Genomic DNA, 279,298 nt, shown 5'->3' on the forward strand with positions numbered 1-279,298 from the left:
CTAGCCTTATCCCATCATTTGTCTGCTCCTAGTCTGCGTAGTTATATTACATTACTAATGAATTTATTTAATTTCTCCTTTTGAACTAGTTTTCAGGGAGCGAAAAGAAATGTCACAATGTGAGTTTGATTTGGCCTTCTGGCGGCCTAGCCAAGGTGACAAACGCTATCGCTTCGCCATCGAATCGCTCTGTGCCTCTCTATCACTCTTCCATATTAGTGTGACAGTGACAGTCGCGTTTCGTTCGCTACGGAGCGTTGGCATTGGCATGTTGTTGTCTACGAGGCCTGGGTCTACCGCGAAACAGGTTCGACATGTTGCCTCCCTGTTACACTTACGTACGAAATTACAAGTGCGACAGAGAGGCGGTAGACAGACAGCATTATCGTGCATTTCGCTCGTACTTGTCCCTACATGTATTGGTGCAGGCGATATGTAGGATAACTAAATAACATGATTCAAATATCATTCTGATGTCAGTGTACGTTTGAATCGGCCTGTCGCTTGGTTTATTAATGATTTTAATTAAAAGTGGCAGCTTATTCTGCGATATAACATTGGAAGCCAATTTACGCTTCACAAGGAACTCCAGTTCCGCTTTCACTTCGATTAAGCGCAGAATGAGAAAAATGAGATTAAAGTATTTCATACACATTACATATTTATAAGAAAATGGCTGTGATTTCGGTATGAAACTTATTTCAACAGAAGGCTAAAGTAATCTCGGAGTCTGAGATGGATCTGCATTGCAAATATTTCCAATTTTATTAAGAAAGTGCAGCCACGGGCTGAATTTAATCCAGTGATCCATCTGCAACACGTTTCTGACTTGCCGACTAATGTATTAGGGTTCCGTGACGTATCAAAGGAAAATCGGACGGGAGCGAAGCAAACCCGCGGCGGATTCCGTACTGTTTGCCTTTTACTCAAAAAATATATTAGCTTCCGTAGGATTATTTCTTGATGTGTTGTTGAAATTAATATTACTCTCCGACTGTAATTGGTTTTTAACTACTTACCTTTGAATGAAAAAATCAACCGAGATCATTTAACCAAACATGTTAGGTAATGGAATACACAAATTAGTAGGGTCACAACGAAGCAGCAAACGTTTAATTTGAGCAGAAGCAATGGATTTTCACTTGGCCGAGCAAGACACAGCTCTGTGTATGCATAAGTACAGTCCTACAGTCGTAAGTAAGCTTACCAAAGACGATTTTGCAACTAATTTGAGGTACATGGTTGACAGAACCAGACCAGATACACGGAACTAACGTACCTACTACCTACTTTGTACGTATGAGTGTTAGCGCGTGCAAGCATCGTAAACTGTATATGTTAAAAAGCTTATACTGCGTATAGGTATAAGTACTCGGAATGACAATACTTATAGTTGTGTCTAATAGAGGTTATTAGTACGAACATGGAGTAATTTTATTTAATCCTTTAGGAAAATATGAATTTTCATAAATCAGAATTCAATAAGTGTAAAAAATGAATATTAACTGCTTTTATATAATTTCTAGTTTTCCTTATTTCACATTTCTATTGACGACACGAAAAGTGTCAAGTAAATTAAATGTTGTTCGTACACCTAAATTAGAAGTTTGAATAAATATTTCATAAATATTATCCAGGATTTAAAGACTGCTGTATTTCATAAATATTTTCCAGGAATAAACGACTGCTTATTCAATGAAAGTCATAACCAGAATTCATTGCTTCAGAAATATTAAGTGATTTAGGTACAAAATAAAACAACGTTCTACCCAATTGACGAACATGATACAGGATGGAATAATTTTTAACCGACTTCCAAATCTAAAAGGAGGAGGTTATCAATTCGGTTGTTTTTTTTATTTTTTTATTTTTTTTTATGTTTGTTACTCCATATCTCCGTCATTGCTGGACCGATTTTGAAAATTTTTTTTTTGATTGCATGTATATGCTTACAGATTGGTCCCGTTTTTGTCAAAACCCAGTTCTGATGATGGGATCCATGAGGAATCGAGGGAACTCCTCAAATCTTAAAGGCACACATATAGTGATTTTTATATTTTCATCAACAAATCAAGCATATACATTCAAAAAAGTGACATTTGATGAAGTGGAACTGCTGATGATGATCAGAACGGAACTCTTCAACGACGCATAGTACACGTTTGACGATTTGTCCTCTTCGTTATGTTTGTTAAGCAAGTTAAGTTTTTAAGCCACATTTTTGTCAAGCTCGAGTTCTGATGATGGGATCCATGAGGAATCGAGGGAACTCCTCAAATCTTAAAGGCATGCATATAGAGATTTTTGTATTTTCATCAGAAAATCGAGCATTTTCATTAAAAACTGTCGCATTTGATGAAGTGGAACTGCTGATGATGATCATAACGGAACTCTTCAACGACGCATAGCTCGCATTTGGCGATTTGTCCTTTTCGTTATGTTTGTTAAGCAAGTTAGGTTTTTAGGCACATTTATGTCAATCAAGTCCTGAACATGGGATCCATGAGGAATAGAGGGAATTTCTAAAATCTTAAAGGTATACGTATAGAATTTTATATATTTATATCAGAAAATCAAGCATTTACATTACAAACTGTGGCATTTGATGAAGTGGAACTGCTGATGATGATCAGAACAGAACTCTTCAACGACGCATAGTACACGTTTTGTGATTTTGAATTTCGATTTTGACTTGGACTGGGCCCCGGACTCCGGACTCGGACCCGTACTCGGACTCGGACCCGGACTCGGATCCGGACACGGACCCGGACCTTGACCCGGAAAATCACTATGGTACCTAAACTAAATATACCACTATGATTACCATAAAATGTAGGTATACATATTACCAAATAAAGTATAAGCGCCGTTAAGTGGGTCCAGGCTAGTAGTTAGAGAAGTCGGTTTTTTTCTATTAAAGATTATTCTAATATATTTTTACAATGTGTGTTTATTTCTTTAGCATATTCTGAAGGTAAAGATTTGACGGATTGTAAAGTAAAACACACTGATATAAGCTTTCACGATGTTTACTCATTATTATTTAATTTACCAAAACAAGACTTCTTGGCGTATAAATCAATTTTTCCAAAATGTCTTCTCCGAGACCACGGGGACAACGCCGTCCTCAAACGTAGGAGGTAAATATAAAAAAATGAATTATATGTACCCTATTCAATCCAGTTTTAGTAAATAATGATGGCATTTTAAAGTAGTTTTTAGAATCGTATCCGTGACTTAGAAGTGACATGAGGCATAATATCTATCTATCTAATACCTTTAAACGAGCAATTCTTGTTTATTTATATATATATATATATTTCGGGGATCTCGGAAACGGCTCTAACGATTTCGATGAAATTTGCTATATGGGGGTTTTTGGAGCGAAAAATCGATCTAGCTAGGTCTTATCTGGGAAAACGCACATTTTCGAGTTTTTTTATGTTTTCCGAGCGAAGCTCGGTCACCCAGATATTTATTACTTAATTGTATAATGTCTATTTTCATTCTTACGTGGCACCCTACATATGGGTCAAGATCGCAAAACCCTCAAATAACACGATGGGAAGATGAAATAATACTCACAGTGGGACCACAAGGGTGGGAAGAGAGAGAAAATACTGGAAGGGATTCGAGAAGGCCTTTTCCGACAGTCACACTGAACTAAGAAATTTATACAAACATTCTAAACTAATTTAGTATCATATAAAAACAACAAACATGTTCAGAATAAAAGGCTATATAAATAAAAAGAACAACGGGTTGCACTCAGGGAGTGCCGGCAGAAGTGAAAACTCAATGACTAGTACAAAATGCACTGTATAATTGAGGTTAACGCCATCTAGCGTTGTTTCATCGCAATACCTGAAACCCCTAAGCACATCACTGTTAGTACTCGAGTTATATTAATACCAGTTAGAGCGAAACTCACTAGATGGCATTTAAATCAATAAAGAAAAACTCAATGACATTACATGTAACAGTTTTTCGATCAGGTCACGTGTCCGTCTTACGGTCACGTGATCTGTCGCGAGTTTAACATTTTTTCCCCACCTCAAAAAGTGCACAGCGCCGCTAAAGAAGTTTTCACTTCAATAATGTCTATTAGGGATATTGGGTATCAGGATAGTGTAACATTTTTAAATCACCATTTATTAGGCTAAACAAATGTTCATATCCCTACAAAGTTACGCGGTTAGACCCAATAGTTTGGACCATCAGTCTTGGGCTTTCCAGAACTCTTATTCCATTCCCTTGCCGAGCTCTATAATAGTGACTTCAAACATATGGATTTCAACTTAATTTAATACCGTAAAACGGGGTGAGTAGGTTTCGCGGGGAGAGGTGGATGTGGATTATGAATGGGGAGAGAAGGTTTGAGAGGGGGGTAAGAAGGGATTTTAAGGCTACTGCTACAAAAATAATGTATTCCAATTTAAAATGGAGCTATAGTAATACGCACAATAAAAAAAAAACGATCCAACAATCTTTCAAAATCACCTTTGTATGAAAACCCCTCTCACCCCAAATACGAGGCACTACGGGGTGAGGTGGGTTTTCCTCTTTACCGTCAAAGTTATGAAATGGAACTACCCAAAATAAAATAAAAACTAAAATACAAACGTCCGGAACACTTATTATATATATACACCATTCAGTTTTCATATGTAAAAATAAAATGTTATCGAGGTTTTAATTTCAGTTTTGACCCTACTCACCCCATTTTACGCTATTGATATGTTATCCTAGGCATTATAATCGTAGCTCGCAATCACAGCGTGCAGTGCATGTCGCCTAAACCAAGATAGTAAAAAGGGAATTTAAATGCAAGGTTTTAGTGTATTGTTTTTGGTTGTACCTAGTATTTCGTTTGGCGTTTAGCAATCTAAGTTGTAACGACTTTTTACTCACTCATTATCACGTTATGCGGCATTGTTTTCAATAAGAGTGCTTTATGGGCCAATACAGACGGACTGCAGTCCGTTTGTAGGTACCGATCCTAAGCGAATTAGCCAAACAAAACACGAAATAGGTAATATCATCTATATGTATAATGAGGCCTATTATTTTACAGCATCTATCAGTTTTACTATAGAGCAGTAGCATCGCATGCTTTCGGCAAGCAATGGGAATCTAAAGCCATAGCTAGTGCTTCACGACCGTACTTAAAGTGATAAGCCGTTGTGTGATAACCGCCATTAATAACATGCAAAGAACTCTTGAGCCCTCCATACAAATCTACAGGAAAATTAGATTTAGCGAAATTGTTAATTTAATCAAGTTTAAACCAGATTAGAGCCACTCGATACTTTGTTTTATATAACCTAACATAATTGGTTTCATTGAACAGGATTATTATTAAGTAATCCATAATTAAACGCAATTAGGTCTATGCTTAATGAATTAAATTTTACATTATTAATGACGTAAATGATACTTTATGTTACAATGAATCTAGAAATATTTAGTTTTGAAATTTGAACAACACTTTACCTTTCAAGTACATAATATATTTATCGCTCTATCCAGACATCAGTCCTGTACTTACGAGTACTTACGAGTAAGTAGGCACGTAAAGTGGTATTTACATAATTATTTTAATGTGGATGTATAACGCTTGTTGTTACCTGATTCTAATTTCCGTTAAAATGTCTTTGTAGTTTTACGCTTATGTATGTAAAATGTATAATTATTGGTGCAATAAAGAAATACTTACTTACTTTACGCAGCCGATGTAAATAATCTTATTATTATACAGAATTTCACCCACCTATTTGATTTCACCGAACATTACATTCTCATATAAGAAAATTCCGCGGCCAGCACAAAAAACTACCCCATGATTACGTCAAAAGTCCCAAAAATCCGAGAGATCTCGGCGATCTCGTAAGTTTTTCCACGCATTTTTTCCAGCCAGCTTTACACTCGGTGCCGATATGAATGTGCTGCTATTTGTCAGGTTTACGTGGTTATTTCTACGGGCACAGGTGGAGCGGTCGTTCCGTGGAACGGAATCATAATGATGGATTGGACTTAGGAAGTCTTAGCGTGCCGTTGCGTTTCACTCATTTGTGGGGCTTACAGTTGGATGTTTGCTTTAAACTAACGTGTGGAATGAAACGCCCCACGTGTTACCGATTAGTATTAAAAATATAACTCTATATAGTATATAAGCTGTATCATTTGAGTACCTATTGTACAGTCATTTAGTTGCTACTATTATTTGCTTGTTGTTTTTTTTTTGTTGCCTAATAATAATAAAATGCATGTTAAATTTGCCCCACTTCCCGGTTTCCGATTTAGCGGAGATTTATTTAGCATAATTAATGTCTTCCATAATGGACATTTGGACAATGCACAATGTATGCTATGTCTGAATTGTGAGATTTAAGAGGAGAAGAGGAGAGAAGGAGGAGGAATTCGGCAAAACTACAAAGAATTTAAGAGGAAGCTTACAAGTTATCAAAACACAATAATTAAATCAGATGTCCATGCATTTGTAACGCAAATTCCTCGTTATTATTGAATGCAATTTTGATTTTAATTGGTAATTTAATTTTTGCTTTTACTAAAACATGGCGTTGTGTTACAATTGTGTAGATTTCGTGACGTGGCAAGTCAGAGTAAGAACTACTTGTTTTCTTTTTCATCTTGAATAAAACTGGTTGTGACTTGAATTAGAGCGTTACAGCACCAGAATAATTCTGCTAATGATGTTGAAATGACAATACCACTACTAAACTATATTAAATACACTGCACGAGAAATTCTCTATAACGAGTATTGTACTGTGTAGTAACAATTCTGCTTCACGGTAAATATTCACTAACATCCAACACGTTATCAAAACTTTCGCAAGCTCACATCGACACACGAGTTACAACTTAAATTGTACTTTATTACCTCAACTGAAGGTTTGTTATAATGCTCAACCGTCATGAAATACGAGTTCTGGGAGGAGACAGATGGCTTGACAAGAGCTTTCTGCTGCTTGAGAGAAGAAAGTATTAAGTTGGGTCGGAATTTGAGTGTCAATACTACTTTGTCTTCTGTGATGGCAACGTCTTAGCCGTATTGGCACATGCACCGTTAACCGAACACGAAGACGTGTTTGTTCCTGCTGTTTATTAGCATTGAAACGAGACACGCCTGAGAAGACATATAACTGCTTTATTACTTATATGTCTTCCCATTACGGAACAATGGTGTTCCGGACCTTTGGGAGGCGTGTGCGGAGCCGAAGCCAACACGTAGAAGCCCTTTTGAGACTTTAATGAAATGTAAGGGGTACACCGAGCGCATGCTGCCCGTATCACGGGATGCACGCAGCAGAGGCAGGACACGCCAGGGTCTAAAATGTTAGTGCTTGAGGCTGATTGACTAAAAATACGTGAAAAATACCTAGAGTCAACCCGTAAAATTAGTTCTATATTTATTATATTCAAATGGAAAATGACCTGACATTCCGAACACTAGCTATTTCTTTGTAGTCCACAATTTATACGTGCGCCACGAGTAAATCAAGTCATATCAAGAATTTTGAACAATATTGAAATCAGACAAGTCCCCGCCTCATTGAATACTATATTCAAGTAACGTGTGTTCTTTACGGAGAAAAGATTTAATAGTAATTGTGGATCAGACTGGCTGCTCCTAAAGATGTGTTTTACAGTAAGCCGTGTCAACAGGTGACCTTGAAGTTAGTTTCACTTATAAATCCATAATAGCGACCATACCGTCATACTGACCATATAGGCTATATTGGAACTTTAAGATACGTCAAATATTAGATACCTATCTATTAGACATCACCAAGATATGTCAGTGTCAAACAAGTGTCAAAAGTGACGTTTCTTCAAACAAAAACGTATTAGGAAAGTCTAATAGATATCTAGTTCAAAATCCGAATCGGGCCCCATATAGGTTTTTGTATTTAATATAACATAGAAATCACTGAAATCAGAATATTGAGAGTTACCTATAACGTCGAATTCCATGTCTCCCTCTCTTTTTTTTATTACGTACGTGTAATTTCTTTACATTATTTGGCAAGACATATTATTATTATCACATCGCATGTGTACAACAAGGACAGAGCTATAAATCAATGATCGGTAACATTATCTCGGGATTGAAAAATCAACCCTAAAATATTCAAATGGAAACTGGAATTTATTCGAGCTAACGAGCATCCACCGCAGCATAATATTTGACTCACTCGTACCACAAATTTAATAATCAGATTCCATGCCATTAAATTGTTTGTCATTTATATTATTTAAGATACTTGTATATATTTATGATTAGACCATGTGGATCAAAGTAAGATGTACCTATTTAGTATTGTGGATGGACTTTCTCTCCTTGAAAAAGCATTTCTCTCCTTTATTTTCCAGGCATCCCTTTGTCTATCTTAAATTAAAGACCACCAACTTTTTCCTCCACTATTCTACCCCGAGTAATTCTCTTAGGCTAATTACAGCGCATACTGTAGTGGGTATCGTCTGCTTCTAAAAGCTCGATGCAGCTAAACGAACCGTTAATAAAACACAAGTTCGGTAAGTGCTTCAAAGGGGAGATTAAAAAGTTTCCAAGTAATAAACGAGGTAGCAAACTCAAGTGCAATTCCATCAACCGGGCACGGAAACGCTGACGCAAATTTGGGCGCTTGAGTTTTTCGGCGGGAAGAGTCAGAGTTGCGGTCAAACGGAATGATTCCATTTCAGGCTATGTGCTCTCACGTAGTCGACTAGTCGTATTAATTAAATGCAAGCCCCTGAGTCCATTTTACGAGTCCCGCAGGAGTGGAACTCGTTTCGTTTATCCTCTTCCACTCATAAGCAATTACTTTGCAGAAACGACTCTCCGAGACCCGAACGTGCAAAGAAATTAAGCTGCGCGGATTCAGGGTTTACAATTTTAATGGAGGTCAGCAATTCAGGTACGGCGCGTCAGGTGTTTTTGACTATTACACAGTTTTCCGGAGCATTAGTTGGATTTCAACACTGGCGCTTTCTGCATTCAGTTCAAATTTACATTCATAATATTATTACGATTACCTTGTTACGATGGGCTTACTCTTTAAACTGGTTTGACATGATTCTAACCTAATAGGACGCTTGCACCAATGGGGTACAGGCACAACAATATCGGCTACTAGGGTACAATCGACGTCAAAAGTTTGCTTAGGTACAGTCGACGTGAAAGATACGTTTACATTTTTCTACATAGTGCATAGGTGAAAACGTTGTCATCTGAACTTTTTTTGTTTGGAATGAAGCCGAGAAATTAAAAAAAGAAGTATGAAACCGAATGCCGGGCGAATTGTTTGACAGACGTTTGTCTGTACCATTGGGGTACTTATCTTGCGGTGTCTGTTTTATAAGTAGAAAAATCGCAAAAGCGAGCATTTTTCCTATTTTATTAGCTGGAGAAGTTCCGGATCGTGACTAATTGCCCTACACTTTTATAGGTTTTTTGTTAAACAACTCTGGTTTCAATTAACAAGAATTTTATTGCAAACGTGTTGGGTTCCTCCAGCCGATGTTTTCTTCTTTTGCGATATTCTTTAAAAAAAAAACAGTTTGTAGGCTTCCTAATTAGCTTTTTATTGTATTAAATTTTTCCTTCGATTTGATCTGTAGAACTGGGGCTTGGTCAATAACAATTTATTTTGTGTTACCTAATATCAACTAATATGTATATGTAATTTTCATTTCATTTCAGTGTTAGACTATCAGGCCAATTCGAGTGTTAGCTATTAGATCTGATTCCTATATGATACTGATTTGTCAGTGTCAAAAGTGACGTTTTTGGTTTGAAGAAATGACTGTCACTTTTGACGCTGAGAGAAAAAATAAAATAAAAACTTTATTTAGTATCATGTAGCTCACAACTGCTTACGACTAATACATGATACAAGGTGAACTTATCGCAAGTAAGGTCGCAATTTTTATGAGATTTTGCTGATTGTAAAATACTTTTAAAGAAAAGAATTTTTCACTAAAATCTATGAAACAGAAATTATTACTAGAGTGTGTGTACTGTATAAATTCAAGTTCTGACGACTCCGAAGACGAAACAGCTCGGAAGAGGAATCCTTTGCAAATTCAACAGTATCACTTATACTTCGGGTAATAGCGTACAAACTTTTTACGACTGTCGATTAAAGTGAGGCAACTCGGATTTGGAATAAAATAGCAACGTACTTACCGGAATTGCTGCGAAGTTGCCCGTCTGGCTAAGCGTTTGAGGGGCTACAACAGAAGTTGTCATCTGTGTACTGCAGCTTCTAGTGCATAGTGCTTTTTGTAATTCTAGACAAATACAAGGGATACCCGTTGTTTATTTCTACGTGGTATGTTCAGAGAAAGCACAATATAACAGCACTGGAAAAGAACTAACGGAATAACGGAACTAATATACGGAAAAGTGATTTATTTTAGAAGCTTACAACTTTATATATACTTTGTGTTTGTATTGTATCTGTAATGTAAATTTAAAAATGAATAATTTCATTTATTTTATTAGCACCAATGTTACGCAATATTTTCGTTTTCCGTTCAGGCCGCGTAGCCAACGTGCCAATCGCTTACGCTCCGTAGCGATCGAAACGCAACTGTCGCACTATATGGAAGAGTGATAACACAAAGCGTTTCGTTGTCGAAGCGATAGCGATTGTCAGCAAGGTGACGATCGCTTGCGTTTCGCTATCGATTCGCTTTGTGTATCACTCTTCCATATTACTGTGACAGTGACAGTTGGGTTTCGTTCGCTACGTATTGCCAATCGCTAAGATTGGCATGTTGTCTACAGGGCCAGAGCAGAGTGGAGTCGTGAACTCGCGAAGTTCCCTTCTCAAGGGTAGCAGAGCAGAGTGGAGTCGCGAACTCGCGAAGCTGCGTTCTTAAGGGTAGCAGAGCAGAGTGATGGAGTCGTGAACTCGCGAAGCTCCGATGTCAAGGGTAGTTGAGCAGAGTGGAGTCGCGAACTCGCGAAGCTGCGTTCTTAAGGGTAGCAGAGCAGAGTGGAGTCGTGAACTCGCGAAGCTCCGATCTCAAGGGTAGCAGAGCAGAGAGGAGTCGCGAACTCGCGAAACTGCGTTCTCAAGGGTAGATTGATACTAGATGTGGGATGTTAAGAGGCGAGTTGACGTGTAAAAGTCCAGTTACACTTCTCCGCCTTCAGCTCTCTGTGTACGGGAAAGACAAACAAGTGAATGTAACAATGAATTTAAAGCCCCTTTCGTATTGGAGACTATGCAAACTAGGTACCTATACAAAAGTATGCTCCGGTGCGGTGTTGGCGTAGGTTCCCTTTTGGGACCTTCCTTGAAGAATGCAACCTCAGCTGCTGCTAAACTCCGTTCAAAGCAACTAAGGTGTTTGTTTAGAAAATTGCAGGTAAAACTTGAACATTTTCCATATGCAGAAGTTTCTCGCGCGGGAACTTTGTGCATCTAGCAAAGAGTGTCTGCAAAAGAATTCTGTGTGTGCACTTCTCTGCAATCGAGTTCTCTAAGGATCGAGTTCCGTACCTATGAAGCGGTCGTGAAAGCTTTTCGATTCGAATATGCGGGCGCCCTTTGCTAACGGTTAGCTACAGCGACAAACGAAAATCAGGCCCGGTGCTAGCTCTAACGCATTACGTATTTGGGTTTAAGCAATCAATCACCTGCCTATGTCCGTAATGTTTTGCATTTTGTATATTTATTATATTTTATTTCTCGTATGGCATATATTTACTTCACATTTAATCATTATATCACACAAAATAATGCAACAGGCGAGCTTAATTTTGTAAAGAGTGTAGCTTATCTGCCAGTCAATAATTGTTAACACTTTCAGTGCTAAGCGCCCCATTCCCAACATGAACACAAATACGTGTTCCTGGCAGTGAATGTGTTAAAGCTCAAAGCAAACAAATTGTATGTATTAAATACATAAATAAGTACCTATTATACGGAGCAATCTCACACAAATCGAACTAGTTTCTAAACAGTCTAAACTCAATAAAGCTTGTGTTGTGGGTACCTACAACAAAAAAAGCTTTATCGAGTCCATTTATGACATCAACATCATCTGCTAACAGCGGCCCATAGTAATCGAAGACCGACAATTAAACATAAAAGCAATAAAAATGGGTCACTTCTTATAGAAAAATCCACTTGTCTTGAGTGTACCTATTTTGAAACCTATATTCATAAGCTTTCGAGAGGATTGATCGAACATCCAATTACAGCAATTTTAAAATGATCCATGCAGTGATTGGCTTTCGTTTGCAACCCCTCGCGAATTAATAAATTTAAAATTGGAATAAATTACAACTCAGCACACTGCTGCTGGAACGAAAATTATCAAAAATATAAACAATGTTACAAGTTACAATAAATCACTAAAAAAACTTTGTTTTGATGTCTCCAGCAGGATTATTTATGATTAAAGTTTACAATTTTCGAAATAAATGCTGAATGTTACGATTTGATGGTGCTATTACGATCAAAACACAGCCAGTAGTTTCTTTAATAATTAGAAATTACACCAAACCAACCAAACCCATAATAGGGAATATTACGCGAAAGTCTGCGTAGTGGGCGCCACTCCAACAACAAGTAAACAATCTAAGGGTCTACACTCTACCGCAAACGAGAGAGTCGACATTTTGTTATCTAACCTCTCTATCACTCTTGCATATTCGAGCGATAAAGAGGCAGACAGCTGTGTTTCGATTTCGCGTTTCCCGGTAGGCCCTTTGTAAGCAAAACGCCTTGATGTATCAATGTCATATTTGATTATCTGTGAAAACATGTCAAAAAACAGTTTAAGGTACAGTATGTATAAGTTACTCTATGGTATACTTAAATCACTAGTGCTGCACTCTGGCGGCAAAACATTGCAGTAATACTCCCTATTAGAATCCCAAGATCTACAATTACCCAAACCACTTTGAGCGCTCGTCGTATAGATATTTCTGTCTTCTTGCCCATTCAACGCCTGAAATCGACAAGTTGCCAAACATCATTTTAAAGCCTTCAACTTCCAGTCATTTGTAATTGTAACAATTTGTAGGTTACATAGAAATATAAGTCCGTGTTCGGGTCGTAGTTTGCGTTATTTATGTGGCGGGTCGGCTTTGTGGCGGGTATAAACGCTTTTGTCCCAGCCCGAATGTTTCTAAATCACCCACAGATACAATCGGGATGCACGTTTTGTTTTATTTTATATTTATACTTACCTACATCACATCCGATCCCATCGGCCATAGAGAAATATAGTAAGACAAGAGTGCTCACTCCATACATCAGTTAAGACTATTAATTTCAGTGTCTACATCTAGCATCGAGTAGCGGAACTATCAGTACTGCTACTTGACAATAGATGTAGCAGTACTGATAGTTCCGCTACTCGATGCTAGATGCTAATAGTCTTTTTGGTACTAAAACTGATGTATGGAGTGAGCAATCTATGTATTTTTTTCTCTATGCATCGGCTGAGGTAAATATTTCACTCGATTGTTTGAGCGCGCTCAGCTCACGGCTGCTTCGGTCGGTCGTTAAATTAGACTGTGCTAATGAGCAAGAAATAGAACGCATCATCAAAGGATTTTTGGGTAAATAGTAATGCATAGAAAATTAGAAATCTAACAAGTTACACAAAGAGGGGCCCGTTCCTCAAAGTCTTGTAACTTGTAATACAAGTGGAAGTCCCTTTCTAACAGAAGCTGTCAAAAAGTGACATCCGCTTGTACGAGTATTACAAGTTACAAGCTTTTGAGAAACGGGCCCCAGTTCAAAAAAATATTAATTTTGAGAATATTGAATCAATAGGTATTCAATGAGACTGAATTGTTTTTGTTTTGTTTGGTTCGATTTTTAAACAAAAGATATTTAATTCTGTTTTCTAATACCATTGATTCGTTCTTTTTAGGGTTCCGTACCCAAAGGGGAAAAACGGGACCCTATTACTAAGACTCCGCTGTCCGTCCGTCCGTCCGTCCGTCCGTCCGTCCGTCCGTCCGTCCGTCCGTCCGTCCGTCCGTCCGTCTGTCACCAGGCTGTATCTCGAACCGTGATAGCTAGCTAGACAGTTGAAATTTTCACAGATGATGTATTTCTGTTGCCGCTATAACAACAAATACTAAAAACAGAATAAAATAAAGATTTAAGTGGGGCTCCCATACAACAAACGTGATTTTTGACTGAAGTTAAGCAACGTCGGGCGGGGTCAGTACTTGGATGGGTGACCGTTTCTTTGCTTGTTTTTTTTTTGCTTGTTTTGCTCTATTTTTTGTTGATGGTGCGGAACCCTCCGTGCGCGAGTCCGACTCGCACTTGGCCGGTTTTTTTCTATGATGGGCCGCTAGAGGATAGAGATTTTACGGTTTACTCACGTGTCAATTACCTACGTAATTTAATTTTAAGGGCATTAGGATATCGTGCAGTGGAACGTTTGCCTTATATCGGGCCTTATTCCATTTAACTACCAACATTCAAGAGTAGTCCTGCCTTCTGCCTCCTATTCCTTGCTAACACAACTCCGTCAACAAAACCGGTAAACAAACCCCAATCAAGGCCGACATCGATATAGTTGCCCAGCACAATTGCCACAATTTATTGCCGGCAGTGTCCGAAGAGAGATTCATTTGCAAATGAGTGACATGAAGACAATACACGTAAACAAGCTGGATATCGCCGCTATACTTACTCAACCTCATATCTGCTCATTTGATGACAAAAACACCCGTATTCCGAATGAAAGAAAAGCGACATTTCCATCAAATGATTGTTGCAGATATGAGGTTGAGTAAGTATATATAGCGACGATATTCTGACGTCGGAAATTCTTTAAACTCATTTAAATAAATCGATGCATAAGCGACTTTACGCTAAACATAATAGAGCTCATATTCGAAGCGATATGTGAAGTTGAGAGCAGGGATGTTGCGGATGCCGATTTTTTGACATCCGCGGATGCGGATTTTTAAAGGCTCACATCCGCGGATGCGGATGCGGATGTCAAGATAGGTAAATACATAAAAACTTCAAATATTACATATTAGTAATTTTTATTTCAAAAAACCGGCCAAGTGCGAGTCGTACTCGCGTTCCAAGGGTTCCGTACATTAAGTCCCACTCACGCTTGGCTGCTCATTTCTAATAGGATTTTTTGGTTAATGACTAAGTTACCTAGCAGTCTAGCACTTACGCCGATGCTAAGACGTTCCTGTACCGACCTGTTCCACATCCGCATTAAACTCCGCATCGATTTTATGTGGATGCGGATGCAAATGCGGATGTTGAAAATAATGCGGAAGTTCCGCGGTTGCGGATGCGGATGCGGATATTCGCAAAATCCCTGGTTGAGAGAATAATCCCTGATTTGTAATAGTGTGTAAATACATGGCGATAAAAGCTCGCTGGCGGCGGGATCATAGGTAATCAAATGGACTCATTTGTAGAGCCTTGTTCGAGCTTCTATTCAGTTCTATTTCAAAATACCATTCGAAAGCCGAAGTGGATGAAGTCTGAGCCTGCCGCGAACCACGTTCGACGTTTTGCTTCTCTGTCGCACTTGAAAATTCGTATGTAGTGTGACAGGAAGGCAACACGTCGAACGTAGTTCACGGTAGGCCCTCTGTGCTTTAATACGCTTTCGGCCGATTCGAGTTTTAGTAAATTAATCAATTTTTCTGTTAGTGAAACAAAGCTAGATGATTCGTGATTGTCAAATTTTCAAATTGCATTGTAGCACATTGAATGACTGAATTAAATTTAAATAACAAATATTTGACACAAACTATGTTTTCATTTCTATAGAAAACTCGTGAGATTAACAATCAAAGAAACGCAATCTTATCGTGCCCTGTTGAATTCAAAACTCAACAGTTTTGCTTTGTCTACACAATACTGAAGTTTGTCTACCTATGCGAAATCAAATTAAATTCAAACGCTGGTCCCCTGGAAGAGAAACACTTCACGAAGATAAAAGAAGAATACTCAAGAACGTACACAACCATTTTAATGAATTCGGCATTCCGGACCCAAACAAATACAAGCAAATGAAATCAACTACTTTCCCAATGTCGCATCTCAGTATCGTACTTTGAAATATAAACTTTATTGCTTTAAATCTAAGTTACTTTTCCAATTTTAGACCATTGAGGTTAAGAGTTTTAGACAATCAACCGAAATATCGTTTTTAATTTAAATGGAAAAACGAAATTTGATACCGCGGCCTTGATTGATATTTTTAATTACAGTTTATGCTACCGGCTTTTGCTGGTTTTAAAAACAATTCGTCCTTGTATCCTCCGATTTGCGATCGCAACCTTTTTATCCCAACCGCCAACAGTTGGTTAAAAATGTATTTATTAATTAAAACTATTATTATTTTATGAAATATATTGATTTGTGTTTTTTAAGTAGTCACACTACTATAATATCACTATATTATATCATTACATAGTATAAAACAAAGTCGCTTCCCGCTGTCTGTCTGTCTGTCCCTATGTATGCTTATATCTTTAAAACTACGCAACGGATTTTGATACGTTTCTTTTTATAGATAGAGTGATTCAAGGGGAAGGTTTATGTATAATTTGTTAACCCGTGCAAAGCCGTGGCGGGTTGATAGTAAATTATAAACTGAAATAGATATCATACACTAAAGAAAAAGTGACCAAGTCACTTTTTCTTGTTCACTTTTTCTTGGTCACTTTTTCTTTAGTGTATGATATCTATTTCAGTTTATGTACAATTGTGACATATCAGTGCCTTCATTATAGAATAAAAATAAATATACACAGAGTCAGTAGTTGGTAAAATTAATCAAATTCAGATGCTCTCCGACGTGAGACGATAAAATCAATTTAGCCTAGCCCCAGGCCACCAGCTCAGCGTTCCACCTTCCACCCTTTACTTTAATGATATTACAAATTAAGCTTCTGGGAAGTCAAGGTATCGAGAAGGAGGTAAAACATTGTTATTATACGAGGAGAAATATTTAGATCCAAAAGCCGTATGTATGTCAATCCTATTAAATACAACTTAGTAAATGCTTACCTAAGGTAGGGAAAACATCATTAAAAAATGCCAAGTGGCCCTGAATTAGATGTCGCTGAACGGCGCCATAATATGTTATGTAGTACCTGCATTATATTATATACTTACTTTACTCTTTGATTATGGTATTATCAAATGTCAAGAGCGGCAACCAGAATTAAACCGCATAATATACCTACAAACAGAGATGTACAACGACATGTATTGCAACTGTCGAATTCGAAGTAAGAACTTTTCTTAGACTGCTCTTTTAATATTAATAACTCTGCTTATTGCGAATTCTTGAGCATAATTATCAGCTCAAAATATTAATATTTCTCTAACCTGCCAAACTTTTGAGCTGTGGAACGAGCCAAGGCAATAAACAAATTATTATTTTCGAGTTTGCTCGGTTCTGGGTACCTACACTTCGGACATTATGAGCTGGTATTCTCTCTATTCGGCAAGTAATAGTGATTAGGTATGGTTGCGAAGTCGCAGTTTGCAATAAAATCCAATAAATAATTTAGCAAGAGAGGTATCTTAACTTATTCCCTTCACAGATGTATTTAATCATTTTTTTTATTATAATATAGATTCAGTTCTTTTTTATTATATGTAATTAAGTTGTCATTGGCTCATACTTGTCAATACATGTATTAGCGCAAGCGAGAATGAGACCAAAATGACCTAATTTAGATATCATTTTGAGGTCAAAATACATGTTTCAATTGACATCCAGTACGAGTATTAGTAATTGTTTTATCAGTAGTATCCGGGGCCAAGTGGAACCCTATCCGGCTAGAGTCAGTCTTAATTAACCGGCCACCCGGTTATTAATTCACTATCTAGTTGTAAAAGGAAGCGGCCATTGCGGAGTCTGAGAGCTCGATTCGGATTTTGAACTAGATATCTATTAGACATCACCAAGATATGTCAGTGTCAAACAAGTGTCAAAGGTGACGTTTTTGTTTGAAGAAACGTCACTTTTGACACTTGTTTGACACTGACATATCCCATCCATATCGTTTCGATATCTAATAATTGACGTATCTTAACGTTCGAATATGGCTGTGAGTGAACGTACACGCCCGACGTTGTTCAATTTTGAAATTCGATTTGTATTAAAATGTAATAATAATTGCCAGTTAGAGTCAATATTTAGTGTCAGTGACGAATAATAGTTATTTTCACCACACCAGATCGGAAAGGCTTACTTTGCATTTCAAAAATTGATAGCAAAGTTGCATTTTATTCACATGTGAGGCAAAGTAATCAAATGCTAATTTTGAGTTGTTTTCTGTTGTTTTCTGGTAGAATTGACTTTTAAATGATGATTTTGGATGATAAATATTTAATAACATTCATTTGGATTTGATTTGGTTTGATTTTGTTTGATATATTACATTTAATATTTGCTTCGGGTTGGTGTGGTGAAAAATTTTGTGTTTCACTCGGGGGCAAATTTTGTTTAACCCTCGCTACGCTCAAGATTCCATTTATCGAACTTTGGAATGTTCAATTTTGGAATCTTCAAATAACTATTGTTTTACAAGGGGGCAAAGTTGTTGTTTAACCGCTTGTGCTAATATTGAAACCCGAGCAAGCGAAAGATTCCAAAATTGAACCACGAGCGTAACGAGTGGTTCGAAAAATGGAATCTTAAGCATTGCGAGGGTTTCAAACCACGAGGGATAAACGAAATTTGCCCCCGAGTGAAACACAACATTTTTCACCACACCAACCCAAAGCAAATATTAAATGTAGGTAATATATCAAACAAAAACAAACCAAATTAAATCCGAATGAATGCTATTAAATATTTATCATCCAAAATCATCATTTAAAAGTCAATTCTACCAGCAAACATAAGAAAACATTTGATTACTTTGCCTCACATGTGAATAAAATGCAACTTTGCTATCAGCTTTTGAAGTGCAAAGTGATCCTTTCGGAGCTGGTGTGGTGAAAATATTTTTTCACCATACCAACTCTGAAAGGACCTCTTTATTCACCAAAAACCGATACGAAAGCTGCATTTTTTCCTGTAGAGTGGCAAAGTACATAATTAATGCAAATTTTGAGTAGCTTCCTCACGTTTGACTGTAGCACAACGAGTATGACAAAGATGAATGGAATGAGAAAATTAATCAGAAATAATAGATTTCTTCGTAGGTATACAAATAAACATGTATTTTTTGTACGCCTTTTGTATGAGCATAACCAATCTATATAGTTATATAATATCATTGCACAAAGCCGAATCAATCGCTATCAGTGAATGCGTTATCTGAGTATAAATAATCTAAAATTCCGCGCCCCGTGAAACAAGTGACCAATTGCCGCATGCCACAGTACGAGAGCTCCAAACGCCAACCGTAATTTCATTTCGCTATTTAATAAAACATTCCGCTGGCATTCGGCTGCGAGAACAACCTAGTTATGTAGCGCCAAACGAGGATGTCTTTTAGACCCATTTGTACTGTAATTTTACTTTTACTGAATAACAGTTTTGAATGATTCACGGTTAGTATCACTAGACTTACCTATATCGACCGGGATATGAACCGCGATTAACTTATGTAGTGTTTTCGAGCTCCCGATATATCGACACAGTTACATACATCTTGTTCACGGGTAACAAAATGACCCCCGACACCCGTGAACCCTTATGTAACTGCGTCGAAATATCGGGAGCTCGAAAACAATACAAAAGGTAATCACGGTTCATACCCCGGTCGATAAAAGTTTACTGAATAGTAACCTGCTATGCGAGGATCGCGCGGTAAAGGAGAGATGGCGCTCTTACTTCCACAACCTGCTAAATAACCAGCACAAAGAGGTGCAACCTCCGGATCTCCCTCCGAATCAAGGACTAGTGCCACTGATAACGCCAGAGGAAGTCGAGGCGGCCCTTCGCCGCATGAAGAATCGGAAAGCTGTCGGAGCCGACGGAATCGCTATAGAGGCGTGGAAGTCGATGGGCTCTCGGGGTGTGAGCATACTCACGGATATTTATAACCGCATACTCCTCACCGGGAAGATACCCAACCAGTGGAGGCTGAGTATCATTACTCCAGTTTTCAAAGGTAAGGGCTCGGTGCGGGAGTGTAGCAAGTATCGCGGTATAAAGGTTATGTCTCACACCATGAAGCTCTTTGAGCGCATAATCGATGCTCGGCTCCGACAGGAGTGTACAGTCTCGGGATGTCAGTATGGGTTTCGGCCAGGGTGCGGAACGATGGACCCTGTATTTGCTCTGAGGATCCTCATGGAGGGATACAGAGCAAAGAACACGCCTCTACATTTCCTGTTTCTGGATATGGAAAAGGCCTTTGACTGTGTCCCTCGTGAGATGATCTGGTGGGCGCTGCGGTCCAAGGCTGTACCTGAGACCTATATTGACACTATCCGGGACATGTACCGCGATTCCGATTCAATAGTCAGGACCGCTGTTGGTGACACCAACCCCTTTTCTGTCACCGTTGGAGTACATCAGGGCTCTGTGCTCAGCCCGTTTCTGTTTAGCGTGATATTAGACGCCCTGTCAGCCAGCATCCGAGACTACCATGAGCAGCCACCGTGGCTATTCATGTATGCTGATGATATCGCGCTGACAGACTCTGATAAGGGCCGACTTGTCCAGCGGGTGAACAGATGGAGGGGGTCACTAGAAAACGGCGGTCTTAAACTAAATGTGGCGAAGACAGAGTACATGGCCTGCAATAGTACAGATCCTCTACCCGTCCGCATAGGCGGGGACATGGTCAAGCGCACGGATCAAGTTAAGTACCTAGGATCTGTACTTAGCACTACCGGGGACATCGACAGCGACGTCAAAGCCCGAATATCCGCTGCCTGGGTCAAATGGCGGGAGATGACTGGGGTTATTTGTGACCCCAAAATGCCGATTAAATTGAAGGGTCAGGTCTATAAGACCATCATTAGACCTGCCCTTCTGTACGGCAGCGAGACTTGGCCTTTACTAGAGCGGCACAAGCAGGAACTGCGTGTCACGGAAATGAAGATGCTGCGGTGGATGTGCGGAGTTTCACGCAAGGATCGCGTCCGAAACGCCCACATCCGGGGTAGTCTTGGCGTCCGTGACATCGCTGACAAACTGCAAGAGTGCCGCCTTCGTTGGTATGGCCACGTCTCGCGCAGACCGGCAAGTTACGTGGGTAACAAATGCCTGGCCATGCCGCCTCCTCCCGGTACGGGAAGAAAAGGCCGGCCCAGGAAGCGATGGCTTGATGTCGTTAAGGAGGATATGCGTGCCAACGGACTCACCACCAGGGACGCCGAAGATCGGGCAAAGTGGACACGAAGGAGTCGGAAGGCGGACCCCGGGTCCTCGCGCCCTGCGCGGGGGCACAGCTGGGATTGACGCCAGGATGATGATGATGATGATTTAATAAAACATTCCGCTGGCATTCGGCTGCGAGAACAACCTAGTTATGTAACGCCAAACGAGGATGTCTTTTACACCCATTTGTACTGTAATTTTACTTTTACTGAATAACAGTTTTGAATGATTCACGGTTAGTATCACTAGACTTACCTATATCGACCGGGATATGAACCGCGATTAACTTATGTAGTGTTTTCGAGCTCCCGATATATCGACGCAGTTACATACATCTTGTTCACGGGTAACAAAATGACCCCCGACACCCGTGAACCCTTATGTAACTGCGTCGAAATATCGGGAGCTCGAAAACAATACAAAAGGTAATCACACTAATCACGGTTCATACCCCGGTCGATAAAAGTTTACTGAATAGTATTGAAGAGGGTAATATTATTTTAACGACTAAATAAATTAATGTGCTCAACTTCTAAAAAAATACTACAGATGTTTTACGTGCATTATGATTATATGATAATCATCATCTTCATGATTGTTCACATTGTCATGTTATACATATTGACGTAACATGACAACATGAAAAATTTCGTGCCTTCGACTCATATATAATTCAAATTACTATCCTAAACTAAACTTAAGATTAAAAACCGAGCATAGGTACTTATTTTTAACACTCTCCTACATTTGGACATCACACTTACGAATGTATTAGGTAATAATAATAAGGCTTTAACAGGCCAAGCTTGTCTTTATTTTAAAATATTATTTATTGTCATTTTCAATAGATACCTCTATTATTAAAATAGCTACCTGTGTCCCTTTTGTGTTTCGTATCGTAATATTCCAGTTTAAGTTCTAGAGATTTGTACGACCAATATCACTATTATTAAATTGTACAACGGGACTTAATCGCGTATCTAAGTTTTAAGATTTACCTCCAACGGTTTGAGGACGGCGTTGTCCCCGTGGTCTCGGAGAAGACTGGCTTAAGTTGACATCAGCATCTTCTAACCGCGCATCATCATTAATCATCTTAACTCGATATAAGAACATATTACAGCTGTCAATAATCGTCAAGGACCAAACCACTGGATTGAGCTGCATAACCCTAAAATCCTTTCCACGGATCGTCATTTCTACAGCAGGAAAGTACGGGAAGCCATTGAAATCAAAAAACATAGTAATTTCAATCGGGACGACGATTTCAAGATCTCATCCACATGGAATCCAGTCATTAGTCAATGTAAGCGTAAACGAATATCGACAGTCGATAAATCGAATATCGTTAGTGTTGTGTGTCGACAGAGTGACATCCCTAGTGCTCAAAACTTTCAAGCTGATAAACAAGACCAAGTGCGGGTAGCTCGAAAAACTCTCGCGGTTAGAAGATGTTGATGTCAACTTAAGCCAGTCTTCTCCGAGACCACGGGGACAACGCCGTCCTCGAAACGTCGGAGGTAAATCTTAAAACTTAGATACGCGATTAAGTCATCGTGAAAGTTTAAATCAGTGTAATATCACCATTGTCTGAGACACGTAAATGTGTGTGTGTGTATATGTGCGAAGTGGACGCCTATCTTTGTAACTGGGTAATATCGAAAATTACTTACAAATTCCGGTATATTTGTGTCCATTTTTAGAACTCGTCATTCTTAAGTATTCGAAATTACTCGAATGTACTTTATAAAAACTACAACAGCATACCTACAATAAGTAATGCATAGTTGGAGGGTTGTATTTGAATAAATATTGTGAGTTAGTCTTTAGTTTTTCTTGTCTCTGCTATAATATTATTTCCAGTATTTCATTTCTATGCCAAACAATCGTCTTTATTTGTGTTACGCACAATAGATGTACGTATGACTGCCCATCAAAGGTTTTGTAGGATTTTGATATTTTGTTTGATATTAGTAGGTGTCGTAGAGGTGTTAGGCCAATATTCATCCTTTTGTTCACAGTTTATGTAAGTAAATATATTTCAAAGGGGGAACATATACTTCAATATGTTTCTACAAGTAAGAATCGTTTTTAAACGTAGCTTAAGATTTTGTGGGAGAAAACACGTGCTAAAAACAACTTACGGTTAGATTTAAAATAATATTAATTAAATAATAATCTGTAGATGTCGGCGGCAGATCGTAAAATCGGGCAAATCGAGATATTCCTAGGCATATCATGAAACATGATCTGACTAATATTAACCCAGGCATATCACGATCTGCCTTATAAAAGAGGCGGCAGATCAATCAGACCAATGTATTCGTTGATATTCCTAGGTTCATACCGACTATGCGATGAGCCGTAAAATAATTGATGAGATATTCCTAGGCATATCATGAAACGCCACCATTTCATGATATGACTAAAATTAACTCAGGCATATCACGACCTGTCTTATTTATAAATAAAACAGGCGGCAGATCGATAGGAGCAATATATTCGTCAATCCATTTTTCTTTTTTGAGTCTAAGTACTGAAAAAAAAGTACCATATTATATCAAAATAAAAGTATTCTGCTTGTAAGGGTGCGGCGCACTTTTCACTTTCTAAAATATCAGCACTCAAACGCAATACAAAAAGGGTCACCTTAAATAGAGATTTGTACCCAAATTGACCCATTCTAATTGTGGGTATGTATTTAGATCTGTGGAGCATTGGGATATTAATTAGTGGATCAATTTGTAATTAATTTGTGCTTTGCCTTGAGCCTTGCGTTTAAATTAATCTTCCGATTGTTCTGACACCAACATAGTTAAACGCACTATCTACAATCAATAACATAATTATCATTATACAATCAATTAATCAACCGAACATTTCACGGACCCATAAAGCTACCTAGTTATAGATCATCATCATCTTCCTCGCGTTGATGATATTTCGTACATAAGTTCCGAAAAACTCATTGGTACGAGCCGGGGTTTGAACCCGCGCGACCTCCGGATTGCAAGTCGCATGCTCTTACCACTAGGCCACCAGCGTTTCTTTTTTTCTTTTTATAGGGTCCGACTAAAAACCAGCAGCGTTGCAGTAATTTTACTGCAACATTATGCTGAGTTGTGACCCTTTTTAGCACCAAACTGTGTGATTTAATGATTGACCTCTATTGTAATGTATAAATTTGGTGTTAAATAAAATGTATCTCTCTCTCAAATATCATTTGATATTTACCAGTCGCTTTTCGGTGAAGGAAAATATCGTGAGGAAACTGGATTCATCCCAATAAGGCCTAGTTTCCCCTCTGGGCTGGAAGGTCAGATGGCGGTCGCTTTCGTAAAAACTAGTGCCCGCGCCAATTCCTGGGATTAGTTGCCAAGCGGACCCCAGGCTCCCATGAGCCGTGGCAAAATACCGGGACAACGCGAGGAAGATGGTGAGTTCCGAAGTGATGGTTCTGTATTATGTATGTTGTAATCTGTGCCACAATTAACGAAACCGAAACTATACATATATTTTATTGTCCTCAGAAGGAAGTCTATTACCATAACTATTGCGTCTTATCGGGACACGTTCGTTATAATACGCTACTGATCCTTAATAACGACGTCCTGATATGTATCTCTATGGATATGAACATTGAACGGGTTACATCTAGTGCCCGGTTAAGATTTCACAACTTGGTACGGTTTTGATACGTCTGAAGAACGCCGGCTCGGCCACGACATTGAGCGACTTGCGACGGCGGCAGCGACAACCATAGGTGGGAACGAAAGGTCCGATCACTGTGTCTCGCTCCAACCTATGGATATCGCTGCCTCCATCGCAAGTCGCTCAATGTCGTGGCCGGGCCCCGTACCTAACGCTGATTGGTGCATGCGAAAATAAGTCTTCGTTTTTTATGACGGGTGATCGGTAATCACATTATGCTTTTTATTAAACGAAGTGTTGGACGCCTCGGCCCGGACCCGGCCCGTTCTAGCGTGAGTCATCCTTGATCTACTTGTATCCGACCTCATCTGTTTATGTTTGAATTACCTTCCAAAGATTCGAGATTATTTAAAAAAAACCGCGCGTTTGTTAACGCCAACTATTTAAACCCACTTTCGGAAAGCTACTCGTTCTCCGGCAAACAAGGCAAGCGGCACGTTTTAGAAACGCCGAAACACGTCACCGTAATGATCCTTCAGTTCCCCAAGAAAATACACTTTAATAAGAGAATTCCTCGGTATTTCCATGTGAGCTCCTTTAGTTCGAATGTCAGCAGTCGCCTGGCAAGCATGACGGGAATGCAGAAATGTAGAAACGCATTCTTTATATATGTTGCTTTGGCGTCTCTTGAGACATATTTTGTTCTGCAACGCATTACCAGTTTTTCTGGTGGGCAGATCATGTTCAAAATTATTGAAATTATATTTAGTTTTATCGTAGGAGAAAAACTGTTTTATTTATTAAAATAAAATAACCTTTCAGCTGACATCGCGCTTCTAGTGAAGGAGTTGACTAAAATAACAGGAACATACGTAGGTCCTTCTAGGGTCTTCTAGCTCCATATACCCTTGATTGAACTTTCTCATAAATTTAATAAATATAATATAATGCCCTCAACTTCACGTTTACCTAATTTAATTTAAATAAGGAAAATTTACTTAACTTATTGCGTAATAAACTGTGAAAAAACAATTTTATCGCTTCTTTTTGTACCTACTAAATGATTGCATTTCAAAGCTACTTTCACCGAACCTGATATCCAATTTAATTTACCCAGCTAAGTCAATAGATTTATGTCCCCTGGCATCGAACAAAGCAAACAAATATGCTTTCAAGTGTTCTTGAATACCAATAAGGCAGCTAGTGCAATTTCGTCGAATGATGTGACATTTTGAACAGGTTCCAACTTCGGTATTTCTCATTTCGTTCTGACTGAATGATTTTACTTCATAACGGCTTGGTGAGTTTGAAAATGCGTTATGATAATTTTTATAAGATATTTTTTTTTAAGCTTAAATAGTGGCCTTTCTGTTCTAAAACAGTTCTTATCCTTTTAGCTCCTAGCATTTTAACATTAAAAAACATAAAGATGATTGTTGGGTTAGGTTAGGGTGCCATGGTGGTGGGGTGCTAAAGGGTTTGGGCACTTTCCGTAGTAGGTATATGAAATCTTTTTCAGTTCATAATTTTTATATAGTAGTGTGTTTTATATATAAATTCAAAATATTTAATAAATTTCGAAATATTGTAATAATCCTATTATTTATACAAAAATGTAAAATATTAATTACATTAATTAAGACTTTGGGTTAATTACCGTTAAATTAACTCTTAATAAATAATAACAAATGATTGCTGCTTCGAAGGTTAGTTTTACAATTTTGTTTATTAAGCCAGTTTTAAAACAGCTCTGTTTTCAATATTCAATACATATTGTTTTTTCTTAGAACGCCTTTAATTTGTGTGGAGTGATTTTAATGTCTAGTGAGGCGTCTTCTCTAGTTCCAAATAATTAGGTACTTGTAAATCTTGTAATAATAGGGCCGAGTTACTGTAACCTACGATGTTTTCTTGGGAATAATTTATACAAATAGCTAAGTGTTACAAAATTGGAACCGTTATGCCAGCTGTACACACGTCGAGAGACTTCGAGACCCCGAGGCAGGCCGAGAACGAGTGTGTACATGTACGTATACTGCTCCCTTCTCGACTCCGTCTCGCCCTCCTCCGATTGGGTCGGTTTTTTACCAACACTCTCGCCGAAAAGCTCTCAACGAGTGTGTACAGCCGGCATTAAGATTACATTATACTTTAAATACTTTGATCATTAAATTTAAGTTTATTTCAAGGTCTGTTTGTAAATATCTTTGATTTATTAAAAACCTTTCGCGTCGTAATTTCAATTAGGAAAAGGTAAGTATCAAGAAGACCTACGAGTATTACACTATTTTTCTTTTAAGTTGGAAACTTAACACATTAAGGCGTATATTCTCATTTTAATAAGAGGGTGTGATTTAAATTTGGATTCGATATGGAACTGATCTGTTAGTGTCAATAGTAAAATTTCTTCAATCAAAATCTCCCTTAGATATCAAATATTGCTACAGATATCAGATCCATATCAAATCCAAATCTAATTGGCATCCTTAAAATTAGAATACGCCTTGTTCTATTAAAACGGGTGTTACGTTAGCGTTTTCATAGCTTCAAAAGCACTCGTGTTGGTCAAATCTGGAAACTTCACTCCGTAATTTCCGTATCACTGTAAAAGTGAAACAATTTAACTGCAAATGACTTTAGACTTTAGGATGTATGCTTTAAGGTTTTTTATTGTAGGTGTTAATACGGAAGTTTAGTGTAGCACGAATTGTGGTATTGGTGGGTTTGAGTGCGACCTGCCGTGTAATCCATAGCTACCGAAGCTAGAGGCCTATTCGGAGTTTTAAACTCTAACTTGATTTCTTATTGATATGATAAGAACTTTACAGGACTTTCAGTGCATCTCGCCCACACTTAAGGCCTGTGCATACACTCGGATTCAGACTTCACCAGAATTACTGCTGCAGTATTGCAATGCGACATTACTGCCGACTGAATGGCTGCCGCAAATGTAAAGATCCGGACAGCAACATCGATTTTGACATTTGCGAAAGTAATGCAGTCGTCAGTAACATCGCGCTGCAATACTGTAGCAGTAATGCTGGTGGAGTCTGAATCCGAACGGTACCTTTAGCAACATTCAAGATGAGATTTTTTAAAGTTCGAATAGCATCTTAGGCTTCAATTCATATATGTATTAAGACAAACGGGCAATAATTATTCATACAAAATGCATCGACGACGATTGCAATATGCGGTTATTCAGAGATCATTCTATAGGTATTATTACATTCGAAGCGCTGGTGGCCTAGCGGTAAGAGCGTGCGACTTGCAATCCGGAGGTCGCGGGTTCGGACCCCGGCTCGTACCAATGAGTTTTTCGGAACTTATGCACGAAATATCATTTGATATTTACCAGTCGCTTTTCGGTGAAGGAAAACATCGTGAGGAAACCAGACTAATCCCGATACGGGCCTAGTTTACCCTCTGGGTTGGAAGGTCAGATGGCAGTCGCTTTCGTAAAACTAGTGCCCATGCCAATTACTCGGATTAGTTGCCAAGCGGACCCCAGGCTCCCATGAGCCGTGGCAAAATGCCGGGAGAACGCGAGGAAGATTATTATATACATAAGTGCGTTTCTCAGTCGTTATGTAGTAGTATAGGTACTCGACTTTAAGCCATGCTGGGTATAAAGTACATTTTTGATAAAAATGTGATTCTGGCTTCTGGCCCAATTGCACATCGAAACGCACTTATGTATTAACCCCATATCGTATCGCATCGATATGGAGCCCGATTGAAATTAAACAACTTGTCACGGTTTTGATCTTATTTTGATACGACCTTGAAGATCGATCACACTGATTGGTGCCTACGAAATTAAGTAGAAGTCGTGCGTGAGATGTGCGCCAATGACCAAGACGATCTTCAAGGTCATATCAAAACCAGTTCAAAACCATAGCAAATTGTGAAATAGGAATCGACTTCATGATGCGAACGTGTCAAGTGTTGCGGAAAGTATCCAAAAAGCTGGAAAAGTCCTCGGAAATTTTAGGAAAATTTTACAGGCTACTAAGTAAACTTTCATTTACGACATGGAAAATTTCGATTCCTATTTCCTATACAAATACATGAGAAGCGAGAGAAGTGTGAGTGATGAGAGAGAAAAACAAGAAAATGTCGGACATGTATAAAAGTGGAGTGGATTACGCAATTTCGGAAAGTTTCCGACGGCACTTTCAGTAGTCAAGGGCAAATCAAAACTTTTAACAAATTGTAAAATCTGAATGCCGCTCCCATGAGTTTACGTGCTACGAAAGCGTAGCAAATTTTACTAAAGCGTAGCAAATGCTACGAGAAGTTATGAAACTACATTACGAGATACTCGTACGTTCGTAGAGCATTGTCACATTGTTCATTGATGTTCCCTTTGATTTGAGCTTGTGCAAACTTTCTTTGCTTACAAACTAAATAATGTAGATCTCAGCAACTGGAAAGTTAGGTACACTTGTTTACTCGGCAGGCTGAGTAACTGGGCGTTTTTTTTTTGTTGTCCCCTACCCTTTTTTTTCAAATTTGGGATTTTTTATGTTATTTCTACTCAGAATCACGAGCTCTTTCTATCCTAATAGGAGAAAAAAAGTGTTCTAAGGTTTTTATTTCCATTACGTCACCATTTTTAGGGTTCCGTACCCAAAGGGTAAAAACGGGACCCTATTACTAAGACTCCGCTGTCCGTCCGTCCGTCCGTCTGTCACCAGGCCACCAATTTTCAGAGATGATGTATTTCTGTTGCCGCTATAACAACAAATACTAAAAACAGAATAAAATAAAGATTTAAGTGTGGCTCCCATACAACAAACGTGATTTTTGACCGAAGTTAAGCAACGTCGGGCGGGGTCAGTACTTGGATGGGTGACCGTTTTTTTTTCTGAGTAGAAATAACATAAAAAATCCCAAATTTGAAAAAAAAGTGTAGGGACAACAAAAAAAAACGCCCAACTACGTTGCCTTTATGCATCGAAGTCAGATTGAACAATACTAGTTTAATTGTAGCTTTACAGGGATGTAAAATTGTTATTTTCCACTAGTTTCCTTTTTCGTGATAATTTTCTATTGAGCGAAAGTTGTTTAATTAGGTTTCGAATCGATGACGTCACTAGATAAAGGCCTCAAGATTGATATTAATATTTTTTGGTAACCGTATTATGGTATAAAAAGCGCTACGATTTTGCTAAAACCCTTCTGGCTGAACCTACTGCACCTTAAAGGACGACTCACGCTAGACCGGGCCGGAGCTTCCGGAGCTTCGTTTCCAATGGAAAGCATCACGAGGTCACCTGTCATCTGTCATAGACAAGTAAGCGACGGAAGCTCCGGCCCGGACCCGGCCCGGCCTAGCATGAGTCATCCTTAACCGTCCACTTGTCGTTATTTGTTTAATATAACTCCAACTGACCCGCAATATTTCTCTTCCCTCTTTGATGCTGCCTTTAACATTATAAACGGGTGTAAATATACCCTCAACGATGCGTACCTATTTTACACATCATTTTAAGCTAACCTCTCGCATTTATCACGACTGAGCCTTCCAGATAAACTGCTTTAAGATTGCCTACTTTATTAAGTCTCATAACCTACATGCATAAAATTTAAATGTTAACTACGAGTATCAAACATTTAGATTTACTGGACCGTTAATCTTGCTTATAAACAGAGATGTACAAAATGGTTTTAAAAAAGCATTTAAATACAAAATGCAAAATACTTTTCAGATTTACTATTTCAAATGCAAAATACCAAATAGTTTTGCGTTTTGTATTTCAAATGCTAAATGCAAAATAGGTATTTCCAAAATACTTTTTCAAAATAAAATACCTTTGGCCAAATCTCAGATATTTTTATTTATTTTAGGTATTTATCATGAGAAATAGAGACACAATGCCGAGCCGAACAAAAACGTCTAATAACATGGCACCTTATGCATGACATTTTGGTCATATTTATCAGTACGCGTATCAATAAATTCTGTTATGTTATTAATAATAGTCCGTCGGATCCTCTCTCTGCGGCCCTGACCACCGGCAGCTTGGGCCTTGCCCCGCTGCTGGCGGCACCCTAGGTTAGGTTTTTTTATAATGTGTTTATAATATTTTTTTATATTGTTTTTGTAAGTGATTTTATATTTTAATTTTATATACATATTGTAAAAAACCAACCTAAGAAGAGAAATAAATAAAGGAAATAATACTCACTTAAAATAATGTAAAAAACTAGACTAACGAAAAGAGAGCCATGGCTCCATTTTGTGACTTGTGTGGCCATTTATTTCGGTTGATTCTAGATGCACAATCAATCAATTCTTATTTTATTATTATTACACTTTTCTTTTATTAATAAAAACTAGACTGGTATTGTTAAAAAGTGAAAAAAAAAAACATCTGTTTCTATTTATTACTTATTACGCTTTTTAACAATACCGGGGGCCGATTTTTAGGGTTCCGTAGCCAAATGGCAAAAAACGGAACCCTTATAGATTCGTCATGTCTGTCTGTCTGTCCATCTGTCCGTCTGTCAGTCCGTATGTCACAGCCACTTTTCTCCGAAACTATAAGAACTACACTGTTGAAACTTGGTAAGTAGATGTATTCTGTGAACCGCATTAAGATGTTCACACAAAAATAGAAAAAAAAAACAAAAAATTTTTGGGGTTCCCCATACTTAGAACTGATACTCAAAAAAATTTTTTTCATCAAACCCATACGTGTACTATCTATGGATAGGTCTTCAAAAATGATATTGAGGTTTCTAATATCATTTTTTTCTAAACTAAATAGTTTGCGCGAGAGACTAGAAGTGTCTCTTGGCCGCTTTTTGAATTTCGATCGCTCGATTTCATCACTCGAAAATCGGTGGAAAACAGCGAGATGCTGATTTTTGAAATACGAGCGATATAAATTGTGAATTTAGTGGTATTGACCACTCGTTTTTGATTCTATTAGTAGAATTTACATGCCTAGTAGTGGAGATATTGCTGAACGAAATACACGAAATCGAGCGGTCGACTTTCAAAAATCGGCCCCCTGGCGCTGGCGCCAGGCGCTAGCAGGCGCCTCTATCGGTCAAATTCGGCAATACAAGCGTCATTCGTTCATTTCATTTTGTTTGACTGGTAATGTTGGCTAAACTTAATCACAAAGTATTTTGCATTTTGAAATGAATATTAAAAATGCAAAATACATCTCGAAAAGTATTTTAAATAAAATACAAAATGTTTTTTACTAAAAGGCATTTAAATGCAAAATACAAAATAGGTATTTTGCATTTTGTATTTGCATTTTAAATAGAAGTATTTCAAATAAATCGCATCTCTGCTTATAAACCGGTCGGCGGGTGCAAACGATTTTAAACTATGTGCTTGTGTTATTAAGAAACTCTTTATTTTCATACTTCTACCTCTATTTTCATGCTTTACTTATTTTGTTTTTTTTTTTCAACTGAATAATATATGATTTACCAAAATACGAAATTTCATCCTCACTATACAGACGTAGGTAAATGCTGTGAAGCTCTAAGTATAGTATAATATACTAGCTTACATATTTTCTGCACGTACCTATAGAAGGTTTCAAACCAGATAAAATAGCTTAAATATGTAATGCATAATTATTTTCCATAGTATTTTCACGGAAACGTACGAACGTGTCTTGCTATTTCAGTCAGTCTAAGTACCTACAAAAAGTACTGACATTGCCTGAAGTAGCATGACAAATACGAATGTTTCCGAGAAAATACGATGGAAAACAATGATGCACTACATCTGTACAGCTATAACTCAAGTTCTTTCTTAAAATAATCATGTAATAGATTTTGTTACCTATTAAAACAATTGTAGCTTAACCCACTTGAGGGCAATAGTGTTTAGCACGCATGAGCTCACTTAGGCAATAAATTTTCCTTTCCTTCGTGAGACAAGGACTTACGTTTCTACGTATCATAGCTAGACATGCCTTTCTTCTACCAAGATTGCCATATAAAACAAAAGAAGACCTGTACAAAGGCGATTTCGTCATAATTCAAAAACAAAATGAGTTGTGTGCGTGAGAAGAGCGGCAAATTACTTAGGTATGTCTGAGAACACTGTTCATTTGATGCAATAAGGACATATATGCATTCGATCTCCCTAGTGAGCTTAACATTTATTTACTAAAGCACCAAGAACACGTCACGCGCCAGGTGAAACATAAATATCGCCTCGAAAATGTTATATTCTTTCAGATTTGGGATATAAATCAACTGGCCCGGGCGGCTCTTTATATTTGTGTAACCAAACATGAATGCTTGGTGTAGATAGAACAATTATTAAAAAAGAATATAACGTGTAATAAGTAAAAAGGAATTGAGCCTAGTTTGTGTCCAATTACTAGGTACCTACTTATATATGTGAGCTGTGTATTATTTCTCGGCAACAAGCGTTCCTAAGAAATCCCTAATAGGGATCTTTAGCATTGTATTCGGAAAAATAGGTTACTTATCATTTCTATGAAACGAAACACATAATAAGATATATGATTATTGTAATACCTAGGTAGGCAGGTAGGGCTTATTAACAGCTTTGTTAAATCTTGCGAAAATTAAGTTAAAAATTTTCTTGACGTGTAGTAGGTTTTACTTGGATTCTGAATGGCAACTTCCCATGAAAAATCAAAAGTGAAACCAAAAGATAATTTTCAAATACCTACCTACATAGATAGGTACTAATAATAGGTTTCCCAGAGGCCAATTCAAACTTACACTTTGACTTTAAAATGATATCTAAGGGGCTGTTCATAAATTACGTCATCTATTTTTGACGATTTTTGACCCTCCCCCACCCCCGAAATCATCCAAAAATCATGCTTCGAATGACCCCGTTTCCTCCTACGTCATGCTACCATCATCCGATGTCCAGACCCCCCCAATTTGAAATGGCGTAATTTATGAATAGCCCCTAATATCTAAATTATGTCATTTTGTTATCATTCCCGCGTGCATTTCGCTCGTACTTGCGGGTGAATGATAACATGACACATGTGTAGGTACCTATATCCGGCGAATATGCTTCGTAGAGGCAAAACGGCAACGTGAAATAAATTAAATACTGCATTCACTTTTGTTTTACAAAATGGCACCTCTTCTAGTTGTCACCAAATTTTCACTTTCCAGGTCTCATCAGGAACCTAACTAAAAATAGGTGCTTTTCATCTCTCGGTTAAATAATATATCTATTATACCTCGCAAATAATATTTTTTATCGTACAAGCTTCCTAATTATTGTTATTCCATAGTCATATTAGTCACTTAACAATACACAGTTACACACTAACCTTTTTTTTTTTTTTTTTTTTACATAGGGAATGCTTCTACGCATACCGCCGGGCCGGGGAGAAACCCGGACGGTTATGTGGGACTCAGGGCTGTAAAGAGGCCCCACTACCCACTAAACCCCATGGTGTCCTCTCGCCGCTATGGTTGCGGGGTTACGGGGAAGCTCGCGCAATGCGTCCGCGACCCCGCAGCGGCTATCCTGACTAGATCCATACCCATGTTTTTTTAATAGGTATCCGTCCCAGTGGAAGCGCTTCCGGGACACAAGGTCGCGCTTACCATCTCGGGAGCCAGCGTCATGGGCGGGGACGCCCCCATGTCCGCCGCCCGCTGGCTCTCATCAGGGCGGCAGGTTCCGCTCATGAGCGGCACGCCTGCGGCCTATGCGGCGGCGGCGCATTGGGTCAGCCTCGGCCCGGACTTCCCGTTCGCGCTCGGCCGCCTCCTTGTCTTCCATGACGTGCTCGCAGAACGTGAGCACAGTCTCCCACGCACTTTCGCTGCCCAGCATGGCCTGAACTACGGCTGGCAGCGAAAGGTCTTGCCCTACCTGGGCGACCAACTCCTCCCGTTCCTCGCCGAAAACTGGGCACTCAGCTAAGGTGTGTTGGGCCGAGTCTACGCCGGCTCCGCATTGGTGACACTCCGGTGTCGGTTCCCGCTGGGCAACCTTGTGCAGGTACCTGCCGAAACAGCCATGCCCCGACAGTACCTGCGTTAATCTGAAAGTAAGGACACCGGAGCATCTTTCAACCCAGTCACGAAGGACTGGGCGTACGGCCTCTATAGTGCGGGAGCCAGCCCTCGGCCGTTCTAGCCGCTGCACCCACATCTCCGTCGCAGTTACACACTAACCTAACCCAACCTACATAAAACCCTCGCTACACGGTCGCCGACAAGCCTTCTAACCGTCTGAACTTGGTCTGACCTTGGTCAGTTTTGGTCAAATTTTGTTGGAAACAACTGTCTACACGGTCCGGGACGGACCAAGGCCACGCGGTTTGAAGGCTTGTCGGCGACCGTGTAGCAAGGGCTTAAATACCACAACGTAAGTACAGAAAAAGTCCCGAATATTGAAATACAAATGGAGGTCCCGAAAATATGTAGGTATTGTGTTACAAGCGGGAGTGACGGCGAAATGTTTTCGTCGGGAACAATAATAAAGAGAACCATCGCCATTCAAACAAAGCAGTAAGCTCAAAGGCTGAATGCTTAGGACGCAATTACAAATGTTGAGTGTGGAGGGCCCCCAACTTTATTAACCAGACGATTGTGCCATACATATTGACTAAAAGGAGTAAAAGGGAGTATCTGCCACAAGTACCTTAGCTTGCTACGCCTTTCTGGATCATGGATAAGAATCGTACGAAGCTGATAGGTACCAGATGTTATTCTATCTGTATACCGGGCGCAGACGAGTATTCGCTAAAAAATAAATTCTTATTTTTTAGCGAATACCTACAATACAATACAATTAAAACGTGATGTTAAATATTCACGTGTAGGGGAGCGGGGGTCTTGTTGTAACAGTTTTAGGAAAAAGGCTTATATTGTCCAAAATATGTATAATTTTATGATTCTGAGTATGAGGGTTTGTAAAGTATTTATCTAAGCACTAATTCCGATTACAAAATAATTTTAAATGTTTACGCATCTTTTACACCAGATACTTTTATATGTATAATTTTATGATTCTGAGTATGAGGGTTTGTAATCTAAGCACTAATTCCGATTACAAAATAATTTTAAATGTTTACGCATCTTTTACACCAGACACTTTTTGAAAAACTATTGAGTTGTTACAACTTACCCCGTATTTTTTTTTCAATACCTGGTCGAAACAGAGCTTGTACTTATGCACATACACTCGCTTCGATGTCTGGCGGGGCAATGGCGGTGTTTACGTTATTCCTCGAGTTATAAGAACAAAGAGTAAAGTAAGTACAAGGTGTCCCAAGAAGTAGTGATATACTGAAGCTGGGAGGTAGAGGACCTAGAGGGCTATCTGAATCACCCCCATGTATGTTCCGCGATTTTTCGTATTTTCGGAGTTATGATTTTTTTTAATTTTTCACCTATCGCCGAGTACGATGAGATTTTTATTTATGGTGACGTGAATTATTGCGGTAGATGCTTGATTTTTTTTGTGTGCTAAGCTGATAGATACGCCAATTCAGTATGATAACATTTACTATCGTTAGATCTTTAAATGGAATTAAAAAAAACATTAATGCCAAGAAAGATAAAATTACCCAGTATGTTCACAACTTCAAGGGCGTTTAAAAAAATAAAACATACTGGGTAATTTTATCTTTCTTGGCATTAAATTTTTTTTAATTCCATTCAAAGATCTAACGATAGTAAATGTTACCATACTGAATTGGCCTATCTATCAGCTTAGCACAAAAAAATCAAGCATCTACCGCAATAATTCACGTCACCATAAATAAAAATCTCATCGTACTCGGCGATAGGTGAAAAATTAAAAAAAATCATAACTCCGAAAATGCGAAAAATCGCGGAACATACATGGGGGTGATTCAGATAGCCCTCTAGGTCCTCTACCTCCCAGCTTCAGTATATCACTACTTCTTGGGACACCCTGTATATTATAAGAAAGTCATTTATCAGTAAAAAATGTTTTTAATTCCCCGTCAAAATTGAGCGTTACTACTTACAATTTGGTAAGAAATTCAGCCCCACTGCTGGCATAAAAAGTTTGAAGGAGCTCTTAACGGGGTGTCTTCAGTGGCGTAACTAGGGGGGGGCTGGGGGGGGCACGTGCCCCGGGCGCCGTCCAAGGGGGGGCGCCAAAATGGGCAAAAGACCTCCCATAGAAAATGGACCAGCCAAAATGTAGGAAACAGTCAAATTTTTTTTTCGCGAATTAGGGGTTGGTCTCATAGTAAAAATTACTCAGTATAATCCCAAAACCTCCCTGGCAACGGAAATGCAGTTATTTTTTTAGCCACCCTGTACATACAGGGTGGTCCAAACCTTGTCGTCAAAATATTTTTTTTAGAATCCTCGTCGTTGGTTATCAGAATATACCCCATGTATGTTAGCCGATTTTTCGTAGTTTTCGAGTTTAACTTTTAACTTTTGTTAAGAAATTCCGGGGTGAAGCTTTGCGTTGCTTTTATGCCTTCTAATAATTGTTCGTGGTAGGTATTTGCACTGATAACATGAAATAGCGATGGGGAAGTGACCCCATAAAATAATAGTAGAAATAACAAAAGAGGATTTTTGTAATGAATTACTAATTTGGAAGCTTTCCACCTCAGTTCCCTTGGCCAGCGACTCTGACAAACAACTACGTATGACTACGTACAACTATTAAGTATCACTTTTTTGACCTTTTAAAAAAACTGTTTCTAAACTAATCAAAAGTCCTTGAAATCGCTTGTATTTTTTATTTATTTAGGTAAGGGCAACATCTAAGCTTGACATGCTTGAACGTAAAAGTTTGTCTTTTTTTCCCAACTCAGCCAAGTGAGGATGCTGATTTTTTTTTAGCAACTGCGCCGTTTGTCAAGTATTATGTAACAAAAGAAATATTCAAAAAAGTTCAATGGTTTTTTTTAATAAATAATTGCTTCACCCCGGAATTTCTCAACAAAAGTTAAAAGTAATAACAATAAATATCATAATTCGAAAACTACGAAAAGTCGGCTAACCTACATATTCTGATAGCCCACAGCGTGAGGAATCTAAAAAAAATTGCCAATGCCGTGCCAACATCTCGTTCTGTGATACTAGAATGCCGTGAAAAACCTGTGTCAGGTATTGAGAGCATTCTATCCAGAGTTTCGGTGTGGGATAGCGAGAATTTAGTCCAATTAAATCCCACCAAGGCTCAATTTTGCGCGTTTACCGCTAAGAAAACCTCATTTTTCAAGGCACAACCCATCCCATGTCAGGGAGTATTGGGAGCCTCGGTGTTGACATCTCCATCAGTGACGTCCAATAATTTCGTAGCCACCTTGCTGGGTAGGCTGCGCTCGTATCCAAAAAAACTCGGTGTGCTCAATAAAGGGAGGCGATACTTTACTCTGGGCCAGACAGATCCATAGGCGTACCCACGGTGGGGCAAGGTGGGGCAGTTGTCCCACCCTGGTCTCTGACCATAAGCTAAGAATCTCTGTTTCAACCGTACCCTGTTACAACGTCACCACCCTCCCCTACTTCTGCCCCACCCCTTAAAAAATGCTGCGTACGACCATGGACAGATCCCATATAAAGAGTACTGCTGTCACCTTTGGGCAGGAGCACCTAGATGCCACCTTGGTCCCTTCAAATCAGTCCAAAGGCGCGCTATGAATAGTCTACGATCCCAAACTTACAAGCGATATTGAATCTTCAAGTCTAAGGCGATCTTCAAAAAAGAAGTGTATAAGTTTTAAAATGGTCGGCAACGCGCATGTAACGCCCCTGGAGTGTAGACGTCCATAGGATGCGGTGACCGCTTACCATCAGGTGAGTTGTAAGCTTGTTAGCCACCGATGGAATAAAAAACACTTGTCTAAATCAAAAGTAAACTTTAATAAGTAAAAAAAAACCGGCCAAGTGCGAGTCGGACTCGCGCACGGAGGGTTCCACACCATCAAGAAAAAATAGAGCAAAACAAGCAAAAAAACGGTCACCCATCCAAGTACTGACCCCGCCCGACGTTGCTTAACTTCGGTCAAAAATCACGTTTGTTGTATGGGAGCCCCACTTAAAACTTTATTTTATTCTGTTTTTAGTATTTGTTGTTATAGCGGCAACAGAAATACATCATCTGTGAAAATTTCAACTGCCTAGCTATCACGGTTCGTGAGATACAGCCTGGTGACAGACGGACGGACAGCGGAGTCTTAATAATAGGGTCCCGTTTTTACCCTTTGGGTACGGAACCCTAAAAAGTAACCCTTTCGTTAGTTCATTTCGTTTGGGGGGGGGGGGCGCAAATTTGGTGCCTGCCCCGGGCGCCATATCCTCTAGCTACGCCACTGGGTGTCTTCTTTCTTCTTTTTCCATCCCCTTTTCCCATTATTTGGGTTCGGGCCTCCTCACATATTTGCGCCAAAACGTTCTATCTTGGGTTGTCGATTCTGATACATGGGCTTGCTTGAGCCCATTATTCGAGCGGTCCAACAGTCTCACTTTTGTGGGCTCATTTTAGACATAAGGAATCGCGATGGGAACAACAAGGCACAGTTACCCAGGAAGATTAACATCCGAATGCGAGGTATGTTATTAAAAATCTTTTCAAGATTGTTAGGTATTGTATTGTTAAAGTTTTGGTACCTCCCAACATTTTGTAAGTTGATAATGTAGGTAGGTAGGTACCTAGTACCTTAGTTTAGGTAACCTAAACTAAGGTGCCTAGTACCTTAGTTTAGGTAACCTAAACTAAAATGATGTACTTTAAGACGCCTAACGACTTAGGTATCTTAAAAGCACTGCGTCCTTAATAATTCACTGTAGGTACCCTACATACCAATAAGAATTATTCACATCTAGGTACATATTATAAGAAAAAATAACTAAAATAGTGCGCCTCGAGCAATATTGTATTTGCGGCTTGCGGCTTCATAGACATTTCTAGCTGAGCACCGGGTCATTTTCCACTACAGCGAACCTAATTAGGTAGATAAGCTAAGCATACATACCTAGAGGTATGTACCTATGTGCTACCTATAGATACACACATACCTAATTATAATAATAGGTTGAATTAATTTCCAGAACTTCCTACCTTGTTTGCATTAGGTAAATTACCTATTATAATAGTATCACCACAATGACATTGCCTACATAGCATTACTAATATATATGTATAAGTATTTATTCCTATCTTGCCTTGTAATCTCCAGAAATAACTCGAAGATCGTAACTTTAGGTTATGCGATGTGACTATGCTGGCGGAAAAGAATTTTGTATTGGAAAACTTCGCTCATATATTGTCATATTTCACTTTTAACGATGGTGGATAAAGTGCCTAAGTATTTGGTATTTTTCAGACGCGTTTCGCGCCTCAAGTTCAGGTATCGTATCATTACGAAAATAGGTAGGTACCTTACCTACTTATCATAAGTAGTATAAGTAGGTACCGTAATTGACGCGTAAGAAAGCAAACAAATCTCTAATTATGATGTGTCGTACATAAGATAAGACGTGAGGAGCAGGTAAGTCAAAGACTGACAAGTAAATATTAAAATAAAGTAATAAACAATAAGTACCTAGTTGAAAAAAAATAGATAACTGTTGAAAGTGATGACGTATCACCAGGGTCAAACAAGTTGTTTTGAAACAACCTTTAATGGCTTTAAAAGTAGTAAGTTATTTTACACGATTGAATAGGTTTTACAAAAATGTCGCGTGATTTTTGTGTTTCTTCATTTTTGAATAATAGTAAAGTCAATTGTTAGCAGTTAGCAGTACAAGTTGTATCTACTAATTCTACTACAACTAGTTACGCCATCTAGGATTATTCTTATAAAATAGTTCCAAAAACGTTAACGAACGGAAAGGGCCATAGATGGCGTGGATTACTACAGTAAGTACTGAATTTACTTATACATACCGTGCTCACGTGTATAAAAATAATTCTGTTAGTGTGATAAAGTAAACAATAATACAAGACTTTATGTCAACATTTATTTTTTGTATACTAAAATAATCTACAGACTAAATACAATAAATCATTTTGATTTCGCTTGTACATTAGAAAGCTTTGTAGGATCATATTTGTATGTTTTTTGTAAGGGTCCTTTTCCTGCCTTGGTAAAGATTAGCTCATCTACCCTTTGTCTCTCGGCCAGCTCTTTGGAGATTTTCATATTAGTCCAGGAATCTTTGGCACCCTCTACAAAGCCCTTTTTCTTAATCGGCAGGGCTTCGGGAGTGTGTTTCACCAGTTTAGGAATCTTAAGGTATTCTCTAACAGCAGGTACTTTGAGGACTCCCACCTGGATCAGCGAGATGAAGTTACTGGAGCACCAATAAACAAGGATTGCTCCGGGGAAGTTAATTGTGAAAGGTATCATGACTATTGGTATGGCCCGCAGGAAATATCTCATCATGACCATGTTGGAGGCTTCCAGGCGGCCTCCGTCTACGCCCAGCTCTATTGTTGCCCATAATGTGGCACTGGTAATAAGGGGGAGTAGGAAGTACTGGTCAGGTACTGTTAGATCCATAAACCAAGCTAAGCCCCCATAGGTCATGCTCTCAACAGGGCAGTTTGCCATTCCTCTCAAACCCATAAAGAATGATATGAAGAAGGGAGCCTGGGCCAAAGGCACCAGCATATTCTTCAAAGGATTCAAGCCTTTTTCTTTCATGAACATCATCATTTCTTGAGCGTAACGGGCGGCCTCTAATTGATTACCAGACTGCCTTGCTTGAGTCATCTTGACTTGAAGCAGCTGTATTTCTGGCAGGTTGTTATTCATAACTGCAGTGTTACGTTGCGCCATAATGACTAGTGGGAACATGGCGACACGGACGACGATGGTACCTATTAAAATTGCGCCCCACCATGGAATATCAAGAGAGACGTGTACGTATTCTAAGCATTGCTGCACCATGCCGACGGGGGTCCAGCCGCCGAGGCCTAAACTTGCGAAAGTAGGTTCTCCATTGGCGGCTAACGACTGTACTGTCTCCGCTAATCCATCAGGAATCTGCGGCACTGGCGGTGGCTCCGGGATAGCATCTACTAAAGCAGTAGTCTTGCCTGCATCGTTGCCTGATGATGAGAATCGCACGGATCCAGCTGATGCGTATACATAATAAGTCTTCACTTTTCTAACCTCAAACTTGTCCCTAAACAAATTTAAAGTTGCGCTGCGGCACCCATGGCGACTCAATAATTTGAACATTTTTACTTAATGCCACTTCTATCTTTAAAATTGAATGGGTTAATCAAAATGCAACTTCGATACACGGCATATTCAATATACAATATTAAATTATCTTTTCATTTGAAATATTCCTAAATTCTAAAATAAAATCATAACCCGATACGATATAAAGTGACACTAGCGAAGTGACAGATGACAGAAGACAGCAAGAGAAATGACAGACCAGAACATTGTTCAAGATTTTATAACAAACACTTAAACAGCTTTATACTATGCGGCTTAAAAACCTAGAATTCAATCATGGTCCAAACTACAGTATCTTTCCAACTTGTCAGCTCTAGATTTCACTTAATGTTTTTAGCATAATTCGGACATCGTTGGTGACAGTTGAGTTGACATTTACTAATTGAGGTTAGAATTCCACGCGAATTTCTAGTGCACTGTTTTTGTTATGAAATAATGAAAGTTTAATAATAATATCACAATGGCGAAAACTCCATCAACAATAGCATACCCATTCAAGAAGACCAACAAAAAGTTATATGCACCGCCCAAGGCTCAAGAAACTCAAGATTCACTATATTGGAAGAAACTTGGGGTGAGCTATAAGCTCAGTGTTAAGAATATTAACATCTGATTATTATTCCACGTTTAGCAATATACATCGCTTGTTTACATTTGTTTTAGTTGCCAGTCCTTGTCAAAGAATATGGAGCCATAGACTACTTGGACTTTTGTCCAGTGCAGCCCTATTATTTTGCCGCCACATGTTCCGTTAGAGTTCAGGTAAGCGCTAATCTAAGAATAACCATAAGCTGCAAAGCTATCTTTCTTATTGCTACAAAAAAAGATTGTCACAAAGCTAATTTACATTAAGTTAATATTCCTAGTTTTTAACCGCCTTCAAAAAAAAAAGGAGGTTCTCAGTTTGACCCGTATGTATGTATGTATGTATATTTGTTCGCGATTATCTCGCGTTTGGCTGAACCGATTTTGATGCGGTTTTCAGAAAAGTGTTTCTTACATCCCGGAGAAGGTTTTAGTATACATAGATCTGAGCTGATGCTGAACCCTGGCTGTACCTAGTGGAACTCAGGTTTGGTGCAACATAGGCTCACGCTGTTTTGGTCATCCGACACGCCTTGATGAGCACTTGGGAGAGCAGTACCCAAGATAGAGCTGATGCTGAACCGTGGATGTACCTAGTGGAACTCGGGATGTACCTAGTGGAACTCGGGATGTACCTAGTGGAACTCAGGTTTGGTGCAACATAGGCCCACGCTATTTTGGTCATCCATCATATCATACTCAGCACTTGGGAGAGCAGTGCCCAAGATAGAGCTGATGCTAAACCCTGGCTGTACCTAGTGGAACTCAGGTTTGGTGCAACATAGGCCAACGCTATTTTGGCCATCTGTCACATCTTGATGAGCACTTGGGAGAGCAGTACCCAAGATAGAGCTGATGCTGAACCCTTGCTGTACCTAGTGGAACTCAGGTTTGGTGCAACATAGGCCCACGCTATTTTGGTCATCTGTCACATCTTGATGAGCACTTGGGAGAGCAGTACCCAAGATAGAGCTGATGCTGAACCCTTGCTGTACTTAGTGGAACTCGGGTTTGGTGCAACATAGGCCCACGCTATTTTGGTCATCCGTCACATCTTGATGAGCACTTGGGAGAGCAGTACCCAAGATAGAGCTGATGCTGAACCCTTGCTGTACCTAGTGGAACTCAGGTTTGGTGCAACATAGGCCCACGCTATTTTGGCCATCTGTCACATCTTGATGAGCACTTGGGAGAGCAGTATCCAAGATAGAGCGGATGCTGAACCCTTGCTGTACCTAGTGGAACTTAAGTTTGGTGCAACATATGCACACTTTGTTTTGGTTAACCGACTTGTCGTCGTGTGCCTATGTTGCAGAGTTCCACTAGGTGGGTCGATGAACTTTTTTCTAACTGCCTTTAAAAAAAGGACGTTCTCAGTTTGACCCGTATGTATGTATGTACGTATGTATGTGTGTATGTTTGTTCGTGATTATCTCGCGTTTGGCTGAACCGATTTTGATGCGGTTTTCAGAAAAGTGTTTGTTACATTCTGGAGAAGGTTTTAGTGTACAGTACATGGATGGTTTGAAAAACCAATTGGACCCGGTAGGTGGCGAAGCTATCGGTATACCTACCAACAAATTTATGTTGCTGAAACCGATTTAGATAAAATAGTGGGAGTGGGAGTCGGACTCGGACTGGGACTGGGAATGGGAGTGGGAGTGGGACAACATTACATATACATACATACAAATCGTTTAGCACCAAAACGTCATATTATGTTGTGTCGCGATTATCATCGAGTTAGGCCATCACCAACAGTAGGTAGTTACTAGCCCAAAACTAAATGGAGAGCCTAACTAGTATTTTAGCCCAAAACCTAAAATAAATGAAGTACCTACCTATCACTAAAAAGTAAAAAATAAAATAAAATAAATAAAATATAATTAAAAAATTAAAAATAAACAAAAATAAAATAACTTAATATAATATCTTTTTTAAAAAAAGGGAACCGCCTTCAAAAAACCAACCCACTGAAAAGTACAAAATAATTTTTATATGGCACCCCTTTACGTGTCCAGTCCCTATCCCGTCGTAAAGCAAAATTTTGCCAAAAAGTAATGAATACCTAATAATAAGAAAATTAATAATCATCCGGGTAATTACTTAGTTTTTGAAGGCGGTGCCAAACCAACAAAAACAGTCTTTACTACCAATCAGAAAAAAAAATACGAGTACGTAGTACCTACAAGAACTAAATTAATGAGTAAACTACGTAAGTATGTCTTTATAATGCAAGTAAGTGCAGCGTTCTTCGTTGTCTAAAATATCGGTTCTCAAAATTTTTGGTTGTAAGTGCAGCGTTCTTCGTTGTCTAAAATATCGGTTCTCAAAATTTTTGGTTTGGCACCGACTTCAAAAACTAAGTAATTACCCGGATGATTATTAATTTTCTTATTATTAGGTATTCATTACTTTTTGGCAAAATTTTGCTTTACGACGGGATAGGGACTGGACACGTAAAGGGGTGCCATATAAAAATTATTTTGTACTTTTCAGTGGGTTGGTTTTTTGAAGGCGGTTCCCTTTTTTTAAAAAAGATATTATATTAAGTTATTTTATTTTTGTTTATTTTTAATTTTTTAATTATATTTTATTTATTTTATTTTATTTTTTTGTTTTTTACAGGTATATGATCCAATAACGAAAGTAGTTGCCAAGAACCTGTCTCAATTTGTAGAAGGTGCTTATGGGGCAACCTTCAGGGGCGATGGCCGTCTCCTGGTGGCAGGCAGTGAAGAAAAGGTGGTCAAGCTCTTTGATGTCCAATCCAAAAACGTACTTAGAGTGTTTACAGGACATACTGCACCCGTAAGTAATTAATATTTAATATTAGTACCAACAAGATAATCCTTTTGTAAATAAAAATTAAAACCCAACTTACCATGACATATTTTGGCAGTTAGTTGTACTATTAGATGTAATGTATACTATTAGGTATAATTTTAAACTAAATGAATTGTATCTGTTAAAATAATAATGTTATCATTCTATTCACAGGTCCACAGGACGTTCTTTACAAAGGACAACTTAAAAGTTCTTAGTTGTTCAGATGACAAATCAGTTGGCCTTTGGGACATTGCTACAGAAGCCCGAGTTGCCAACTTTACAGAACACACCGATTATGTCAGAGCAGGTGCCACAAGTCCAATCTCGCCAGACATCATTTTATCTGGTGGCTACGACAACATTGTCAAAATGTATGACTGTCGGACAAACGAGACTGTACTCACTGTCAACCATGGAGACCCCATAGAGTCTACACTTTTCCTACCATCCGGAGGTATATTTGTAAGTGCTGGAGGCACACAAATCAAGGTTTGGGACATTTTCAATGGTGGAAAACTACTCTCTACCATTTCATCACATCACAAAACGGTGACATCCTTAAGGTTGTCCAGTAACAATAGTAGGCTCATATCTGCATCGTTGGACAGGCATTTGAAGTTCTACGACATTTCAACATTTGGTGTTGTTCACAATATTGACTTTCCAAATGGAATTCTTAGCATGGCTATATCTGACCGTGATGATGTGCTTGCTGTCGGGATGGTTGACGGTGTTATATCCATCAGCAAAAGAGAGCATTCCAAGATCAAGAAAGCTGATACAGATGCAGAAAACAAAACAAGTTTTAAATTTGTATCAGACTTTAATGAACTATCTAACATTGATTTATCAGTAACTAAGCAAAAGATTGCAGCTGAACCCTTAATGGAGAAATATTTAAGGAAACATGAGTACTCTAGAGTGCTCGCTACAGCTATTTCAACTGCTTCCAAATATCCAACTCGAAATGTTGCAATGCTCCAAGAACTGCTGAAAAGGAACGTCTTTCACATGGCTTTGGGTGGCATAGATGATCACCACTTATACAAATTACTTAAATTTATACAGAGAAAATTAGGCGAAACCATGTTTAACAGAACATTGATTGATGTTTTAAATGTCGTCATTGATGTATATGGCAACCAAGTACATCTTTTGACTGAAGCGAACCAGATTCTCTATAAAAATATAGCTAAAAAAGTTCAAGCTGAAATTGAAGTGTGTAAAAAGGTGAGTGAGCTGGAAGGAGCTATCAATTTGTTATTAGCTGGGGCTCAAGTGGGTACAACTCCTGTGGACACTAATGAGATCCTAGCTCCGTCAGCTGTTGCTCAGAAAGAAATTGTTATTGATGTATGATTAAAGAACTCTTAAAATATGTGTTTTTTCTTTTGTCTTATTGTTTAGACATTAAGGATTGCAATGAGTCCAAATTTGTACAGCAATGCAGGTTTATATTCAAATTTCGTCAAGTAGACGAAAACTAGCACTATGATCCTATAAAATTTGTAATTTTTCATGTGAAAGAAAGGAAGGGATATGTGACTGATTAATCGGTCTTTGGCTTTGAACCTACGGTGCGGATATGTCGGTCATTGGCGTCCAAAAGGTTAAGTCATCTCTCACGGCCCGTTTTTTCGCATAAGTACACGGTCTATCTATATAAAAGGTCTCTGCCCGCCGCAGACGTTCGGTTCGGAATTTCCATTCGGTTTCCGTACGGAACGACAGGTGACAACGGGACGTCACTCTACAAATGCATAGTGCTGTCTCGCTTGCACATGTCATTCCGTACTTGTTCCGTACCATGAATCTAGTATTTTAACTGGATCAGGCATGAAGGGTGAGGGGGATCAGGGGGAAATGACGGAACGGGGTAGTCTTATATTGGTCAAGCAGATCTTGACAGTAGAAAAAGGCGGCAAATTTGAAAAATGTAGGCGCGAAGGGATATCATCCCATAGAAAACTTGAATTTCGCGCCTTTTTCTACTGACAAGATTTTCTTGTCCGTCTATATGTATCTTTCAGTAGGAGTAGCAGCGAAAGCGATGTTATTGTTTGTCCTTGTCAGAGTCGCACTTTTTTTCGTTCCCCACCGTACGGATTATGGTGGGCAACAAATAAAATCGACCAATTATATTGCGTATGTTTTGTCCCTCACGGACGCACGCGTATACCACATCTATTAGAATCCTACCATCTATGTTCCGTACGGAAAATTCCGAACGTCTGCGGCTAAAAGCCCTTACACACTATCGTACTGCACCAAGGTCATGGTGCGCAGCATCACTAAACAGATATCTCATTCTCGCTCTCACTTATGGGTGCGACGCACCAAGGTCCGCGGTGCGGTGCGATAGTGTGTTATCACTTTACAGAAGGCCTACCGCGAACCACGTTCGACGTGTTGCCTCCCTGTCACACTTACGTATGAATTCACAAGTGCGACAGAGAGGCAACACGTCGAACGTGGTTCGCGGTAGGCCCTCTGGTTGTCCCGATGTTTGGGCGATCACCAATGATACGTTACTAACTTCACTTCGTACCGTCGTACCTACAGTACCTACACGCTACACGATTAGTCGTCCAATCTGAAAAGCAAAAATGACGTTTGTGATGCACCTGTGTTTTATTTTATTTAATCAGTGAATGGTTGTTTAAAAACGCAATAACTTATTAATGTTTAATAAGAAAAGTGAGAATGTTTACTTCATGTATAAGCCGTCATCTAAAACTAGCCATTGGCAATAAAACGAACTCATAATTCACTTAAAGGGTTTCAAACCATGTTATTGGTAACAACCTTTACGATTTGTTATTTTATTCGTGTTATTGGTTATATTCTGGTTTGAATAAATGTTAAACAATCCTCTTGGATGGCGAAATAAAGTGAACATAATATAAAAATGTGTCTAGGGTTCTTGTAATTTGTTTTTCTGATTTTTTTCGTAGTGTGACTATTTTCAAGGGTAGTTGAAGTTAAATAACAAGTATGGATGAGAAGAGAGTGGCGGATTACTTCGTGATCGCGGGGCTGCCCGAGACGCCGGAGTTACTGGACGATTCTGACTCTGGACACCTGAAGGGATACAGTACAAAAGCTCCAATAACAGATATCAGTAAGTGTTTCCTTTATTATTCTTGCTAATAAATTCAAGTTCAGAAAAGCCTAAATCAAGCATTCCTAGACCTACATTTCTTACATTAACCTTTTAAGGCTATTTATGTTGTAATGGGCTTTATAGGTTATGGTAAATATAACATATACATATGTATGTTTCACTATATGAACCCTTTTCATTCTTATGTACATATATATGTCCTGTTGTGTTGCAGTTTAGTTTTAGTTAAATATCATCTTTTTTTTTAGTGATTGCGCCTTTGTCTTTATTTATCTATCTAATACTTTAACAAGCAATTCTTGTATATTTATTTATTTATATGTATATATATTTCGGGGTTCTTGGGAACGGCTCTAACGATTTCGATGAAATTTGCTATATGGGGGGGCGAAAAATCGATCTGGCTAGGTTTTATCTCTGGGAAAACATGCATGTTTAAGTTTTTATATGTTTTCCGAGCAAATCTCGGTCTCCCAGATATTTTTTTTTTTTCTTCCTCGCGTTGTCCCGGCATTTTGCCACGGCTCATGGGAGCCTGGGGTCCGCTTGGCAACTAATCCCAGTCTCCCAGATATATTAGAATAAAGTCAGTTCCATTACTTACCTATGCCAGTAGATTTAGGTTAGGACCAGGGATGTTGGACGCGGTTATTTAAAGGCTCACATCCGCGGATGCGGATGTCAAGATTAGGTACTTAGAAAACGTCAAATATTTAATTTTTAGTATTTTTTTATTAAAAAAAAAAAACAATACGTTTAGTATTTGAGCAAGAATATAGGTGCATTATATTTAAAAACAGTAACTTGGCTGACTTTTCTGGATCTAGAAGATTTCGTTATAGGTAATGACGAAATTACCTAGGGACTTGTTCGACATCTGCATCCGCATAAGCTCCGCATCAATTTTATGCGGATGTTGAAAATAATGCGGAAGTTCCGCGGTTGCGGATGCGGATGTTCGCAACATCCCTGGTTAGGACAGTGTTCTTCTCACTAAGTCAAGCGCTTCACACTTTACTCAATTCAGAATCCTAAAGGTGTTAGCGCATCTAGCAAGTAATCATTGTAGTCTGACTGCATAAATTTGGATTTCTTTTTGTACGATCTTTCAGTTGTCCTAAGTAAGGTGTGTGAAGCGTTTAAGTAAAATAATCACAATGACCAGTTGCCTTTTTAAAGACCCAATACAAACCCATTGATTCAAATTTGATAATAATGTGTTTTTATGGCAGGCAATGCATTGAAAGCCCAACTGTTTGCACTCAGAATTTTTGTTTTGATAAACCTTATCATTTAGTTACATTATTTTAAAAATAATTGGATAGTTGTGTGTTAAGTTGATAGTGCTTGTTATTTATATAGCAGCTACATCACTACATGCTAATTGACTCTGTTTGGTCCCAGGCTTAATGATGTTAGGCTGGCTGGACTAGCCAATCCCCTCATGCAAAATACACCAGGGTCCCTTTTCTCAAAAGCTTGTAACTACCGTCACCACTGTGTCTAGACTGCCAGAAGACTGATGACGTGACTCAAGTGTTGTTGCGTCCGGAATTCGGACTTGAGAAAAATATTTTTTGGTAGTTTGGGCTCCATGCACAATGGACAGATCAATTGTTGGTTGGCAGAGCCTTTATCTGACAAAGCAATCAGTGTATACCACTTTATTGATCTCTCCCTTGAGTAGGGAACTATGTAAGCACCCATGAGGCTGACATGTTCACCTAGAGTGTCCAAAGCCTCAATAAAAATCAGATTGAAAAAAAAAAATTTGTAATACAAGCGGATGTCACTTTTTGACAGTTTTTGTTAGAAAGGGACTTCCACTTGTATTACAAGTTACAAGCTTTTGAGAAACGGGCCCCTGTTGTTGACTTGTAAAAATCTGTCCTTACAACAATATAATTAAATGGTGTGCTGCCAGCCAACAATCTCTTATATTCGTTAATTTCTTCTTAATACTCTCAACACATGTATTCTAAGAAAATATTTAAGGCTGCATACCTACTTGCTATTAATTTTCATGTTGAAATAAAACGATGTAAATGGTTTTTATCACATTTAATGAATTTAAAATACATCCTGACGTTTCAAACCCTCTACACCATGGTTGAACGGGACACCCCCATGGGAATGGGAGACGGGGCATTTACATAATTTTATTAAAGTGTCATTCAATAGAACTTGCTAACTATGTAAACAAACCGCCATACTAAAATTGACACTGAATGTCAATTTACTAGTAACTTTTGTTTACATAGTTAGCAAGTTCTATTGAATGACACTTTACAGTAACTATTGAAATAACAGAAGACAATATTATTTTAATGTTATTCAAATACAATTTCATTATGTTAAATTAAAAACAATTTACCAGGGTCATTATACTTATTACATATTCTAACCATGTCACATCAATATGTGCGACTGTTGCATAGTGATATGCGTGCATAAAAATATTTAGTACAGTCACCTGCAATAATATGTTACTCTTCGAAGGCTGCTATAATATGTGACACACTCTTATGGCTCTACAAATAAGGTCGTGTCAGATATTTTTGCGACCTTCGTTGTGTAACATATTATTGCAAGTGACTGTACCATATTGATGAGAATAATTAATATCAAGTGTTTTAAGTTATAGCTCAAATATTAATAGAATAATATCTTCTGCCCATAACTTGGTATTCTATATGTGGAATGATGATTGATATTATTGATGACTGATAAAAACTATCCTATATCCTTCCCACCAAATTTCATCTACCTAAATTGGTTCAGTTGCTTAAGTTTGAAGTGATAAAAGACAGACAGACAGAGTTACTTTTATTGCATTTTTATTAATATTATAGTTGGTGTAAGTTAAGAAGTCGATTTTGACAGTTATGAATTAACCCTTATTTATATGACACTAAGGCCGTCAGTAAAACAGTAGGTCTTAGTTTACACCACAGACTTGTCATTTTCGCTTAATTCTATGGTTTACACATACAAACAGCTTACATTACAGGTAACTTAAAAAAAAAATAGGTAATCAAAATGCGAGTAAAAAGTGTGTTTATATACTGCAAAGTAGAAATCTAATCATTAGCAACAATTTATAGGGTTCCGTACCCAAAGGGTAAAAACGGGACCCTATTACTAAGACTCCTCTGTCCGTCTGTCTGTCTGTCACCATGAACCGTAATAGATAGACAGTTGAAATTTTCACAGATGTATTTCTGTTGCCGCTATAACATCAAATACTAAAAAATACGGAACCCTCGGTGGGCGAGTCCGACTCTTGTCCGGTTTTCTATTTTACAGTGCATAGGCATTTTGTCACATGCAAAACCGGTCTGAGATGAACTAGATTTGTGGTCAGGCACAGGCATCATGTTACAGCTGCCGTTACCGTAATTGATACAACGCAACCATAAATCATAACTACATATGAAAGAATATACGTACGACGAACCTATTTCACATATTTGAGCAACAATTTTATTTATTTATTTAGGCCTAACCATCATTCATTCATAACATAACTTCCCAAACTCAAGTTAAAATTTTACGATCGCAAAAGATAAAAAAGTTCTGACAATTTGGAATCTTATGCTTGCACATAGAACCGAAGCCGAAAAGATTTTTTTGCATGCTGCTTCTTAGAATATTATATATCGATTACAATATTTACGATATGCCTCCTGTTATAAGTATAAGTGTGACATAACTTACAGACCGCGTCACCCCATAGACCAGCATAAGTTGACCTCCGGTTTCACTTGGTTATTGTCAATCTCACGAATCTTATTATACTACGGAAAAGCTCACAGTAAAAATAAATATTTGGTGAATGCATAGGCTGGTAAGAAAGGCGCTGGTTTCCTGTCTTTGGTAACTAGTTTGCCAGCTTTTGAGGCAACTAGGCTTCCTTAGCGGGAACTTGACATTGTAATGAATCACTCGTTTTCATAAAACAGCTATGTACTAAGGAAACCTTAATGGGACTGATAATATTTACTTAATATTAGGATAATGGGATACTTATGCACAAATCTCTTAATGTTTAAGTTGAAATCACTTAAAAAAAATTGCACACTGCGATCGTGACATACAAAAATATGATGACTTTTTTTACATGTAACGAAAACTGAAAAAAAGGTCACGTAACCAATTTAAATTATTCAATGACGGAGCTGTGGGATACCAACTGGTAAGCACGTAAAAAACGTACCTACAAGAAATGAACCCATCGCAAACGCACAAATAACTGTTCACGTGGGGTTCAACACTTTTCCAAAAACAAAAGCTATTTGGAAGTAAATTAAAATAAGTGGCATTTTGGCCACTTATTTACGATACATTACGATATATTTATATCGTACACTTATTTGAGCATATCAAGAGATATTGCGATATATTTGGCCACTTTGCCTGTCACTATCTATTTGATGCTGATATACAATATTGTAACCATAATACGACTAGGTACTCTTATGCACTACTCTACTTATCTCCCTAGCTTGCATATTCTGTAATGGCGTACAATTTACTGTTAAGTAACAAATTACCATAAACCATTTGCGTGGGCCATGAGACCTGATCCTTAGATGCTCTTATCGACATTACGTCACTATACGTGACACTGAGCAGCCTGTAAATAGATCGGTTCCTGCATATTTTTTACCTAAGGTAATAAATAAAAGCAAGGAAGAAATAAATAAAATTTATTGGTGTGCAATAAGACGTTTCAAATGAGCAATAATGAATGGATTATAATCATTGTTTTCTTGTTGAAATTGCAACACCCGCTAAAAAAAGTTACAATACAACCTTTTTAAGCTTTGCAACCTTTGAAGAACTAAAGTGTGTATTTATCACAAAGACTTTCCTGTGGGTAACTTTTTAGATAATTGGGAACATTTAATTTTATTCGTGGCACAACACAAACACACAATTCACACAAATACAATTAATTCACACAATCGCGCCTACATTCTCCTTTCCGTAGAGGTTCTAATCTAAAATTTAACGCAAACAATTCTTTATCTGAAAATATCATTTTCAATATATTTTGTTTTTAAGATACCGCCATCGCCATTAGCCGCCTTGGCTTAGGAGGGCAGTACTAAACTTCTTTTTCAACATTTTTTAATACGATGCAAATTGTAACCTGTTATTTAAAGGTATGTATAAGTAAAATTTCTGCTTAAATATATATATATTTAACTGACACATCTTGTATAGGTGATCAAGCACCCTATTCTATCCTATCAGAAATTATTGCAGGTGTGCTGCATGCATAGGAGAATGTTATTACATGTGGTCGATCGGCGTTTACATTCACAATACGTTTTGTAGGCAGTTGCCATGTCTAATATAATTTGAACTGTCTGTTTAAGTGTCTAAATTTATGTTATGCTATGAGATACAAGTAGTGCGATACAGTTTCTCCCATCTCTTTGATACAATAATAAATAAATGAGGCGCGAAGCTTATTTGCCAATGCCACGGCTAGATTTTTTCGTTTTCGATAAGACGCAGCATATGAGACACCCATGAGGCCGAGCGATTATTTCCCGAAAATCGAATTTTACTGGAAGCAATATTTCCATTCGTAAATTTTACCATTTTATTCTTTCTCACTCACTAGTTTCCTTTCCCGGAAGCATTTTAACCAATTCGCATATTTTCCTATTATAATTATATTACAATAGCTTATTTTCCTGATACGTTTTCAAACCATTCGAATAGTTTGGATAACTTTTCTTATTATCTGTAATGTATATCAATATTGTTCAATAAAATATGTTGGTTCTGCCGCTCGCCGGCCGCTGCCGCGGCACGCTCGCTTCGCTCGCTCGGCTTCGCGCACTGTTTTGGTCGCAGTTCACCTAACACACTCCTCCTCGCTTCGCTCGTCGTCGTACCTAACTAGGCTCTGTCAAATGACACTTTTAGTGATTGTAAACAAATGAAATATAGCGGGAAATTATGCGAATGGTTAGAAATCCTGTTAGGGCAATAATCTATTAAAAAATAAATATATAGGAAAATATGCGAATTGGTTAGAGATGCTATCGGGAAAGGAACATATTGAGAAATTAAAAAGCGGTAAAATTTGCGAATGGCAGAAATCGCAACTAGGAAAAAACGATTTTCGGAAAATAGTAGGACCACTCATGAGGCCTGGCCTACTACCGCAAAAATCGAAATTCGCAAATTGCGGGCATCTTTCTCTGTCACTCTTATTACGCCTTCATTGGAGTAAAAGAGCAAAAACGCGGTAGCACCACTGTTTCGCACGCGTGTAATAGTAATGCGTTTCGAATGAATTGCTTAAGAAAGAGGTTTACAGTCTTCTGGGAACTTTAAAAGGGATACCGTGTGTACTATGGGTATGACAATGATAAATGATAAATAACCGTAGTCTTCCTTATCAGGCGGGCACTTTGTTAGCTTTTTCAACATCTGTATACCAGAATAATACAACAAGGGCCTGTTGACCCGTGTGATTCATATTTTATTGGTATCATTGATCGATGCATTGAATCAAGAATGTATAAGTTCGTCGACACCGATCATAATGAAACTATGGGTTGTTGTAACGAACACATCAATCTACCCAGTAGTTAACGTTAAATAGCACACAGAAGCAGAGGAACAAATAGGTACCTACTCGTAAATGTTCTTACGGGGATTCGAATACAGGACAAAGTTTCACGGGAAGGATCAATACCAACCATGCTAAAACTTTAGATTGTTAGACCTTATGCCATTACAATACGGTTTAGGAATGATCAGTTTATACTACCTAAACTGTGCTCTCGTAATGTTCGTTTTTTTTTCTATTTGAGTGAGATGACATTCTTACGCGCTAAATGCAGCATTATCTATCATAATAATCCGATTTACAATAAATCTTAAAGGTTGCCGTGTAGGTCTTCAATACAGCTCAATCGTGATCGGCCGGTTGCCCGGTCGCTTAGAAAACTGTGCTATAGGTATACCTACCACACCTGTGTGTGATGTAAACGATCAATCATGTCATACCAATACCATCAGAGTTGACGTAGACCTGTCTATATAATTTACGATTTAAGGTTAGATAACTAGATTTCCGTAAACTTGCCTATTTTGGCACAATTTAGCACATTACATAAAAGGGAAAAAACTGAAAAAAGCTATCCAAATAGGCGGCGCCACTCGATGCATCTTTAATGAATGACCTTCAGAAAACAATAGATGATACAATGAGATTCGAAAAAGATAATCACTATGATCAGGTAGGTATATAGGTATAAAATTTTCTTCTCATAGCAATGTAGACATCATTCGGGATCATCATACAGGACCATCATTATTTTTTCTATGATATTTAAAAACATTCCTCTTTCCAGGTGTCGTATTCCCGAGTCTCGGCGAAACCGTCCCCAATGGCTACGAGCTGATCGAGACAACGCCGAGTGGACTGCCCGCCGACCTCAACCATGGCTCCATACGGACGCCAGAGTGCTTCATCTGCATACGACGGGGGCGGGACAGGGCGCCGCTGGTTGACATCGGTAAGACAGTTGCGATTGGTTACTGACAGGACTGCCCGCCGACCTCAACCATGGCTCCATACGGACGCCAGAGTGCTTCATCTGCATACGACGGGGGCGGGACAGGGCGCCGCTGGTTGACATCGGTAAGATAGTTGCGATTGGTTACTGACAGGACTGCCCGCTGACCTCAACCAGGGTTCTATACGGACATCCGAGATCTATAAAATTGATACAAATACTGGGCAACTACGAACCATTCTGTATACCCCGAGTGTATTAGATAGTAGGTATTAGATTCCTAAATAAACTTACATAATCACGGTTCATATCCCGGTCGATATAAGTCTAGTGAAACTAACCGTGAATCTTTCAAAATTGTTATACCTAAATAAATACTAATAAAGCCAGAAAGCTGTAAAAACAGAATCAGTAAGGTTACAGTAAGTACTCTGAGTGTTACCGTACTCTTTAGTAACATACCTACTACATAATGGGCCGGACTACTTTGATTGATAAATGTACAAAACTACACATTCATATTTTACTGTCAGACAGAGATCTGGCGAAACATTTATATTATGGAGTTAAAACTGAAATTACAAAGTAGCATGAGCGGCTAACGGAAGTTATCATATTCGGCAACAAAAAAAAAACCTATTCCTTACATTCGTTCACGTGTTTCTTTCATAACCACGTCCATGTTTTATTCAAAAACTGCCATGTAATCCAGTTAACAACAAAGTAAAACCGTACTGCCTTTTCTTACAGGTTATTACAGCCTAGCAACGTACACTGCTACTTGGCATGATTATGTAATCCGGTTGATAACGATGATAGCGCGACGACAGCAAATAATGCATTTTTTGTTCAGTTTTTTATCTGGCTTACATTTTACGCTCGGGTGCCCTTTGCGGCCGATACAGATTCTAAACGGAGCGGAATGACATTTGTTAGTTAGGGTTCACAAAAAATTAAACTGATTATCACATCAGTCAGTACTATCGTCCACACCGTTGATTGACAATTTGTAAACTTTATTGTAGAGGCATAAGGACTACCAATGGCATTTTAAAAGTGTTGCGGTTCTGTTTGTACACGCGCAATATGAAGTCGCCGTCTTCTACTTTTGTGTGACGTACATACATATATTAGTTATAGGAGTCTGATGTCCTATTTAGTGGGTCTAATACTTTTGATGATGGCTTTTATAATATCATGTTTTATAACAATTATCAATAATAAAACATTGAGAATGTCACATACATAATTCACATAAATTGAGACCGGGTCACTGTCATGACTTGAATCACCCTTTAAAGGTCACTGGAATGCCAAATAATAAACATTTACGGTCCAGGCCAGGTACTTAAAATAAGGGAATCGTAATATTTCGGCAGTGACCATAAAATACCATAAAATTAAGATGTTGCAATAAACCTTAGGATATATTTGGGTTTTATCTACATATACCACTACATAGCTACATACCTATTATAAAACAAAGTTCCCCGCCGCGTCTGTCTGTTTGTATGTTCGTATCGTAACAAGTACCTGAATGTGAAGGAGTGTTTTGCTTTACTCATGAGCTCATGACTCCTCTTTATCGATTTTGAAAGCTATTACCTAGAATCTAGGCAGCGTCTTGTATTACAAAAAAATGCGATGAATTAAAAATCCTTGAGGGGGAATAAAATTGGTATGAAATTAAATGACAGTTTAAACTGATTATTTTGCCATATAACGAAGAAACAAAGTCTTGTGACACGACTCGCTGGCCAGAGTCTATGGTGGTTTATTTTGCATGGAATTTAAATGTTGCTATTTATTTGACAGGCGTCATGTACGAAGGCAAAGAGCGTCTCATGGCCGACGCCGAAATGGTGCTCGAGTCAGTCGGCCAACGTCTAGCCAACGTCAACAACTCCACAGCTAAGACGTTCATAACGTACCGGCGGGCACACGCCGGCGCGCCGTGCAACGCGCTGGTGGTGGTCGATGTGTGTGTGATCATTGCTAGCAAGGGAGAATTCCCGCCGCACGCCTTCTGTATGATCGCCAAGAACCTTAACAAAGGTAAGACGAACGAAGCTATGAATGACGTAGTGATGGGTAGGACATCAATTTAAAATGAGTTTGTATGAGTACCTCATTTTCTAAAATGAGGTGTTACAATGTCTTACTTCAAATGAGGTGTAGGTACTAGCATATTTTCAGCGTCGACTATTCCATTAATTCCAACAGCGACAACATTTTTTAATGTATATACATATTTATGTATTCATCACTCATCACTTCCTTTATAAATAAATAAATAGTAATATTTAATTGGAGTGCAATTCTGGAGGTTCCGTGATGCGCGCGAGTAAATGAGTAAAATGAATAGAGGAGTGAAGCAAGACATTTTTGCGGTACGAAGTACTGCGACAAATTAACAAAACGAGTGGTACAAATGAGGTGCCTCACGAGTGAGCGACTCAGCACTAGAATGACGGCCCATTATCACCAGCTTATTATCGCTGATTGCTGAGCAAAGTTCACTCTTTGGGTACACCACTTGTTCTCGTCCTGAGCAAATTTTATCCAGAAGTAGAGTATTCCGAATAACTGCACATACCGACATGACTTATCCAGTAGGTATCAAACATTCTATGTCTGTTTTTTAAGGGTTTCGTACCTCAAAAGGAAAAAACGGAACCCTTATACTCCTTATAGGATCACTCGTGCGTCTGTCTGTCTGTCCGACCATCCCCCTTATCTCCGAAACTACTGGGTCTACATTTTTGAAAAAAATACAAAAATTAGTTCTTTACCTATAAATGACAGGAAAACCTATTAGAAATGTGCAGTCAAGCGTGAGTCGGACTTAATGGACGGAACCCTTGGAACGCGAGTCCGACTCGCACTTGGCTGGTTTTTAAATAATGACAATGTTAATTAAATATTAGATACACCAGTTATGCTACGATAAGATATACTTACTTACAAAATATGGCGCCCAAGAGGCCATATTTTTTTAAGTATTAAGTTAATTTGTTTTTAATTGCAGGACTGATGGGCAGTGACGTTTTTCTCTGTTACAAGAAGTCAATGAACCGTCCACCTTTAATAGCTTACAAGCCAGAAGTACTATTTAGGTAAGTTTACTTCCTCATTTTCTACCGATGGTTGGACAATGTCATGGCCATTATTAAATGCACTACAGAACAATCCACGAACGGTATTAGCGAACGAAGTGTTAGCGGGTATTAAATATCATTTAAGAAACGACTGCTATTATCATAGTTCGTTATTAGGAATATTAGGATAAGAAAGAACTCCGCAGAAGTAAGCATTAGATTCTAAATCCTAAATGTCCTTTTCTAAATTAGAAAGTTCAAAAGTACAATTTTGAAGAAAATAAAACGCGTAACAATCATGCTAGTTGAAATTATTTCATTATCAGCGCATAAAGTGAATAAAAATCCTCACCCTTAGTTGCAGAGTTCTTTCTGAAAAAAAAAAACTGAATACAATTTTACATTCGTTTGTCAAAAATTGTTATCGGAATGAATAAGTTATGTAAAGTTCTCCTTACATCTATTTGTTTACATCTGATACTGGAACTTTTGTTTTGTAGTATCGGCCAAAGTTTTGAAATGCATTGAATGATGCTACCTTTAGTTAGTCCTGAAGCTAAAATTAACGTTAATTGACTTTCACCGTTTCGCTGCTATACTAATTGACGTTTCCGACATGTATAAACGAACTGTACTACTGTAATTAGGAAAGGTGAATCATGGTGTTACGAAATCAGCATATAACAATACCGTTTGTAATTCTGTTTGGTGCACCATTGATTCCTTTGGGTATTATGGGTACTTTCTATGAAAGAGTTTCTTTAATTTGCATGTAGAAATGACTACATAATATGATATGTGATGTTTTCAATCGGAGACGGTGGAGGGTGTCGATAAATACGATTTCTAATTGCATCTTTATGACAGCAATGCCTTATTGTCAAACGACAAAATATAAGCTGCTTTTTGCTTGAAAACGGTACATAGGTATATACATGTTTTGTAACGTATCCAGTAAAACGGTACATAGGTAGGTATATACATGTTTTGTAACGTATCCAGTCAAAATTCATAAGGTTTGAAACTGAGAAAAAAGCGCTAAATGAGTGGATTATTTTCTAGATATAAAAATTTTTTGGTACGCTATGTAGCTTAAAGGACTTGACGAATTTGGATTTATTCTCTTACTTATTTGTGGAATTGACACGAGGTGTAAGATTTAAACAACTCTAAGTAGTCACATCTGTAAAATATCAAATATGATCACTGAGGGATCAAATATTTAATTGAACCAAAAATATTTGAGACCTTACTTATTTGGATTTTTTACAATTTAAATAACGAAGTTTGGAGACGCCTCTCTCATTTAGAACGATGTAACACATTGCAGGTATCCAATGACCGAGCGTCGCAGCCTCGCCTTCCCCACGTCCGTGCCATTATTCTGTCTGCCTATGGGCGCCACTTTGGAGCTGTGGCCGACCAACGCCGCGACACCTAAGCCTGTATTCTCCACTTTTGTGCTCACAGTCGCCGACGCCACTGACAAGGTAACTTGACAACCTTTATCTGTGCCTTGTGCTATAGTTACACATACAACAGGTATAAAATGACCAAGCGTCGCAGCCTCGCCTTCCCCACGTCCGTGCCATTATTCTGCCTGCCTATGGGCGCCACTTTGGAGCTGTGGCCGACCAACGCCGCGACACCTAAGCCTGTCTTCTCCACATTTGTGCTCACAGTCGCCGACGCCACTGACAAGGTAACTTGACAACCTTTATCTGTGCCTTGTGCTATAGTTACACATACAACAGCTATAAAATGACCGAGCGACCGCAGCCTCGCCTTCCCCACGTCCGTGCCATTATTCTGTCTGCCTATGGGCGCCACTTTGGAGCTGTGGCCGACCAACGGCGCGACACCTAAGCCTGTCTTCTCCACATTTGTGCTCACAGTCGCCGACGCCACTGACAAGGTAACTTGACAACCATTCTCTGTGCCTTGTGCTGTAGTTACACATACAACAGGTATCCAATGACCGAGCGTCGCAGCCTCGCCTTCCCCACGTCCGTGCCATTATTCTGCCTGCCCATGGGCGCCATTTTGGAGCTATGCCACACATGGCACACATAAGCCGATTTTTCCACTTTTGTGCTGACAATTTTATAATAAAACACTGGCGTGGCTGACCAGCGTCGCCGACACTAGGCATCCCTACCTCTGTGCTACCAGAGAACCTGTAGCCGAAGAATCAAATACATTGTGGTGTTGACGTTAATCATGGGTGCCCCTTAATTCGCCTAAAATTTATTGTCATCACTACATAGCGGGAAGCGACTATGTTTTATACTGTCTGTCTGTCCCTATGTATGCTTAGATCTTTAAAACTACGCAACAGATTTTGATGCAGTTTTTTTAATAGAGTGATTCAAGAGGAAAGTTTATGTATAATTTGTTAACCCGTGTGCGAAGCCGGGCGGGTCGCTAGTAATATGTATTCGCATAACATTGAACAGGCTAATATCTTCCTTTTGAATGCCAGGTATACGGTTCAGCGGTGACGTTCTATGAGACCTACCCCCACAGTCAGCTGACGGAGAGCCAAATGGAGCTCCTAGGCTGGCGGACCGGGATCTCACACACCACACACTCCGTCCACGTCAGCAAGAGCATTTGCCTGCTTTCCCGGTGGCCGTTCAGCGATACGTTCGAGCGGTGGTTGCTGTATATACTTGTAAGTGGTTGTACTGTTTGTTAGGTTATTTTCTACCAGACCTACCCCCACAGTCAACTCATGGAGAGCCAAATGGAGCTCCTAGGCTGGCGGACCGGGATCGCACACACCACACACTCCGTCCACGTCAGCAAGAGCATTTGCCTGCTGTCCCGGTGGCCGTTTAGCGATACGTTCGAGCGGTGGTTGTTGTATATACTTGTAAGTGGTATTACTTTTTGTTAGGTTATTTTCTACCAGACCTACCCCCACAGTCAACTCATGGAGAGCCAAATGGAGCTCCTAGGCTGGCGGACCGGGATCGCACACACCACACACTCCGTCCACGTCAGCAAGAGCATCTGCCTGCTGTCCCGGTGGCCGTTCAGCGATACGTTCGAGCGGTGGTTGCTGTATATACTTGTAAGTGGTATTACTGTTTTGGTTGCCGAAACTAGCACGCGGCATTTTAAAATTGAACCTTGAATGTTTTAAATAAAAGGCTTAATTTCAAATGTATGATATTTATCGCGACCGGTGACATTTAAGCTGATCTAACCTAAGATTGACAGCTGTGGTATGTTGCGCATTTTCCGTTCGTGGTCTGAATTAGAATTAAACCTTTACAAACGATTTTTGTATCACGTATATTACAGTAAAGGTATAAATATTATGAGTGTATATTGAAGACGTTGGCTATATTAATATTTTAACGAAAGACATTTAATTGAAATGTAACTTTCCAGGAAATGTCGTGGAGTAAACAGCCGCTAACTATACCCATAGAGAGATACATAACACATTTGTTGGAAGAAGTGCCGTTTCCCGAGCCCAGGATATTGCTGCAGGTGGGTTTAGATGTCGATTGCCTAGCAACCTCGTACTTTGCATTTGGCGACCGACCCGATGAACGAACGACCCAGTGTGATTGCGGCATTACGAAATCATCGCCAATGGGGTTGGCCGGTCAAAGTATTTAGCAGATAGCGCCATCAAAGCTTGCCCTGTCAATCCCTAGAATTGTGTCAATTTTTTGTTTTTTAAATGCCCTGGATGCCAAATCTCATAGAAAAATGGGCAAGCTATGATCGCGTCATCTATGCAAACCTTTGACAGTTGCCAACCTAATTACTTAGAAAGTTAAGCAGGGGCCCGTTTCTCAAAAGCTTGTAACTTGTATAATACAAGTGGAAGTCCCTTTCTAACAAAAGCTGTCAAAAAGTGACATCTGCTTGTATAACAAGTTACAAGCTTTTGAGAAACGGGCCCCAGGTCGTACGAGTATAATATGTCCATTTGCTGGATCGAAACGGACCTTACACTTTCGTTCATCTGTCGACATGTTTTCATCATGTTTTGTTTTTAGTTGTCACCTACAAACGCGGGTGATCGGGTGATAGTGACGCGACGCGACGACCAACCTTTGGTGCGGAGCGGCGCCGGGTTCAGGCAGCTGCTACTCAACCTGGGCCCCGACAACTGTCAGCTGCTGCTGGCGCTGGCCATTACTGAGCAGAAGATTCTGATCCACTCGCTTAGGTATGTTAAGCTTTGGCTCCGAAAGCGGTGCCGTCATATAGCGGCCGTCATAAAGCGGCCGCAAAAGACGGCCGTCTTTACGGTGACGACGTGGAAAGTACCACGGCGTCATAACACACCGTCAGCCACCAAGGTCAAAGCGGCAAATTTAAAAATGTAGGCGTGATCATGGCGCGATGGGATATCGTCCCATAGAAAATTTGAATTTCGCGCCTTTTTCTACTGACAGGATGTGCTTGACCATCTATAATTTACTTGGAGGATGAAATATCATCAGAAGAGGAAAATAATCGTAGTACGGAATCATTTATTCAAATCTCGTGTCATTTATTCAAAATGGCGTCACCGCTATCTAATAAAACGTTCACGAAACTATCGACAAGGTCATGGCGGCAGTCATCCAAATGACGGCACCGCTTTATTACGTTACGTTGACAATCAACGTCGTCTAGGAAACCGCGCCATCTTGTTTACATAGACAACGTTCTAGTGACGTCATTCACCGCTATATTACGGCCGTAATATGACGGCACCGTTTTCGGAGGAATCCAAAGCTTTACTGGAGCATTCCATTACGTAAGGGACATTCGGACCCATTTTTTCATCACTCTGAGCCTGGTTCCTTTTTGACTTGCCTTATTATACTGTAATATTGTTATTTTAAAGCCGCTTGTTTTCTTAATAAACTGTTTAAGTTACTTTTACTATAATATGCAAGTCGACAAATTAAAGCAAATATTTCGTAAGGGAATCGCATGCAAAATACGCCAATACTTTGTCCTACACGTAGACGTTGCATAAATAAAGAATTTTGTTAAAAAAAAAACTAGATGAAAAACTTACCGTTTTCTTGGAATGCTCCTAGTACAATGGGCCAAGAAAGTGGTTTACCAGTTTTGACAAAAGTTTCTGCGAGATCTAACTATGGCTAAGGTTGACAATTGTCGCTGACATAATATTATTGCAAGGGAAAATCGACCTTGTTGTCTCATGACGTTCAAACGAACCTCAATTGTAGGGTAGTAGACCACATTTTTGGCCGACTGTACAACTGGCCTTGTTAGTGTACTTCGAAAATTTACGTTTATTTTAGAGTTACAATTGGCACGCAATAGCTTCATATTACTTAGGTATTTTGTCTGTGACAAGCGCAGAGTGTCGTCTGACGGTTCTAAAGTTATTATAACTAAAACGAAAGAATCAAGATATAGTTGGTCAAATCAATTTGTCACTAAAAAAGAACAAATAAAAACTATACTCATCCTTTTCTTTTGCGTGCTAGTACTAGTGTAAGACAAAGATAGTATGATTATCTCTGTCTATGTTTGAAATGAGACAGTCCTTTGACAAACTATATATCTTATCTTACAGGCCAGACACCTTAACTGCAGTCTCGGAAGCCGTCTCAAGTTTACTGTTTCCGTTCAAATGGCAGTGCCCTTACATACCACTCTGTCCTTTAGGTAAGTTTCTAAGGGTGGTATTCCATCTGTCCAATATTTTAGTCCAATGTGTAATTGCATCTCACATTTTGCTTAGTGCGAGAGTGAGACGCAGTGCACATTGGACAAAGAAATTGGACAGGTGGAATATCACCCTAATCTACTAATATATTATCTATTAGTGTTTAAAATATCCTGTTGAGTTAAAATTTAATTAGATGTTTTATTAAAGATTTAAAAGTCGCCCCAAAGAATAAGACCGTACCTTAAATTGCAATTGATATAACCATGATAAGTTGCTAAGGTTAAGGGGTATTCAGGTAATTCCGAAAGTCGAAAACCGTCGGATAATACCGAAAAAAGACTCTTATTTCGGGGAATTATGGGTCATTTGCATTTGATTTTCGAAATTTTCCGACATAAGAAATTATCCAAATACACCTTACCTACATGAGGCCAACTGGTCAAACGCCTAACTTCTTTGGACACATTTTTGATGACTATACAGGGTGGCCCATTTAGATCGATCAGTATGGGAAAATCTAAAACTAAAAGACATACGACGATCTCTTCTTAGGAACCATGTCATCGATTTTAGAACTACATTCATACAATTAAAAAAAAGCGGCCAAGTGCGAGTCGGACTCGCCCATGAAGGGTTCCGTATTTAGGCGATTTATGACGTATTAAAAAAAAACTATTTGCTAGATCTCGTTCAAACTAATTTTCGGTGGAAGTTTACATGGTAATGTACATCATATATTTTTTTTAGTTTTATCATTCTCTTATTTTAGAAGTTAGGGGGGGGGGGGGGGGGACACACATTTTACCACTTTGGAAGTGTCTCTCGCGCAAACTATTCAGTTTAGAAAAAAATGATATTAGAAACCTCAATATCATTTTTGAAGACCTATCCATAGATACCCCACACGTATGGGTTTGATGAAAAAAAAAAATTTTGAGTTTCAGTTCGAAGTATGGGGAACCCCAAAAATTTATTGTTTTTTTTTTCTATTTTTGTGTGAAAATCTTAATGCGGTTCACAGAATACATCTACTTACCAAGTTTCAACAGTATAGTTCTTATAGTTTCGGAGAAAAGTGGCTGTGACATACGGACGGACAGACAGACGGACAGACAGACAGACAGACAGACAGACATGACGAATCTATAAGGGTTCCGTTTTTTGCCATTTGGCTACGGAACCCTAAAAATGTGTACTCAGCTCGGGAATCGAACCCGGACATTTTGAAAAATAAAACTAACACTATTTATTTTTAGATATCGATTGAATAGGTCTTAAACAGTAAATGTTACTATGAAACATGATGTCTGAAATGAATAAAATGCATTGTTTTAATATCCTTTAATTCATTATAGTAAGTTTTCGAAATTACCACCATTTTTTTCAATACATTTTATATACATTTTTATTTTTTAAATGCATGAATGCAGTTTTTCTTGTTACTAAAATCGATGACATGGTTCCTAAGAAGACATCGTGGTATGTCTTATAGTTTCAGATTTTTTCACACTGACCGATTTAAATGGGCCACCCTGTATATTCTAATGATATTTTTGGTGGCTTATTGCCAGAGACCCCTACCAGACAAGGAAAACTATCATCAGAATGTCGAAACACTACGTCATAAATTAGCCCAGCGGTCGGCAACCCGCGGCCCGTGAACCTGTCACTTGCGGCCCGCGAGCCTCCCTGGCTATTTTGTATGTAATATCGACAAACGACAATGTCTGATAAAGTCATAAATATTAACAAAGTGCGGCCCGCGTCTACTTCGTTAACTACTATGTGGCCTTTGGCTGCTAAAAGGATGCCGACCGCTGAATTAGCCCAATGAATGTAGGGGATTAAACGCTAATATTGACCCTAATTTGTTTATTCACAGGTTTAGCAGAAGTATTACACGCGCCGTTGCCATATTTAATCGGCGTTGACTCGAGATTTTTTGATCTCTACGAACCTCCACCCGACGTGACGTGTGTCGATTTAGATACCAATAATATTACAGTGAGTATCCATATCATAATATTGTTGCATATATAACCAAAGAGAATAGAGTGTAACTGTCATGCTAAATTATCTAGCCACAGTACTGCCAACTTTCGACAGAAGATTACAACTGTTAGAAAGCCATTTGACTTTGATTATTATTCTTTCATTGATATGTGTCAATTTGTAGAAGTTCGCCTTTTGTATATTAAGTTATTCTTTTGTGCAATAAAGTTTAAATAAATAAATAAATAAATTTGTTAAATATCTAAAAGTAACGCATTCTACTCGAAACTAGGCCAAAGTCATGGATGGTGTAATCTTTTCGAGCGATGGCGCCATACCTACTGTCGAGTAGATGGCGTTACTTTTTGATATGTAAGAAATTAACACATATCAGTGAAAGAATAAGGATCAAATGGCGTTCTAACAGTTTTACTCTTCTGTCGAAAGATGGCAGTAATACTATATGTGACATACGTGGAGTTCTAATTTGAATGAATAAATATTTTGATTTATCGGGTTTAACCCCCAGCTCTCAATACTACCTTTATTTCATTAGCATTCGGATTTTAAAATCGTATTTCTTTACATTTTTCAGATATGCGATTCACAACGGCACATATCACTCAAATTGTTACCCAGACGACAAGCTAAAGCTTTACGGCAAACTTTGGAAGTATTATACAGCAATATACGACCGGGTATGTTGGGTAAGATAGGATTTTCATTCACTCCCATTACTATTAACACTTTCATCGCCATTCGTCATGTACAATTAATTACACTAACACCTAAGGGCGGTATTCGAACTGTCCAATATCTTTGTCCAATGTGTATTGCGTCTCACATTTTGCTTAATGAGAGTGTGAGAAGCAATGACATTGGACAGGTGGAATACCACCCTTAGATGCGTAAGGTCGTACAGATTATTGTATGTAGTTGTATAAGGAGAGCAGAAATAGATTGCGCTGTAGGCTCAGCTAAGACTGTAAATAAGTTTTTGGAAAAAAAAATCATTTTTGGTACAAGCTTTTATCGCTGACTGTACTTTTCTTACGACAGACAACTAATACTCATCGAGACAATTCTAAAAACCCCTAACACAATTAGGTTGCGTTGTTTCATCACAGAGTTCCTATGGCCACCTCCTGTCTCTATCATCAGATCAGCTCGATGGTACCATAATATTGTATTGTCACCCGACTTACATGTGTATGCAAAATTTCAGCTCAATCGGAAACCGGGAAGTGGATCAAATTTAACTTGCAAGATTCCATTACATAGTTACATACAGGTCGACCTAATAAAAGCGTGTTAATAACAAAGCGCTAACGATGGAAAATTCATGACGCCGCACAGTTGTCAAATATTAGTCTATGTATTTTTATTTATTTAAGTATTTATTTGGGAAACATACAGCACATACTAATACAATAAGATAAAAGATATAGTTAGAACATAAGCCAAAACAGTTTCCAGTTATAGCTAATACAAAATTCATTTGCTCCAAAAAAAAACAATGATTAGGTATTTTGAATTTAAAATTTAAAAATGTATTTCTTTGTCTATGCTAATACACCGATATAGTCCATATAAGGTAGACAATATTAATCTTAAGCGCCAATTTAAATGGGGTTTAATATAGATGGTGAAGCAAATCTTGTCAGTAAAAAAAGGCGCGAAATTCAAATTTTCTATGGGACGATATCCCTTCGCGCCTACATTTTTCAAATTTGCCTCCTTTTTGTACTGACAAGATCTGCTTGACCAGCTATGTTTGACTGTCCTGTACGTTGCTTCGAAACGCATAGTTTCGCAGAAAATTTGTCCCCTAGAATAGAACAGTTTTATTTGCGTTAGTGGACGTGTTAAAAATATATGTTTATTTTTCATATTCTAGCGTCACCTGTCCACCATTCCGGAAACAGTAAATACAACGGCGAACCCACAACGAGTTTAGACAGAGACTTCCAAAGAAGAAAGAAAGAGGTATATTTGATAAATAAATTGTTACGAAGTTTTACAAACGGTTACTTTATCAACTACTATAGTTCGTTTTTTTTAGCATTAGAAATAAGGTAAACAATCTTGACGTGTCTTTTTATTGAAAAACACGTTTTAAAAATAAATAATGGCAAATATGTAACAATTATGAATCTAATACGATCATTTATATTCTTCTGCTTTCATAAGTAATAGTTACTGATTTTTTAAAAGCGTTTTTCAATTAAAAGACATGTCAAGATCGCTTACCTTCTTTCTAATGCTAAAAAAAAACGAAGTATAGCAAGTTGTCTGACAATCTTGAAATACTTGGTGAGTAGCTGACAAGGTAACACCTATATTCAATATATTTCTCTCTCTGCACCAATTGTATTGCAGGTATCTCTTTTGGCCCTATTATTGACTAGTAGAGAATGCCATTTGGCATTAAGTCCTCCATTGGTACATTGTTGTATATATTTTGTGCAATAAAGTTTAAATAAATAAATATTTGAGAGGTTTGGCGGGCGACCAAACTGGCTGGCGTGATGAGACCGCCGGTTCAGTTCATACCCTTAAGTTACTCGGAACTTTTATTTTAATAACACATTATAGTGTAGAGTGATGTTGTGACGATATAGTATTTTATGCAACCGTTGTTTAAGAGGGGTCAAAAAAGGCGAGTGGCGTGAGTAACAATTTGAGGCGAAGCCGAAAATTGTTAATAAAGACGCCATGAGTATTTTTTGACTCAGTTAAACACCGTTGCATACAATACTTTTTCTACGACCAAACACTTAGTTTGAAATAAAATTGTAAATTTAACAAATATTTTTCATGTCATCTAGTGGACTTCTACCTACGGTATCTACCTGTTTTTAGTTATTCTTGTGCTATTACTGATATTTCTTCAGGCGTAAACACTAAGGTTTTGTCTTCATCCATTTTAACTTCAAAGACACTGTTTTTTAACACAAAAGTTAAGTTTTCATTCGACAGGCACAATAGTATTGATACTCAAGATTCACAATATTCAAGAAGTAGCAAAGAATGGAGGGTACGAGCGAGAAAAGAATGAATGAAATTAAAAAAACATGCATATGGTTCACTTATTTGTCAGATATAAATATGACATTCACACCCATAAGCGAGAGCGAGAAAGATATACTTCTTTCTCGCTCTCAAGTATGGGTGCGACGAACCAAGGTCGCATTGCGGTGCGACAGTGTGTTATGACTATAAGGTTGGCAACAATGTATTTTTTAAGTGGCCATTACACGAAGTATCGTAAAAGAGCCAAAAAGATACTGCGTGTATGCACAAATGCTTTTTTAGGGAATAGACTAAAGACTTGTCTTGACAACTTTAAGATAGGGTTTTAAAGATGTGTGCACGACCCTTTAAATGATAAATAAAAGTACGGTAGTAGAAGAAAATAATATCAAGTGGGTAACGCCGTCTATCCTACGTCTGCTCCAGTGTCATTAATATCAAACAACCATGGAGGAATTATCACTTTATGAATTAATTAATTAGAACAGCGGCCATGCAATTTTGCGGCTGGGTGTACTTGCAGTATAAATTCATGACTAGCCGATATATCTCACTATTTATCTCATACGTTTAAAGAAACGAGCATTTCTTGTGTATATATTTATTTACCTTACCTTTAATTTATATTTCGGGGATCTCGGAAACGCCTCTAACGATTTCGATGAAATTGGCTATATGGGGGTTTTCGGAGGCAAAAAACGATCTAGGTCTAGATCTCTGGGAATACGCGCATTCTTAAGTTTTCATATGTTTTCCGAGGAAAGCTCGGGTCTCCCAGATATTTTGAGTACTAAAACCAGTTTAAATTTCAGTACGCCCTAGAACTCGAAATACAAGAGGCGTTCCTCCGTTTCATGGCTGTGACGCTGCAGGGGTACCGCGCGTACCTCATACCCATCACGAAGGCGCCCACTGTTGGGACCACGGACCCCCACGCCCTGTTCCATATGGACGCATTCATACGGTCTAGGGACAAGGTAAATCTAGTCACTCCCATCTAGCCTCAGGGCTAGCCATACAAACGAAACATCCAAAATTTGCCACTGAAATTTGAACCTAAACTGTAAGAAATAGAGTTGATTTTGCGTTGATTGAAAGTTGAACGAAAGAAAGCAAAAGCGAGCTTGATCGATTCTCATGCTGGCCTCGCCTTGCCTGGCGACAGCGATATTTTTCTTTGGATATAAATGAATCCAAATATTAACGTCAAAAGTTTTCAATTTTTTTTAAACATTCCAGACGCAACAACGCTTCTTCACACTAATGATGCGAACGCAGATGTTTACGCGTTTCATCGAAGAACGTTCGTTCGTGTGCGACGTGGACCAAGGGCTGCCGTTCTTCGACGAGTGTATAGAACGTGTTGCGTGCGGCGACAGCGGCTCGCTGCTGGGCACGGACACGAGCAACGCGTCCGAGCGAACCGTGTTCGTGCTGCCGCCGAACCCGTTAGAAGATGGTAACTATTTACAAATGTTGACTCGTTTCATCGAAGAACGTTCGTTCGTGTGCGACGTGGACCAAGGGCTGCCGTTCTTCGACGAGTGTATAGAACGTGTTGCGTGCGGCGACAGCGGCTCGCTGCTGGGCACGGACACGAGCAACGCGTCCGAGCGAACCGTGTTCGTGCTGCCGCCGAACCCGTTAGAAGATGGTAACTATTTACAAATGTTGACTCGTTTCATCGAAGAACGTTCGTTCGTGTGCGACGTGGACCAAGGGCTGCCGTTCTTCGACGAGTGTAGAACGCGTCGCGTGCGGCGACAGCGGCTCGCTGCTGGGCACGGACACGAGCAACGCGTCCGAGCGGACCGTGTTCGTGCTGCCGCCGAACCCGTTAGAAGATGGTAACTATTTACAAATGTTTACTCGTTTCATCGAAGAACGTTCGTTCGTGTGCGACGTGGACCAAGGACTGCCGTTCTTCGACGAGTGTAGAACGCGTCGCGTGCGGCGACAGCGGCTCGCTGCTGGGCACGGACACGAGCAACGCGTCCGAGCGGACCGTGTTCGTGCTGCCGCCGAACCCGTTAGAAGATGGTAACTATTTACAAATGTTCACGCGTTTCATTGAAGAACGTTCGTTCGTGTGCGAAGTGGACCAAGGGCTGCCGTTCTTCGACGAGTGTATAGAACGTGTTGCGTGCGGCGACAGCGGCTCGCTGCTGGGCACGGACACGAGCAACGCGTCCGAGCGAACCGTGTTCGTGCTGCCGCCGAACCCGTTAGAAGATGGTAACTATTTACAAATGTTGACTCGTTTCATCGAAGAACGTTCGTTCGTGTGCGACGTGGACCAAGGGCTGCCGTTCTTCGACGAGTGTAGAACGCGTCGCGTGCGGCGACAGCGGCTCACTGCTGGGCACGGACACGAGCAACGCGTCCGAGCGGACTGTGTTCGTGCTGCCGCCGAACCCGTTAGAAGATGGTAACTATTTACAAATGTTGACTCGTTTCATCGAAGAACGTTCGTTCGTGTGCGACGTGGACCAAGGGCTGCCGTTCTTCGACGAGTGTAGAACGCGTCGCGTGCGGCGACAGCGGCTCACTGCTGGGCACGGACACGAGCAACGCGTCCGAGCGGACTGTGTTCGTGCTGCCGCCGAACCCGTTAGAAGATGGTAACTATTTACAAATGTTGACTCGTTTCATCGAAGAACGTTCGTTCGTGTGCGACGTGGACCAAGGGCTGCCGTTCTTCGACGAGTGTAGAACGCGTCGCGTGCGGCGACAGCGGCTCGCTGCTGGGCACGGACACGAGCAACGCGTCCGAGCGAACCGTGTTCGTGCTGCCGCCGAACCCATTAGAAGATGGTAACTATTTACAAATGTTGACTCGTTTCATCGAAGAACGTTCGTTCGTGTGCGACGTGGACCAAGGGCTGCCGTTCTTCGACGAGTGTATAGAACGCGTCGCGTGCGGCGACACATTTGTATATACTCTAATATAGGCAGTACCAGGAACCCTTTCAAATTAGAAACAACTTACCTAACTGGAGAATTAGGTACTCTTACAGAAAAGAACTACTTTGTGATTTTGCCTGCGCTGCGTTCATGAGATTACTTTTTAGATGTGGCGTAGGTGCACTGGGAACTTGTTACGCTTAGAACGCACTGCGATTAATTTCTTGCGGTTTCAGTCTTACAAGTGCGTGCCCTTTTGAAACATGCCGTACCTACGTTACACTTTTTGCGGTTCTGAAACCGCAAGAAATTAATCACAGTGCGTTCTAAACCTTATTAATATTATAATTGTTAGGTTAGGTTAGTGGCCTGCCTAGCAAAGAGGTTTTATACCCGTAATATTTTGACGTCGACAGGTCATAAACTTACCTACACAATTTGGTTATTCGATATTTGTATGAGTCAGTAACTGAATGCGGCCCAGATTCTTAAGGCCCCAGTACACAGCGGCTAACGATGGGCCATGCCACGCCACTGCCATGGGCGGCTGTGTGAACGCCACAGGCCACGCTACGCCACGATTCCTATGAAGTATCAAAAAACCGACAACTTTCCGATTGCGCACCACGATAGACAACTGATGGCCAGTCGTCCGCCATTGTGTATATATGTTTATGTATTATAATTTTTTTTAATGTGTTTATTATTTTACTGATACATTTTTGGAACGATGTTTTTACTTCTTTTTAAGTGCGCTGGTGGCCTAGCGGTAAGAGCGTGCGACTTGCAATCCGGAGGTCGCGGGTTCGAATCCCGGCTCGTACCAATGAGTTTTTCGGAACTTATGTACGAAATATCATTTGATATTCACCAGTCGCTTTTCGGTGAAGGAAAACATCGTGAGGAAACCGGACTAATCCCGATACGGGCCTAGTTTACCCTCTGGGTTGGAAGGTCAGATGGCAGTCGCTTTCGTAAAACTAGTGCCCACGCCAATTACTGGGATTAGATTAGCTCCCATGAGCCGTGGCAAAATGCCGGGACGACGCTAGGAAGATGATGATGTTTTTACTTCTTTTTCTATTATTTTACATACATCATACGGGGCCTTCATATGTGACTTGTTCTCAGGTGAAACCTACACGTACTCCAAATTCGAGTTGGACCCGGTGCTGCTAGCTAAATGCGTGACGGGTCGCGCGCGTCACGGCGGGCTTCAAACGCTCTCGGCGGCGTCGCGCTCGGCGCTCGCGTCGGCCGAGTCGCTCGGCGACGCGTCGCCCATGGCCAGGCGGACCAAGCAGGAGATCGCGGCCGCGCAGAGGTACCAGTCAATACTGTTTGCTTTTTAAAATAATATACACCGTGTTTTATTGAATTCCGTTAACTTCGGGGCATGGTTAAGTACATTTAAGATAACTAAACGGCATAGAAAGATTTGAAAAATTTTTTTTTTTGCTTTTTTACAAAAAAAAAATTAAAATTAAAAAGTAATTAAATGTAGCCTATAGCGTTGTTGTAACACGGGCATTACATTTAACTCAACCAAACAATTGAAATCTGTGACATATCAATGTCATTTCGAACATCGATTGACCGAGATTGTACTTAAGTTTAGTAGCAAATGTATGAACTCATTCTAAACACTAATCAATATGTAAACCGGCCCTAAGGCAAGTGTACACGCTTGTAGAGGCCTTATAGGAAAAAAATAAATTATTGATTTATCTCCGAAATGGAGTTAATTAGAATATCGGTGTCTTTGAGAAAGTTACTTGATTTAAGCTCAAGAATGCACCCTTGAAATTAACGGATATCAAAGAAAACACGGTGTATATAAATAATAATAATAAATAGCCTTTATTTATTATCTACAAACTTACACAAAAAAAAAATTCAAAAAGGTAAAATTAAAACTATTTTTTAGAGCCCCATCGGATAGGATCGGAAGGAGTAATAGGAAAATACTAGATATACTTTCCACAAATTAACTATATTGGAATTTTGCAATTTAACACATTGTAGTGGTCTGCAAGGCGCAAGCGTACGAGATTAAAATTTTGACCTAAAGCACCACATTTCGCCACTACATAGTACACACGCACCAAATCTTAAATGCTAGAAAACTTCTCAAAGTTTCTACAGTTTAGAACTATAAAGCAGTATTACCTACACAAAAATATATTAAAGAAATCTACTGCTTATTGATACGAATCACGTAAATTTGATATGCTTTTTAACCTGTATAACTGTTTCTACGAATAATCTATTAGATTTAAAAACTAACTAAAGTCTATTTTTTTATTCGGTAGACTAAAATGACATTTCACTGTATGGAATGACAAATGATGTTCATACTATGAAATGTCATTTTAGTCTACCTAATAAAAAAAATTACTTTAACTACCCTCATGCTCACCTCCAATTATTATTGAGTTCAGTGTTTTATAAGCTTCTTGGTTTTAACCTTGCCTCTTTTCTCTAGATTGGCGCGCAAAGCCAGCCTGTCGCCCGAAGCATGGGCGAAGTGTCTCCTCGGCGCGTGCTACTCGCTATATTTCCTATCGCTCCCGAGCCGCATGATGCTGCTCCGAGGCAAAGAACAGGCCACTCTTACTGCGGCTTACGAACTACTGGAGAAGGCAACGAAACTGCGAGTTCCTTGTGACGAGGTAAGGACATTTGGTTTAAAAAAAACTGGACAGGTATAGCGTGAAATGTACGGAGTAACTGATCTATAATGTTGCTTCGAGGCAAATACAGGCAATAAAAAATAGGCAAATACTCATTTAGACACACCCCCAAAAGTGGCCTCCATATTTAAAATTCATTTGTTTACGTTACATGTCCGTCTTTGGGTCACAAAGTTACATATGTGTGCCAAATTTCAAAATCTACATCATCTACATTCAAAATTACTGCTTCAATATTTTTTACGCGTACTTAATGCCAGTTGCACCATTCGCACTTGACAGACTGATCAACATATGAAACTTTCCATACAATAATATTTTGCGAACTCTTTAACGATGACAAACAGTTTGGTGCAACCGACCCTTAGGGCTGATTCAGAGTATTCAGACGGCGCGCGAACTCGTATACGATTTTAGTTACACTACCGACCATCAATTCAATTTAGGTGACATCAATTCAGCTGACTCGCATGCACCGTTAAATGAACCCTTAAGCTTTGGATTCCTCCGAAAGCGGTGCCGTCATATAGCGGCCGCAAAAGACGGCCGTCTTTACGGTGACGACATGTGGAAAGTACCACGGCGTCATAACACACCGTCAGCCACCAAGGTCAAAGCGGCAAATTTGAAAAATGTAGGCGCGAAGGGATATCGTCCCATAGAAAGTTTGAATTTCGCGCCTTTTTCTACTGACAAGATTTGCTTGACCATCTATAATTTACTTGGCGGATGAAATATCATCAGATGAGGAAAATAATCGTAGTACGGAAGATCATTTATTCAAATCTCGTGTCATATCTTCAAAATGGCTTCACCGCTATCTAATAAAACGTTCACGAAACTATCGACACCGTCATGACGGCCGTCATCCAAATGACGGCACCGCTTTTTTACGTTACGTTGACAATCAACGCCGTCTAGGAAACCGCGCCATCTTGTTTACATACACAACGTTCTAGTGACGTCATTCACCGCTATATAGCGGCCGCTATATGAAGGCACCGCTTTCGGAGGAATCCAAAGCTTTAGCAATCTATTGTTTACACATCTTGTCCCCAGGTATGCTACCGCGTCATGATGCAACTGTGCGGTATCCACTCCCTGCCGGTACTAGCCGTGCGTCTCCTCTTCCTAATGAAACGCGCCGGCCTGCAGCCTAACGCGCTCACGTACGGCTACTACAACCGCTGCGTGCTCGAGGCGCCGTGGCCGCACGACATGCCCAGGTATCGTTTATTTAATCTTGTCCCCAGGTATGCTACCGCGTCATGATGCAACTGTGCGGCATCCACTCCCTGCCGGTACTAGCCGTGCGTCTCCTCTTCCTAATGAAACGCGCCGGCCTGCAGCCTAACGCGCTCACGTACGGCTACTACAACCGCTGCGTGCTCGAGGCGCCGTGGCCGCACGACATGCCCAGGTATCGTTTATTTAATCTTGTCCCCAGGTATGCTACCGCGTCATGATGCAACTGTGCGGTATCCACTCCCTGCCGGTACTAGCCGTGCGTCTCCTCTTCCTAATGAAACGCGCCGGCCTGCAGCCTAACGCGCTCACGTACGGCTACTACAACCGCTGCGTGCTCGAGGCGCCGTGGCCGCACGACATGCCCAGGTATCGTTTATTTAATCTTGTCCCCAGGTATGCTACCGCGTCATGATGCAACTGTGCGGTATCCACTCCCTGCCGGTACTAGCCGTGCGTCTCCTCTTCCTAATGAAACGCGCCGGCCTGCAGCCTAACGCGCTCACGTACGGCTACTACAACCGCTGCGTGCTCGAGGCGCCGCGGCCGCACGACATGCCCAGGTATCGTTTATTTAATCTTGTCCCCAGGTATGTTACCGCGTCATGATGCAACTGTGCGGCATCCACTCCCTGCCGGTACTAGCCGTGCGTCTCCTCTTCCTGATGACGACATGCCCAGGTATCGTCATTCATTTAATGTGTATCTTCACATAGATGGTTGGCAGTCCTCATCTATGCGTTTCTCCAGAAACTTCATGCCTCGCACAGCTGTCGCCTGCGGTATTTCCGGACCTGTCGCTGAACACGTGACGCGTATCGTCTATGGTTAAAAGGATTTGTTACATAAATAATAGTAACAACTGTCACATATGTAGCTTTCTTTTGCCAGTTTGTATTCACATGTTCGCAATTATGCAAGACCTAGCCTGCAGATTTGTAATTTTTCTCAAAAATGGACGGCAAAGTCGACGTTGCCGGTTAAAAAATAGGTCGCGAAGTGCGTAGTTTATGGTCATTCAAAAAATTAAAAAGTTAAAAACATTGCAGTCTCGATTTCGGGACTGCAATGTTGCATACAAATTCCATTATTTAACGAGTTCCAAACTTTTTAAAACTTTAAATGGCCATATCAAATGAAGGCCTGTCCATTAAACAGCCAAACAGATGATCAGCACTTATTATTATAATGTTGGTACCGCGACTATTTAGGTGTCTCAAATACGTTGGCGTATTTTCAGCAGAAAAATACACTTCTTTTTTTTAAAAAGCCGGCAAGCAAATCTTTTTAATGGTTTTACTTTTTTCTGTGAAAATTAGAACGTTGCTTATGCAAAATATTTCTATTTCTTGCACCATTTTTGAGAAAAGCACTATATATGACTCGGCTGGAAGGCTACTTGCTAGCTTCGGATTCAATTAAACGGACTCCCAAGATCGTCCGTTTAAAACGAATCCTCAGAAGAAGGCAAGTAGCTACTTCTGAACCTCGACAATAATGTACTATTAATGCAAGATTTTATTATATGACAGTGGTTCTCAACTGCTATGGAACAAGCTTCGCATAGCGGTGATGGGCGCGGCACTGTTCCGAAAAGCAGGCGCGCAGCGGGCTAACCGCGCCGCTGGCTCGGGACTCTCGGCTGGAAGTAAGTCACGCTTCCATCGATACAAAAAAAAACTGGCCAAGTACGAGTCGGACTTGCGTTTTCAAGGGTTCCGTACATTAAGTTCGACTCACGCTTGACACATTTCTAATAGGTTTTCCTGTCATCTATAGGTAAAGAACTATTTTGTGTATTTTTATTCAAAATTATAGACCCAGTGGTTTCGGAGATAAGGGGGGGAATGGTCATTTTTTGCCTATTTTCTTGAATAACTGCTAAAATATTTATCCTAAAATTATAAAAATATATATATTTGAGATTCTTACAATGAGCTCTTTCATTTGATATGTAACACGATATACCTAGTTTGAAAAACTTATTTTTTAATTTTGTCATTTACCCCCCAAAATTCATTTATTTACGTTACACGTCCGTCTTTGGGTCACTAACTTACATATGTGTGCCAAATTACCACTTAATTGGTCCAGTAGTTTCGGAGAAAATAGGCTGTGACAGACGGACAGACAGACGCACGAGTGATCCTATAAGGGTTTCGTTTTTTTCCTTTTGAGGTACGGAACCCTAAAAACGATCGATATCGATAAATTATACTGTCGTCCGTTAAAATGTGTTGACTGGGCTAACTATCATATTGTTTTCAGGTGTAGGCACGCTGCCGCGAGTTGTATCCGCGGCGGGCATGGACGGCGACTTAAGCGGGCTCGCCTTAGCCGCGTGTGAACCCGCACACAGCCGGACTAGTCTTGACGAAGGTACACTTAACCGTAGCTTACAGTGTTTACACGTGTAGGGTTTTCGCATGTCGATGGAGACCATCATACATCGATTAAAACAAATATGTATATGGCGCTCGGCGATAGCGTCGGGCGTAAACCTTCGGCGTTCCGTGGCCCTTATACTCTGGTTTCCTCGGAAAGCGGTGCCGTTATATAGCGGCCGTAATATAGCGGTGAATGACGTCACTAGAAGTAGTAGAAGTGTCTATGTAAATCAAATGGCGCGGTTTCCTATAGGGAAATTGACACCGTAACTGTATCACGAGATTTGAATAAATGATCTTCCGTACTACGATTATTTTCCTCTTCTGATGATATTTCATCCTCCAAGTAAATTATTAAAGCTAAATCAAGGTCGTCCATTTTCTCTCCTGCATACGTTTCGTTTGACCTTGGTGGCTGACGGTGTGTTATGACGCCGTGTTACTTTCCACATGTCGTCACCGTAAAGACGGCTGTCTTTTCGCGGCCGCTATATGACGGCACCGCTTTCGGAGGAATCCAAAGCTTTAGGCCCACACAATACATGACACTTTTAATTTTACGTCCATATTCGGGTCGATAAGTAAGGAAGTGTCAGATGACAATTGGCATAATTATGAAACGGGGGCCGACTTGTGCAAGTAACCCCCATTTTACTCCAACTAGTACCGTGGGATATTTTGGTAATTAGATGGATACTTAATGTACTTGTATGTTGACAGCGAGTGCACGCGAAATGGAAGCCGCGTCATCAGCATTCGAAGCACTAGTACGGCGAGGCAACATCGTGCAGCAACAACCCGCGAGGCCGCATAAGCATGCGCTCTCCACCGCGGCCGGCATACTCATATCAGGTGAATATCCTAACGCGGTTGTCACACCGCTGCGGCGGTAAGCGGGATATTGCAATACACGTGCATAGCGCTGTCTCGCTCACACTTCATTGGCGTTAGACGTGTTAGTGCGGCGCGGCAACATCGTTCAGCAACAACCCGCGAGGCCGCATAAGCATGCGCTCTCCACCGCGGCCGGCATACTCATATCAGGTGAATATCCTAACGCGGTTGTCACACCGCTGCGGCGGTAAGCGGGATATTGCAATATACGTGCATAGCACTGTCTCGCTCACATCGCGGCAACATCGTGCAGCAACAACCCGCGAGGCCGCATAAGCATGCGCTCTCCACCGCGGCCGGCATACTCATATCAGGTGAATATCCTAACGCGGTTGTCACACCGCTGCGGCGGTAAGCGGGATATTGCAATACACGTGCATAGCGCTGTCTCGCTCACACTTCATTGGCGTTAGACGTGTTAGTGCGGCGCGGCAACATCGTTCAGCAACAACCCGCGAGGCCGCATAAGCATGCGCTCTCCACCGCGGCCGGCATACTCATATCAGGTGAATATCCTAACGCGGTTGTCACACCGCTGCGGCGGTAAGCGGGATATTGCAATATACGTGCATAGCACTGTCTCGCTCACATCGCGGCAACATCGTGCAGCAACAACCCGCGAGGCCGCATAAGCATGCGCTCTCCACCGCGGCCGGCATACTCATATCAGGTGAATATCCTAACGCGGTTGTCACACCGCTGCGGCGGTAAGCGGGATATTGCAATATACGTGCATAGCGCTGTCTCGCTCACATTGCGGCAACATCGTGCAGCAACAACCCGCGAGGCCGCATAAGCATGCGCTCTCCACCGCGGCCGGCATACTCATATCAGGTGAATATCCTAACGCGGTTGTCACACCGCTGCGGCGGTAAGCGGGATATTGCAATATACGTGCATAGCGCTGTCTCGCTCACATTGCGGCAACATCGTGCAGCAACAACCCGCGAGGCCGCATAAGCATGCGCTCTCCACCGCGGCCGGCATACTCATATCAGGTGAATATCCTAGCGCGGTTGTCAACCGCTGCGGCGGTAAGCGGGATATTGCAATATACGTGCATAGCAGTGTCTCGCTCACATCGCGGCAACATCGTGCAGGAACAATCCGCGAGGCCGCATAAGCATGCGCTCTCCACCGCGGCCGGCATACTCATATCAGGTGAATATCCTAACGCGGTTGTCACACCGCTGCGGCGGTAAGCGGGATATTGCAATATACGTGCATAGCGCTGTCTCGCTCACATCGCGGCAACATCGTGCAGCAACAACCCGCGAGGCCGCATAAGCATGCGCTCTCCACCGCGGCCGGCATACTCATATCAGGTGAATATCCTAACGCGGTTGTCACACCGCTGCGGCGGTAAGCGGGATATTGCAATATACGTGCATAGCGCTGTCTCGCTCACATTGCGGCAACATCGTGCAGCAACAACCCGCGAGGCCGCATAAGCATGCGCTCTCCACCGCGGCCGGCATACTCATATCAGGTGAATATCCTAACGCGGTTGTCACACCGCTGCGGCGGTAAGCGGGATATTGCAATATACGTGCATAGCACTGTCTCGCTCACATCGCGGCAACATCGTGCAGCAACAACCCGCGAGGCCGCATAAGCATGCGCTCTCCACCGCGGCCGGCATACTCATATCAGGTGAATATCCTAACGCGGTTGTCACACCGCTGCGGCGGTAAGCGGGATATTGCAATATACGTGCATAGCGCTGTCTCGCTCACATTGCGGCAACATCGTGCAGCAACAACCCGCGAGGCCGCATAAGCATGCGCTCTCCACCGCGGCCGGCATACTCATATCAGGTGAATATCCTAGCGCGGTTGTCAACCGCTGCGGCGGTAAGCGGGATATTGCAATACACGTGCATAGCGCTGTCTCGCTCACATTGCGGCAACATCGTGCAGCAACAACCCGCGAGGCCGCATAAGCATGCGCTCTCCACCGCGGCCGGCATACTCATATCAGGTGAATATCCTAACGCTGTTGTCACACCACTGCGGCGGTAAGCGGTATATTGCAATACACGTGCATAGCGCTGTCTCGCTCACATTGCGGCAACATCGTGCAGCAACAACCCGCGAGGCCGCATAAGCATGCGCTCTCCACCGCGGCCGGCATACTCATATCAGGTGAATATCCTAACGCGGTTGTCACACCGCTGCGGCGGTAAGCGGGATATTGCAATATACGTGCATAGCGCTGTCTCGCTCACATTGCGGCAACATCGTGCAGCAACAACCCGCGAGGCCGCATAAGCATGCGCTCTCCACCGCGGCCGGCATACTCATATCAGGTGAATATCCTAGCGCGGTTGTCAACCGCTGCGGCGGTAAGCGGGATATTGCAATACACGTGCATAGCGCTGTCTCGCTCACATTGCGGCAACATCGTGCAGCAACAACCCGCGAGGCCGCATAAGCATGCGCTCTCCACCGCGGCCGGCATACTCATATCAGGTGAATATCCTAACGCGGTTGTCACACCGCTGCGGCGGTATAGTTTGTCGATTGGGAACTGGCCCTGAACGGCTTATCCTTTGTCTATTGTTAAGTGAGGCCGCACGTGCTTCTACCTGCCTAAAAAATAGTTGGGCCGTTTTTACCGGTTATTGAATTACCACTCTATGTAGATTGCAATAAGGTTCAAAATGAACTAATGGAAAAATATTTTTCTAGGCTGTGTGTGGTCCATTTGACTCACCGGCACTCAGTACTACGGTTACTGAGTGCCGGCGAGTCGAACGCTACAGAACCAGTCTAAAATGTGTCATCGAGATGCGTAACAAAGGCGCGTTATCGGAGAGCGCAGCTACACTGGTTTTTTTAACGTTGGACTAGCCCACGCTCAGATGCCAATTAGAATAATTTAAGACCCTTTTTTGCAGGTAAGTAAGGTAAGTGTGGTTTTACTTAACAATAGACAAAGGATTAGCCGTAGGAGGCTATTACAAATCGAGAAACTATAAGCGGGATATTGCATTATATACAAAAAAAATATGTTGCGTGAGTGGCGTCGTGGCGGTTTGCATTATGTCCTTGTATTTGCTGAGGTTTCTCTATCTACCGGTTTTGGGGAACTCATTTAGATTGTTATCTTTTCTAGGTTTACCTTCAAATCCAGACTTGTGTGAGGCGGCGCGACCGAGAAGTAATTCATTAGGAAATGATGACACAACTAATGGCGTTACGATAGCTGAAAAACGACAGGTAATAACATCATTCAGACCAGTACCAACCACCAATATTGTATCGAGTCAGTCCAGCAGCACAGGGCGGACACGCCATACATCAAAAATGATTTGCGTTTATATGTGTGCGCGGCACATCTGTACACGCGTCATTGAGTTTCTGACGGAATCCTGACATGCTCTCAGTAGAGCGACTTACGCACACATTCATGTCGCGGCCTGTCGCGGGCGAGGTAATCCGAATCGGGGCGGGGCGGTGCGTGTCCGTTCTGTATGATAATACTATTACTTATTCTGTGCCAGCTGTTTGTAGATACGATGATTTACATTTATATAAGGTCAACCGAGGTAAATGGGTCTCTTGTGGTAAATCTCTAAATGGGTCTCTTGTGGTGAAGTGAAAGATTGTAAATCATTAAAAATGTTTAAAACCAAGCTGAAAAAATATATCAGTGATAATGTATATTAATTATTATCATCGATATCTGGATGTCTGTAATTGTAAACCATGCATGAAATTCTTTATAGTTTAAGCTCATTGTAAGTGAACTTTTGTTCTTTATGAGTAATAAAAATCTTTAAACCCAAATGCGTCATTTGAAAATATCTTCGAAACGCAACTTATTATAACTATTATAGCCTGCATTAAATTAAAAGTTCAGTGACCACACTTCAAACAGAGAGGGTTGCAATAGTTCTAAAATGTTCCGTATTTACCTCGAGTGACGGATTTACCTCGGTTGACCTTAAGTAGATCAGTTCGTCTTTCATGGTTACATTATGAAACAACCCGTGGTCCATAATGGTAAAATCCTAATCACAAGAATAGGGTATTTTACTGTATTTACAGTAAATTATTTTACACCATGCATGAAATTGAGCACCAGAAGATTAATAGAGAAACGTTGACAGCAGTTATTTTCAGACACAATAGATTTTTTTTAAACTCATATAGAACTATAAAGAGTAGGAACTTCATTTGATTGTGAAGTCACATGCCAGTGTTTCATATAAAATCGTTTTGACAGTTCGAAAAAAGAAACTGATTTGACTAGTAGTGAAATAGGTACCCTATTGGTGCATGCGCTGGTTTTTTTCCATCTAACTTTATACATTATTGGGATTTGGAGGAAGACCGGGCTAGTCTTTACACCGAAAACAAACTGATAAATATCAAAATACATTCTGTAATATTCCTAGAAAATAATTAGTTCGTAATTATTCAGTTTAGAAGCTACTTTATCTCTAGGCTGCCGACGCTCTTTTTATCAGTATAGGCTACATGACTAATTTTCATTTATGGTATCAATCGATCGGGTTTGGTTTTAGGATCAAATGTCTATATGGGACCCATTGCGTTAAAGCAACACAAAAGTCAGAAATTATAGTCAAAGTCCGACAGTCGCACTTCACTCGCGAAACGCCCCTCACAAAAGGACAAGTGAACGTGACGTCAAGGTCACTGAGATCCCATCTTGTAGTACCTATGGACAAAACAAGAAAATTGCGTTTTTGTCCGTGAAATATTGCGTTTATGTATATAGTTGCTATACAATATTTTTTTGGATAAAATGTAAGGAATCGAATGGTACCCTTACTTTTACCGTTTTTGAAAGTTAAAAAAAAAACTTAAATTTTGAAACTCGGGTCCTGTATTTTTGTAACATTTCCGTATTTTATTTTAATATCCACATTATTGTGATAAATTAGGATTGTTCATTTTTTTTAGACCCCCATTTTTATTTTATTTTCTGAAAATATAGGTTAATTTAAGATGCCAATTTGAATGATTTAGTAATTCGTGGCTCGGTTGAATATTTATAATTTATTGAAAATATGAGATACGACTTCTCGTAAATTACATGTCGTGGCTGATTGGATAAAGCACAAGCAACAACAAGCATTAAAAAATAGTTGTCATTGTCAATTGATTGTAATTGTCAACTGTCGACAATGTCAGTGTCACGCGTTTTTATAAATAATATCGTCTCGAATACTCGTTTCATTTGAATCCCTGAATCAATAATTTCAAAATACGCTAAATTTGTGAAAGCTGATTCCAGAAATCTGCCTAAGTTATATAATATAACTTACGTTTTATTGAAATATATGTATCCATATAGCATCCAACTCCAACCATAAGTTGGCTGAAATCAGGGGAACAAAAATAGAAAATGTAAGTTACATCATATATTTTTTCACTGATTCGATTTTTAAGGAGATTGGATTCTTAAAATTGTTACAAGCGTCCATTGCTAAGGTCGCTTAGCACCCAGTGGATATTTTCTACCGGCTTGTCACCATTGTTTGGATATTGGATTAGGTACATGCTAATTTAGCTAATTATATTCTATTATTTCAGGTCATCGTGTGATTCCTATTTAGATACGGCTGTGGGATATGTAATGTACAAAGGAGATCATCGATTTTTTAAGGCACTTGGGCCCAGAACAAACTTGAGCATTTTGGATTGAAACAAACATTTACGTATAGTTAAATACAAATACAAATGCATTTATTTAATTACTTTTTACATCAGTTCTTAGGTATAATATAAGGGTTAGGTAGGTAATTAGTCCATCTTAGGTATATGAAGTAAGTAGGTAAGTATTTATCTAAACATTGTGCAACAAATTGTGTAAGTAATGAAAAAGGTGCGGGTACAGCTTGCTGAATTTAAACCCTTGGTCAGCTAATTGGAATGGTATTAAGATTAAATAATTTTTAAATTATGAAATTCACAATAAAAAAAAACCAATACATTAGTATGTAACAATAGTCTCCTTACGGGGACTTAATACAGGAACAGTATAGCATATGTATAGTATGTATGTATATAGTTGCTCTTTTATGGGCAACACATATTTCCTAAATTAATAAAAAAGTAGATAAACAAAAACATGTTTTATTATTCACAGATCTTTATTCACTTAAGTCTTGTCCACCATGATATCAGCAGCTTGAACTGCAACATGTCTGGAAATTAGAAATTATATCTGTTCAAATAAGCAGTTTCAGGCTGCATTTTGAGTATGACCATGTATTCTTGTATATTCATTCTTTCTAGTAGGCACCATCTCTGTTTAACGGTTTGCCTTTAGATACTCTGGCTACATTACCACAGAAAATAAATAGGTCCCCACGACCCTACTAACAAAGTGAGCTTTTAAATAATTGTAGTAAATAATATTAATTAATACTTACATTGACGTGATCCTCACAGCAACACTATCTTAAACTTGAAGTAGGTAGATAGGTATTCCATGTTTACTTCACGACACCATCTTTCACGTCGTAAGTAGGTCCTCGCGGATTCGAACTATTATTTTTGTGAATCATTCCCACACGTAGGAACAAGGTTTTTGATTTATATTAAGCAATCAAATCTACAGTTTAGGTATCAATTATAAATCAAATCGTAACAAACCAAGAGCGGTTTAACTGAAAAATTAAATTATGACAATTGATGACAATGATAACTTTGACAATTACGTGAGTGACGGATTTATTTACTATGGTTCGATAACTTTTATTATGCGATGACTTTACATTCAGCCTAGGAGAAAGGTCAAACTAAGGTCATAAGGATATTTGTTGAAATATCTTCAATCCTCAATTATTATATCGCAGCAAATGTCGGAAACTGTTTGAAAACCTCATATCTCGAAATGGTTTTCGAAATAGAACATTTAAAAAAAATGAACAATCCTAATTGCTCATTTGCTATCTATTTTACTAGATTTTGTTATAAAATTCAACATGTGTCATCATCCCTATTGGAACTTATATTTCAGACAATACACGTGAGCCCGGATAGTCCGTCGGACCTTCGAATATTGACGCGGTCCGAGAGCTTCGCTGGGGACGCTCAAATTGTACAGAACTTGCAGAGGCTATCGTTTTCTAGCAGTAAGTCTTTGTAGTTGCTATCGACATCTAGAATAATAGTCTTCTAGGTATCATAAAGTGTCATTCAATAGAACTTGCTAACTATGTAAACAAAAGTTACTAGTAAATTGGCATTCAGTGTCAATTTTAGTATGGCGGTTTGTTTACATAGTTAGCAAGTTCTATTGAATGACATTTTAAATCGTTATAGTTTTGATGTCAGCCCGTAAATCAAGAGTCGCGTGCATATTTTAAATATGAGGGGTCGTCCTAATACAACGCGACGAACGCAGTTATCAGAAGTTCGCGCGATTTTTTCTCTTGCGAACGCGCGATTAACATATTGAACTCGAATTAGGTGTCCTAATTGGGGTCTCTATTGTTTCCCAAATAGTTTTAAGTCATAATGTATTGTTTGCCCGCATTTTCGTTAGTCATAATTCATTTGGTTCAGAAACGCGTCACTCTTCAGGATTGCCATCAAACAAACTTAACCTAACCTTTCTATTGGATAACCTTACGAAAATCCTGAAAAGTTAACGGTTTCAGTTTTATGACTAATGATAATATGACAAACAATACATTATGACTTAAAACTGTAAGGGAAAGAAAGGGACCCCGTCCTAATTGATTCCAACTTGCGATAATCACGTAGTATTAGGATGACGTCTCCTATAAGAAATAATTCATGTATGCTAACGTGAAACGATGAGTTCTTGTGTATGAATGTTTCTCATCATCTTCCTCGCGTTGTCCCGGCATTTTGCCACGGCTCATGGGAGCCTGGGGTCCGCTTGGCAACTAATCCCAGTAATTGGCGTGGGCACTAGTTTTTACGAAAGCGACTGCCATCTGACCTTCCAACCCAGAGGCTAAACTAGGCCCGTGTTGGGATTAGTCCGGTTTCCTCACGATGTTTTCCTTCACCGAAAAGCGACTGGTAAATATCAAATGATATTTCTTACATAAGTTCCGAAAAACTCATTGGTACGAGCCGGGGTTCGAACCCGCGACCTCCGGATTGCAAGTCGCACGCTCTTACCGCTAGGCCACCAGCGCTTTTCTATCGATGAATGTTTCTATCGACCTTAAATACTCAGTGCGAGAAATAAAATAAATAAATGAAATTTGTAGGTACATCGAATGTGAAGTCTCGGTGTTCGCGAACACTAAGCTTCCCCGAGGAGCCCGAAAAAGAGGAGGCGGCGGCTGAGCCGTCTGAGGAGCCCGAAGGGTCTCCACTCAAGTAAGTACTACTAGATAGAAGGAACGTAATAATTAACCTCCTTATTCATAAAACTTTATAGGCCTGATTTAGTTAAATAGGCTACATGACTAATTTTCATTTATGGTATCAATCGATCGGGTTTGTTTTTAGGATCAAATGTCTATATGGGACCCATTGCATTAAAGCAACACAAAAGTCAGAAATTATAGTCAAAGTCCGACAGTCGCACTTCACTCGCGAAACGCCCCTCACAAAAGGACAAGTGAACGTGACGTCAAGGTCCCTGAGATCCCATCTTGTAGTATGGACAAAAAGAAGAAAATTGCGTTTTTGTCCGTGAAATATTGCGTTTATGTATATAGTTGCTGTACAATATTTTTTTGGATAAAATGTAAGGAATCGAATGGTACCCTTACTTTTATCGTTTTTGGAAGTAAAAAAAAAAACTTAAATTTTGAAACTTTCAGGTCCTGTATTTTTGTAACATTTTCGTATTTTATTTTAATATCCACATTATTGTGATAAATTGCTTATTTTCTATCTTTTTTACTAGATTTTGTTATAAAATTCAACATGTGTCATCATCCCTATTGTTTTATTCCTATCTTACAAATACATAAGTCAAAATGACAGAGACAAACGATTCATAGCTAAATCAGGCCAGTAACGCGTTTATGAATAACGCCATATAAGAATATAGTGTCCTATTATTTAATTAACAAATGTAGTTTGGAACGAAGATAATTTAACTCATCGGCAATGGATTTATATAGAATTGAAGGACGTTACATACCGCCTAGACACTTTTCTGTTACTATTAAAATTACAAAGTCGAATTATCGCGCATTTGTTGAAAATCAAAATTCAAACTGTCAATCTTGTGTTGCTACGTTTAAGCTGTGAGGTTTAAATTAAAACAAATAATCTCACTTGATAACAATTTATTTATCGCTCAAAACGTCGCAAGCATTCGAGAAGATCGTCGAAGGGTCAAAGTCCGTTAACCGTCTGATTTCTACTCCCGGTTCACGAAAGTAGTCGCTGCCCACACGCTAGTACTTCCCTGGCCCGCTGTGTTGCTGTGAGCGATGAAGGACTGAGGGACGTCAGCCGTGTTCCACCAGGGTCAGCACCAGGTCGTCAGGGTCAGCGCGAGCGTGTCATCGTCGGCCTTCTAGCCGTGCTATTGAACCCTGGAATTATTTTAGCTCGCCTTAGTAATTAACCCACGAAACGGCTCCCTTGACTGTGACCGGCTTGAAGAAGAAGAGCAGAAACGGAAGAGAAAGTACTGCGTGATAGCCGTGAGAATGCCTTGGTGATGTTAAAATGTCACAGTCAGGCGGAGCTTACAAAATGAGCAGTTAAGCATATAGTTTTTAAAAACATACAAATTACAATTTTAATCCTGCTTTTAAATAAGACAGAAAAACATTAACACTAGCATTTAAGATTTGCAAGCGAAACTAAGCACCTATTAAACTACGCTAAGGAAGTTCATAATCAAACAAAGAAAAGATCGTTACAACTTAACGGTAAATAACCGTTGAACACACATTCAAATTTACTACTCCCTAAAGCACTCTTAAATGTTCAACACTTACCCAAAGGGGTTACACTGGCTCTAACTTTCATTACATGTACTAAACGAGTACAGAAACTGAGGCAATTTACTAAGCCCTCATTAAAATATAAAATTGTATGCGCTGCGAGTGCGCGGCTTGCACGGACGCTGCGAGAGAGCGACGTGCGCCTGCGTTGAATCTCAGAAACGAATCAATCGCCGGACGGACCGCGGCGCGGCAGCCAGACAGCGCGGGGGGAAAGCGCGGCAAGGGGCATGGAACCGGTCGGTGGCCCAAGTACTGATTTGCGCGGCGAGTACAGTCAGAAGCGCAAATAACAAGTTGAGATTTTAATTAGAACACACGTAATTACTTTAATCCCTAGATTAGTGTAGGTATCAAGTAAATGTTAGGTAAGTGTTAAAATATCGTACTTGTAAAATAATGTACTTATATTAATGAACGCAGAAATAATTACATACGATTAACCTAGGTTACGTAACATATATGTTACAGTGTTACCTACTTAACGACCTCGCTTCACTCGTCCATTTCTTTCAGATTCTGCTGGCAATTACCTAGACTTATATCGTTCGGGATATGAACCGTGATTACCTTTTGTATTGTTTTCGAGCTCCCGATATTTCGACGCAGTTACATACATCTTACCTACTTTTCGACCTTTGTAACAATTAGTGTAAGGCCTGAGTGGACGCTCAAGTTGGGCGTGCAGCGGGGCGGGGCGTGCGGCGTGCATGTTAAATAAATGCAAACGTATAGGAGCGGCCTTAGTGTAGGCTGCTCAAATCCCTTGGGAGCTCGACGCTACGCTGCACGCCCCGCCGAACGCTCCGCTCCGAGCGTCCACTCAGGCCTTACACTTATACTTGGTCAACCAGATCTTGACAGTAGAAAAAGGCGGCAAATTTGAAAAATGTAGGCGCGAAGGGAAATTGTCCCATAGAAAATTTGAATTTCGCGCCTTTTTTAACGGACAAGATTTGGTTGACCAGCTATAACTATTTTTTAGGGTTCCGTACCCAAAGGGTAAAAACGGGACCCTATTACTAAGACTCCGCTGTCCGTCCGTCCGTCCGTCCGTCCGTCTGTCACCAGGCTGTATCTCACGAACCGTGATAGCTAGACAGTTGAAATTTTCACAGATGATGTATTTCTGTTGCCGCTATAACAACAAATACTAAAAACAGCACTGACTTAATATAAAAGAAATAGACACACAAAGCAGAACAAAAACGTCAAGAAATGTGGATCCCAATGACGTTTCGCACCATTTGCATTGATGATAAAAACGCTTACGTAAATTTTGAGTCAAGATAAATGTTTCGTACAGAAAAGAGCTTAATGTCGTAAGCATTAAGTGTCAAATTTGCAAACATAAGTACCAACACTGTTAAAAAATTTAGTCCGATGGCACTAAACGTAACGTATTTACGTCAAACAACGTCAAACGAGAATAATGAACGAATGGAGTCACTTTGGTACACTTTAATATGTATTACTGTACAGGGAAACCAATTGAAGTAATAAATAAAACAAATTTAATTTAATCGGGAGCTCAAATAAAATTAATTCGTGGTTCAAATTCAAACAAATTAAATTTTTAATTCGTAAGTATACGTCTTTAAATACTAATTTCCTTGAAATAAATTCTACTTATTAAATAACTGTGTATTTAAGATCTACATTTACTCATAGCACGGGTGCACGGGGAAATTTAGATACTGATTGGATTTTTTTTATAAAGTCTACCTATACTTTATAAAAAAAATCCTGTGGTTGTCACTGTGTTCCGACAGGTTTAGCATTTACAGTTAGTCGATATAAGCCCTTATTGGTGGTGTATATGTCGGAAACAGGGAAATGGGCCGAACACACAAGTGCCGTTTTGCCTTGTTTAAAACTGTATCACCCCTATCTCTTGCTATAATTAAATAGCAGTCCACTTTGCACGTCGCATAGGTTTTCTTGGAAATCTTCAATTTAAACATAATATTATTTCTTATGAATTCCATATAAAAATAAAAAAAAATATTGACCTCACATCGACTCATTAGAATTTTGTTCCTTGACATCCCTTCTTTGGTACTAACAAATTAATTTATTTAAAACCATAAAATTACCACCAGATTACATAAATTATGTAATGCTATCCAAAGAACTAACCGAAAGAAATACATTCCATCCTTTTTCCTTGCTTTATCATTGTTATTTTTACATATTTTAACGGCACATTTCGTAATTGTTGACAACTTCACATTTGAGCGTTTCAAACAAGACTAAACGAAAAAGTAATGCATGATCTGTTTTGACATCACTTTTGTGGGGCCATTTTTGGCGGCTGATTGGGTATCCAGTTCTTTATACTATATCAATGAAAAACAGAATAAAATAAAGATTTAAGTGGGGCTCCCATACAACAAACGTGATTTTTGACCGAAGTTAAGCAACGTCGGGCGGGGTCAGTACTTGGATGGGTGACCGTTTTTTTGCTTGTTTTGCTCAATTTTTTGTTGATGGTGCGGAACCCTCCGTGCGCGATTCCGACTCGCACTTGGCCGCTTTTTACAGATTATCCCCCCGCACGCAAGTGCTGGCCGACGACCCGCTCGGGGCCCTGCGCGACCCCCTGCCGGAGTCCCCGCCCCCGCCGCCGCCGCGCGACAACCCCGCCCCGCCGCGGCACGAGTACTCCGTCAGCCCCAAGCTGTTCCACCGCCGGAGCAACTCCTTCCAGGACGACGCGCCCACTGACCATGGGTACACAGTTTCCTTTTATACTTGACTGCGCTCATAAAGAAACATCGAGTCCCCTCGGGTCAACACTTATTACAAGCTTTTTATTAACTTGCAATGTACTATGTATGTAACTATGTTTGTACGGTTCAAATCTTGCAAGTTAATTTTGACCTACTTCCCGACTTCCAATGATGCTGAAAATCTGCATACATATGTAAGTCGGGTGACAATGCAATATTATGGTACCATCGAGCTGCTCTGATGATGGAGACAGGAGATGGCCACTCTGTGATAAAACAACGAAACCTAATTGTGTTTGGGGGTTTTAGAATTGTCTCGATGAGTATTAGTTGTCTGTGGAAAGAAAAGTACAGTCAGCGATAAAAGCTTGTACAAAAACTTATTTTTTCTATATTCTTTACATTTTTTATAGGTACCAAAAAAAATAGAACCTAAATAAATCATACAGTATAATCGAGTTGTACTCAAGTGATTTATTTACAATCTGGCAAGCCTTTGTGTCAGCAGAAAGAGCCTACAAATAAAAAAAAATACGCGCTAATGACCGGTCTCCCATACAAAATTGGAATTTGGTGCTTTTTTCTACTGACAAATTGGTTTGCCTAACTATAAATTGTGTCCAGAGCACGTAAATTGTAAATTCATCAGTGTCTAACGGTTATTGGGATTATCATTGTCATATTAATATAATCAAGCACAAATAACAGACTGCGCGTTTAGTACAAGTCTCATCACCACGATTTAACGTAGTGAATTTGGCGTAGCAGCACGGAATAAGATACCTGCCCTTTGTGCCCCATTTTAAATTATTTCAACCCTGTTTAATGTGTTCCCATTAAATAAGGCTCTTAGTAATCGATTTTTTTAATTTTTATATTGTGAATATAGCCGGTGTATAAATATGTAGGTACAGCCACGCTCGGTGATTGTTACGCCATTTAGGGTTATAGCTAAATTAGACATTCCATAGCATACATTCCACAGTAAGTATGGAACAACCAATTTAGCTAGGACCCTAAATGGCGTAACTAAGGGCATTTTCACTAAAAAGTGTACCATTTCCTTTTTTTCGTAAATCCATCAACTTTTGGGTTATTTCTACTCAAACTACAGTTTTGTAACGCATCTTCACATACATTTTGTATGGACCGTTACAAAACTGACACCAAAAATTTTTATGATAAACTGGGGACACTTTTTTCTTTGTCTCATTCAATAGTACTCGTGATTCTGAGTCTAAATAACCTAAAAGTTGGTGGTTTATCGCAAAAAAGTACCTAAATGGTACCATTTTTTCTGAAAAGTAGTAGTAGTAGTAGTAAACTCTTTATTGTACAAAAAGACATATTAAAAATAACAAAAAAAAAAATACTAAGAAGTACAAAGGCGAACTTATCCCTTTGAGGGATCTCTTCCAGTTAACCTTTGAGTAGATGAGAGGAAAACCTCCATAAATGAGATTAGTACCATGAGTACTAAACGCGCACCCATTGCCGCTTCGCCCATCAGTAGCGCTAGTGCTGCCCCCCCTCCGAGCACGATAACCTCGATGGTTTCCTGTCTGACAGGAAACTACACAGGAGCGAGACCGTCCCCGCCGGCACCGTGTCGTCCAGCCTCGCCAGTCTCGGGAACACGCTCAAGATCAGCTTCGGGTAAGTTAACCTGTCATATCCCAAGGGCTCAAATAGGAGCCGTAAATAAATTTTCCAGATTTCCCACGATATTCAAAATTTAAACTCCCACGGCTCAAATGTGAGCCATACTGGGAGACAACGACAAAATTAGTTTTCGGGTCGCGGGATCGGACAAGTTAATTAGCTGGTGGGTGGATCAACTATTTCTTGTTGTTATTCTGTCCGGTCAGCCAAGAGACAATAGTAGCATAGTTTGTTAGAAGACATTGTACACCACTTTCTTCTGACACGCTTAGTAGACGACCCTCAATGGAAAGGGTTTATAAGTATCACAAAAAAGCGTGTTTGGTGAATTTAAATATTTCTTAAATCTACAACTTGTTGCTACGGATGAGCGGGGCTTCCTGATACAGGTATAATATACTTAATAGGGAGTCCCAACCTGTTACCTTGTTATGTAACATTTATTAATGTAAATAAATATTTTCATTTTTTTTTCATTTCATTTTCATTTTTTTAAATGCCTAAAAATCTGATTTTAAAGAGTGACCCAGGAGAACGTAACCATGGCAACGAGTGACAAGAAAAAGTTGATTCACCCTGGTAATCACCGTTTGTCCCTATGGCATAACGACAGATAGGGACAAAGGACGATCATCAACTGATTAAGTTAGCAGCCGTTTATGAATAACGCCATTAGTGTTTTATCTATTATAACCGACGATGAGAAAAGTGACATGGCTGTTCTTAGACCAACGCAGTTGCAACTACAGCGGCGTGTTCGTTGAAAAAATAAATATCCTACAATACTTTGAATGACCCACCAAATGGGTAATTTAAGTCAATTATTAATGTAGACAACTGGCCATTTAACAAAATAAAATAAAAATAAATATGTACAACCAAAAACTCTCCGTTTCTTATTTCATAACAAGAACTAGGCACATACTCGTAACCGTAAATGGCCGTTATTTAGAATGTGTTTAGAATGTTCATAGTTTTCTCAGCTAATAGTGTTTTAATCGATGATTTAATTTGTTATTTTTTGTTTTAACACTATTTTCAAGCATGTTTACTATGTGTTTAGATGTGAATCTTTTATAACAAAATCTAAAGCATATTTCCAATTAATTCAAACTATACTATTTCAAATATATATCGTCATCGTCAAGTACTGGAACTGTACTGTTGAATAAAATACCTACTCCTTTTTCGATTATGTCTTTGTTTAAATCGACTTCTTTTTCCTATTTTTATAAAAAACTGATTTGACATGATATACATATTAACAATTTGAATGTTGGGAACATTGATATTTATTGGAAATATGGTTTTCTGCTTGATAATGTTATTGTTTTAGTTGACGCACTGTTTGCTAGTTGTTTTGTTTCGTAGACGCTATTCGCCCGGCCGGTTGTCTTTACGCAAAGAGAACATAAACATCGGAAAGGCGATTGTAGAAAACTACTTCAGGTAAGGAGCCCATCGTTTGTTTTTGTTTTTCATTTTGCTATTTTATAAAGCATGTTAATGTGAGCAGTTGAGCACAATAGTTCATAAAATAACGATACGATACATGTCTAAGTTTAGTAGATAATCTGGAAGTCATATTCTTGGCATCGATTGAAATAACTTGTGATTAAATAACACGAATTTAAATCTTTATTAGGTCTTCCAAATTGTGTAAGTACGAGGGGCGTTCAAAATATTCTCGGTATTGATATCTTACGACCTCTTCTAAAATTTCTTTCGTTACTGGCCGCTAAGGTTTATTCATTGACATTAAAAAAAAGTATAATTCGAACCGAGATAGTCTTTTGTTTTTCTGCAATTGCTGAACAAACATGAACATCATGTGCGAATTGACAATGTTAACTAAATTAGAACATCGATGCGTGATAAAATTCTTGACAAAACAGGGTAAAAATCAAAAAACCATAAAATAGGAAATGGATTGTGTTTACCGTGAGTCTGCTCCTTCTTTATCTACCATTCAAAAGTGGTCAAGCGAGTTTAAACGCGGAAGGGAGAGTATTGAAGATGACCCTAGACCTGGCCGGCCTGTAGTAGCTACTTCACAAGAAAATATTGATAAAGTGGAAAAACTTATATTGGAAGATGGTCGAGTGAAGGTAAAATCTATAGCACAAGTAACCAATCTCTCTATTGGTACCGTACATGATATTATACATGACCATCTTAATATGTCAAAAGTAAGTGCAAGATGGGTTCCGCGAATGCTGACTCGGCTTCAAAAAGACATGCGTGTAGCTTGTTGTTCCGATTTTATTGACCTGTGCGGTGAAAATCCTGATGAGGTGCTGCAAAGAATAGTTACTGGAGATGAAACCTGGGTTCATCATTATGACCCAGAGAGTAAACAAGAGTCCATGCAGTGGCACATTAAGGGTTCAGCTCATCCCAAGAAGTTCAAGGTCATCCCTTCAGCTGGCAAGGTCATGGCCACGATATTTTGGGATTGTGAAGGAGTATTACTAATCGATTATAAAGAAAAAGGTGTAAATATCACAGGACAGTACTACGCTAACATTCTACGTCAATTAAAGGATGTAATTAAAGAAAAGAGGCGAGGAAAGTTAACCAAAGGTATTCTGCTTCTGCATGACAACGCCCCCGTCCATACTGCTCATATTGCCAAGGCAGCTATTGTTGAATGTGGGTTTAAAACTGTTACTCACCCACCGTATAGTCCGGACTTAGCCCCCAGCGACTTCTTTTTGCTCCCCAATCTTAAAAAGGATCTGCGTGGAAATAAATTTTCTGACGATGAAGCATTGAAGGCGGCAGTGGAGGAGCATTTTTACACGAAAGATAAAAAATATTTTTACGAGGGATTAAAAAAAATAATTGATCGATCTTTTAAGTGTATGAACATAGGGGGGGAGTATATTGAAAAATAAAAATATCAAACTTTTCGTACTTGTTTGTTTTCATTCTCATACCGAGAATATTTTGAACACCCCTCGTAGATGTGGAATTGGAGATGATATTTAATGTCCTAGTGTTTTTCTTTCAAACAGAAAGTTCAATCTGTAAGAAAACCGTAGTAAACGAGTATTCTCAGAAATTACATAGTAGGCGGTTTTTGAGGGTTTTAATCATTACTTGCGAGTTTTCATTGTACCAATTCTCGCAAAATAAAGGGAGAAGATTTCGCGTTTTTTACAAATTAATAGTTTTTAATTTCCACAAATAAACGTTGGCCGTCGCGTACAATCTACAATTCTACACTTACATAATTTACCACAGATTTTCTAACCAATTTAACATTTTCAGTCCCACGAGCATAGCCGGCAAGAAATCCAACGAGCTCCTACAAAGCGGGCTCTCCAGCCTTAAGTCCGCCGCTACGAGTATGGCCAAGAAGTTCGACGAGATGAAAGAAGTCATATCCGCGAACTCTACGCCAGTGAAGGGGGCCATTGGAAACGCGACCAGCGCGCTCACGAGTTTCATGGAGGACGATTCTACGGATGGCTCGTCGGAGATTAATCCGGATGGTAATTTTATACTTTATCTAAAGTGTGTGTGGTGTGAGAATTCAAGATATAATGAGTAACAGTGTGATAAGGGAAAAGTGTGGACTGAACGAAGATGTTGTGACAAAAACTTAGAAAGGTATGTTGAGATTAGAGATGCACCGGATATCCGGTTACTATCCGGTATCCGGCCGGATACCGTTAGTGACCTACTATCCAGCCGGATACCGGATAGTAAAATTAACATATTTTGGGGTAAAAAATGAATTCTAAAAAACAGTCACGGTCATAATCGAATCAGTTTATTCTTTTAAAACAATATTAACTTAATATTTTCTTTAACAAAAATTTTTAATTAAGTTTGATGATCATTAAAAAAACGAGTTATTTGTCTTTAATATTGGAAATCCATCAAAGGCAAATTGTGATACTATAATGACATGATAAAACTCGTTACGATCCTAGGAATGTGTCCGCGCGAACGAAAACTCAAAATATAGGTATAGTTCCGCCGGCCGTTTATCCGGCGGCCGGATACCGGATATTCGGCCGGTGTCCAGGCCGGATATCCGGTATCCGGCCAAACAACTATCCGTTGCATCTCTAGTTGAGATGGTTTGGACACGTGGAAATAATGAGTGAAAGAAGGTTGATAAAGAGAGTGTATAAGGGAGAAGTAGAAGAGGAAGTTGGAAGGGGCAGGGGGATTTTTTAGTTTCGATGACTTTATAAGTTGCTACATTGACAACTATAGTCGGTCAAACCAATTTGTCAGTCAGTAAGAACCAGGAAAACTATACTCATCTTTTACTTTTGTGTGCTAGTACTTGTGTAAGACAAAGATAGTAAATTCTCTCTGTCTATGTTTGAAATGAGACAATCCTTTGACAAACTATAATTAAGTTACTTAACTGGTAGCACAAAATGCAGAATAATTTAAAGTATTTTAATGGTAGTTGAATGGACCATATGGAAAAAAATCCCATGCTTTTTTTATTAATTACTCAATTTCCTTACAGAATGGACGGGCGGCATGCATTTCAGGAGAGCTTCGAGCGACGCTGAACTAGCGTGTGCCATGGAGCGTGGCTCATTAGCCACCCTGCTGTCGCACTTACCAGACAACCTATATCCACAACAAGCGGTAAGTAATTAATTGAAAATGTTTTTTTTTTATATTTCAGACACATATATTATTAACGGCCTCCGTAGCCTAGTCGGTAGTGACCCTGCCTACGAAGCTGGAGGTCCCGGGTTCGAATCCCGGTAAGGGCATTTATTTGTGTGTTCATCACAAATATTTGTTCCTTAGTTATGGATGTTTTCTATGTATTTAAGTACTTATATGTATCTATATATTATATATATCGTCGTCTAGTACCCACAACACAAGCCTTATGAGCTTACCGTGGGACTAGGTCGATTTGTGTAAGATTGTCCCATAATATTTATTTATATATTTATTTATTTATATTATTCATATCATTGGTTATTGGTTGGTTGGTTATACATTTGAATGAAATTGTTGGTTGACATGGTCGAGCAAGCTTCCCTAACTTAGGTTGCGATTTCTAATCCCACTTCGGATTGTCGGTGACAAATAAGCATATGGCTCGCATAGTGGTAGGCGGTACACACAGACAATCCAACCTCTAGACATAGCATAGTCGCGCTACCCCCGTCTGCCACACATACGGTAGCGTTACTCCATCTTCGAGTCAATCCCGTGCCGTGATTGGTCCGTGTCTTTGAACGGACCAATCACGGCACGGGATTCGCTCACCTCGTCCCCCCGCACCCCCGTATTTTTGGCAGCATCGGTTTCATGAAAGAATTGGCCTAAGCTCAGTCTAGAGGTTGGATTGTCAGTAGCGGTACATAAATAAAATGTGCCTTTGAACTTACCCACAGGAGTTCGTTTTTATTTTTTTTAAACTGGATGTTTGGATGTAGCATCCCTCGATTGAGTGTGCGTTTGCGTCGGTTGAGCTGCGTTTAGTACTAGCTAAGGATTTGGTTCGCGACTGAGGTGCTGCGCCTGTTTGCCCAGTTTAGCCTGTACAGTTAGGTGCAAAGTACCGGACAGATTTCCATACATAAGAACTCAAAAGAACTAATGGTGTTATTCATAAACGGCTGCTAACTTAATCAGTTGATGATCGTCGTTTGTCTTTATCTGTCGTTATGCCATAGAGATGGAAAAACGTCGATCATCAGCTGTTTAACTTAGCAGACGTTTATGAATAACGCCCTAAGGGCTTTTGACATGAATAATTAGGTTATATCAAATGTTGACTGTTGTTTACAGGAAAACCCAAAATCATCGCCCACAGTAACCGCCCACATGTCATCCTGCTCGCAATGCCACCAATGCTACGCGTTGCTATACGACGAGGACATCATGGCGGGCTGGGCGGCAGACGACTCCAACCTCAACACGCGCTGCACCGCCTGCGGCCGCCACACCGTGCCGCTGCTGTCCGTGCAGGTACCACACGAGCGTAGACTCATGGCCCACATGTCATCCTGCTCGCAATGCCAGCAATGCTACGCGTTGCTATACGACGAGGACATCATGGCGGGCTGGGCGGCAGACGACTCCAACCTCAACACGCGCTGCACCGCCTGCGGCCGCCACACCGTGCCGCTGCTGTCCGTGCAGGTACCACACGAGCGTAGACTCATGGCCCACATGTCTTCCTGCTCGCAATGCCAGCAATGCTACGCGTTGCTATACGACGAGGACATCATGGCGGGCTGGGCGGCAGACGACTCCAACCTCAACACGCGCTGCACCGCCTGCGGCCGCCACACCGTGCCGCTGCTGTCCGTGCAGGTACCACACGAGCGTAGACTCACGGCCCACAGTAACCGCCCACATGTCTTCCTGCTGGAAAATACGTTGCCATTTCTTGTATGGCAGGGACCAACCAAGAACTACGGTTACTGAGTGCCGGCTTACCTACCCTTTTTTCGCAGGTAGCGGCACGTGCGGTTTTACTTGACACAATAGACAAAGGGTACAATCTACGGACTATGGGCGTTTTTTTTTTGTTGTCCCCTACACTTTTTTTTTCAAATTTGGGATTTTTTATGTTATTTCTACTCAGAATCACGAGCTCTTTCTATCCTAATAGGAGAAAAAAACTGTCCTAAGGTTTTTATTTCCATTACTTCACCATTTTTCATAGACTCTGTATAGCGGTCGCGCAATGGAAAGATCGAAAAATGTATGGAAATTTTGGGACACTTTTTTTCTCCTATTAGGATAGACAGAGCTCGTGATTCTGAGTAGAAATAACATAAAAAATCCCAAATTTGAAGAAAAAGTGTCCCGACAACAAAAAAAACGCCCCTATACGTACCTACTTGTGTCGTATCAACTTACTTTTTTTTATTTTCAGATAATGCGCGAGGGTCAGACGCAAACCGAAACTGTCAGCGTGCCTTATTTAAATCCATTGGTGCTAAGGAAAGAATTCGAATCAATATTAGGTAAGTGCAAGAATTACAAACTAACATATAACAAAATTAATTATATGTCGCGGTTTTTGAAACAGAAAATGAAGATCAGTAATAAGGGTTTCATTCTACATACATACATTTGTGCACTATAAAATATATACAAACTAGCGACCCGGGGCGGGGCGGGGCGGTTTTATAAGGTGTAGTGATATGTTCAGGTTAGATTTGAACTTGACTTTTTAGGGTTCCGTAGCCAAATGGCAAAAAACGGAACCCTTATAGATTCGTCATGTCTGTCTGTCTGTCCGTCTGTCCGTTTGTCTGTCCGTCCGTATGTCACAGCCACTTTTCTCCGAAACTATAAGAACTATACTGTTGAAACTTGGTAAGTAGATGTATTCTGTGAACCGCATTAAGATTTTCACGCAAAAATAGAAAAAAAACAATAATTTTTTGGGGTTCCCCATACTTCGAACTGAAACTCAAAATTTTTTTTTTCATCAAACCCATACGTGTGGGGTATCTATGGATAGGTCTTCAAAAATGATATTGAGGTTTCTAATATCATTTTTTTTCTAAACTGAATAGTTTGCGCGAGAGACACTTCCAAAGTGGTAAAATGTGTGTCCCCCCCCCCCCCTGTAACTTCTAAAATAAGAGAATGATAAAACTAAAAAAAATATACGATGTACATTACCATGTAAATTTCCGCCGAAAATTGGTTTGAACGAGATCTAGTACAGAATACAGAATACAGAATACAGACTTTATTGGTAAATATAAACATAGTTACATTTTACACGTCATAAGCTTAAAACTACTGGGTACATTATGTTTTTATCATTAAATACAAGTAATAAACAAGTATTAACATTTGTAGGTAGGTAGGTACTAGAACCTGTTGCTCAAACGGTGCTGGGTCAATTTCTCACCGGCGCACTCATAAAGTCGGCAATACGATAGTATGCCTGATCTATTAGAAGGGATTTAAGTTTCTTTTTGAATATTTAATATTGCATCGCTAGTCGAGTCTTTGATGACATTAGGTACGGAGTTGTAGGCAATCGGTCCCATCGGTCGGTCGGTAGTAAGTAGTTTTTTTTTATACGTCATAAATCGCCTAAATACGGAACCCTTCATGGGCGAGTCCGACTCGCACTTGGCCGCTTTTTTTATGTCTGCTATCGCTGTTGCTGGCTTCTTCTTCGGCACACCCACTTCCTATCCACGGGTCGTAGTTTTAAGATCCCCTCTTCTAACTGAAAATCTCGCAAAGAAAAACCCGCCAACAGCTTAAAATTTACTTGTTAAACAGGTAGAGAAGGCGACTCGTGTCTTCTGGAGAAGGAGTTCGTGGAATCGCACCCGATCGTGTACTGGAACCTGGTGTGGTACCTGGAGCGTGCCAACATCGAGAGCCATCTACCGGACCTGCTGTGCGCCAACTTCCCGGCCATGTACCAGGACGATGTGCCTGACGAAAACAACGGTGAGTGTGGTATTGATCGAAGGGAATATAGCGATTCTGTGTCTTGAGAAGGAGTTCGTGGAATCGCACCCGATCGTGTACTGGAACCTGGTGTGGTACCTGGAGCGTGCCAACATCGAGAGCCATCTACCGGACCTGTTGTGCGCCAACTTCCCGGCCATGTACCAGGACGATGTGCCTGACGAAAACAACGGTGAGTGTGGTATTGATCGAAGGGAATATAGCGATTCTGTGTCTTGAGAAGGAGTTCGTGGAATCGCACCCGATAGTGTACTGGAACCTGGTGTGGTACCTGGAGCGTGCCAACATCGAGAGCCATCTACCGGACCTGCTGTGCGTCAACTTCCCGGCCATGTACCAGGACGATGTGCCTGACGAAAACAACGGTTAGTGTGGTATTGATCGAAGGGAATATAGCGATTCTGTGTCTTGAGAAGGAGTTCGTGGAATCGCACCCGATCGTGTACTGGAACCTGGTGTGGTACCTGGAGCGTGCCAACATCGAGAGCCATCTACCGGACCTGCTGTGCGTCAACTTCCCGGCCATGTACCAGGACGATGTGCCTGACGAAAACAGCGGTGAGTGTGGTATTGATCGAAGGGAATATAGCGATTCTGTGTCTGGAGAAGGAGTTCGTGGAATCGCACCCGATCGTGTACTGGAACCTGGTGTGGTACCTGGAGCGTGCCAACATCGAGAGCCATCTACCGGACCTGCTGTGCGTCAACTTCCCGGCCATGTACCAGGACGATGTGCCTGACGAAAACAGCGGTGAGTGTGGTATTGATCGAAGGGAATATAGCGATTCTGTGTCTGGAGAAGGAGTTCGTGGAATCGCACCCGATCGTGTACTGGAACCTGGTGTGGTACCTGGAGCGTGCCAACATCGAGAGCCATGTACCGGACCTGCTGTGCGTCAACTTCCCAGCAATGTACCAGGACGATGTGCCTGACGAAAACAACGGTGAGTGTGGTATTGATCTAAGTTATTATTTCAATTCTGCGCGTTGGATTTTACGATTACGCTAGTTTCAGTGTACGTTGTAAGCTAAACTGAAACTAGTTATTCTGACTTATGCACTGAAACCAGGGATATAGGCATCATTCCTGATGAAGATACATAAGTGGGGACCAAGAAGCTGAAATACTTACCAAGAGATTGCAAATAAAAATCAGAGGCACGAAAATATGACCTTGAACGACGTCACGCACTTATTGCCGCTTCTTTCTGCAGAGTGATTCTATTTAAAGTAGCTTTATAAACACCCAACCATCCACTCCGCATACGTAAAATTGGAATTTCTGCCTCATCACGAGCGTTTTAGGTGTATTAGAACTATTAAAAATTATCTAGTGATGTATTTGAGAGGGTTCAAGGTTCTTTACAGCTAAAGCTTATAATGATGTTTGTGATACAGGGTGCTCGGTAGTATGCAGCTGGGACTCGGTGCGGCTGCACGGCGAGGCAGGCACGGCGCTGTACCGCGCGTGGCGCTCCAAGCGCGCGCAGCAGCAGCGCTCGCGCGCGCTGCAGGCCCTGCTGCTCACAGACACCGCGCAGGCCAACGCGTGAGTACACCCTGTATACTAGTACATGCAGCCGGGGGACTGCTAATTACATACATACATACAATCACGCCTATTTCCGCGCGTGGCGCTCCAAGCGCGCGCAGCAGCAGCGCTCGCGCGCGCTGCAGGCCCTGCTGCTCACAGACACCGCGCAGGCCAACGCGTGAGTACACCCTGTATACTAGTACATGCAGCCGGGGGACTGCTAATTACATACATACATACAATCACGCCTATTTCCGCGCGTGGCGCTCCAAGCGCGCGCAGCAGCAGCGCTCGCGCGCGCTGCAGGCCCTGCTGCTCACAGACACCGCGCAGGCCAACGCGTGAGTACACCCTGTATACTAGTACATGCAGCCGGGGGACTGCTAATTACATACATACATACAATCACGCCTATTTCCGCGCGTGGCGCTCCAAGCGCGCGCTGCAGCAGCGCTCGCGCGCGCTGCAGGCTCTGCTGCTCACAGACACCGCGCAGGCCAACGCGTGAGTACACCCTGTATACTAGTACATGCAGCCGGGGGACTGCTATTTACATACATACATACAATCACGCCTATTTCCGCGCGAGGCGCTCCAAGCGCGCGCTGCAGGCCCTGCTGCTCACAGACACCGCGCAGGCCAACGCGTGAGTACACCCTGTATACTAGTACATGCAGCCGGGGGACTGCTAATTACATACATACATACAATCACGCCTATTTCCGCGCGTGGCGCTCCAAGCGCGCGCAGCAGCAGCGCTCGCGCGCGCTGCAGGCCCTGCTGCTCACAGACACCGCGCAGGCCAACGCGTGAGTACACCCTGTATACGAGTACATGCAGCCGGGGGACTGCTAATTACATACATACATACAATCACGCCTATTTCCGCGCGTGGCGCTCCAAGCGCGCGCAGCAGCAGCGCTCGCGCGCGCTGCAGGCCCTGCTGCTCACAGACACCGCGCAGGCCAACGCGTGAGTACACCCTGTATACTAGTACATGCAGCCGGGGGACTGCTATTTACATACATACATACCAGGGATGTTACGGAGCTCCGTTTCCGTTAAGTCGGAACTTCCGTTTGGTATTACACATCCGTTTCTGTTCCGGTTCCGTTACTTTTGAAACGGAAGTTATATCGGATGTCAATGCTTAGCGCGGCAGCGGGACATGAGCGGTGTACATCAAAAACAAACAGGTTTATACCAGTCATTCGCTCATAGCCCCGCTTGCCACGTGCTGCAGTAATTAGATGTTCTGGTATATCCGTGTTTTTGAATTTAAAGTACCTATTCATATGTGTTGTGTTGTGTAATGTATACCTACTGATAGTACTGACTCAGGCTCCGGTTCCGTTTTCGGTTCCGATTCCGTTTCTGGTTCCGATAAACTAAATTTAAAACATCTGGTTCCGCTTTCGGTTCCGATAAAACCACATCCGTTACATCCCTGATACATACAATCACGCCTATTTCCCGGAGACGGCATAGACCACGGATTTCCACTTGCTACGATCCTGACATACCTCTGTCGCTTCCGTTACTTTCATAACATTCCTCATACACGCTGTTTAAGGTGCTCTTGACCTGGCCTTTCTTCAGGATTTCCCCGATCTGATCAGAGAAAGTCCGCTGAGGTCTACCCCATTTGTCAGCCTTCCTTCACTCATTCTTTCTACGTGTCCAAACCATCTCAACATACATACTTTATACTGCTTTTTGCCACGGCTTACGGGCGCCTGGGGTCCGCTTGGAAACTAATCCCGAGAATTGGCATAGGCACTAGTTTTTACGAAAGCGACTGCCACATTGACCGACTGACCTTCCAACCCAGAGGAAAAATTAGGGCTTATTGGGATTAATCTGGTTTTATTACGATGTTTTCCTTCACCAAAAAGCGACTGGTAAATATCAAATGATGTAATATGTTACATAAGTTCCGAAAAACTCATCGGTACGAACCGGGGTTTGAAACAGCAACCTCCGGATTGAAACTCGCACGCTCTTACCGCTAGGCTACCTACTCAATCTAGAGTCCATCTAAGCTAACTTTGCACCGACTTGAACAGAACCAATTCCCCCTCACTTGGTTGTCATTATAAACGTCATAGAAATTTGACATTAATGATGAGGTAAAAGTTTATTTCAGAACAATACCTCAAACAAGTGTAACAATTAAGTAAACTTACAAATTATAAACTAAAATAAACCTAAGAATTAGTAAAACTAAATACCTTAACAAATACAATAATATCCCCCAGACCAAATCTGCCAAAAATACTGGCAGTATTACCTCGCTGAATGGCCAGTGATATCTGTTGGATCATCATCCAACAGATATCACTGGATTAGTAGTGATGTTACCATATTTTGTCATTGCTAATGCCATGCAGAGTTATCTTGGCCCGCCTCTAAACAGGAATGTGTTTGAACCATAGAAGGTAGCATCCTATAGAAGTGGTATACGCGTGCCTCCGTATGGGACAAAACATACGCAATGCGACACTATGATTGGTCGAATTTATTTGTTTCCCACCATAATCCATACTAAATCAGCGGTGGGGAACAAAAAATATGTGAGACTGTGATAAGGACAAACAATAATAGCGCTTTCGCTGCTACTCTTGCTGAAAGATACATAAGACTATCCCGTTCTGTCAGTTATCCCCACCACTCATGCCCAATCCAGTTTAATACTATAGTGCGTCAAGCAAATCTTGTCAGTAGCAATGTACTGCAAATTAAAGTAGGGTAACACCATGTAACACTCAAAGAGAAGAATTGCGCTAAGAAAAGCAGCAATGTACATCGAACCAAAACGTGTTTATTTTTCGCCCTTCATACGCCAGTTCGAGTGAATTATTATAACCTCAAATTTTAGTAATGTTTACCGTCAACGAGCATGATTGTACATTGTAGGCAGCTTTGCTTGAGGTCATGCATAATCTTGGTATTTAATGGTGACAGCAGAAATTTCTCTTGAAATAGAAACGATTCAGAATGTAAACAATAAGATGATGGCTGTCATTCACGATCCACATTCCACAGATAACACACAGATGACACGCGATTTTGGAATTATTCGAACACAGTGTTGCTCTTGGAGGATACAACTAAACGGAGTAGCCATTAACGGGCTTTCCCCTCTGTCGAAAATAGGCGGCCAACGGTCATACACAATGTATGGACTGACGTTTATCTGACACGGCTATTTTTACGTTACGCATACATTTGACGTTCCCCTCCCCCGCAAAAATCGGCAGACTGTTTTGTACAGAAAAATACAGACATGGCGTCTCCGTTTGATTATATCCTCCAAGGTGTTGCTAAACCCGCGATTTTTCAAATTTGCCGCCTTTTACTACTGACAAGATTTGGTTGATCCAGTATAGATTCATGGTTTGAACAGAGTGGTGCTGGCGGTGTTGGACGGGTTGCTGAGCAACGATCTGATCGACGCACTGCGGCGGCTCGCCGCGTGGCGGGAGAACACCGCTGGCAACAAGCGATACCACTCATTCTTCAGGTAAAATGAGAACAACATAGTCTTTTTAATTAATTTCAGTGGTTTAGAGATAACGCCATGAGCATAGGGAAAAAAATACATAGATTGCTCACTTCCATACATCAGTTTTGGTACCAAAAAGACTATTCTTTTGCTACTTGACAATAGATGTAGCAGTACTTACTGATAATTCCGCTACTCGATGCTAGATGTCGACTATGAAAATAATAGTATTTTTATAGTAGTTGCTTGGGAAAATCAATTGTGGCGTTGTCTTTTTTAACCCAAATTCTATCATTGATAGAAGTCTCGAAATTGACTTCTAAGTTTCTAAGTTCTTTATTCCCGTTTAGACGGTTCAAGAACTTGCATGCAATATTCGATACTTTGCTAACTACAATGAATTCTATCGATCGACCTAATATGTAATTAAAATCGCATGCAAGTTCTCGAACCGTCTAAATGGGGCTTAAGAGTCGGACAAATATAATTAAAATATTATAGGTAAAAATAAAAACAGCCTGCTAGTGTTAACACATTAACTGCCAGCGACTCACTAGGGGAGTTCACTGTTCGTAGGCGCTCTTCGCTACATACGGTTTTTCCCGTGTTATCGGATCGCTCGTCGCGCTGGCATTGAATGTGTTAATTCATTTCAATGTATACCCACAGAGACATACTATTCCTCGCGATGGCCGCCCTCGGCGAGAACAACATCGACCTGATCGCGTTCCAGCGCGAATATTCGCGCGCGATCACACAGCTCGGCGGCTCGCTGCGTCCACACGACTACCCGCCCACGCCTACCGCCGTCTGCTGCCGGCACTACTTCCGGCGCCTGCGGCTCGCGCAGGAGGACTGACCGAGGGCGCTGCGCGGACGAGCCGAGCGAGGCCTGTTATAAACATGAGTCTGCTCACAACAGTCAAAGATTCATTGGTTGTCATCTTCCTCGCGTTGTCCCGGCATTTTGCCACGGCTCATGGGAGCCTGGGGTCCGCTTGGCAACTAATCCCAGTAATTGACGTGGGCACTAGTTTTTACGAAACCGACTGCCATCTGACCTTCCAACCCAGAGGGTAAACTAGGCCCGTATTGGGATTAGTCCGGTTTCCTCACGATGTTTTCCTTCACCGAAAAGCGACTGGTAAATATCAAATGATATTTCGTACTTAAGTTCCGAAAAACTCATTGGTACGAGCCGGGGTTCGAACCCGCGACCTCCGGATTGCAAGTCGCACGCTCTTACCGCTAGGCCACCAGCGCTTCTCGGCTCGCTGCGTCCACACGACTACCCGCCCACGCCTACCGCCGTCTGCTGCCGGCACTACTTCCGGCGCCTGCGGCTCGCGCAGGAGGACTGACCGAGGGCGCTGCGCGGACGAGCCGAGCGAGGCCTGTTATAAACATGAGTCTGCTCACAACAGTCAAAGATTCATTGGTTGTATTATACTGATAACTGAGGTCGTAAAACGTCTCATTCGCACTGGCATGGTCATGGCAAGAGTGAGAGACAGTAATGTGACTGTTATTGACCGAGCGCAAAAAGGATTTCGTATGTGTATGATTCTCATGAAATTTTGACTTGACTTTGACTTAAAGCTATCCTCGCAAGGTCTACAGCTCACAGATCCACTAGTATTATACGTGACACACAATTTGACAGCTAATATAGATGGCGCTGTACGCCTCCATATGAGTAAGTGTGATTGTCAAAAGTTGTACAACAAAAGTTCATACTATTGTATCTTTAGATATCATATTTTATACAAACAATGAATCTTTCTATCAGTTGACGTTAAAAACATGCATGCATTTTTCGCCTTATAAATAATAAAAAAAAATTGTACACATATTCTTGATTGTAGGAATAAAAATCGTCATGTACATTGACATCGAATAAAAGAGGTAGGTAAAACGCGACATCCGTCCTATCTTCGCTATTTTATTTGCATAAGGATGTTTCAGTGTTGAAGTGTGTCGTGTACTTTAATATAAAACTATTTTCAATACATGTGACGAGAAAATAGCAATGTGTTCCGAGTATGGCGAAAGAATAGACAATAAGTCCTGCTTGTATGCACCCAAATGTATGAGGTATGACGATGATTGATTGTAAAATCTTCAGAATATTATTTAAAATGAAATATGACGACACCGACATCTATAAGTGCGATAAAATGCGCACATAAATACTCCAGCTAGATAGATATACCTACCTATAGTTTTTGGGCACACTCATACTCTTTTCTAGCGCGCAGCCACACAACGCAGTTACAAACCAAGAGAATTGCTGACATTTTGAATAAAATAAGTAAAAACACAAGTCATGTCATGTATCATTAATGAGAATATTGAAAATTGGGTTAAAATGCATCTAACAATAAGCTATCTTAACTTTTGAGTCTTCAAATTAAATGGCGCCCAGTTACAGTGAGAGATGTTTTAAAAACAAATTGAAATCACTAAATTATTTTCCGTTTTAGAGTCAGACGACGCTAAGTTTTCGTGGCAAGTGCTCTACGTCAAGTATGGAGCTCATTGGGATATGTATGCAATCTTACTGCCAAGTTTGTGCAAGGTTAACGTGGTCAGAGTATACCCTGCTGTAGCTGGGTACAAAATTCAAAATCACATCACGACCGCATGTCTAAACTATATTTACATTTCGGGTTGCATATCTGTTATTGTTAGAAATGTGGGTGCTACGGACAAGGTTATTCGGATAGCCATACTGAAATAAAATTGTACATATTTCAATTGTATATATTATATTGATAAATGTTCGCATTCGACGACTGTGGTACAGTTCAAATGAATTGAAGCGAATCAGTCAATATTTAACGATATTTGACAAAATAGTTATTTGTACAACAAGAGATCAAAGTTTGATATTTCTTCGAGTGCTTATTTTGAGTCCCGTGCAAGCGAAAGATTCTATAATAGATTCACGAGCGTAGCGAGTGAATCTAATTTAGAATCTTGAGCGTAGTAAGGGACTCAAAAGCGCACGAGATGTAAATAACTTTGATCTCGTGTAGTACACAACATTTTTCACCTCAGCAGTGAGAACAAGAGAACCCGACAAATGTATTCCTTCTTCATTACTTACCTCTATTCACTCATGTTTTCTTAAGATATACCAACAATTTAATTTTCACCTCAGCAGCTCGAACAAGGGTACTTTGCTACTTAAAAACAGTGAGCAAAATCGCATTTTGCTCACTGAGTGAGCAAAATCGCATTTTGCTCATTTTGTCTCACTCAGTGAGCAAAATGCGATTTTGCTCACTGTTTTTAAGTAGCAAAGTACCCTTGTTCGAGCTGCTGAGGTGAAAAAGATATTCCGTAATGGAAGTATGTTTTCTGCAGAGGAACTCGCTTAATTTTGTCTGCGCTTTTTTATATATGTATAGTTCAAGTAGTTTTGATTGCTGAGTGATTTCACTAGACAGTTAAATTCGTAAACGAATGGTACGTATTATTCTATGTATTCTAGTCGCATTATTTGTCACCAACTAGAAAGTTTTGGGTGTTATCGTTAACCTTGTGGGCACTGTCGTTTTGTATGCATTGTTTTAAATTAAATGCACAGTGAATTAGAACTAGATAATCTATTGTAACATTAATTTTGTAGGTAAAGGAGGTTTTATGCTAAGTCCTTTTTCGCCTTAGTCGTTCGATAGTGTAACCTAGTATAAACGCGACCTAACACGCACTCTACTTGCGAAAAAATATGTAATGCAATGCCAATGGGTATGTCGCTGAAGAACTTCAATTTATTAAACTATTTCTGCACGATTTGTATGTATTTTTTACAAATAATGCGACTGCCAAAATTCGAAAGTATTCATGAAGGTGTCAATATATAGCTATATTAATCTTTATTACATTAAAGAAACTGCTTTTGACTGTAATGTATAATAAACTGAAATATCTATATTGTGTTAAACAAATAAATGCATACCGTAGGCCTATAATAATCCTGTGGCCTACAATAAATTCGATATCTGATGTGATGTAAACAATTATTTTAACCTTAGTATATTTCTCTGACATTTCTTTTACTCAATACTCAATGATACCAATACAGTGAAGAGTAATACATATATTACAATATTTTTACGGATATAATCCAGTGTTTAAAGGTTTTTCTTTGACAAATTTTATTCTTAATTTAGGAACATTTAAAATTTAAATCATAACATGAGACTTGTTTTGATGTTGTAGATTTTAAAGTCGTGAGGCAATTTTATGGCAATATTATAGTTTGTAATATAACAGTTAAGTATGTTGCCAAGCTTGGAAATGGATGTATATTTTGGCATGTTGTGGAAAACTGTATATTCAAAGGTTTTAGCCTATATTTATTTGCCTCGAGTGATCATTATGAGCCATATTTTATGTTCCAATCAATGTTGTACAATCATCGTATAGTCATTCAGATATATTTTTACATTTAAATATGCTGTAATATCATTTAGTCTGATCAAAGGTTTTGTTATAATTAAGATCTTGTAGAAGTTTGTAAAAGACATGCAATTTATGTCAATACACTATGTTAGTTGCAACATAAGTATTGGTGAAAAACTAGTTATTTTATTTTGATTGAGGAGTATAATGAAAACATATAATTTTTATATGAAAATATATAAATAAGGCTTCAAGAACATTGTTTTATTTTATATTTCGGAATATCAGTTGGACATGCCCAGGACTCTGTACAGGAATTTCCCATCATCATCATAATAACAGTCATCCACTTTATAAGTAGCACCTTTTTTGTAAGCCTTCTTAGGAATTCTAATTCTTTCTGGATATTCCATAACAGATGTTTTTTCTTCACTTTGTTCTTTAAATACTGATACTTCTTTTGGTTTTTCTTCTGCTAGATCTATTTCTTTACTTAATTCTGTAGCTGATACTTCAGTTTCAGTGGAGTTGACTGCACTAAGCATTATTTGATCTGGGAGGTCAATGGCTTTGCCACTGTCTAATCTGTTTTTAATTTTGGTTGTCATCTCTTCTAGTGTCACCCTTTGATTACCTTTAACTACTTTATATTTACTGTTAGTGTTATTGGATGCATGTATGGCAACTTCTTTAGAATCAGTTTCTTCAATATTATTATTATTTGCTTTTTCCGCACATCTTTGAACTATCTTTTCAAATTCGCCCATTTTTTCGACAATTACATCAGGTTTCACTGATTGGGCTTTCAGAGGTGGTATAGTTCTTTCAGAAAATTTGAGAAAGTGTTGGCGTAGATCTTGTGGGATGTCTAAAGTGTTTTCTTTGAGCTCCCGCCAGTTTCTCATGGCAGACTCGTCATGACGAGCTATGCGTGCTTCGGTTGCTGGTTTCCAAGGGTATTTCAGTAATTTCTAAAACAAAATTGAATTAATTGAAAAACAAGAAAACAGTTTGAAGTCAATAGTTTAAAGATAGCAATGAATGGCATGTCTTTTTTTTAATATTATAATACAATAGATATTAGGTACTGTCTAAACGTGTTGCCTTTTAGAAAAAAGGACCTTAGGTAAATGAGTTTGAGCTTATGTTTATATTTTTGAAATAAATAAAACTAAAGTAAAAAAATCTCAATATTGCCACAACACTTAGTTGAACCAAGTTAACACTGCGTGGCATTTGCTAAAACAAAGTGTGGCAATTTCTATCTAAAACAATAAAAATATGATGTTTAATATCATGTCAGTACACTTTGTTCTGTCAAAATAGGTACAGATATAGACTCTAATAATATTTTAAACTCTTTCTCACACATTGCTAGCACATTACATTATATTACACATATAAAATACATTTATCATATAAAACTAAATTGATCATAATTATCAGGTTAAACATACCTTAACAACAGCGGCAGTGACCGGAAAGCTCTCTGCAATACGCTCCGGTGTCCATTCATTAGGCTGCGCATTCACTAAATGCCGTATCTGCTCCTTTTCACTCCAAGTCAACAAATTGGGCATGTTCTCCTTGAAGTACTTCTCTTTGACGATTCTGTGCCGTAGGTCATGCTTGCCTGCCAAGCTCTCAGTTAGATGTGCATTGTAAGTATCATCCATCTGAGTAGGAAGTACAAAAAAGTCATTTAAGTAATATTAATCCATCTTTTAAGTTTGCAATTGATCTAAAATCGAGGATATTAAGTTAAAAAAAAAATCAAAACATTCATAACCTAAAAACGAATGAACACAAGATTAAATTTAGGTAAATAGTTTCAATGTTTAAGACATAAATTAAATCAAAATGCAAACTGGATTAAGGCTCTAGTTGCAAAAAAGCTATTTGTTGTCACGAGATATTGATAATAAATACGTACATTATAGAATTCACTTTCAGATTGATCGAGAAATTCTTCCGGGTTGCCTGTGATAGGGACTCCTTCCTCACGGAGCGCTGTTACTCGTCTGTCCAATCCAGGATTTGGTCCAGGAACTTCCAGCCTTCGATTCCGTAATGTTCTTACGATAATTTTATCGCATGCACAGTAGACTCGTCGTAGGTTTATAGCAAACATTTTGGCATTAAATAACTGTAACTTATGAACTAGTTATACTGTGTAGTTATTGTTGCATGTACTTTTAATGAATTCACAGAATTAATAGTTCATAAAAGCTAAAGAACTTGCAAAAGTTGCAAATGAATACCGACTGAATGATAACCGATTGACAATTGAGTTGTTTTTTTTTTTAATTCGTCCTTCTGGACAGGCTAAGACCAAAGGCCATACTGCCTCGTCTTCGGTAAGATTAAATTTCTTAAGTCGGTTTTTTAGTGGTATCCAGACATGACTGATCAAATCAGTTGATTTGATCAGGAAAATTCATTCCATAGATAATTACTATGAAAATTGGCATTTATATGTCCGCACCAATGAAAAAAGAATCATATGGAAGCGACATACCTACAAAAAAAGTGTAGCCGACGCTATCGGCAATATAGCGTCGGCTACACTTTTTTTGTAGGTATGTAGAACTGAACATGGCGGTCTGTAGTGCTGGGAAGACAAGTTGATATTTGACAAGGATATCGATAAACTAAGTTGTCATCATTTTAAACACATAAACCTATTAGATCCACTTAAAGAGAAGAAAAACATAGTGTACAAAAGGCGGACTTTATACGTCTTATGATACTCTCTACCAGTCCACCTTAAGCCCTAAGCCTGCCTTAAGGCAAAGCAGAAAAAAATGTTGATGTTGGTGTGTAACTTAAGATAACATATAATTGAGAGAACGCTATTTGTTGGCTTATGAGTCTTAATGACGGCCGTTTGCATTATCGATACCTACTCTAGTTCATAATCGTACTAATTACGATTAATTAAGACGATAGTGCAGATATCAAAAAGTTGCAATTTAATTAATAATATAAATGCATAGATGGTCAGGCAAGTCTTGTCGGTACAAAAAGGCGCAAAATTCAAATTTTCTATGGGACGATATCCCTTCGTGCCTACATTTTTGAAATTTGCCGCCTTTTTTTTACTGACAAGACCTGCTTGACCATTTATAATTAGCGCTATTGTGAACTAGGGTACCGTTATTAGTTAAATATAACATAAGAAGATTATTCTTCCTATGTAGAATAAAACAACATTCATACAAAAAAATATTCTTTATTCATTTCTGATTCGGAATAATACAACTTTGTTCAGGTAGCTCCAGAAAGATTCTTTTTCCGTTTGTTTTTTCTATAATATTGGAAACGTACATCAAGGTAAGTTTGAATTACACTTTTCATCAGCAAGAGTTTGTGTTTTGCCTTATATTTTCTGTTCCAATGGTTTCTAACCATTTTTTTACATTCAGTTCAGATTTCGGTAACCTGAAAAAACAAAAATATTATATAATATACGATTACTTACTTTCCCTCAGTACAACCGCTTTCAGGATACAGGTTTTAATTATATACATATATACTTGGTCAACCAGATCTTTTCAGTAGAAAAAGGCGGCAAATTTGAAAAATGTAGGCGCGAAGGGATACCGTCCGTCGTAAAATGAGATTGGTCCAATTTTTGCTAATTAATTGAAAATATAAATTTACGTACAAAATCTTTCAAATACATGTTATGATTCTTCCCCAAACTTTTCTTAAATTCGATATAAAAGCACATCACTAACTGTCAAATGTACTAATTTCTATAGTACGAAAATATCGAAAATAAATCCTTAATTTATTCCAATATATCGGAAATAATATTTATTGGCTAGTTATTAACTAAATACACACCATAACAAGGCAGTCATCTATGAAATAACAAATATTTCAGTTAAAATGTAAACATACCGGTGCAACGACAAACTTTTCCGGTTTTCCTTTTTTCTTGAGCCACATCCAACAAAACTGCACTTAGGGATTATGTCCTTTCTTGTCCTTAACCACTACACGACATTATTAAACAGAAATATTCGCAAAATTTCCGAATATCCAATATTTTATTTTAATAACAGAACACTTTGACGCTTCATGTACCTTGGAAAACGTGAACTGAATATGGCGGACCGGCCACAGTAGGTATGTCACGTGACCATCAAATGAAAAATGTTGCCATACCAGAACGCACTGAAGTATTGTTATCCTTTTCCACATAAGGGAAAATATATTGGTTAGAAAGTGACAACATAATTTTTACTTATTCTGCATCGAAATGCTTGGTATTTGTATAACTGATTGCATGTATAGAACAATATGCCGAGTCCACTCTTTTATACGTCATTGGTCCGCACCTGCTGATTCGATCGGAAAATTTCATCAGATTGGAGAAAAATTGTCTCATCTGGATACCACTTTAGTTATAAAGTCTTCCCCAAGTCTTCCCGTTGAGCTGACAGTGAGGTTTTTATACTTGGTCAACCAGATCTTGACAGTAGAAAAAAGCGGCAAATTTGAAAAATGTAGGCGCGAAGGGATATCATCCCATAGAAAATTTGAATGTCGCGCCTTTTTTTACTGTCAAGATTTGGTTGACCAGCTATATTAAAATTTTATGGCCTAGATACAAAATATTTAAGTGGCAACAAGGTGGCAACAGATCCAAAGTTGCGAAATTAAATCGAATGGTGTTTGTAAACTAATCTTGTATAATATAATATATTGCAATTATATAGATACTTGCGCAGGCTTGCAATCGTACGTTCGTCTGTTAGCCTCTCTATCGCTCTTGCACATTTAAGCAATCTTAGATGGATAAGGAAATTTCGATCGGATCCATACATAATAATATACAAAATAAGTGTGTCAGTAAAAAAAGGCGCAAAATTCAAATTTTCTATGGGCTAACCCTTCGCCAGGCGTGTCTCACTCCGCGATTTCGTCGCTTTGCTACAGGTAGCTAAAAGCTAAAAGTACATCCGTTCGGCCCCAATTTTGGGGAAAGCCATAAGCCGCGCGTGGCGCTGTCGCCACCTAGCGGCCATATCTATGCTGATCGTAACAGACGCGTTTTGTTAGAGAGCGAGTCTTCTGTACTTAGTACTATTATTTATTCTGTGCCTTCGCGCCTACATTTTTAAAATTTGCCGCTCTTTTCTACTGACGGAAATTACTTGACAGAGTATAATATATTCAGTGTTAACTACACCATAGGGTTGAAGCGAAAACGTGTTGTACCTACGTGTAGGGCGAGATACAAAATTATGTTGGATTGATTGATTTAAATACACCCATACCAAATATTATTATCAGCTTTCTAGGATAAGTACCTACTAATGATCACCGAGCAAAGCCTCGGACGGACAGACAGACGGAGATGGCGAAACTTAATGGGTTCCTAGTTGATTACGGAATATTGAAGACGCCGTAAAAAAGCGCGACTAACACAGGCCTTTAGAGTGCGCGACGACAGTATTTTGCGCGGGGGTGATTGATACAATTAGAAAAATACATGTAGTCTACTGATACTGTCGCGGCGCTCTTGCGCTAAGGCCGCTGCTGGTATATAGGTACGAGTAGATTGAGAATTACATTTGCTTGCCAACACGTGACTCGTGCGATAAACATGCCGGCAGTTTATCGAAACATGTGACCGCGGTTACAAACCAGCCTAAACGTGTTCGCAAATGTTCATAAAATGCAAATTCGGGAGTTCATTATCCAAAAGCCACGTGCTCCGATTAATCATTCCCAAATGTCGCATTCATACTTTTTAAGGGCTATCGCAGACACATCACATCGAGATTCAGGTCCTGACTGTCTATTGATTTTATAAATTCAGATGCAGATTTTATAAATTCAAATTCAGATGTGCAGGCGAGAGGATGCTGTTTTTTAAAACCGCGCCAAAGAGACACACTGTCACGTCGATAAAGTCGACCATAAGGCTTAGCACGCACTGCGGTTTTTTTCTTGCGGTTGCGGTCAAAATGTAGCAAGTTGCGTGCGTGCGCTTATATAGAATGCCGTTACATTTTTTGCGGTAGCGGAACCGCTTTTTAAAAACCGCAGTGCGTGCTAAGCCTTATACTGGGTCTACAGAGTACTAGATATGGTCTGTAGCTACCAGATGTTTAATAGCTACTAAGCTGAAAAGGGTGAAAATCGTTTATGACAATGATTCTTAAATACTAAAATTCATTTCAAACACAATATCAATAGGGCCACTTGCACCATCGCACCATCCCATTAACCCGGGGTTAAGCAATTAAACCGTTAACACCTAGTGTCAAATTGTACTGGTAAACCACGGTAACTCCAGGTTTAACCGGCTGATCCCGGGTTAGTGTAATGGCGCAAGAGGCGCTTAGGTACCTACCCGTTTTGATAATCACTTAACTCACGTCATTAAAGACACGATTACGTAATATCCGGCTTTGAAAGTCCAAACCAAACCACACGAGAGTCACAATAAAATCAATCTATTTCTAGCTATTGAAATTACCTAAAATTTGTCTTCCAGTTGAGCGAGCGAGTGGGGCTGTAGGTAATGAAGTAATAAGGCCGACGAGCACCGGGTAGGTATCCTCCGACTCTTTTAGTATGAGGGCACGGCAATGGAGAGTGTGCCCCTAACGAACGTCGGGCTACGCCCTACTCTTTTAGTATGAGGGCGTTGATGGCGCCCGGCAATGGAGTGTGCCCCTATCGAACGTCGGGCTACGCCCTACTCTTTTAGTATGAGGGCGCTGATGGCGCCCGGCAATGGATTGTGCCCCTATCGAACGTCGGGCTACGTCCTACTCTTTTAATATGAGGGCGCTGATGACGCACGGCAATGGAGTGGGCCCCTAAAGAACGTCGGGCTACGCCCTACTCTTTTAGTATGAGGGCGCTGATGGCGCCCGGCAATGGAGTGTGCTCCTAACGAACGTCGGGCTACGCCCTACTCTTTTAGTATGAGGGCGCTGATAGCGCTTGGAAATAGAGTGTGCCCCTAACGAACGTCGGGCTACGCCCTACTCTTTTAGTATGAGGGCGTTGATGGCGCCCGGCAATGGAGTGTGCCCCTAACGAACGTCGGGCTACGCCCTACACTTTTAGTATGAGGGCGTTGATGGCGCCCAGCATTGGAGTGTGCCCCGAACGTCGGGCTACGCCCTATTACTCTTTTAGTATGAGGGCGCTGAACAGAAGACGCAGAGCTACGCCTAACTATTTTAAGTATGTACTATTATATATGTAGTATAATCGGGCGTAGTCCGTCACGTAAGTGTGTCTGTCTGTCTGCAGTCACCTCTTCACGCTTAAACCGCTGAACGGATTTAGTTTAAATCTGGTATAGAGATAGTTTAAGTCCCGAGGAAGGACATAGGATAGTTTTTATGTCGGGAGTCAACCCTAAAGAGGATGAAAAGCCTTTTGATTGCCTGTTAATTGGTGTAAGCAATTAAGCAAATTATGCTTAAAATCATTTCCATTAGATTTTATCCAGGCGCTGTATTTAGGTACTCTAACTGCTGGTACTAATTCCACGCAGACGAAGTCGCGGGCAAAATCTAGTATGATTATAAACGTAAGATAATTATTGAAAACATGTTAAAGAAACTTTCCGAATTTTATTAAAAACAGAATAAGCGCAATTAGTACAGTCCGCTGCAATAGTTGTTAAGCGGGCGAGTTGTTCAAAAAGATCTTGACGCGACTTTATTGTTGAGATAATAAGAGCGAGCTAAGGTAATTTTGAACACCTCGCCCGCTTAGCAACTTCTGCTGCTGACTGTACGTACGTTACCGGTTAGTGTTACGACCTCTGTACTAGTATATAGGTCTACCGCTTAACTGAGGTGGTATGTAAGAAGTTATTATGGCCATCTACGAACTTGCTGTAGTCTTGGTTACATGGAGCTGATTTGCATCATGCTAAGTAAAAATGGAATATATAAACCAGTTTTATTCCCAAAACTACGGCCCGTCTAATAGAACATCACCGCTCAACTACCTACTTTACCGATCGCCTAAGATAAGTGGTAGAGCTATAGTTATTTTGTCCACAGTTAACTCGTTGGACGTATTAGATATACGCGCCGAACCTGCGCGCGATCAGTGCGACGCAACAGACCGACGTAGACGCGCGTATACCTATCATTAACTAGTTAAGTGAGTGCGATCGAGATTCATTAAAAAGTAAGTATTGTTTTGGTGTCTTATATTATTAGTGTTAAAAAATAAGTTTCTGATTCCCCAAATATCTACAATATTGGTATATGTACGTAGTAGTACGTGGAAAATTGAAAACTAGGTAAAGTTTTAAATTATTTCAATATGATATGTTGCACACTTATCAACAAAACATATATAATAAAAAAAATACATAAATTATAATAAAATAAATAAAATATTCATCAACTTTGCTTTGCTTTCCAAATAGACCAGAAAATAGAACTAGAAATTTAGAAGTTTCTACTTTTCAATCGCTAGTTTAGAATAATTAGAATTTTAGATACCTACCTACCACACGAGTACCTACCTTAGCTACCTAAGTAAACATCAAGTAACGGGCCAGCTGCGATACCGATAACAAATTATTGTGAAAGGTTTGTTTTACTATACATAAATATACAGATACAAAATGTAAATAGTAACAATAGAGCGTATCTTCGTTGAATATCAACATAAGTACCTACAGCAAAACGAATTTAATAGTTATTTACGAATAATATGATAATATAATAATATATCATATAATGATTATATGATGTGATAAAATTGATGTTTAGGTTGTTTATAAATCATGATCTTTCATTTGTTTTTTTTTAAAGGGACATACCAAATTTGAATTATGATCTTATATCATACCAAGTTGACCTACTCTAGTTCTAAAACAAATAGATTGTCAGGTTCAAGTCTTCACGGAGCCCATTATTTTTGTAGATATTTATTTTATTCTTTGTCTATTAATGTAACTATTTTGTCACTCTAGTTATACAGCATTTTTGCAGAGTTAGAGTAGAAATCTCTTTTACTTTTCTATGTCATTGAACTTGTTAGAAAAGGACTCTCTTAAGGGTTCTCTTAAAGAAATAATATAGCTACTTTTGGAACATTTGCTGTAGGTAGTCGGTACGTAGGTACACATAAGACGTCTGGTGTATCCTCTATTTTGTCGCTAAAAAGCATGACAAAATTTAAAATTAGTTGATTGTGACTTAATGATGTTGAATTCACCCGATGGCTACAAAAGATGCATGGCCATTGAATCATAATAAGTGAATATTTAACATTTTTAACTTGTATGTTGGGAAATAACTGGAAGGAAAGAGGCCACGGACGCTAGGCTGAGTTTTGCAAGGAATTTTACGAGCGGTTTCGCAATTTTGAAACTTTTGTTATGTGTTTTTTAAATTGCTAAAAAAGCCATACGTAAAGGCAAAAAAGGTCAATAAGTTGTGAGTCCCAGACAAAAGAATATTTTTATTCAAACTTTTTTATACTTCGCCAAGTATTTTTTTAATATTTTAATATAAACTTCGTAAACCATCTTACAATCGCTTTCTTTTGTCTGTTGAAACTCCCTTTTCAATGGTCTCTCCTTATATGATACTTATGTTATTACGTTACGTTTATGTTTAAATCAGAATTTATTCAGGACTCACTTGCGGAACTGTTTGAGCATAACCCATAACCTGAGTCGCTGGCCCTGAATGTGTTAATATACAACACTTTAGGGAACTTTAATGAATTCGGCCAATCACGACTCGCACGTGTCACCGCGGGCACAAGACAATACAGAACAATACCTAGAATAAAAGACTTCAACGGGCGCTTGGCCAGTGACATTTCACTCATGTGTCACTCAATTGTTCGGGCATGGTGGGCTCAGTAGGTACAGTCTGTGTTAAGGTACAATATTATAGTGAGTGAGAAATACAGGGCGTCCCACGGCTATGCCACATGGAGGGAAAGTACCCTGAATATTGTAGATGGAACATTTTACTGAAAGAAGACATTATTTTATTTTAAAAATCAATTTATACTGCATTCATAGATCTTTAAATAATTACATGGTTGAACCGGGAATCGAACCCGCTACACGAGAAAAAAATTTACCCTGTAGCTTTATCATACCGATCGAAAGACTTAATCATAAGGATTATTTGTCGCTGAATAACAGTGTCAGAAATAAAAGGAAGACAATGAATTTTGTGAAAATGTTAAAATTCATTGTCTTCCTATTATTGCAATGTTAGGAAAAAATAAAGTGATTCTTGAACTTTTACTGCTGAACTTGGGTTTTACAATTAAATTAAAGGAAAAATTCGGGGAAGATTCAAACTTGCGAACTATCAGAACACCCGGTTCGTTTACAGAGGTAATATTTGCTTAATAGTACCTACAGTCGCCATCTGATATATCGGAGCGGCCAAGGTGCTAACAAATATCTGAACACGCCTCTATTGTTAAGGCGTTAAAGTTGTTCAGATATTTTTCAGCACCTTGCCCGCTCCAATATATCTTATGACGCCTGTACCTGCAAATTAGGTTAAACATTGGTTTTATTAAACAGTGCGAATTATATCATAATCGACCTGCCTTTCTTTTCGATGGGACATTATCCAGGCTAAAGCAGTGACGCCAGTGACTTATTATATGAGCTGAATAATGCAGAAATATACATTTATAATCTAGAAATTGGTTAATTTGTATGATAATAATACCAGTATTCGATCCGTCTCTAAACTTTTAAACACATCTTATTAGAAAATAAATAATCGCGCGATAACTGTCTACCACAAGCCCGTATACTGTACAGTCAGCAGCAGAAGTTTCTAAGTGGGCGAGGTGTTCAAAATTACACTCTCTTATTCTCTTAACAATAAAATCGCGTCAATATCATTTTGAATACCTGGCCCGTTTAATAATTTCCTCTGCTGACTGTACGATATATTGATACGCCTCAGTATCAGAAGTTGTCAAGTGTCAAGGCAAATGAGAAATGAAGCAACCGTGCTAGTGCTACAGATACGCCGCGTATGTCGGCGACATAGACTAGGAATCCTCTAGACGGAGTTTAGAGCAATTATTTCATGAAAATATATATTGCTGCCAAAAATACTGGGGTGCGGCGGACGAGGTGAGCGAGTCTTGTGCCGTGATTGGTCCGTTCAAAGACACGGATGTCACACAAAGACACTTTGACTCGAAGATGGAGTAAAACTACCGTATATTTGTGGCAGAGGGGGAAGCGCTACTATGCTCAGTCTAGAGGATGTCTTGTCTGTGGTCGGCGATTAGAGCTGTGATCCTTGTGCCAATTAACTAGAGCGTTGACACGACTGATTATTAATATTTATATGTAACTAGCTTGGAATGTATGATGATAATGCTGATTGCTAAAAACTATCCTACATATGTCCTTAAGGGTCAAACACAAGACTGTGTTCACGTCTTTCCTGTAGACATATCCAAAAGCAAAAGGCTATAAAGGTTAATTTTCTTATTTAACCCTTATCCACATGAAAAGGTATTGCTTTTATTTGGATAAGTATGTTAAATCATTACCAACATGCCCACAAGCTGTTAACTATTGTCCACAGGAGAGAAAACATGTGTGTTCGTCAGAACTGTAGGTACAGTTTTGTTTAACTGCTGTGCTGTGCTGTTTTGTCGTGTGTTTGTTTATTTACGTCACCCTAGCTATACCCGTAAGTGGGATTTTCTTCCCGCTACGCGAGAAGAAAATCTCACTTCCTGGCCAAGGCAAGACGTAAAACTTTAGACAAACCACGGGCGGTAATTCGTAAAGCCCCAGATCGCATATTTATGGCCCTCACCTTCGGTTCGGGCCACAAACACCTGCGATCTGGAGCATTTATGAATTCACCTCCCTAGGTATGTAATGTACTATAGTTGTTAGGCCGATATCTCTTTATATGGTGGAGGTGCGGGGTAACATGGATGTGGTCGATAATGAAGACATAATTTAACAGCACTTTTCTATATTTATTATTATTTTCTCATACATATGTTAGCTACGATACAATATTCGTCTAGTATTAATGACTGCCTCTTCTGGAATGCCGTTCCATCTGACAGCGAGATCTGATTCTAAATTCAAATATGTAACTATTGCCAGTCACCGACCAAAAGGGTGTAAAGGTTGCAAACCTTTACAACATATCAAATATTAACGACAATTAATTATTTAATATCAATTAGGTAAAGTTCGAGGGAGGAAGCCTTTACCCAGCAGTGGGGCACCATAAATATAGGCTAGTAATATAATATATATAATGTATATAGGTAAACTGTCATTCAATAGAACTTGCTAACTATGTAAACAAACCGCCATACTAAAATTGACACTGAATGTCAGTTTACTAGTAACTTTTGTTTACATAGTTAGCAAGTTCTATTGAATGACATTTTAAAGACTGTGGTGGGTAATCAATAGCCACACCACTTATGTTATTAAAGCGGTCCCGATTCGGTCAATTTGCTATGGTCAACCTCAGTCATTCCACAGTCAAATGTTTATAAGGGTCATACGAGTATACATTTTATTGTAATCGTATCGGTCGTCTTTCCTGTCGGGATACATTTTTTCAGAACTTGAGTCTCAAATGAGAAAAATATGATTTATATAATAATATATAAATATACCCGGCACGTTAATTATTTTACAGTACATATGGGGCTACTTTTCCGCACTAATGCGTAAAATAGCACTTTTCGTGCGTATGTCGAAATTTTAAAGTGCCATATGTACTGTAAAACGTTGTTCGATACACGTGCGAATAGGTAATTCGCAACTCGTGTCGATTTAAAACACTCCCTTCGGTCGTGTTTTAATTTATCGCCACTCGTTTCGAATTTCCTCTTTTTCGCACTTGTATCGAAAATAACTAATTATCCACAGAAGGAATCTTTTCCTGAAACGTGTTTGAATAATTGACTCAGGACGTCTAAAAGTTCCTAATACCACACATCATCAGGTTTGCATCTAAATTTAGGTCTTATGACTAATGAAATTGCATGGCAATACAAATAAATATGATGACGTAAATGGGAATTTGACGTGCAATTAACTTCGAATAAAATGACCAGATCCAGTTCTTGAATCTTTATTAATAAACTTACATATTATTTCCCAGAAATCGTCCTTCTGAGATATAGGTATATAATCAACAGATACATAATATAAGTAGGAAATTACCCGATCGAGTTTGCGGTCTGATTAATAAGTACTATGTTTATTATTGCACCTGACTGCCTCGACATACAAATCCGTTATTTGCAATTTAATTTTATGCAATTTCTATGAAGATGGAGGCAATTTTAATCTCCTGTACTGTTCGTGGTATCCAGGGTTTGAACTTGAACACCATAAAACATCCTACTAATGTTGTTCTTAAATGGCACCTATCCATTATTAAGAGAATAGTTTTGGGACCGCCGAATATCATTTGAAAGATATACCTACAGATAGGTATATAATAAGTAAAGATTTAAATAGGTACCTAAATATGTGACGTCCACTTACAGAACATCTTTTTTCACTTTATGTAAATAAAATTTAAAAACTATACCTGACATTGACGAAAGGTTGAGTTTTGCCTTGTAAGTGGAAAAAGTTTTTCACTATAATTTTACTATATTTCGTTCCACGCTTTGATAGAAAAAATCTTAACTAAACAAAACTGCATACCAATCTAACGAACCTTGTAAGTAATGAAATAATTTACACTCCGTTCGCGTGCTTTTAGCAGAAAACATTTCATATTTCATACACTATTTGCTGTTTACCAAACCACATTGTCTAACTATACCTAATATTCCTATTCGTGGAGCCATACAATCACGCTAATGAAATGTATGGTCACGGCGCTGGCCATTATTGCCGATATGTGAGTTGGGTACCAGACGTCGCATTTGTCTCGGAAAATAACTGGTTGGTGAACAGAATGCCGGTAAAACCCATCTATTAACGAGTAAAACTTTGGGTTAAGTACCTAAATGCTGTAAACCTTATTTACGCAAGCAACTTTTCTTTTTTATGGATGACACACGTAAATGGAATAGTTTGGTCTGGGTGACAACGTGTCTACATCTTAGAGACGTGAATCTACTTTTGGAACACTTAGAACTTTTTTCCCCTGTGAAAAAAAACTGTAGTACCTCAGTAAATTTATTATGTAATTAAATGATTTAGGTACCTACATTTCATAATATTGATCTACCCATTACACTGCCTGCTGGCGGTGAGTTGGAGGGTGTATTTTATTTGTAGGTTTTTTTTTTTTTTTTTCTTTTTTTTTTTTGTTATTAATGTGTATTTTTAGAGTGAGTTGACGAAGCCTGTTGCGGATTTTATCGCTGTAGTTTTTTGTGACGATGCCTGTAGCTGATTGTAAGTTTGTGTTTACCTGACGAAGCCTGCGTTGCGGATATAAAAGTATGGTCTCTGAATAAATAACGATCTACCCATTTATTTAAATATATAAACATTTAATAATTTCATAATAAAATCACTTTGATGAACAAAAGGTGTCAATTGAAAATATTGAAATGTCTAAGATTACAATCTTGTCACCGTGTTTTGGTTCTATTGCACAGAGGTCCGGTTTTTCATCTAGTAGCTTGCTGGTAAGTGGTTAGAAGAAAGCGAGGTGACAGAACTCTCGGTCGACAAATACATACCTACACCTTTAAGAGGGCTCGAAAGCGAGGGAATTAGGAAGAGACGGATTGGTACCAGTGAAACCGATCGATCTTTAGAGAAATAATCAGTCATTTGTCATTTAATAGTTGTTATTTTGTAGGTACCTATAGGTACATAATACCAACAAATGAGTAACAATTAAATTCAATATGTACCTACGTAATGATATGAAAACCATCATGACATGAAACTTGGCGTTATAAATAAAGTACCTATTTGTATTTGTTTGTACCAAAAAATTGCGATAAGTTGTTTTGCCAAACATGTTTTTGGGAAACATAGTTTGGGATGTGATACTTTGGGAAACGTTTTTGGCCCATTCATTAGTAAACCACCAATATTATGATGTTATTAATATTGCAATGACACACATCGCTGCCACTAGTTGCAACAAAATTGACGTTATCACGAGTAATTATAGCTAATCTATATCATTGATTCACGTCCATTAATAACTAAACCACAATACAGGATGTTTGCATCACCATTAGCGGCAAAACAGGCTGTTCCAAAACTAAAGAAAATCTTAGCTAGTATCGATTTTTCGACTTATTTTCTTTATAATTATTTATTTGTATTACTTTTATTTGTCGTCGTGTCGCGCCACCAGTTTGTTTCAATATATTCATACTTAGATGTTTCTTTTTTCGCAACCCTAAAAATTATATTTTTTAATTATAATTTTTTTGTTAACCTTACAGATTTCGTTTTTTTCGAGTATTGACGTCAAATATAAGGAAAACGGCATCGGTAGTACCTATTTTGGTACCAAATTAGTACCTAATTATGTAGCTAAGTGTAAAAATCAAGGATTTAAAAAAATATTTATAGATTGTCAGCTAAAATACTAAATATCTTATTCATATACTTACTTGAAGTTTCACCAGATATTGTACGTTTTCAAACAACTACCGAGATCATTATACTGTAGGTAAAGCCTGACCAGTAATATATGATCACGCGCCATATTGCAGAATAGCATTGGAACTAAATATTCTATACTAAGCAACTGTCACCACATACAGCGCCCTCTTGACAATGATCATTATATTTCTGGTCGGGCTTTATAACTATGTGAGAAACAGTATAATATTATATTATGTCGTATATATATTACCTACCGACGTCATAGGCACGCTTTAAATCCTCAAGTTTTATACTTTATGTGCATTTAGTATAACTGTGAGGTTGCCGTTAGATTGATCAGATATTGCGAGTTCAACTCAGTTGTGGGTCGTAGGAGTGACATAGAGTGGCATTTGAAATTTGAAAAAAGTTTACATCACTTTCCTGTTTCCAAAAATATAGGTTATAAAAACCATTTTTTTCTAGTTTAATTTTTATTATTTGTTGTATAGCGGTAAGCGAAACACAATGATGAGAAAATTTCATGACATTTCATAGTATGAGATGACACATGGTCATATGATGTTCATACTATGAAATGTCATTTTAGTCTACCGAATAATAAAATAGACTTTACCTGTCATGACTTTACAGCTCACTGAGAGACAGATTGACATGCAGACACCTCATAGTTGGTTTGTGTCTTTCCGCGCTGCAGAGTAGGTATGATAGTATGATAATTACTCGTGTTCTTTGACAGGCTTGTTTTTGCTTCCGCGATAACGATGTATGTTCATAAAATAAATACGTAATTAAATCGCATTAAATCAATTCATTATATCATCACTGTTGCTTATGGCCGAAAACTTGTTGAATCTGACCGGATAAATATTTGACCGGTTTTCTTAGCCTTGACTATAGACGACTTTTTGATGGTTTTTAAAACAAATGGCGATGGCGGTGACAAAGGTTATATTATAAAAAATGGTTATAATATTCATATCCGCATTGCTAACATTTTATTTACTTATATTAACCCTTAAATTGGCAACGTTAATCACGTGGCACGTTGACTTTGAAAAAATACTGAACTTGATTAAAAAGGTTTGTTTGTACAATTTTTACTGGCAAATCGTCAATTAAGTTATAGTTTATAGTAGAAAAAATAAATAACACGAGTAACAGTGAGATATAACTGTCAGTGTCCAAATTAGTTCGCAAAGGAAACACTTGCCGGCACCTTCAGTAAGTTATACTAACTTTTTGAAGTTTTTGGTGTGCTGATTTTACTTGACATGTGTGGAAATTCATTTAGAAATATTAATCTATACGAATAGTTACACGATCACTTGTTTCCTTACTAATTTAAAAGTCAGGCAAACGAAACATTTGTATGTACCACAGGAGTACCGTTACCAATTACATGAGTCAAAGACAACGGGTACTACGAGTTCCATCGCCAACTTGTCCGAAATATACTTTTGTTTATTAATTGCATGGTTTTGTGAATTTTTGTTTATTTTTGAGCATGAATTACAGTATTGTTGTGTTTCTTTGTCGACAGTGCTTAAAACTTACACGAGCGCACAAAATCATGGCTTTGGTTCCTACACCTTTATGCATGTTGACCTGTATGATAGTTTGTGCAGAGCAGGAAGGGCAGTTATTGATGAAAGTGGAAGAAGCTTACCAGACAAACAATTAATACACAAGGCCGTAATAGAAAGACCGACAGAGTAACCGCTACGACAATGCAGGTCATTTTCTTGAAAATGGAACAACAAGGTCGCGTTGTAGGTACTGTAAGGAGGGCAGGACGTTTGTGTATTGCATCAAATGTAAAATGCGTCTCTGTTCCGTCGTTGGCGACAAAAACAATAGGAATTGCTTTCGCCTTTTTCACCAAAAGTAGAGTATTAATACACTTCTTTTTTTATAAACATTTCATAGTAATAAAGTGCATTTTTCTTTAATTTGTTGTTTTACTAAGCTCTTGGCAACGGTACACACAAGACACATTCACCAGACAGGGCATTTCACTGGTTAGTTGGCACTGTGACACGTGTGGTACATAGGTTTTCTGGAAATCTGAAAAACCTGGTTTTTTTTTTCTATTTTTCCAGGGCAGCTTGGACTACGTCTAGAATCAGAATCAGAATCAGAATCTTTTTATTTGTGAAAACATAGGTACAATTATGGTGTTAAATTATGTACAGGTTTCTCTATGTCTTACCCACGGATGCAGGTATACAAATATTTGATCGCATGCAGCATGCATCTTAACTATAGGGTAGCAATTTATATACAGCATAAATTACACCAAGTTAAAAATAAGTAATGATATTTAGGACAGGACAGGAGTCACGTCACAAAATAATTTTACAATTTATGGAAAGCGTTTCAAAAATTTACCTAGTTATTAATTTCCTTTAGTAATACCACCCACTGTATATATCTTGTTTGTAAATAAATTATTTCACCTAGTGAATTATTATTATTACAAAAATGTCCGTATCAATTTATGAATAAAGTTAAAAATTATAGTGATGTCAACTGTGAAAATATTAAGAGTAAGTAATTAATAAAATAAATATAATTAAATTATAGCATTTGATCGTTTAGGTAATCTTTAATTGAATAGTAACACTTTTGCAACAATAGTTTAATTAATTTTCTCTTAAATAATTTCAAATTTAGTTGTAGGATGTCATTCGGCAATCTGTTATAAATGATTGTGGCCATTTTTAACACACTCTTGTTAAAAAGAGCGGTGTTTCCAGCTGGTATTCGCAGTTTGTAAGTATGTTGCGGCGGCACAGGACGCGGTCGACCATGAGATGCTAGATTAAACAAATTTAAATTATTTTTAACAAATAAGGCCATTTCTAAAATATACAATGAAGGGAATGTCAACAATTTTAGTGAATTGAATGCGGGCACACAGCTTTCATCAGTATTTAAGTTTGTCATAGCACGAATACAGGTTTTTTGAGCTTTAAATACGTCATAAGTATAGCTAGAGACGCCCCAGAAAATGACTCCATACCTTAATGTTGAGTCCACTAAGCCGTAGTATGCACTAATTAGAGCTTTGCGATTTACAAGTTTGGACAGATTGCGAAGTGCGTACGCTGCTTTGTTGACTTTTTTACATATTTCGATACTTTGTGCTTTCCACTTCAAGTTACTATCCATTATGATGCCTAAGAATTTACATTCATGGACGTCATCTATCTTGATACCTCTATAATTTATATTTAGGCAATCTGGCGTTATCTTTTGGTAAAAGTGCATTATATTAGTCTTACTTAAATTAATAATTAGGTTATTATTACTAAGCCATGTTACAATATCTTTAAGGGCAGTATTTATATCATTTTCGTAATTTCTCATGTCATTACATTGTATTATTGCGGTACTGTCATCAGCAAAAAGTATCATTGGGTGGGTTATGACTTTGGGCAGGTCGTTTATGTAAATTAAGAAAAGTAAGGGTCCTAAAACACTGCCCTGCGGAACGCCGTTACTTATAATCCGAGGATCTGAACTGTATTTGTGGTCAAATTTCCGTTTTGTGCAGATTCGACTTATTTCGGTGTATTGCACTCTATTGGTTAAGTAGGACTTAATTAAGTTCAAAACATTGCCTCTTATACCGTAGGCGTTAAGTTTATAAAGCAATAGTTCATGATCCACGTGGTCAAATGCTTTGGTCATGTCTGTGTAAATTGCACATATCGGTGTCCTTTTATCTACATTTCTTACAATTATCTCAAGAAGTTCAAATATTGCCATATTTATTGTTTTATTTTTTCTAAAACCTTTTTGTTCATTGCATAAAATATTACACTTCTCTAAGTAATCGTATAAATTTTTGTATATAACCCTTTCGAAAACTTTAGAAAATATCGGAATCAGCGCTATAGGTCTATAATTTGCAGGGTCTTCTTTATCACCTTTTTTGAAAAGAGGTTTAATTATGGCTGTTTTTAATTCATCCGGATATATGCCAGTACTGATACATAGATTTATTATATGACACAGGTGTCCAGCTATAGAACCGCTAACAAATTTAACTACTGTCGTATCAATATTATCATGCCCAACGCTTTTCGTGTTTTTTAAGTTTTTTATGATAACCTCCACCTCTTCAGCCGTAGTTGGACGCATGAACATGGATTTTAATGTAGTGGGAATGTTGTTTTTGTATGGTAAATTTATTGCTGATGATTTTACTTGATCTATGAAATAATTGTTTAAGGTATTTGCAATGTCTTTAGGTTTCGATGCTAAGTTATTTTCATCAATACGAACTTTAAGTATGGGCTCCTTGGGACATATTTGTTTAGAATTATTAATTATTTTCCATGTAGCTTTGTTTTTATTTTGGGCTGTACTTATGGCATAATTATTCTGGGATTTTTTTGTAAGTTTTATAATTTTTTTGTAAATATGTGTATATTTATCTAGTTCAGTTTTATTTATCGAATTTGGAGAAAGTCTATAGCGCCAGAGCAACTGTCTTTGCTTTTTACTACATGTTTTTATTCCTTTTGAAAGCCATTTAATCCTTTTAAAAGTTTTTAAAAGAACTTTTTTATTTGGAAAACATAAGTCGTATAACATTTTAAAATGTTCTATAAAGTAATTATAGGCTTTGTTCGGATCTTCAGTATCATAGATTTCAGAGAATGATAAGGCTTCTAGGAAAGTTTTGAATTTTATCAAGTTAGCTCTTGAAAAGTCTCGCTTTAACACATGCCACCATTTTAGTACGCAAGTCTTTTTTGTTGGAACTTTTATTATTTGTGCTGTATGATCTGATAACCCTAAGTCCAGTACATCACTTTTACAAGAACCGCGAATGTTATGCGCAATATTATCTATGCAACTTTTGCTAGCAAGTCGAGTTGGTGTTCGTAACTGTAACTTAAGGTTGTAATTTGACAGAAAGTATTCAAGCTCACGTGACACTCTGTTTTCTTTCAATAAATCTATGTTAAAATCTCCACACAGTAAAATCTTTTTCCTAGTATTATGGCATAACATTGTAAGCACATTGTCAAGTTTTTGATAGAAAATGTCTAAATTGCATGGCTTAGGAGGTCTGTACATACAAATTATCACAATTTCTTGATCAAGTAGCTCTATCGCACAGCATTCTAGAACCCCCGGTATTGATTGCTTAGCTACATGTAATAGTTCTCGATATTGATAATCTTGTCGAACAAGAATGCAGGCACCGCCGCGATTACTCCCATCTCGCGCATAACAAGCTGCAAGTTTAAAATTAGGTAGTGACAGAAGGACTTCATTGCCTGACATTATGAAATGTTCTGTTATACATAATACATTTATATCAATATTTTTTGCTTTAAAATTTTCAATATGTACAGTCAGTAAATCACATTTGTTAATCAGGCCTGCAATATTTTGATGTAGGATATATACATAATTATGATGGAAAAAACTGAAGTGAATTTTCAATAATGTTTTCTGGACTAAGTAGATTGCATTCTTCTTCCTCTGACGATGGTGTATTCGCTTCTTGGATGGCCTTAATTGTATTTTCCAGCAGGTTGAATATGCTCATCATGCCATATTTGTTTACTTTTCCATTTAATTTAGCGAACATATCATACGAATAAGTTAAAGCATCATTTGAGTCTACCAAAAAGGCATACTGATGGGTTTCATTATCAAGATATAGAAGGTTGTTGAAAGTCTCTATCCTCCAATTATATATGTCACAGCCCTTGTAATCGTATTTATAGGTCGGAGCGCATATAATGATATTGGTATGGTGTATTTGACGCAATTCGTCTCTAATGAAGTGCACTAAATCAATATAATTGTTAGTTGTGTTAAAATCCTCTTCACCTACAAATATGACGAAGTAATCTTTCATGGTGTAGCATTGTGTTTTTATGTCAATGCCTTTGAACAATTCTCGTATTCCTCGACGGGGTAGTAGATAGTGGCATATTTTTGCGTCTGATGAAAATATGTTTTCAACTATGGGTAGCATCTTAGGTTTAGTAATCGTACTTATTATTCCAATCTTTGGCATTATGATCTGGTTAGAGCTACCGAGAGTCTTTTGAGGTGAAAGTTCAACAGAGGTGTTACATTTATTTTCTGCATCCTTTAATGATTGTGGGGTAAAAAAGAGCTGCGGTGTTTGTGGCACACCGCTTAAAGTTTCTTTCGCAGGACTGCCGTTATTGGTTGCGTGGTCGATTGGACTGCGTAAATATGTGGATCCTTTTTTTACAGGTGTATTTTTCTGAGGAGACCCGCTCTGTGTTGTAATTTTTTTTAACATGTCAATTTTATTTTGTTTTTCTGTAAGCTGTTTATTGAGGTCGATAATGTCTTCGTTTAATCTAGCAATTTCATCGTGAGCACTTGCAAGCTGAATTGAGAGATCATCTATTTCTGATTTTAGTTCTGATATTTGCTGATCTTCTGCTGTAGATATATTTGGCAGATCAGTATCATCGCCTAAATGCGGTTCTTGAGAATGGAAGTCATGCTTTGAGGTGCTTTCAAAAGATTGGGATGGTGGAATGGTTCTTTGTTCCGAGGTCATCGGACGGTTAAGTTTCGATTGTAGATTAAGTATTTCTTCTTCCTTGTCTCTTAATAGGTTTTTTAGTGACTCAATTTCATTCAATAGTTTTGAATTCGCATTTATTTTATTTTCTGAAGATTTAAGTTGTTCTTTTAAATTTTCATTTTCTGATTTTAATATACTAATGTCTTTGTTGTAATCGCTGATTTTTTTGAGGCAATCGGAGTGGCTTTGAAGACTTTCGTCGTCACTTTGTACACGATTTTTTTCCTGAACTCCTTTCCGGGGTCTTAAGGTAACTTTTTTTGTTTGGTCTTTCTTGGTTTCCATTGTAGCAAATTTTTGGTTATACAATAAAACAGTGATAAAAAAAAAAAAGTCTAGTCGCTTTTATCAGTGAAAACTACATTATTTGTAACTTTTATGTCTTGCCAATTTAAGGGTTAATATAAGAACCCGCCGCCCATCTTGTCCTTTTATCATATGTACTTGCTTATTATTAAAAAAAAAATACAGGTTACAGAATATTTAACTATTCGCTTTATATCGCGGGGAACCAGGTAACTTTTTGCAATTGTTCCCAGTTGATGACAGTGTGATATAATTTTATTATTCTATTGGTGTTCTTTGCCTATTATCTATTTCCGGCTAGGCCCCTACAGACCACAATTTTATTCATGCTTTGGAAGTATTAAGTCATAAGTTATTTATTTGCGAAAGATAGGGTATACATAGGATGTTACATTTCATAGTTAAGTGAGCCAAGCTACCTTGTCACACAGTGACATGCAAATTGTATGCCTAATACTAAACATGCACTTAGATAATCTAAAATTAATTAATATTTACATAACAATAATATTAATATACAAAATAACAAAATTGAAGACTATATAATTATTTGGTATTATACGAATTAATTGAGATGTCACAGATTTATAGGTAAATATAATGTAAATCAGTTTAGCTGTCCAGATATTCTTTTATTGAGTAGAAGGTCTGTTCATTAAGCCATTTGTATCGACGTTAATACAAAATGCTAAGATAAATTGATTGCCTGAATTCAAGTCACTTAAAGATTCTAAGACCTTATTAAATGAAACATGAGTTTACTATCAACTTGACATGTATACTTGTATCTTAAAGTACTCTGATCTGCTTCGCTTATATTATTAGGAGAGAGGTCGGTTGTTCTATGGATAATGCAGTTCATACCTTATTATGGTGATGTGATTGCAGTGTTTCTCTCTGTTCATGAGCTCAATGTGTAGCTGCCAGCTCTAACTTGATCATATGCCACCACCTGTGTAAAAAATAGATTTATGACCATCGGTCACTAAATTATCCCTAACTTGTATCATATTATATAGGGATAGACAACAAGACATTTATATTCATAGTAAGATTCCACATTGTCCCACAGGACTCAAATATACATATATAAGTATGCATGTCTGTCTGTCATTATAGTCACAATTCTCTATGTCTTAGAAAGTAAACCTTTTGCACCAAATAAGGGGTGCGGTGACCTGATCGCAACCAGTCACATCTATATCACAGAAAATAAGCCTTGCACCAGATGAGGGGTGCGGTGACCTGATCGCAACCAGTCACATCTATATCTTGATCTGCTGGCACACCAGATGAGGGGTGTTCAGGGCTCAGTCTAAAACTAGCCGCTAACCATAGTCAGATCCACAGTCATAAAGTATATGTAACCTGATCGCAACCAGATACATCTATATATTGATCAGTTGGCACACCAGATGAGGGGTGTTTAGGGCTCAGTCCAAAACTAGCCGCAAACCATAACCTGATCCACAGTCTTAAAGTACATGTAACCTGATCGCAACCAGATACATCTATATATTGATCAGTTGGCACACCAGATGAGGGGTGTTCAGGGCCCAGTCCAAAACTAGCCGCAAACCATAACCTGATCCACAGTCTTAAAGTACATGTAACCTGATCCACAGTCTTAAAGTACATGTAACCTGATCGCAACCAGATACATCTATATATTGATCAGTTGGCACACCAGATGAGGGGTGTTCAGGGCTCAGTCCAAAACTAGCCGCAAACCATAACCTGATCCACAGTCTTAAAGTACATGTAACCTGATCGCAACCAGATACATTGGCATTAAGTTAGGAGTGTGCTTGTTATGTCCATTATCCCTCATGAAGGGTACGTGCTCTAGTCGCAACTAAGCACCTCAAGCCTATGTGTAAGTATACCATCATTACCATTCGCAAATGGATCATTGGACGCTGGGCGTACCACGATTTATATAAGAAGGCAAGGCTCAAGTCGGCAGACGCATCTCCGACTTGACCTGACACATTCAAGCACACCTCCGCCCATAATTATATTATGCAAAATCTCGACATATACTGAACACTGATAAATTAATAAATATATGGAAACATGGGCATGGGACTACACGTCCTCTTTTAAATACATATACTTAGCTTTGAAACGACGATGCTCTGGCTGTGCGAAGTTGGCATCCAGCATTCGTTAGAACCACTTTATTATCAAACACTTTCTATAGCAAATAAGTTGACAAACAAAATTGAAACTTCATGCGAGCGAAAAATGGAAGTGTGCTTTGCTTACCATAGACAAGTAAAGTTTTGTTAGATGTGTTGCTACATGTAATATATGCATCGCGGAAGTCCGCGACACACCCGCCGGGGCGAGCTATTGCGAAGTAGTTAGGGTATTCATTAAATGGCGAGTCCATTCTCGTATTCGCTTCATAGCTTGGATCGCCGTAGTCCTCTTTTGCCTTTCATCTTCAGATTGATTTGACTCATCATTCTTGTTAACAAGATCATTTCTTGTTTCCACATTGCCTTGTCTCATATCCATATCTAATTCTGCTGTATCTACTTGCTGTATTTCATTAGTAACGTCAGCGCTCTCCTTTGGCATGCTATGTGCTGTGTCCGTGTCCATATTATCAGTCTCATCCGGTTGAATATTAGAATAATCCTCTCTTTGTATCACTGGGAAGTCCTCAGCTTCCATTCTTGTTGCTTTTGGTGTAGATTCAGCTTCAGATCGATGACCAGGCGAATCGCTTCGTGATGGGGTCTCCTCTATTTCTAAAGGGTACAAGTGCGAGATAGACCTCGTAAATATACTGTCATCAACCTTTACCTTAGCGACTCTACATAATCCATCAGTACCTTTAATCAATTCGGAGATCCTTCCTACCTTCCAATTTTCTCTGTTCTTTGTATCAGCCTTTATTTGTACAATGTCACCAACCCGTGGTTCATCGTGAGATCTGACTCTTGGTTGTTTAGTTGAATGTTTGTAACGTTCCCTTACTCAACAAGTACTGATTCATGAACATGTCTCTGTACTCTTTCATGATGGTCTCACCCCGTCTCCATCCTTCTATGAGTTGTCGTTTAGTTGCAGTGGCTGTAACTGGTGCCTTACTCACTAACATCTGGAGTTCTAGACATCTTCCTGGTGTTAAGAAATCGGCTGGTTTCAATACATGTTCCAAACCAGTACCCACATAAGTCAAGGGCCTTGTGTTCACGACACTTTCCACTTCTTTGATGATGGTTAGTAATTGGTTATCGTCAAGCAGATGTTTCTGTAAAGTTCGTTTTAGACAGTGTTTGACTACTGCTACTAGTCTTTCGTATACACCGCCATGCCACGCACTGTTGGCATTTGCGAATAAACTTTTGTACCTGAGCTCTTCCTTGTGGAATCCAAAAACGTTGTCTGACTATATTCAGGGTGTGAGGTACTCCAACATGGTAGTTGCTTTCTATCGACATCTTTGAACAATCCTAGATTGCGAGTAAGATCTGTCTCCTTATCGTCGACTTCATCCAGGTAAAACTGTCTCTGTATACTTCTTATTTCTTGTACTTCTGAGCTTATTCTGTTATCCACACTTGTCTGTGTTTCTGAACAAGCTTGTCCGGTTTCCATCTGATGCTTGTGAGTCTTTCTCAAGTCAATATTCTTTTTAAACTGATTTTTTTTTTCTTTTGAGTTCAACCCAGTTTTCTGTATAGTGTTGTTCGACAGACCCTCCCCCGCCAGAAGAGTAACGTCTCTCGCTGGTCGGCATGGCCAGTTGTGAGAATCTTCCTTCAGAAATTCCGGGCCGCTGAGCCATCGTTGAAAATCTTCTGTCGAATTAGTAGGTCTGGTTGCTACATCAGCTGGGTTGTATTCAGACGGGACATATCTTACGGCCAAGTTCTTGTTTTTCTTGATTTCTTCTATCCTTCTTGAAATAAATGGTGGTAGCAGCTTTTTAGATTGATACCAATCTATTACTATCTGACTATCTGTCCATAGTACTTGTTGTGTTATGGTCACCTGGAGATGTTTCATGGCATATTGAATTAGTCTGCTACCTATTAAGACTCCTAATAGTTCAAATTTAGAAATCTTTAGATTATCTTGATCTTTTATGGGTATTAGTCTTGATTTGCCAATAACGAAGTTCACCTTGTCTCCTTGAAGTAAATAAACTACGGCTGCATACTAGAGCTCCCGATACACGTGTTACACGCTGACACGGGTACCCGTGTTCTTAAGCCCGGCGGTACTAAGAACCCGAACTACACGAACCCGCCCGGATCCAGAAACGTTTACACGGGTACCCGTGTACCCGTGTACACGCGTACACGGGTACACGAAAGAACGGATCTTATTTACCCGCGGGTTCAACCGTTCATTTTCGTGTAGCAGAGATTCGTGCTATGAAGAGATACGGTGGAATATAAGAGAGATTAGGAAAGTTCGATTACTTTGCAGTTTAACGTGGTATTGATTGGTGATATCAATAATAAAGTAGACTTTGTTTCAATAATTCATATGTTTTGTTTTACTCCAATTAAATTAAAATTAACAATAACTTAGGTACCGTTGAGTTCATTTATATAATTTTCTTCGTTGATGTAGTTTTTTGATAATGAAAGTAAACCTATTCTTTATTGTATTGTCATCTATAGTCATGCTCATTATACATTAGCTGTTATAATTTGAGGATGGTAGGTACATATATGACACCCTGTTAGGGCACTCCATATTTGTTAAGTCTAGGTAGGTACATACATGCATTTTATACGTATAGCAATGAAATCTATATTTATAATTGAATATTTAACGACCTAAATGATTATCTAACTAAGACAAAAGTAGATAGTTATGCTTACTGAAACTACCACGAACGGGGTACTAACAAAATGAGATTAAGTATTTTAAATTGCCATATCGTGTGAAAAACAAAATACATGACATAGATAATAAACAAAGTGCAGAAGTTTCATTCAATAGAACGTGTTGTTTTTACAACGTGCGTTGGTGCTTTTGGTCTTATCTCTTTGTGATAAGCTAGACACATCTGCAAAAAAATACAACAACTAATCTTTCAGGTAGGATTATTCTATTGTTTTGTTGCCGCGCGGCTATTAAAAGCATTTTAATAGTGACAGAGACAGCAAACAATGAATAATATCTATGCCTAAGATTTAAAAAGTATCTCAGAACTTTAGTTAGACTCCAGTTCACCTATTGGTCAGTTGGATACTAAAGTCTATCTACGTTAATCGTACCGGTTTGTTGTTTTATTAATAGTTTTTGTTTTGTTGTTTACTGTTAATTAAATGAGAAGAAGTTGGGTGTGGAACTTTGCCAGATCCGGTGACAAAGCCTATTGCTCTTTGTGCAATGACCGGGCAAATAACGAGTTTTCGTGCCATGGTGGTTCAACAGGAGCCATAGGAAGACATTTGTTATCAATACATCAAAAATCACCCACCATGACGACCCCTAAGTAAGTACATTTCTTCCTACTTCGTATAGTGAAACCAAAAACTGCGTTAAAATGAATGCGATTTTTTTACATTTATAAGTTATCTGCTTCGATGCAAGGCCAGCGGCCATCTGACTCGAAGAAGAATTTTGAGTGATGTCGTCAATGTATGGAAATTGTACGAAAGTTTACATTTGGGTATAACAGTTATAATTTATTCGAATGTTTAGTATATTTAAATAAACAGTTCTGTAGTATATTTGTAAAGGGTCAGAATGGGAATGAGGATGGGATTTAAAACTACCGTTCTTATTATTGTGTGGTATATGATATATAATGAAGTTTTTATCAATCAATCAATAAATCAACTAATGAAATCTTCACATTTTACTTGTAGATATTTTAAGTTTAAAGTAATCAATTCACAAAATATTATGCACCATAAACAGTCACTACATATTACAAATAATTTTGTGATTAATGGGTATTTTCTATATGGAAACAAGCATTTTACCATTTGTGACAATTTGTAGAAAAACAATTTTTTATATCTTTGAAAATTACTGTTTAATTTAAAATAAGTTTTTGGCAAAATTTCATTTTTGTTACACGCTTTTATCGCTGACTGTACTTTTCTTACGACAGACAACTAATACTCATCGAGACAATTCTAAAAACCCCTAACACAATTAGGTTGCGTTGTTTCATCACAGAGTTCCTATGGCCACCTCCTGTCTCCATCATCAGATCAGCTCGATGGTACCATAATATTGCATTGTCACCCGACTTACATATGTATGCAAAATTTCAGCTCAATCGGAAACCGGGAAGTGGATCAAATTTAACTTGCAAGATTCCATTACAATTTAGTTACATACAGGTCGACATAATAAAAGCGTGTTAAAAATGACAACCGTTGTAAAGCATTTCACAGCCTGTGTCGAACAATAATAGCATTTATGTTTCTTTTTATAATACAATTTGATATTTTTAACTAGGTACTACGCAAAAATAAATATTTTCATTTCTGTTCACTCTACCAATAACGGTGTCGTTTTTAGCAATTATTTGAAAGCGATATTAAGCGATTAAAATAAGCAAGTCCTGGACTATTCAAATAAAGAATAAATAAGTTTTTGGCAAAACTTTCATTTTTGGTACAAGATTTTATCGCTGACTGTACTTTTCTTTCCACGAGTATATTCTAAAAACCCCAAACAATTCGGTTGTTATATCACAGAGTTCATATGGCCTTCTCCTGTCTCCATCATCAGTTCAGCTCCATTAATATTGCATTGTCACCCGACTTACACACGTATGGAAATTTTCAGTTTCATCGGAAGTGGGTCAAATATAACTTGCAAGTCCGAATTTGAAAATCCGATAAAACTGGTAAACAATCGGGGCTCCTGACCCTGAATCTGTGTTTTATTTAAAGCTATACATAACTTTAATCTCCGCTACACGTCAAGAACGGGTTAGACCCGCGTGTATTTAAGATCCGTTTCGCCGTGTACACGGGTACACGGGTACACGGATACACGGATCTTAATTACACGTGTACCCGTGTACACGTGTAGAACGGGTCAGAAAACCGTGTACGTGTAGTACGGAAACGGGTACCGAACACGTGTACACGAAACCCGGACACGACCGCGAGCCCTACTGCATACGCTGACATAGACGAATCTGTGAAACAGTGAAGTTGACCGTCTTGGTTATTCGCTATGTTCCTAGGTAGACATATGCGATGAACTTGCTTAAGGTCTTCTAGGATAACTTTCCATTCGGCTGCCATTTCTTCAGATAATGGAGCATCCCAATGCGATGTTGTCTTCCATAATTTTTGAAGTAACAATTTAGCTGGTAATGTTATTGGTGCAGCAAAACCACATGGGTCGTATATGGCAGCGATGGTCTTCAGAACACCTCTCTTCGTATAAGCATTTGTAGTGTTCCTTATCTTTAGGCAAATCGTGTCATTTTCCAAGTCCCAATTTAAACCAAGAGTTTTTACTGTTTTATCCGTACTAGCATCTGTTATGTTTTGCATAAGTTCTTTAGAGTTGGAACTCCATTCTCTTAGGTTCATGGATATTTGTTGGAATATCATTTTACTGTCCTTATACAGACTCATCGCATCTTCGCTGTTCGTTCCTGTCAAGACATTATCCACATTGATGTCGCTGGCTAGATTCCTTAAACGTTCATCATTGGTTTCAGATAAGTGATGTTTGATGGTAGCATTCAACAAAAATGGACTGGATATTATCCCAAAGGGTACACGTGTGAATCTGTAATGTACAAGATTCTTTTCTACAGCTGGTTTAGACACATCTTTCAACCACAGGAATCTTGTGACGTCTCTGTCTTTATCGTGTAAGCCTATCTGTAGAAAAGCCTTTTCTACATCAGCAGTAATTCTAATTTTGTGACATCTAAATTTTATTAACAAACCAGTTAGATCTTCCAACATCATTAGGCCACAGTACATACATTCGTTAAGGCTTTCGCTGTCTTTTGTCTTTGCTGACGCATCATACACAATTTCTTAGAATTTGAAGGCTAGGAAAGTCTTAGAAGGCTTATCTTTTCCCAGGCAGCGACACTCCATGATGACTTAGATAATGTATGGGATGATCAGTATTAGTCTCTTTCTACATTAAAGGTTTTCGTCGATGTTGTTACTTGTGATAGTTTCGTAGGGCACAACGCTCTGTTGTGTTTATTCTTTGCATTACAGTGACGGCAAGTGTTTGTCATTCTACAGTCATATTGTCTATGGCCGGTTTTCAAGCAAATGTAACAACGATTAGGTATTCTGTTTTTCCTTTCAGCTAAGGTCTTATATTTCGTGCAAACGTCATTGTAATGATCCCCTTGACAAAACATACATTCTAATTTCCTTTGTTTTCCGGATGGTTGCTCTTTATTTGATTCACTATTAGCCTCATATGATCTTTTCTTAGGCACGAATGTATTTGAAAAGGTTGATGTATTTTGCCTAAATTTATTTGGTTTTTCCCTCATTTTAATAATTCTGTGTTTGATTCTCTTGTCACAGGTAGGTTTCTTCGGATGTTTATCCCTTACGTGTAAAGTTTCAGTGGTAAAGGTAGTCTCCATACCTTTAGTCTCAACGCTAATCCTTTTTGCATCTTCTTTTGCTGATATGATAGCGTTCAGTTGTTTTCTTATTTCTTCGATGGATTCAGTCTTCAATTTTAACTTCATTTCATAAATGACATCTTCAGGAAACTTTTCCATGAAAAGGAATCTTAGGTGGTTTTGGTTTGTGTCTTCCCCTAGGGACTGTAAGACTCTTAGATGTCTCTCGAGTTCATCTAATGTCTTTCTGCAATCTTGCGGCCCTGTTGCCTTCTTGATTTTATATAAGGAAGAATAGTGAGCGTCAACAATCTGCACTCTGTTGCCGTATCTCTCTCTCAGAGTATCTATGGCAATCTTATAATTGTCATTCGTGGTTTCTAAGCCATCGATTATGGTTTTGGCTTCACCCTTTAACGATGCTTTAAGGTAGAGCAGCTTATCAACGTCTCGTAGATTCCTTTGATCAATGTTGGAACTAAATTGGTCCCAAAATTGAGTCCATTCTAGAACATCACCATGAAAAGATATTAAATCCAGTTCTGGTAACTTGCTCCTATTCTTTGCAGGATCAGATGTGACTTGTTTGGTGTCCTTATCAGCTTGAATTCTTGTATTAAGTTCAGCTAAAACTTCATCACCCTCTAGCTGTATCGCAGTTAAATTTGAAATCTCATCGGCGTTAGGATCCTTAGACAGAATGAAGTACTGATAGAGATCACTTTGAAATCTTCCAAGTATGGATTGTAGTTTGGATGCGATGATAGTAGCTCGCTCTAACTCATCCTTTCCCCATGGACGACACGCACATAGCTCTGTTGCTTTGACTTGATGTTCTTTGATGTTTGCGGCAAATGTGGAAAGGCGATTCAGCAGAATAGCTTCCATAGTGTTCTCACTCTTATTCTGGAAACGTATATTTAATCAAGTTATCACATGACAGAACTTAATAATGTTGTCAGTTATTTTATAAATTTTTCACAATTTCACCGAGTGTGTGAATCACTGTACTAACAGGAATGTCATCACATGACTGATAATATGTGTAGTTAATGTATGAGTATTATTCAAAATTAATTAAACTTTCTAACAAATACAAGTAGTACAACATGACTAACGAATGAATGAACATAGCCTCATGTTGTATGAATCAATTTTCAAATTACTCATGAAATAAATCAAACTTATTTATTGTTATATAGGGGTTTCATATACACCATACACCAAGTGCACACGACTTGTTTCATCATATCAACTAAGCGTGGTTCTCACTCACAATACAGACATGTATGGGTATCCGTACATACATACTCACATTCAGTATTTACCTTTCTAAATGTGTAATTTAATTGACTCACTTCATACGTTTAAAAACATAAGACTTCATATCACCAAATATTTTATCATAATAATATGTAATTATTATTTAAATATTACCCTATTATTTCATCATCACTATAAAACAATAGTATTATTGTCATCTGTCTTAAAAGCACCATCTATTTCTTCGAGGTAGTAGGTATATACACTGTATAAGGTTAATTAAACGATTCAACCTTTGATTAACAACATTTGGTAGTAATAGTACACTACATACTATTATGTGGCTGTATACCAAGGTAACACTATAATAATCATGTTTACATACCTTATGATTTTGGCCAAAGAATGTTTATTTTCCTCATTTAGAGAAGTAGCTTGGCGTAAAGACGCTTAGTTTCACGCTCGACTTGAAATTTGACAATCTGGACTCGAATTCGGACACGTCAGCTCGTGCACGGTATTTCTTGAAATTCCTATTTCATAACAATAATATAATTATATTAGTTGGGTTTCATACTCAATTGTAACAAACAATCATACTAAGTCTATATTATAGCCTCTGACCCAACAATATAAGTACCTAATTCCTCTCAGGTGTCATACAAATTAGTGCTCATGCACTTAATAATATAAACATGTCAAGTCGCACAGACAAACCATATTTCCTTTAAGTAAGATCACGTAAATTATCACGTAAATTACCGTATCTATGAACCAGAGGGTAAGCACTCACGTCTTATTAGTTACACATCGTGATGGCTTCACTTCTTGTAACGAAGTAAATACGTGACGATTTCTTTGTTATAATAGTACATTCGCTCATAATCACAAAGAATTCTCAATAATCCTTCTACTGGGTTTGTCACATAAAATGAAATTATATTGATCGATAAATAAAATCAATGATCCAAACTGGATCCTAACCCGCATGGTTATATACTTGTCGTGTACTCAAGTAATCTACTTTCCTCAAATTTTCACACATTTACCGAGTACTCACCTTTGTTTCTTGATAAATTTTCACTTGTTTTATTAACTTTAGCACTGCACAACAAACAAAACACAAAACATGTTTTCCGGCTCACGCGCTTGTTCCGCCATCTTGCGCGATAAATGAACCACGAACAGCGCTCATGGCGCATGCGCGCCGCGCATAACGTCAATGGCGCGAGTGGCGCGACGAATTTAAATCATCAAGTCGTATTTCATTTTGAGTCATAAAACTCATAAAAATGCTACTCCAAATTAATATTTTGAATTATAAATTCGTAATTTGTTTATTACCGAATATTCAAAGTCGATCATATCGTAATTACGGCTTTCGCGATATAAATTCGGTACCTACAAATTACAAACGTCATTTTCGTTCAGTAAAGTTCAAAATTGTTTAGCAATACACAAACAATTTGTGTGATATAAGTTTTACAAGTGGCAGCACTTGTATGAACAACACCATCCACAGGGCGACCTTTGACCTCTTACAGATTTGGTAAATCATTTATTTTAAGATAGTTTCATGAATTTATGTGGGTCTGAATCAAATCCAAGACACTCGTCCACCAATTTTTGTATCGACGTTAATACAAAATGCTAAGATAAATTGATTGCCTGAATTCAAGTCACTTAAAGATTCTAAGACCTTATTAAATGAAACATGAGTTTACTATCAACTTGACATGTATACTTGTATCTTAAAGTACTCTGATCTGCTTCGCTTATATTATTAGGAGAGAGGTCGGTTGTTCTATGGATAATGCAGTTCATACCTTATTATGGTGATGTGATTGCAGTGTTTCTCTCTGTTCATGAGCTCAATGTGTAGCTGCCAGCTCTAACTTGATCATATGCCACCACCTGTGTAAAAAATAGATTTATGACCATCGGTCACTAAATTATCCCTAACTTGTATCATATTATATAGGGATAGACAACAAGACATTTATATTCATAGTAAGATTCCACATTGTCCCACAGGACTCAAATATACATATATAAGTATGCATGTCTGTCTGTCATTATAGTCACAATTCTCTATGTCTTAGAAAGTAAACCTTTTGCACCAAATAAGGGGTGCGGTGACCTGATCGCAACCAGTCACATCTATATCACAGAAAATAAGCCTTGCACCAGATGAGGGGTGCGGTGACCTGATCGCAACCAGTCACATCTATATCTTGATCTGCTGGCACACCAGATGAGGGGTGTTCAGGGCTCAGTCTAAAACTAGCCGCTAACCATAGTCAGATCCACAGTCATAAAGTATATGTAACCTGATCGCAACCAGATACATCTATATATTGATCAGTTGGCACACCAGATGAGGGGTGTTTAGGGCTCAGTCCAAAACTAGCCGCAAACCATAACCTGATCCACAGTCTTAAAGTACATGTAACCTGATCGCAACCAGATACATCTATATATTGATCAGTTGGCACACCAGATGAGGGGTGTTCAGGGCCCAGTCCAAAACTAGCCGCAAACCATAACCTGATCCACAGTCTTAAAGTACATGTAACCTGATCCACAGTCTTAAAGTACATGTAACCTGATCGCAACCAGATACATCTATATATTGATCAGTTGGCACACCAGATGAGGGGTGTTCAGGGCTCAGTCCAAAACTAGCCGCAAACCATAACCTGATCCACAGTCTTAAAGTACATGTAACCTGATCGCAACCAGATACATTGGCATTAAGTTAGGAGTGTGCTTGTTATGTCCATTATCCCTCATGAAGGGTACGTGCTCTAGTCGCAACTAAGCACCTCAAGCCTATGTGTAAGTATACCATCATTACCATTCGCAAATGGATTATTGGACGCTGGGCGTACCACGATTTATATAAGAAGGCAAGGCTCAAGTCGGCAGACGCATCTCCGACTTGACCTGACACATTCAAGCACACCTCCGCCCATAATTATATTATGCAAAATCTCGACATATACTGAACACTGATAAATTAATAAATATATGGAAACATGGGCATGGGACTACACGTCCTCTTTTAAATACATATACTTAGCTTTGAAACGACGATGCTCTGGCTGTGCGAAGTTGGCATCCAGCATTCGTTAGAACCACTTTATTATCAAACACTTTCTATAGCAAATAAGTTGACAAACAAAATTGAAACTTCATGCGAGCGAAAAATGGAAGTGTGCTTTGCTTACCATAGACAAGTAAAGTTTTGTTAGATGTGTTGCTACATGTAATATATGCATCGCGGAAGTCCGCGACACCATTGGAATAAGCGTCTCTTAAAAAGACTCGTGTACGCTCTTGGACATATCAGTTTGTTAGGGTATCGCGTATTAAAATTACATATTTCGTCATTTTTTGTATATAGATTTTGGTTGCATTTTACAAATACACACATTTCAAATGCATTGCATAATTATATTTACCGTAAAATGCCAAAAATGTATTATATAACGTAAGAAAATTTGTCTACGGGAATCATCGATATTATCGATGGAGCCATATATGGCTCAAAGGCTGATTAGAGTTAGACCAAGATAAATCTGCAACGATTTTGATAGTGCAAGTGTTATTTTAAACGTCATTCTTCGATGTAATTGTGTCGTATAAATAACAGTTGCACTGCGTGTGCTATCAAAATCGCTGCAGACGTATCTTGGTCTAACTCTACCTATGTGGCTACGTATAGGACATAAGCGGATTACTTTCTATTCTACGGAAATTTCCATGTACGCTCACAGTGTCCAGTAATGGCCCAGGAGTGCAACTACAAACCCGCTATTAGTCGTTTTACTCATAATATATGTTTTATCAATATACCATTGCACCATTGCATATAGCATTGAAATTTACTTTCTATGGAAATTTCCATTCCGTGCAGTATACAAAAGTAGCTAATAGTAGTAGTTTATGTCGTTTAAAACTCGTTATTATACCAATTTAAAATGTAAAAATCGATTGGTTAATTTTAGATACAGTTAATCCGTATCATTTCTGTGAGTTCACTTCTTACTACTAAGTTATCTCTACACATATGTGAGCTGTTTAATTGTTAACATACTTGTAGCATTGTTATACAGAGTGCATTTACATTCGGGTCAGGTACAAGGTCTCATGCCTGTTGACGCACCACACTCCTTGAACTCGGGTTGCGATACTTGCGATGATTACACTCACGGACTTTAATTGATGAGGAATTTATAGCGGCACGAATCTTGACACATTTATGAGAAAATTTGGAGTATTTTGATAATACACTGATACCTGTGAAATTTCTAGCGCTTTGCGCATTAAACGTTAAATGTCCTATTCGTTTATATGTTTTCGACTTGTTTACTCGTAATGAAATATAGGTACTGCAATTGGTTTCATCAAAATTAACAAATTAAAACTACCTATGTTATTTTTCTAGAGTCCAGTATGGCGCCATATATGTCTTTTAAAGCAGATAGAGATTAACGAAACATCAAACTTAAGCAGCTCTTTGGCTCTTGCTTATGATAAAATGTTGCAAGTACCTACATACTTAAAAGTGATGTTAAATACATATTTAGGCCCTCTGGTAGTTGATCGCTGATTCTATGCACTTTTTACGATCATAACTGTATTTCTTTATTTTTATTACTTAGCAGTTAGCATAGATATTCTAGTTAATATTATTATATGAGTAGGTATGTTATTGTTTCTATTGTCTCAGTAAATGTTATTTGTAGGTTATGTTAATGAAGGCAGTGCGAAGGTAACAATAATGCCTACATGCCTAAACATAATTATGTTATAATATATAGGTACTATATTATATTATATACATTAGGTATACTTTAAGCAATAATGTATTCAAAATCGTGACTTGCAAGTGCAAACACTCTAAGTTTATTTAATTTGATTTCGACCGGATAAAATATTACCTAGTTCAGTTAATATTTAAGTTTCCTTAACCGGAATATTTGTCCGGGTCGTGTACTTAACTTGGAGCCAATATTTGAGCCAGACAAGTAACCTTGCAACCTTCCTTCTGCATAGAGTAACAATTAGGGCTCCAATGTCGTTTTATATATGACACCGTAAGATTGTTAACCCGTTAGTTTACAATCTAACGTAGGTAACTAGGTAGGTTAGTTTATAATCTTCCTACCGTCAGTTTATAATTTAACTAGCGAGATTATAAACTGACGAGTGTTTAAAATTTTACGGTGACATACTTATATAAAGAAGTCTAGGTCGTAGCCAACATGACAATTTATCGATAAAGACCATCGAAGAGTAACATGTTCCCTGTGCATGCATCATATGTGTAGCATTTTAGGGTACATATGATACATGCATGCACCACTAATGATGCACAACCCCATATAAACTTAAAGCATTGCCAAAATTTACACGTGTGAGCTAGGTCTTTTTTATTTGCATGCAGATACTGGCTATGAACCTTTTGACAAAAAACACGTTGCACGTGAGGACTCAATTTCTGGTTCCTAGGTACACAGGCAACGTGGTAATTTCTCTAGCTATACAAAAATATATCTGTCATTCTTCCGTATAATCTTCAATAATTGTGTTTATAATTTCAGGATGCCGGACCAAGAGTTTGACCATGAGAGGGACCTCCTCGCGTTTAAAGACTGGCTTGTGAAACAGCCTCATCTACCTCATGAAGTCGGTATGAATATTTCATAAGATGAATTTATAGACTTACCCCACATCATTATCATCATCAAACATCAAACATCAAACATCAACATTTATTCAGCAAATAGGCCACAAGGGCACTTTTACACGTTAACATGGAATTTACATACAGCAAAAAAAAAAAACACATCTACAATTATAAAATACAACTTTCTAAGCCGCAAATATAAAATCAAACTAAAGTATTACATAGAGATGTATAAAGTCTCTAAATGTCGAATTACAAAAAAAAAAACGCTATAACAATAGTATTGAAAAAAAAGAACACAAAGATACAAAACTATAATCTAAAATTATTTAGAGATGTAAATGTCTCTAAGTGTCATCATAACTAAAAGATTACAAATATATAGTAGTTAATCAAATTATCCTTAGAGATGTATAGGGTCTCCAAGAGTCAAAATCCTGTATACCTAATTAAAACATTCATTAAGTAAGAAAATGACAATAAAAATAAAATAGCATACGAGAACCGAATGATGTGTGTCTGTGTCCATGTAATTATCCTCAAAAATAGAGTAACTAAATATAATAGCTCGTGTTAGCTTAAATAGACCAGTCTACACAAACAGCACCCGTTCACGAGTATGACGCGTATCTCAGCCATCGCCTCTCTTCATTCGGGAAAGTGGCGACCCGATCGACAACGCCACCGTAAGCAAAGACTTTTAAGCGAGCATGACATATTCAAGCTGCCGGGCCATATTAATATTTAAATTGTAATAACGTATAACTGTGAGACACAACATTTTGTTCTTGTATGTTACATAAAAAAGCGGCCAAGTGCGAGTCGGACTCGCCCATGAAGGGTTCCGTATTTAGGCGATTTAAGACGTATAAAAAAAAAACTACTTACTAGATCTCGTTCAAACCAATTTTCGGTGGAAGTTTACATGGTAATGTGCATCATATATTTTTTTTAGTTTTATCATTCTCTTATTTTAGAAGTTACAGGGGGGGGGGGACACACATTTTACCACTTTGGAAGTGTCTCTCGCGCAAACTATTCAGTTTAGAAAAAAATGATATTAGAAACCTCAATATCATTTTTGAAGACCTATCCATAGATACCCCACACGTATAGGTTTGATGAAAAAAAAATTTTTGAGTTTCAGTTCGAAGTATGGGGAACCCCAAAAATTTATTGTTTTTTTTCTATTTTTGTGTGAAAATCTTAATGCGGTTCACAGAATACATCTACTTACCAAGTTTCAACAGTATAGTTCTTATAGTTTCGGAGAAAAGTGGCTGTGACATACGGACGGACAGACAGACGGACAGACGGACAGACGGACAGACAGACAGACATGACGAATCTATAAGGGTTCCGTTTTTTGCCATTTGGCTACGGAACCCTAAAAACGGTAAATTAAGGGTAAATTTGGATTCAGACTCCTGCAGCGTTGCTGTGCAGCATTGCTGCCGACTGTATTGCTACAGTAAATGTCAATTATCCAATCCACAATGTCGACTTTGATTTTGACATTTCTTGCAGCATGGCAGTGGGCAGCAGTGCTGCAGCAGTACCTAATTCCTAATTATGTAGGTACCTGTAACTACTCACTTGGCAACTGGTTGCTGTCTGTATCATAGTATCATGTGCATTGCGCACAATCTGCACCAATGATTAAAATAACCATAACAGTATAGTTGACGTAAGCACATCCGGACAGACAAGATATCCTCTAGACTGAGCATAGTAGCGCTACCCTCTCTGCCACAAATATACGGTAGTTTACTCCATTTTCGAGTCAAAGTGTCTTTGTGTGATGTCCGTGTCTTTGAAAGGACCAATCACGGCACGGGACTCGCTCACCTCGTCCCCCGCACCCCAGTATTTTTGGCAGCATCGGTTTCATGAAATAATTGCTCTAAACTCCGTCTAGAGGATTCCTAGTCTATGGACAAGCTTAAGTGCGTTCACCCGTAAGACCGCTAGTGTTGAGTAAATATCAGAATATATTTAGCATTTATTTTATTGACACTTTCAATTTCCTCCGATACTTACCTATCTTGAGAAATTGTGTCAATCTCGATTTTGCTTAGCTGCAGCAAAGCCGAAAGGAAGGGTTATGATTTTAGCACTGTACAGTAGTGTGCAAAATAGTGGCAGTGTATTTTTGAGTATCTCGAGTAAATCATTTCTAAAAATAGTATATAGACAGTCATGCTTTGTCGTGAGTACCCTTAAAGTAAGCAAACAAACCAAGTAGTCGGTCAAAAGTCAACAAAAACGTCGCAATGTGATGGAATGGACCATTAGTACCATCGCCCACACTATTAACTGTACATCTGTGGACCTTATGCCGTTTGTAATAAGGTCCACCGATATATAGTTAGGAGTGTTGCTGTTTATAACTTTATACCTACAGTGAGCTAGGAAGATCGTCGTATAGAAAAGTTTCATATTTTCTGGATGAGATGGGTGTAGATGTAGTACCTAATGCTTAAATTTAAAAAATAATGGACGAGATTGTAGGGACAGGTATTATAGTATGTATATTTTTCATTGGATTTCTCAGTTTTATAAGAATTTCTGCTAGGAAACAAATAATCCGGTTTTCATAATACCTACCAATTTTTAGGGTTCCGTAGCCAAATGGCAAAAAACGGAACCCTTATAGATTCGTCATGTCTGTCTGTCTGTCTGTCTGTCTGTCTGTCTGTCCGTCTGTCTGTCCGTCCGTATGTCACAGCCACTTTTCTCCGAAACTTTAAGAACTATACTGTTGAAACTTGGTAAGTAGATGTATTCTGTGAACCGCATTAAGATTTTCACACAAAAATAGAAAAAAAAACAATAATTTTTTGGGGTTCCCCATACTTCGAACTGAAACTCAAAAATTTTTTTTTCATCAAACCCATACGTGTGGGGTATCTATGGATAGGTCTTCAAAAATGATATTGAGGTTTCTAATATAATTTTTTTCTAAACTGAATAGTTTGCGCGAGAGACACTTCCAAAGTGGTAAAATGTGTGTCCCCCTCCCCTGTAACTTCTAAAATAAGAGAATGATAAAACTAAAAAAAATATATGATGTACATTACCATGTAAACTTCCACCGAAAATTGGTTTGAACGAGATCTAGTAAGTAGTTTTTTTTTAATACGTCATAAATCGCCTAAATACGGAACCCTTCATGGGCGAGTCCGACTCGCACTTGGCCGCTTTTTTTAGTTCCAATATTATTGAAGTACTTGAAGTTTATAGTTAATTTTAAACGAAAAATAAAAGAATGCAGAAAAATCTAATACCTTTAAACGAGCAATTCTTGTTTATATATATATATATTTCGGGGATCTCGGAAACGGCTCTAACGATTTCGATGAAATTTGCTATATGGGGGTTTTTGGGGGCGAAAAATCGATCTAGCTAGCTATCGATCTTATCTCTGGGAAAACGCGCATTTTCGAGTTTTTTTATGTTTTCCGAGCGAAGCTCGGTCACCCAGATATTAATAAACAAAGTTTCAACATGATGGGTCTAGAGTTATGGTTTTCCTTTGATTTATTTATACATGTATATTTGCTGATAAAAAACGGAGGTTGTGTATGAAAAAGTTCATCCGGTTCAAGTTTAAAACTCATTAGGTACTTACAAAATTACGTAATTCTCCATGTACCTACAGTCAACTTGTATGAAGGATCTTAGGACTTTTTTTAAGTAGGTAAATAACTAAAGTAACTCAATATTAAGTCAATTTATTATTAAACTATTATTACGCGTTTCATTTTTAACACCACACTAAGTATCAAAATAATATGAGCGCCGTATCGCTTCGGGGCGGTTTATCGTCCTACACTACCAAAACGTAATATCTAGAATATCAGTGACATTAAATTTGAACCTTAATACTATGACGATACCGGTTGTTTATCAATATGAATGTTCTACTGGCACGTGCCAAGTCGGGAGCAAGCGCTTTTGCGATAATAGAGACAATGGCCTTTGTTTGAAAGATTACGGTTTGAAGCGAAAAGTTCACCTCAGAAGAGCCGTACTATAATTGACCCCAGACAATAACTCCAAGTTTATAACCTGCGTCATAGGGGCGACATTTAATTCCTTTCGATGGCGTGATAATTGCATCACTCAATCCACAATGATGAGATGTTGTCATCGAAAAATACAATTTACCAACCAACTTTATTGTAATGACAGAAGGTATCTTATGGTCAGTAATTAGGTAGGTAAGTGTTTTTGAATTGCGAAGTTTCTATCGAAACTTGAGTGTTTATTGCTTTGTCAATTAAGGATGAGACGGAAAGAATAATAATGTTTTTGATGTTACGTGTTAATAGTTTATAGGTGGTTTATACCTAGGTGTTTATAGGTGTTAGGTGGTGTATACCTAGGTACTGTTAATTATCAGATTTTATGGTCCATACAGGCAATTAGCGAATTTATATGATTTCTAGCATCGGCATGCTGTTTTAATAGTAGGTAAAAACACAATGTTAAATGTACAATGAATATTAAAACAAAAGACTAAATTTTTACCTATACACACATCCAAACGTCAAACCGTTAATTTATGCAATAATTATACGAGTATGCAAGACAAAACAAACAAAACATTTATTTTGTCATTCACCTTTAGCCTTGTTACATTGTAAACAAATGGGTTAAGTTTTCCCTTTTCGACGCTTTACAAAGTCTATTTATGGCATATCCATACTAAATGTACTTAAGACAAATTGGAATTTTAGGTTTGTGTAGAATAATTATGATTGGATTTTCATCTTTATTAAGCTACTAAGTAACGAGCATTACATCAATTACAAATCTTATGACTACCTATGACTATTACCGACTGCAATTTATATAAAATATATCTGGCAGACCGGTTTTTGGTCGGAAAACATATACCTAAAAACTCAGAAATGCGCGTTTTCCCAGAAATAAGAACTAGCTAGATCGATTTTTCGCCCCCGAAACCCCATATAGCAAATTTCATCGAAATCGTAGGAGCCGTTTCCGGGATCCCGATATATATATTTTAATAAATATATACATATACAAGACTTGCTCGTTTACATGTATTAAGGTAAGGAAACTCGGTCTTAATTTTAATGTCATGTAATTTTGTAAAACTTACCTAAGTCCTCAGAACTACACAAAACAATAGTGACGGCTGTCTTCTATTAGGGACGCGGTCGTATCATACTAGTATAATCGATTCAGCTATGACATAACCTAATGCATGAACAGTTCAGGGCTATAACCGCGAAAATCGAAGTTCGCAAATTGCGGGCATTTTTCTCTGTCACTCTAATTACGCCGTCATTAGAGTACCTAAAATAGAAAGATCCCCGCAATTTGCGAATTTCGGTTTTCGCGGTAGCCCGTCAGGCCCTTGAGTACCCACCAATACAATAATTTTCTCCCTTACAGACGAGATCCTGCTCCGTCGTTTCCTACATAGCTGCCGCTACAGCATCGAGCGGGCGAAGCGCGTCCTCGACCTTTTCTTCACGATACGCTCCACTGCCCCTGAGCTGTTCTGTAAACGGGACCCTTGGGCGCCAGAGATAAGACGCGTCTTTGAAATCACGTAAGTTTCAGCTTGAGAGCATTTCGTTTAGTAAGTCCCCATAAAGAACTCCCGTCTTAAATTCCGGCAGCGCACTTACAACTCTGGTGCTTCGGGTATCCATGGGCAATGGTAATCACTTACCTTCAGGCGATTCGTTTGTTCGTTTGCCCCCTATACCATAAAAAAAGGATGACTCACGCTAGAACGGTCCGGGTTAGGCTTCCAACAGTTCGTTCGATCGGTGATGCCTTACCCCGGTCTCGGACTGTTCTAGCGTGAGTCATCCTTAAAGGTTTAGGTAAGTCATAAAGTCCGAAACGGCTCTATACGTCAAGACACCTTCACCTCTACAAGCCTACACCCTTTTCCTGTGATCTTGATCCTTATTACATTGCGAAACTTGTGTCTTATTAATATTTTTTGTGCGCGAGCTGCATAATTGCATGGATGTATTAATTTATATTCATATACAATTTTTTCGGCTGGGTGTACCCTTAGGTTGGGTACAAGTGACATAATATTACAGGCAATTCGCATGCCTGGGAAGCGCATGCGGTGACACAATGACATGACTGATATTGTTTACGTATTTAAGGCTTCAAGAAGGCCTTGGATTCCCCCAATGTCGAGGTTGAATAAACACAGTCAGTATGATCACTTCACTGCGATGCGTTGAAGTAGTAGTTGTTTGATATTTGTTGTATCTACAAACAGAAAACTTCACACAACGTTCAAATTTATGCTCGTTATGCTAACCGATGTAATTGGTTGCAGCTATGCGTGCATTCGCGTTTAAACAATAATACTTATGCTCCCTATTAAGTACAAACTGCGAATATTTAGGTTAGCATGCTTACAAATAGGTAATTCGCAAGGTTTTGCTTCTGAAGTCTTCTTATCCTGGAATATTTGTTGTCAATCTGTTTCTGAACCCATTTAGATCCAGCTGAGAACAGCGGGTAGAAAATTAGTTGAACACCCACAATTTATCACATTACCTACAGTTGTAACAATAGTTTTATTTCTATCTTTACAGAGACCTGTTGCCTCTTCCCAACAAGACAAAAGAAAACTACCGGATTTTCATCTATCGCCTCAACAACCCAGACTTGGACCTGTTTAACTTCGTGGACGCTGTGAAGACCTTCTTCATGCTGGCTGACACCAGGCTGACGGAAGAGGATGATATCCCGGCTGGAGAAATACCCATATTCGACGCCGCCAACGTCTCCTTGAAGTTCATCGGCAAAGTGAACTTGTCTGTGCTACGGAAATATATGATGTACACACAGGTGAGTTTAAACTGCTACTTTACGTGTACAAGGAGGGTTATATATCTTTAATCTGATGAATCCGTACATCGTAGTTAACAAAACATTTTCGTCGTTCTCCGTTAATATTGTTAGAGAAACAGGCCGTGAATATAATTAAAAGTGGTCATTTAGAGTGGTGGTGTTACTTCATAAACCTACCTCATCATAAATGTTTAAATTTACTCTGCGAATATTTCAAAGTTTTAAAAGATCAAAATATACATTCATGCCCCATCTGAAGCATGGGACTAAAAGTTTAACTGGACTAAATATTGTAGAGAATATAAAGGTTCCCTTTTACTAAATCTCCAAGTAGGTACTCCTTACTCCTTAAGAATATCAGAACTCCTTAAGTATATCTTCTGCTGCTGCAACATTGCATGTTTACGTATTTGTATTTCCATGTGGGAATAAGATATCTTGTAGACACTTTCATCTAGTAACTGTTATATCTGTTGATTTTCAGGAAGCAATGCCCATCAGACTGAAGCAGGTTCACGTGATCAACGCTCCGTCCTACATCAACAAGATTCACGCCATCTGCAAACCCTTCCTCAAGGCGGAGGTCGCTAAATTGGTGAGTTTTTAACGTGGCGTGGTCAAGTGGTAACATACCTCACTTAACACAACTTTGGAAACAAATCAAATTATTTTATTAAATATTTTCACCACTGGAGGGCTTCGTCACTTTTTCTTTAATAAGTATGTGACATCTATTTCAGTTTATACCTCACTTAAGTTTTTCCTATAAGTACACCAAAGTTATACTGGTAGGTAATGAAATTGTATAGGTAGTCCGTGCAATATCTTAGGTGTCTTTAGTAAATGCACTTGGCAACAGTAAGTAAGTACCTACAGTAAAAGTGAAACTTCTAAAACAAAACTTTATGACGTTGTTAACATTGCTGTATCCGCCGTGCAGGTCAGGAGCTCGACGATTCAAATAAAAAGCTTCAATTCTTATAGTGAACTGATATAATTTTCCAAGTACTGGTTTACAAGGGTTCTTGCCAAAACGGTTAAATGTAGAAGTGGTGGATATTGTATGAAGGCTGATGAGAGAGTGATTTGCATAATTTCAATTAGAGGCACCTAAATTTAAACCACCTTTTGTACAAAAGGTGGTTTAAATTTAGGTGCCTCTAATTGGCCGCGATACAAAGTATGTGGAGCGCTCCTATTGGTGCTTAAGAAAAAGCTGCCGAATACTAGCCGAGCCCGACGGCCGCGTTTAGCTACTGCATTAGGAATATAGGTATTGAGATTTTATACAAATAAAGGTTGCGTTCGCAACAATTGCCATTAAGTATACTTTAACATCACATTGTACCTGAGGTAGGTACGGTATAACCTACCTACTCAACCAAAGGTCAAATTAAAGAATATGACCGTAACGTCCCCGATATTACATAACTTTGTTCTTAAGCGATCTTGTAGTATGTATTGTAACTGATGATGTTACAGCCAAACAAGCAATACGATGTTTTATTTAAATGCAATACGATGAAAACACTGAATGCTAACGTGACAACATTGTGCTTTTCAGATAAAGTTCCACGAACCAAAGTCAGAGACACTCTACAAGGACGTGCCACGGGAGCTCCTACCCGAGGAATTCGGTGGCAACGCGGGCACCATCGAGCAGATCAAGAGACACTGGATTAAAAAGATTGAGGCCAAGAGGTAAATGAAATACCATTAAGGATGCTGCTTAAAACATCTTACATAGATGAAGAGGCCTATTATTATTATCTCTTCAGCATTTCAAATTCAATCAAATCATCTGACATAGGAGAAAGAAGGTTAAGGTCGAGAGGTAATAATATAAATCACCTCAGACCAAGATCTTGAACTGAAGTTGGATATCCTCTACTCTCTAAGATAGCAGCTTATCGGAGGGAATGCGGGCAACATCGAATAGATCATGCGACATTATAGATCAAGAAGTTTGCGGTAAATAGAAAAATATCTCCACAGATAATGCTGTGACCTGAAGCCATTTTAATTTTCTAGTTAACCTGATTTCTATATTTTCTAGTTTTCCGTGATGCTTCCTTAATTAGAGCCAAAAATAAATCTTATCTTATGGTTTTTCCGAGACCCTTGCGGGATACACTTCGACCCATAGGGATCTTTTGTGCAGTTACCCCCTTGGAAAGATCCGTCAACTACTCAAGTGCTTTTCCACCATCTCCATGTGCCGGATTATGGAGCTTATGGGTAGCATTTTGAATTCCTTTAGTTTCAGATAGCCTGCTCCAAAGTCCTTCATTCTTTGTCTGGCGAGAGCGTGACATTCACACATTAGGTGGTTTACTGTCTCTTTCTCTTCGCCACACATTGGTGTTGTCAGAGTGTCCCATGTTGGCCAGAAATAAATACATTGTCTCTCTTGTTTCAGAGATTGGTTCCTGACCAATGACCAGCGGTGGGCGCTGGATGAAGCCTCGAGACCCTCCAGTTGCAAGGAGACCGCAGACAAAGTCAAGGACCTGCCAGGCTCCTTCAGGACGTTAGCTTTAGATTGATTTACCATCACAAACACCGGATGATGGTAACTACAAGTAACTACAGTACAAGTACAATCTAACATGCAGTTCCGTGGTATTCATAATTAGATAGAGCAAAAAGGGAGAGAGGAAAGATTAAATATTGCGGGCGTGAGATTATAACTTGATACTACTTTGACATTTATATTTTTAGTAAAAATGCCTGAATACATTTTGCCCAATTCTTGATACAACTAAAGTTAGGATTTGCTTTTTAAAATATGTCGCGTGTTACGTAGGTATTGACAGTACTTTGCTCATGTCCGACTGTTTTTTTCTCGTACGTGTAAGATACCTTTGTACGTAAACAGACGGCAATAGTCATATTTACACATTGATTAGTAACGTTTGTGTTTAATTTAGAATCTTATGTAAGTAGGTACAGTTGAAATTTTCTGAGGATATTTTTTGGGCTTATACCTAATCTATACATTTGCTTTAAGCGCAAGGAGGAAATAGATCTAAGAACTTGTCAAGGCGTAAATATATAACTAACGGTAGATGTATTTAGCGTGATCCCAGCTTGGTCGGTGGTACCTAACTGTAACATAAACTCAATATTATCGCGTCGAGTAATGTCATTATCATACGGTAGGGCAAACCTTGGCTTATCGGTGATACTTGGTAATTCGGTGATACTGCGTTATAATCTTACACAGTTCTCACCATGAGGAAATGCGAGCTATAAAATTGTTGGCAGCTGTTAGTTTTGATGCTTGCAATTGAGTTGGCAGCGATTTAATTGCTTACATTTCAGCATTGTAAGCTCAGCGTAAGATAACAACGCATCATCACCGAATTACCAAGTATCACCGATAAGCCAAGGTTTGCCCTACGAAGTGAAACATGTCGAGCGTTTTTCGACTTAAAATACGTGAGTGACCCGTTTTTAATATATTTAATATGTCATTATCATAATTTAAAGTTTAAAAACAATAATATTATCTAGTTATTGAGTCTTGTCAAAAAACATGGTACAGTCGCCATCAGATAATAATATATCGCGCGGAAAGTGTGCTCACAAATATTTGAATACGCCGTAACAAGGGTTAGAATGCGTGTTCAGATAATTTTAAGCACCTCGCGCTCGGCCACTCCGATATATCTGATGCCGACTTTACCTATAGTAAAAACAAAACTAGTGAGGTTTTGTCATAGAATGTTGGTTGTACCACAAGTAATTTTTATGTGTATTGCTAATTGTGATTCTTTAAGCATATTTGTTATATTATTTTGATTAGGTATAGGGTGCAAATAAAACAATTTTTAATTTATGGTGTCTTTATTTTAAGAATGTGTATTAAAGATACGTAGGTACATTTATTCTAATTCATGAAACACACTTACATTCCTTAACATCATCAATATATAGTTATAGTTTATTCATTAACACAACGAAGAAAATCATTCTGTACTTTTAATTAATAGGTACAAGGTACCTACTCGTAGGCACCTGAAGGATTTTAATCGTTTATTGTGCCTATCTTACCTACAAAACTAAAATGTCTATTGAAATTAATTAGATGAGTTTTAGAGATAAGTTTTTTTAATCACGACTCAGCGGAATACGCCTTTTTGATAGTCCTATTTTTACAAAGCTTTAAAAAAAGAAAAAAATATTAGGCCAAATCGAATCGAAGCCATGCTTTTATAACATTATCTCTTAGGACATTCTTGGGAATGCATCATTCAAATCCTTAGGGTCTCCCCTCGAGCAGCCCGGGTACAATCGGTTAAACTCATACTGTTTCAAGCATCCCTAGTCTACCCACGGTATATTATAATATAAGATGTCTTATTTTATTCATAAGTTTATAATACATGGTGTCTCTGACCATGGGGCTTTAAATCCAGAGCTTGATTTTACTCTCTAAACTGAGCTGACTTTTACTATGGGACCAACCCTAAAATCGGAGATTTTTTTTTTGGCTTTTCCATAGAAAACGTCGACATCTATCAGCCAAAATGTATGAAAAAGTAAAAAAAAAATTTCGGGATTTTGGGGTTGGTGCCATAATAAAAGTAGCTCAGTTTAGCGAGTAGAACCAAACCCTGGATTTAAAGCCCCATGGTCAGAGACATCCTGTATAATGGACGCGGTCTGTGGTTATAATTCATCAATTGCGAAGCCGCTAGGTCACCCGATTGAGGCCAAAAAACTCGTTTGGACATTCATTCGGTGTGGCTGACCTCCTATTTACGAAAAATACTGTTATATGTTTCTTTTGAGCAGTGGATGTTAGAGCAATAAACGATAAAATAGCTTTGCTTTTCAATATTTTTTTTCCAACCCAAACGGTTTGATTAGTTTAACTTGCAATATTTCAATAGTTTTGCTCCATAAATTATCGTAGTGAAAAAGCATAGGATAGAATATAGACATAGGATAGCGCACATACCTACTTCAGCTGAAACTGACTATTATTATATTTAATCTCTTGTCTTAAAGAAAGTTTTCCTTTATTTACTAAGCGCTGCCACTTTATTCTAAATCAGGAAATTGATATCTAAATTATGGGAACAATGACGCTCTCCCTTTATCAATATTCTAGTTGGTCCATGGATAAGATCTAATACTATCCTAAGTAACCATTTTGTAAAACTGAATCTGCCTATGAATTACTACAAAATAAAATAAAAATACTTCACTATTAATTAACGAGACATCTTATACACACGGTTAACTGCTGATATTTCCTCATACTTAGTTAAAATTAAATTCACAACCAGTTGTAGTAACCTCAACCTCATCTTTATGAGAGAGTTGCATGCATTCGAATACTTGCATACCATTATAACCAAAAAATTAATATCTAACCATTTACGAGTAGGAAGAGCGGTTGGTAAGAAGTTATTATCAACTAGGGGCTTGTTGAAGGCTTGGCTGCATTAAGCTGATTTGTTTTATGTTATTAAATAAGTAAAAATGTGATAGTAATATAAACTAGTTTTAGTCCCAAAACTGAGTTACCTTTAGCTATGAAATCATAGTGCAACCAACCATCTGATATAGGTAACCACCTATAGATTCTAAGTTAGTCAAATTTTGCAGACCGGTGCGCAAAAAATATATTAATATTTCGATTTGATATACAGTCGTCAAACATTTGGTACCAATTACCAGGTAACGGTCAGGGGCCAGACCACGAAGCGACTCACAAAAAACAACAAAAACAGGTACCTATAACTATTTTTTTAAGAAAATCCTTTTAGGTACATGTAAACAACACCGAAACACAACTACGTACATAGTTGTTTTTTAAAATCACATCCTAATAATTATTGCAAGCCAGACTAGTGTCGCATATTCTAACGCGCGTTGCATTTAGGTACAGTAGTAACTACCTACATGGCCCCTTTATATTTATTTTGCTTCATAAAGCTCTATGTATATGTAGGTATATGTAACTAAGGAAAGTATGAAGCCTAGTCAATAGACAGTGTCTTGAATGATCCAGTCATAGCGCTCTCAATTCCTTTCGGTTTCTTCTTTAGGTCAGCCTTCCAGAGATTGTCATTCTTGTAATAATCTCTGAAATAAAATATTTTTATTAATTCTATGAATGAATATAGACGCATATCTGTATCTGTTTCAGTCTAATTGTTCTACACAGGTACAGAGACATACATAAGGTCAATACAGGTGGCTAATTCCGTCATAGGGACTATTCCGTCCACGAGCGCGTGAGCGTGTGATTTTCAATCGTAGGCAAAAAACATCGGCTTTTAATTGCTAAAACTAAAAGCAATCGCTGCTTTGTCGATGAAACTATCAAAATTGTTCGTTGTTCGAGAAATAACGCTAATAGGTGGTAAAGCCCCAACGACGGAATTATCCACAATGACCTTATCTCTTTTTATTAAGCTGCTTTTTTTATATCTACTTATTTAAAAGAAGCCTTTATCAAAAAGCTGAAGCTGCTTTAAGCTGCTTGTGAATTAAATAGTTTGAAGCGTACTAGGATTCGCTACTTTTGATGCTGACCGTACCTAAACAAGTATACAACTATACATTCTGTTCTGGGGCCCAATTCGACAATCGAAAACCTCGAAAACGTACGGATCACTTGGATCTAAAATAGAGTTCTGGGGCTATGTTGGGTTAAGACGCAATATACTTAAGGATCAGGTCAGGTTGGTATGACCTGTTATTAAAGATCCAGTTATAAATCGAGCCTATAACCTATTAGAGCTATAGCCATACGCCTAGTATATCTAGGCGTACTACAAGACAACAATGGAAAAGAGTTACGTAACAAAATGAAGTAGGTACATACTTACTTCGTAGGTGTCTGATTATGATTAGATACATTGATTACAGTGTGTTGATGAAGATTTTCCTTTAAGGAAGGAAAATAAATTAACCTTCCATAGTATAAATACTTTCGCTTGTCTTTGCCTACCCTACCTAGTGCCTAGTTTAGATTACCATTGTTGACATCTCGTACGTAATAAAATTGTTTGTAATTGTATGCCAAATTATTTAGGAATAATTGACGATCATAATATAAATTCGTATTGATTAATGTAGAATAATAAATACTATATTTTTTATTTTTATTTATTAAAGTTCTAAATAATTAAATTAATCGCAGAGTTTCATGTATCTTAACTGCTAAGCCAAAAATGGCTTGTTTACAGCTAGAGTTCGGACTAAATACATAGGTACTTATGTTATAAAATTGTACACATGTTACATTAAAGTTACGTTTTATAAAATATATTCATAATTACTAGATGATAACAGGTATTTTTTTATTTTACATCTTTATTTCATTCAGGATTGGTTATCTTGTAAATGTTTCGGAAGGGTGTTTAATATTTTTGGAAGCAAATAATAGTTGGTTCTCATACCGTAGACATTTTTTGTTGGTGGTAATATAAATCGATGTGAGTTAGATTAGGTTAGGTGTATTCTTTTAAATCGGATATATTATCCTTGCAATTTTCTTTAAGCATTGCTAACTTGACTAGGTTTTGTACGGGAAGCACGTTACAAAATTGGAAAAGGTGGGAATAGCCATCACTATGTTTTGTTTTTATATTGTTAGGCACAATGGTTTTCAACAGTGTTCTGTAGGTTATATATTTTAGCAAGATTGGTTTTATATGATCTTCCGTAGCTGTTTAGCCCATATCGTTTACCGATTCAGCCAGAGAGAGGTATAACATTCGTAAGGTGTTGTATGGTATCTTATGTTATGTCTTAAAATTGTTAGCCTTCCTAGGACAGATCTAAGTTTATTGAATACGTATTCAGTATGTGGTTGCCAATTGAACCGATAATCAATTAATAAACCAATGTACATATGTTCTTTCACAGAATCTATAGTAGGGCAGTCGCAGTTTATGTGTTGTATGTGTAGGCAACTATGTGAGTGTGCCTTAATTACTGGAATGTAGGAAAGTTTGTTATGTGAAGAGCGTATGTGCATAGCCTTCGTTTTATCCGCATTCAGGATTAGGCCAACGTCATGTGACCACTTACAGAGGGTGTCGAATATATCTTGATTTTTTTGTGAGGCAGTCTTTAGATTCCTATTCGCAATCACTATGCTAAACTAAACTACTAATAATATAAAGTCAATAAATTAAACATTTGCAATTGTAACTAAACTTATATCATGAATTTAATTTAAATTATTGTTAATCATCAAACATTTTGTATTTGGTATATTTGCCCTTGAAGTTGTGAAAAAGTGCAATTTCTGTTCTGTTGTTTTTCCCTGTATCTAATACAAAAATTATATTTCGGACATAAAGTAGTAGGTTAGGTACCTTTTGTTTAGACGAAGTCGCAGTGCTGCGCCCGCATGCTGCCCGCCTCGCCGCCGTACTCCGACAGCAGGTACTGCTTGTTGATGCACTTGTGCACGTTCTGAGGTGAGAATGACATTCCGTACATAAGCAGTAAACGTACCTTTCGTCTTGTATCTTCTTGACGAAGTCGCAGTGCTGCGCCCGCATGCTGCCCGCCTCGCAGGTGTATGTTCTGAGGTGAGAATGACATTCCGTACATAAGCAGTAAACGTACCTTTGGTCTTGTATTTTCTTGACGAAGTCGCAGTGCTGCGCCCGCATGCTGCCCGCCTCGCCGCCGTACTCCGACAGCAGGTACTGCATGCTGACACCCTTGTGCAGGTTCAGAGGTGAGAATGACATTCCGTACATAAGCAGTAAACTTACCTTTGGTCTTGTATCTTCTTGCCGAAGTCGCAGTGCTGCGCCCGCATGCTGCCCGCCTCGCAAGTGTATGTTCTGAGGTGAGAATGATATTCCGTACATAAGCAGTAAACGTACCTATGGTCTTGTATCTTCTTGCCGAAGTCGCAGTGCTGCGCCCGCATGCTGCCCGCCTCGCCGCCGTACTCCGACAGCAGGTACTGCATGCTGACACCCTTGTGCAGGTTCTGAGGTGAGACCGACATTCCGTATATAAGCAGTAAACGTACCTTTGGTCTTGTATTTTCTTGACGAAGTTGCAGTGCTGTCCCCGCATGCTACCCGCCTCGCAGGTGTATGTTCTGAGGTGAGAATGACATTCCGTACATAAGCAGTAAACGTACCTTTGGTCTTGTATTTTCTTGACGAAGTCGCAGTGCTGCGCCCGCATGCTGCCCGCCTCGCCACCGTACTCCGACGGCAGGTACTGCTTGCTGACGCTCTTGTGCAAGCTGCTCTGGTCCGGGTGGAACTTGATCTGAACATGGAAATTACAGATAAGTTCATGATAAAAAAACTCCATATCATACTGATTTAAACGTTCACAATTTTCACTCATTATTATTTACTTTACGTAATAGTGATACTAAGCATTAAAATTACCTCCGACGTTTCGAGGCCGTCATTGTCCCCGTGGTCTTGGAGCTGACTGGTTATAGTTAACATCAATTTGGTTTAATCCTAAAGGAACCTGGCTACTTAACCTGTGTAACCTTAATAGTTAATAATATATTAAAAGTTAATTACAAGCTGAGTGGAAACTTCTTCAGTAACGTTATAATGTTATTTGTAATATGTCTTACTTAAGCTGTTGTTATTTATTATTCTATTCTACACTACATAAGTAAGTGTATTGTATTATATTTTCAGAAAAGCAACTGGTAAACATCATAATATAATGACATTTCGTACGCTTTATTGCTAGGCCACCAGAGCTCTACGTTGGATAGGGCCGGACTGCGATTGTAAAACATTAGCAAGCAGTGCATAACCACAAACCTTTTTATTGAACAGCATCCGAGAAAAAAAATACTTGTTGTAGTTCGTTATGTTGAGGATATTTAAGGAAAATAGAGGCGAAAACGAAATGCTTCCAAACAACTAAAGGCAAACAAAAAACTGCCAAAAATTGCAAAAAGTACTTAATCCTTAAATAGTGAAGGTCGTATCAAAACCAGTTCAAAGCCATAAAAAATATTAAATCTGAATGTCCTGTAGGCATGAGGTACATAATTAAATTAAGTTTAAGACTTTGCAAGGCAAAAGCTGACCTAGATGGATTTGATGTCCTTACACTTGTGACCTCTAATGTGTACGTGCATTGTTAAAAAAGCAGCAACTGCATTTACGCAAGCTCACATGAGCCGACTATGTTTGTTCCCTGCAGTAAAATGTCGTCGAACGTTTTCTGCGCGTACTTACTTATATGGTCGTTTCGGCGCAACGCTCTTATGGCTCCTCTACACGATGGGCCAGCGCCGGCCACTCCAAGGGACGCCGCCATGCGGTAGAATAAGATAGCATTATCACTTGCTCCCTCTAACGCAGTGGTTCCTAACCTTTTCAGTTCGGTTACCCCTATGACTAACTAGGGAACCTGATTTTACCCCTCCTCCCAATGGTAATAAAAAAATAAAAAAACCGGCCAAGTGCGAGTCGAACTCGCGCACGGAGGGTTCCGCACCATCAACAAAAAATAGAGCAAAACAAGCAAAAAAACGGTCACCCATCCAAGTACTGACCCCGCCCGACGTTGCTTAACTTCGGTTAAAAATCACGTTTGTTGTATGGGAGCTCAAATTAAATCTTTATTTTATTCTGTTTTTAGTATTTGTTGTTATAGCGGCAACAGAAATACATCATCTGTGAAAATTTCAACTGTCTAGCTATCACGGTTCGTGAGATACAGCCTGGTGACAGACGGACGGACAGCGGAGTCTTAGTAATAGGGTCCCGTTTTTACCCTTTGGGTACGGAACCCTAATAAAACGTGTACGTTTGTTGTATTGTTATATTAGGTTAGCTTATTACCCCCGTAAAATACCAGTTTTACCCCCACGGGGGTAATTACCCCCAGGTTAGGAACCACTGCTCTAACGCATAAATGCGTCCCTTAGAGTGGCCGGCGTTGGCCCATCGTGTAGAGGAGCCATTACACGCGGGCTACATTTCGCGTATAGAACGCTAGTCTGAAACCGCCCTTACAGCTCGGCCACGACATTGAGCGAATTGCGACGGCGGCAGCGATAACCATAGGTTGGAGCAAGACACAACCATCGGACCTTTCGTTCCCACCTATGGTTGTCGCTGCCGTCGTCGCAAGTCACTCAATGTCGTGGCCAAGCCGTTAATTATTCGAGGTTAAGCTCCGTTTCAGCATAGAGAAATATAGTAAGACAAGAGTGCTAACTCCATACATCACTTTTGGTACCAAAGAGACTGTTAATTTCAGTGTCTACATCTAGCATCGAGTAGCGGAACTATCAGTACTGCTACTTGACAATACTTAGATGTAGCAGTACTGATAGTTCCGCTACTCGATGCTAGATGTAGACACTGAAATTAATAGTCTCTTTGGTACCAAAACTGATGTATGGAGTGAGCAATCTATGTATTTTTTTCTCTATGATTTCAGTTAATAAATAATAATGATATCCTTATCATTAAAAAGTGTAATTTGTGTTTCAGCTTGCTTGAAATTTACTTCCAGTATGCAGCGTTTTGCACACACACACGGCACACGCAGCCGTTGTGCTCTGGCCTATGCACTTGGAAGGCAACTCTCTGTTCAAATAATATACCATCGTCGAGAGCGCCATCTATGAGCGGCTGTCAAATTTCATAAAAAATAAAATACCATCGTCAGAAGTTCAGTATTTAACGGCTTTCCCCAACAAGTTGAAGATTTTTCTGAGATCACTTACAACATCAATAATGTACGCCGGCAGGACGGGCTTGACTAGCGCGAACAGTTTCTCGTAGTACGACGGGTAGTTGATCACGTTTACGGACTTCACCCGGACTGGCATGCCTTCCTGCAATGCGAAATATCAAACACTTCAGCTGGCTCACATCACGGAATTTTAGCCTTTTGGACGCAAATGACCGATATATCCGCACCGTAGGTTCAACGCCAAAGACAGATTAATCGGTCACAGACCACAGAGCAACATAGACCTACGTGCATATGCATAAAGTTCAATTTCAGTTTTGACACTTCGGTGACGTGGCGTAAGCGTGACAGCTTTTGTGTTTGACACGGCGTCGAAAAGGTTAACTCTCTGTCAATTAATTAAATTTCCCAAAATGTATGTGTATCTATTAGTCCTTAGTTGCCTGATTTGATTTGACATAGGAACGCCATTTTTTACGTTGCATTTAGTATGAAAACTTAGCGTTGTCCACGCGTAGTCCGACTCTATGATCGACTCTATATTATAAAATAAAAACACTAGGTGACAGTCCATTTCCAACCGCAGCTGCACTACTGTTCATTTTACTATGGGAATTGACAGTAACGGCGACGCGTTCAGTACCAGTAGTGCAGCTGCGGTCAGAAATGGAATGTTACCCTAACTTTATGGCTCCTCTACACGATGGGCCAACGCCGGCCACTCCAAGGGACGCAGCCATGCGGTAGAATGAGATAGCAATATCACTTGCTCCCTCTAACTCATAAATGCGTCCCTTGGAGTGGCCGGCGTTGGCCCCTCGTGTAGAGGAGCTATTACAAGCTATTTGTTTAGCAAATAAGACAACAGAAGAGATGTACGAGGGGCGGCTGAAAAGTTCGCGGTCTTAGAAAAAAAATGAAAGAGAGTATTAAAGTAAATATGAATTATTAATCGTTAATAGTCGTTAGTAATGGCGGCAATATTTAAATTGCCAAAGAGATGGGAAAAAAATGTATTTTTTTTCTAGCTTATGCCGCGAATATTTCAGTCTCCCCTCGTAGGTATGTGACTGGTCGTATACCAATTACATACCTAGTATTAACCTAATTTGTTCATTACAAAACACACAAACTAGAAAGAAATACCTTGAATACTAAAATCCCTTTCAGTCGCGTATTTCATGCATAATTCCAATGAATAATGTCACAATTACAACTTGAAGTGCATGTTTCGTATTTCACCACTTGTGGTTTCATTAAATATATAACCCACTATAAAATTTTTGCTATTCAGATTAATAACTTGCGTAAAATAACCATCTCAAGTTGAAACTAACCTAAATGTGTGAACTTTGGCATTGAGATTGACAATGACATTGACAGCGTGACGTTCGGTCGTATTGAAGTCTGAACTCCTAGTACAGAGTTAATACAAACAGGTCCAAAACGCCTAAGATTTTAAACTTCCCGCTATGTTTTGAGTATGTTTGCTACTGGTGAACGTAAAATACTTCCACACAGGAGTGTTTTTCGGAAAGAGGCTAAAAGTATCTCAAAGTAAAATAACACTTGCAGGTTCGTGCGTGTAGAGGGGCCATAAAGCGTTCCCTTTTATTATAATTTAGTCTACTCAAACTGACTACCCGACTATTGCCTGTGAATGTGTGCGTAGACGTCATTGAGAATATCTCCGTCTTTCTCTAAGACGCAAGCGTGAAAGGGATAGATCTTGGTAGCATCGAACTTTACGAATGTGGACCTTAATATTACGGTCGTATGGCTTAGTAAACAAAATAGGACTTAGGATCTTTCTTCTTGAAGCGAGCGTCGGCACCCGCCATAAGGCAAATGACCTCTTCCTCGATTATGGTAGCCTGGTACTTTTGGTAAACATTTGTCTTAATAAATCACTGGTCGTCGGTTGCATATCGCTAATAGGTACGGGGCAAATGACCTCTTCCTCAGTCATGGTATCCTGGTACTTTCTGATTAATGTTTGTCCGTTATGTCGCCGTTATGTCGCCAGTATGTCGCCGTTATGTCGCCGTTATGTCGCCAGTATGTCGCCATTATGTCGCCAGTATGTCGCCGTTATGTCGCCGGTATGTCGCCAGTATGTCGCCATTATGTCGCCAGTATGTCGCCGTTGTGTCGCCATTATGTCGCCAATATGTCGCCAGTATGTCGCCATTATGTCGCCGTTATGTCGCCAGTATGTCGCCGTTATGTCGCCGTTATGTCGCCAGTATGTCGCCAGTATGTCGCCAGTATGTCGCCGTTATGTCGCCAGTATGTTGCCAGTATGTCGCCGTTATGTCGCCAGTATGTCGCCGTTATGTCGCCGTTATGTCGCCGTTATGTCGCCAGTATGTCGCCGTTATGTCGCTATTATGTCGCCAGTCGCCGGTATGTCGCTAGTCGCTAGTATGTCGCCGTTATGTCGCCAGTAGGTCGCCGTTATGTCGCCAGTAGGTCGCCGTTATGTCGCCAGTAGGTCGCCGTTATGTCGCCAGTAGGTCGCCGTTATGTCGCCAATATGACACCAGTATGTCGCCAGTAAGTCGCCGTTATGTCGCCAGTATGTCGCCGTTATGTCGCCAGTATGTCGCCGTTATGTCGCCGTTATGTCGCCGTTATGTCGCCATTATGTCGCCAGTATGTCGCCAGTATGTCGCCAGTATGTCGCCGTTATGTCGCCGTTATGTCGCCAGTATGTCGCCAGTATGTCGCCAGTATGTCGCCGTTATGTCGCCAGTATGTCGCCGTTATGTCGCCAGTATGTCGCCGTTATACACTTGCGTATATTCCAAAGTACCAGGTCGATGGTAAGTACGAACTGTGCTTTGGTTATACTAGAGTAGGGACAAGGGTAGGTTTAGGGTAAACACACTAATTATTCAGAATTTAGGGTTCGTTTTAGCCTTGGTCTATAAATCTGATATATTTCTTCTTTTAAGGGACTTCAACTATGGTTTCGCTATACTGAAATTGGTTTCATTTGGTTAAATCTTCCAATCTTTTAATTTATTTGAGGAAAATAATTAATGTCAAATCTTATCTCTATTTTTATTTACGAAATTCTGGTTTTCTGGTGTAAAGACGAGGTACTGAGTATTAAAATCATGTTTCTAAGGTATTTACACAATTAAATCTTAAATATCAAGTTGGGATTAGGAACACAGTCTATTCGGAGATACAAAATCGACGTCTAGCTGTTTTAGGGAACCTTTGGCAGGCAAGAGTAATCCAAAGGATGATCTGAGTGAAATAATGCTCATCTTGATATTTCAGTCTCATAAAATATAGTATATTTTTAACAAATAAACTTAGTACTTCGTTTATACTTCTAAAAAAACTAGAAATACAGCTTATATTTTAGTTCTGGGGAATGGAAATGGGATTCGCATCCGTAGTTTTTGAAATAAAAAAGAATAGTAATTTTGATGACTGATGGATACTTTGACACTTCTCTTCATAGTCATCTAGGCACGCATAGGTTCCGAAGTGTTGGTCATAGCCCGTCTGGCTAAAGAGGTAGGGTAGGAGTTCCAATTGACCTTGCTGATTGGACTAGGAGCCCCCAAACCTGCATCGAGCGTATGGGTAGCATATTTCGTATAGAAGCTGGTAGTTAATAATATTAACTTGAAACGCTAAGTGTAAATGGGCTTACCCCAGGAGTGCTACTCATATGTTATCCCGGAGGCTTAATAGATTGTAGCAGGCTTCTACCAACCCCCTTTTTAAACTCATTTTACCAAATATATTCTTTTTATATTCATATTATCATATATGCTGCATTTACCTAAATAATATTATTTGAAGTAAAATATAACACCATTTACATTACGCTAATAAATTCTGGAAACTTTCAGTACTATTTCTGTATTTTAATAAATTATTCTAGTAAGTTACTCGTTAGCGTCATAATAAATGTGCTTCCAATATCATAATATACTTTTCCTAAAGTCCAGGTAATTGTAAATAAAATCAGAGTCCAAAATTTAGCTGATACTCATTAAAGAACTTAGGGTACCGCGGTTCACTTCGAGGGGTCCTAACGCTAGACTAGACGATCACGACTAAATCACATGGCCATATTCTAAGGGTAAATCTAAGGAGGGTGTTTATATTATGGTTAGGTAAGTAAGTAAGTAGGTAGTGGGAGGTAACAGGTATACATATAGCTATTATAGCTGGTGAACCAAATCTTGTCAGTAAAAAAGGCGCGAAATTCAAATTTTCTATGGGACAATATCCCTTCGCGCCTACATTTTTCAAATTTGCCGCCTTTTTCTAATGTCAAGATCTGATTGACCAAGTATATATATTGTACAAAGATTGTTCATTCAAGGTTCTTTTAATGTGGCTTGTGTAATGTGCGCTCAGAATTAAGTACATTTTGTAGTCAAAGGATGTGTCCGTGTTTATTTGTATGCACGAGATAATATTACTTTGCAACATGCAAAATACTAGTTCTACAATGTAATGCCAATACAACACCGCTATGTTTGCTAGAACCTAAATGGGTACCTTCACGTTTTAAATGAAATAATATATTTCCCACTAAGCTTAGAACAAATGTAAAAGTGGAAAAATTACTGTCTTGGGTGAGACTTGAACTCACGGCCTCTGGATCGATATTCCAGCGCTCTGCCATCTGAGCCACCAAGACCTCATCCATAGCCAGCAAATCTTTCCACCATATATTAAATATATTTCCCAGCTTTTAGTTATAAATCTAACTACAATCTTCTTTGTCTATGCTATAACAACATATGCCACATTGACGTGTCAGTTACAGCAAAATTTATACACACATTTAAATCCCATTGTCCATGAATTTTGTCAAGGCTTGCTTAGGGACCTTAAAGAGGAGCATGGGCTTGCTATAGTTTAAATATATTAAAACCGGTCTCACGTATCACGTACTCACGTATTTTAAGTACTAACAGATGCCTTAAGTCACAGAAAATCCCGTGTGCGCGTCGGAAGTTATTCCAGTTCAAGGGTCAAAAAATGGTTTCATGGTATGCCATTATGTGTGGTCCAACACGCACATGGCCGGTTTTTAGGCTTATGATATCTTAGCTATAAAATTAAAGACCAACTACGAATATTATAATATAACTACGAACTACGAACTTACCAGTAAATAAAGTAGAAAATCCCTAAAGAACATTATGTTACATTTGGGCAGCATTCTGAGACAGTAGTCCTTAATGTCCATGATGATGATTTGTCCCTCTGGATAATTCTCAAAGGTGTTGAGCCAGTAGTCCGCCTGCAGCGCGAACGCCTTGATGAGGTCGTAGAACACGAAATGCTCCAGCGTCGGGTCGTCGAGCTGGTGGATGAGGATCTCCTGGTCACCCGCCATGAATGTTGCCACGGTCCTGGAAAGGATATGGCGGATGTATAGTAGATATTCGCATAAAGTATAGGGGGCCCGATTCGACTATCGAAAATTATCTTAACCTATAGATCCATAGGACCATTGTGAACTCGGATTTCTGGCTGCAGGGTTAGTCTCGACAGGGTTGGTTGCAGGGTCTCTGCAGGGTTTAGGGGTCCGGTGCGTGGGAATCTGCCCGTGGGAATGTGACGCAGCAAAAAAACTGATGTTGCCAAAATGATTACTGAAATAAATATACAAAGAAAAAGTGACCAAGGCCTCCAGTGCCCCAGGCTGGAATCTAACCAGCGTCCTCTGCTATCGCGACAGGTGCCTGAACCATTCGGCCACCGGGTCACGGCGGCATAGGTCGAATTTTTCTAAGTACAGTAGAGTCCGGTTATAACGACGCCCAAGGGACCGCTGATATTACGTCGTACTAACCGGACGTCGTACAAAACGAACTGCCAATTTTCATATATTTTTTTTTAATCAAAATAATTACGTCGTTTTGTATTTATTAATACTTATGCGACCATCAAAGAAAAAAAACATTTCCTTTAAAATATTTATTTACGTTAGTATTACAACACTTTGTCTTAAATGGAGAGACTTGTGTGTTTAGAAGAAGCCACACTTTTCAAGGTACGCGTCGTCAACTCACTCGTCATCCGCAAATTACTCGAATCCCGTAAAATAAAAAGTCGTACCTACCTAATTCTTGGGGATCTGACGTTGTTTTATCACACAGTTCCTATGGCCATCTCATGTGTCCATCATCAGATCAGCTCGAAGGTACTATGTATGTGAAGTTTAAGCTCGAATGAATAATGGGAATTGGGTTTTATTTAGTTTGCAAGATTACGAAAAGTCACATAACTATTTCATCTTGCTGCGTATATGCAAAAGGGGGAGGGGAGTTAGGTGCGCGGGACGGAGTAAGCTTCTTACCAACTCATCATCATCTTCCTCGCGTTGTCCCGGCATTTTGCCACGGCTCGAGCCTGGGGTCCGCTTGGCAACTAACCCCAGTAATTGGCGTGGGCACTAGTTTTTACGAAAGCGACTGCCATCTGACCTTCCAACCCAGAGGGTAAACTAGGCCCGGTCCGGTTTCCTCACGATGTTTTCCTTCACCGAAAAGCGACTTGTAAATATCAAATGATATTTCGTACATAAGTTCCGAAAAACTCATTGGTACGAGCCGGGGTTCGAACCCGCGACCTCCGAATTGCAAGTTCGCACGCTCTTACCGCTAGGCCACCAGCGCTTCATCAAGCTTCTTACCAACTACCTATTTATTTGTAAAAACTACGTCGCTCGTCGTTGTAACCGGACTCGAGGGACGGATTTTGAATCAATTTCCGTCGTTAAAAGCGATCGGTCGTTATAAGCGGAGTCGTAATAAACGGTTGTACTTTCATAGTAGCTCATACTAAAACCAAACAAGTGCCTATACTTACGTCGTTATAAGCGGTTGGTTGTTATATGCGAAGTCGTACTAATCGGACTCTACTGTATATGCATTTCATACTGAAGGCTTGGCGCCCCCAATAATAATTTAATTTGTTCTACAACTTTTAATAGTAAAATGATAGTTCGTTTTTGAGATTATAATTATTGTATGTATGTATCTATGAGCCTGATGTGTTGCCTGACAATTTGTTTTTTGCTCAAAGTTTCGTGTGACAGTTTGTCTTAACTACTGAATCACTATAGATTCGTAATCTCGAAGCATTCATAAAGGAGTGGAGCCTCTTCGTAGGTACTCGTTATTTTAATTATAATTTGTATCAAACTTATTTGTTTGACAGGCAGTTGAAACCCCTGAATATAATAATTACTGTGAGTACCTACAGTGATTATTTTATGTGTAAATAAAGTAAATCAGGAGCAGACATATATAAAACCGGAAAAGCAAGAGTGAAAAGCCATATACTTTAAAATACACGTGTCAGAGTCAGATAATGAGGCTAGATTATAAACAATAACTTTTCATAATAACATCACGGTTGAAAGGCCATGTAAACTCATCATTATAGGGCACATAATGACTCAAATTACATTCGATATAAGTATGGGGTCCATTACACTGTAGCTAAATAAGACAATTGTTTTTTACGCGCACATGGTTGCAAATAAGTCTCTTTTCCATGATCGTACTTGGAAACCATGCGATGTGATTGTGTAAATATTCAGTCATTACATAAGTATTATTTATACTTACAATAAGTAATGTAATGGACCCTATAATGGACGTGGAACCGGTAATGGGACATAAAACCACAAATCCTCTAAAATAAGTATCTAAAAGTAGTTTATGAACACTGGCAATATTTTACCATAAATAAGAGTCATAGAGCTGTTTAAGTTTGAATTTTTATTAATTTCGGTTACTTTTTAAGAAATTGGCGTCAACCCAAAAGTTGTCGTGTCACCGAAAAATATAACTAGTAAGAATTCTTAACAACTTCGCTAAGAGAGGTGAGTTCATATATTAAATTGTAATTAATTATAACTTGGTGTAAACTAGAATGTGTTTTGTTAATTGCATTTACCATGAAATAAGGTATACAACACACTATTTTGTGTCTCTAGAGATGTATAAAAAATAATGGTATTTTGCCCAATCCCATTATAGGAGCTCTAAAACTGCATACCTCCTATGATGGGATAACTTACAATTTACATAATGATGCTTGCCATGGCGTAATTTCATGTTTAAATAATACAGAAGTAGGTATAATGAGTTACTAACTATGTCAGGAAGTCTTCTCGGACTTCGGATATAGTATTTTATGCAACCGTTGTTTAAGAGGGGTCAAAAAAGGCGAGTGGCGTGAAGCCGAAAATTGTTAATAAAGACGCCACGAGTATTTTTTGACTCAGTTAAACAACGTTGCATACAATACTTTTTCTACGACCAAGCACTTACTTTGAAATGCAATGAAATAATAATAAGAATAGATGATGATGATTGTTTAATGTCCTAATGTGATAGGTTGTTCAGTGCGTGGGATTCTTAAGGGGAAGGAAAATTTTATTATTTTTGCGCCACGACGCACGGTTTAGGAGATACAGCCTTATAAATATATATATATATATTTTGTTTTTTTAATATTAATTAGGGGTTTCTTACAGAGGAATGAACATTTTATTATTTTTGCGCTACGACGCACGGTTTAGGAGATACAGCATTATAATTTTTTTTTTGTTTTTTTTTTATTATTTCTCTTTTGTGTTTTTTTTATATTAATTAGGGGCTTCTTACAGAGGAATGAACATTTTAATATTTTTGCGCTACTACGCACGGTTTAGGAGATACAACCCATAAACATTTTTCTTTCTTTTTTATAATTTTTTTTTTTGTTTTTCGTGTTTTTTAAATATTACTTACGGGATTCAAAGGGGAACGAAAATTTGATTATTTTTGCGCTACGACGCACGGTTTAGGAGATACAGCCCTATAAAGATGAAAACTGATGATGATGATGATGATGTGACCAAAACATGTCTATGGTTCACTCATCTGGCAGAAATGACAATTAAAATTAGGTTGGCAACAATGTACTCCATACAATATTTTTTAAGTGGTGATTACACGAAGTATCGTAAAAGTGCCAAAAAGATACTGGATGTATGCACAAATACTTTTTTGGGGAATAGACTAAAGACTTGTCTTGACAACTATAAGAGAGAGGTTTAAAGGTGTGTGCACGACCCTTTAAATGACAAATAAAAGTACGGGAGTAGAAAAAATTAATATCGTTTTTACAAAATTTTATTTAACATGCCTGTTAGTTAGTGTGGTTCAAATCTTGGAAGTTGAATTTGAGCCACTTTCGGATTTCCGATTGAGTTGAAATTTTGGATACGTAAGCAAATCGGATGACAATGCAATATTATGATAACATGGACCTGATCTCATGATGGAGACAGGAGGTGGCCATGGGAACTCTGTAATAAACGCAACCTTATTGTGTTTGGGTTTGTTAGAATTGTCTTGATGAGTATTAGTTGGCTGTGAAAAGAAAAATACATTCTTTCATAAAAGCTTATACCAAATATGACTAATAACTAGTTTTTTGCCAAAAATTTATTCCCTGTTCCAATATCTTATACTGATAGGGTATGTCCATTATAGGGGGCCCATTACTGGATCCACGTCCATTACCGGGGTACCATTACTGGAGCTTTGGTGTCCATGACTGGAGAAAAAAGGCATAGTTTTAATTTGTAAATTATGTGGAAACTAATTGCAGTATCTTTGATATAACACGCCTGAAACATAAAAGATGGATAGGATTTTCATCTTTAAACACGCTAAGCGGTAGAACTTTTGCCGGTATCAGGGAAATATCACAAATACTCCAAATTTCCTCTTAAATGTCCCATGACTGGTGCTGTTACTATACTTGATATAACCACCGGCAAATAGTCTTACTAACCTATGGGTGAAGTAGATGCTGGTTCCAGCGTTAAGAAATTATATCCTAATGGTAGAAATTATTGTTATGAAAAATCTTATGACCATGATTTCTGATCTTATTTAAATACTAAAAGCGGCCAAGTGCGAGTCGGACTCGCCCATGAAGGGTTCCGTATTTAGGCGATTTATGACGTATAAAAAAAAAACTACTTACTAGATCTCGTTCAAACCAATTTTCAGTGGAAGTTTACATGGTAATGTACATCATATATTTTTTTTAGTTTTATCATTCTCTTATTTTAGAAGTTCCAGGGGGTGACACACATTTTACCACTTTGGAAGTGTCTCTCGCGCAAACTATTCAGTTTAGAAAAAAATGATATTAGAAACCTCAATATCATTTTTGAAGACCTATCCATAGATACCCCACACGTATGGGTTTGATGAAAAAAAAATTTTTGAGTTTCAGTTCGAAGTATGGGGAACCCCAAAAATTTATTGTTTTTTTTCTATTTTTGTGTGAAAATCTTAATGCGGTTCACAGAATACATCTACTTACCAAATTTCAACAGTATAGTTCTTATAGTTTCGGAGAAAAGTGGCTGTGACATACGGACGGACAGACGGACAGACAGACAGACATGACGAATCTATAAGGGTTCCGTTTTTTGCCATTTGGCTACGGAACCCTAAAAACGCAGGCAAATCACACGGCGCTGTTTGTAAAAGAAACGTTTTGTACGTGTTGACCAATTATCGTGTACTTGCGATGAATACAATTTATTACATACCATATGTACTGTACATACAAGTAACTGATGTTGCAGGCATTTTATATGGTGTTATTGAACCATTTTAATAACGCGTTGTTTTCTGCGGTCCAATTCGGCCTAAGATAGTGGTGACAAAAGTTGACGTGTTTCAATAGCCAATGGCTGTTGAAGGTAGCTGTAGTTATTACATGGGTCATGACATGATGTGACAATCGTAACTATTAAAAGATTCCGACGTTTTTCATCTTATTTGCATACATTTAACCTGGCATTATGCAAATATTTCCATAGCAAGCTGTCGTCATTAAAACAAAGAATTAAAAAATGAACCAGGAAACTCATTATTGTTATCTGTTGCATGATCTCATGGCGATCAAATATTGGATTAACGATCATTATTTTTACAAATGCAACTCCTTACTCATAAAAAGAACCTTAATAATTATATTGTTATTGATAATATTAATAATAGGTACCTAGGTAAGGTACCTACTCATTATCATCCTCTTAGACTTAGGAAGACAACTTAATTTAATTTATTAAATAAAACTATACAATTACTTAATGTAACTTTTGAAAGAAAAAAAACACATACTTATTATACCCGCATGGAAAAGGTAACGAAAAGAATTAGAGAATAAGGCCCAACTTAAATAAATAAAAACAATATTAAAATTAAATTAAATTAAAATTCATTTATTTCAAGTAACGGTGACTCATAAGTACAAAATTCAAATATTATTATTAAACAAACAAACACAAACATTTATATTTAAAACATATAACATTAAAATATATATATATATATATATATATATATATAAAAAAAAAATATGTAGGAAATAATTATCAGTTCTGCAAGTAATGTTTAGATGAAACTTTAGGTACAGTCGACGTCAAAAATATGTTTACATTTTTCGCCTTATTACGAAGGACTAAGGAGTAAGGTGCAAAAGTGTAAACATATCTATTTTAATTTTTTAAATCGTATGGCAAGATTCGAGTCGCTTAAAGTATTAGAAAGTAATAAATAATTAAAGAACTATATCCAATGTCTTGGCCCATAGGGCTGCGTCTTCACTAGGAGCGAGCAAGTCTTCATGGTTGCCAATAAACTTTCTCTTAGGGCAGTCGACTGTTATGTGGTGGATAGTCTGCTTTGGAGCTCCGCAGTCACACTCTGGCGAGTCTCGCCACCCGCACTTGAACATATAATCGGCACAGCGTCCATGCTCAGTTCGAAGTCGGTTGATCTGGCACCATTCCTTTCTGGGAGACGAAAAACATCCTGGCTTTTTTGTAGGGTCGAAGTTCGATAGGGACTGTCTAGGCGGATCTGACATCCAGTCCTTTCTCCATTCCTCATTTATATTGAACCCACATTCCCGCAGAATTTTTGCTGTTTCGTATGGTGGGTTCCGAGATTTCAGGCGGTGCTTTGGTGGGTGTAGGAACTCTTGATAGACGGGTAAGTTTGGGTGCTGGACTATTTTCTCGCTTTCCCTTACCAAGGCGTGCTGTCTTCTGAGGTGAGGAGGTGGAATGTGGCTCAAAGCTGGCAGCCAACGAATAGGCGTCGACTTGACCGTCCCCGTTATACACCTCATGGTATTTCGCAGTTGGACATCGACCTTTTCAGTGTGTGCGCTGTTTAGCCAAACTGGAGCGCAGTACTCCCCTGCCGAGTAGACTAGGCTGAGTCCAGTCGTGCGCAGAACATCCGCTGAGGCTCCCCAAGATGTGCCGGTTAATCTGTGCAGTATGTTATTTCGGGTGCCCAGTTTCTTACCTAGCTTGCTTAGGTGGGGATTGAACGTAAGGGAGCGGTCTAGTGTAACACCTAGATATTTAGGGTGGGGGTTGTAGCAAAGAGCTTTCCCTTCAAAAATAACATTGGGTTTGTATGCAGCCAGCTTGTTGTTTAAGTGGAACGCAGACACTTCCGTTTTGTTGGCATTAGGCCGCAGGCGCCATATATTGAAGTAGTTGGTTAGCTCTTCTAGGTCTTTGCTAAGGGTTTGTTCCGACTCCTGAAATCCCACGTGTTGGTGTGCAACGGCGATGTCGTCGGCATAAACAAACTTCCTGGACACGGTATCGGGAAGATCGTAGGTGTACAAATTAAAGAGCAGGGGCGCTAATGTTGAACCTTGGGGTAGGCCGTTCTTTAGCTTCCTGGTGCGGCTTTGCTTATCTCCCAAGTACACGATAAATTCCCTGTTACCGAGCATGTTTATTATAAGGCTGGTAGTCCGCCGGCATGGGATTGTCTTCATGAGTTTGTAAAACAAGCCCTCTCTCCACACCGTGTCATACGCGGCTGAAAGATCCACAAAAACGGCCACGGTCTTAAGTCGTTTCTGGAAACCCGCCTCTATGTGTGTGGTGAGGGAGAGCACTTGGTCCGAGCAGTTCCGACCTCTCCTGAATCCAGCCTGCTCAACGGGTACCACTTTGTCGATTAAGGGGGTGATCCTATTTGACAGAAGCTTCTCCAGTAATTTGTACAGTGAGCTGAGCAAGGCAATGGGTCTATAACTTTTCGGATCGTTCACTTCCTTTCCTGGCTTACATATGGCAATCACTTTAGCAAAGTTGAAGCCATCAGGTATTTTGTTTCTTTCCAGTATGTCGGAATAGAATTCAGCCAGCCACTTTTTACTTCTGTGTCCCAAGTTCTTTAAGAATTCGTTAAAGATACCGTCTTGCCCAGCAGCTTTACCGAGGGCGAGCTGTTTAATTGCAGAGTTAATTTCATCAGTGGTAAATAGTTTGGAAAGTTTATCGTCAACTGGGAGTTGCTTCTGCAGGTTAAGAACTGCTCTTCTGATACTCGCAGTATGTTTTCGATCACCCTTTACTCGCGAAGTTTCCACAATTTTGGCTGCTATAGACTCGGTAAGCTTCTGGCTCTCAGTGTGGTTGTTTGACTTAAAGTTGCCTGTCAGTTTATTTAGTACCTTCCATGCCTTTCTGCTCGAACGCTTAAAGTCCATCTGTTCGACCGTGGTGACCCATTTGTTTTTTCGCTGAGCATCTAAGGATTGCAGTAAGTCCTGACCAATTTCCTGGTCGCCTGTTTGTTGGTATTGCTTATATAGGCGTTCGCTATCTTCATTCCAGCAGGGTATGTAAGTTTTCCTGAAACCTCGTGGTACATGTTTTTTGGCTGTGGCAATAATCATACCGACAAATCTATGGTAGTTTTCTGATTTTGGTGGAATCCATCTGACAGTAGCGTCCGTGTCAGCTGCAAATGGGGCCCACTTTGCTTTCTGGAAGTTCCATCGTGGGATGGGAATTGAGTTAACTACTGGTATTTGAATTCCCACTTCCATCAGGACCGGTCGGTGTTGGCTGTTCGGGAAGTTAGAGAGTACTCTTCGTGTTATTGGCAGAATGGTACCACACATGGTACATATCTATGACGTCGACTAATTGTACATGTTCGTTAGCCAACCAATATTTGTCTTAAAAACATAATGTTCTTGCCAAGTAACAATACTAAGTATACTGGTAAACTGGGTTCTGGGTCTGGTGATTTTAACTCAGTTAACATTTGCCATAGGTACGCTCGGAATAATAAAAGTATATAAAACAATTGCTAAATCGAAATTTCGATTTCCGCATAAAAATAATGTTTTGGTCTAGACTGCTGAAATTTTTGGCGCGCCAAAACATACAAGATTGTAATTTCGAATTAAGATACAGCAGTATACGTCGTGTTTAAAAGAGACTGTAAAGTTTATGTGTACGATTACTAAGATTGTTTTAATGTTGGACTGGTGACCCACCAGTGGTGGTGGTGGTTCATGTAAACTATCCATTCTACAAACTCGACATAATTCATACCAACCTACAATAATTTAATTAAGTTTATTAAAATATAATGTGGGTCACCTGTCATATTGATATTCGGCCTAAAATCTGATAGGCCCGAAAATCATGAATTATGTAAAATCGATCGATTAGGCGTGATAATATTTATTTACTTCTTTAGCGATGTTTGCTACGGCCGGCCGTGTAATGCCAAGGCCGGCCGTGCAAAGTGGCCGTGTGTTCCCGTCGCTCGTCAAACGCAAGCGAGTTGACCGCTCTTGTGAACCACAGAGTATAACTATTATAGCCTAGAGATCTATCACTCTCACATACCTTGGATATTAAATTAAAGCAAGATGACGAAATTTTGGTTTTCTATTTTCGCGGTAGCCCCATTGTAAGAGTCGTACGAGACACATTTATGTCTCCAGTACTCTCCAGTGTCCTCTGTGCCTCTAAGTCTCAGAGATGCAATGTCCTTTAGGTTTGCACTTTTTTAAAAAATCACGAAAATTAACGCAGGTAATGTTTTGATTCGTTTCTTTTCCCTGATTTTTTTTTTGTTAAATGAGAATACCGGGGTTAGTGTGCATATTCAGACATTATTGAGAAACGTGGCCGCTCTGATACTACACCTAAAGTCTATTTTTTTATGAGAATACCTACCACATTTTACCATATAATAAGTATATTGCTGCACTGTAAGCTAATGTAAACTTGAGAAATAGGACCCAATTTGTTTTTTTTTCTGTCAAGAAAACTTTCACCAATTTGTTATGGTTTCGAACTGGTTTCGATATGACCTTGACGATCGTCTTGGTGATTGGCGCGCAACTGACGCACGATTTTCACTTCATTTCTTATGCACCAATCAGCGTGTGCGATCTTCAAGGTCGTAACAAAATGAGATCTAAACCGAAACGAATTGTTTAATCTGAATCGAGCTGCAATTCAAGTGCAAGGACTATACGTAGTTAAGTACCACTGGTTTGCTATTGACAACGCTTCGCGATATAAGCAAGTATATCGTGAACTTTGATTACGTATAATTATTACAGACTTTACACTCTTTACAGTTAACTAAAACGAAAATTTAACTGCGAATATCGATAAAAATAATAAAATGTGCGACGTCGATCACTTGAGTTCACCAATATTTTTAAGAATCTATTTTTAATTCGCATTATGATGTAATATTATTTAGCTAGCTCCTTTGCGAGTTTTTCTTGGGCTTTATACGCAGTACTTTTAGCTTTAATTGATCAAATGCTATTTGCAATGTATTGCAAATAGCATGCGATTATCGGTGACGAATGGAGCGGCCAATAGTCGATCGGATTCAACACACATGGCCAATTGGCCAAGGTCAGAATAAGCTTAAGGTCCGGGATACACTTGTAAGTGTTACTTAGTTATGTAGGGACAAAGCTATTTGTTAGAATGAGATAACGATATTCATCTCTCATTCTGTAGTATAGCTGTGTCCCTACTTAGGTAAGTAAAACTTACAAGTGTATCTTGGGACTAAGGCCTGAGATACAACTTGTTCGTTTTACTTACCTAGCTTTGTCCCTACAAAGCTAGGTATTTGTTAGAAAGACAACGATATTCATCTCTCATTCTGTAGTATAGCTGTGTCCCTAGTTACGTACGTAAAACTTACAAGTGTACCTTGGGGCTAAGGGTGGCCTCAAAAATGCCAGTTTAAATCTTCCGATGAGACGGTCCGCCCCTTCCGGCTTTACCGAAGGTTGTCATCAGCGTGAGGTCAACTACAAGTCAATGTCATAAAATATCCGTCTGCGAAATTATAAGATTACATTTTACATTAATATATTATAAGTATATGCGCTGTATAATGTAACAATATCTGGGAGACAAGACCCAGCTAGATCGATTTTTCGCCCCCGACAACCACCATATATTTCATAGAAATCGGTAGAGCCGTTTCCGAGATCCCCGAAGTATATAAATAAATATACAAGAATTGCTCGTTTAAAGGTATTAAATAGATAGATATATAATTATATGTAAAAAACTTCATCAAATTAATTTTAACACTGCATAACGAATAAATAGACATTTAAATATAAACACTAAATAACATAAATAATAATTAATAACTAGGTAATACATACAAAATGTTGTTACTATGCTTTTTAAATTAATGAATTAATTTATTATTTATTTATTTATGATTTGTGCCTGAAATAAATAATTTCAATTTCAATTAAATAAAGTTAACACTAACGGAGAATGAATTAGGTCCCGGTCCCCTGGGCAAAATTAGAAAACAGGTAAGTATATTTAATGTTTTGGTCCAAATAAGTCTTATCAGAACTTTTATCAGTCAAAGCTAGATTTCCCAAAATCCTTGCATACAATAGTTATGTTAAAAATGTAAAAAAAATATGCCCCCAATAGTTAATTCTATAGAACTAGGTAGCTTTCTAGGGTTCCGTACCCAAAGGGTAAAAAACGGGACTCTATTACTAAGACCTCGCTGTCCGTCCGTCCGTCTGTCCGTCCGTCCGTCTGTCACCTGGCTGTATCTCATGAACCGCGACAGTTGAAATTTTCACAAATGATGTATCTCTGTTGCCGCTATAACAACAGATACTAAAAATTAAATTAAATAAATATTTAAGGGGGGCTCCCATACAACAAACACGATTCTTTTGCTCTATTTTTTGTTGATGGTGCGGAACCCTCCGTGCGCGAGTCCGACTCGCACTTGGCCGGTTTTTATTATATAGACAGTTTATACTTCCCTTGAAGCATTAATTAAGACACCGAAAATGATGTTCTAGCCCCTTAATGCATGTAATAAAAAATATTTGTTTTAATTTGAACTTTAACAGCTGTCAAGAGAGTTGAAAAATCATATTCGCCATATATGGCTACGTATGCGGTAAGGGGTTAGCGGATTTTTTAAGGAGCCGAAACCTTTTACTTTGCTCTACTCCAACCGATAATCTTAATTAATTGTTGTTATGTATGTACAACTTTTTATTATTCAAATAATTACGCATGACCTGACATGGTGCCAAGTCATGATTGACACGAAGGTAATTCAGTATTTTGTCGTGTGTCAAGAGTTAAATTTACACAATATGCTTACAATAACCTACTATAAATTTAAATTTAAAAACTGTATAAACTTGGATTAAGCCATCGTAAGTCATGTCTACATATATATTTGGCTAATTAGGTAAATAAAGGTATGTACGGATATTTAATGCTAAAAAACCACCTCATTCGATTTTATGCACATTATCAAAGATAGCCGAAATTAACACATAGCTACTTACATTTATAGATTTGTTTAATTGATTCGTTTAAGAATCTCATTTTATTTTCTTATTGCGTTTAGAGTAGCACTTTGCAGGTCATATAGAAATATGGTGCAGTTAAGAGTGTTAAGACGGAATCTAAGGAGCCTTAATCTTTCTAAATTGTTATTCCGTATTGTAAAATACTTATTCCGCAACTGAGTCACCACGTCGGTCATCAAGTATTATAAGTCTGTTATAGTGCGAAAGTATTGTATTGTCTTTATTGAAATGTAAGCCATATTTGTACACACATTATTTGCTTACGTATTAGATTTAATACATTAATAATAATCGTCCATTGTTATTAGGCAATAGTCGTACAATAAAGTGAATCATATGTAATTCGGAGCATTGAGCATTAAGTTTCGGTCAAGAGCTAAGCGCCCCGGATAGGTCGTCCGCGACCCTTTTAGACTCGCACAAACAATATAAAAAACTTATTTTATCTAGGTACATATTTTAATATCTAGGATAAACGATTTCGAGCTAATAATTACATATACTTATACCTAACTAAAAACTTTAAATGAGGTGTTTTACTATATGTAGGTCAATACCTACCTACCTAATAGGTACCTATATTTGTTTTTCCTGTTTCCCGATATTTTGGCTTCGGCATTCTTGCAAATTTAATGCCTTCATCTTTCGGCTGCTATGGTAATAAATAAATAAATACGTTTTATTAGAAGGTAAATATAATATAACTAAGTAACTAGTGTATATAAGTTAACTTTTAGGTAAATACTAACCACACGAAACATATGCTATACCTACTGTTCCTGTATTAAGTACCCCGTAAGGAAACTATTGTTACATACTAATGTTTTGTTTTTTTTTATTGTGAATTTCATAATTTAAAAATTATTTAATCTTAATACCATTCCAATTAGCTGACCAAGGGCGGGTTTAAATTCAGCAAGCTGTACCCGCACCTTTTTCATTACTTACACAATTTGTTGCACAATGTTTAGATAAATACTTACCTACTTACTTCATATACCTAAGATGGACTGATTACCTACCTAACCCTTATATTATACCTAAGAACTGATGTAAAAAGTAATGAAATAAATGCATTTGTATTTGTATTTGTAATATAATCATCATCCTCGTCATACATCAGCTTTTCTCACATCATCATACCACGTGTATGTAACCTCGAGATTACGATATGGTATTATGTTTTGGGGCAATTTAACTAACCGTTTTCATACAGACTGTTTTCAAAAGTCTGAAAAAATGCTTTTGTGCCTTTACGCGTATAATACTTTTTTTTTTAATTTATTTTCAAAAAGTATGGTACATTTAACACTTATATTAGGTTCGCCAAACTTACATTTAACGGCGAATTGATGCACTCATTTTAAACGTTAGTACCTTAAACTAAATTACATTATTTATTACTAAGGTTAGTACATAAGTAATTATATGATATTGACACAGTATATAAGTTGTATTTATGTAATATTTAACTAGGAATTCTATTTATACAGTCGTGCGTTGTACCTATTAGCAACTTCTTAATTTTTGATTTGAAGATGTTTTTACTACCACATTCGTCTTCTATTATTGATAAATCGTTAAATATTCGCGGCGTGATATAGCTGCGCGTCCTTTTACCATAGTAGTTGCTAGCGGATGGTTCCACGTATTTACGACGCTTTAACCCTCTTGGCGCTCGGGTATATATTCGCGGGGTTTTAAATTGTGGATTATTATACTGTTCAGTTTTTAAATTGGGTTTTAAATTGTGGATTATTATACTGACATTACTGACACTGCCTTTCCCACATTTTATGAAGATACAATGACATGTTCAATTACAAGTTGTATGACGCCATCGTTAGAATTTGTTTTGTAACATCAATTATTTATTTTGTACCTACGTTTAACAAATAAACAGTTTGACTGATTGATGTACCTAATCTGGCTTATATATCTAGAATGTGTGCATGCTACCGTGGTAGTAGTACCTAGTGCTAGATGTTACTTACGTGACATCGAAGGCGGTCTTCAGCTTGTTCGAGCAGGGGTCCCTGTCGGTGTATATCTCGCTCATGACTCCCCGCGTGGTGCAGAAGCGGTCGATGCATTTCTTGGTACGCTCCAGGCTGCCGTAGCAGCTGTGTAGGAATTTTTTGATCATCAGGTCACCTGTAATGGTTATTTTATTTAAGTCTTTTTTCATCGTAATTGAAATAGAGACATGGAAGTTCTCAATGCCCTAGGGTCAAAGGCTAGGTTTGATCCTCTCATGAACAGATAAAATATTATGGATATACCTTATTAGGATTAGGCGGCGAGCTGTAGGGCAAGAATATAATCTAGAATTTAGATTTCTAAGCATTGCTGTAGTAGTAGTAGTATTTTCATTTTATATTAAATAAATTAAGTTTAACGAAATTTACGGGCTCATTTTTGTAACAACCCCATTTCTAATCCGTAGTAATCCTTCATATTTCTACTGTAAACCGGTGCTACGTTAAAAGTATTTCCTTTATTTAAGGCTATATTTTATTGTACCTAACGTCCGTATTATCGCCTTGTATGATTTCCTGCACTGGCGCTGATCGCTACTCGTACGTATTTACCTTTATAGTCTTATTTGTTTGTTATCAAATATATAGTTACTTCCGTATCAAATATACCTAACGAATAAATTAACACAACATTATGATAATGGCAAGTTTTTGCCTCGTACTTAACTGTGCCTAAATACAAAAACCTGTTTTGAGATTACCTAAGTAGGTATTTATTTCGGAAGCCAGTTCACACAAATTCCGTAAAATAATGGAATGATTTTGAGTGATATTTTTTATTGTAGGTTACTAGAATATAATGAAATAGATAAAAAAAGTCAAGCAATGCCTTGTAATTATTTTGACACAGCAGATATATGGAATATGGAAATGTGAAACCTAATGACTACCTACACCTACACCTATTACCTACATGTACTACTTCTACGAAAATAGTTAATCAAAATAATCAGCAAATAGCTAACTACTTATGTATAAAATTGACACCTAATTTACCTAATGACTTGAGTAACATTTATTAAATAAAATCTTTATAATCGGTAAGTTTTATGCTTTTACGGTACGCTCTACTGAAGTCTGAAAGTGGGTCAAAATTCTTACTCATCCGATTTCGGTGTGGTATTTGACTCTCGTCACTATTTAACAAAATAAATATGAAAACGTTTTAATATGTATATATGTATGTACTCACTGAAATCTTGAGGTAGATGGGGCTCCTTGGTCAGCCATTCCCTGATGGAGGTCACGTCGTGGCCAAAATCAGGAGTCTGCTGCGGCATCTGACAAGCGAAACTTTTGAGAGAAAGTAGCTAGAAAGTTATTATAGTTATTGTCCGACCATCCATCCGTGTCAGGAGTGAAAACGGTATAGGTACCCTCGTTATTAGATTTTTCAAAACATTACTTTTATTTTTTTAGATAAAATGCACTTTTCAAGATTTTTGAAGTGAAAACTTCTTTAGCGGCGCTGTGCACTTTTTGAGGTGGGGAAAAAATGTTAAACTCGCGACAGATCACGTGACCGTAAGACGATCACGTGACCGTAAGACGGACCTGTTACATGTAATGTCATTGAGTTTTTCTTTATTGATTTAAATGCCATCTAGTGAGTTTCGCTCTAACTGGTATTAATATAACTCGAGTACTAACAGTGATGTGCTTAGGGGTTTCAAGTAATGCGACGAAATAACGCTAGATGGCGTTAACCTCAATTATACATAGTGCATTTTGCACTAGTCCTTGAGTTTTCACTTCTGCCGGCACTTCCTGAGTGCAACCCGTTGTTTTTTTTTTGTTATTGTTTGTTAATACCTTTTCAAACTGCAATAGGAACTAAACATACGATTTCACAAAATAAAGAATTTGGAGTTCCTTGTATAATAGAATAGATTCAGTAAAATGTTAGGTCAATCAGATTTAATTTTATCGAAGAATTAATTCCCAGCAAGCTGGAAATCGTTTTAATACTTTCATTTGGTCCTAAATGCATGTAATCCGTATTTGCTCCATTCCAGTGTAGGTACATAAATTCAAGTAATAAAACGATTTCCAGCTTGCTGGAAATTAATTCCTCAAACGCTATATTTGGATCTAATTTGATTGGCCTAACTAAATAATGATTATGTGTGGTAAAAATCCAAATCTTACAAAATATTAGAAATGTCAGAATCATTATGAGATTTCATCAATCATCATTACGAATTGTAGATGTGAAAGAACCAAAATAATAGTGACCATAATTTGGCATGTTACATTCATAGATGTAATTTGTATTCGACATTGGTTTAGATTTCATAACACATGATTCTGTTCTGACTAATCGAACTCCCTTTTATATTCGATAGTCAGACCACGCTAACTCTGCATGGCATTTTCAATGACAAAGTACGGGAATGTCATCAATCATCATTAACCTTTTCGACACCGTGTCAAACACAAAAGCTCACGCTGACGCCACGTCACCGAAGTGTCAAAACTGAAATTGAACTTTATGCATATGCACGTAGGTCTATGTTGCTCTGTGATATGTGACCGATTAATCGGTCTTTGGCGTTGAAGCTACGGTGCGGATATATCGGTCATTGGCGTCCAAAAGGTTAAGAGCCCATCAACGTGCACACAAGCGCCACTGCTAAATAATCGTGATTAAGTATTTAAATTTAACGAAATACTCCTTTTTTGGGCAGTCGTCTTTTTGGGGGCCGCTACGTACTGTATCTTTTGTATTAAAGTGCCTTTTGAATAGATCAAACTATAGTTCGTTTTTTTTAGCATTAGAAAGAACTTGAAAGAAGGTAAGCGATTTTGACACTTGAAAAACACTTTTTAAAAATCAATAACTATTACTTATGAAAGCAGAAGATTATAAAAGATCGTATTAGATTCATAATTGTTACATATTTACCGTAACTTATTTTTAAAATGTGTTTTTCAATTAAAAGACACATCAAGATTGTTTACCTTATTTCTAATGCTAAAAAAACGAAGTATTCCTAGTTTTTATACTTTTTATGTTGCTGGATTCGTCGATCTATGAACTCAAAACAAAAACGGCCGTTTTACTTTAGACGCATATTTACGACGCACATTTAATGTTAAATTTCTATGAAAATATGACGTTCATAATTTAATTACACTCCCTCACTTTGTCGTGTTCAAGTCCGCGCAAATGCAAAGTTAACTTAGGCGGACTCGAGTTGTTTAATATTTCGGCTCCATTTTCAGATTCAAAAATTTTTTTTCGATGGACTGAAGTAAAACATAATTATACTTATTATAGGTATACCTAAGTATTGTTTATTTTAATTCCTAGGACTTAAAAACGGAAAAAAACTGCAAAATAATATTAATTTGCATCAACACATTATGTGCAATTTATGTGCTCTATTCATAATAAGGTCAAGTTCTCAAGTTGGGAAATTTATTTTGACAATCGAAACGTGATTAAGTTAATATCATAAAATTTGATTGCTTCAAAAATAATTAAAAATCAACAAAAAACAAACTTACTTTACTTATTTAAAAATCACTTTAACTCAACAACAAAGAAACTAAAATGAGACAATGTAAAACCGCGATGTTTTAAGTTTACGATACGTATTGAAGTAACTGTGTCAACCGTCCCACCGTGTGTCACTGCACTGACTGACCGGGCAGACGATCTCAGCTTACAAGTGTTATAAAACACTGCTTTTCCCATAGCCTGAACCAGAGTTACCGTAACCTCGAATTCGTAACAATTAAGTATGCGATTAAGCGATCGTTTCTTTTACCTACTGGTTTAGCACAACAACTCGCTTATGCCCGGTTAACTACTGAAAGTATCACTGCAAAAAAGTTTTATTTATTTGTTAAAGTGGACCTATACATTCTTGGATCTTCAAAACTATAGTTGGTCAAACCAAATTGTCAGTAAATAAGAACAAAAAAAACTATAGGTACCGTTCATCCTTTTCTTTTGGGTGCTAGTACTAGTGTAAGACAAAGACAGTATGATTCTCTCAGTCTATGTTTGAAATGAGACAGTCCTTTGACTAACTATATATACCATATAATTATATAAATATACGGACAAAAACCGGCCAAGTTCGAGTCGGACTCGCGTTCCAAGGGTTCCGTACATTAAGTCCGACTCACGCTTGGCTGCACATTTCTAATAGGTTTTCCTGTCATCTATAGATAAAGAACTATTTTGTGTATTTTTTTCAAAATGTTAGGCCCTGTAGTTTCGGAGATAGGGGGGGGGGGGGGGGGGAATGGTAATTTTTCGCCTATTTTCTTGAACTGCTAAACTCTTTATCCTAAAATTATTAAAAAAAAATATTTGAGATTCTTACAATACGCTCTTTCATTTGATATGTAACACGATATAGTTTGAAAAACATTATTTTTTAATTTTCTCATTTACCCCCCAAAAATGGCCTCCATATTTAAAATTCATTTATTTACGTTACACGTCCATCTTTGGGTCACAAACATACATATTTGTGCCAAATTTCTACTTCATTGGTCCAGTAGTTTCGGAGAAAATAGGCTGTGACAGACGGACGGACAGACACGCGAGTGATCCTATTAGGGTTCCGTTTTTTCCTTTTGAGGTACGGAACCCTAAAAATCTTAAGTTTCCGTCCACACTTCCGTGTAGGGCACTAAATTATTTTTATGAATAATAAATACTTTATAAGTGTAGCGTAGGGAAAATGACACTACCTATTTATATCACGTCATCTTGCGCGTGCGGAAGGTAAATGGTTAGGAATAAGACCGCCTATTATTACCATTATGCCCATTATTAAATTTTCTTTGTTTATTTTCTATTGTTACGAAGAATATTTTTTCACTTGGGGAGCAATGATTTCTCCGAAACTATTAATTTTCGTTGAACATACATTGGAGTCATACATACCTATCGGTAGCTAAGGTACCTACTTTGGTGTATTGGCAATGTGTGAAATACCTACGTAGAGGAAAAACAGACAGCTATGATAGCGCACTTGGGTCCAAATATAGGTACATATACATAGATGTTTAATTGAATGTTTGTTAATTAATCACACAAAAATGTTCTGCCTATTATTTTCGATATGCTGAACTTTAGCAGAGAGATAGTTCAAGTACACACTATGAAAGCATAAATCACAAATTACATAAATCCGGGGAGATCCCGGGATTAGCTATGTCCCCATAATTATCCTCTAACTCCTTATAAACTGAAATCGATGTCATATAAGTAGGTACTAAAGAAAAAGAGATAAAAAGATAGTTTATTCAAGTAGGTAGGCATAATTACAATGCGCTTATGAACGTCAAATAAAGCTAACCGGCTACAACCCTACACCTCTGCCCAGAGAAGATTTAAATCCCCCCCTCAATTGGAGGAGAGTATACCAACATGGGTCCGGCAACAAACACGGCGGGACACATCTTTAAAAAAAAACATTTATAAAAAAAATACATCTAATCAACATGCATTACGAGAAAATTAGGAAAAAAAAACATTGATCAAGCCCTACCAGTGGTAGGGCGGGCTGGAGGGCTTGGTCATATGTTTCAGTGGTGTGATTACTTATAGCACAAATCAAAATACCTATTTGATAAAATAATTTTATTTGTTTCAAATGTGCGCTTCTTTAATTAACAATTTCTATGCGGAAGTCAGCGAAAGGTTATTTCGGAAGAACTTCCCGTAAGACGGGTATTGGCCAACGTAATACCTTGTCACATGCTGCCGTCCCAAATTTGGATCTTAAAGTTTAAGGACGCATACCTTGTCTTCCCTTTAACTCTTTTCCGGTTGCATCCTTCCTTATGCTGTGAAAGGTCTTGGCAACTTAATCTCGTTAATATAGGTAGGGTTCAATTGGCGTAAAGGACAAAATGCTAGTTTTCAGGAGACGCGAAAAACGGTGATTTAATGTTGATACCTATATTTTTTTTATAGTTATAACTATATTTTATTATAGTATAATTACAATATAGCCACAAAATACAAAAACAAATACATTTTAACACATTAATCGATCTAAAATTCACCTTTTAGTGTTCATGTTTAAATAGGGGATCGTAAAATGACGTTCTCAGACTACTTTATTCCAAATTTGGGGTGTGTTAGTTATCAGCCACGTTACAATGTTTTAACTGAATACCTACAATATTTTTGTACCAATTATATTTAATTAAAAAAATTAAGTGTTATTTTTTGTATCTCAGGATAATTTTCGTCGCGTAGCGTAGCAACAAATATTGAAACATCTGAATATCCGCAACTTCCTAAAAAAATCATAACAGCAGCAACTGCAGCTAATGCCGCTAACCGCTGCTGCTAACCGGCCGTTAGCAACCCGCGCTTAATTCACAAAAAAAAATTAGGTGAATTAAGGCGGTAAAGTCAGACCCAGCTAACTCGGCAGCGATTTTGATAGCACAGACTGTGCAAGTGTTATTTTAAACGTCATAATTTCATAGAAGTACATCTGTGCAATGCACTGTCTACGCTATCAAAATCGCTGCCAAGTTAGCTTAGTCTGACTCTAGTTATTTTAAGACTTGTAAGGTCAACAAGGTACCATACTAAGTATGTATTAGATTAAGAGTGCAATGCTTAAAATATACCCAAGAACAACGCCGATCACATGTAACACGTCTCGATTTCTTCACTCGCATCATAATTATGATCCTGCCATGATGCCAGTGAAATTAACTGTGAATCCCTTTCTAACAAAAAAATAATATTTTACAGATTTTTCAATCTTTGGTCCGGCCGTCTTCGACTAATTGCGGAACATGCTACCTACAGAAGCTAAGCGCGCTCCGCGGCGGTTTACTATCAAACTTTCCATACAATTACAATTTATGACAAACAGTTTGGTGCAACCGACCCTTAGTTTCTAACGACTAAAGTGGGGTTAATCTTTACTTTATGGACCGTCGATTTTTGGGGCGGGATGGGGGGAGGGGTACCCCCAGTCCAACCCCCATGGCGCGGAACCCCATGGTTATGGAGATATCCATGGTTAAAGTTTGTATGGAATTACTATGAAATAAGGGTCTTTAGCGTATCCGTCCCTAAATAAGGTCTATGGGCCTTCACAGGGACCAACGCAAAAATGACAACTGCGACGCGACCAAACACGTTTGCACGCGTATTTAGGCAACAGCCAAACCCGATTTTCGTTAAGTTGTGCAGTCTACAACTAAGTACTAGTAGTCATTTTTGGGTCGCCCCATGTGAGAAAGGCCTATTCAGATCAGAAAGGCTCCCGTACCGAGGTGTTCAAAATGATCTTGACGCGACTTTATTGTTAAGAGAATAAGAGCGTGTCAAGGTGTAACTTTGAACCCTTCGCCGCATAGCAACTTTTGCTGCAGACTGTATAGTTTGTAGCTTTCTAGTAGAGCCCGAAGGCTTATCCTATTGTCTATTGTTCAGTAAAACCGCACGTGCTACTTACCTGCAAAAAAGGGTCCTAATTATTCTATTTGGCACCTGAGCGCCAGCTAGTCCAACGCTCAAAAAACCAGTGTAGGTGCGCTCTCCGATAACGCGCCTTTGTTACGCATCTCGATGACACATTTTAGACTGGTTCTGTAGCGTTCGACTCGCCGGCACTCAGTAACCGAAGTACCGATTTTTTATGCAGGTGGTTGTGGCACGTGGCACGAGCGGTTTTACTTAACAATAGACAATAGGATTAGCCTTCGGGCTCTATTAGAAAGCTACAAACTATACCAAGTGAGTGGGTGGATAAATAAAATGGCCGTATACTGTTTAGAGTAGTTTATTCTATTCCCTCATCATCTTCTCTTTCTGGCGAGCCAACTTCTTCTTGGAGAGTTTCTTCTTGGCCGGCGCGTCGTCGGCGGGCGCGGCGCGCGCTACTGCGGCCTCTCGCTCCGACAGGCACACCTGTAAACAGTACATATAGTTTGTCAAAGGACTGTCTCATTTCAAACATACAGAGAAAATCATACTATCTTTGTCTAACACTAGTACTAGCACCCAAAAGAAAAGGACGAGTATAGTTTTTTTTGTTCTTATTTACTGACAAATTGGTTTGACCAATTCTATATCCTATCTCTATCTGTCGCAGCGGAGTGAGGTGACTTCATTGGGCCGGGTGGCCATTTTGCATGAAATACTATTCCTATTGGTCGAGGCGTTTATCGGCCACAACAACACAAACAATTTATTTGTACCAATGTGTATTCTCACATTTTGCTAAAAGAGTGAGACGCAATGCACATTGGACAAAAAAGTTGGACAGGTGGAATAACAACCTTAGGGACATGATATAAGGTCCGAATTAGAATTAACTAATAAATGAAATGCAGTGCTAATGATTGCTTTTTCCTAAAGTTGATATTAGAAAGAAACTTGCCACTCAATAATATGAACTTGTAATGAAGACTATATTAACAATTATGCCATACAGCACAATCATGAGTTGCCAAACCAAAGGTGATGTTTTCCTAGATTGCATACTTTAATATTATACATGAAGGTTGGTGCATGCTTACCTCAATGTGGCAGGGCGATGACATGTAGGGGTTGATGCGACCGTGGGCGCGGTACGTGCGTCTACGTAGGCAGGGGGCGCGGTTCACCTGCAACACACCACCATTATGAGTACTGTCATACTGTCATAATTAAGGGCCAATTGCACTAACCACATTAGCGGACAGAACATTGTGACTTGGCAAAAAACTATGTAACTTCCCATTAAATTACGCTCTTTTCTTGAAGGTCATATCAGTCCGGAAATACTGCAGGCGACAGTTCATTTTACAGTTTAGCTGTGCGAGGCAGGAAGTTTCTGGAGAAACACACAGTTGAGGACTGCCAACCATAAGGATTTTTATATTTTATGGGTGACAGATGGCTTGACCAACCCTAAATATAGTCAATTGTCAACACAGATGTGTGACCCAACAAAAAGTATCGAAATAGGCTTAAAATCAACTAACAAAAAGCTAAACCAATGATCAATTTGTATATTTTTACTAGGCCATCTACCTTACTTCCCATCATGCCATATCATTTGTAATGTAACAGTCTTTGAAAAACACATTCAATTGGTTGCCACATTCAGACACCGTATTTCAAATTCAATGGTTTACCAATGGCTGTTACGTATGTCACATATGGTGGAACAGATTACCAAATATATCACAGTCCAGGAATAATTTTGACAATAAAGCAGAAAACCGAACTTCACAGAATGGACCAAACTTGTGGGATAATGATGATTGTTTAACATAGCTAAATCTAACTAGTATAGCATGTTGGTGACAGGCATGAAAAATAAAATATAAAATAATGTATTTTATTTCCTGTTAACTACCGGACACCATTTACTTTTTGCCTTTAGAAAACAGGTTGTGCAATAAATACACATTGTCAAGCAAAAAAGGCAAAAGTTAGACCAAAATAACTTGATTAAATTAATACAACTGTCAAAATACTACAATCCACTACAGTTCAATATCATATCGCAACATCAAAAAATGTTTGTCCAAAATTTAATTTGACAAATTTGTAATGTCCAAATATCAAACCAAAACCAGTTAATTATTCCAAATTTTATTTGTTAGCCGTCTTTCTGTAGCCGTCTAAATTCAGTGGATTATTTAAAAAAAAACTTGTCCCATCATAATAAGAAAGTTTGGTAAATAAAAGATTGGACAAATAATGTTTTGAAGTTGCGATAGATAAACCTACAAGTCATAGGTACAAACCTGTTATTGATTAGTGCTTTTTCATGACAAGATCATATTTTAAATTGTCAATCTATATATCGGCGGCCGATCGTAAGATCAGGCAGATCGTAATGTTCCTGTGTAATGTTTTGACGATAGTGACATTAAACCAATATATAGGTAGGATAGGTTCGTTAGGTTGCTTTAGATGCCCGAAGGGCAAACTGCCCAGAAATAGGAGCCCCGCGTCGACTCAGGGAATGGGTCAAAGGTTTTCACGTTTCACAATATGCCTAGGAATTTCACGATATGCCTGACCTTACGATAGGCCGCCGACATATAGAGGAATGTATAAATAAAGGAAAATTGCTTCAAACAATTTCACATAGTGTATGCTAATGATATAAGTATGGTATAGGAAATAAAATAAAGTCTATTATATTAATTTTAATTCATGTTACAAAATGATTGCAGTTCTGTAATATTCAATTAATTTCACAGTGACTTATTTTAAAGTTTTGTTAAGTTTAATAGCAAGATAAAATGGTGTTCTCCCCACCAAGATACCGGCAGGAGCTGGACAGGAGTTCCAAAAACAACTCAGTCCTTGAAATGTCTCACACTAATTTGATGTCAGTTACATTCTGACACAGGTAACTTGCAATGTCACAACATAAATCTGTCACTTAATATCATAATCTATCAAATTTATCAAAGAGCATTGTCATTTAAGTAAAAATACATTTCACGACTCTTCTCTTTCTGCACAGACTCTAGTTAAACTTTACTAAAACCAAGTTTGTTTCTTCATAACTTTGAAAGGTATTAACCAGAGCAATAACTTCACTCCAACTAAGTAGATAATAATGGTACATACCTGAATGTGATCAATGACCAGCCTGTCAACATCTAGGCCTTTGTAGTCAGCGTTGGACTCGGCGTTCCTGAGCAGCTGCAGCAGAAACTCCGCGGACTTCTTCGGCCAGCGGCCTTGTGTAGTGCCGAACTGCTTCGCCTGTGCGCAGCGACCCACACCGCCGTTAAAGCGACGAAAGGGAATGCACTCCTTCTTCTCAGTCACGTTCTTCAGGTAACGCACGGCACGGCGCAGAGGCAGCTTTCTTATTGCCATCGCCGTTTCATAAGTGTTCTGCAACATAAACACTCTGTTACTATCTACATAACCTAAGCCAGATATCGAGCACGTAAACATTACGATCAAAACTCGAAATTACCTTGAAATGAACACGGAGGTTTGAGCCACGCGCCTTGCATGACTTCGCTGGGTTATCCGGCTCCCGAGAGTAACGTCCCATTTTGCTTCTGAAACAGGCGGCTTAAAGTTACAAACGCAAGACACAAAAGAGGTTATCAACTGAAACACTGCTGACTTTCACAATTTTAACAAAATAAACTCTCGAATAACCAGTAAACACTGTTATTTTAAGCATATTAGCGAGATTCCATTCAATGGTCATTATAATTTTAGATAAAAACGGATTTTGTTAAACACGAAACCAACCTCTCACGGGAATAACTTGACAGGAAAAGGCATAGACAAAATGTTTTGACATTGACACTTGCGTCAGTGCTGTCAGTGGCAAATTTGTAAGTCTATGGCAATATAGCAGTATTTTTCTAATATTTTTTGGTATCATTTCAGTTGAATAAATATTTAAGTGCAAGATATTATTTTAAAACTTATACATTTAAATAATTATTTAAAAAAATGTAAAGAAAATGGAATGGAATGTCTTCTTTATTTTAAAATAATTTTAAAATAAAGAAGGCATTCCATTTTTAATAAAATTAATCCGATTATGGCGCCACCTATCATACTCCTATGAAAACAAATTGACGTTCACGTAGTTCCATTTCCATCCGCGATTTTTGTCGGTGGCGCTAGTTGTGATGGATTTACATTGAATCTAGTTCAACTGCTGTTCACACTAGATGGCGCAAAATTATAGGTATTTGTAACTCCGTACTATCAAATCTATTCTCTTTGGCACCGCGATATTTTGTATCTAAGTTTCAACGTTTTTATATAAGTAATAACTATGTAAATATTTTTTAAACATATTGTGTACTTAGGTATACCATTTTTTCTTCAGTTTTTTTGTAGTAGGTACACGTAACACAATGTAGCTAAATGTTAGCGTTCAGCGCATCCGTAATGTAAAGTAAGTTGTGTAAGTTTACCACATCAAGTTTGGTCAATGGTTTGGCCCAACTCGGATCATTAGAATCGCTCGACGACTGCTAAAAAAAGTACAGTCAGAAGTAAAATTGTTTTTAAAGAACATTAAATGTTTGAACTTAGGCGTTTCGGTCTATCTGATACTTTATGTAATTTATTAATTTATTTGCATAAAAACCTTTGTATGAAGATTGGAAAACGACAGGTACAAAATAATACAAGTTGGTTAGTACATTTGTTTTAATTATTGTGGCTAACACATTACAGCTTTCTATAAATAATAATAAATTCATACATAGAGGTGAAATATTACAAGTGAAAATTTTACCAATTTTATTTAATTCATTAAGACATTGCACCACAATTTTTGAAAACAAATGCAACAAAAATAATAATTTATTCCAGTAGGTACCTACTTACATAATTTTAAATTATTACTATTTATACACTCATGTACCTATACGGTAGGTATTAAAGTTCATAATGATATGTATTTAACATTACTGAAACATGTTAAGGCAAAAAATTGCTAACTATTCAATTCGAAGTTATTTTTAAAAGTTACGTGCAAAAACACAATAGATGCCATTTGGAGGCTTAAATCCGTGAAAACAATGTACGTTATTAATAATAATTATTGCATTTATTTGAAGAAAAAATTGAAAAAGTTTGATGATGTAAAAAACATTAAGTACCTATACATCGGAAAACAAATTGACAGTAGTCCCTAAACTAGGCCTATGTATCTTGGGAACCAATTTGAGTCGAGACATGGCACTATTTTTTCGGTTTGTTAACTAGCCTGTGCACGACGAAGTTTAAGATAATTATGTGTTATAGCATACATATAAATTATAGTGAACAATAAATAAATATTTGATTTTTAATAAATATTTGGTTGATAACTTTGGGGTCCCTAAGCAAGTAGGCATACTAACCAAAAAAATGTTACCTATAAGATATCGCAGATAACGAATATTTACAAAGACATTTATAATAATTACAGCGAATTTAATCTAAGTACATCTAGGTATTTACAGTAATTTCAATGAGTAATTCCTATAATATATGACTAGGTCTATAGACTAGAATGATTAACATCAAGTGGGATGAATTCAATTCAATAGGATTGCTTGTAGTTGTACTAGACGCTAATTCTACATAAATATTCTAATACTATCTACATTATTCTACAAGACGAGATTCACACATTGGTATCAGTACCAGTGTAGAGATTAGTAGAACGACATAAGTTTTTTCTCAACTAAGTACTTATAGGCCATTTTCTAAATTGTATTTTAGTGATCTGAGTGAGATAACTGTATAGATAGCTAGCAAAAAATCTGCTGTAGTCTCAAACAATTATTTTGATTAAATAAGTTTAGGTGCATTTTGTAATTATTTTCATTGCATTATCAATTATTGTAATTACCTATTGATGGGAAAACCATTCAAACATTTAGCTGCTAATAACCGCTTATTTACGTGTGCGTTATTTCAATGAATTCCCAACTACTTATGCCGCACGATCCCATAGTTTCTAGTTGACTAGGCCCTTGGCGTTGACAATCCTTTCTATGTGCTTAAATAAGGTTTGATATTGCTTCGTGCTCAGATGCGGTGGCGCTAGTGTGGCGCCGGCGCGGGCGGGAGCAGCGGAAGGGGCGCCACACACGCTGCGCACGCGTCTCGCTCTGTCAACACATGACACAGGTAATTAAGAAAAAATATTAATTGACTTTTGTGACGATATTGCCACTCACAACAATATTTTAAACCTCAGCAGCAGGCATATTATGATCGCGGCATGACGTGATTTAGCGTTATTTTAATAAATAAAGCGCGGTATCGGGAATATACATTATATAAGGACCTATATGCTTTGTACCCTATAACTATCATGCGCGATATACCCTAGGTACATATAATAATACCTGCTGGGATTAACGGTACCTATTGCACTCCTCACTCGTTAAAATCACAATATGATAAATTGTCATTGCTTCGCTTAGCGCCTGAAAGCATGACTACACAAATTTCTATATCGCGGACACACCCCAGATTGACTGGTGCATGGAGGTCACGCCAGGGCTGTTCCACTAAGGGCTCGCGTTCAACATTTGGCCACATTTGGGCCGCTCCATTGCAGATACCCTTCTAAATATGTCGAATCGTCATGTCTGAGGGTCGTGAGTAGAGATCAGGGATGTTGCGGATGCAGATTTTTTGACATCCGCGGATGCGGATGCGGATGCGGATATTTAAAGGTTCACATCCGCGGATGCGGATGCGGATGCGGATGTCAAGATTAGGTACTTAGAAAACGTCAAATATTACATTTTAGTATTTTTTTATTAAAAAAAACGTAACGTCATATTTAATAAACAGTAACTTGGCCGACTTTTCTGGATCTAGACGATTTCGTTATAGGTAATGACGAAATTACCTAGCACTTACGCCGCCGCTATGACGTTCCTGGGCCGACTTGTTCGACATCCGCATCCGCATAAGCTCCGCATCGATTTCATGCGGATGCGGATGCGGATGCGGATGTTGAAAATAATGCGGAAGTTCCGCGGTTGCGGATGCGGATGTTCGCAACATCCCTGGTAGAGATGCCCCGAATAGTGGTTTTGGCCGAATACCGAATACCGAAAATTCGGCCCCAATCTCGGCCGAATACCGAATATTCGGCATGACAAAGCCAACATTTTGAGTCACAATTATTATGAAAACTGATCGCCAACAAAGCTCAACGTTAGATGACGTTAGCTAAAATATATTTTTGTAACAGAATTAATCAATAGAGTCAAACAAATCAGACTCATGATAAAAATAAAATGTTTTTTAACCAACAAATGCTCAAAAAATGGTCTTCGTATTTAACAACTTTCCAAGAACACATTCTAAATATGCCTACATAGTTTTTGGTTATTTTTATTGTGCAATTTTTCTTTTTAAGTAGGTGCATCAGATATTCGGTATTCGGCCGAATAGTAGGCAACATACGGCCGAATACCGAATATTCGGCAAAGTGGCCGAATAGGCCGAATACCGAATAGTTGCCGAATATTCGTGGCATCTCTAGTCGTGAGGTTGTGATGTGATCACCACAAAGTCACTCTAGGTTGTAGTGTTCAATTTTAGCCGATTTGGAAGTTAGTACCTGGAGGGGGCAAGTAGTGGGCGGGCGGACGGAGGTCAGGCAGGCGCCAGGGTTCAGGTTCCTCTTCGCGTTCGACCTTGGGCACCAGGGACCCCCAATCCTCTCGCACTCTACATGGCCATGGGCAACTCTGAAACAATAAATACAGCAGGTTAGGTTCTGACGTCACAAAAAGAAAATGCATCGGTTAAATAATTGATAAGAGATAAAGAATCGTGACATCGTGAGGAAACTGTTATGGTGGTATCACTGATGTTAATACTATATTAAGACACTCTAGTTTATCTATGGTAGATACCCTAAGTTAGTCTATTCTATCATGTCACGGTCCTACAATGTTCTCATAAATAAAGTCTTATATTTTATAATTAAAAGTCTTATTTGTTCATATCACTACAGAAACCGGACTAATCCCAATAAGTTTACCCTCTGGGTTGAAAGGTGAGATGGCAGTCGCATTCGTAAAAACTAGTGCCTATGCCAATTCTTGGGATTAGTTGCCAAACGGACCCCAGGCTCCCATGGGCCATGAGTCGTGGCAAAATGCCGGGACAACACGAGGAAGATGATGATGAGATAAGAATAACTGATTTGCAAGACTAAAGTTTCGTACGGACGGAAAAATAACCCACCTGACCAGGCTCAAAGGTCCCCATTATTCCCGCTACATTTCCCCGCTGAGCTGCACTTGAGACCTACTGAATCTGGGCTATAACCATCTCTGTCTCTCTAATTATAGGTACCTTCATTGGAGTAAAAGAGAAAGATCCCCGCAATTTGCGAATTTTGGTTTTCGCGGTAGCCCCTCTAATACGATCCAGAGCTAAGATCGCAGCCTCTCTGCGGTACTAGGGTAGCTGTAGGCACAAGCCTTATAAAAAATCAACTTTCAATATTTTATATTCTCAATTAATACTTAATCCAAGGTCTTATTGTAATTCCCTATTAATTGGCCATGCTATTAAATCCAGCATAATTCTCGATAGTCGTAACGTTAGATAAAGGTGTTTACGGACGGCACGGGCACGGCACAGGGCCGACACGTGAGCGTTATCTGATGCATGGCACGACAATTACTTAAATAATACCGGATAACTAACCCTAATGCAATAGATTACCGATTTGCAGCGGTGCTCAAACCATAGACGTTCATTATAAATTAGGTTTTTTATCGCCTTATACAAATGTTTTAGAATATAGGTACATAAATGTTTTATTATGAATGTAAATGATAAAATTAAGGATAGGTACAAATTAAATTACAACAAAAATGTAAACAAACAAACTGCTCTTTGCCGTTCCTGATGCGAATATTACTTTTATACATAAATATTATACATACATAAAATATTAGGTGATTTTACCTCGTATATTGATTAATAAATTAGGTAATAGGTACGTGCTAATTAGGAGCTTGACAATGTAGCCTACGTATATCCATTGACATATACATATATTAATCTGATTACATTTTAAAGCTCTTGCAATTTGTATGTTATAAGTGAGAACAGCAAAATTTACATAGGTACCATGTAGGTATGTTTACGCAAACCGAGTATTCAGCTCAAGTATCACTTGCTGTAATAAATATTTCACGTATTGGCATACGAATCACAGAAGGTAACAGGCCGTATCGTGGTACTGGTAGGTACCTAGCTAGGCTGTAGATACCTTACTAAGTCAACTTACGTACTTAGCTATATGGTGTTACCTATCCAGAGAACTATAAACAATCTATTTTAACAATTCAAAATTTCATTTTTCATGTCAATTTTTGACACCAGGGCGGCTAGTGGGTTAACACTTTGAAGTGGTAAGAACAGTTTGAGGACCACCGGTATACATTTTTAAACAGCCAGTGCCGTGAACAAAGCTCGGTGTTATTATGATTGTTGACCGATTCCCTATCGCACGCCACACCACTCATCTTTCATTTAAATTGTCATATTTAAAAAAGGGCCACTTGAAAATACTTGATAATACTTGAGATTTTATTTATATGAAAACTTGAACCCGATCCAGAATTAACAATTTGGTATGATTTAAACTGGTTTTGATACGACCTTGAAGATGGCTCACACTGATTGATGCAAGCGAAATGAAGTGAAAGTTGTGCATGATATGAGCGCCAATCACCAAGACGATATGAACAAATCGGGCTCCTTGTGATACAAGGGCGGTTCAGAAATCATAGCCGTTATCAATCCGTTTCGGTGTAGTATCTAATACATGGTAGGTATCAGGAAGGAAATCAGACTTATCTGGTAGGTAACTCTAATTAAGATATCGTTATCTGCCTATTTATAAACTATCTCTGAATGTAGGTGTCTTTTACCTATGTTACCCTGATATATTTTTTATTTTCTTAAGCATAGGTATTTGAGTGTCTTGTCATTGCTGGACAAAGGCCTCTTAAGCCTTTCCCCTGGATTTTCATACACACCCTTAGCCTTGCCTTTATATTTATGACCAAGGCCAGCCAAGGCTTCGTCACACAGGCGCGTTTTCCGGGCGCGGCGTGAGCGGGGCGCGCCGCTTTTACATACAAAACGCTCACGCCCCGCTCACGCCGCGCCCGGAAAACGCGCCTGTGTGCCGAAGCCTTTATTCTTGTTCTCACTTTTCCCAAGCGGTGGGAAATCTGCGATAAAAAAAATCGATGATAATCCATGGGGATTGGGTAACTACCTACCCTAGCTAAATAGTATTTCATCGCTTGTACCAACTGACGTTGTAAAAGTTGGCAAAACTTTAAAATACTTTCAAAATAAATGAATTTTAAAGAATTTTTTTAACAAGCAGATACGTCTGCGAGCGATATTCCAAATTATATATTAGAGGAACAAATGGGAAAAGTTGGAAATGAAAAAGGTAGGAATGGAAAAATTTGCGATGTCCTGGTAGGCTTCCGTAGCTCAATTGGTTAAGAGCAACACACGGATTGTGGAGGATGCGGGTTCATAGTCCTGCCGGAAGCGTAACTTTTTCCATTTTTTCCTTTAATGTAAAAATGAATTTTAATTTTCTCTACTCCAAGCATGCAGCAGTGACCTCGAAAAACTAATGATAATAACATTTCACGATAAAATGGATATGGTAATAGTCCTGATTTCCAGTCACCGTGTCACCGAACGCGATGCTCATAAAGAATTCAGGCGCTTCGGCATAATTATGCCGTGCCGCTGTATAACCGTTATACAAGTGATGCGATTACTGGCACGGTACTCAATGCAGCTTAATTATTGTGGGCTTCAATGTTTCATTTGGACTTTAAAACGCTGTGCTTACACCGATAGGCCGTACAAAACTCGTGTTCACTGTAGTTTTCCTTTTTCCAAAGTGAATAAAAATGGAGATATAAATTCGTAAATTTTTCGTACATACGAAAACTACCTATTACGACGTCTACATTAAATAAAACAGCATTTTATTGCTGCCACACTTTAAACATGACTAGCGTAATGTTTGTATAATTTACCTATGGTCGTGAAATAGGTATACATATAGATAGATTTAATTCACCCTAAGTAGTGTGTTTTTTTTACATAGATACTTTATTTTATACAACTTGAATCCTTTGAATGTTAAGAACCCTTAAAGACGTCACAGTTTTCGTACAAATCGAACAGCAAGAGTTGTCAATTGTAAAATAAGTACCAAAGCCCTCATGTACCTAACTGTAAACTTATAAAGAATCTATAAAAACTTTGCCGTATACTAACAGCCATACAGAATTAATGTTCCGCACACGCCTCCATAAAACCATCGCAAATGTCATCTCCCAAATGAGGTAAGTAAAAAAGTAAATGCCACCGCGGCATTTGGCCGCGGGGAAGCGGACCTTTTTAATCAAACCATAGGGAGTCGCTAGATAGAATCCGATTTGTTTGTCATCTACACTATTAATCATTGTTCATACTTTGTGAACTTGTGCTGAAAATAATTGGAAGGTAGGTACATATAACCAAGTTTGTTTGGGATCTTAATGAGCGACACAAAGGTTTAACCAAATGGGCGCAAAAGGTATTGTTATTGGTAGGTACGGAATTAACAATCAACTTCAACTTCAACCAACTTTCATTGAGGATATTTTTTTAGAATCATAGAAACCTAGAACCCGATTCAGACTTATAAACTTGTTACGGTTTTGAACCGGTTTTGATACGACCCTGACGATCGTCTTCGTGATTGGCGCGCAACTCACGCACGACTTTCATATCATTTCACAAGCACCTATCAGCGTGAGTGATCTTCAGGGTAGTATCAAAATAAGAACAAAACCGTTACAAAGTTGCTAAATCTGAATCGGGCTTCTAGTTGGCAGCTCGCTGGTAGGTAGGTAACGTAAGCTCAAGTAACTATAGTCCTTAAGTACAACTATGGTCCTGTTTTTAATTTAACTAAAACCTTTGATTAAACGAGCCAAACTATGATACTCGTTACATTTATTTTAGAGGTTAGATATACTAATGCTCTTTCTCTGACACTCAACATAATTTCAAAACTACTTATAAGTATTTTACTGGAACTTGAATTTGGACCATAGTTGTAAGTTGTGGACTAAAGTTACCTGATTTTATGGTACTGATATAGTGGTGCGAGTGAGTACTGAGTTCACACAAGCGCCAGCGACTACGACCGCGGTAACTCATGGTAAGGGTGGTTACTATTATCAATCGAGTTCCCGTACCTATATTTCCATAAACAAAGAACACAAGTGACATTTAATTTCCTAAGGCCCGATACCATCGCCACCGTCACTAATGTCCGTGGAATAATTTGATTATTACTTTTTCCGAAGACGCTGAATTATTGAACAATGGACAACGCCCTAATGGAGTTTTGTTTTAATAAAACAAATTTGTTTAACAACAGTAATTTGGTGTAGTGTTTTTATTTATGAAGGATTTGTGTAATTCGGGTTTGGGTTTTGTTTGTTTTTAACCTACTTCAGATTACAAGAGTTTGTCATGTTACCAAAATGTCGTATATGTACATATATCCAGTCAAATCATACAAACAGTTTAATGAAGTAATTGGTTCATGTAACATTAATGTATGAATTCATGCATTAATCATAAAAATGGATTTTACGCCTCTATGAAGCATTTTTGCTACATACCGGAAAAACGAATATGCTCTACAGGTTACGACTACGAGCGTAGGCCGCTACAGGAGTAGTTTAGTGGTGAACGAGAAAAGTCTACGGCGGCGTAGCGCTATCGTGTAACGTTTACAAGTGTAACTTGAATTTTATGCAGAGAGAGAGCCATCGTCATCATCAATCGCTCCCTTAGATCGGATGCTGACATGTTTTTTTTGGAAACCGAGATTCCTCGATAGACTTCAGACTTACTTAGATCTCTGAGATCTTACATACCTACAGAGAGAAATATTTAATAAAACTCATCTCTCTAAACTATAGATCTCTAGATTATAATCTAACCATCGAGGTTTCATTCAAACAAAGCTATCGTTTACATAATGTCTGTACAATACAGGGCTCTCAGCTATTATACATATATCAAGCGCTAGTCCGAGATCCAGCGGCAAAAAAGCAAGTTGCCGTGACAGGTGGCGATCGGGCGCAGCGAAATATTTTAACGAGTGCCGACGTCACTAAAGGCGTATTTGTCGGGTTATAACGCTCTGATGCTTGATTCTGTAATGTAATGTTTTTTCATGGTGTAAAATAAAGGTAGCTGGAAAGTTGTAAATATGATAATATACCTATGCTATTTTGTAATGACAAAACACGGTGAATAAAATTGTTAAGAATTATTGATACGTAAAAAAATATTACGAAAATGTACCTACAGGTATTTATGGTGTAGGTTAGGTTAGTTACCTATTGTTTTACACAGCTATCAAAAAAAATGTTAAGTATGTCTTATTTGTTGTAATAACGTATTAGTTACACTAGCTCCTGAAGTAAAACTTAGGTATTATTAATACAACGAGTACAATAAGCATTAACGTTATCGTTATCCCGCGTTAATCATTAAGCAGCATGTCGCGCTTGTCCTGACACAAAGCGCATAATAGGTCACCCTAATCGAACGCTATTAATAACCAAATCATCGCGTCTGCGCCGACCGTGTAATTAACTGCGGGCCGCTGCGTCCCGTGTTCGGTAGGGTTACCAAGTGATATTAATTTAATTCTGGACAAATACGATTAATTTTATAAAAATGGTATTCATTGAAAATGGAGACACTACGGTTATATTGAGATTTTAAGTCAAAAATAAACTTGAATGAATTGAAGAAACTTTGTATACGGGACGGGACTACAATTGTATTATTTTCTTTAGTATAGGTACCATAATTGATATTAAAAAAAATCGTTCAGTGTTACGGCCTAGACCGGTATGCCATAATGTTAGAGTTGTTTTACCATAGTTTAACGACACGGTTAACGTTAAATATACCTAGTCATTGCAAATGTTTTTTTTTATTAATTTCTACTTTCCCGTGCCTAATTAATTATTCATCTTCAAGACGTTCAACACAGATGGGTAAGTAGGTATCGACTTATCGGTATATAGAACACGGATGGTGAACGCGCGGCGGAGTCACCAGTTAAAAGTCTCACCCGGTTTTTTTGTCTATTCTTTGATTGAATCAAAAAAGTGATTTCGTTACAGGCTCTGTGGAGTCAAAATTAATTGAGTTCCAGGAGTTTTGTCAACCCTAACGTAGTCCCGGCGGAGCGACTCCCGCGAGACCACGTTCATTTACATGGGAATTGCTTGTCTAAATCTATTAGACGTTGCGGTGTTTGTCGCGTGTAGACCTATGCTAGGGTCATGCCTAAGATAACGGTGCGAATGAAAACTGTAGTGATTATTAGGCACGTGATTAGTATAACAATAACTCTATGAGGAACAGCCTCGGCACAGAATAAATAATAGTACTAAGTACAGAAGACCCACTCTCTAACAAAACGCGTCTGTTACGATCAGCACAGATATGGCCGCTAGGTGGCGACAGCGCCACGCGCGGCTTATGGCTTTCCCCAAAATTGCAAAGCGACGAAATCGCGGAGTGAGCCTCGCCTGGTCTCGGTGGCTCCACCGCGACAATCGAAATTTAAAATGCCTTTAATTCTCTATTACATGTTGCATGTTATGTGCATGAAATGCGTCAGACCAAGACTATAAGCCCGTTAAAATCTTCGCAATTAAAATATGCAACTACATCGAGTTTGGGTCAAAAGGAACCACATTACTAATAAATTACCTACAGCAATAAAAGCAATCACTGTTGCTTGGTTATATATCATTTTATAAATTCAAACTGAATCATAAATGATGATTTATGATTCATTCATTACGAAATGATCATTTATTTGATGCCGTTATCTTACATTGTTAATAAAATAACGTAATTTTTTTATCGTTATACATTACACATTTTTCAGTTTTTAGACTCCATTGTATCTACACCTCCCCATTCAATCTGTGTATCTCTTTCTGCAGCCAAGTCACGTAACTAATAGGTTGGGTCTCAACGAATTGCTCACTTCAAGATGTTCCCAGAGAATGAAAACTTTATTTATTACAACTATTGCAGGGGTTTAATAGGTAAGGATTAGGGATAAGGATTAAACATAAATCTTTCTGCTTTAATGTCCAACAGATTCGACGAATTGCTGTTGTCAGGTCAGGTCGCCAGGTGCCATTGAAAACTCAAAGTTTCAATATCGATCCCGACTGAGGTAAGCTACAAAAATATGTAAAATACGAATCTTTCTCAATGGTGTCATGTGACGTGTTAGATTATTTTATTGCTTTAACCACATAAATTTTTATAGATGGTCAAGCAAATCTTGTCAGTAGAAAAAGGCGCGTACTTAATTCAAATTTTCTATGGGACGATATCCCTTCGCGCCTACATTTTTCAAATTTGCCGCCTTTTTCTACTGACAAGATCTGCTTGACCATCTACATATGACCTGCTGAGCCAAATTGAAAAATTTAAGTAACTAGCGACATCTAGCAATAACATGTGGCCCTAAATCCGTCCCGGGTAAATAAGCCCTCTCACGTTCACCACAGTGATTTATACGACATCAAGTGCGCAATTGAATCGTCGCACAACCTATTCGTCGGCGACGTGACCCGCCTACAGACTATACAGTGTACACCTAACACACCGGATTCCACGGAAATGCATAATAGGGTGTACATAACGGGTGTAAGACGCCTTTATTTCGTATTTTTTTTAAATCGTAAATAGGGACTGTTCTGTGTCCCTGATAGATATGAGCGCCGATAGGCATATAGCCGGCGGCGGCGCGCCGGTCAAAATTGGTCGGCGGCGGCGGCGAATCGGCGGCGTGGCCTTGAAACACCTTCGATTAATGGAAAAAGAATTCAAACCAAAATTTTACCGAAAAAACATGTTTTTGCTGTAAGAAAGTTATGAAATAAATGCATTTTTTATTTTCAAGGGTAATTTATTGAATAATGGTACGAAAAAAATTGATATCGTATAAACTGTGGATAAGCGGTATCGCGCGGCATCAGAGGCGGACTTAATCTTGGAGAGGTTCTGGCCGGAAGATCTTAGCGAGGCACTCTTTTGTGCTAATGCTAAGTTAAAAATTGCGGATTGACTGTATCAGGGAAACGTCTTGTCGACAGACTCGACAGTCCAAAGAAAATCGAGCTCCGTCTCCGTATCGATAACCAATATCGATAACCATAGTGAGGCCCAAAGTGAGGCCCAACGCCGAGCTCCATGTAACACCGAAGACTTGATTCCGACGCCTCCCAATGCGAGGCCAGAGGATGAGCTGCAGGTAAGTATACAGCTAATAATCGAACGCCAAGTGTTAGATTGGCTGACGGCCGAACGCCTGGAGCGCCGATTGCGGCGCGCTTCTGTGCGAAGCCAACGGCCGGACATTTGGACTTGGACGTGGAAACGCTTAATATCTCAAAATTAACCCCATTTTATACCTTTTAAAGACGTTTAACCATGCTTGCAATGGCTAAATTCGCGGTAAATGATGGTTAACTGGCAAAATTAAGATCGGTAATCCAAAGATGTGGGTTCGAGTTCGAGCTCACGTTAGCCAGAGTTGATCACAGTTAATTTTTTCATTGTGATTGACATATATTATGTCTAGTGTATATATACACTCTATAAATTGTAATGTGGAACGTTCCACAATAAAAATGGAAAGGAATCAGTATGTTTATTACAAGCATATTGATGTTAAAATTGATATTAAATAATTTCGTTTCCCCAAGACTAGTAGCGCGGTTACTAGACAGATAAGTTTGCATTTGCCTTCGATATTTTTGAATTATATGGGCCTAAAATACCTTTTACATATACTTGGGGTCATTGGTCTCAGACAGCGGAGGCTCCGAAGATGAAATCAAGCGACGCATAGCTATTACTAGGTCTGCAATGGAGAAACTCGGTAAGATCTGGAGAGACCGTAACATCACAAAGGCAACGAAGACTCGCCTGGTAAGAGCTCTCGTCTTTCCAGTGTTGCTGTACGGTGCTGAAACGTGGACAGTAAGAGAGAGTGAACGGAAACGCATTGATGCTTTGGAAATGTGGTGCTGGAGAAGGATGCTGCGGATATCGTGGACTCAGCGTCGCACTAATATATCCATTCTCCAGGAGCTCAAGGTTACACAAAGACTTTCGGCAATCGTTCACTCTCGCATCCTTAGCTACTTCGGTCATGTTACGCGCAGGGAAGACGACGCCATGGAGAGGCTTGTTGTTCAGGGCAGAGTGGGTGGCACAAGACCCAGATTGCGGCCCTCAATGCGATGGACCGACCAAGTTAAAAATCTCACCGGATCACCTTTAAATCTGTGCGTGCGGAATGCAGAAAATAGAGAAGGATGGCGGGAAATAACGAAAAAAGCCGTACAACGACCCCAATGACCACGACTGCTCTGACAAGAGTATCCGACTAAGAAGAAGAAGAAAATACCTTTTGAATGCCTATAAACTATTCGAAGTGGCGCCGTTAATGATCTAAACTCGATTAAAAATATATTATCTGATTCCGAAAGTAGTAGTAACTACCAAGGTCACGCCGATGCCACGCCGATAGCGCAGCGTCGGCGGCGGCGGCGCGAAAATTTTGTCGGCGGCGGCGGCGCGCCGGCGCGGCGCTCATAGCTAGTCCCTGATATATCGTTGTGAACGAGACTGAGAAATAGGTATCAAATCAACATCGTAGTTTCAAAGGCGAAATGGCTCTCCAGCCTTAGGCTCAAAACTGAATCGGCTGATTACACCGAAATCGGATCCGGCACGCGGCTTACCGTGCACTTACCTAATTGTTTAGTGCTTTAGCCCTTTATACAGCTTAGGTATAGCTTTCAAAAAACCTTTGTACTAGATATACATACTACTTTGCTAACTTAAGAACACAGTTAGTTTTTAGTGTTATTACTGTTATTTGGAGGGAAAGAGAGACTCTTAATTAATAAAAAAACAACTATCCTATAGCCATATCAAAACATGCCTAAACAAATGCAATTTATTTTTATTTGGTTAAATAAATATGTTTATATTCAAAATAGGTATGTAAAATGGAATGGGAGGTCTTTGTGCGTAAGGCTTTGTGCTTTCAAATTTTAAGAAAAATAAACCCTTATGTATAGTTTTGAAGGTATAATTTCGCGCAACGAAGTACAGATGTAGTGTAGTGAGTAATCCTTCCCCATCGTATTTTCTCGGAAATACTCGTATTTGTAATGCTACTTCTGTCAGTTTCAGAACAAAGTACAAATAAGATTATTCACTTATACCTACTCACTCACTTATTCACTTATCCATTTATACCTACTATATATCTACCGTCATAAGTGCATCAGACCATACCTACAAAACAAGGTGTTCTGTTTACCTATTTCATTCATTTTATTCAAATACTTTTAAACAGATGAACGCAAACGTAATCGGAGACTTGGAGTAGTTACGGATTAGGGTTGTCGACGGTGTTAATTCTGAATAGTGGTGGATCAACAAGCGGCAGCCCTGCACGCGCGCTGTGCAAACTGGGGCGAGGCCATGCTCAATCTTCTAAATTGAAACATCGGGTTACTTGTGTGGCTTTAGCCCGAGATATTGCTCGAATTATTAAAATCTTCACAAGCCAACGTTCCAAAAATATATATGAGGAGTGTCTTTTCAAAAGGGTTTATTTTTTACTTAATTCTATTTCTAAATTGGACCTTAAGTTTTCTTAAGCTTAAGGTTCTCTCTAGAAGTGCCGCTAAGAAAAAAATAAGCCCTTTTGAAAAAACACTCCTCATATGACCCAGAGATCGAGGCGACAAATGTCCCAACTCGTGTCGCTAGCGACGTCAGGTGATGTGGCGCGACATTACCGGACTTCACTCGACATCGTATTGCAACATCGACGTATGTAAGGCGCGCAATGTTGGCCGACGTGCCCTACGACTGTTTAACCCAAACCTACTTACCAATAAAATACAACTTGATGATTATTTTCGCCAAAGAAATTTGATTGAATAGTGAGTGGAAATCCCACCTAATTAAACGTAGCTTTATCACGTATGTGCCCTAAACGAGTATTTATTCTACCTTTATTTGGCAGTAAAAGTAGTGTAAACGCTCCAGCACCCGCCCTTTGAAGGGATTAGGCGGAGGGCTCTCCTCGCGCGTTAATTACGAGCTGTTCATTAGCGCTCCTCCCACTGGTAACTAACTCATTGACACAAAATATCGATTATATCGCGTTGCTATGAGCCGCATTAATCGGCTGTAAATTAATCTTGTCCCGTGAAACCGTCCGACTATTTAAATAGGTCAAACAAATTTTACAAAAAGGTATCTTCTGTTGACAATACAATAAAAGTTAACAACATGGGTACATTCATATCAGGGTTTTCTTATTTGAGTCTCAAGTACTGAAAAAAATGTATCATACCTGTATATTAGGTGCAGCGTAAAAATTAGCTTTAGATTCTCGTAAATTTGCGATGTCAATAAATAGACAAGAACAAGTTAACCAAATAACCATACAATAAAATGTGTATGACCCTTAAGCCAAGAACGAGGTATTATTAGGTACACTTAATACAAAATGTCTATTTTAGATCTCGTTTTGAGATCACCCGTCCGTGCATTAACGTATCGTAACTTACTTATATTGATGGGAGCGAGAAGCGCTGCCTATCCTAATAAATTTTACACTTCGAATGCCGCTTTAGATGACAAACCAATCAAACATCTATCAAGAGCAAACTGGAACCGTAAAAAGAACTGTACTAAACAGCAGACAATCGAATCATGTTTTACGATATCCTAGGACTGTAATTTTGTCGCAGTCCAAAGACATTTAATCGTCAATGATATGCCACAATGCCCACAATAATCCCGTGACCGAAAAGTAATTACCGAAATAATTCTCAAGCATTCAAACAGCAGATGTAAAGAAGCGTACACAAACAGGTACACGAGCCAAATCCGCGCCAATTAAAAAAATAATTCCTTTTAGACTCAAAGCCGGGAATAATCCCCATCGACCGTCCTTACTTAATACTCCGTCAATGGCGTCAGGTAAACAAAGAATTCGGTCGCAAAAACTCCCGATCCCCAATTAATTGGAATCGGGAACTAAATTAAACATTTTCTCTCTTATTTAAAACCGAAATGAACTCCAGTAATTACTCAGTTTACGACGTGCAAAGCCGGCGGCCATTTTGTTTCGCTCGGGGAATTCCCGGACGCGGCGCGAACTCAAATGGCTGTGTTGCCAGCCGAATTGAATTAATCAATGCATTAACTACCTAAGTTTGGTCATTTGGATTGGAAAAAATGTACGTGAGTCTGATTCTGAATAGGAATGCTGTAGCTGAACTTTGTTTTGTGGAAAAGATCTAGACTTGTCTGCTTCTTAAATGGTTGCGTATGTTTTGAGTTAAACAAGTTGCAAGCTTAATTGCTTTATAACCATGAAAATAAATAAACCGTTGCTAAGATTAGTTTCTGATCTTGCACACATTAAAGTTTTTCCTGTAGCCATAGGTACCCAAAGTTAAAAGCTATTATATTACGATAAAAACCGACGAAAAAATATTAGACGGATATATAACACCGTTATATTTACAGTGTTCTTTTAAAAATACGGTATGATTTTCGTAATCACACTACGCATAGGGTCGCTACTCGCTAAGTTTTAAAAGTGTAGTACAACATACTGGTGCTACGCTTCAAGACATCTACGTGCTACGTTCGTAGCGGCGTAGCGGCATGGCAACCAGTAATGACTTTATTCGCTAGGTGCACGACTGGTGCTGCCGTCATTTTGGCGGACTTTCTACGTTAAATCTTATGGAGTAAAATTAGTTCAAGCGGCTGCCGCTAGTATTAATGGCGGACATTCCATAAGATTACCTGTGTTTGTGACGATCAGCGCCACTTCCCCCTCCACCGACTTCGCACCTAGCCAATAACCTACTCATTTATGTTAAACTTTCATTATCGCTCTGCAGGCAAGTATTTTAACTATACATATATAGGTATATTTTGCGCACGAACTCTGAAGGTTTTTAGGCTAAGAAGCAGTTCTAAGTGAGCGCTGCGTAGGAGGCCAATGACGCAGTCCGTGTGTAGATATATTACTGGTCACTAAATGACCAGAAATGTGATCCAGAAATGTCACTATTGACAACTGCATGACAGATCATGTCCACATTAGTTCCAGAACGAAAAAAATTAATTCAGAATCGGGCTCACGGACCGTGCGCAGACTAAATATATTGCGAACACTAAATAAATTATGAAATAACACTTTCTTTTCAGCAGCAGCAATTTGTATATCACTAATTTTGGTAATTAGTAATTTATAAATATTAACATTGTTATTAAGTAATAATTAATCTGTGAAATGTAAATATAGAGTAAATGCATCTTAGTATTAAGTATGTATAGTAAATTTGCACGCCGTAAGTCGGCAGAATTATGCTGGACTTATATCTCTATGTAACATCTGTGTTAACCATGATTCTAGCAAATAAATAAATTACAAATTACAAATTACAAATAGACAACATCCAACCAGGTACACCACAATCCAGTCGCTCATTTCCAACTGAATCAATCAATGGTACCGCAATAAAAAACCTAATCACGCGATTACATCGCGAGGTGATTGCGAACGCTCCGAACTTTTTAAATTGGATCGGTCTGGCTCGGTTGCCCCCGAATGGCTTGCTGGCTGGAGCTTTAAGCTCAATACTTGGCTATTAAATTGCATCTTTGAGAAACGTTTACGTAAGTTGAGAAAGCTTTTGGAAGGAAGTTTGGAGTGATTGAGATTATTTTATGTTGGGTTAATGCGGTTTATTATATTTGGGGTATAGTTGTAATTTGAGGTCGCGGGTACATGGTAATACTACATATATATATACTCCTTGTAATTATTGAGTAATTTTTAAGTTCCTAGGTCTTTACACAGTATTTACCCGTGTTTACTTAAGTCAACGATAGAACTGCTAAGTACATTACCCTTGTTTGCCTATAATAAAGTTTTTAAGGAGTTTAATACTTATTAAACAAGAATCTCTTCTCTGAAGATTGTGAACAGAAACTCACCACATCTCGCTGGTCTTCCTCGGTGGTCTCGATGTCCACGCTTTCATCGCTGTCGCGTTCGCTGCTGCGCGACGAGCGGCGCGGCGAGCGGTGAGGAGAGCGGAGCGGTGAGCGGTGCGGAGAGCGGTGAGGTGATCGCGGGGAGCGAGCTCGCGCTGGTGACGCTAGAGGCGACCTGGGTGAAAGTTGTTAATAAAATTATATAATGGTAAAACGCTTGTGATTCCTCCCTAGATTCCCGCCGTATAATGTAGGTACGGCCTTAGTGGCGAGCGACTAGCGAGGCGTGTAGCGTTGTGTCGAACGTCCCACGGATATGAGCAGCGTGCACTGAGGTCACTTGCATACGTTTGCATTTGTTTAACATGGACGCCGCGCCGGTCGCCCCATTGGTCACCGACGACCGAGTGTCCACTCAGTATACCTACACTAAAGCTGTACTACCCAACAAAATGTATACCTGGTTGGTGACATCGGTGACCTTGAAGACATGCCGGGTGACGGGGGTGACTCGCGCCGCACGGGCCGGAACGCGCGCGGCTCCTCAAGTGACCCCACGCTGCTTAATGCTGTCAATGCTCCTACGCAATCAAATGTTAACGTTAATGACTGATTGTTGCACATAACAAAAAAAGCAACGGGTTGCATTCCGGGAGTGCCGACAGAAGTGAAAACTCAATGACTAGCCAAAATGTCTGCAGCACTATGTATAATTGACCCATCCTCATTTCTATTCAAAAACTTTAGTTCCGAAATTGCTGGTCAGTAAGCTTGTTTAAAATTCGAAATTAAAATTTGTAGCGTTAATTGTTTAAAATTCGAATAGAAATTGTAAAGTTACCTTGCAGACCTCGTATCTAAATATATTTGGTCATGATATTTTGAGTTTTATTCACCAGTACTAGAGTTCACTTTTATTAGCGAATTCATCAAGATGTAGTTTTATTGAATTATGTCATTGAGTTTTTCTTTATTGATTTAAATGCCATCTATATGAGTGGCCATCTAAACCTTACGGTCACGTGATCGCCTTACGCTGTCTCGAGTTTATCATTTATTCCCCACCTCAAAAAGTGCCCAGCGCCGCTAAAGAAGTTTTCACTTCAAAAATATGTAAAAGAAAACTTTTTTTTTTATTAAGTTTGATAAAATCATTCTACTCGTACCTCAGATGATCTGGAACTAGGTAAGTAAGTACCTATTTAATAGGTACTTATGTTATGATTGCTGTAAGAATGAGGCCGGGGACTGGACACGTGCGATCGGCGACATACACACATTTCGTCGAGCGCAATGTATGAATGGCCTTGATTTGCCGCTCGCCGCGCCGCCAACCGCGTAGGTCCAGTCCGCGGCCTTATACAATAAGGAGCTCAGGCGATATCTTTACCCCATAACCATGTACGCTATTACGACTCTTAAACAACATGACGACGCGTTGGCACCGACACTCGTCTGTGACACACATACCTGGTGACCATAACGTTGGCTTGAGCCAGGGTAGAGCGTAAGGCAACGGCAGCCGCGCACCCCACACGTAGTCTGCCAACCGCGGCACGGGCGCGTGCGCCGGTGGACTCGCCGCCGCGCGCTTCGCCTCGCCTGCCTCCGCCTCCGGCCTGCGGATTGAGACTCGTCTGTGGCACATTAAAGCTGAACTTTTTGCTGAGATTAAAGTAAGACTAACTACAGCACTCCTGGCAAGAGCTAAATAAAAACAGGCCCGTAGACAACATGCCAATCGCTACGTAGCGAACGAAACGCAACTGTCACTGACGTATATACCTACTAATATGGAAGAGTGATAGAGAGACACAAAGCGATTCGATGGCGAAGCGCAGACGATCGTCACCTTGGATAGGCCGACAGGTGATACCTAACCAATCTGTATTTTGTTCCTTTAACCGAAATCGTCAGGTGTGTGGTCAAAAAATTTAAAATCAATTTACCGTCGGGCTATGATTGTCAATTACAAAAATTCCCTATTTACCTAGCAGCTGACAGCATCCTCTTCCTCGTCCCGCCATTAAACATGGCTTTGACGTCCTCCCAAGCATGCACGACCTCATCAGGTGGCGAGCCGCTCAGCTTCATATGGCGGCGCCACGAGTTGAAGTTCGCCGCGTCGGGCTGCACGTACTTGTCGCCGGGGCCCACGCGGTGCGAGTGGAAGATGAACTTGTTGGGGGAGAAGAACAGGCCGCAGTATGCGCACTTGATGCATTTTGCGCGTGATGAATTGTACCTGCCACGGAATTTGATATTCACACACACAGAGAAGCGATATAAATAAGTACAAAAAGTTGTTTCTGTACGTTTTTATGTGACAACCGAAGAGGAAGGGCAGTTGAAACCTGTTCTTGGACATTTGAAGTAAGAAATTGTGTACACTAATGATGGACGTTAGCGAAAGAACAAAACAATGTAATGAGGAATATCTTGTGAATGTACCTAGCAGGCAAAAAGGCGCCCCGGCAGCCCCAGGCGCACTCGTGGTGAACGGCGAAGGCGAAGTCGTCTGGGAGCCGCGGTGGAGCGTTGTCGCCCAGGAACGACTTGCACAACCTCTCTGCCTCTCGTCTCGTTATCATGCCTAGAGATAAGATGTAATAAGTACGACAAAATAACAGGTGGAGTACGCCCCGCTGGTCGCCTCGCTCGAGCGTTCGCTTAGTTTGCACAAGGACGGGTAGCCTCCCGTCGATTATGGGTCTCATTATAGAGGAACTGCGAATTGGAGTTCAGCGGCAGATAAAGACTAAACTGTCACTTACCACAGCGCCGCGAGGACACGGGCATGGCGCCGGCCCGCCGCAGTATCTCCAGCTGCACCGGCGTGCACTGCACGCAAGTTATCCCCAGCGCTACCCGCCGGTTGTGGATCTCGTTGTAGGAGAACTGCTTCAGAAGCGTGTTCGAGATCTGCGCCAGACAGAGCCGCTCCACGCCCTCGATCACCAGAGACACGATCGGGACGCCGTATAGAAGCACCGTTGACACCTAGAAATAAGGCTCCATACAGTTGAACGTTTGTTTTACTCCTTGTTCATTTTATCGAGTTGACTATCGTACGTGTTTTGTGTTAAATTCATACAAACGACAATGTTGATCTTGAACTTGTATCTTGTATTATATTGATGTCCTATCAAGCCGGTATTGTTGGAGGTATTACCGGGTTGATGATGAAAACTGATACTTGTAAGTACTAATATTTTAACTTTATTCGTCTGCTACAAGCATAATAGGGTCATTCTCTCATTTCGTGCAAATCGGTGAGATTCTCTCGATTTGTAATTTTTCTTTTAAATGGTAAACTTTTGAGTTTCGTCAATTTGTGGATTCATTTATTAACATTTTTCTGCTAAAGGCACCTTTGTAACGTTATTACTTTTCATTTAATAAGGCTACTGGTAATGAACTACGCGCTGGTAATGAATTCGGCCGAGATGGTAATTTTATCAGTGGACGGTAATGAAACAAACTTATGAAATCGAACATAAAAAAACTGTATTTCAAGAAAATTAACACCAATTAAAATCAACAATATTAAAAACATGTGTCTTAAGCACTGCGGAGATGATCAAACCGACTTGACATACACTTGGAGTTGACAATCTCAACTTATAATGTTCAAGCTAGATGGTACATTTACCATTTACTTATCATCATTATAAGTCGAGATTGTTAACCCCAAGTGTTTGTTAAGTCGGTTTGATCATCTGCGCACCATATCACATAAAACATAGTTTTCAAATTTTCAAAAATTAGCATAGACAAAATATATTTAAATCATTCGCGTTTTGTACCTATGTAATTTTTTTTAATCGTTTTAACCCTATAGTGTGGGGTGTCGTTGGATAGGTCTTTAAAAATAAATAGGAGTTTGCAAACAACATTTTTTGATAAAGTGAATCATTTCGGAAATAATAATTTAGAAAGAATAAAAAACGGTTATTCCTTCTAACTTTTGAAAAATCGATCCAAAAAATATGAAAAAAATCATAAAAATAGTGCCTAATAAACTCATTCAAACAAAATTAAAGCAAACTTGATAAGTTAAGCCGTTTATGAGTTATCGCTAAAAGTCTTCCCTTCTTATTTTATTTAAAAGCCTGGCAACCCTTATTTGTGACCGGATTTTCGCAAGCAACCCTATAACCACATAATAGTGACCGGAAAAAGATAGGCAACCTAGTTGATTTATATTGTACAAGTTGTATACTTTCCATTGGAACTTATTTCGTTTGTCAGACAGATCGGTGAAATTTGAAGAAAAAAATTTTTTTTTCAAAAAATAATTAAAAATAGTCTTTACCATATTTCTTTAAGCAACCCTATTTATTTATGTTCAGGAACATATTTTCTTTCATAATATGTAAGTTTCATCCGTCAGACATATTGGTGAAGGTCGACCATCTTAGACTACAAAGGCTCCCCGGTTGGGCTCCCCTATTATCATATACAGTTTTAAATGTTTATAACAACGTAATATTTATAATAACTAAGCCTCTTTCCATTAAATGCACTGCCTCGAATATATTATCATTACCTTCTTAAGTCATTCATTACCTTCCCCAGTAAAATTGGAAGGAAAAGAAGTGAATGAAACCGATATGAATGAAGTTTTGGAAGTTTTTGTCGCCTACATCAGTTGGCATCAGACCTTAATTTTGCAGAATAAACCATCTGAAAGGCGACACTAAAACACTTCATTACGTATAATTATAATAATGTACACTTGCTACGTACTGTATAAATCATGCGATGGCGATGAAGACTAACGAGAACCACACTCCTTCCCGACCCGAGAGATCGTATATATTTTCGCTAACAGCAGCACACGGGCGTCCGCTACGAGATCACGCGGCCAACTGACTGACGAACAATGTGTTGCATCGGCGGTAGGCGCTATATACCTCGTAATATAGCAAAATATAGCTAATCTATTTCTCGCGTCGGTAATGAAGAAATTACTTGAACCATACACTTATAAGGCTGTATAGTTTTTATTATTTATTTCTAGCTTCTAATATTATACGATTTAAAACATAACTAAATAAGTCATTTATTGAACAAACAACGAATTTTCTATTTGTAGTATCTTAAGGTTAAAATGTAGGTGAAAGTTACATCTTCACGCGTTACATGTAGAGATGAATGAAAAAATTGGGTGTTAATTGTACATATAAAGAAAATACATACCTTTTTAGAATTGTTCATTGGAGAGACATATACTTTAGGCCCTATGTTACAACCTTGCATTAACAGATATTTGAAAACGCCACCACATTTTTGGTAAATTTCCGAAAACACCGATTTGCACGAAATGCGAGAACGACCCAATAACAACCATTTTACAATAAATATTACAAGACGTCTTCACTGTAACTTGTCCGTACTCAAACTCCGAACTTGTCGCTGGATACCGTATTTTTATAACAATTCAAGATGGCGGGAACCAGTGACAAGTAATTGATACTCTTTTATAATCTAATCAGGAATAAAAGTAAGAATTACCAAAATATAAGCTATTTATAAATAATGATCCTTACAGTATATAGGTACCTATTGCTTAACTGCAGAAAAATCAAAACAAGCTTACTTGGTTGGGTTTGCTGTTGAGCTGCATGGCCTTGTGTTCGCGTGGCTTGAGCGTCTCCCGCGGAGACAAGGCCAGATTTGTTGCCTCCATCCTATTGAAAACATCAAATTAAAAAAAACTCCAGTTTTCCTAATTAGGTATTCGCAAAGTTAACAAGCAGGTTTTGCCAACTATGCCAGAAGACAGGAAAAATAAGACACGATATGATGAATTGATGATTATGATGTTTTGAATTCTAGAAGTTTTCAATGAACCTTGATCCTTTGATCGAATTTTATCCAAGGCCCAAACAGGTAAATACTTTAAATAAATACAAGTATACCTAACTAGGTAAAACTTTTCAAATAAACTAATGTTTTTATACAATTCTATTTCAGATATATGTATATGTCTATGTCCAAATAATCTAATATGCAGCTAGCATTATTAATTGCACAGTGGTTTAATGCTGCGCACACAACGGAAAAAATAGGTACAAACCAGGCAATAACACTAACATCCCATTATTTCCGAAAAACGTGTCATTATTCCGAAAACGACGACAGCATTTGCAACTATAGCGAATAAAGGAGCACATTAGAGTAAAATGACTTCATTTACCGTTGCCGGTCAATAAAACTGCACAGTGGTTCGGAACAAAGCGATTGTTTCCTACACAAATGGGGAGTGCGTGTGAATTTACTGTATCGAATATCAATTGGCTGCAGGGGCGGGCGTGGGCGCGGATGTTATTTTGGACGAGATGTCGCCTCGATAAAACCATTATAAGTTGAATTCAAGTTATGCTGCAACTGTACGTAATTGGGGACTACACTTTCACTGGTTTGTACGTATGTAAGTTACCTATAAGGACAGCCCTTGGTCGAGCTTGTTACACCAGTTTTAATCTATTTTAAACGTGTATTTTCAATTAATTTGTGTTAAATATATATAAATAATGGTTTATACCATGTGCAATAATAATTTAATTGATTTCGTCTAGCTTTAGAAGCGGTTTGCTGATCTTTTTTTTATTATTTATTTGATCTTATTCAACACACACTCATCTATCAGAAATATCGGAATTGCTTTGAGGTACAACGGTGAATGGTGGTGGTGGTGGTGGCCCTCTCGCGCATGAGAGGAGCCCTGTGCCCAGCAGTGGGACGTATATAGGCTCACATTATTATTATTATTTTTTACAATGGTGAATTCGTGTAATACCTTCGGGACACTTATTTTCTATTACAGTAGGACAGATACAAATAACATAAACAGCGAGTCAAGTGACATTAAATAACTAATAAAAGAACAAACTTGTATATCATTTTCCCCATTGTGAACGACCTCTTGTAACTCTAAAGAGCATCAAAACAATAATTTAAGTGTAACAAAACATGCCAAGGATCCAGTTTAAAGTGATAAATCACCACTCAGCCCTAATGTCAAAAATGAACATAGGGTTGGCAGATCGAGCCGCGGCGACGGGCCATTATGGGTGCGATTAGTCAATTTGTGCCACCCCTGAACAGTGGGCAAATAATTGATTGAGTCAAACGACGTTACGGAGTAATGATTGCATATGTTACTTACACGCTGTGGGCGACACTGGATAATTTTTTTTCATAAAGTAACATCATTTTTTTTCTTAAACAGATATAACGTTTGCCTTTTTAAAATAATACAAAACTAATATTTAAACCCTCGTCACTCGCTGGTGGAAAATTATTATATATAGGTAAGTTCTCAGTTTCTGTGTTCCATTCTTTGGCAAAATTACCTTATTTATACTATACGAGTGTTGGCTACGACGCGAAACGCCTACGCCGTAGCGTAGTGTACTTACGCAATTAAATATTATAGTACTTGAATAACTCGTACATACTTAAATCGAAATTTAAAAACAAATATCCATAGCACAGCTTGTAAAATAAATGCAAAAGTATTTAAAAGTAATTACCTTTTTAAAGATATTACAGAGTGGTAAAACCTACAAAATAAATAATTTTGTCTCATTGTCTTAATTTTATATTTTAACCGACGAATACCGAAACGTCCAATAACCATAAACAAAACTGATAAGTTGACAAAGTAAACAAGTTCACCAGAAATAAACCAGTACGAACGCACGATGATTTAATAGTCTGCATATTTTTTAAATACGAATTCGTTCCGACCCTCCACCGCCCCACGAAATCAATGCAATCAAAAAATAGCCCAAACAGTAACAGATAGCATTAGTCTGAGGGGCACATGTGCACAGTGGGCCATATGGGCGATATAGCGGTCATAATTACCAGTATCTCCCATACACGGGAAAAACACAGTAACTTTGTACGTAGCTTGTAGGGAGATACTACTTTTTGATTTCAAACGCAGTATGGCATTATGATAGCGAATTTCTTTGTAATTCTGTCTGCAGTTGGTCCGTGAAATTGTAAATAAGATTAATATGGCGATGACGTGATTTTTATTATAGGACGGTTTCGGTAAGGAATATGAATATTTTTATTTATTATTTGGCCTATTTTTTGATAAATATATTATTATTAAATGCATTGTTTGTCCTTCTCTAAAAACTTTTATTTATAGAATAAATCATAACTGCCTTAAGTCTTCATCGTCTTAAATATTCAATTTTTTAAATGGACACTCCATGAAAGCACAGAATTTTTAAATTACAAAAATTAAGGTTAGCTTGACTTAGGAATAAAATAACAGAAAAAAACAGGCCTATAACGTATAGGTATTCGGTAATTGGTGCAACCGTTTCTAGAAATCATATTAAAGAAAAATTATGATATTCGTTTGGTGTATGATTTTAGTTTTTGGTTATTATGTCGTAAATAAATGTTATAACTATAATACTTACAATGTGTTGAACAAACTATGTTATGTCGTTGAACGTTACCCTATTTCCCGATCCTTGTAAAAAGAAGCTGTAACCACATCATCGTGTAAAGAAACGCACCAGTACCCCATCGCATCTCTTACAAAGTACCCTCGATCGACAACTAGTCATATTATTTCCAAATGTCGTAAATCAGTATGGAACTCATAGGGAGTTACGACCTTTTGTCAGTAACGGTGATGTAAGCTTCGGTCCACACGCATTGACAACATGTTGTGCATTTCTGCGGATAATCCGGCCGGGGACACTTGAGCGTCTGTTGAGTAGGGTGTCCAAGCGGTGATTCGATTATTTGCAATTCGTTACAGAATGGGAATCAACTATATCGGATAGGTACCTACTACAAGTTCTGTAGCGAAACATTTGCTATTGGGTATATATTTTTATTGCATTTTATCATGCGTGTGTTGTGTGTTTTACAGTTACAATTTGATATGTTATTATTTTGGCATAGGTACATTCATTGCATAAAATAAAATTATTTATGGCGGAACAAAAAATTAACTGTTTTGTCACGCATAATGCCGATTGAAAAGTACTTCTAAAATTAGGCAAATCTAACATTTAAGTTAAATGTGGGTAACTTTCAACAAAAATAGATGGTCTGGAAACATCCTCCTTGTATTTAATTTTTGAAGTCGTTGCATACTCGATAACTAGTTAAATTGGTAACACATGAAATCTTGTAGGTAGTTACCATGAGTCACCGACAGTGTCAAAACTGACATTTACGCTATCGAGAACGTAATTTACTTTCTATACATCTCGTTTGCACTAATATGCGAGTACGAGCGAGATAAATAGAAAGTAAATTACGTTCTCGACGGCGTTTATATCAGTGCCAAACTGATGGTAGGTTAAATGTGTTGTAGTGACAAATACTAGCATATAGTACCTTAATATATATCTGAGTATCAGCATGGTGATTAGTGAGGTAGAAAAACAGTTATCTATAATCGATCGATCGATATGTTTGTCACAAAAAAAATATGAACTTGGTGAAAATGGAACAAATAAATAATAATAATAATAATACTAAGTGTTTGACATTACATTAAAACTCTCCAAAGGGCCTCTACGTGTTGGATCTATATCGCCACGCAAGCCTATCAAAAGACCGGGAATTATAGGCCCGTGATCCCAAAAAAGGAGATACAAATAATAATAATAATAGTAAGTGTTTTGTATTTTATTTTTATATCCATATTATAAAATAACCTAACCTAAGATCAAAAATAAATAAATGGTATAATAATAAAATCTTTATTTCGAAGCACATGACCCCATAGGGTATTAGTATGGTATTAAATTAAATTACAATAATTAAAACTATGTCAGTGCCTAGACTAAGATAGACTAAAATTGAAACTACAACTAAAAAAACTAAAAAAACTAAGAACAAATGCTGAAACTAAAATTAATTAACAAAATGTTCTGCCACACTATTTACTTGCCCTAGCCAGTATACAATGATCAGTATGAAAAAAAGGAAAGCTATTTTTAAAGAATATCCGCATAATATCAAAGCAGTGTACACCCCAGCTAAATCTGGTACAAGCGCTCCTCCGAGACCGGGGTTCAGTCCACACTTGTCTCGATTGCGCAGACCCCGACCCACTGTGCGTGGAGTGGACCCTCGTGTTATGGGCCCGAAACTTTAATTGAATCTCCATTTAACTATGGATTAACTTTAAGAATGATTTAGGAAAGTAGTTTTTTGCGGTGTTCACTGGACCGAATAAATTAATTATTTCGCAAAAAATGTGTCAAAAAAGATATAGTACATAACAGTATTTTATGTGATGGTACAAAATGTATCTACATACTCGTATTAGTGGTGGCTGGCCGTCCTTAGAACTTGATCGCCAACTGGCTTACCTTATTTCAGGCGTTTGACTGCACTTTTTCTACAGCTTATTAAAAAAAGTAATGCTTAATATTAGGTTCGGTTTGCCCGCAAAAATTTGACGCACTGCCTCTGGTATCTGGTAGGTACCTAAATCTTTTCACCTACCTACCAATTTCAAAATGTGAACCTAGTAGTAACCTCAGCGGCGTCGAATAAAAGAACATATTTAACTAGGAAAGTCGATTACAGCGAACGTTGTCACTTATATAATTAGAAACCGGCGAGTACATACATCATCATTAGTTTCCTTTATTCTTATTCAGAAGACAAATTCCAACAGTTGATTTTCCACAGTAAGCGCCACTTGCACCATTCCACTTACCCGGGGTTAAGCAGTTAAACCGTTAACTTAGTATCAAATTGTACTGGTAACCATGGAAACTCCAGATTTAACCGGTTAACCTCGGGTTAGTGGGTTATTCCCACTAGTTACCACCAAGTTTTTACCAGTGGTACCAACTGGGAATTTTTTCCCACCTTTTACCACTGGTAACAACTTGGTGGTAACTAGTAGGAATAACCCGCGTTAGTGAATGGTGCAAGTGGCCCTAAGCAGGATAACCTACCGACTGCGCCAGTTTCAAGCAGCTGGAACCAATGTGTTTTCACTTCAGTAAACTGATCGAGTTGAAATAAAAACTTTGGAGAATATCAAATATATATCTTTTGTAGTTGTAGGATCAGATTATAATAATGAAGTTATTTAGGAAATTAGGTGAAAACTTAACCAAATATAAAATAATATCCTGACACTGCCAACGATGAAACAGCAAAACATAAACAGGCTTTATAAAAGTTTCCAATAGGAAATCCTCAGAGCCGTCGAATATTTATTTATTTATTACCGAGTTATTTAGGGATTTTATTGATAAATTTTAGCAAAAGTACCATATATGTATACTGACTTGCATGTACAGTCATTTACAGTAGGTACAGTCGACGTTAAAGATATGTTTATACTTTTTGTACCTAATGACCTCTTTTAAAATGGTAGCCAAATTTACCTGAATCCCCCATCCCGGCATGCTCGTACAAGTAAAATCAACACGCTAAACGCCCCATAAATAATCATTACAATCCCAATTCAAAGACTTAAACAAGCTCTTTGCAAAATTAATCGTCCCCGCCCGTTATTTACTCACTTTGCGCGCTTAATCGACTCGATGCGGCATTCCAACTCGAAAAAATCATTTTGATTCGATATTATTTTAATATTTCTCTCAGCATCTCGTCGCACATAGATCTAAGCCTTAGATTCTAAGGTGTAAAAATCGTAGTGATGGGCATAATTTGTACCGACATCGACAGCGACATTTACAACGAAAAAGTAGGATAAATATTATTTTGCTTTGATTTTTTGCTTGGGGCAAGTCGCGCAAATTAGCGAATAGGTAAACTCTAATTAGGAAACAAATTAATTAATTCTCGACCCGACATCCATGCTACTTTACCTTCAATTATCACAAATATTTTTGTTACAAATTGTATTTTCATGCGGAAGGTGCACTACGAGTAATGTCAACTTCATATCCAATCAAGATAAAATTTAGAAAGTTGGAATACCGCTCTCGAGCCGAGTCGGCGAAGACGGGTTAATTCACGATTAATATTTAATGGACGAGCCGGCGAGGCCGTCTAACTCGAGTGTTGACTTTACGAATAAAAGCTATTGTGTATTTAATAAATGAGAGCTCAATTAATTGTGACGTGCTTAATTGATTTTAGCTAAAGGTTAATAATTAATGAGCGTTACCTAGACCTAAGAGTACATATTTGGAAATGTCTTTCACTTATTTCTTAATATTAACCTAACAAAAAAATACAACTTTTTCTTCTGCATTATCTGCTTGTCTTTGTCATCAGCTCATCATTATGGCCAAATTACAAAATTTTACTTTTTTTAATACTTTTTGACCGTTATCCATACTGGTAGTTACTGGGTAGGTATTATAATTTATTTTATTTTATGCTTTAGTTTCAGAGCTAAGCATTTTCTTTTCCCTATAACTTGAAAGTCAATAAAGGGTCATCCCAAATATTAATTGTTATATTAGGTAGGGACGCAAGCACCCTCGCTGCAAGCCAAATTAACATACTCGTCGCCGACAAAGCCGACAATCACGGACAAAGACCGACAATTGTCGATGCCGACGGCCGTGTTGACTCTCCCGGTCGCATTTTTCACACAATTGAATTCCTAACTAACCTCCATCGTGTCCGGTTTTGACAAACCTGTTCCGACGCCATTTTAATATTTTATTCTGAAAACCCCTTTGTTTAAACGTGAAGCTGGTAATGTTATGTGTTATATGAAACGGTTATTAAAATTAATATTAATTTGTTTTTTTTTTCAAATACAAATACAAAATACAAATTATTTATTTGCTAGAAGACAGTGTGTATGTAGAATGTAGATGGTGACATAAAATTAAAAGTACAGTGTACTCTACTCACAATTGAGCATGCAAAAATTATAATATTCTATCATGTCATACAAATAAATTTAAATAACTAAAACAACAATAATATAAATTACAAATCATCAAGTCAAACAAGCTGAATAAATAAAAATATTTATAGACCTTTAAAATTATAATTTATATTTTAATTTCTTACTTCATTTCATTACTTAAGTAAGAAATTAAAATATACATATAGGGTATTTTATGATTAGACAAATATAATAGGTATAATTAACTTATCTGACTATTTTTAAAACTATTAAGAAAAATATCGACGTTGTAATCAAAACAATTTTTGAATATAATTAAGAACGTAAATAGCATTCGCATTACAATTTAATACAAACGCCCCCTTTTTAACGCCAGCAGCGACCCAATAAAAGTTAAACAGCCGTTCATTGCGCTAACATCGAAAATGAAAAAAAAAAACGAAATAACGTTACTGCCAAGTTTTCCCATCTTGAGCAGAAAGTTTAAGTAAACAGCGCGCCGGTGCATAAACATGTAAATTGTCTGATTTACTTGTACAAAGTAATTGAATAGGCGCCGAGATGACATCGGCGAGATTTGATGAGGACCATGGATTCGAAAGTGGGTACAGTGCACGAGCTGAGCGTTTGGGAAGCGTTAAGCGGAGCGGACAGTAGAACGAACATGGTCAGCGGTCGGAATGATTTGAAATTGTTTTGCTTTGTAACCGTCTGATATCCTGTTCCTTGTAGCTACATATAGGTAACGTAAATACGTTATACCCACGACCAAGTTAACATGTACGTCCATGCTACAAGGAACAGGAATTTAGTGCTATAACTGCTACCAGTTATAGCACTAAATTCGTATTTAGTGCTATAACTGCTACACGCACTGCGATATACTCGTGTATATCGTTTGATTCATTTTACTAGTTGCTTATTGGCGAAGAATAACATCACGAGCACTCCAATCTAAACTCAATAAGGCATTTACACAGAAAACTTGGTATGGGCCTATATTACCCTCTTGAGTTGTTAGGTACGAGTCAGATGGCATGCGCTCCCACAAAAACTTTAATAAATCCTTAGGTTGTCACTTTTCAGCGCTAGGAAGATAATGTGTCAATGATAAACTAAACTTGCAAAGTTAAACACACTATAAACGTTAAAAACAACCTATCAAGCACTAAATATGACACGGTTTCCAATATCAACAGGTTACAGAACCCTAACCAAACGCGGCACGCCTATCCTTAAACATTTGTGAAAGAATTACTCTCCGTGTTAGGAAGTTAATGTAGAAATAATGACTTTGTCGTGAATCGCCCCTGTTGTTTCAATTAGGCGTTCGGGGCACGAGGGGGGAGGGGCAGGGGGGCTCCCCCCTCTCGCTTAAACAAGAGACCATCTATATTTAAGCAGGGACAGAAATTAAATCTTACTGAGACGTGTAGGTTTTTTGGAGGGTAAGATTTTTGATTGTGTTTTGGGGACGTGACTTAGAATTAACCGAATCTGCGTAATCTGAATTTAAATTAATGAGGAGATGGATTTTTACCGTAACTTGTGAAGAAATGCCATGTTTCTTGTTGCAGGAGCGTGCTTACCTACTTCTAACAATATTTACTTAATGTTATATTATATGATGCTATTTCGTGCAAAAAGAAAAAAGAATAAAAAAAACCACGGGTTGCACTCAGGGAGTGCCGGCAGAAGTGAAAACTCAATGACTGGTGCAAAATGCACTATGTATTATTATTATTATTATTTATTCAGGTAATTACAACACAATATTTAATCTTAATTACAAAAGTATCGGTAAACCAGGGGCCTTATTCGACATGCCACTTTTGACGTCGCATGTTGAAGTTCATTTGAATCTGAACAATCATGGGTTGTCGAATAGGTAAAGTGTGTCACCTGTCAGTGAATCTCATGTAAACAAATCATTTCATCGCTAGACTTGGTTGTCTATTGGTATGGCCGCCATGTTTGGATTTATGACATTTAAAAGGGGATTCTATGGCATAGAGTAAACTGCATTTCTATTTTCTATAGTTTTTTGATTCCCCTACTCGACGCAAGATGGAGTTAACAGTCAAATTTCGATCTTGGCGTTATAAAAATAAACCGCAAGAACATGACATGCAGTTGCGTTGGTGTAGATCTATCATGAAAACGAATATATGACAATTGTCCAGAATTAAAAAAAACTTGACAATAAACATACAGCAATACATATACCACTAAATGTCAAAAAGAAAACAGATTTAGTATAATTACTAGGTAACAAATTATATATAAAGTTTAAATTTTAAACCAATCGTCGTGGGTCCTAACCCCGGCTCTTAGCAATGAACTTCTTGTAACTTGTGTGAAAAATATCATTTGATATTACACCAATTACTTTATGGTGAAGTAAAATATCATGAGTCATGAGGAAGACGGAGTAGCCAGTAGCCACAATAAGCTATATTTTTGTCCTCTGGGTTAGATGGCAGTGAAATAGGGAGAGATAGTGAAGAATGCGGCAAAATAAGCATTTATTGTGTTGTTAGTAGTTAGTAGCCTAGTTTTTTTTCTAAAAATGAAAATTGACGCAACAGCAAGCTCATAGCCCCCTATGAGCCAGTCTGTTAGGTGCAGGCTTAAGGGCTAATCCCGGGGGAAGCGGAGCGTCGGCGACTAGCTGGTGCATCTGCTTATTAACCTCTTCTCACTTTTACCTCAGGTCCTTTGATTAATAAATTAAGGTAAAATTCGTAAGAACTAGTGCCTGTGTCATATTCTAAATTGGACGCTATGCCTAATTAGTTGTTATAAATTAAATACAATAATTATTTATTTAATTAAATTTATAACAACGCAACGTGGGGTTATTCATGATGAATTTTAATGGCTTATATAAGACAGCGGTCGTATATTGCCTCAGAAATTTGGATTTTGTCAGTTTGAATGAACAGCAAACTGGAGACATTGAGATTAATTTTAAACTTATTATTTTAGGTGTTCGTAAGAAATAAGGTATTGACAGACATTGACGGAAAATCGCGAAAACCCGGCCAGGTGCGTCGGACCACGCAAAACGGAGGAGGATTCCATACTTACTTCTTCTACCATGTATCCATATGCCAAAATAGCAACAAAAAAGCCGAACAAAAATACCGTTTCTTCGCAGCGCTAGATTTCAGTCCTTTTTTTTTAGAAAAGTAATATATTTAGGTACATAATATATATATATATATATCATGTACCTAAATACCTACCTACCTACCAGCCTAACAGATCCCAATAAGGCCTAGTTTACCCTCTGGGTTGGAAGGTCAGATGGCAGTTGCTTTCGGAAAAACTAGTGCCTACGCCAATCCTTGGGATTAATTGTCAAGCGAACAATAGGTTCTCATGATCCGTGGCAAAATCGAGATAACGCGAGGAAGAATAACTTTGTCACAAGAATATTTGGCCAAATATAAATCCTTACTCTCGTGTATTTGACCTACCTACTCGTATTGAGTCGTATTTTGCCACCTAGTAGCCTCGAATTGGTTGTTATATGTGGCTTTCCATAAATTAAGGGTCCTTATGCTTCAATAAGGACGTTTTCATGGGGTCCCGTTGTTTCCCATAAAGTTTTAAGTCATAATGTATTGTTTGTCATATTATCATTACTCATAAAACTGAAACCGTTAACATTTCAAGATTTTAGTTAGGTTATCCTATAGATAGGTTAGGTTAGGTTAGATTTGTTTTATGGCGATCCTGAAAAGTGACGCGTTTCTGAACCAAATGAATTATGACTAACGAAAATTCGAGCAAACAATACATTATGGTTTAAAACTATTTGGGAAACAATAGAGACCCATTACCTATATGCCTATACGTAAAAACTAGCCAAGACAAATCCTTTATAATTTCAGGATTTTCTACACAGCACAGAACTTGGCACCCATATAGATCTCAATTCTTTTGTCGGCGAGTTAACAACGACACATATTCTCAATATTGAACTTGGCTCTCATTTCACATTTATGTTTTTGTTGGGATATCATTACTTTTTGTACAGAAATTACTATAGTATTCATCATGAAAGCAGTTTGCCTAAGCTGAAAAGGAGACCCTCGCTAACGCGCGGTTAATTGTCAAAAAGTTTCAGTTTCACATTTTTTCTTTTGTATACGCCTTATACTTTCATTCCAAATATCAAGTTTCTAAGTAATCTAGAAGTGAGTTAGGTTTTTGGTCTATAAGTATTTTTTTTTTCCATCGATATATCAATAATTTCCAGTTTTCAGATTTTTCCCTCTATATTCACCTAATAGTCTACCTTGATGCCAAATATCAAGTTTCTAAGTCATCTAGAAGTGGGTTAGGTTTTTGGTCTATAAGTATTAATTTTGTTTTTCCATCGAAATATCAATCATTTCCAATTTTCAAATTTTTCCTTCTATATACACCTAATAGTCTACCTTGATGCCAAATTTTAAGTTTCTAGGTCACCTGGAAGTGGGTTAGGTTTTTGATCTATATGTCAGTCAGTCACAAAAATGCCGGTTTTTAAAGGTTAATTTATCAATAACTGTTTGAGCTATGTTTATGAAATAGTGTATTTTGAACAAGCTAAGGGACTTGAATACATGTGCCAAATTTCATGTGTGTAGGTTAAGTAGGTTTCAAGTTGTGAAGGGGTCAAAAGTAGCTCGAAATGGTTCGTGTAATATTACACACGGTTGCTGCGTCGCCAGTTCCTTTTTCTTTGAACTTGGCTGGACACGCTACCGCGTGTCTAGATTTGACCCACTTCTCGGGTGTTCAATGAAGCTGAAAATTTACATAAGTACATAATATGTAATATGGGTGACAATACAATATTTTTATGGTTACCATCGAGCTGATCTGATGGTGATGATACAGACAGTGGTCTTTTAAGTCTTTTTAACTTTGTGATAAAATAACGCAACTTAATTATATTTGAAAATATTTAAAGAAAAATACAGTCAGAAATTAGAAATTTTGTTATCTAACCTCTCTATTACTCTTGCATATTCGAGCGATAAAGAGGCAAATAGCTGAGTTTCGATTTTCGCACTTCCCGATAGGCCCCTTTGTAAACAAACCGCCTTGATGTGTCTATGTCAAATTATTAATTGTCTGTGAAAACTTGTTAAAAAAAAGTTTAAAACAAAGGCGTAGGCAAAGAGTAGTATAATATGTATATAGCACTGGGTACTCCACAGAAAGTTGGCATAAATACAATACAATTTAGGTATAGCTGGTCAAGCAGATCTTGTCAGTAGAAAAAGGCGGTAAATTTGAAAAATGTAGGCGCGAAGGGATATCGATAGAAAATTTGAATTTCGCGCCTTTTTTTACTGACAAGATTTGCTTGACCAGCTAGGGATAATTTGAGGCTCGGCTCGTACCAATGAGTTTTTCGGAACTTATGTACGAAATATCATTTGATATTTACCAGTCGCTTTTCGGTGAAGGAAAACATCGTGAGGAAACCGGACTAATCCCAATACGGGCCTAGTTTACCCTCTGGGTTGGAAGGTCAGATGGCAGTCGCTTTCGTAAAAACTAGTGCCCATGCCAATTACTGGGATTAGTTGCCAAGCGGACCCCAGGCTCCCATGAGCCGTAGCAAATGGCCGGGACAACGCGAGGAGGATGATGATGATGAGGGATAATTTGAGGTATATTTTACAAAAAAAAAAATATGGTATTGTATCTGGAGAAGCCCAAACTTGGTATGTTTTGAAAACTATTTTTATTATAATTTAAACAAAATGACTGAAATGTAACTATGTGATATATTTTTAGCATTGGCTCAGAAAGCCCTTTCGTTTAATACCATACACGATAGGTTTCTAAACATTTTTTTTTATTTCATACAAAAAAACATGACGTCATAACTCCTCTCGTTTTTTTTTATTTGTTGGCGCTTCGGGTCAAATTGTTTCAAATGTCCTAAAGATCAATCGTACCGATTTTCAGACCTTTAACACCATTTGCAGCATTATACTGATTTTCGCGGTGTACCGCCAGCGCTAGAAGTGGGCAGCAAAGAGTAGTATAATATATAGGACAGTCGGCAGTCAACGTTTGTTCCTAATAAATATAACATTGATGAATCAAGGCGGTTTGTTTAAAGAGGGCCTGCCGCGAAACCAATTTCGTTATCTGCCACCATTAAATTTCGCTCGTATATGTAAGAGTGATAGAGAGGCAGATAACGAAATTTCCCCCACCCCCCTTTGGATGGTTCTTGTTTGAGTTATAATGTCACTGTATTGAGGACTCAACCTTTCCATTTTTAAAGTGTTTTTATATCGACATGATACTGGCTACTGTAGTAAATGCCAAAAAAGAAAAAAAAAACGCTGTCATAGTAACGAAAATAATAAACACGTCAATCGAAATAAACAACGTAATATCCAAGAAAAATTTGCAAAATAGTATATGATAAATATGTAAAACATCATTAATTATCGAATTAAGATTACATACAACTTTGTGTAAAAAAAATTGAGGCAATTATACAGCCCGATTATACGGGTTACATTTTGAAAAAGATGATTATCTTGGAAAGAAGAGTAAATATACATAGGTGAACATAATGGTGAACAAAGGTATAGTAAAATAGGTAGGGACATAATTCAGGGTTTGCTTGTCTGGTCCACGCATGCTGTACCTATCACGACCACGGCACGGCCGTCTCCTGCTAACTTTTCGCTATAATAGTAAAATCATAGGTCTAATACCTATGATTTTAATATTATAGCGAACAATATTTCATGTTCATGATCTCGAATTTAAGACTTTAGCTTAGATTTATGGCGTACGGCCTAGCGCGCGTTGCTTCTATGAGGAGCTGTCAAAGCGCTTTATATCTGTATGCTTTTGATGATGCGGATCAGCATTCTTATCCAGCGGGGCAAGCGGCCAGCCTGCAGAAGGGCACCCTACCGCACTTGGTAGGTCACTACACTCACTACCAGGATTTAGGGCTAATAATTTATTTATAAGTTTTTAATACCTTTAAACGAGCAATTCTTGTATATTTATTTATTTATTTATATGTATATATATATTTCGGGGATCTCGGGAACGGCTCTAAACGGATTTAGATGAAATTTGCTATATGGAGGTTTACGGGGGCGCAAAATCGATCTAGCTAGGTTTTATCTCTGGGAAAACGCGCATTTTTGGGTTATTATATGTTTCCAGAGCAAAACTCGGTCTCCCAGACATTAAGTTTTGAATTTAAGTGTTTTTATCATGTTTCATGTTTAAACTTACAGATGTGAATCACCAGCAGAGTTTTTGGAGAGGTGTGGTTTTCTTATTTCCTGTTACCAACCTGAAACACCATACCTACCTAAATATCAGAAAATAATAAAGTGAAGAAAATTAAATAAAGTTGAATGCTTAAAAACTTTAATGTTTTATTAAAATTAAACGAAAAAAAATGTGTAAACTGAAATAGATCAATGTTTTTTATTTGTAGTTGAATAACATATATGTATTTAATCTCCTTTAATTAAAAATCATCTCTGAGTAGATATATATTAAACAATAGGTACTTTTAGGTCTTGGTAGTAATGTTAGGTCTTATGACCTACTGTATTTGACTATATTACTTACCAAGACCGGAGCCTGACCTGTCAGTCACCAACTATTTTGATGCTCTTTGTAGATAGCATCAAAATAGTTGGTGACTGACAAAGTTACCAAGTTACTAAGGTAGTAGGTACCTATATAGTAGGTAGCAGTAGCGCAATATTTAGTCAAAATATTTTGACTAATTTAGATTATTTTTATGCCAAAAAAGTAATACAAGCTATTCATGTTCCACTTAGTAATAAAATACGGACTTTTCTGAATATGTGGTTTACGAAATGTGTTAAGGTACAACTTGTGGTTTATTAACGTGGTTTAGAAATAGGCAGCTTGAGTTGAGAGAGGTGATGAGTAAATTGTTTCATTTTTTTACAATTTTGCGCGTTTATAGGAGAATGTGTGGAGCAAGCATTATTTGACGTGTAGGTGTGGGTTCAACAAAAAGATCGCTTGTCAATAAGGCATTCTTGCTGTTAAAATTCAATTATTAATAGCCTTTATCGACCATCAGCAATGTAGTCCCTTTTTGATTGATGGAAATTGTCACGTAAGTTCCACTACTCGCCGCCGCATCGCCTACAGCGCATTCGTTAGTCTATCGCTCACAAGATGTCATTAATCATGTAAACTTACGTACTGAAAAAAAAAAAGTTTTACTCTTTGCTATAAATTACCCTTTCGCACGTCAAAAACTCCAAGATGGAGCCGAAGGTCATAGAGAAACAAGTCTACATTTGGAATCATTACTTGTCAAAATTTGACATTAGCAATCCACAGTTAGGTGACAACCAAACCAAACCATTATAAACCTTAAAGTAATAATAAATCAAAGTTGTTTTTTGTTAAATTATTGTTTGTACCAAATGAACTTCAGCACTTGATGAACTTCAAATGAACTTCAACAGTTGAATTTCAAATGACGCGAAATTTGACAGTTGCACATGTCGAATAGGGGCCCAGTAAGGTTTGTCTCGATACTCCATCCGCGGTAGATTTTATACAACAATAGAATATCATATCTTTTAACTTAAGAAACTACTTACATTCATAACATGCTCAACTTAATCTATCATTTAAATTACAACAACCGACACCACTGCACTGAGCGCTAAATAAATAACATTTTTCCTTATCCTATTGTTCTGCCGACCGGCCGCTCTGGCCGGACCGGACTGCACTCGCCTGGGCACAGGATGCTCCAATTTTGTTTGAGTATTTAATTATTTTATTACGTACCTATAGTTAACTAATAACCCTACCAATGATTTCAAATTTTGTAGTTTAATATTTGAAATTATAGTATAGTTGAGGTTAACGCCAACTAGCGTTATTTCGTCGCATGACGTGAAACCCCTAAGCACATCACTGTTAGTACTCGAGTTATATTAAAACCAGTTAGAGCGAAACTCCCTAGATAGCATTTAAATCAATAAAGAAAAACTCAATGACATTACATGTAACAGTTTTTCGATCAGGTCACGTGTCCGTCTTACGGTCACGTGATTTCTCGCTAGTTTAACATTTTTTCCCCACCTCAAAAAGTGCACAGCCCAAAACCTTGTGTGTATATTTCATAAATTCAAAAACCTTGTGTGTATATTTTATAAAATTAAATTAATTAATTTAATGACAGCATTATTATTAGTTTTAGAGTTAACTTGAATACTAAATGTAAATATGATTATTATCGTATGGCTTTAATGAAAAATAAAATCACATTTACAAGGATTAACAATATGCGTACATCTATCTATAGCTTAATATCTAGGTTAGACAGCCAAACCCTGGCATCCGTAGTTACTGCATGCAGATCTTCCATGCCTCCCGAAAAACGTCTCTAAACTAATGTAAATCAATACATTTTACATTCTAAAATAGATAAATTCATAATTTTAAATCATTTTCTCAATAAATTAAAATTAAATTATTTTGTATTAATATACCTATTTAAATCTCATTTACAATCATAATCAATGAATTTAAACTAGTCAGTAACAAATGATCCACTTCAGCAGTGTTAATAAGAGGGAAAAGCAAAATATAATTTAACACTTGGAAGCGCCGGCGGCGGCAGGGACATTCAATTACTTATTTGTTATGTTTTATTCACTATAGCGGGTCTTTTCGTGCTGGTGTTTATTCGAGTGGATTTATTAACAATTTAATAGACAAATAAAACAAAATCTAAGTGTGAATATCGTTTTAAAAATATTTATTTTTAATACAAAATATTTTAATAATAAGGAGAACAGAATAGTCTTTAAGGGGATCCCCCACGTCAATGACTTTTCGATCAGAATCCCTTAGTTTTCTATTGTTATTTGTAGCTTTTATCATATTAACAGCAACGGCTTTAAGCAATATAGTATCCCATATTTACTTCAAAGTTCATAGTCTTCGAGATAAAAACTGGTTTTCTGGCCATAACTTTTGTGTTAATTAGTTTAAAATTAAAATCCTCGACACGTTTTTCGAGACGTCAAAGATGAACCCAAATATGTAGATTTCGTATATCTAAGATCCTTCACAGCAAACTAGATACGAAAAAAGTGTATTTAGATAATTAAAAAAAAAAACATTAAAAAAAACATTCATTTCTTTCAAAATCCGGTCGACAAAAATGGAGAAAAAATAATGAAGAACAGTACGGATATGATGGTCGTTCTTGTCTACGTGACAGCGTGATAAAACGGTGTCCGTCACTTTCTTTCCCACGGTGTTAAACAGTGACAGTTATTTTATCACGTGGATAAAGATGGATAAAGCTATCCATAATAGGCTGGCTGATAGCCGTTTGTTTTATAATTCTATCTGTAGACTCACTGTAAAAATTGAATAATGGGCTATCCAACAACAACCATAGGATTGAATCGCAAAAAAAAACATCCCTACTTAATTTAGTACATGTCCTGAAACTCCTTATTTTATATAATCTGCACCATGTTGATGGCAACACGGCAAGACGCGTCGACATAATGAAATAAAACAAAAAGTACACTCTCAAAATTAAAAAAAACTTGCGGTTCGGGCACAACGAGAGACGAGGTAAAACATCACCTTTATTTTATTTTTTTGAAAATAAATAACTAGCCACTCATTATTTTGAAATTATTTAGGTTGCATTGAACAGCAGAGTAGGTACCTAATACATAGTAACATTAGTAACATTCGGGTACGTACCTACGTACCTACATACGTTAAAACTATAATACGTTTAAACTGTACGTTAGGTACTTTAAAGATGTCAAATATACCAACTAAAACGGGTCACTCACGTATTTTTAAGTGGAAGATTGCTCCACACGCTTCGCTCCGTAACGATAAGTTTCAACGGGATCACGCGTTGGCGGATCAACGTCCACACCACAACAACGAGGAAATTTAAGGAAGAAATTGTGTTATTAAAAAATTTAAAATAAACGAATCGTGAAACATTTTTTTTTAATTGTAGTATATCTAACTACACCTAAATCAACAACAATCGTATCGTAACAATTCAAACTACCTACATTTCCCATAAAAATTCACCTTATAAAAAATAAAGGTGAATAAATAGATAGGTATACCTACTTAAACGGATAAGTTACCAAAAAAAACTAATTCAAAACTATAAAAGCTACCAACCTGAAGTATCACAGCACAGTTCACTCACAACGACACTCGCATGTCGTCCCCACGACACCCGGACCTGCACTGCCATCTACCCCGCACTAACCCAAGCTCCACCCTAAGCCCCGCCCACCACCCCTAGCCCCACCAATCAGAGGCCTCCTAAAACTTTATTTACCCCAAACCGCCGCCCGCCGGCTCCCGCCCGCGCTATCGATTGGGCGCCGCTACTTATTTAAGGCGGGCGGGAGAATTAATTTTGTGATTGAAATTACTATGGAGGCATCAATGTCGGCGCGCGAGTAAACAACGTCTGGATGTTTTTAATTGTTAGTAATGCTCTATGTAGGTCAAATTGTGCGTGCATAAGATGTATACAGACGCATAGGTAGGTGGTAAGTTAGGCTTTACCTTGAGACTAAACCTTTTAGAATTTTACCTACTTACTACTTCCATTTGAATCAAATTGGTATAGTATTGAATAATTTTACGGTTTAAAACAAGTGAGTCTAAACCGTAAAATTATTCAATGTTAGTATGTCTCACCACAGTTTAAATTCGATTAGTATTTTTTACTTGGTACATCTCTCAACTACTACATCCCTATTATATTGTTTTAGTTAGGTACTCATTTATGTAACAATAACAATATTTTTATTGACAATAAAAGTTTAACAGGCACGTTACAGTGAACCCCGCACTAGGCATGGCCTGTATCGCGGACAAGCTAAAAAATAAAAGTATTCTTTAATAAATTTCACCATACGTTGTTTTAATTTTGTTTACTTAGAATTTTTGTAGAATTAAAGCGCATTAGTGGGTAAGTTAAAACAGTATTAAAGATATATAGGTAGAGTCAGGTTTAAGTCTCAGTTCCTCCCTCCTTAATATGCGGGTTCATCTGGCCGCGACTACCTAAATTCACACCTAAACAATACCTACCTAGTTCTCGCACTGTTCACTGTTTTGATTTGGTTCTCATGTATAAATCTAACAGGTATTGTTATACATATACCTACAAGATGTATTGGGGTTATACACCCACAAAAACAAACCGGCCAAGTGCGAGTCGGACTTGCGTTCCAAGGGTTCCGTAGATACATTAAGTCAGACTCACGCTTGCTGCAGCAACGCTGCAACAGCAATATAATGTTAATGGAGACAGACCTATGGTTCCCTTGATATAAACAAATAGGTAATAAATAAAACTAAAAAGCCTTTTATTTCTTGAACCTTAATTTTTTGTTCTTGATTAATTTTTATTTATTTATTCAAGAACCCCATGTTCACAGGTGAAGGCCTCGTCCCTTGATATATTAGGTACCCTTAAAACTCCTAAAATGTTTCCAAAGTGTTCGTTAATCCCTAATATCCCTATATTCCCTATATATAGCACCGACTGTCTTCCTCGCATTACCTCCACTCGAGCCATTCATTACATTTCCTCGAGGACAAGTATTGTGATTAAGGTTGAGCCATGCCAGGTTGTTGCCCGAAAGAGGCTTAACTACACACTTACAGAGTGACCAAATTCTACCTTTCAGTGTAGATAGGAACTGGCCCATACACATTTTATTGTGTACTTAATTCGGTAGCATCTTTCCTGTAGACATCGCAAAGAATCGAAAGCTACATTTTTAGTGTTTCGTACAAAACTTTGTTTCAGTACTTATTTGACACTCGACTGAATCTGAAAAACTAGTACTCGATCCGATCCGTTTATTTTTGACGTATTAGGTATTGTCCACAGCTAAAATGTGGTAGTCCCAAACTAACTAACAATAAAATAAGAAAATGACTGCTAAGCGTTTTCGGGTTTAGAAGTTCTTTATTTTACACCGTTTTATAAAATATGCATTGTTAAAAGAATAGTGCTGATCTGATACACATCGATGCTAAACCTATCATCAAATTCTAACTACTTTTATATGTAGGTACATACTTACCTTCCTACCCTTTCATCGTCATCATCATCATAATATTATGTTCTTTTGGTGGTGAAGTTTTAGCGACCACTATATTTAATATAATTTTGTACGCAGCCACCTCCCTTTCAAGTTCCATAGAATGACACTAAATATTTTTTTGCGAACATTATTTTATAACAAACAAACACTCAATAAACCAGCCTAATAACACTAAAAACCGATAACATCCGCCGATTAATTATGTCCTTGACGCGCGGATAAAATCAGTGTCATAACAGAGCTGGAAATAATCAGTGTGATAATAAAGGCCATCTGCTGAGAGCTTAACCCCCAATTATGGAATTAAGCCGAAAGGGTTGGGGCTCAGGGAGGGGCGATATCGATGTCGATAAAGCTGCAAGTAGGTATACTGGGTGCTGCTGGCTACAAATTTTTTTATCAAGTGTTGTTGATATGACGAGCTGAATATGTTTTTACTGAGTAAAAGAATCACGAACGAATAAGAGACTCTTAGTGTTGATATAACCCGTTTTAATAGTTTTATTTCAAGAGACTCTTAGATAAGAAAGATATATACTTAGGCCTACTTGCACCATTCCACCAACCCGGGGTTAACCGGTTAAACCTGTAGTTACCATGGTTACCAGTACAATTTGACACTTGGTAAACGGTTTAACCGTTTAACCCCGGGTTAGTGGGATAGTGCAGGTGGGCCTTACCAACACAACTACACCTCGTATTCGCTCCGTGCATGACTGTGACGCCGCCCTAGTGGACGTGGGATATTGCTTATTTGACATTTGGCAGCTGCCAAATAGTATGAAGATGTCGTCCCACGAAAGTTTACATTTTCATCACCAACACCACTCTATTATTTTGTGTCATTCACTTTTTTCAAAATTTCTGAACTTATAGGTTTGCCGCCCCAAATTTGTTTGCTGGCTAGCGTCCGAGATGTTTCACTGATTACAATTTATCGAATATCGAAAACATAGCATCGATATCACTTACCGAATTAATGGACAGTGCCTCCCTAGCTATAATAACAACGGCTCAATGCGGCAATAATGAAGTGCCGTCACACCGCCATTGTTGCAGTGTGCGCGGCCCTTACTGCGCCGTGCCGTGTGCGCACACCCCAGGGTTGGCAGACAATTTTCGGCCGCTAGTGTGATAAAGATAGAAACTGATTTTATTGTCTATTAGTTTGTCTGTGATAAAAATCTTCCCGTATTAATTGTTTATAGCATTGCTGGGCAACATTGCTGCAGGAAATGTCAAAATCGGCATTGACAATAAACAATAAAGTAGGGCCATAATTCGTAGGTACTTGTAATAAATTTAACAAGTAGAATTTATAGATATAATTTACTTAGTCATTTCGGCTGAAATTGGCTAGACTAATTCCTTAAACTTAACGACTCTGTAACAAGATAGGTACCATCCAATAACGTCATTTGGCATTAAGTCCGCCATTTGTATATATTTTGTGCAATTTTCAAATACATAAATAAACGTCCTTTCATTAATATACCTTACCTATGTACAATCTAATTGCCACGATAAAGTATACCTATGAAAACTGTACTGAAAATCAGACACAACTATTTTCAGCGACGGGCCGTAAAACAATTATTGCCAATTTTTTGACAAGTGACAGCCCTGCCCCATGCTAAGCTATAAATCGGTGGGCGCACTCCCTTACCTGCTAGCAGTTGTCGGATTAACAGATCCAACGATAAGGGAAGTTTGCTCTAAAAGGACGTATGTCCCCTATTTTATCTACAAGCAATTACGGCGTTTTGGAAGTAGACTAGTCGGATACATAATTGAGAGCTTACAACTATTTATTTCAATTTACGCAATTAACCAACGAAAGTGATTGTCGAGTGGCACAGTAGGCGGTTTCGAATGGGTGATGGGTTAGTCCTGTACGGTTACCATCAGTTTGTCACTGACATAAACGCCGTCGAGAACGTAATTTACTTTCTATACATCCCGTTTGCACGAATATGCGAGTACGAGCGAGATGTATAGAAAGTAAATTACGTTCTCGACGGCGTTTATGTCAGTGACAAACTGATGGTAACCGTACTGATTCATTTTCATTACCAATCAGTTTAAAAAAAAGTGTTTGGAAAATTACATTTATAAGAAGATACATAGACAGAATACTCTTTATTCACACACCTCAGTAAAAGATACAGCTTAAAGAAAAACAATTAATAAATATGGAAATTAGTTTTGTGCGGAATCAAACGCACCAGAAGGTAAAATAGCCTGGTTTTCTCATTACAAATGCCATGCAAGTTATATATTGGTCCGAATCTAAAGTGTAACACGAGGACTATCCGTCGACCCTATTGCCACCTACATATACAGGGTGGATTTTCTTTTTGGGTTAGTGAGGGCAGCTACCAGATCCCGGTGCTGCTACGAGAAAACGGTCTTAGAAGACCTTCCCTCGATTTCGAATTAATGAAGATTGGCTTTTACAGATTTTGGAAAAAACATACAGGGTGCGAGAAAAAGGTCATTTTTGACAAACTTTTTTTTTTTGATGCCAATCGATCCCATTCCTATTGAGGATCAAAAGCTTGTATAGAACCAAAAATAAATTCTGACTAGAAAAGCCACAAATCGAGGAAAACTTTTCCCATACAATTTGTATGAAAATGAAAACTTTATTTTTCACATGCTATTTTTCTATGTCAATTGATTACATTCCTATCCAGTATAAATAGTTTCTTTGGGGTCAACTTATGGTAATGTAATAAAAAACCACAAACCTTTTACATTTACTATGGACAAAACGTGAAATTTAAATCACATTTTTCTATCTGGCCTATCACTCCTATTACATTTAAGGACCATAATACTGTATGAAGACATTGCTGTAGGACTGACAGGAATTTCACGTTTTGTCCATAGTAAATGTATGGAAAAAGTTTTCTTTAATTTGTGGCTTTTTAGTACATTACCGTAAGTTGACCCCAAAAAAACTATTGATACTGGATAGGATTAGGAATGGAATCGATTGAACGAAAAAGAAAATCCACCCTGTATATAAATAAGCTTGAACCTTTCCATCCAATGATCAATTCAAAACAACCCAATACGGATAACAAGATTATTTGCAGGTAACATTGCAAAACCCTGAACATTATTATCCCAACAAAGAAACAAAATTGCTCAAAACTCGTACAAATATTACCTTCTCCTGTCAGAAAATTGCTCGCATACAAAGCCCATTACAATTGTAAAGCGATTACGTAACATAACATTGTATCCCGATTTACGTGAGATTTGAGTCAAACAATTGTAAACCTTACCTGTATGGAATTACACGTTGGAATCGGGTGGACGGTTACTACAGGATTGTACGGTGATAGGTACTCGTGTGCTTTTGAAATTAAATGCTATTTGTTGGGTAGCGCACAAGTAAAGGCTGAAACGCACAGAGTGCCTTGTGGTGTAACATCTATTGCGCGGTTTGAGCAACTACGATAGTTGAAATCGCATGAAGGCATTGCACGATGTGTCGTCGTGGATATCCTTATTTACTTAAAACACAAACAAGTATCCACCCCAGGCGGCCTGAGGTGATGTGCTTAATTTTATCGTCTACCATGGTGGACATCGCTTTCCAACAAGTATTTAATAGAATGCGACATTTAACATTAAAATACCAACATAATTAAAAAAAAAACTAACGCAACCTACAACAATTCTTTATTCTAAAAATAACCTAGCAGGTGTAGCCCCTTAACCCTCCGACTGCAACAGAAAGATGTCGTTAAACAAAGCGGCCATCCCCCGTTTATGGCCGCTACAGGATTGCAGAAGCTTAAAATTTGCGGGAACAACGCTCCAGCGACCGCGGTAGGGTTGACTGTGGCTAGTAAAGTTTAATTGATATAAAATGGTACAATAGGTAGTTTACCACCCGCGTCTTTAAACGGTTGTTCCTGATAATTGCTACACTGCGATATGATTTCTCGGTTTGATATTATATAAGAGTTAAGTAATCGTAACTTTAAACACTTGGGTCATCACACGTCATATTTTCATAGAAATTTGAAATTAAGCATGTCTTTGCCACATTTGCCACACTTTTTCATTGAAAATGCCATGCAGAGTTAGCTTGGTCCGACTCTAATCGGGTTTAATCTATCGTACCTAACAGTTGCATGTTGCTATCGAAGCATAATTAAATTAACCGACCCGTGCTCCCCGCCGGCAGCCCTGTCCCAACAACCCGCCATTACAATTCAATTTGAGGCCGTCCGTAATCCGCAGATAAACTGAACAATTATATTAAAAGCAAACATGAAAATTTGCCAAATCCCGCAATCGGTATTAAACGAAACCGCGCCGTCAGCTAACGACGTAATATGGCGCGGTATTGAAAAACAGGTATTGTGTGCTGTATGTTGGTTGTGTTATGAGGATTTGGGATGATTACCGGTAATTGATTTAGAATTTTTATTGTGACGGACGTTTAAATCAAAATTGCATTGTCGTATGCTGAATAATCTATTTACTCTTCCGAAACTAAACTTTGTTGGTGTTCAAATATCTACAGAAAGACGTTGCTAAAAGAGAAGTGTTTGCATGGGACCGGACTGTGGTCTAGACATATAATAGCCTACATTCGTAGAGGATAATATACCACCTGAAGGAAGTCTTTGTTATTACAAATTAGTATTTTTAGCTCTTCTATTCTCACCTTCTTCTAATAAACTCTGTGCTACACATGTTTGTAAACAGCTATGGCTTTTTACTTCTTGTGGATGCGAATTTAATATGTAAATCCTACATAAACCTGTCATGAGCTTTCACGATCAATTGAGTACCTGCCTGATCGAATTTTTAAAGCGAATTTTTAGCTCTTAGTTTACACAAACACACATAAACAATTTCGCGTTCCTGAAAGTAATGCACTTTCCCCATATCATCATACCTACTATTAGGAAGTAGGTCTGTATCATTAGAACTTGGTAGGTATCAAGCGATGCCTTGATGAATTCCCTTTGCAGTAGACTCCACGAAGCAGACAGCTCACGGTCCGTAGCAAACTTGAGCGGTCCGAGATTAGTGCTCCGAATCGATCAAAATCAGATTCCCGTTGAGCACACAATTGTAATGACTTGCCAAGAGCGTCGGAACAATCGCATCACGCCTAGTGATGCTATTCGCTCCGTTTTTAGCCCATTATCGATGATTGAAATTTTTTTTGCGTAATTATTGAAAAGTATACCTACCACATATCCTAGTTGTCAACTTCCCTCGAAGTATCATCGTGTGCCAAGATAAAACGATTAACGAAACGCTGATGTTTTCCGAACCCCCTCTAAAATATAGAAGTCTTTCCCATGAAAACATAGGCATCTACGATGTAGGTATTGATGACGAATGATGATGTTCGGCTACTTGATGGTGATTAGAGTTTCTGGGGGTTCTCGCTGGGTATGCGGAACATGCGGGTTAAATGTACTTACATACATAGTACTTAGAAAACTTTAAGACTCTTGGTTTCCTTCTAATGAAGTTCATTGAGAAGTTATTTGGACGAAAAGCCCTCGCGGGATACGGAGCATATCTATCTAGCTTCTCAGTGGTATCTATGCTTGGTAGTGATAAGCACTGACTCAAAAGAAGACGTAATAAAACTCAAGCAATCGGCGCAGCTTATGACCTCTGGACTCACCGTTGACGAGCCACAAAAACGCAAGCCCAGAATTGTAGTCATTGGAGTTCCCGCGGACATGCAGGAACCTGAAGTCCTCAAGTAAGCCGATAAATTACAAGATTGGTCGCTCGAAAAATTTATGGCTTCCACTAAGCTCAGTCACAAATCCGGAAAAAAGGACGCCGAGACCTGTAATTATATAATTGAAGTTTCTGGGGCGATACGCAAGGCCTTAATTACGAACGACAGAGTTTTTGTGAATTGGTCATCGTGCCCTGTTAGGGATTTCACCTTGGTTACGCGCTGTTTCAAATGTCAGCTTTACAATCATGCAGCGAAGACCTGCAAAATGGAGACTCACATCTGCGGCCACTGCGGCGAAGCGGGTCACTCATTTAAGGAATGCACAAAAAAGGACGAAGCACCAAAATGTGCAACATGCTCGTACTACAAGAAACCATGCAACCACCAAACAGGCGAAGCCGACTGCCCAGCTAGAAAAATGGCCGAAAAAAGGTATTTAAACTCTATAGATTATGAAGGCGCCTAGGAGCGCTAACTTTTCACATACTTTTATAGCACTTCATTCACTTTCATTAGTTTAACTACCTATGAACAATAGCATATTTTCTGACCTAGATAGTTTCTCTGTATCAGAGTCTAAAGCATGCGATGTGGAAACCTGCAAACATCATGTTCGCCGCTGTTTAAATATAAACAAACTTGGAGATGATTATATTGACTTTGGCCCCGTTTATAATTCTGCTGATGCAGAAAATAGTATGCTATACCTGACCAAAAATGTCCAGCAAGCAATTTTACTTAACACCAATAAGACACGTCTTAATAGCAGCGCCCTTCAATAGATGACGTACGATGATACAGAGAACTTACTAATAGTCGTAAAATGATTACCTACTGTACTCTGATATTTAATGGAACTTAAGAATCCACTTTTTGTTTAGGTAATAAGACTTATATTGTGTACCATACCTATAGTTTATAATTAAGTGAATAAGTAATAAATAATTAATATTGTCCTTTGCTGCCTGAAACACAGGGAATCCTAGTTCAGGCATTTGTAAATCACTTGTCTTTATAAATTATTAGTCTTTAAGAGCAACCACTGTACTATACTTTTCTCAATAAAATTATTTGTATTTGTATTTGTACATATTATGCTTGCTTGGTTTTTTTAGGAACATGTCTCAACCCCAGACAGGAATTTGAGTTAATCAATAAGTAGGTAATCATTGATACAAGTAGCTATATATTGAAATATATCCATCATCAATTGTCTTCTTTATCGAATATCGCTCCTCACTAGTAGAGGAGCGGTAAGCGGGTTACGGTAAGTCCGCTTCGCCCCGCCGACCCTCATTACGCAAAACAACCTCGTATAATCACAGCGCATTTTACGAACACTTATTTTGTAAGTAGGAGACATCTTACCTACTAATAGGTTTTACAATCGGACCGTTTAAGTTTCTGATTAATATTGATAGGTACTTACTATAAATAATTAAGCAAGAGTCCTCCAGCACATCTTTGACACTTTACATCTTAGAAAGGCGCTGTTCTGCTGATATGCGGGCGCAGCACGGTTCCATTTTTATCGCCTGTCACTATATGCCCGTCAGTTTCGCACTTACATATATGTTAGAACGTGACAGGCATGGTGACAAGCGATAAAAATACGAACGTGCTACCGCCGCTGGCCGTGCAGAAAGCGTTGATTACATTTTACCAACTTACTTCTCTTGCTTTTTACCAACTGCTTTTTCATCGCAAGCTAGCACGCCATACATTTAGGGAGGATATTAAAAACACCATGGTACTTGTGACTTCGAACCATAGGACATAGAGGACTCAGCTATGATTTCTTCGTATGGGCACTTGCCACTTGATCTAGGACATGTTTTATTAGTTGCAATAGTTTAGGTACAGTGCCCATAATTTATGCAAGTTAGATAGGGGTAACTTATTTCATTTTCACCATTTATTCTCGGATGGCTGAAAAAGCGTATTGCAAATAAATACAAACAGTGCGAAACGCGCAAATGAACCTCTTAATCATATTCAAGAAACAACCACACCGTAAACCAGGGCTCGTATTAAATCGCCAAGACATGGGTGGATAAAATGAAACGCTCATAAAAATGTATGAGCAAGAGAATGGGCAGATAACAAGAGGGCTGGCTAGTTATTCCGCCTCGGCGGTAATTGTGACAAATGAACGCGCTGTTATACTTACAAATGGACGGTGTTGGGGGTTGGCTGGACTCGCTGTTGTTACCTGTTAGGTGTCAAGGGGTTTATATAAATAGGGCGTTTTCGGTACCCGCGTCGTACAGATTTGGGTTCTCATTTATCTTTCCTTACCAAAATAAAATAAAACGAAACAATCAATTCACGAAGAAAAATAAACTTGAGTTATAATTTTAGCTTAGAAATATCATCTATCTTGGATGTCAGGTGTCTATTTGAGACATTTGAGTTCTGTTAGCAATTTAGGCTATAAGGTCTACCTACTTATGAACTACATACCTACTTATTGCTTATGTAAAGGTACCTATTTATGTGTGGATACGCGGTTAAGTTTGTCTAGTAGTAACCTACCTATGTTCCACCGCAGCGTCGAAATTAAACTAGCTACCTACTGTGCCAGATTTGATGTATAAAATGTGTAATAGATTCGTCTTGATAGGTCAAATGATTTTAAATCCCTTCCCTGGCCGCCACCGATAAACAGCTGTTCTCGGATCTAGTAATTCAGCCAACTTGGTACCTTGAGAGGTTTGTGGTCTCAAATTGTATATTATATCCGTCTTGGGGTATAGCTATAGCTCTTCATCTAGAATGAAAAAAAAAACCGGCCAAGTGCGAGTCGGACTCGCGCACGGAGGGTTCTGCACCATCAACAAAAAATAGAGCAAAACAAGCAAAAAAACGGTCACCCATCCAAGTACTGACCCCGCCCGACGTTGCTTAACTTCGGTCAAAAATCACGTTTGTTGTATGGGAGCCCCACTTAAATCTTTATTTTATTCTGTTTTTAGTATTTGTTGTTATAGCGGCAACAGAAATACATCATCTGTGAAAATTTCAACTGTCTAGCTATCACGGTTCGTGAGATACAGCCTGGTGACAGACGGACGGACGGACAGCGGAGTCTTAGTAATAGGGTCCCGTTTTTACCCTTTGGGTACGGAACCCTAAAAACGCGTAGTGAAAGAGCTAAGCTAACATTTTCACAATTACGTACCAATGGCGCCATCTAGTGAATACCATTAGCAATATACTTACCGTCGACGTCGAATAGATGTCGTTCGAAGCGTAGGGGCCTATGATAAGAGAGTAGGTACAATGAAATTAAACTAGGTGGCGTTGAATGTCTTTATTAACCTTTTGGACGCCAATGACCGATATATCCGCACCGTAGGTTCAACGCCAAAGAACGATTGATCGGTCACACACCACAGAGCAACATCGACCTACGTGCATATACATAGTTCAACTTCAGTTTTGACACTTCAATGATGTGGCGTCTGAGAGACAGCTTTTGTGTTTGACACGGCGTGGAAAAGGTTAATATAAACATCGTGACCAAAAGCATAGAGAAATAAGTAAGACAAGAGTGCTCACTCCATACATCAGTTCAGACTATTAATTTCAGTGTCTACATCTAGCATCGCGTAGCGGAACTATCAGTACTGCTACTTGACAATAGATGTAGCACCGACCGGAAAGTCTTATGCTATTGAGATAAGACTTTCCGGTCGGTGCTACATCTATTGTCAAGTAGCAGTACTGATAGTTCCGCTACTCGATGCTAGATGCTAATAGTCTTTTTGGTACTAAAACTGATGTATGGAGTGAGCACTCTATGTATTTTTTTCTCTATGCCAAAAGCCAAGTAACAACAATAAGTATACGATGACGATGTCATATCATAAGTAACACTTTTGACATCGTAAATACAGTCTGATTCAGTTTATGCTGATGTAAGTCTCCTGCAATAACATCTTGCACAGCGAAGCACGCAGAAATATTATCTTTACAGATATTTTACGCACTAGCTGGCCAACGGGGCAAGTTTCAAGAAAAACAGCGATTATTTTAAAGCATTTTTATTAATATCATCAAAAAATAACTAGTACGTAATCACGCAATGTATACTAAGTTCAAAATATACTATGAGAAATACGCGCATTACGATTAACAGTGGACTGCGCTAACACGTAACTATCATATTCATATCATTTGTATCTACATTCAGTTCCAATGGCTGACCCATCTAAATATAATCATTAAATCATTACCAATTTCAACATTATTAATTTCTAATCGTCTACTTACACTAATTTGTTTTTACAATTCGTTACAAATTTAATGATCCGTTGATTAAACTATGTAAAAAAATGAGTATAGTTTTATGAATGTAATTAAAATAGGAGGACTAGTCAACCAGACGCGCTACTCTTCCAACGTACTGCTTATGAAAGAGACGGGGTACGTTCATGGTAACAAGAGAAAAGTAATCCAATTTTGAAGTATTTTCTTATAACCCTTATTGTATCTAAAACATTTTTGTAAGAGAGTGGCGTACTTTTCTCTGTTGGCGAGCGGCAAGCACGGCGGTCATTTACAATGAGAACTTCAACTAAAAGCGATTATCACTTGGCCCGAGATCTATCAAAGGGCTTTTCATACACTCGTCAGACCAACCACACCTGTCTCACTCTCTGACTAAGAAAACTGCGAGACGCAAATACACATTGGACAGGTGGAATACCACCCTAAACTAGAAATCTATGGGCAAAAACCAACAATTTCCCATGTCAATTTGATAGTGAGACAAATTTTTGAAAGAAGTTATTACCACAGAATAAATAATAGTACTAGGTACAGAAGACTCACTCTCTAACAAAACGCGTCTGTCACGATCAGGACAGATATGGCCGCTAGGTGGCGACAGCGCCACGCGCAGCTTATGGCTAGCCACCAAAATTGGTGTGGAACGGATGTACTTTTAGCTACCTGTAGCAAAGCGACGATATCGCGGAGTGAGCCACGCCTGCTATTACTTGAGTTCTAGCTGATAAAATTGTCTAGACCATATCAGTCACTTCTGATTTTGACTTGATATGACGAGTGTCTATTTTAAAGCTAATAATGTTAAATGATGTTCAGTGATTGTTACTACTGACTCCGAGATATTTCTTTAATCGTCAATGAGAGAGTGTAGTAAAGCATTTATGAATATTGGCAGTGGGATGAGAAAAAAGGTCATTACATTTTACAAACAATCAGCTGTGTACTTCTAAACTAAAACAAAAGGTAACACTGTCAGTTGACAATCAATCTTTATAATTATTATAAAGTATATAGTAGCGAGAAATTCCCATTCACCCCCACATACCATCACCCACACTGTTATAGTTCGTAGATTGGACGCTGGCCCCGAACGACTTATCCTTTGTCTATTGTGTTAAGTAAAACCGCACGTGCCGCTACCTGCGAAAAAAGGGTAAGCAGGCACCTGAGTGACTCTACTGACTGAAGACTTTAACTGGTTATTGAACCATTTTTTATGCAGGGAGTGGCACGTGCCGATTTACTTAACAATACAAACACAACAAGACAAAGGATAAGCCGTTCGGGGCCAGCTTGAAAGCGACGGACAACTGACATCTTGTAAACCTTATTACATAAAGCATAAGGTCCACCAATGGACAGTTAAAAGAGTGTTGCTGCTTGTATAATGAAAATCATTGATATTTGTTTAAACCCTAGTATTGCCCGACTTTCGTTACCTTTTGCCTGAGTTTTTTTTAAACCGCCAATCTAATACGACTATGAGTGACGAAGTGACATGCAAATGACACCTTCGTACATTACGACAGAGTTCAAAACTGTACGGCAATTGAAATGTAAATTCGTAAAAAGTAATGAAGCGTCCTCGCTTGGTGGTTGTGGCCTGCCACGACACCACTAGTTTAAATGCGTATTTCTCTAACATACCTCTTATTTAAGTCCCCATTTGGAATTAAATTTACACAGAAATATACATTTACAAGCGCTCGTATAATTAGTTTATCTAAATATGGACAAGTATGGACCATGGACATTTTTATGACAATTATCATTGTAAAGTATAAAAGCACAAAAATAAGTTATGTACAGTCAGGTGCAAAAGTATCTACCCACAAAAAAGCCTCTATTGTCAGCGCAATAGAGTTGTTGTCAGATGTTAGTCGTGTAGATATTTTTGCAACTAATTCTTCCGCTGGCTTCCTGGTGGTAAGCACTTGATACGGTACATTGAAACGTTGTCTATCAATTTTACATTAATCATTATAATTGTCCATTCAAAATTGTTTCAAATGTTTTCCAAAATATAATAGACATTCAAATAAACACGGTTTTCTACGTTGGCAAGACAAGATAATATTGAATATTTTTCACACGTAAGTAGCCTCGATTATGGTGCGTTTTGAGCAACCCAGTATTAAATTGAGCTTTATAATTTTTTTACACATAACATTCAACAAACACAAAAAATATACATATTTTGTTACGGTCAATTGTTTCTTTAGAAAACTATTGAACTTTACAGCACAACTGAAGAATAATGTGGGTTCAAAGAAAATATTTCCATGGTTCTTTTAAATAACTTCTGTGTTACGGCCAAGCTAATATTAATTAAAATCTGTACATACAACATTATATTTTAGCTATATATCGACCCATAGCGACAGTAATATTTACGATAAAAATATTACAATATCAATCACATCAATTTTATATTATAATGTTATGTAATTTCATATTATTCCCCTAGTATTGCATTGAACCAAAAATCTATTAATATAAAATAAAATATGAATTAAAAATGTGAACCTTGTACCCGCATTGTGAAGATATAAATCATAAATATTGATCTGATAATTTTCAAATCGATATATTAAATACAGTGATAAATCGGTGACTGACTGAATGACTCCGCTATGTAAGTGGATCGGGTAGCCTCAGAGACATAACATGTACAGTGTATACTTGTATAGACACCGGAACACCATCTACCCATAACTACAAATAAAATCACAATATAAATGTCGTGTAAAAAACAATTCAATGATACACCTCTGTACGACCGTGCACGTGCATACATTTGAAACTCAAATTGTATTATCGAAATCACCAAAATTAAATTAAAATGTGTTAGGTACCTATTTCATCGGAAGTTTGTGATGCATCGGTATTCAACACCATTAAGGTCAAATTGAGTTCTTAACCGGTCACGAGATCATATACAGGAGTTTAATACATCGAATCATCGTCACTAGACAAAGGACTAACATACTTCCGTCAATACAGCTTCTCTAAAGGCTGCTAATGTACAGAATTCGAGCCGCATTAAAGTAGCCGATACCATAGAGAAATATAGTAAGACAAGAGTGCTCACTCCATACATCAGTTCAGACTATTAATTTCAGTGTCTACATCTAGCATCGAGTAGCGGAACTATCAGTACTGCTACTTGACAATAGATGTAGCACCGACCGGAAAGTCTTATCTCAACAGCATAAGACTTTCCGGTCGGTGCTACATCTATTGTCAAGTAGCCGTACTGATAGTTTCGCTACTCGATGCTAGATGCTAATAGTCTTTTTGGTACTAAAACTGATGTATGGAGTGAGCACTCTTATGTATTTTTTTCTCTATGCCGATACTCACAGCTTCGGTTCGCTCAATGGTTGATAATGGTAGAATGCAAGCACTGCGGCACGACATGTCTGTAGGGGAGTTTGTAGTTCTTGACCGTGCGCGCGGCGAGGCATTTGAGCGTGGTGTACTTTAGGGGGTTGATAATGGAGGCGAGGGACTGGTTGGAGGCCTTGAGGATCTCGGCGAGGGTCTCGCCCTCATAGTTGAAAAGGACTAACATACTTCCGTCAATACAGCATCTCTAAAGGCTGCTAATGTACAGAATTCCGCATTAAAGTAGCCGATACTCACAGCTTCGGTTCGCTCAATGGTTGATAATGGTAGAATGCAAGCACTGCGGCACGACATGTCTGTAGGGTAGTTTGTAGTTCTTGACCGTGCGCGCGGCGAGGCATTTGAGCGTGGTGTACTTTAGGGGGTTGATAATGGAGGCGAGGGACTGGTTGGAGGCCTTGAGGATCTCGGCGAGGGTCTCGCCCTCATAGTTGAAAAGGACTAACATACTTCCGTCAATACAGCATCTCTAAAGGCTGCTAATGTACAGAATTCCGCATTAAAGTAGCCGATACTCACAGCTTCGGTTCGCTCAATGGTTGATAATGGTAGAATGCAAGCACTGCGGCACGACATGTCTGTAGGGTAGTTTGTAGTTCTTGACCGTGCGCGCGGCGAGGCATTTGAGCGTGGTGTACTTTAGGGGGTTGATAATGGAGGCGAGGGACTGGTTGGAGGCCTTGAGGATCTCGGCGAGGGTCTCGCCCTCATAGTTGAAAAGGACTAACATACTTCCGTCAATACAGCATCTCTAAAGGCTGCTAATGTACAGAATTCCGCATTAAAGTAGCCGATACTCACAGCTTCGGTTCGCTCAATGGTTGATAATGGTAGAATGCAAGCACTGCGGCACGACATGTCTGTAGGGTAGTTTGTAGTTCTTGACCGTGCGCGCGGCGAGGCATTTGAGCGTGGTGTATTTTAGGGGGTTGATGATGGAGGCGAGGGTCTGGTTGGAGGCCTTGAGGATCTCGGCGGGGGTCTCGCCCTCATAGTTGACGGTGTCGATGTGCGCGCCGTGCTCGAGCAGGGAGCGGACCACGTCGGCCGGGCACGGGTTTAGCTGCGGAATACATTACACACTGACAATCCAACCTCTACAGTGAGCTTAGGCCAATTCTTTCATGAAACCGATGCTGCCAAAAATACGGGGGTGCGGGGGGACGAGGTGAGCGAATCCCGTGCCGTGATTGGTCCGTTCAAAGACACGGACCAATCACGGCACGGGATTGACTCGAAGATGGAGTAACGCTACCGTATGTGTGGCAGAGGGGGTAGCGCGACTATGCTATGTCTAGAGGTTGGATTGTCTGTGACATTACAATAGGGATGTTGACACATGTTGAATTTTATAACAAAATCTAGTAAAATAGATAGCAAACGAGCAATTTATCACAATGTGGATAATAAAATAAAATATTGAAAAATTACAAAAATACGGGACCTGAAAGTTTCAAAATTTAATTTTTTTTTAACTTCCAAAAACGATAAAAGTAAGGGTACCATTCGATTCCTTACATTTCACCAAAAAAAATATTGTATAGCAACTATGTACATAAACGCAATATTTCATTGACAAAAACGCAATTTTCTTGTTTTGTCCATACTACAACGTGGGCGATGACGTCACGGCCTCTGGCCGTTTTGTATAGGGCGTTTCGCGAGTGAAGTGCGACTGTCGGACTTTGACTACAATTTCTGACTTTTGTGTTACTTTAATGCAATGGGTCCCATATAGACATTTGATCCTAAAAACAAACCCGATCGATTGATACCATAAAAAAAATTAGTCATGTAGCCTATTGTTATAAGGAGAGTCCATCTGTAGGTAGCAGCACGGGAGCCCTTTGTGTTTTAGCATATGAGTTAGTGATTTTTTTTTAATTAAGTAGAAAACAAACAGCCTCGAACTGGATTTTTAAAATCTAAACGGGTACGGCACATGCAGCGTGGTTTCAAACCTCCAAGGTATTAAACAGCGACTCTGAGGCTTCGTTCAACGTGAACCCTCCGCGGTACGTGTCGCTCGAGCGTGCATTCAGTTTCTACACTTACGTTTCACTGTACAGTCAGTTGCAGAAGTCGCTAAGCAGACGAGGTGTTCAAAATTATCTTGAGACGCTCTTATTCTCTTAACAATAAAGTCGCGTCAAGATCATTTTGAACACCCGGCCCGCTCAGCAACTTCCGCTGCTGGCTGTACGCTGGCTTTCGGGATAGGATAATTTTTAGGGCGGAGGATTGCAGACGTCGAGTATAGTACAGGTTGGTTATAGTTTGTAGCTTTCTAATAGAGCCCGATGGCTAATCCTATTGTCTATTGTTAAGTAAAATCGTGCCACAACCACCTGCATAAAAAATCGCTCGTTCACTATACCCAGGTAATTGAATTACAACTCCTATGGAAATTGCAATAAGATTCAAAATGAACTAATGGATAAATTTTTTGTTACGATGTGTGCGGTCAGTACTTCGGTTACTGAGTGCCGGCGAGTCGAACGCTACAGAACCAGTCTAAAATGTGTCATCGAGATGCGTAACAAAAGCGCGTTATCGGAGAGCGCACCTACACTGGTTTTTTGAGCGTTGGACTAGCCCGCGCTCAGATGCCAAATAGAATAATTAAGAGCCAACAGGAGTGGTCATTTCTCCATACAAACGTACTCGACAGTTTCCTCCGTGGGTTTTGAAGCTAGAGCAATGATTTTTTCAACACAGATTAATATTGTCAATATCTGTGTCGGACCGTTTTGCTTTTTTTGATATTTTTGTTTTTTAAGGCGCTAGAGCCCTTCAAAAATGGCCAAAATGGCCTAATTGACTATGCCGCAATGAGAGGCGTGCTATTCAAAACTGACATAAATTAGTCAAAAAAGCAAAACGGTCCGACACAGATAATGTCATAATCATTTAGATTTCCAAATTTGGTTACGATTGGTTAAGTTTTGGAGGAGGAAACAGTCGAGTACGAAACCTCGATTTTTGATATTTTAACGCAGGATTTTTCGCCTTGTCCTTATCGCACTAGTTTTAGGAGCCGCTTCCGTTAGCGAGACGGGGATATTTACCTAAAATATTTCAATCTTAGCTCCTGTTGGCTCTTAAGACCCTTTTTTGCAGGTAAGTAGCACGTGCGGTTTTACTGAACAACAGACAATAGGATAAGCCTTCGGGCTCTACTAGAAAGCTACAAAGTATACCTTGCAGACGAGGTGGAGCGGCGTGTCGCCCCGGGCGTCGCGCGCGTGCGGCACGGCGCCGAGGCGCAGCATGAGCTGCAGCAGCGCGCCCTGGCACGGCGCCGCGTCGCCGGGCGCGGGCAGCCACGCGCCGCCTCCGCCGAGCACGCCACGTGCAGTATAGTATAGTAGAGTGCAGGTCACCTTGCAGACGAGGTGGAGCGGCGTGTCGCCCCGGGCGTCGCGCGCGTGCGGCACGGCGCCGAGGCGCAGCATGAGCTGCAGCAGCGCGCCCTGGCACGGCGCCGCGTCGCCGGGCGCGGGCAGCCACGCGCCGCGCGCGCGCGCCGCCTCCGCCGAGCACGCCACGTGCAGCGCCGACCGCCCCGCGCGCACCTGACACACACGACAGATAAGAGACTGAACTTCACGCAGGGACCTCGATTACGTTTGGATCGCATGAGATTTCATGGTGTACCTTCGAAAGACGGTCGACCGCTTCTTGACAAAATAAAAGATACAGAATAATTGTTATTTACGATACGAATGCGGAAAAGAGGAAATTCGAAACGAGTGGCGATAAATTAAAACACAACCGAAGGCGTGTAAACACAATTAAAACACAACCGAAGGCGTGTAAACGCGTGAAAACACAATTCGCATGCGTATCGTACAACGTTTTACAGTACATATGGCACTTTAAACTTTCGAAATAGGCACGGAAAGTGCTCTTTCCCGCACTAATTCGGGAAAGTAGGCATATGTACTGTAAAGAATATTACAGTTCTCATTACACATACTCATCAGTCCAGCTGCGGTGGATCACGGATATACAATTACCGCTTATGGCGCTTATCTTCTTAAAATACCAATGTTTTTATTTGCAAAAACATGCTAACCTGTATCAATACGACACCAACACTAAAATTGCTGGCATCAGTACACACCTAAAATGTCTCCAGTAAGCAAAAAATACTCTAAAGTCTAAACCATTATCTATGCCTCTAACTAACCTAACCTCTCCAGCAACACCGCTAGGTATAAAACGTTACCACTAATGCTCTGGTTTCCTAGGATAGCGGTGCCGTCATATAGCGGCCGTCTCCATACAAAAATACTACGACATCCATATTTAGCCGTATTCTTTAGTATGGAGACGGCCGCTATATGACGGCACCGCTATCCTAGGAAGACCGAACTTAACTGTCTACCAACCTTGATATCCAACTTGACCAGCGAATATACAGCTTGATGTATGGCCCTAGAATCTTCCTCAGTACACTCCGGTTCTTCCAATAGCCTCGCCAGTAAAGCTGCTAAGTGTAGTGATATTACTAAGACGCGCTGTAGCGTGGTTAAGGTCTGCTCCCTATCGATGCTAAGCTTTGACTTGAGTAGCTCCATGCCGCGGTGGATTTCTGATAGAGCCTTTTTGAATACTGGGTCGATGTCCTCAAATGTGACGGGTGGGACGATGCGACCTGGAAATAGTAAAATAAGCTTGTTATGACTTAAAAGGATTACAGGATTGTTTCGATGAATAGTTGATTACTTCGGAAAAGGCGGCAAATTTGAAAAATGTAGGCGCGAAGGGATATCGTCCCATAGAAAATATGAATTTCGCGCCTTTTTTTACTGACAAGATTTGCTTGACCAGCTATATTTAAGGATTAGTAAGTTAGGTTTAAAAAAATATATTAAAATAATGGACGTAGTCGAGTTAGCCTCATATGTATTGTGTGTAACCCTATCGCTAGCATACAACTTAGTTTTTATTTTTTATTCTGTTGTTTCATTTTTTCTTGCTTGACTCCCTTACATGGCGACCGTGACAGTACTAGCGTTAAGCTACTCCACACACCACTTGATTACATTCGTCTGTCAATAATGTTTCTTCGGTCACCTCATCTAAATAGTTACTTCGTCTGGCGTCTACCCCCCTTATTCATAAAACTTTATGGGCCTGATTTAGTTAAACTATGTTTTATCCCTTTCTTACAAATACATAAGTCAAAATGACAGATAGGGACCAAAGATTATTAACTAATTGAGGTTTGTAGCGAGTTTATGAATAAGGGCTCATTTAGACGGTGCGAGAACTCGCATGCGAGTTTCATTACATTGCGTCATTTGATCGGTAAGCTGAATAGATGTCACCTCAATGGTCCGCAATGTAACTAAAATCGTATACGAGTTCGCGCGCCGTCTAAATCAGCCCTAAAGCTTTGGATTCCTCCGAAAACGGTGCCGTAATATGACGGCCGTTATATAGCGTTGAATGACGTCACTAGAACGTTGTCTATGTAAACAAGATGGCGCGGTTTCCTAGACGGCGTTACGTTACGTTGATTGTCAACGTAACGTAAGATGACGGCCGTCATGACGGTGTCGATAGTTTCGTGAACGTTTTATTAGATAGCGGTGACGCCATTTTGAATAAATGACACGAGATTTGAATAAATGAATCCGTACTACGATTATTTTCCTCTTCTGATGATATATCATCCTCCAAATATATTATAGATGATCAAGCAAATCTCGTCAGTAGGAAAAGGCGCGAAATTCAAATGTTCTATGAGACGTTATCCCTTCGCGCCTACATTTTTCAAATTTGCCGCGTTGACTTTGGTGGCTGACGGTGTGTTATGACGCCGTGGTACTTTCCACATGTCGTCACCCTAAAGACGGCCGTCTTTTGCGGCCGCTATATGACGGCCGTCATATTACGGCACCGTTTTCGGAGGAATCCAAAGCTTAAGGGGGTAAATGTTTGGTATCAGCGTAATTCGTCCCATTCGTTTTTCGTTCATTTCTTATGTCCGTCTCATTCTGTGTTCGTCACTCATTCTTTATTCGTCTCGATCGCTATATGTCCCTATCGTCTTAAGTACAATTATGTAACCTGTCTCTTTCTTAACAAGTCTTTTTCGTTTTTCGTCACGGTCTTCCTAGGACTCATTCTTTCTTATTCCCTTTCGATTTTTGTCTCATTCACTTATTCGTCTCATTTTTTTTCATGCATTCGTTATTAGTCACATTCGTGATTAGTCTCATTCATTTTCAGTCTAATTCTAAGTTCGTTACATTCGTTTTGCGTCTCGGTCACTATTTGTAACTATGAAAATTAACTATCTTAAGTATCTTAAGTCCCAGACCCTTCAGGGCCCTCATTTTTTTCCGTTCTGTATATGTACGGGACATATAAACTTCAATTTGTTTATGAATTCCGATCCGGAGGACATACGAATAGCAACTAAGACCTACTAGTACGGGACGATTAGCGAACGTGCCCAAAAAAGAACGGAACGAGTTACCATTAAAGACAAAAAAAGAGTGAGACGAATAACGAAAGTGACTAAAGATAAAGTGCGAATGATACCAAAAAAGAGAGACACAAACAAAGACATAGTCCTAGGAAGACCGTGACGAAAAACGAAAAAGACTTGCTAAGAAAGAGACAGGTTACATAATTGTACTTAAGACGATAGGGACATATAGCGATCGAGACGAATAAAGAATGAGTGACGAACACAGAATGAGACGGACATAAGAAATGAACGAAAAACGAATGGGACGAATTACGCTGATACCAAATGTTTAGACGGGAGGTACTAGTATTTGAGCTGTAAACGTACCGCGGTTGGGCGGGCGGGCGCGCTCGGCGCGCATGTACGCAAACAGCTCGGCGAAGGAGTAGAGGCTGGACTGCGTGAGCGGGCTGAGCGGCGGCAGCACGGCGCGCTGCATGTCGAGCGCGTGGTGCCACAGCGCGCGGCAGCGGGCGAAGCGGCCCGCGTCCGCGTACACCGCGCCGCGGTAGCGCACGTAGTACGACGTGTCCGGGTGCGCTGGCCCTGCAAACATTCATACAACTTAGCAAACCTTTGTCTTGTCTCTTTCTAAGGCCCACTTGCACCATCCCACTAACCCAGGTTTAAGCGGTTAAACCTAGTGTCAAATTGTACTGGTTCATGGTAACTCCTTTTTGACGACTGGTCTGGTCTAGTGGGTAGTGACCCTGCCTGTTAAGCCGCGGTCCTGGGTTCGAATCCTAGTAAGGGCATTTATTTGTGTGATTAACACAGATATTTGTTCCTGAGTCTTGGGTGTTTTCTATGTATTTATGTATTTGTATATTATATATATCGTTGTCTGAGTACCTACAACACAAGCCTTCTTGAGCTTACTGTGGGACTTAGTCAATCTGTGTAAGAATGTCCCATAATATTTATTTATTTATTTATTTTAACTCCTGGTTTAACCGGTTAACCCCGGGTTAGTGGAATGGTGCAAGTGGGCCTAACAAACACAAATGTCAAAATTACAGAGGTAAAAGGTTATCAACGGCTTAGATTTGGCAGATTAGGAACGCGCCAAGTCCTCGTGTTTACGCGCGAGACCTTCGACCAACACGGAAGGGACGCGGCATTCGCACTATTTCCCCTCTGCCTAGGTACAAGATCAACTGATCTAGTGCGGGTAATAAAACTAGTTGCGCTCGGATTTTAAACTAGACCGAGTCCAGACGCGCGAGTGAACACAGCAGCAGAAAAAATAATAATTGCTCGGCTTTTTGTTGTAAAAAGAGGTTGGGGACATCAAACTTACAAAAAGAAGGTGTTACATTTCACATGTAATATTTTTTTTACATATCATACGTTTCATTACATTTAAACACAATTATTATATTTTAGTCGCATGAAATTGTTGGATTTATCGATTTTGCTCGCCCAGTACAAATTGCGGATCGGTCGAGCGACGAATCCGACTTATTTATAACATTCTTCGACGAAAATGTGTTAGTGTGCATGTTGTGACACTTGTCACTCATCCGTACACAAAAAGAGATCGAGGTTTGCAAGATTTGTCTTTGACGTGTACTATGTATTTGTGTCGTCATTACAGAATGGATTTTGTATGTAAGTGTGTGAGAAGTGCGACTGTGTGCACGTTCCCCCCCGCGAAAAATGGCAGAATGATTTGAATGTCAAGATATCGCTTGGGCCTATCCCTTCCGACGTGTCGGAAGCCCGTGTTGATCGCAGCGCGAGACGGACACATTCACAACTCGAGGGCGAACGGTGAATAGCTTTAACGATAAGTGAATATGTGTGCGAGCGAAATCGTCCTGTGATAAAGTCACAGTATTATCGTCGCGTAGCGGTGTCCTATTATTTCTTCGGTCCATGGGCTTACCTAATATTCTTTCTCTAAGCACTAGCGCCTGCATCCTCATTGCGTCGGGGTCAGCTAATAATTCCCTCAGGGCGGCAGCGTCGCAAGGCTCCGCGGCCCATTCGTACGCCTCGATGCGGGGCACGTCTTTGGGCTTGGGGATTGAAGGACTGCCGTCCGATGGGAACCTGGGGAAAATGCGATAAGGGAAAATCAGAATTATGATCATGAGGTTCCAGATTTTATGTCATATGTAGTTTTGGGGTCTCTATTGTTTCCCAAATAGTTTTATGCCATAATGTATTGTTTGCCCGAATTTTCGTTAGTCATAATTCATTTCGTTCAGAAACGCGTCACTCTTCAGGATTGCCATAAAACAAACCTAACCTAACCTAACCTATCTATAGGATAACCTAACGAAAATCCTGAAATGTTAACGGTTTCAGTTTTATGACTAATGATAATATAACAAACAATACATTATGACTTAAAACTTTATGGGAAACAACGGGACCCCGTAGTTTTGACTTGTATCAGATATTGTACTCGATTTCAACGGGCCGAAAGTTGAAGGCTTACCGAATGGTCTACAGATTTTCTAATTCAGCTTTTGGACGCTGGGTACTGTTTGCTAAATTTGAACGGTTTTGAGTGCCGGGAAGTGATTCCTACGGTGGAATTCACATTGGATACGGATCCGGATGCCGCTTCGGTGTGCGAGTGGAAAATTCACTTTAGGTGGGCGCAGTCGATCCTTTGTTGCGTGACATTATCTTGTCGACTCTCGTGCACTTTTACCGGTCGTCCAACGTCCTCTGACACAGCGCGCCGTGTCCCTCTTCTATCGCCCGAAAGTTATAAAGCGGCGATCCTTAGATTCTTGACCAGATTACAGCTTTAATTTTGTCTCTCTCACACTTACCGGTCGTCCATCGCCCTCTTCCACAGCGCGAGCGCTCCGACCATGTCCCTCTTGTCAACATATGTGGCGCCCAACAGTTCTAAAGCGTCGCTCCTTAACGATGCATCTGCCACAATCAAGGCCTGTGCACACCGGCTTGCGTGTGCGTGACGTGCACGTGCGCGTGCGCTAAAATGTTGGAACCGCACATGCACACGTCACGCAAGCGGTGTGCCGTCTCTCATAAGGATCTGTATACTACAACGCTGCACGCGCACGTGCACGTCACGCACACGCAGCCGGTGTGCACAGGCCTTCAATCAACCATATCCTTTATAACTAGCTGTCTCTCTCACACTTACCGGTCGTCCATCGCCCTCTTCCACAGCGCGAGCGCTCCGACCATGTCCCTCCTCTTGTCAACATATGTGGCGCCCAACAGTTCTAAAGCGTCGATCCTTTGCTGTCGTGTGACCAGGCCGTTTTCTGCGTTAATTAAATGTTCTACGATGTGTGTGTGGCCGGTTACTGAGGCTGCTAATAGTGGAGTCATACCTAGGGACACAAGGAAAAATATAGACTAGTCTCAAAATATTCACACCTTGCTTACCTATACAACTATGTACTTGTTACCATAAAATATTTGCCAACTAATCCTTCGTCTCCATCATTAATGATATTATAAACGATAAGATGAGCCGTTCGCGTGATGTCAAAGGCATTCCCATTTACGTTAATATGACGTCTTTCTGAATTAACGTCTAGATTGATAACTATACATTCGTGTACCTTATTCCACAGACATACGGTCCACTCATAGTTAGTTGAAAATGTTGCTATTGGTACCCACGCAAGAATGACGATTAAGGCTTCGAAATGATAAAATATAAGTATCAATCGCGTGAGTAGGTACTTAATGCCACACCAATTAATTATTGGTTTGGGTAGCTTCCACGCCCGGATATGACTTAATGACGTGTGGTAAAATATAGTAACAGGGTAATTTTTTGAACGTTTAAAATAAATCCGTAAAACATGGAGACAAAACTTAAAATGATTATTGACTCGTGGTTACCTACTTTAGTCAAACCAAATGCTTCTGACATAGAAGTGGTTGCATATCTTTCTTCAGTTTATCTACGAGTAGGTAATGAAGGTGGTAACAATGCCGACGTCTGAGGGGCTACCGCGAAAACCGAAATTCGCAAATTGCGGGGATCTTTCTCTTTTACTCCAATGAAGGCCTAATTAGAGACAGAGAAAGATGCCCGCAATTTGTGAAGTTCGGTTTTCGCGGTAGCCCCTCTGGACATTCACCTAGCGGTCGATCATGTATGAGCGAGTTGGGGCATTTTCAGAGCAGTGCGTTGGTGAAGTCAGTAGTTTCTTGGAACTGGTGCACGAAATATCATTTAATATTTACCAATCGCTATTCGGGGACAGAAAACATCGCGAGGAAACCGGAACAATCCCAATAAAGCCTAGATTCCCGAGATCTGGATTGGAGGGTGATATAATGGCAGCTGTTTTCGTAAAAACTTGCTATTCCCAAGTTGGCGGTGGCAAAAAATTTCGGGTCAAAGTAAGGCGATAGTGTGGTATGTTGGTGAACTTACCGTACGAGTCAACGTCCATGGTAGCACCGTGTTGTAACAGCATCTTGAGTATGTGTAGCGACCCGCTCTCCGCGCAGTCGTGTAGTGCAGTATTGCCTTTAACACTCTTCCTATTGACATCGGCGTTCAGCGCTAGCAGGTACTTGGCGATTCGGATGTGACCCTTGTAGCACGCTATCATTAGACACGTGTGGCCGTGCCGATTCGCTATTTCTATATCTGTAAAAGAAAGGACATGTTAATTATTGATCTGATTGTATGTGCTATTCAAGCTGTAGAATATTGGATTCTCATTATCATATAAAACAGAACAGCAACAAATTTTTGAAAAGCTTTCTCTGATCTAAGCGTGTGCGTCAGCTGCTGATTTGGAGCCGCTAATACAGCCTTTGTAAGGCGTTCTTTTGTTTAAAAATTAAAGCGCTGAAGTGAACCAGTTTTATTTTACTTAGAGACAACTATTACACTTTAAGGAAAGTTATGGTGAAGGGTAGCGAAAGTAAGCAAAAAGTTTGTAAGTGGATTATGAGGTTTCTTCTTTGGAAAAATGTTTGATTTTAAAACAACTCTCAGAGCGCAGGTAGGTACAGTACCCTACCTGTCTGTCTTTTTTTTATACCACATCGGTGGCAAACAAGCATACGGGCCGCCTGATGGTAAGCAGTCACCGTAGCCTATGGACGCTTGCAACTCCACATGCGCGTTGCCGACCTTTTTAAAAACCTGTACACTCCTTATTTGAAGAACCCCATACTGTAGACCCTCGGGAAAACCTCGGAAGGGAGCTCATTCAACAGCCGGAGCGTCCGCGGGAGGAAATTTCTCTTAAACCGCACAGTACGCGACCATTTAGGTTCTAGGGTGTGTGGATGAACACCCGTGCCGATGGCGAGCGGTGCGGTGATAGAAAGCTGCCGTTGGCATCATGTCAAACAATTCTTCAGAGCACAACCCATTGTACATGTACAAGCGGTAGAACACACATAAGGAGGCAAGGTCTCTCCTCAGACTTAAAGGTTCAATACCGCTTGTGAGTTTGGGATCATCGACGATTCGTACAGCGCGCCTTTGGATTGAGTCGAAGGGTCCAAGCTGGCATCCAGGTGCTCCTGCCCAAAGGTGGCAGCAGTACTCCATATGGGGTCTGACTTACGATTTATAAAGCAGCAGTCTTTGCCCCATTCTACATTTAAGAGTCCAAAGTCAAAAAAGTCAAAGCTTATTTCCCCCAGCGTTATAATCAGCGCCGGATTTGTCTACGAGCGACCTGCCGGCCTAGCCAAAGTGACAATCGCTATCGCTACGACAGCGAGCAATCTTCTATATTATATTAGTGCGACAGTGACAGTTGCGTTTTGATCGCTACGGAGCGTAAGCGATTGGCATGTTGGCTACGCGGCCTGATGCAGTTAACGCGGCGGCGCTACCGCTAGGAGCACCCCGAGCACCATCACAGACGGTCGACTACCCACCTGCCCCACTCTCCACTAGGAACTTGACGATGTCATAATGTCCGTCGAAGCAGGCGGCGCGAAGCGGCGTGCTGTGCGTGCGCGTGGTCGAGTTGACGCACGCCCCAGCGCGGACTAGAAGGCGCACGAGGGGGAGGTGGCCGGCGGCCGCCGCGCACCAGAGCGGCGGGGCGCCCTCTATCGTCTCGCCGTCGAATGTCACTGGAAGGAAATGGTACTCGTTCTACAAATTGTATAGATTAGGCAGACATTGATCATAATCAGAGGTCGGCGGGGGTGAGCTATTTACCTTATAATTTGACATGTCTTACGTCATATTAGAATAAGAATAAGAATAAGAATAATATTTATTAAAAGAAAAACCTTATTAATAATACATAATGTCCAGTGGCCCCCACACTAGGCTATGCCTGTCACGTGGTGGCCGGAATCGAAATTCGTAAAGTGAAGGTAAAGAACCAAGGACTAATCTAATAGAAGGTAATGAAAGTAATAGTTACAGAAATTAAGCAATTCAAAGAATAAGGAAAAAAAAAGGAAAGAAAAAATTGTGTCTGTGTGCGCGTGTGTGTGTGTGTGTGTGTGTGTGTGTGTGTGTGTGTGTGTGTGTGTGTGCGTGTAAGGCTACAAAGATAGTTAGCATGTAAGTTAGGTGATGACCTTCAACAGCATCTCAGTTTGATTGTAGTTAAGACTTTTTAACCAGTGCTTAATTACGAATTTTGCTTCAAGAGGGGACTTTTCAGATATGTTGCAGGACTTTGCCACTGTATTGTAAATAAACGGATGCAGGAAGTTAGGAAGACGCCTCGCGAAAGCGGTTTTTATGATGGGAGTAGGAATTTTAAAGATTCGATTACGGATTAGGGTAAGATATTCTGCCGAATTTATAGTTTTTTGATGCATGTGAGTTGCAACTCGTAAGATCAATAATTGCCTCACACTAAGAACATCCGCGTCTTTATAAAGGGTAATCGTCGGAAACCATCGAGGCTTTCCAAGCATGACCTTGAGCACAAACCTTTGGGCCCTTTCGAGAAGCAGTAGTGCAGAGCTAGTGGAACCACCCCACACGCCAATGCAGTATGATAGGACGGATTCGCATATTGAAGTGTATACAAGCTTAAGCAACTCCCTCGTAGCAGAATTTCGTAGTAGTTTCATAATGAATACTACCTTTCTGACTCTAGCAGACAGCACTTCGATGTGCTTTTTGAAATTAAGATTTTCATCAAGCGTAATACCCAGGTACTTTATGGTGGTACAATTACTAATCACACACACATATTATAAGGAAAATAGCTCACCCGCGCCGATCTCTGATCATAATACTCTTGGTAGGTCTGCCTCTTAACTCAAGTTAGTATTAATGGTCAGTTGAAGTCAAGTGAAGTCTTAAAACCTTCACCCAGAAAATTACCTAGCAACTAGCTCATCAAGTCATAATCATCACGCAACTATCCCATGTGCTTCTGTATATTTTTCTATGTGACAATAACAAACACTAACAAATAGTTTAGTTTGTATTATTATGTCAAAATAAATTAAAAGTAAAAAGTCAAAAAAAAAAAAAAGTAACAAATATTGTATTGTAACAAGCTTTGTAAGAAACCAGTATTCAATTTTCAGGGGGGTTCCGAATTTTGGCTATCCGCCATCAGGTGTTTTAGTAGAACAGACATACACGTAAATAACACACTTGGTTTTTCGTTACTGAATATCCCAGGAAACAAACCAATGCAGTTGTACCAACAAGATGACATAAAAATCTATAGGAAGTATACGATATAATTTGAAGATATTTCGACCTTAGGTATTATAACTGCTGTGCCAAAGCAGTAGATGTTTCTTTTGACTTTTACATGCACATATTTTCCGGTTTGGCATACCACTGTGGCCGTAAGCCAAGCTATTGACGTATAGAAAAACAGGGAAAGCGTATAACTAACATCGCAGACGCATGCCTCTGTGAATAATAGGTAGTTGATAGACAAAGGTAATAATGAACGCTTAGTCAGCAGATAGTTTGTGAAACTTGCAGAGACCGACGGATATTGTTATGCGTCGCCGTTGCATAGAGAATCTGCATAGGTAGATAGTATAGCGTAAATAAGGTAAATAAGTAAATAATCATAAGATTGCTCAACACACATGTCAATCATGTCATTGCCAGTGCTTTACGACGCATTAATGGCCTACAGTACTATCGTCAGTCAGCGTCAAGCCGCATTAATTTTATATACAACTTCATGCTTCAACGTCAACCATTCGATTTCGAAATTTCGAAGGCAAGGGAGTAAGTTAATTTAACGTTATGTAATTAAATTACTCTTTCGTTTCCGGCGCTGCTTACGGTTACAGTCACTTTAATAAGAGCAGTGTTGCTGCGACCGTGTTTATGTAAATTTAAAGAGTTCTACTTCAGGTGCCGCCTGTCGCCTGTCCCTGTTAAATCGTCTCATAGTTCACTGCTGGAGTGACGTTGATCTGTCCGTCGATTGTAGTTGTTTTCCGCACCCAAAGGTTGTTTGGAAAAATCGCTTTTTAGCGATAAAACCGCCTGTTGTTTACCTCTGCTTGTGTTTCTGCTTTCTTTTATTGAGGTGTACAATAAAGAGTATTTGTATTGTAGTTGGTACAACTGGCTCTTAGTTCATCGGTGATCCCCTTTATCATATTCGTTAACGACATAAGGTCTTCTTAAGGGTCACGTGTGCTCACCTGAGCCAGGCTGCTCGATGTCGGCCTTGCACCTCTCGATGAGGTACTCGGCCACGTCGTAGTGTCCGTTCCTGCAGGCGATCACCAGCGGCGTGGCGCCGCCCACCTTCGCACCCACCAACATGTTCAGCTCGTCTGCGGAGCGCCAACTGTGTAGGTACACCTGGAACAAACAAACAGGATGTTATAGTAAAAGTTTTTATGATATTGTATTGTAGCACTGTCTGGTCTCAAGAATGGAAGCAAATTGGGCTGTTGACTAGTTGTGTCACTTGTGTGTGATTACTGATTAGTTTCAAATTTTATTCGCAGATTTGCTGGCTTTGCGATGTTTTCCCTCGAAGACTTTGGTGCATTGCGTGACAAATGGTACCCACATACATAATATTGACTGGAAGATCCAAATTCCATACTTTGAGTGTTAGATTCTAATATAATACATCTCACGTCAAAATGCTTCTTATATTTATATTAGATTAAAGTGAAAGTGTTGTATAGTCGCCATCAGATATATCGGAGCGGCTAAGGTGCTAACAAATATCTGAACACGCCTCTATTGTCAAGGCTTTAGAGTGCGTGTTCAGATATTTTTTGAGGGCCTCGGCCGCTCCGATATATGATGGTGACTGTACCTACCTACAGGTTCGGTTTCACCAATAAGGTAAATATTCCACAATGCATAATTCGTACAATAAATAACAAACGCAAAGGGCAACTCTCAGTTTTCCAAGAATAGCTCGATCACGGCGCATGGAGGTCAGCTCCTTGACGAAAATACAATTGTAAAAACCCACGGCATCGCTTTCTGAATGCAAACCTTGCAGCTACACTTCGGTTTAAAATTAGCAAGTCATCGGCTCGATTTAACTTTCACTAATTTCGTGTTTATTGTTATTGAAACCGACACCAGTAAATAAAATAAAAACTGTAGGTACCCATAGTGTACCAGGCAGTAGGTAACCTGCATTTTGATTTTAAAGAGACTGACTCATTGTTATCGAGAAAGTAGGTTGGGTATAACTTTAAAATTCAGGTTATTGAACGCAGTGCAGTGCAACTACATACTTTTCTTTTATAATATGTACTTTAATAAGTCACTTAAGAATGAAATTAAACGATTTCCATATAATAAAAAATCCGTATATTCTTCATGTCGTGATTCAAGATGTTTTGATAAAAATATCATTTGATAATATGATTATTGGAAGTTGCTTAAAAACAATAGGTACTTATCGAAAAATATTTATTTGTATTATAATATATGTAATATACAAAACAACAGTGGTGTCGGAATGAATAATTATATCTATGTAAACAGACATCGATGACAATATCAGCGACCCAAAGCAACAGATCGAGTGGCCATTGGCGCAATTCAAAGAAGAAACATGGCAATATTTTGTTACAAAAAAGCAGTGGAAACCCGATTTCGTGCATCTTAATCACTTTCATACCAATACCAATTAAAGGCGAGAGGGATATGACGATAGAGACAGAGATTTGACGTTTGTATTTCGATATTCGTGATAGCACGCAAGCGTCCAAATTGCAGCGTGTCATCACCGATGAAGATTCGCAAAGTGAAATCTCGAAGGCACAACAAGTACAACAACCGCAGCGTTTGGCAACAGTCCCGGCCGTGGTGCAACAGTGGACCGTTGCAAAACTAACAATAAAAACAAACGAAAACAGACCTTAGCACCTCGTCGTAAAAACGATGACGAATGAGGAATGTTCACCCGTAAACCCACATGAGTCGTTATGTAATTAGGAATCGAAAACCGTGAATTAATAGATAAACAATGCGTTAGTCAACGTATTGTAGGTATTCTAGTTTTACAATGACGCATCGCTAATTGAAGGTTATCGATTTACATTATAGGAATACCTACTTCGTACCCAAAAAAGAATCAACAGCAGGAAATCAAGAACTGTATACCCCTTGATTTTATATGAGCTGAACCAAGTGGATAAGGGCACTAATTCATAAACCCGCAACATAATATACTTATTTAATACTTATATCGTATCGTATACGATAGAGATTAGTTTAATTTATCACTTAGTATGTAGATAATAAATTTGACTTTGTCAGATATGAGTAGAATTTTTCTGAAACACCTACCAGGCATCAACGTGTCAAATCTTTGCAGGCTGAGAAGGCTTCAATCATATTATGTAGATTAGATCAAGTAGTCTAAGACTCCATTTATTAAACTACAAATTACAAGTTTTCAGTTGTCAACAGTCGTTTGACACGCGCCAATTGTTTTGGCCAGATTCGACCCTTTGCCGCTTAAGACTTGTATAATTGTAACTTGTAGTTTTTTTAAAGCGCGCATCTATTCTAGATCTAGTAGATACATTCGTTTTATTTCTTTCGCTACGTACACTTACTCCTAACGTCAAAAAGGAATGTTACACAATTGTCAGCTGTTTACTGTATTTTTCTTTACTAATTAATATATTTGTGTAGAGTGCTTTAAATAATGTCGATTACCTACTAAGAAAGTCCTAGGTATATTTCTAAGTTATTTCCGCATTACTCTAGACTAGAACAACAACAAGCTGCTATCTAGACGCGGTCCCATTTCCCTCGCTAGGCGCATTGCTCGGTGCACGCGGGTCGACGACCTTGCCGTGCCGCGCCCCGCGAAAGGAAATCGCTGCACATCTAATCTACTGAACGAATATGTTCCTAGATTGAATAGGTGTGATCTAAAGTGTCAATTTATGTAAATAAAAAGTAGAATAAACATTTTAAAACTTAATAAGATCATTTTATCTGAAACGGGACGTAATCGCGTGCACTGTAATAAACATAAGGCCAAATACCTAATAAATTAAAGTGAACCCGGCAACCTTCAAATCAAGGGTGAACAGGCACCTTCTGGGCAGACTCGCTCCATCGTAGGCCACGTCTTCGCCCCGGCTAGTCTGTGGCCATGAGTAAGCCCATTTTTAATGAAAAAAAAAAAAAAAAGTGCACGCGCGATTAAATAGATACCGGCTCGTTGTACAGGAAATCGCTACGAATCTTTACTGATTTTATGGCAGCTATCTGGGTACAGACAAGAATTTTCAGTCCGTCCCAATGATAAAATATGTAGCTAAAATACATAGATTTTGTTTAGTATCGTTCGATTTTAAAACAAACTATGTTCCATTTAATAATGATTGAAATGGATTCATTGGAGATAATTTTTACTAGTATTAGGAGTAGGAATTGACAAAGTATTTAAAGCTGAGGAGTATGAGAATACTCGTGTAACAAAATATTACACAAAATACACAGTGTTTATAACTACGGTATATGTAAACGTATAATAAAACGAGTTAAAAAAAATCTAATTAGAAACATATTTACGAAGCCGAACCGACGCAAAACAAGTTTTCATAACTTTCACTTATATCACAACGAATAATAGCTGCATAAGATTACAACACCCAAATACCAACATGTTACTAATCTGCTTCGTAAGGAACTGTTACGTTACGGCGGCTAGACGATAGAAACTAGAACATCCGTACTTTTCTAATCTATACCTACTTGCTGCAATATAATTATTAGTCACGCGCATTTGCATGATAGGGAAATTCCAGTAGATACAAGAATATGCATCGGATAAGAGAATCTACTGAATCCATTGTGCAATAAACTACAAAAATGGATGATACATATTCAGGGTTTAAGCGTGCATACAACATGGATTCCCGCTGTCTTGTTTGTTGACAAACGCGTTTAAAGAAAGAATATCTATATGACGCATGCACTTGCGATCGATATCGGTTGCATGCAAACTGCATTTTGCACTCTCGACTACGACTGCGTCGGTCTCTGACTATATTCACTGTAAGTTTCATCCAAAGGTGCATCCACACCGTAGTTAACTATACTTATTAGGTCACTTACCTAATGCTGCCGTGTTTTAGTGTCGCTCCACAAAAGTTAACTGCGGTTTGAATGCAACCAAGTACCTGCACAGACGGTGTCCGAACGGTGTTCGAATGTTGGCTCCGCCACGTCTCCACAGCCGTAGCCACTTTAAAAACCTGCACTGAGCCAGTTCCCACAGAGAGATCTGCTGATACTGCGCCCGCGCGACGCGATGCGTAATTAAATATACGCAGAAACAATGCGTGCAGCAGCCGCGTTTCACAACTCATTGTAGTCGGGGTTGTGCACTACGTGAATTACTTTTATGTCGCAAAACACGGTTCAATGTCAAAGTGTTTCGGTCACCGAAGTCGTTGTAAATCACATGAACATTTACATAATAAATAAGAAAAATACGTAAAAATGCATTTTTACGTATTTTTCTGTTTTCGTGTCACCATATTAAAAAAACTAATTATTAACTCGAAAACAGACAAATGTGATCATGTAAAATCCTATGATAAAAACATGGATACAGTCGGCCTCAAACAGATATTGACGGCCAAGTGGCCAAATATATCAGTACACAGTTCTCGACTTTACTAGAATCACCGTCTAAGTCAATGACCCGCGAATCGATAACAGACTAACCAGCTCGCAGACGCAGGCGCATCTACGCGCAGTTTAAGTGCATCCGGCGCGCAAGGTCTCGCATCGCGATGTGGCGTGAGGCGCCGCAATGTTAGCAGACACGATACCTATTGGATGGTCAAAACAATGCAATGCCAACCTAAGATTTTAATTAATTGGTAGGGAGTTCGGAATCTGAAGCGATGATGTTTCTGTAACACGTCCACGAAGTCGTGGAGGAAGGCATCCCACATTACCCGAATGTTCGCTGCCCCTCACCCCTCAGGTCTACCGCAATAATCACTCACTCTGTCCCGGCTCTCTCTTTCAGAGTTCATTTCGTGTGTTACAGGGCATTTGCTCCCCCCCTTACGTGGACTTTGGCATTTTGGCATACTCGTAAGCTATTATAATATAAGTATGTTGGTAAATCTATGCTTTTATAATTCGTACCATCAATCTACACTTAGCGATTAGGACAGATAGGTATAGGATCTATGGCCGAATATTTCCACCGAAAATATTTAAATGGACTAAGATTTGTTAACATGCATTAAACGTAATAAATAATACAATATAGGTACATGATTAATTTGTCATTATACCTAACTCAGTTTGCACAACTACTTAACATTGCTTACAATTTAACATTTACTGAAAAATGAGAAAAATGAAAAATTGTTTATATGTATATTCTTATTTTAAGTTAAGACAAAATATCGCGTTTTATTATTAGTTACCTGAAAATCAATGAAAATATGCAAGTAACTAAAGTCAGCACAATAGAAAACCTTGAATTTTAAAACGACCACTGGGACAAAGTTCCATGAACCTCCGTCCTCCGTCCGTCTCCATCGTCAGTTTAATTCAACAAGTCTAAGAATGGGTAAAACTAAATAACTTAACAAATAAAATATTACATTTAACAAGTCTTAAATTATTACTGCTTACAAAAGATTAAAAACAGAGAACCTGCAGAGACGTAACGTCTCTATTACGAGATTGCAGGTCTCAATGCTTTATTAACTTGATAATGTGCAGCGCCAATTACTACGAATAATGATAAATTGCAAGACATTCAGTTGCAATGACTTCCTAGTATACTCGCACATTACTCTAATTGAGCCTAATTGCATAATGTTAGTGGTTAGTAGGTGAATACTTAATCTAAACGTATTAAGATGTACATGTTGATAAATGAGAAACACGGAATCGCATGAGATAGTGTACGAGTATGGTCACTTTTCCAGCTAGTTTTGAGATCAGCGTATTTTAATAAGACGAGTTGTCACTTGTTTCTCCTTCCACCTAATAACTATAACAACTGTTTGTTTTGTGTGTCAAGTTTTCTTATCTTTTCTTTTATAAATATTTACCTTTTTGATACGTCTTAGAATCTTGCGTTGACGGCGCAGGAGCGTTTTGCCGCAATGTCTCAGGGTCTCGATCCAGCGGCAACGGACCGGCACCAAATCCCACATTACCGAAGACATGATCACCACATAACCACACCGATCACTGCACGACAGTTCCAACACTTAGCACGACAGTTCCACTGTATAATACTTTACGAATCTAGAAGTTGAATGAGGCAAGATATGAAATACGACTGTGCTGGTCAGTTTCGTTCTGTAATACCTAATCATGCTCATTCGCATTGTTGGTCACAGACCTCATCCCGTTTGCGTACACGTTTTTATTCCTTCGCAGAATAGAGGTATGGGGATTTCCTCACTATATTTTCCTGTACCGAAAGAGTTAGTGACAAAATTTCCGAACCCACGTAAAAGAAACTTTTTGAGACCTCTCGTTTGTAGGTCGCATCGCATTTTTTTATTCTATAATTCTACTTAAATTAAATATCTAGT

The 279,298-nt window shown here is 38.8% G+C and overlaps 9 protein-coding genes and 1 long non-coding RNA gene across 10 annotated transcripts; 3 read left to right on the forward strand and 7 right to left on the reverse strand.

The window, feature by feature from the left end:
* Nucleotides 1-40,923: 40,923 nt before the first annotated feature.
* On the reverse strand, nt 40,924-42,237 carry LOC134656263 (mitochondrial inner membrane protein OXA1L-like). The gene has a single exon (XM_063511780.1). The coding sequence runs from the start codon at nt 42,167-42,169 to the stop codon at nt 40,988-40,990; it is 1,182 nt and encodes a 393-aa protein (XP_063367850.1). The 5' UTR covers nt 42,170-42,237; the 3' UTR covers nt 40,924-40,987.
* A 305-nt stretch (nt 42,238-42,542) lies between these two features.
* On the forward strand, nt 42,543-46,965 carry LOC134656497 (U3 small nucleolar RNA-associated protein 15 homolog). Its single transcript, XM_063512057.1, has 4 exons — nt 42,543-42,749; nt 42,839-42,937; nt 45,389-45,571; nt 45,761-46,965. The coding sequence occupies exons 1-4, from the start codon at nt 42,636-42,638 to the stop codon at nt 46,946-46,948; spliced, it is 1,584 nt and encodes a 527-aa protein (XP_063368127.1). The 5' UTR covers nt 42,543-42,635; the 3' UTR covers nt 46,949-46,965.
* A 1,210-nt stretch (nt 46,966-48,175) lies between these two features.
* Nucleotides 48,176-108,912, forward strand: LOC134656280 (DENN domain-containing protein Crag). The gene is made up of 36 exons (XM_063511799.1): nt 48,176-48,386; nt 48,544-48,710; nt 56,096-56,260; nt 58,076-58,315; nt 59,289-59,376; nt 60,689-60,848; nt 61,841-62,032; nt 62,758-62,859; nt 63,378-63,550; nt 64,922-65,013; nt 66,900-67,021; nt 67,605-67,716; nt 68,907-68,995; nt 70,855-71,019; nt 71,282-71,490; nt 71,657-71,664; nt 74,078-74,270; nt 75,432-75,618; nt 76,699-76,865; nt 78,417-78,532; nt 79,153-79,263; nt 79,992-80,123; nt 83,283-83,386; nt 87,162-87,276; nt 88,390-88,501; nt 92,638-92,826; nt 94,395-94,481; nt 95,859-95,936; nt 97,761-97,984; nt 98,983-99,107; nt 100,272-100,451; nt 101,368-101,458; nt 102,744-102,923; nt 104,337-104,487; nt 107,879-107,995; nt 108,647-108,912. The coding sequence occupies exons 2-36, from the start codon at nt 48,584-48,586 to the stop codon at nt 108,834-108,836; spliced, it is 4,893 nt and encodes a 1,630-aa protein (XP_063367869.1). The 5' UTR covers nt 48,176-48,386; nt 48,544-48,583; the 3' UTR covers nt 108,837-108,912.
* Nucleotides 108,913-112,642: 3,730 nt separating this feature from the next.
* LOC134656504 (uncharacterized) lies at nt 112,643-114,617 on the reverse strand. Its single transcript, XM_063512064.1, has 3 exons — nt 114,321-114,617; nt 113,845-114,063; nt 112,643-113,358 (listed from the first exon to the last, which is right to left on the reverse strand). The coding sequence occupies exons 1-3, from the start codon at nt 114,516-114,518 to the stop codon at nt 112,672-112,674; spliced, it is 1,104 nt and encodes a 367-aa protein (XP_063368134.1). The 5' UTR covers nt 114,519-114,617; the 3' UTR covers nt 112,643-112,671.
* A 5,825-nt stretch (nt 114,618-120,442) lies between these two features.
* LOC134656406 (alpha-tocopherol transfer protein-like) lies at nt 120,443-159,860 on the forward strand. The gene is made up of 7 exons (XM_063511932.1): nt 120,443-120,565; nt 150,301-150,389; nt 155,814-155,973; nt 156,992-157,247; nt 157,735-157,845; nt 158,815-158,951; nt 159,670-159,860. Exons 2-7 carry the CDS (start codon nt 150,302-150,304, stop codon nt 159,794-159,796), a joined length of 879 nt encoding a protein of 292 aa, XP_063368002.1. The 5' UTR covers nt 120,443-120,565; nt 150,301; the 3' UTR covers nt 159,797-159,860.
* A 3,349-nt stretch (nt 159,861-163,209) lies between these two features.
* On the reverse strand, nt 163,210-190,002 carry LOC134656415 (alpha-tocopherol transfer protein-like). Its single transcript, XM_063511941.1, has 6 exons — nt 189,915-190,002; nt 188,678-188,837; nt 174,082-174,328; nt 168,964-169,074; nt 166,384-166,517; nt 163,210-163,349 (listed from the first exon to the last, which is right to left on the reverse strand). Exons 1-6 carry the CDS (start codon nt 190,000-190,002, stop codon nt 163,244-163,246), a joined length of 846 nt encoding a protein of 281 aa, XP_063368011.1. The 3' UTR covers nt 163,210-163,243.
* A 6,482-nt stretch (nt 190,003-196,484) lies between these two features.
* LOC134656624 (large ribosomal subunit protein uL22) lies at nt 196,485-200,006 on the reverse strand. The gene is made up of 5 exons (XM_063512181.1): nt 199,941-200,006; nt 199,654-199,741; nt 199,296-199,568; nt 197,240-197,326; nt 196,485-196,628 (listed from the first exon to the last, which is right to left on the reverse strand). The coding sequence occupies exons 2-5, from the start codon at nt 199,732-199,734 to the stop codon at nt 196,506-196,508; spliced, it is 564 nt and encodes a 187-aa protein (XP_063368251.1). The 5' UTR covers nt 199,735-199,741; nt 199,941-200,006; the 3' UTR covers nt 196,485-196,505.
* Nucleotides 200,007-202,141: 2,135 nt separating this feature from the next.
* Nucleotides 202,142-242,780, reverse strand: LOC134656302 (SKI family transcriptional corepressor 2). Its single transcript, XM_063511811.1, has 10 exons — nt 242,470-242,780; nt 223,993-224,083; nt 221,165-221,390; nt 220,842-220,983; nt 220,381-220,635; nt 219,861-220,027; nt 218,851-218,971; nt 218,391-218,565; nt 203,785-203,914; nt 202,142-202,312 (listed from the first exon to the last, which is right to left on the reverse strand). Exons 2-10 carry the CDS (start codon nt 224,080-224,082, stop codon nt 202,245-202,247), a joined length of 1,374 nt encoding a protein of 457 aa, XP_063367881.1. The 5' UTR covers nt 224,083; nt 242,470-242,780; the 3' UTR covers nt 202,142-202,244.
* Nucleotides 242,781-256,534: 13,754 nt separating this feature from the next.
* Nucleotides 256,535-258,286, reverse strand: LOC134656417 (uncharacterized). The gene is made up of 2 exons (XR_010097516.1): nt 258,024-258,286; nt 256,535-257,439 (listed from the first exon to the last, which is right to left on the reverse strand). It is a non-coding gene; the product is annotated as an uncharacterized LOC134656417 (long non-coding RNA).
* A 323-nt stretch (nt 258,287-258,609) lies between these two features.
* LOC134656411 (protein fem-1 homolog CG6966) lies at nt 258,610-278,962 on the reverse strand. Its single transcript, XM_063511938.1, has 11 exons — nt 278,807-278,962; nt 272,924-273,086; nt 270,203-270,403; nt 268,731-268,949; nt 267,477-267,669; nt 266,235-266,401; nt 264,674-264,892; nt 262,254-262,519; nt 261,374-261,434; nt 261,060-261,217; nt 258,610-258,922 (listed from the first exon to the last, which is right to left on the reverse strand). Exons 1-11 carry the CDS (start codon nt 278,921-278,923, stop codon nt 258,674-258,676), a joined length of 2,013 nt encoding a protein of 670 aa, XP_063368008.1. The 5' UTR covers nt 278,924-278,962; the 3' UTR covers nt 258,610-258,673.
* Between the last annotated feature and the right edge of the window lie 336 nt (nt 278,963-279,298).

Source organism: Cydia amplana, chromosome 18, assembly GCF_948474715.1.
Source record: "Cydia amplana chromosome 18, ilCydAmpl1.1, whole genome shotgun sequence".
Classification (NCBI taxonomy): domain Eukaryota; kingdom Metazoa; phylum Arthropoda; class Insecta; order Lepidoptera; family Tortricidae; genus Cydia; species Cydia amplana.

Excerpts from the sequence above, each read along its gene's own strand:
- LOC134656263 (XM_063511780.1), bottom strand. The coding sequence starts at position 42,169 with ATGTTCAAATTATTGAGTCGCCATGGGTGCCGCAGCGCAACTTTAAAT.
- LOC134656302 (XM_063511811.1), bottom strand. The coding sequence starts at position 224,082 with ATGGAGGCAACAAATCTGGCCTTGTCTCCGCGGGAGACGCTCAAGCCA. Across the intron at positions 220,984-221,164 it reads CGTGTCCTCGCGGCGCTGTG|GCATGATAACGAGACGAGAG; the intron begins GTAAGTGACAGT and ends TCTTATCTCTAG. Across the intron at positions 218,566-218,850 it reads TCACCGATGTCACCAACCAG|GTCGCCTCTAGCGTCACCAG; the intron begins GTATACATTTTG and ends ACTTTCACCCAG.
- LOC134656624 (XM_063512181.1), bottom strand. The coding sequence starts at position 199,734 with ATGGGACGTTACTCTCGGGAGCCGGATAACCCAGCGAAGTCATGCAAG. Across the intron at positions 199,569-199,653 it reads ACCTCCGTGTTCATTTCAAG|AACACTTATGAAACGGCGAT; the intron begins GTAATTTCGAGT and ends TTTATGTTGCAG. Across the intron at positions 196,629-197,239 it reads CATCGCCCTGCCACATTGAG|GTGTGCCTGTCGGAGCGAGA; the intron begins GTAAGCATGCAC and ends TACTGTTTACAG.
- LOC134656406 (XM_063511932.1), top strand. The coding sequence starts at position 150,302 with ATGCCGGACCAAGAGTTTGACCATGAGAGGGACCTCCTCGCGTTTAAA. Across the intron at positions 157,248-157,734 it reads AATATATGATGTACACACAG|GAAGCAATGCCCATCAGACT; the intron begins GTGAGTTTAAAC and ends GTTGATTTTCAG. Across the intron at positions 158,952-159,669 it reads AAAAAGATTGAGGCCAAGAG|AGATTGGTTCCTGACCAATG; the intron begins GTAAATGAAATA and ends CTCTTGTTTCAG.
- LOC134656504 (XM_063512064.1), bottom strand. The coding sequence starts at position 114,518 with ATGTTTGCTATAAACCTACGACGAGTCTACTGTGCATGCGATAAAATT. Across the intron at positions 114,064-114,320 it reads CTGAAAGTGAATTCTATAAT|ATGGATGATACTTACAATGC; the intron begins GTACGTATTTAT and ends CTTCCTACTCAG. Across the intron at positions 113,359-113,844 it reads TCACTGCCGCTGTTGTTAAG|AAATTACTGAAATACCCTTG; the intron begins GTATGTTTAACC and ends ATTTTGTTTTAG.
- LOC134656411 (XM_063511938.1), bottom strand. The coding sequence starts at position 278,923 with ATGTCTTCGGTAATGTGGGATTTGGTGCCGGTCCGTTGCCGCTGGATC. Across the intron at positions 266,402-267,476 it reads AAGAGGGCGATGGACGACCG|GTTCCCATCGGACGGCAGTC; the intron begins GTAAGTGTGAGA and ends CATTTTCCCCAG. Across the intron at positions 264,893-266,234 it reads GCTTAGAGAAAGAATATTAG|GGCCAGCGCACCCGGACACG; the intron begins GTAAGCCCATGG and ends GAATGTTTGCAG.
- LOC134656497 (XM_063512057.1), top strand. The coding sequence starts at position 42,636 with ATGGCGAAAACTCCATCAACAATAGCATACCCATTCAAGAAGACCAAC. Across the intron at positions 42,750-42,838 it reads TATATTGGAAGAAACTTGGG|TTGCCAGTCCTTGTCAAAGA; the intron begins GTGAGCTATAAG and ends CATTTGTTTTAG. Across the intron at positions 42,938-45,388 it reads CATGTTCCGTTAGAGTTCAG|GTATATGATCCAATAACGAA; the intron begins GTAAGCGCTAAT and ends TGTTTTTTACAG.
- LOC134656415 (XM_063511941.1), bottom strand. The coding sequence starts at position 190,002 with ATGCCGCAGCAGACTCCTGATTTTGGCCACGACGTGACCTCCATCAGG. Across the intron at positions 174,329-188,677 it reads AAGACCGCCTTCGATGTCAC|GACCGTGGCAACATTCATGG; the intron begins GTAAGTAACATC and ends TATCCTTTCCAG. Across the intron at positions 169,075-174,081 it reads ATTTTCTACTTTATTTACTG|GAAGGCATGCCAGTCCGGGT; the intron begins GTAAGTTCGTAG and ends TTCGCATTGCAG.
- LOC134656280 (XM_063511799.1), top strand. The coding sequence starts at position 48,584 with ATGGATGAGAAGAGAGTGGCGGATTACTTCGTGATCGCGGGGCTGCCC. Across the intron at positions 80,124-83,282 it reads GGCCGGCATACTCATATCAG|GTTTACCTTCAAATCCAGAC; the intron begins GTGAATATCCTA and ends TATCTTTTCTAG. Across the intron at positions 87,277-88,389 it reads GAGGCTATCGTTTTCTAGCA|GTACATCGAATGTGAAGTCT; the intron begins GTAAGTCTTTGT and ends TGAAATTTGTAG.